Genomic DNA, 251,134 nt, shown 5'->3' on the forward strand with positions numbered 1-251,134 from the left:
AGGAGGAGAAATTCCATTCCACAATATCCTAGATGGATCTGATTTCAAGGATTGTAGTTTTCCCTCCCATGTGATCAACAATGCTGTCCAGCCCATCTCCACTTCCAACAGCTCTGGCCTTGAACCCCACCCCTCCAACTGCAACAAGGATAGAACTCCCCAGTCTTCACCTTCCACCACACCAACCTCCGGATGCAGCACATTATCCGCCGCCATTTTTGCCACCTACAATCAGACCCCGCACCAGGGGTATATTTCTCTCCTCACTCCATTAGTTTTCCAAACAGACCATTTTATCCACGACTCCCTTGTTAGGTTGATGCCCTTCAAACCATCCTCTCCTCCTGGCACCTTGCCCTGCCACAGCAAGGGGTGTAAAACCTGTGCCTACTCCTGCCTCCACCCAACTTACCTCCATCCAAGAATCCTTTCACAGAACATAGAACATTACAGTGCTGAACAGGTTCTTCGGCCCTTGATGTTGCGCCAACCTGTCATACCAATCTGAAGCCCATCTAACCTACACTATTCCATGTACATCCATATGCCTGTCCAATGATGACTTAAATGTACTTAAAGTTGGCAAATCTACTACAGTTCGCAGGAAAAGCATTCCATACCCTTACTACTGACATCTGTCCTATATCTATCACCCCTCAATTTAAAGCAATACCCCCTTGTGCTCACTGTCACCATTCTTGGAAAAAGGCTTTCCCTGTCCACCCTATCTAACCCTCTGATTATCTTATATGTCTCTATTAAATCACCTCTCAACCTTCTTCTCTCTAACGAAAACAGCCTCAAGTCCCTCAGCCTTTCCTCGTAAGGCCTTCCCTCCATACCAGGCAACATTCCAGTAAACCTCCTCTGCACCCTTTCCAAAGCTTCCACATCCTTCTTATAATGCGGTGACCAGAACTGTACACAATACTCCAAGTGCGGCTGCATCCAGCAGAGATTTTCCTGCACATCCAAATCCCTCATCTACTGCGTCCATTGCTCTTGATGTGGTCTCCTCTACACTGGAGAGGCAGGATGGCAACTCACGCAACATTTCAGGGAGCATCTCTGGGACACGCACCAAACAACCCCAACCCCACTGCCCTGTGGCCAACCATTTCAACCACCCCCCCCCCCCCCCCCCCGACTCCATCAAGAGCATACAAGTCCTCGGCTGCCTCCACCGCCAAATCCAAGCCAACTGATGCCTGGGGGAAGAATGCCCCTTCCAACCCCATGGCATCAACATCGACTTTACTAGTTTCCTTCACTCCCTCCCCCATCCTAGATCCAACTCTGGAACTCCGCACCAGCCTCAACCTGTCCATTTTCCATCCCATTTATTTGCTCCACGCTCCCCTATCACCATCTCCTTACACCTCTATCTATCTAATTGGCTTCCCAGCTACCTCACCCCCACTCTCCTATATATTTCTCATCCCCCTTTTCCCACGTCCCTGATGAAGGGCTTATGCCTGAAAAGTTGATTCTCCTGCTCCTCGGATGATGCCTGTTGTGCTTGTGCGCCAGACTTTTGGATTCTGATCTCCAGCATCTGCCGTCCTCACTTTCTCCTAATACCCACAAAGTGCTGACTTAGAGGCATGCACTTTTAGATCAGACATGTCATGACAATCTATTGATCTATTTAAAAAAACTAAATAAATATTGAATATGGAATCATACCAAAATTAAACAAAATGCAGTCAAATGTAATAGTTTATTTTTGTCTGTACATAAATGGTTGTTATTTTACAGTAAGTGAAACACGTATTAAACAAGAGCATGTTATGTATATCCATCACTTTGAATTTACCAGCACAGATACTGAGAACTGCAGACAAGACACTATTTTAGTTTGTTTTAAATCCATTTAAAAATAAATTATAGTGAGTATAAGGCATCATCCTTAGTTTACGATTTAATTTCAAAGCAATTATGTTTTAGAAAATATGTTGTAATTGCTCCATGAAAGGGAGTTAAATATTTTCCAAAAAGTGCCATTTACCAGACACGTTCCAAACAAGAAATATGAAAACTATTTCAAGTTTATGCACAAATGTCGTGTCCCCTAATTGACAGGGGGAAGGAAATACTCCTTTCCCAGTTTTAGTGAAATTGTAAGCCTGTGTGTTAAATAAATTTTCAAAAGAAAATCTTTCCCCAGAATACCTTAACTGAAAAAATACCTAAAGAATAAGGATAATCTGCAAACTTTAGTTACACCTTTTTGGAATGCCCATGCAGAAGTACATAAACTGAGTAATTTCATGAACGTTGAACAATTCTCAGCTGAGACAGGACAACAAAGGCCAAATAAACCAGTGTTTCGCAATTTGCAGTTGATCAATTGTTCAAAATTTATGCTGATCTTTTATATTCACAGCTTTTTGAAAGACTAGAAAAAATAAATGAAGACGAACTTACAGAAAACTTAAAATCTACTTCTACTTATCTGAATTAATGCAACAAATCTTCACTGTCAAATTACAAGCTTGAAATTTCAGCTGGAGGACCAAAATAAAATCACCCATGTATTGAGTGGGGAAAATATTCGAATGTATTCTACAGATATTGGATACAATTACTGCACATAATGTAATGAACTGAATAATGATACATTTCAGAGAACTGATTTACTGTTTCCACGGTCAATATTCTGCTTAATAAATATACCTTGGTTTAGATGATCAATATTAATTTCAAGACGTTACAAGTGCTAACTAATTATGGACTGTGCATAACTCCAAATTTTAGATGTCAATATTAATTCAATACTTAATTTCTCTCCAAACTTCTTGGATCTCATTGTCCCCATTTTTTCTCCTGCACCTGGTACAGTACAAATTTGCTCGGATTTTGATCAAGTATACAGCAATCACCAAAACTAGCGATCGTTTTCTCCTGCACTGAACATTCACCTAGTCTCCCAAAATAGATTCTCCATCTGTTTTCATGTGGAAAGAGGACGGTGCTCCTCGAGTTAATATCTAACACTTGTCATTCTGAACTTAGGTGCATTTTTGTTTTTAAGTTGGCCACTTGCAGTAAAGTATCGCTTAATAAAGCACGATCTTGGTATATTTTAGTGATTTTCCGTATCAAGAGACAGACATCATCTCAATGGCAGCTGTGCTTTTGTGGAGCACAAACAAGTGATAGTATTTAGGTCCGGGACTGGAGTGGAAGCCTCAACATTAAATCTGCAAAATGACTCATGCTTGGTTGTTTACTTTGACGTTTGATGTGTTCTAATGTTCTCACCTTCAAAACAATAAAACGTGGATCAGAAATGTAGACAATTCATAATAAAAAGTGGCAGATGTTAGAAAATGCTCTACAATTATCCACAAACATATTGTAAAGATCACATTGCAATATTTTTAAGAATAATTAAAAATTCAGGAATTTTCAGCCAGGAGATCAATCTCTGAAGCATCTGAAATTGCCAAGTGAGTCACTCAGTTCATAGACAATTAAGGCTGGGCAAGAAATGATAACTTTGCTAGCGACACACACAGTGTTTAAAAAAAAAGTCACTTTTAAAAGTGACTTACGATTCAAATACTTAAGCACAATGCTGCTACAACTTTTTTCCAAATGGATAAAATTCTTTAAAACTGGATCACCTTTGACTCTGATCGCTCAGACACTATACTTTAGACCTGAAAATATTCAATGACCCTCCCTCCAATGCCCTTTGGGGCTGAAAACTCCAGACACAACCCTCAAATAAAAAAAACTTCCATCTTAAATGATAGAAAAGACCACATATCCTTCCTTTTTGGATAATAAACTGGACTGGAAGTCAGACATAATTATACAACTGAGATATCAGGAGAGTTCTGCAACTTGAAAAATCAAGTGTCTCAAGCGAAAGTGTTATACAACTGCGTCTCTGTAAGACGGTGTCTCTGTAAGACGGTGTCTCTGTAAGACGGTGTCTCTGTAAGACGGTGTCTCTGTAAGACGGTGTCTCTGTAAGACGATGTTTCTTTTGATGCAGTGAGGTCACTGCATTATTGAGATAAAAGCAATAGATGCTTTTGAGTTAAGGAAACTGCCCAATGACATCCTTCAGATTGATCAAGGTGTAAGTTGCGACAGATACATGAAAAATAGAGCCAGAAATATTGAAAGCAAGAGAAAAGATTTTACAGGGAGGGGGAGAGAGAGAGAAGATTTGAATAAACACAATCTCAAGGAAAGAATTCCAACACATGAAAAGACCTAGGTCCATCTGATCAGCTACTGAATCAAAGAACAGTCATCATTCTACAGACAAGACCTTGTCACCATTGCTAAAATTAAAAGAACTGTAAGACAGCTTAACCTGTCCTTGTGGGCTGGACTTGAGCTTCAAAATTTTATTTCTCGTTTTTATTTTTCTACTCAATGTATATCAAACCATCCTTCTTTTAACCCATCTTATTTGTGAATGAGTGTGCACATTTGGGTATCTAACAGTTTAAGTCACATTGTACTAGATTAATGATTTCTCCTTTTCTCTGCCTTTTATTGAAGAATATGTTTGTTGGACAATAGACAATTATTTTCCTGTCAACAATGAAACCTGTTGTGATTTGCTTTTGTCCCAAATAGCAGCTTATCATGAAAAATGATCATCCTGTAATTTAAACAGGGTGGCTCAGTGATGAGCACTGCTGCCTTACAGTGCCAGGGACCTGGGTTCAATTTCTACCTTTGGACGATTGTCTGTGTGGAGTTTGCACATTCTGCCCGTGTGTGCATAGGGTTTCCTCTGGTTTCCATGCAGGTTAGGTAGATTAGCTCTGGGAATTATAGGGTTACAAGGGTAGGATAGGTCTGGGTGGAATGTTTTTTCAGAGAGTAAGTGTGGACTTGATGGGCTGCTCCACACCTGTAGGGATTCTATGATTTTATGGCATATTTTGTAAGAGCATGTGGAAAACTGGGGCACAATCATCAACACACACTTCCAGTTTTGTTGGAACAATGAAAGAACCTTTATCTTCAAACTGTGTCCCACTTCCAAAAGGGATTAAACTGGCAGCTTATTGCTCCAGGATTTAGATGTTTCAGATGAGGTAGAAAGAGATGTAAAAGAGGTGGGAAATTGTATTGTTACTGATAAGGGAGAATATTACAGCTGTATGAAGGGAGGGCGCCTTGGAGGGCTCATCCAGTGAGGCATTATGGATAAAACACAGGAATAGCAACACTTTGATGGGACTGTACTACAGGCCACACAACATCCAGCAGGAGACAGAACACTAGATATATGGACAGAATGGAGAAGTGTGAAAAAAAACAAGAGGGTTGCCACAGTTGGTGATCAACTCCACAAGGCGACCTGATAAAAGTTAATAAAATTAAGATAGGCATAGATAGAATGGATAGTCAGGGTCTTTTTTCACCCAGGGTAGAAATGTCAATGGCAAGGTGATAGGTTTAAGGTAAAAAGGGGGTAAGTTTAAAAGCTGCGTGAGAGGCAAGTATTTTACACAGAGGGTGGTAAGTGCTTGGAATGTGCTGCCAGGTGAGTGGGACAATAGCATCATTTAAGAGCCAACTTGACAGATATACGAGTAGGCAGGGTATACCCAGGAATATGGACAGTGTAGAAGCCAAAGGTTTTTGTTCAGAAAGGCAGCATGTGTTGGTACAGGCTTGATGTGCCAAAGGGCCTGTCCCAATGTTCTTTAGTGTCATAAGGTTCTCTGTTCCTGGCCCCTCCAATAACAGAAATCATCCTTTCAGTATCTTACGTGGGAGGCCTTTCCAGGATCTTGGATGTTTTAATAACATTACCCTTCATTCTTCTAAACTCTAATGGTTACAGTCCCAACCTATCCAACCTTTCATTGTAGGGATCAGTCAAGCAAATCTGAGTCCAATGCAATTATGCCCTTTCTTAAGTAAGGTGATCAACACAGCACCTCAAATATTGTTATCCCAACACAACTCTGTAGAAGCGCAGCAGGTCAGACAGCGTCCAAGGAACAGAAGAATCATTCCTGAAGAAGGGCTCATGCCCGAAACGTCGATTTTCCTGCTCCTTGGATGCTGCCTGACCTGCTGCGCTTTTCCAGCAACACATTTTCAGCTCTGATCTCCAGCATCTGCAGTCCTCACTTTCTCTTACAACTCTGTAGAACTACAGCAAAACATTCCAGGTGTTATAATCCATACTTCTTGCAATAAATGACATTCCATTGGTCATAAGTTACTGATGACAAAGTTAGCTGTCATATAGACAGTGGAGATCTCAGCATATACATATCATTCTGCTATAAAGCATGTTTCATTACAGTGCATTCGCTGCAGCACTGGAGACGCTGTTTCTGAAGTGCAAACCGCAAAAGTGTGTATTGGTTATAACATGATTCCGGCCCCATTTGTTTAAATGGCACACTATTCACAATGTTCTTAGAACACGAGATCATGTGAGAATGGAACAATCACGTTATGGCAGAGCAGACTGTAATTACAAATGGATAGTGACAGACTAAGTGAATGACCAATATCGTGGTACATGGAGTTCAAATATAATGCAAGTGTGAAGTTATCCATGTTGGACTGAAAAACAATGGATCAGGGTACTTTCTGGATAGTTTGATATTACATTCAGTGGATGCCCAGAGAGACTGGGGAGTTCAGGTGCGCTGATCTTTAAAGTGACAAAACCAGATGCAGAAAATAATCAAGATAACTAATGGAATTCTGACCCCTATATCTTGAGGACTGAAGTATAGAGACTTAAAGTTCGACAAAACCCTGCGGTTCCTACAAATCCCTGGTTAGATCAGACTTGGAGACAGCGAGCAGATCTGTACATCACACCTTAGCAAGGATAAACTGATCTTGGAATGCAACATGGGCTTACAAGAATGAAAGGGCAGCAAGGTGGCTCAGTGGTTAGTACTGCTGCCTCTCCGCACCAGGGGCACAGGTTCAATTCCCGCCTTGGACAACTGTGTCTGCATGGGTTTCCTCCAGATGCTCCTGTTTCCTCCCACAGTCTAAAGATGTGCAGATTAGTTGAATTGGTCATTCTAACCATAGTGTTAGGTTTAGGGGAATGGGTCTGGGTGGGTTGCTCTTTGGATGGTTGGTGTGGACTTGTTGGGCTGAAGGGCCTGTTTCCACATTGTAGGGAATCTAATCAACATCTGGACTTCAGGAAATTACGGCATAGTGGCTCAGTAGTTAACACTGCTGCCTCATAGCGCCAGGGACCGGGGTTCGATTCCAGCCTGTGTGTGGAGTCTGCACAAATGGAAGATACAGACTGTAGGGAAATAGATGGTGACATCTTGAAAACATCCATGTTACAGAGGAGGAAATGCTGGATGTCTTGAAATGCACAAAAGTGTATAAATCCCCAGGACCTGATCAGGTATACCCAAGAACACTGTGGGAAGCTAGGGAAGTGATTGCTGGGCCTCTTACTGAGATATTTGTACCATCAATAGTCACAGATGAGGTGCTGGAAGACTGGAGGTTAGCTAACGTGGTGCCACTATTTAAGAAAGGTGGTAAGGACAAGCCAGGGAACTACAGACCAATGAGCCTGACATTGGTGGTGGGCAAGTTGTTGGAGGGAATCCTGAGGGACAGGATGTACATGTATTTGGAAAGGCAAGGACTGATTCAGGATTGTCAACATGGCTTTGTACATGGGAAATCATGTCTCACAAACTTGACTGAGCATTTTGAAGAAGTAACAAAAAGGATCGATGAGGGCAGAGCAGTAGATATGATCTATTATAGACAATAGATGCAGGAGTAGGCCATTCTGCCCTTCGAGCCTGCACCACCATTCATTATGATCATGGCTGATCATCCTCAATCAGTATCCTGTTCCTGCCTTATCTCCATAACCCTTGATTCCATTATCCTTGAGAGCTCTATCCAACTCTTTCTTAAACAAATCCAGAGACTGGGCCTCCACTGCCTTCTGGGGCAGATCATTCCACACACCCGCCATTCTCTGGGTGAAGAAGTTTCTCCTCATCTCTGTTCAAAATGGCCTATCCCTTATTTTGAAGCTGTGTCCTCTGGTTCGGGACTCACCCATCAGCGGAAACATGTTTCCTGCCTCCAGAGTGTCCAATTCTTTAATAATCTTATATGTCTCAATCAGATCCCCTCACAGTCTTCTAAACTCAAGGATATACAAGCCCAGTCGCTCCAGTCTTAACACAAGATAGTCCCACCATTCCAGGAATTGACCTCGTGAACCTACGCTGCACTCCCTCAATAGCCAGAATTTCTTTCCTCAAATTTGGAGACCAGAACTACACACAATATTCCAGGTGTGGTCTCACCAGGGCCCTGTACAGCTGCAGAAGAACCTCTTTGCTTCTACACTCAATCCCTCTTGTTATGAAGGCCAGCATGCTATTAGCTTTCTTCACTACCTGCTGTACCTGCATGCTTGCCTTCATTGACTGGTGTACAAGAACACCCAGATCTCTTTATACTGCCCCTTTACCTAAATTGACTCCATTGAGGTAGTAATCTGCCTTCCTGTTCTTGCCACCAAAGCGGATAACCATACATTTATCCACATTAAACTGCATCTGCCATGCATCTGACCACTCACCTAACCTGTCCAGGTCACCCTGTAATCTAACATCCTCCTCACATTTCACCCTGCCACCCAACTTTGTATCATCAGCAAATTTGCTAATGTTACTATTAATACTATCTTCTATATCATTAATATATATTGTAAAAAGCTGTGGTCCCAACACTGATCCCTGCGGTACCCCACTGGTCACTGCCTGCCATTCTGAAAGGGAGCCGTTTATGAACTTCAGTAAGGCATTCAACAAGGTTCCCCAAGGGAGACTGGTTTGCAAGGTTAGGTCTCACGGAATACAGGAAAAAATAGCCATTTGGATACAGAACTAGCTCAAAGCAGACCAAGGGTGGTGGTGGAGGGTTGTTTTTCAGACTGGAGGCTTGTGACCAGTGGAGTGGCTGAAGGATCAGTGCTGCGTCCACTACTTTTTGTCATTTATATAAATGATTTGGATGCAAGAATGCATTTGACGCAGTCTAAATGGATTTCATCAGGTTAAATTGATAAGGACCCTCATGGCAGACTAGTCAAGAAACTGAGAACCTATGGAATCCAAGGCAAAGTGACGTGTCAGATCCAAAACTGGCTCAGGCACAGGAAGGTGTTGGTCGAAGGATGCTTCGGTGACTTGAAAACTGTTTCCCCAAGGGGTTTCACGTGGCTCAGTGCTGGGACTTTTGCTATTTGTGGTAAATGTTGATGATTTGGGCTTAAATGATGTTGGGGAATGATCAAGAGGCTTGTGACTGACATAGAAAATGATAGCTATAAGCTGCATGAAGATATCAAAAGATTGGTCAGATATACACAGCAGTGACAAATAAAATTTAACCTAGAAAAACAAAACAGCCATAATGCACTTTCAGAGAACCTGAAAGGCAAGAGCTACACTATGAATGGTGGCACCTTGGAAAGTACTGGAATCAGAGGGATTAATTATGCATATCAAGTTAACATTAGAACCAATGAGTCATTCCTAACAATCTAAAACATTCCATTAACAGGATGGCTACAGCACTGGAGGTCATTCAGCCAGTCGGATTTCAGCTGGCCTTTTAAAGCACAGGTAAAAAATCTCTCCCCCACTGCCCTTTTGTCCCGACAGATGCCATTTGCTGCCACAACTACCCCTCAATAGGAATTTTCTGATCATTCAGTGGCAAAAGGCATTTGGAAGAAAGCAATGACTAATAAACTAATAGAAGATGAATCATGTAGGTTATTAAATTATAACACTGATGCATTGTTACTCTGTCCTTACCATGATCTTGGTGTCAGCAAACCCATGTTTTTGAGCAAGATTCCACAAATTTATTGTCAGCTGATTAAGTTTATGGTTTTGCAGATCTCCATGGGCGAGTATGCTGTTAAACAAGGATAACGCCAAAGCACTTTGTCGCTTCAAAGTCTGTAAAATGGAAGAGGTATAATGAGGATTCCGTGCTGCAGTAACATTTATTCCAGACACACAGAGGGGTCCTCAGCATTGTCTGAGCTTAGGTGTCAAATCAAAAGCATTGTAAGACATTTCTTTTTTTTAAACAAACATACTGTTGAAAAATGATTGTGCAAGACCAATGTCTTGCTTGGTTGCAAGTGGACTCTGATTTGTGGGGACATTACCATTGAGAATGTGCTGTGAAAGAACTGTCAGAACAAATGGGCAGCTTTGCATTTCTGAGGGAGACCAGAGCAAAATCTCCTCTCAGAAATACAGAGCTCCCACCCTTCATAAAAAGGAGGGCAGAGTGACAACCTGCTTGGAAAAACAATTGAAGTATTGAAAGAATATAAATGAACGCTGTAACCAATGCACTATCTCATTTTGTTGAAGCTGGAAATAAACCATCCTTGTACATTTGTGTTAACTACTGGAGTTGACTGGAGATAGTAATCCTACTGAGATTTATATAGAATCTTTTACAAAGACTCCAAATCATATCATAGCAGTGATACAAAAAATAAACGGATGCAAAAACAAAGGGAGTTGTTCAGCAAAGTGACCAGAAGCTAAGTCAGGGGGTGAACTCCAAGGAGGGAGTTACAGTGCATGCAACCCAACATACCTCCATTTTACATCCATTTTACACCTCTGATTGATAGAAACAATCAGCTTGGTCTTTTGCTCTAGGCTTCCACATCATCTATTTCCCTTCCCCTTCCTCAGCCTGAGTCAAAAATAATAAATCACCATTTTCCAGCCCCTGTCAATTCTGGTGAGGAGCCGTAGCAAACTTAAAATGCAAATGTTTTCTCTTTGCAGCTTCTGCCACACCCGAGTTTCTCCAACATTGTCTGTTTGTTTCAGATTACCAGTATCTACAGTAGTTTGCCATTTTTTGGTGGACAGAAAGAGGGGCAATCTGATGGCATAGGGTAGTTAAAATGAATTGTCAGATAAAGCCCAGGCTGCATTCCGGAAGTAGAGGAGCAGCACTCCAGGAGAGTTTTACTGCCAGATACAGAGAAGACAAATCAGAAGTACAATGGCTAATACAGTGAGAAACAAAATAGATTTTGCCTTTATTTCAGAGACATCATTCAAACTTATTAACACTAATGTTTTGAGAGAATATCATTCAATTTTAAACCACAGCTGTCTCTCTGGTTTCCACATTATTCCATTAACAATTGTAATATCGATCTCCACAGCTATGATAAAGCATGATCATAACAGGAACATGAAGGTCTATTATTTACAGCCCAGTGGAAACAGAATGGTATTTCTAAGGAGTTCTGTGTTGCTGACACATACTGACACTTAAGGATGCGCATGGAACACTTGTCTCATTTACAGAATTCAATGAGAGTATTGCAGACCGTTCTGAAAATAGGCAAGGTTTGGTGAGTGGCTTTTCCCACAAAACTGAGAGATCAAGTTCAATATTCTAATTAGTTGCCCACTTATCAGAAACTTGACTAGCTTTTTTTATAAAGGAGAAAGTGAGGACTGCAGATGCTGGAGATCAGAGCTGAAAATGTGTTGCTGAAAAAGTGCAGCAGGTCAGGCAGCATCCAAGGAGCAGGAAAATCAACGTTTCAGGAATGATTCCTGAAGAAGGGCTCATGCCCGAAACATCGATTCTCCTGCTCCTTGGATGCTACATGACCTGCTGCGCTTTTCCAGCAATACATTTTCAGCTCTAGCTTTTTTATAACCACATTTAGCCATTATTGACGAGACATATTCTTGGTTCTCCTCCCATGGCAGATATTAGAAATCAACTTTGATGAATGGCCTAATTTTAGGCACCTGCCAATATAGAATAGCAACCATTAGCTCCTGTTCCCACTTAGTATTCATTCAAACCTCAAACAAAATCCCAAAGTAGGTGACCGGCACTGGTGGGTTGGTGTGAGCAAAGTGCTTTACTCATTAGTTCCATGATGTTTAATTGAATTATTTATACAGGTCTCAAGAAAACACATGGAAAGAAAATCAATTTAAATAACGAGGCCAGCTGTCACCAAAAAGGACACAGTAATCAGTACCCTTCAAATTAACATAAATAATATTAATCAACAAACTGGGAAAGAGGCATACTGAGCAAGCTGGAGGAACAGAAAACAAGAAACACTTCCATAAAATGAGCCCTGAGAGTGGCTCCAAGCTTTCAAATTCATGAAACAATCTGTAGAAGGGGCTCCCTGCAGACTGTGACGTGTAGCAGCATTTATTCTGCTTCACTAAATGAGAGATTCTAGTATTTTCTCTTGCTACGTAAAACATTAGCTCAGATAAAAATGTTACGTTTGAATCAGTAAGCCGAATGGTTTAAAAGCCGAACTGAGTACAAGAACAGCATCTTGTTACTATCTGAAGCCCTCGACATCAAACTACATCAAGTATTCACCCCCTGCTGTGAAAATGGTAAACTTTCACAAGAGATCCTTGCCCCGACATTTGTCTTTTTGCTTCAGAAATTGTTTGGTTCCAGTTGGTAGAACGTATTTTGTTACCAGGGCTGTATGGTACCTAGTACCCAAACATCTACAACAGTTTCCAGCATTTGGTTTCCAGCCTTGAAGAATGAAGCATGCTGTAGGTGATACAACACTAGGGAGGGCATCCTTTTCCCCACACCCCCACAAGCATATGGTGCCCAAGGCAACAGCTCAAAGAGAATGGCAGGTGGCATTACTAACAGCAGTGCATTCTGAAGTGGTTAAATAGATGGTGTGACAGGAAGTTTAATGATTTAACCAAAAGGGAGAAGTCTGTAGGTACTTCAACAACTCATGATACAAATTAAGCAGCTGTAACTTTTCCCTATTCAATTGTTGCGAGATTTTCCACGTCATCATAAATATCACCTCCCTGATTTTTAAGCTATAGCCCTTTCCCTCAACTCATGTTACCCTGCCACGGTTCCCATTCCTTCTGGAGCATGCTCCATGGGTCTGAATTCATGCGGGTGCCAGCGTTCACCTTAGCTTACTAGTGCCACTTGTTTCAAGTCTCTCGCGCAAGAGGACACATCCTCCCCACATCCACCTTGTCAAGACCCTGCAGGTTCTTGTATGTTTTAATCAAGCCACCTCTTCCTTTTCTAGATTCCAGCAAATACACGTGTAGCCTGTACAACCGTTCCTCATTAGGCGATACACCCAATCCAAACACTGGTCGAGTAAGCCTTCTCTGAACAGCTTCTCTCCTTAAACAACGCACACAGTACTCTGGATGTGGGTTCACCGTGTATAACTGAAGTATGACATGCCCATTTTTGTATTCAATACACCTTGCAACAAACAAGTAAGCAAGCAATCACATTTTATTAGCTTTCCTGTAACCAACTGCTGTACCTGTCTATCAGCCTATTGGGATTCATGCACTAGGAGAACCCAATTACCATTTAGATAATATGCTTATCTGTTTTTCCTGATAAAATGCCCACCATTTTCATACATTTCATACAGAGAGGGTCATAGATCAGAGCTTTAGGGAAGTAGTTACTCCGAAAGTTCAAGATAGATGGGTGACAGTGAGGGGGAGTGGGAGGAGGAAGCCAGTGCAGGGACCCCCTGCGGTCATTCCCCTCAAGAACAAGTATACCGTTTTGGATACTTGTGGGGGGGATGACTTACCAGGGGCAAGCAACGAGGTTCAGGCCTCTGGCACGGAGCCTGGCCCCGTTGCTCAGAAGGGAAGGGTGGAGAAAGGCAGAGCGATAGTTCTTGGGGACTCGATAGTGAGGGGTACAGACAGACGGTTTTGTGGGGGCGACAGTGACTCACGTTTGGTATGTTGCCTCCCAGGTGCAAGGGTACGTGATGTCGCTGATCGTGTTTTCCGGGTCCTTAAGGGGGAGGGGGAGCAGCCCCAGATCGTGGTCCACGTTGGCACCAACGATATAGGTAGGAAGAAGGGTGAGGATGTCAGACAGGCTTTCAGGGAGCTAGGTTGGAAGCTCAGAGTTAGGACAAACAGAGTTGTAGTCTCTGGTTTGTTACCCGTGCCACGTGATAGAGAGTCGAGGAATAGGGAGAGAGAGCAGTTGAATGCGTGGCTACAGGGATGGTGCAGGAGGGAGGGATTCCGGTTTCTGGACAACTGGGGTTCTTTCTGGGGAAGGTGGGACCTCTATAAAAAGGATGGTCTACACCTGAACCTGAGGGGCACCAGTATCCTTGGGGGGAGGTTTGCTAGTGCTCTTTGGGAGGGTTTAAACTAACTCCGCCGGGGCATGGGAACCTGGACTGTAGCTTTAGGGTACAGGACCTTGAGTGTAGGGAGGTTATGAACAAGGCAGCAATCTCGAAGGAAGGTGCCTGTAAACAGAAGGATGGATTGAAGTGTGTATAATTCAATGCCAGAAGTATAAGAAATAAGGTAGGTGAACTTGCAGCGTGGGTTGGTACCTGGGACTTCGATGTTGTGGCCATTACAGAGACGTGGGTAGAACAGGGGCAAGAATGGCTGTTGCCGGTTCCAGGGTTTAAATGTTTTAGTAGGATCAGACATGGGGGTAAAAAAGGGGGAGGTGTGGCATTACTTGTCAAAGATAGTATTACAGCAGTGGAATGGACGATGGAAGAGGACTTGCCATCTGAGGTAGTTTGGGCTGAGGTTAGAAATAGGAAAGGTGAGGTCACCCTGTTAGGTGTTTTCTACAGGCCTCCTAATAGTCCTAGAGAAGTAGAGGATAATATTGCGAGGATGATTCAGGAAAAGAGTGAAGGTAGCAGGGTGGTTGTTATGGGGGACTTTAACTTCCCAGATATTGACTGGCAGAGCTATAGCTCGAGTTCATTAGATGGGTCGGTGTTTGTCCAATGTGTGCAGGAGGGTTTCCTGACACAATATGTAGACAGGCCAACAAGAGGTGAGGCTATACTGGATTTGGTTCTAGGTAATGAACCAGGCCAGGTGTTAGACTTGGAGGTAGGTGAGCACTTCGGGGACAGTGACCACAACTCGGTGACTTTTACTTTAGTAATGGAGAGGGATAAGTGTGCGCCGCAGGGCAAGAGTTATAGCTGGGGGCAGGGAAATTATGATGCAGTGAGGCATGACTTAGGATGTGTGGATTGGAAAAACAGGCTTCAAGAGAAGAACACTAATGAGATGTGGGGATTGTTCAAGGAGCAGCTACTACGTGTCCTCGATAAGTATGTACCAGTCAGGCATGGTGTAAAGGGCCTTGTGAGGCAGCCGTGGTTTAGTAAGGAATTGGAATCCCTTGTGAAAGGGAAGAAGGCGGCATATGTAAAGATGAGGCGTGAAGGTTCAGTTGGGGCGATAGAGAGTTATAAGGTAGCCAGGAAGGATCTAAAGAGAGAGCTAAGAGAAGCGAGAAGGGGACATGAAAAGTCTTTAGCTGGTAGGATTAGGGAAAACCCAAAGGCTTTCTATAGGTATGTCAGGAATAAAAGGATGACTAGGGTAGGTATCGGTCCAGTCAAGGATAGTAGTGGGAAGTTGTGTGTGGAGGCGGAGGAGATTGGAGAGACACTAAATCAATACTTTTCATCAGTATTCACTCAGGAACAGGACACTGTTGCTGATGTGAATATGGAGTCACAAATGATTAGAATGGATGGCCTGGAAATATGCAGGGAAGAGGTTCTGGGAATATTGGAGAGGATGAAAATAGATAAGTCTCCTGGGCCTGATGGCATTTACCCTAGGATCCTATGGGAAGCTAGGGAGGAGATAGCAGAGCCATTGGCCTGGATTTTTATGTCGTCATTGTCAACGGGAATAGTACCAGAGGACTGGAGGATAGCGAATGTGGTCCCCTTGTTCAAGAAAGGGAGTAGGGATAGCCCTAGTAACTATAGGCCAGTGAGTCTGACTTCAGTGGTGGGCAAAGTCTTAGAGAGAATGGTAAGGGATAAGATTTATGAACATCTGGATAGGAATAACGTGATCAAGGATAGCCAGCATGGTTTTGTGAAGGGCAGGTCGTGCCTCACAAACCTTATTGAGTTCTTTGAGAAGGTGACTAAGGAAGTGGATGAGGGTAAAGCAGTAGATGTTGTGTATATGGATTTTAGTAAGGCGTTCGATAAGGTTCCCCATGGTAGGCTAATGCTAAAACCACGGAGGTATGGCATTGAGGATACATTAGAGGTTTGGATTAGGAATTGGCTGGCTGGAAGGAGACAGAGGGTAGTAGTTGATGGACTATGTTCATCTTGGAGTGCAGTTACTAGCGGTGTACCACAAGGATCTGTTTTGGGACCATTTCTTTTTGTTATCTTTATAAATGATCTAGAGGAAGGGCTTGAAAGCTGGGTAAGCAAGTTTGCGGATGACACAAAAGTCGGTGGAGTTGTGGATAGTGAGGAAGGAAGTGGTAGGTTACAGCGGGATATAGATAAGTTGCAGAGCTGGGCAGAAATGTGGCAAATGGAATTCAATGTAGCTAAGTGTGAAGTCATTCACTTTGGTAGGAGTAACAAGAAGATGGATTACTGGGCTAATGGTAGGCTACTTGGTAGTGTGGATGAGCAGAGGGATCTTGGTGTCCACGTACACAGATCTCTGAAAGTTGCCACCCAGGTAAATAGTGCTGTGAGGAAAGCATATGGTGTACTGGGCTTTATTGGTAGAGGAATTGAGTTCCGGAGTCCTGAGGTCATGTTGCAACTGTATAAGACTCTGGTGCGGCCTCATCTGGAGTATTGTGTGCAGTTTTGGTCGCCATACTATAGGAAGGATGTGGAGGCATTGGAACGAGTGCAGAGGAGGTTTACCAGGATGTTGCCTGGAATGGTAGGAAAATCTTATGAGGAAAGGCTGAGGCACTTGGGGCTGTTCTCATTGGAGAAGAGAAGGTTTAGGGGAGATTTGATAGAGGTGTATAAGATGATTAGGGGTTTAGATAGGGTCGACACTGAGAACCTTTTACCGCTAATGGAGTCAGGTATTACTAGGGGACACAGCTTTAAATTAAAGGGTGGTAGGTATAGGACAGATGTTAGGGGTAGATTCTTTACACAGCGGGTTGAGAGTTCATGGAATGCCCTGCCAGTAGCAGTGGTGAACTCTCCTTCTTTATGGTCATTTAAGCGGGCATTGGATAGGCATTTGGAAGTTATTGGGCTAGTGTAGGTTAGGTAGGATTCGGTCGGCGCAACATCGAGGGCCGAAGGGCCTGTACTGCGCTGTATCTTTCTATGTTCTATTATATTCCATTTGCCAGATCTCTATCCACTCACTTAACCTGTCTGCATCCTTATGCCTTTTTACTGTCATTAGCAAAAATAACAACCGTGTGTCAGGTCCCTTCATCCAAGTCAACTGACATAAATTATAAAATGTTGAGGTTCTAGCATTGAAACCCGTGGCACACCACTCATTACATCCTGCCAACCAGAAAAGGTCCATTTATACCTTCACTGCTTCCTGTTAGCCAACCAATTTTCACTCCTTCACAATATGTTACTCCTTACACCATTATCTTCCACAGTGTCCTTTGGAATTGCACTTTATCATTGGCTTCTGGAACTCCAAGGACAGAAGATCCACCAATTGCCTTTTATTACTTTAAAAAAACCTCCAATAAATAGGTTAAACAGGACTTCCCTTTATCTGAAAGGTGTTGATTCTACCAGATATCCTCGAGCTTTTATGTGCCCGACTGTAATATCTTTAATAACAGTCCCTAAGATGTTCCCTTTGTCAGATGTGATGCTAACTAATCTGTGAGCTATCATCCAATCTAGTAGAATGTTCCAAAAATACTGGCAATTCTGTAAGATTATAACAAATGCATTAACAGCTCAGTTGCCATTCTCTGAACTTGCAAGAGCCGTTAAGGGAGGTTAGGTGGGGAACTTTCAAATCATCACGCTGCTGCATCAACAGCCAGAATCCTTCTCACAGAAAACACTAAAACCCAATTCAAACTCTGACCATTCACTGATAAACTGACGGTCTCTTTCACGAGGTGCCAAGTCAGCATTCAATACCTGTCATCTGCTCCAGTGTAAGCTCAAGCTGGGCTGTGATGGATTTAAAATGAAGGGCTTTTGCCCAAAACGTTGATATTCCTGCTCCTCAGATGCTGCCTGACCTGCGGTGCTTTTCCAGGACCACTCTAATCTAGACTGGGAGAGATTTCATCCTAATCACTTGTCACTCCATGGCTGCAACAATTTACTCAGTATCACTTCCCTGAATAATTGCAATTTTCCTTGAATCTCCCCCTTTCTTCTATTCTTGACTTTAAGCTATATCTGGGATGTTATTTGCCCCCACTATAGATGAAGTGTGAAGAACAGGTGGTTCCTGCCTAAACAACTCTTCATTCAACTACTGCAATTCCCATCTCCCCTCAGCCTCACAAACACTCAGAGTCATAGAGATCTATAGCATGGAAACAGATCCTTCGGTCCAACCCGTCCATGCCAACTAAATATCCCAGCCCAATCTAATCCCACCTACCAGCACCCGGCCTATATCCCTCCAAACCCTTCCTATTCATATACCCATCCAAATGCCTCTTAAATGTTGCAATTGTACCAGCCCCCACCATTTCCTCTGGCAGCTCATTCCATACACGTACTTCCCTTATGTCTCTCATAATTTTATAAACCTCTATAAGGTCACCCCTCAGCCTCCGACGCTCCAGGGAAAACAGCCCCAGCCTGTTCAGCCTCTCCCTATAGCTCAAATCCTTCAACCCTGGCAACATCCTTGTAAATCTTTTCTGAACCCTTTCAAGTTTCACAACATCTTTCCGATAAGGAGGAGACCAGAATTGCACGCAATATTCCAACAGTGGCCTAACCAATGTCCTGTACAGCCGCAACATGACCTCCCAACTCCTGTACTCAATACTCTGACCAATAAAGGAAAGCATACCAAACACCTTCTTCACTATCCTATTTACCGGTGACTCCACTTTCAAGGAGCAATGAACCTGGACTCCAAGGTCTCTTTGTTCAGCAACACTCCCTAGGACCTTACCATTAAGTGTATAACTCCTGCTGAGATTTGCTTTCCCAAAATGTAGCACCTCGCATTTATCTAAATTAAACTACATCTGCCATTTCTCAGCATATTGGTCCATCTGATCAAGATCCTGTTGTAATCAGAGGTAACCTTCTTTGCTGTCCACTACACCTCCAATTTTGGTGTCATCTACAAACTTACTAACTATACTTCTAATGCTCACATCCAAATTATTTATGTAAATGACAAAAAGTAGAGGACCCAGCACCGATCCTCGTGGCACTCCACTGGTCACAGGCCTCCAGTCTGAAAAACAACCCTCCACCACCACCCTCTGCCTTCTACCTTTGAGCGAGTTCTGTATTCAAATGGCTAGTTCTCCCTGTATTCCATGAGATCTAACCTTGCTAACCAGTCTCCCATGGGGAACCTTGTCGAACGCCTTACTAAGGTCTATATAGATCACATCTACAGCTCTGCCCTCATCAATCCTCGTTGTTACTTCTTCAAAAACCTCAATGAAGTTTGTGAGACATGATTTCCCACGCACAAGACCATGTTGACTATCTCATGTTGACTATCTAGCTTCCCACAAAGTTCTGGGGTACACCTGATCAGATCCTGGGGATTTATCCACCTTTATGCGTTTCAAGACATCCAGTACTTCTCCTCTGTAATATGGATATTTTGCAAGGTGTCACCATCTATTTTGATACTTTCTACATCTTCCATGTCCTTTTCCACAGTAAGTACTGATGCAAAGTACTCGTTTTGTATCTCTCCCATTTTCTGTGGCTCCACACAAAGGCCACCTTGCTGATCTTGGAGAGGCCCTATTCTCTCCGTAGTAATGGGATAATGACCAGATAGTCTTGTTTTAATATTGATTAGGGATAAATATTGCATGCAACATATCTCTTTAAACTTCTCTTTGGTCTATATAATAATAATTAGAATTTTCAAATGAATGGAATGCACCAAGATTTGTGCAAACTTTATTAACAATTGAGGAGTCTGCAACCAGAATGGGACAACAGACTGCATAAAGGAATCTGTTCCCATACTACAGAAATCAGGCAACTCAAAAAAAAACCTGAAAGGTAGCAACAAAACATTCTTGATCCAGCAGCTAGTGCAGAATCTGACTTGAAAACATCCGCCCCGGGGGAGTGGAGGTCGGCACGGACGACGAGTGACAAAGTTTGGGGTCACTCCTTGGGAATATAGTAAATTTATGTATTTTGGTTCCTTAAATTTGGTCATTACACACCCTCTGCACTCAGTTTGGCTATTTTTCCTTTTATTTAAACATGACCCATTTTTAACAGTGTATCTTTAAAATTGAGTCAGCCAAGTCCAGGCATGCTAGGCCGTGCCATTTGCCTGAGCCGGAGTCTCTGGAGAAGGTGGATACTAATGAAGCCATGCTACAGTGCATGAAAGACATAATGGATGATATGCAGGCAGAAATCATTACCAAGTTTGAATTTGTAATTTCAGAGATGGTTACAAAGGAGGTAACAACTGCTCTGAAGCCATTGGAAGAAAAAGCTTCTTCCCAATGCAGGACAAAGTTTAACGAGTTTTGAGAAGATTTGTAGCTCATGTTGAGGTTCCGGATGTAGGTTTGCTCGCTGAGCTAGAAGGTTTGTTTTCAGACGTTTCATCACCATACTAGGTAACATCTTCAGGTGAGCAATGGTGGCATGGCCGGCTTTCTATTTATGGGTTTAGGTTTCTTTGGGTTGGTGATGCGATTTCCTGTGGTGACATCATTTCCTGTTCTTTTTCTAAAGTCTGGTAAATGGAATCCAAGTCAATGTGTTTGTTGATTGGGATTGTGGATCCCATTTACCACCCCCATTAGAAAATGAACAGGAAATACATCGCCATATGAAATGACGTCACTACAGGAAATAACATCACCAACCCAAGGAAACCTAAACACGTAAATAGAAAGTGAGCCATGCCACCACTGCTTCATCCAGTTGCTCACTGATGTGACCTCGTAGGGTGACGAAACATCTAAAAACGAACCTTCCAGCTCAGCGAGCAAACCTCCATCCACACAGTTTAATGCTTCTCCACCTTTGGTAGGTGGGGACATTGCAATTCAGACTGGCAAATTTAAAAGCCTGAACAGCCTAATTTAACGCAGTAAGGCTTTACATTATTTGCGCCATATTAATGTCCATACAATTTATTTACAAGAAACCCACTTGAAAAATATAGACAGACAGTCTTAAGGTGAAACGCGGTTGGATTGGACAACTGTATTTTTCCTCCTCTTCTTGAAGATCTAGAGGAGTTAGAGTCATAGCGTCATGGAGATATACAGCACAGAAACAAACCCGTCGGTCCAACCTGTCCATGCCGACCAGCTATCCCAACCCAATCTCATCCCACCTGCCAGCACCTGGCCCATATCCCTCCACACCCTTCCTATTCATGTACCCATCCAGATGCCTTTTAAATGTTGCAATGGTACCAGTCACCACACTTTCTCTGGCAGCTCCTTCCATACACGTACCACCCTCTGAGTGGAAAACGTTCCCCCTTGGGTCTCTTTTATATCTTTCCCCTCTCACCCTAAACCTATGCCTTTTAGTTCTGGACTTCCCCCACACCAGGGAAAAGACTTTGTCTATTTATCCTATCTATGCCCCTCATAATTCTATAAACCTCTACAAGGTCACCCCTCAGCCTCCAACGCTCCAGGGAAAACAGCCACAGCCTATTCAACCTCTCCCTGTAGCTCAAATCCTCCAACCTGGCAACATCCTTGTAAATCTTTTCTGAAATCCTTTCAGTTTCACAACATCTTTCCGATAGGAAGGAGACCAGAATTGCAAGCAATATTCCAACAGTGGCTTAACCGATGTCCTGTACAGACACAACCTGACCTCCCAACTCCTGTACTCAATACTCTGACCAATAAAGGAAAGCATACCAAATGTCACCTTCACTATCCTATCTACCTGCGACTCTACTTTCAAGTAACTGCACTCCAAGGTCCCTTTGTTCAGCAACACTCCCTAGGACCTTACCATTAAGTGTATAAGTCCTGCTAAGATTTGCTTTCCCAAAATGCAGCACCTCGCATTTATCTGAATTAAACACCATCTGCCACTTCTCAGCCCATTGGCCCATCTGGTCCAGAGCCTGTTGTAATCTGCGGTAACCACCTTTGCTGTCCACTACACCTCCAATTTTGGTGTCATCAGCAAACTGGCTAACTGTACCTCTTATGCTCACATCCAAATTATTTGTATAAATAATGAAAAGTAGTGGACCCAACACTGAACCCTGTGGGACACCACTTGTCACCGGCTGCCATTCCGAAAAAGAACCTTTTATCTCAACTCTCTGCCTTCTGTCAGACAGCCAATCCTCAATCCATACCAGTAGCTCACCTCGAACACCATGGGCCCTCACCTTGCTCAGCAGCCTCCCATGTGGCACCTTATCAAAGGCCTTTTGGAAGCTTAAAGGTTATTGATGCCTAACAGTTCTTTAATCCCTCCATAAAGGAATATGCTTTTTTTTTCCCTGCACGTCCGTCACACGCAGTGATGTTTTTTTGGTGGATAACAGACTGCTCACATCCATTTCTGGCTGGAAATATGATTCAATTGTTTTATCAGACCATGCAACTGTCTCGATGAATGTTTGCTTTTAGAAGTTTCTTAATACACAACCACATCAACATCTCAATGCATGCTTACTTTGCCTGCTTAATTTTGTCTCTCAGTGGATAGATTTTTGTTGTGGTTCTGTTCGCCGAGCTGGGAATTTGTGTTGCAACACAAACTCCCAGCTCGGCGAACAGAACCACAACAACGAGCACCCGAGCTACAAATCTTCTCCCAAACTTTGGATAGATTTTTAAAAAAAAATTTAACAAAACCCCAGACATTACAGCTTCCTTGCTGTGTGAAACCCTGAAGGCATTCATCGGGGTGAAATAATTTCTTATGCAGCACATGAGAATAGGTTTAGGAAAGAGAAATTTGCACGGTTAGCACAACATCTATCTCAATTAGACTCTCTTTATGCAATCTCGAAGTCTACAGAAGTATATAAAGAATGCAATTCCCTGCAGGCAGAGTATGATGTCATAACGTCACAATACTCCACCAAGCTTTTACTTCACTCTAGGTCTATATTTTATGAACAAGGAGATGGAACTAATAAATTGTTGGCACGTTGGTTACGCCAAATGTCCTCATCTCAATTAATCCCACAAATTAAGGCTAATTCAGGTTTCACGTCATATTAGAAATCAACAAGACTTAAGAAATTTTACGTTTCACTTTCTTCATTTAGAATGTTCTTCTGCTACACCAGACTTAAATACCTTTTTTGATAAGATTAACATTTCCTGCTATTGACCAAAATGTGGCAAGGAATTGGAACAGCCAGTCACAGCAATGGAACTTGAGGCTACAGTGAGACCACTACAAAGCGGCTTCTCCATAAAACCATCTGGACCCAATCATTTTCTGAACAAGTTTTATAAAATGTTTTGCAGAAAGCTGGCTCTGCTTTTTTGTAAATACTTGTTGAAATGTTTAATTCTGATTCTTCCTCAAACTTTAACTCAGACATTAATTTCTTTTAAAAGAAGGCAAGGATCCCTGACTAGGAGAAAGTGCAAACTGCAGATGCCTCCCTGTGTGGTTCATGACATCCTAGAAGTGTGCTAAATGTTGACTTTGCATTATTGTCAAAGCTATTGGCCCGGCGTTTGGAAACCATCCTTCCATCGATCATATCCTTGGATCAAACTGGATTTATTTGTAAAGCCGCACTTTTTTTTAATCTTAGGCAGGGTACTCAACATTGTTTACAATTCTTCCCCATCCATCTCCCGGAGGCGTTAATACCTTTAGATGCTTAAAAAAAAAGACTTTGATGGAGTGGAATGGAATTATCTTCTTTACTTTGGAGAAATTTGGTTTTGGGGTAAATTTATTTCTTGGATCAAACTCCTCTATGCATCACCGCAGGCTAATTTAGGACCAATAATATGAATTCTGATTATTTCTACCTTTTATTGTTCAAAGAGACAAGGGTGTCCTTCGAGTCCACTGCTGTTTGCCATTGTAATTGAGCCTCTGCCTATTGTCCTGCAGACTCATCCGGATTTTTCTGGCATTATTAGAAATGGTGTGGAGTTGAAGGTTGCCTTCTATGCAGATTTTTGCTGTTGTCTTGACTTTATCTCTCTCCATTCCCACCACACTTAGTTGTAGAGTCTCTCGGTAAGATTTCCGGGTATAAATTGATTTTTAGCAAAAGTGAGATTTTTGCTATCAATAAGCCTGCCAGGGAATACCCACTGAATAATTTACCATTTTAAAATTGCCAACTCTGGTTGGTGTATATGTGGCAGATACATGAGGTAATTGGTACAGGAAAACATTTGAACCATTCTTGTTTAATTTGTACAAGTACTTTGAACCATGGTCTCTCCTTAATTTGTCTGTTGCTGCTAGAATTAATTCCATTAAAATGAATATTTTTCCACTTTTCTTAATTTATTTCAATGTATACCAATTTTTCTCCCTCTTTCTTTTTCCCATAAAGTAGGTAGTCTCATTCTTGAATTTATTTGGAATAAAAAACACTCATAAGTTATGAAAACAGGCCTAAGATACTAGGTGGAATGGTGCTGCCAAATATTGTTTTATTATTGGGCAGCAAATATGAGAAATTTGAATTAGTGACTCCAAATTGATACTCTCCCACTTTGGTTGACTTGATGTTATCAATCTGGAATTCAAGGAGGTTTTTGGTAAGGTGCTGCTCAAGAGATGACTGAGTCAGAGAAGGGCCCATGGTGTTAGAGGCAAGGCGTTAGCATGGATAGAAGCTTGCTTTCTGCCAGGCAGCCAGAGTGTGGGGATAAAAAGTCATCCTTAGAATAGCAGCTGGTGACAAATAGTGTTCCACTAGGCTGTTGGCATTTACATAAATGATTTGGATGTGAGCATAAGAGGTACAGTTAGTAAGTTTGCAGATGACACCAAAATTAAAGGTGCAGCGGGCAGCAAAGAACGTTACCTTGGATTACAATGGGATCTTGATCAGATGGGTCAATGGGCCGAGAAGTGACAGATGGAGTTTAATTCAGATAAATGTGAAGTGCTGCATTTTGGGAAAGCAAATCTAAGCAGGACGTATACACTTAATGGTAAGGCTGTAGAGAGTGTTGCTGGACAAAGAGACCTTGGAGTGCAGGTTCACAGCTCCTTGGAAGTGGAGTCGCAGGTCAATAGGATAGTGAAGGCGGCGTTTGGTATGCTTTCTTTCATTGGTCAGAGTATTGAGTACAGGAGTTGGGAGGTCATGTTATGGCTGTACAGAACATTGGTTAGGCCACTGTTGGAATATTGCGTGCAATTCTGGTGTCCTTCCTATCAGAAAGATGTTGTGAAACTTGAAAGGGTTCAGAAAAGATTTACAAGGATGTTGCCAGGATTGGACAATTTGTGCTATGGGGAAAGGCTGAACAGGCTGGGGCTGGTTTTCCTGGAGTGTCGGAGGCTGAGGGGTGACTTTATAGAGGTTTATAAAATCATGAGGGGCATGGATAGGATAAACAGACAAATTCGGGGAGTCCAGAATAGGTTAAAGGTGAGAGTGGAAAGATATAAAAGGGACCCAAGGAGCAACTTTTTCACGTAGAGGGTGGTACGTGAATGAAATGAGCTGCCAGAGGATGTGGTGGAGGCTGGTACAATTGCAACATTTAAGAGGCATTTGGATGGGTATATGAATAGGAAGGGTTGGAATGAAATGGGCCGGGTGCTGGCAGGTGGGCCAAGATTGGGTTGGGATATCTTGTCAGCATGGACGGGTTGGACCAAAGGGTCTGTTTCCATGCTGTACATCTCTTTCACTCTGTGACTCTACTTTCTGGGAGAGCTTGATGTGTGCATATTGGTTGCTGTGCTTCTAACAAGTGACTCCAATTTTAGCAGTAACGTTTTGGTTGCCAAGTGTTTTGACGAAATTCGGAAGAATACAAGTTTCTCTTTTGATGGTGAGCATAAATTCTAAGAAAATAGTTCATAGGCGGGATTTCCACAGAGTCAGGAAGACTCCACAAATATTAAGACAAGGGCCAGTGGGACCCAGCGTGGCAAAGGTCATCCTCATTACAAACAGCTCCAATTTTTTTTTAAATACAGGCAAGGTATGATTCAGAAAGGTAGGTGGCCTGAACTCAGCAAGATTATTTAATCCTAGAACTAAAGTCGGGAGATGATTGCCTCGTGGTATTATCGCTGGACTGTCAATTCAGAAATCCGGATAACGCTCTGGGAACCCAGGTTCGAATCCATCACAGAATATGGCGGAATTTGAATTCAATAAAAATCTGGAATTAAGAATCTGATGATGACCATGAAGCCATTGTCAATTGAGAGAAAAACCCATCTGGTTCATCAATGTCCTTTAGGGAAGCAAGCTGCCATCCAAACCTGGTCTGGCCCACTTGATTCCCAACCCACAGCAAGGTGGTTGACTCTTAGGAATGAATAAAGAAAGAATAAAAATAAATTTCAAACAGATCCCAGTTTAGTTATTCGAAGCACATTGATATGCAGTGTGGCAATCATAAATTAATGGAGTGAATCAGGGTGCTCTCAAAGAGTAAATAAGGTCTGCAAGTGCCACAATTTGAGGTGTTTGAAATCTCCCATTCTACTTTTGGGGGGAAAAATGCTTACGCTGTTTAGGAGAGTTAAACGCTGTCTGCTGAATTGCTTTGATTGGCAGGCAGGTCATCAGATGTAACTTCAAAGATGGCCACCTCTTCCATAATTTTAACAAAGTCATTTGTTGATATTCTCATCATGAGCTCAAGGCCGAGATACAAATGCCACAAAAGTATTACACAAATATTGAGCTTTAAGTTCAATGTGATTTAAGTTTAAAAGAAAATATTGAAGGATTGACTAGCTTAGATGTGGCTTCCTTTCATGGAGTCCACCGACACCTCCCACTGACTTGGGAAAGCTGCCAGCACAATCAAAGCCCCTTTCCCACCCTGGTTATACTTTCTGCCGTCAGGTAGAAGATACAAAAGTTTGAAAACACACACCAGATTTAAGAACAGCTTCTTTCGCACTGCTATCAGACTTATGAACAGTCCTTTCATATCAGAGTTGATCTTTCTCTGCATCTTCTCTGTAACTGTAACATTACATTCTACACTCTGTTCTATTACCCTGATGTTCTTATGTAAGGTAGGATTTTTCTGGTTAGCCTGCAAAACAATACTTTTCACTGCAATATCAGGACGTGACAATAATAAATCAAATCAGATGATACAAAGCTAAGCAGGAGTATGCTTTGTGAGGAAGATGTAAAATGTTTTCAGGAAGATTTGACAGATTTAGTCATTAAATTCCACCAGCTATGTTCTTGTCTAATAAGGAAAAAATTAAGAGATTATCCAGGAGCAAATGACTGCAGATGCTGGAATCTACACTCAAACAAAATGCTGGAAATCATCGTGGGTCAGGCAGCATCTATGAAGAGACAGCAAACTAAAGTTAAGCAGAAGTGACTCTTTATTTTTGGTTAGAAGAATAGAAGAACAAAGCATTTCCTAAATAGTGAGAGATTGAAAATATAAATGTGGAAAGAGTTGTAGGTGACTTTGACAATATGTCACTGAATATTAACATGCATTAAGTGCATGTTTCCCTTGTGCATTCCCTTGTTGGGGAGTCTAGGGGGACATTATCTAGGGGGAAAACAAGATAAGGTGATGCCACTTAGGACCAAGATAAGTTTTTTTTTAATAGTCAGAGGGTTGTGAATGTCTGGGATTCTCTGCCAAGGTCAGTTTTGGATGCTCAGTCTGTTTAACGTAGAAGTATAAAAGCTTCTGGTTTACTAAGGGTGCAAAGGGTTATGTGGATAATATGGGTAAAAGGCACTGAAGTATTTTATCAGATGTGATTGTATTGAATAGCTAGGCAAGTTCAAGGGGCTGAATGACCTTCTCATGTTGTTGTATACTTCTGCTCCTAATACTAAATATTCTAAACAACTTTTTAAAAAGTCAGAGAACTGATATTGGCAGAAATGCTAGCTATTACACGATACTCTTGCAGGCAGGTCTAACTGGCTCACACTAACCGTTAATTTCACTTGTCAACTATTATAAATGAGGAAAGTGCTGGGTCAGTAACTTAAAAATAAAGATTCACTGCATGCTGTCCAACATGTTATACATTTTGTATAAAATGCCTGTTCGATACAATGACGCATGACCAATACTATCCTTCATGATGTGCTTTAAATAAATTGTATTGAAGCTGTACTATTAACCAAAGGATTAATTTAATACCTCATCTTTTCCAAGAGTCTTGAGATGGTCTAAGATTTGTCCAATCAGAGTTTCAGCAAGTTTATTAATTTCAGCCAAGAATTTGGGGTCACTGCCGTAGAGATTATCATTGGAATCCACTGCAAGACAAGAGAATTTCCTGATAAGCTTTACAATATGATCCAAATTAAATTTTGACAGCAATATTTAATTCTTGTGCTGAACTGTGAAAAGGAATTATTTTTATTGACAAAGCGTTACTTTCAGAGAGCTACCAGAGATCATGCTTAAGCTCTCAGTTTTACTGGTTTTAATTGCTTCATTAAATTGCTGTGACATCTTTTTCACAACTGCATAATGTTCTCTGATCTCAGACAGCAAGTAGAAATGCATTAAAAAAAAGAGACACTCTAATTGCACGGTCTTCACTTTTAAAATAAAAATCCATTTTCCATGGGTCCTTTACAGCCATCAAGCCTGGCTTGCCTTTAGGAACATACAGGGTAGGGGCAGAAGGAGAACATTCAATCCCTTCAACCTACTTCATCATTCACTATGATCATGACTTAACACCAAGCTCAAGCTCAAGACCTAAACCTGTCCTCCCTTCACATCTCTGAACTCCTTTAGCCATGAGAGCTATAACCACTAGTTTCATGAAAACACATTGGTTGAAACCAAAAGACACTTTGTGGTAGTTAATTGTACAGGCTCACCACTCTCTGGATGAAGAAAATTCTCCTCTTCTCAGCACTGGAAGTTTAAGGATACAGGTCAACCTATGTCCCCTGGTTCTGGATTCACCCACCTTTCTGCACCTAACCTGTCCAGTCCTGTTAGAATTTTAAAAGATGTCTATGAGGTATACCCCTCATTCTTCCAAAGTCTAGTAAATACAAACCTAACGGACTTAATCTCTCCTCATATGTTAGCCCTGCCTTCCCAGGAATTAACTTGGTAAACTTTTGCTGCACTCTTTCCTTCACCAAAATATCCCTCTTCAGATAAGGACACCAAAACTGCACACAATATCCAAGATGTGGTGCCACAAATGCCCTCTGTACGTGCAGCAAGACACCCTTCTTCTTGTACTCTAATCCTCTCACTATGAAGGCCACCATATTGTTTACTTCTTTACTGCCTACTGCACCTGTGCATTTACTTTCAGTGCCTGGTGCATGAGGACACACACATCTCATTAAACATTATCCTCTCTTAATTTATAGCCAAATAATAAACTGCTTTCCAACTTTTATCACTAAATGGATAACCCTCACATCAGCCAGTCCAAATCTCACTGCTACATCTCTGCATCCTCCCTACAGCTCACCCTTCTGCCCAGCTTTGTCTCACTCATAAATCTTAAGAATACATCACTGTGATCTTGTATGATTCCTTGCAATACCTCACTAGTAATTTTCAAAAAGAGACCCGTTTATTCTTACTTTTGGTCCTGGTCTGCTAACCAATTTTCTATCCATCTCTATACACTACAATCACATGTGCTTTAATTTTACAAATTAATCTCTTATTTGGGACTTTGCTGAAAGCTTTCTGAAATTCCAGCGGCTCCCCTGATCAATCTACTGGTCACATCCTACACTGGAGATTGCACAATGATGAATATGTATTTTTGTGCAAATTAACTAGTGTCAAAATATATTCCAAAAGGTATATACTGTACCTTTTCCCACATGATAAAGATAAGTTTCTTGACTTGCTGCAGCCAACAAATGCAAAACATTTATATAGATTCGTACTTTTGAATCAGAATGATCTTCCCAAATGTAGTCCTGGATCACATTCAAAAGGCCTCTCACCAAATACAAGACACCTTGCTCTGGGTGATCCTGTCCAAAAATATGTACAAGAGGTTAACATGCAATTGATTTACTGTAAACTGGAACACAGCAACAAATCAGTTTTTTCCCTAGTTGCTCCTCTCCAAGTGCTAACATAGGCATGTTCCTGCCACTTCTCAGCACAGGACAAGAGCAATGAAGCTGTTCAAAACAAACTTGTAACCACGAATTTTTACCATTTTTTTTAAAAATCGAAAATATTCAAACAGTCGGTTCTGCTGTAACACGTGTTTCTTCAAATTGGTTTCAACACGATTGAAGAACTTAGATCATTATTTGTAGAATGCAAACTTTCATTACCTATATTGGCTATGATGTGGCTCCAGCCCCATTAGTTTAAATGGCTTGGCTATTGCACAATTTTATAATGCAAGATTGTAGGAGAATGGAACCAACATGATATATCAGAACTGATTGTATCTTTCTTTGTTCAAATCTGAAAATTCAGGATGTTCCTCCAAAACAATTAGTTGCAATTTTGGAAAACATATTGACTCACGGGCATGGAATTAGTGATGTATGATGTCTGAAATAACAAAACTGATCGTTCCCTTTTGAAGTTTATCTGCAAAAATAACACTTGCTTCTCCACATCAGAAAGTCCCGCTAGCTTTTCAGTTTCCATATCTACAGTTCCATTCTCTTCTTTTGGTGCATCATTCAAAGGAGTCTCCCCTCATCATGCTGCTCAAATCCCTCACAGGAGGGGAGGCTGTCTAATTCCTTTTCTCTCTCCCAAAGTTTGATTTAGTTATACATCCTTAGACAGAGCAATTAGAGAGAAGGCAACAATGTACAGATGTTGAGACCTTCTGTAAACATATTTTGTTGTATAATTAAATATAACCTAAATAAGTTTGAATCATTTGTCGAAGAGAACAAAAGATCAGACAAACACAGAGGTCACATTGTAAAATTTCAAAACAATTAGTCAGGCTTGCTGTATGATATAGTCCCCATATATAAGTAGTTACATATGAATACGCAGAACCCAACTCCATGTCGACACTGCATCTTTTTCATTGAAAGAAAGGTCACAGAGAATGAAAATTCTTGCTGCATTCCCCATAGTAACTCCCTGACCAATCACTAAGAGTTTATCTGCGTGGTGTGACATTTTTCAGCTAAGATTGACAGCTAACAGTCCCTGTTGCATCTCCATGCCACAATGGTACAACTAATCAGCATTCTCTTCTCATATTGCTGCCCCCTTTCTAAATTTGGTTTCTTGCATGTCAGTCCTGAAGAGTCCTGAACTCTCCTCTGCTATTGACAATCAATGTAGTCTGAAACAAAAAGGTGAAATTGCTTGAGAAACTCAGCAGGGCTGTCAGCATCGGTGAACAAAAACAGTTAATGTTTCAAGTCCACCTGACCCTACTTCAGAACCAAAATGTTGTCTGTCCAGTTTTCCAGCTCTCCCATTCTCACTTGCTGTTGTTGCAAAATAACGCATTTAAATACAGGACAATAAGATGACAACCTAATACTTCAACTTACAGCAGTGAAAAAAAACAATGTAAATTAACAGCTAAGTGTGTGCATTGCAATTTTGCATTGTTATGGAACATAGAAAAATACAGCGCAGTACAGGCCCTTTGGCCCTCGATGATGCACCGATCCAAGCCCACCTAACCTACACTAGCCCACTATCCTCCATATGCCTATCCAATGCCCGTTTAAATGCCCATAAAGAGGGAGAGTCCACCACTGTTACTGGCAGGGCATTCCATGAACTCACGACTCGCTGAGTAAAGAATCTACCCCTAACATCTATCCTATACCTACCACGCCTTAATTTAAAGCTATCCCCCTCGTAATAGCTGACTCCATACGTGGAGAAAGGTTCTCATGGTCAACCCTATCTAAACCCCTAATCATCTTGTACACCTCTATCAAGTTACCCCTAAACCTTTTCTCCAATGAAAACAGCCCCAAGTGCCTCAGCCTTTCCTCATACGATCTTCCCACCATACCAGGCAACATCCTGGTAAACCTCCTCTGCACCCGTTCCAGTGCCTCCACATCCTTCCTATAGTATGGCGACCAACTCAGCACCGCCCTCCTAACCTGCAATCCTCTTCCTGACCTCTCCGCCCCCACCCCACTCCGGCCTATCACCCTCACCTTGACCTCCTTCCACCTATCCCACCTCCATCGCCCCTCCCCCTAGTCCCTCCTCCCTACCTTTTATCTCAGCCTGCTTGGCTCTCTCTCTTATTCCTGATGAAGGGCTTATGCTCGAAACGTCGAATTCTCTATTCCTGAGATGCTGCCTAACCTGCTGTGCTTTGACCAGCAACACATTTGCAGCTGTGATCTCCAGCATCTGCAGACCTCATTTTTTACTTTTAGACCAAAACTGCACACAATACTCCGGATGCGGCCGCACCAGAGTCTTATACAACTGCAACATGACCTCAGGACTCCGGAACTCAATTCCTCCACCAATAAAAGCCAGTACGCCATATGCCTTCTTCACAGCACTATTTACCTGGGTGGCAACTTTCAGAGATCTGTGTACATGGACACCAAGATCCCTCTGCTCATCCACACTACCAAGTATCCGACCATTAGCCCAGTACTCCATCTTCTTGTTACTCTTACCAAAGTGAATCACTTCACACTTACCTACATTGAACTCCATTTGCCACCTTTCTGCCCAGCTAGCTTATCTATATCCCGCTGTAACCTGCCACATCCTTCCTCACTGTCCACCACTCCACCGACTTTCGTATCATCCGCAATCTTGTTCACTCAACCTTCTAGCCCCTCGTCCAGGTAATTTATAAAAATGACAAACAGCAACGGTCCCAAAACAGATCCTTGCGGAACACCGCGAGTAACTGCACTCCAAAATGAACCTTTACCATCAACTACTACCCTCTGTCTTCTTCCAGCCAGCCAATTCCTAATCCAAACCTCTAACGCACCCTCAATGCCATATCTCCGTATTTTTTGCAGTAGCCTACTATGGTGAAACTTATCAAATGCCTTACTAAAATCTATATACACCACATCTACCGCTTTCCCCTCATCCACCTCCTTAGTCACCTTCTCAAAGAATTCAATAAGGTTTGTGAGGCACGACCTGCCCTTCACAAAACCATGCTGACTATCCTTGATCACATTATTCCTATCCAGATGTTCATAAACATCTGTATAGGAATATGTTAAAACTGCCTATTAAATGAAACAAAATGCTACCACTGTGTTTAAAATTAATCCATCCCACAGTTAATAGAAGCTGGGATTATCCATCAAATGGCATTTAACAAACGTAAAGTTTAATTGTATAAATACCAAAATATTGAATTTGTAAAACAAGCAATACTTCACATAGAAAATCCTAATGTACACTTAAATTCCTTTCTTAAACCCCTCTCTCCTCTTTCAAATCCATCCTTTGACCAAATTTTCAGGTACTCCTACAGTTTCATGCCACTTGGTGTCAAACTTTGTCAATAACATTCTTGTTTTGTGAAGAGTTTTGGGACTTTTTAAGCTATATTCTTATTGTATTAGACTTATAAACATGCAGGATCAAATTCTATTTTTAATAATAATAGAGACAGGATCTTAAAACGACAATGGAATTAATTTACCTCTCTTGATCCAATTATCCCCAGGTCTCTCATGCTTTTCCATCGTACATGCAAGCAGGTGACCACCCCAGGCGTTTTTAAGTATGGATCAAATCAGTTTCATTCTCTTTCAACCTGGAGGCTTTTACAATTGTGGTGCAATTTCAGCCAGGAACTCTGACAAACTAAGGACAAAACTGGTACCCTGTTTCACGGCAGCTGTATGTTCCCCAACACTGCCCTGCCCAGAAATACTGTTAAATGATTAAGATTACTTACAGGTACAATCAATAACGTGGAAAAGAAGTTATTCAGGAATTCCAGAAGAAACCCTTCAGACGTTCTCATTTTTCCATCTATGTTTATCATTTTTGGTACTTCCACAACAAGGCTGATAGCTGCTTTAAAAAAAGCATCAGCTAATAAAAGAAAACAAGGTGTAATTAGGATAATGAATACTTCACCTCTTTCATATCATGAAACTGACTTTCTCCACCATATATATAGTTCTTTGCACCTTTCTTTAATACATCTTGATCAAGCTGATAATTGTAGACTTCAACGAGCTTATCTTTCAGTTATATCATTACCGATTCAGAGAACACTTGTTCATAATAACATCTATAATCCCACAATATAAAAGAGTTACAGGACTTCTGATCTTTATTACAGAATACCTACAGGGTAATTTTTCCCTCTGGTCCCTTTAACAAGAGGGGTGTGTGGTAGAACACTCCCTACTTGTCTTGAGTGCAGCTCCAACAACACTCAAAAAGCTTAACATTCAGAACCAGTCTACTTGATTGGCACCTCATTAACATTTATTCTCTTCCTCACTGATGCGTAGTGACAGCAGCGTATATCATCTACAAGATACATAGCCGCAACTCAACAAGGTTCCTTCGGTATTAACTGGAAAGAGGCTGAAAAGCATGTAATCTTTGGGTTATTACCAATGTCATGTGCTTTGGAGGCAAGGAATAGAATAGGAGAGATTAATATGTTGCTAAGAAGCTGGTGCAGGGGACAGGGATTCAGGTTCTTGGATCATTGGGACCTCTTCTGGGGCAGTGGTAACCTGTGCAAGAGGGACAAGTTGAACTGTAACTGAAAGAGAACCAAATATCTTCACAGGTAGGTTCGCTAGTGCTACTCAGGAGGGTTTAAACTTGAGGGGCAAAGGGCTGGGAACTACAGCAACAGGTCAGCAAGTAGAGAGATTGAGGGGAAGGTACATATTAAGACCAATAAATCAGAAAAGACAGACAGAGATAGGTAAATGAATACAATGGTACTAATGGGCTAAAGTGTGTTTATTTCAATGCAAGGAGTATTACAGTAAGGCAGATGAGCTTAGAGTCTGGATCAGTACATGGGTCTATGATGTTGGCAGCATTACAGAGACTTGGTTGAGAAAGGGACAGGTGTAGCTGTTCAATGCTCCAAGGTTTCATTATGTTGGAGGAGATATAGAGGAAGGTAAAGGAAGTAGAGGAGTTATATTACTAATTGGGGAGAATGTTACATCTGCACTGAGAGGACATGCTGGAGGACTCATCCACTGAGGCAAGATGGGTACAGCTCAAAGATGGGTGCAGTCACTCTGATAGGATTATAGTATAACCACCCCCCCCCCCCAAAAAAAACCCAACAGCCACCAAGACATTGAGGAACAAATATGTTGGGAGATTATGGAAAGGTGCAATTAAAAAAAAGTTGTCATAGTGGGTGACTTTAACTTCCCTAATATTGACTGAGACTCCCTCAGAGCGAGAGGCTTAGACAGGACAGAATTTGTTAAGGGCACCCAAGAGGGTTTCTTGAAACAATATTTGGATAGTCCAACTAGAGGAGGGGCCAAACTAGACCTTGTATTGGCTAATTGGCCAGGTGACTGACCTTCCAGTGGGAGTGCATTTTGGAAACAGTGATCACAACTCCTTAAATTTTAAGATAGCTAGAGATTATTAATTGGGAGGAACTGTCATCAAGCAAGTTTGTATTTGACATCTGGGAAGAGTTCAAGACCAGCATGTTCCAGTAAGGAGGAAGGACAAGGTTGGCAAGATAAGGGACCCTTGGATAATGAGGGAGATTGTGAATTTCATCAAAAGGTAAAAAGCAGATGTAAAATTTAGAAAGCTAAAATCAGAAAGGGGCCCTGTGAGGAATATAAAGAATGCAGCAAGGTACTCAAGCAGGGAATTAGGAGCACAGGAAGGGCATAAAATGACTTTGGAAAGTCGGGTTAAAGAGAACCTCAAGGCATCTTATAGATATTCGGACAACTATGGAGAGTGTAGGACCACTCAAGGATAAAGGAGGGAACTTGAGCTTGAAGGCAGAGATGGGCAAGATCCTAAATGAGTACTTTGTCAGCATTCACCCAGGAGGAGGAGATGGAAATTAATGTGGAGCATGCTAATCTGCCAGGACATTTTGCAATCAAAAAAGAAGTGGTGTTGGATCTCCTGCAGAGCATGAAGAAGGCTCAGTCCCCAGGGCCCAATGGTTTCTACTCCAGGTTGAGACACGCAAGAGAGGAGATTGCTGGAGCCTTGACCAAGATTTTTGTATCCTCGTTAGCCAATGGGGCGTCCTAATGGGCTGGCGGTTAGCTAATATTGTCCCTCTGTTCAAGAAGGGAAAGAGGGAGAATCCAGGAAACTATAAACGGGTGAGAATCACTTTGGTGGTTAGGAAGCTATTGGAGAGGATCCTTAGGGATAGGACTTACTCATGTTTGGAAAACCAAGGCCTAATTAGCAACAGTCAGCATGGTATTGTGCGGGGCAGGTCATACCTTACTAACTTAATGAATTTTGAGGTGGTGACGAAGGTGATCGATAAAGGTAGAACAGTGCATGCTGTTTACAAGAGTCTTAGCAAGGCTTTCAACAAGGTTCCTCATGGTAGGCTCATCCAGAAGATTAAGATGCATGGAATCCAGTGACATGGCCACATGGTTTCAGAACTGGCTTGTCCATAGAAGACAGAGGATACTGGAGGAAGGGTGTTTTTAAGGCTGGAGATAAGTGACTAGTGGTGTTCCACAGGGATCTGCACTGGGACTTCCGCTGTTGTGATATATATCAATGACCTACATGAAAATATAGATAGGTGGGTTAGTAAGTTTGCAGGCAATACAAAGATCAATAGAGTTATGGATAATGTAGAAGGTTATCAAAGGATATAGATCAGTTCCAGATATGGGCAGAGAAATGGCAGATGAAGTTTAATCCAGGCAAGTGTGAGATGCTGTACTTTGGGAGATCAAACGTTAAGGAAAAGTATAAAGTTAATGGCAGGACCCTGTACAGCATTTATTTACAGAGGGATTTTGGGGTTCAAGTCCATAGCTCTCTGAAAGTAGCCACGCAAGTAGACAGGTTGGTAAAGAAGGCACGCTTGCCTTTATTAGTCAGGGAATTGAGTGCAAGAGTCAGGACGTCATGTTACAGCTTTATAAGACTTTGGTTAGCCCACACAGAATTGTATTACATTCAATTCCAGTCATCACATTATAGGATGTAGAGGCAATGGAGAGGGTGCAGAAGAGGTTTACCAGGATGCTGCCTGGATTAGAGGGAATGAGCTATAAAAAGGAGAGGCTAGAAAAACTCAGGTTATTTTCTCTGGACTGGTGAAGGCCAAAGGGAAACTTGATTGAAGTTATAGGGTAGAGTCAGAGTTTTACAGCATGGAAATAGCTAATATAAACTGCGCAATTTTAAGTAATTCAACTTGGTTTATCTAAACAAATATTATGCCAACAAAAATACCCCACCATGTTAAACAGATGTTAGGCATTACAAAAACAATTAAAACAATATCAAATTTAGTTCCATTCTGCAAAGATAAACTGGTCCAAAGTATCAAACAAAATAGGATGCATCATACACCCAATTCTGTTGGTGGATCAAAAGCGTGTATGGACATAAATACTTTCAATGAATAACATACAAAATATTATTTAGTTAGAGAGACAAAACACATGGATCAATGTTTAATGTTTCAAACATTGACATTTTTCCCAGAGTAATTTTCTAGGTCATGTCTGCATGACAAACAGAGCCGGTTTCATCTCTGCAACTGTCCATCTTTTCACACATTGACCATGAGTGTAACATCACCATGGTAACACTACACATAAAAGGATCTCAAGAATCAACTGTTTGCTAATTTTAGTGACGAACGACAGCAAAAAAAAATCAGTTTGAAATAATTCATCTCCAGGAGTACATAACACTTGTATAACTTACAGCTTCTCTTTGTCTCTAATGGTTAATTAAGTGAACTATTTAACAAACTGTTATAATTCTGAACACTGAAATGCCTACAATTTCTTTAAATTTACTTTACTGACAGAAACAGTTTTCAAAGATAATCATCATCCTTTTTCAATGTAATTAACAAAAGCAAATAGAGCAAACGCAGAAAATTATCTGCTTGCTTAAACTGAAAGAACAAAATCATACAAGAACAAGCCCCACGGCCCACTAAGACTACACCGACACCACACCTTTCCAAACAAGAAAACTTTCGCCTCTATAAGGTCAGCATCCTGGCCTTCCCTGCTTATTCCTGTATCTAACAAGTAAGGAGCATCCTGTCAGTGCCAGGTCAGGATACACAGAAATAAAAACTGAAAATACTTCAGTCAGGCAGCATCTGTGTTTAGAGAAAGAATGAATGTTTCTAGCCTGATGAAAAGCCAATAATCTGAAAAGGTTAGAAATGGAACACAATTTAAAGAATTACTGAGACAGGAAAAAGGGAATGGGAGGAAAGGATAAAAACCCAGTCTGTATAAAGATGGAAGGCACAGTCATTACATAGGACTTAGGATGGCAGGGCAATGCAAGTGGGAGTGGTGAGGGTCAAATTTTTAAAAAATGTCAGGCCGAGAGAACCTGAAAGTGACAAACATAGAACCATAAGCAACACCTGCCATCTAATAAAATGAAAGCACTGGGTATGATCTAAAATCGGTAAACTTAATGTCACGTCTAATTTACTGCCATAAGCACATTACATGCTTTAAAAGGCAAAAAACTGCTTCTTAACTCAGCAGTAGGAAACTAGAAAAGTAGTAGTGACCAGGTGTAGTTAGGTCTAACGATCCACTGAAAGGATAAAGCAGACTGGGAGGTGGACACTATGGGAGAAGGCTGCAAATGTGTTGCTGGTCAAAGCACAGCAGGCCAGGCAGCATCTCAGGAATAGAGAATTCGACGTTTCGAGCATAAGCCCTTCATCAGGAATAAGAGAGAGAGAGCCAAGCAGGCTAAGATAAAAGGTAGGGAGGAGGGACTAGGGGGAGGGGTGATGGAGGTGGGATAGGTGGAAGGAGGTCAAGGTGAGGGTGATAGGCCGGAGTGGGGTGGGGGGCGGGTTCCTGACCTCTCCGCCCCCACCCCACTCCGGCCTATCACCCTCACCTTGACCTCCTTCCACCTATCCCACCTCCATCGCCCCTCCCCCTAGTCCCTCCTCCCTACCTTTTATCTTAGCCTGCTTGGCTCTCTCTCTCTTATTCCTGATGAAGGGCTTATGCTCGAAACGTCGAATTCTCTATTCCTGAGATGCTGCCTGGCCTGCTGTGCTTTGACCAGCAACACATTTGCAGCTGTGATCTCCAGCATCTGCAGACCTCATTTTTTACTATGGGAGAAGGGACAAGAAAAGGCAGTGCATTAATATAGTCAAAGCCTGACTGCACTGAAAGGAGGTCAAAGAATGGGTTGTCCAGAGGGGTGGGGTAGAGGGAGTTTTCCATTCATCGTTTAAAAAACTTCCATTGCACAAATAAAAGGCTATAGAGAGATGAGTAAAAGCAGCTCACTTGCATCGCACATTAGTTTAAGTTGTGTATGTCAGTCTCCCATTTGTCTTGTTCTGAATCTCAGCCATACACAGAAAGGAAAGAAAAATCATTCAAGCAAATGGTCAATCTTGGCTACTTTCCAGCATCTCTAACAAAGGCTCATTTCAGTTGCAAATCACACGAGAGCAATAAGTAAATGATTGGAATTAGTTTCCACGACATAAAAAGCAGCGATTCTATTCTGATAATTCCAATGCAAAGTTCTCTACAGATGCTCCTGCTCCTCCTGGTAAAGCTGAGAATGTGTTGCTGGTCAAAGCACAGCAGGCCAGGCAGCATCTCAGGAATAGAGAATTCGACGTTTCAAGCATAAGCCCTTCATCAGGAATTTTACTCCTCCTGGTAAAATCAATTCTGTTTTAATCTGCATTCAATCAAAAATGTCTTCTGTTTGATTTTTCAGGGACAACGATACTAAGATGGTGACAGCAGAGTAGGCTCGTCTGCTTCATCCACTTTTCTCTCCTATTTTTCTTTTTTTAAGTTTTCTTTATTTTAATCCTATTTATCTTCTGGAGAGAGCTCTGTCCTGGAGGCGGTGGTGGCCACGGCATCATGTATCATTGCACTATGCAGCATGGCAGCAGCTGAGGGCCTGGATCAGCCCACTGAAGGTTCGGAATCAAACTCAACCAATGCAGCAGCGATGGTCTACTGGCATCTGCAGTAACAAGAGCAGACAGCCCAAGGTCTCCCAGAGAGCGGCCAAAGCAGAGGAGATTGAACCCTTATAGGGAGTGCAAGTCCAGCAGGGCTCAGCACTTAAAACTGTGAAACTTCTAAAAAAAAAACCAAAAGATCTGCGGATGCTGTAAATCAAAGATAAAAATAGAAATTGCTGGAAAAGCTCAGCAGGTCCAGCAACATATGTGGACAGAGTTAGAGCTAAACATTTCAGGTCAAATGAAGAGAGAGACACCCTTCTGAGGGTCACTCAATGTGGAACATTAACTCTGCTATGTGATTATTAGTTTGGAACTTCTCACAGCAATAAAACTTAGAACATTTTAAAGACTGGCTGAAATATTGTTATCTCTTGCCCTTCCATGTTCATCTAATTCAGGAGGTCCACCTCCAAATTTCTTGGTGCATTTCCAAGTAAACCAGGCCAAGTACAGGAGACAGTGGGCAAATGAAAGAAGCAATGAGAACCAAAGGATGAATCAGAAGAGATTTGTAACCAACATCAGAAAATTCAGACAAGTCATCCATATGTTTAGAGTGGGACCAATGCGTTACAGCACAGCAAAGACACAAGGTAGGAGTAAGGCACTAGACAAGTAGGATCACTGGATTTAGGAAGAGTAGGAGGACATTGGGTCTTTGAGGTTTGTTATGCAATTCAACAATCATAGCTAATCTAGTGTGGTCTCAGCTCCACATCCCTGTCTGTAAACTCTTGACTCACTTGCTGAGCAAAGATTTGTCTAACCCAGTTTTGAATAAACTTAAACACCAGCCTCCATGACCACCTTTGCACACCTAGGACGATTGTGAGGAACAAACAATTCGTCTCAAAAATGAAAATTTCTTTAAAATTGGAGAATATGGTTATACACTCCACAAAAAAGTCGGCTGGCCAGCCATCCTATCCGGTCCTCTCAAGATCTCAAATATTTCAGTAAGATCACCTCTCATTCTTGTCAATGGAAAAAAACTGTAGCGAGTAGAGTGGCACAATCAGAGCTGGGTCCTTGACTATTTGCAATCTGTATCAACAGATATGACAGTGGGGACTGAATGGGATGTGGCTCAGTGGTTAGCACTGCTGCTAACAGCATCAGGAATCCAGATTAGATTCCAGCCTTAGGTAACTGTGGGTGGAGTTTACACATTCCCCCCGCTGTCCGTGTGGATTTCCATCAAGTGCTCTGGTTTCCTCCCACAGTCCAAAGATGTGCATGTTAGGTGGAGGCCATGCTAAATTGCCCACATTGTTGAGAGATGTGTAGGTTAGGTGCATTAGCCATGGGAAAAGGGTAGGGTAATAGGGTTAGGGTCTGAATGGGATTCTCTTCGGAGGGCAACAACATACTGCTTTTCTAATCTTTCTGCCCAAGTACACATTTAGTACATTATAAGGCATCTGTGAATTTATTGCCCACTCATTTAACTGCCGATAATCCATTGGCCTTTCTAGACACTCTAGCTCCTGTCGGCAACTTACCGAGATAGGTAGGAAAAAGTGTTATCAAGAAATTCAGCTGCAACACATTCAGTCACTACAGTCAAATCTATTAATATAGATTGCCAATAGTCAAGGATCAGTTCTGATCACTGCGCCACTCTACCCGCGATAATTATTTTCCCCATTCATCGAAAACATAGAACATAGAAAAATACAGCGCAGTACAGGCCCTTCGGCCCTCGATGTTACGCCGACCCAAGCCCACCTAACCTACACTAGCCCACTATCCTCCATATGCCTATCCAATGCCCATTTAAATGCCCATAAAGAGGGAGAGTCCACCACTGCTACTGGCAGGGCATTCCATGAACTTACGACTCGCTGAGTAAAGAATCTACCCCTAACATCTGTCCTATACCTACCACCCCTTAATTTAAAGCTATGCCCCCTCGTAATAGCTGACTCCATACGTGGAAAAAGGTTCTCATGGTCAACACTATCTAAACCCCTAATCATCTTGTACACCTCTATCAAGTCACCCTTAAACCTTCTTTTCTCCAATAAAAACAGCCCCAAGTGCCTCAACCTTTCCTCATACCATCTTCCTACCATACCAGGCATCATCCGGGTAAACCTCCTCTGCACCCGTTCCACTGCCTCCACATCCTTCCTATAGTATGGTGACCAGAATTGCACAATACTCCAGATGCGGCTGCACCAGAGTCTTATACAACTGCAACATGACCTCAGGACTCCGGAACTCAATTCCTCTACCAATAAAAGCCAGTACACCATATGCCTTCTTCACAGCACTATTTACCTGGGTGGCATCTTTCAGAGATCTGTGTACATGGACACCAAGATCCCTCTGCTCATCCACACCACCAAGTATCCGACCATTAGCCCAGTACTCCATCTTCTTGTTACTCTTACCAAAGTGAATCACTTCACACTTACCTACATTGAACTCCATTTGCCACCTTTCTGCCCAGCTCTGCAGCTCATCTATATCCCGCTGTAACCTGCCACTGTCAACAACTCCACCGACTTTCGTATCATCCGCAAACTTGCTCACCCAACCTTCTAGCCCCTCCTCCAGGTCATTTATAAAAATGACAAACAGCAATGGTCCCAAAACAGATCCTTACGGAACACCGCTGGTAACTACACTCCAAGATGAACCTTTACCATCAACTACTACCCTCTGTCTTCTGCCAGCCAGCCAATTCCTAATCCAAACCTCCAACGCACCCTCAATGCCATACCTCCGTATTTCTTGCAGTAGCCTACCATGGGGAACCTTATCAAACGCCTGGTACATTGAGGCCTGAGGCATGGTACATTGCTGAGACCAAGCAGAGGCTATAGCAACGGATGAATGGACACCACACAACAAATAGAAAGGAATGCTCCCCCCCCCCAGTCGGAGAACAATTCTGCGGTTTGGGATATTCAACCTCGGACCTTTTTGGTGATCATCCTCCAGAGCAGACTTTGGGACAGGCAACAATGCAAACTGGCTGAGCAGAGGCTAATAGCCATAAGGACGACCTCAACTGGGACCTTGGGTTCATGTCACACTACAGATGACCACACTGCACTACACATAGATGCAGACACACGCACTCCTACAGACCCATCTCATACACAAGCTCACTCTCATATGCTCACACACACATTCCTACACTCACCCAAGCATGCTCTCAGACTTGCACCTCTTTACACTCTCTCTCATTCTTAGACTCTCATACCTTCTCCGCACGTGCGCGCACACAAGTTTATGGGGGGAATTTGTACTTACAGAATTACATTTTCTTTTGTTCACAAACTGCACGAATCCATGTAAGATTCTGTGAATCTCTTTAGATTAGAACCAGTCTGAACATTGTGGCACAGACAGCCTCACACAGGGCACCTCACACCTTCAATGCATTATCTGGGCCAACATGGCACCTATGGTTAAAGTTCACTTGAGAATGCAACTTCAAGAAAGTTCTGGAATTTACATATTAAAGAACTGAAACCAACATGCCCACTCTAAAAGATGAAAGACTTAACAAACAATCCAGGTCTTTTTCAACATATAATTTCAGTTACAGCACATCGTAAACTTTTGCTATAAATTCTGTGTCTTACAATCTTATTCTCCACAGGCACCTGATGAAAAAGCAGCGTTCCGAAAGCTAATGCTTCCAAATACACTTGTTGGACTATTAACTTGGTGTTGTGAGATTTTTAAACTTTGCACACCCCAGTCCAACACCAGCACCTCCAAATCTTGTCTATTTATATGGTCCTTTTCATTTTAGGATGTTTCAAAGCAATGTACACAGTCTGAAGTGCAACAGCTGTTGCGGTGTCAGAAACTGTCAGTTGCCAACAAATTTGCACTCAAAATTCTCACAAAAGCAATATGGCACAACCAGATGTTCTCGTTGATGGTGAGTGGATCACAGTCCGGGGCGGGGGGGGGGGGGCTATGCTGAAGCTTTTGCAACAATTTTTAGTCAGATGAGCCATGTGTGAGATTTATCTTAGCCTCATCTGGAGGATCTCTGCTTCACAAATGCCAGTCCTCCACCAATTCAGCTCACGCCACATGATATCAATAATTAGTGGGAAACGCTGGATATCAAAAAATACAATAGACCCTGACAAAATTTCAGCAAGAGTACTGAAGGGCGAGCTTGCCAATTGGATACAAAATTGGTTTTACAGTAGGAGACAGAGTGGTGGTGGAGGGTTATTTTCCAGATGGGAGGCCTGTGACCAGCGGTTCACAGCAAGTGGTATTGGGTCCACTTTTGTTTGTCATTTATATGAACAATTTGGATGGGAAATACAGAAGGCATTATTAGCACGTTTGCAGATGACACCATAAATTGTGGTATAATGGACAGTGAAGAACATTATTTAAGATTACAAAGAAATCTTGGTCAATTGAGCCAATGGACTGAGGAACTGAAGATGGAATTTAATTGGATAAATACAAGGCATTGTTGTACCAAAATGAAAACAAGGGAAGGACCTACACAATTAATAGTAGGGTCCTGGGTAAAGTTGCAGAACATAGAAACTTAGTTCAGATAATGCTTTGAAATTTGCATCACAGGTAGACAGAGTGGTTAATGCGGTGTTTAGCATGCTTGCCTTTATTGCTCAGACCATTGAATACAAGTTCTGAGGAAGGGTCACTGAAACGTTAACTGATTTCCCTTCACAGATGCTGCCCGACCTTTTCCAGCACTTTCTGTTTTTGTTACCGATTTACAGCATCCACAGTTCCTTCAGTTTTTGAGTATAAGAGTTGGGACATCATGTTGAGGTTGTGCAGGACAATGGTGAGGCCTATTCTGGAGTACCGTGTGCAATTCTGGTGACCCTGTCATAAGGAAGATGTTATTAAACTGGAGGGGGTTCAGAAAATATTTACCAGGATGTTGCCAGGAATGAAAAAACACAGGCTGCATAGCCGGGACTCTTTACACTGGAGCACAGGAGGTGACTGTTTTGGAGTTTTATAAAATCATGAGCGGTGTAGATAAAAAGTGAATAACAGGGGTCTTTTCCCGAGGGTTGGGGGGATTCAAAACTAGGAGACATATTTCTAAGGTGAGAGGAAAAAGATTTAAACAAAGACATGAGGGGCAACTTTTAAAAAAAAAAGTGGCTTATATGTGGAATGAACTGCCAGAGAAAGTGGGGGATATTAGTAGAGTTATAACAATTAAAAGACATTTCAATAAGTTCATGATGAGAAAGGTTTGCAGGGATATGGTCTGAGATTTGAATGCAGATGTCCCAGTTAAGAGAAGGGACACTACCACTGCACTGCAAGAGACGCCTTACAGCAGAGTACTATGCTGACAGTTGACAGTGTTTATCTGTGTTCAACAATCCATTTCTTTGTAATGAATACTAGCTCTTGCTCAGCAGAGAAATCTGGTCCTCATTTGGTCAGTTTGTGTCTATCCGACAAGTAAATTGGAGCTTTATATACATTGACAAAATCTTTAATTTCTGTAATGACTCCAACAATACCAGGGCTTGCTTTGCAGTGTACTACTGTACAGCATAGCTTCAAATAAAGCTTTGATAATTATTTTCTATTCAAGGGCTGATATCAAGTATATTCTATCATATAATTTCCACTGCTGATTTTCCTAGATTTCTATTATGATAAATTCTGAGATGTGAAAACCCAAAACAGAATCCGAAAATTTAATTTGAATACTGTGGAGCAGCACAAACACCTTTAAATTGACACTTCGGAGTCTCTATATTTGTAGATTATTACAGCAATTCAGTCCATCACGTTTATAAGGGAAACACAGAAAAAGGTCTAGTATAACATCACAAAGAAAGTCTGTGGAACAGTTCTAATCCGTACTCTTATGGCATGTCACACGGCAGCATAGACAACAAAAGAATCAAGCAATGAGAGCAGACTAACTTCCTGCATCAGCTTTTTCCACAAGCTGTGAAGTAGCTGACATTTACATTATATACTGCATGCTGGACAGAAAATAAAGTTTAACCTATTGTTCTTAAACCAGTTTTAAGACAGTGAACTTTGACAAACACTAAACATCCAAGAAACTAAAAGAAGAAAACTACAAGTACCTAAAATCATAAGTCCATAAAAACAGACGCAGAAATAGGCCTTTCAGCCACTTGAGCCTTCTCCATTCAATAGGATCATGATTGATCTGACATTCTTTATTCACAAAGGGACCAAAGGGGTGACTTTTTAAGCAGAGGGTGGTGCATGTATGGCATGAAGCTGCCAGGCAAAGTGTGGAGGCTGGCACAGTTTCGGCATTTAAAAGTTGTCTGGATGGGTAAATGAATAGGAAGGGTTTACAAGAGGGATATAGCCTAAATGCTGGCAAATGGGATTAGACTAATTTAAGATATTTGGTCAGCATGGAAGAGTTGCACCGAACAGTCTGTTTCCATCTATGACTCTGACTTGCCCTGTATTCCTTAATTCCCCTACTGATCCAGAATCTATCTAGGCCAGCCTTAAATACACACAAGGATTCTACCCCCATAGCTCTGTAGCACGGTGACCCAAAAACTCTCAAATCTCAAGAAATTTTTCCTCATCTCAGTCTTCAATTCTGAGATTATTGTCCCTTTACTCTGAGACTATGCCCTCTGGTCCCAGATGTCTCCCATGAGGGAAAAATTCTCCCAGTATATACCACGGTAAGCCCATAATCTTATCCTTTTCCGTGAAATCAACCCTCATTTTCCTAAACTCCAGTGAGTACATTTCCAACCTGTTCAGTCTTTGCTCATAAGGCTATACCTCCATACCAGATATCATCCTTATATGAATTGCCAATGAAATTATATTTTTCCTTAAATAAGGGACCAAAATGGGGATTGAGCTGCCAGGGGAAGTGGTGGAGGCTGGTACAATTACAGCCTTTAAAAGGAATCTGGATGGGTACATGAATAGGAAGGGTTTAAGAGGGATATGAGCTACACACTGGCAAATGGGACTAGATTAGGTTAGGATATCTGATTGGCATGAACAAGTTGGACCAAAAGGAATGGTTCCGTGCTGTACATCTGTATGACTATGACTAAAACTGCTCACATTACTCTAGATGTGGTCTCTCAGCACCTGGTTCAGTTGCAGTATACTCCAACACCAATAATAAGGACCAACACTCTATTAGTCTTCTACATCTGTGCGCCAGTATTGTGTGTTTCATGCACAAGTGCATGGCCAAGTAGGGCTGAGTCAGCATGGTTTCATCAGGGAAGATCATGCCTGATAAATCTGTTAGAATTCTGAGTGGGTAATGAACAAGTTAGACAAAGGAGAACCAATGGATGTGATTGATTTGGATTTCCAGAAAGCTTCTGACAAGCAGCTAAATAGGAAGCTGCTAAAGATAGAGACTAAGATAAATAAGTCTCCAGGGCTGGACCAGATATATCCAAGCTTACTACGAGAACAAGAATTGAGATTGCTGCATTCTGGCGATGATCTTTCCATCCTCACTCTCCATGGGAGTAGTATCAGATGATTAGAGGGAAGCGAATGTTGTTCCTCTGTTTAAGAAAGGGAATAGGGAATTCCCTAGGACTTACAGACCAGTCAGTCAGTCTTATATCTGTGGTAAGCAAGATACTGGAAAGGATTCTGAGAGATAGGATTTATGACTATTTGGAAAAACAGTTTGATTAAAGGTCATCAGCATGGCTTTGAGAAGGGCAAGTCAGCCTCATAAGCCTTGTTTAGTTCTTTGAGAAAGCGATGAGACAAGTTGACGAAGGTCAAGCAGTGAATGTGGCGTATGTGGATTTCAGTAAGGCATTTGATATGGTTCCACCTGGTAGACTCATTCAGAGAGTTAGGAGGAATGGAATACAGGGAAATTAGGCTGTTTGGATACAAAATTGGCTGGCCGAGTGATGACAGTGAGTGGTAGTGGATGGAAAGTGTACCGCCTGGAGGTTGATGATCAGTGGTATCCTGCAGGGATCTGTTCTCGGACCTCTACTCTTTGCAGTTTATAAAAATAACTTGGATGAAGAAGGAGGATAGGTTAGTAAGTTTGCCGATAATACTATCCACAGTGCTCCAACCTTAGTGTCAAGGGTTGTTGCAGGCTACAAGACATGGACAAGATGCAAAGCTGGGCTGGGAAGTGGCAGATGGAGTTCAACCTGAATAAATGAGAAGAAGTGATTCATTTTGGAAGGTCTAATTTGAATGCTGAATACAGGGTTAAAGACAGGATTCTTGGCAGTGTGGAGGAACAGTGGGATCTTGGGGACCATGTATGTAGATCCCTCAAGGTTGCCACCCAAGCTGCTAGGGTTGTTAAGACAGCATATAGTGTTTTGGCTTTCATTAAAGGGGGGAATTGAATTAAAGAACTGTATGTTGCAGCTCTATAAACCCATGGTTCGACCACACTTGGAATATTGTGTCCAGTCTGGTCAGTTCTTTATAGGAAGGGTGTAGATGCTTTAGAGAGGGTGCAGAGGAGATTTACTAGAGTGCTGCCTGGAGATAAGAAGAAAGAGAGGCGACTTGGTAGATGTATACAAGGCACTGATAGAGTAGATAACCTGAGACTTTTCATCAGGACAGAAATGGCTGACACAAGGGGTCATAATTTAAGGTGATTGCAGAAAGGTATCGAGATGTCAGATGTAGGTTCTTTATGCAGACAGTGGTGGGTGTGTGGAATGCTCTGCCAGCTAAGGTAGTCCAGTCAGAGACATTAGGGACATTTAAGCAACTGCTTGACAAGCACATGGACGGCAGCAAATTGATGGGCTGTAGGTTAGGTTGATCTTGGATTAAAATAAATGCTCGGCACAATATTGTGGGCCAAAGGGCCTGTACTGTTCTATGTTCTAGAGCCCATGGTGTTCTGGGCAAGGTACTGGCATGGATAGAGGATTGGTGGAAGGGGCAGAGAATAGGGATAAAGGGAACTATTTTTCAAGATGGCAGTCTTTGACTAGTGGAGTTTCGCTCAGGTCAGTGTTGGGAGCATAATTATTCACATTGTGCATTAACGATCTGGATGAAGGAACTGAGGGCACTGTTGCTAAATTTGTAGATGACAAAGAAAGTGGGAGAGAAGGTAATGTTGAGGAGGTGAGGAAACTGCAGAAGGACTTGGACAGGCAAGGAGAGTGGGCAAAGAAGTGAAGGATGGAATACACTGTGAGAAAGTGGGAGGTTACACACTTTGGTGGGAAAAATGGAAACATGAACTATTTTCTAAATGGGGAAAGGCTTTAGAAATCCAAAGCACAAAAGGGACTTTGACATTCTAGCTCAGGATTCTCTTAAATTTGCAGGTTTAGAGGCAGTAAGGAAAGCAAACGCAATATTAGCATTCATTTCAAGAGGTCTAGAATATAAGAGCAGAAATGTTCTGCTGAAGCTACGTAAGGCTCTGGTCAGACCACACCACATTTGGAAAACTGTGAGCAGGTTGGGCCACGTATCTAAGAAAGGATGCTGGTGAAGGGGATCCAGAGGAGGTTTACAAGAATGATCCTAGGGTTGAAGAGCTTGTCATGTGAGGAACGGTTCAGGACTCTGGGTCTGCACTTGATGGAATTTAGAACAATAAGGGTGGATCTGATTAAAACTTACAGAATACCAAGGGGCCTGCAGACAGGATGTGAAGATATTTTCATTAGAAGTGATTAAGACTTGGGGGACACAGCCTCAGTGAAGGATAACACTTTAGAATTGAGATGAAAAGAAATTTTTCCAGAAAGAGGGTGTTGAAGCTGAGGAAGCCAAGTTACTGAGTGTTTTTAAGACAGAGATAGATAGGTTCCTTGAACTGTAAGCAAATCAAGAGTTATGGAGACAAGGCAGGAGAATGAGTTGAGAAGCACATCAGCCGTGAATGAATAGCAGAGCTGATTCAATGGGCCAAACGGTCTGATTCTGTTCCCATACCTTACGGTTGTATCTTCCTGTAGTTTTCTCCACTTAAGTAATACTGTTCTTTTTGCTCTCCCTTCCAAAAAGAAATTTACATTTTCCCATATTGTACTCCATTTGCCAACTTTTTGCCAACTTACTTAACCTAATTATCTCTGAACTGTTTGCAACCTTCTCACAACTTGCTTTTCCACATATTTTTACGTAGTCTGCAATTCTGGCTACAATGCATTCACTTCCTTTCTGCAAAGCAATACATATTGTCAACAGATGCAATCTCAGCACTGATCCCTGTGGAATCCCACTGGTAGTCTAAATACAACACATCTACTGCAAACAACAAATACTGGAGATCACAGTGGGTCAGACAGCATCCAGAGACAGAGACCAAGCTAATATTGTGAGTCTAGATAACTCTTCATCAAAGCTGAAGAGAAGTGTGGAGGGAATAGTATTTATGCTATAGTTTTGGGGGCTGGGGAGTGCGCTAGGGGTAAGAGGTATAGGGTGCCAGTGAAGAAAAGATGTTGATACTTCAGTTTTAATCATCAGAATGTGACAATGGCAGAACAATGGGGTGTGTCCTGCCAGACTTGAAAAGGATAGTAAGTGGGATGGGGGAGGGGAGGACCTAATAACAATCCAGAAGAAAGGGAAGAAATTATTCATAAGTTAAAAGGTGTTTAACTCAATATTAAGTCCAGAAGGCTGTGAAGTGCTCAGTCTGAAGATGAAGTGCTATTCCTCCAGTTTGTGCTGTGATTCACTGGAACACTGCAGCGTGGGGAGGACTGACAATTGGATGAGTGAGCAGGATGCTTTGTTAAAATGACCAGCTACGTGAAGGTCAGGGTCCTGCTCATGCACAGACCAGAGGTGTTCTGCAAAGCAGTCACCCAGTCTGTATTTGGTTTCTCCAATATAGAGTAGGCCACATAGAGTGGGTGCAGCGAACACAATACACATGATTGGAGAAGGTACAGGCGAAGTGTTGGTCCACCTGGAAAGACTATTTAGGTCCTTGGATGGTGAGCAGGGAGGTGGTGAAGGGGCAGGTGTTGCACCTTCTGTGGTTATATGGGAAGGTGCAGAGGAGAGACAGGGGATGGTGTTGGTAGTTGTGGAATGGACTAGGGTGTCCCAGAGGGAACGATCACTACAAAATGCAGACAGGCAGAGTGAGGGGAATATGTGTTTGGTGATGGAGTTCTGTGGAGTTGTCTGAAATGGCAAAGAATGATCCTTTAAATGCGGAGGCTGACTGGATGAAAAGTGAGGAGAAGGGGAACCCAATCACACTGTGGCAAGCGATGGGAAGGGGAAAGAGCAGAAGCATGGATGACAGGGTCCCTCAACTGTATCCAACTTGTCAACCACAGTGGGTGGAAAACCAGAGTCATGGAAGTAAGCAAGCCATGTCAGCAGTGCTGTTTTGGAAGTTGGCATCATCTGAACAGATACAACATAGGCAAAAGAGAATGGGATGGAGTCTTTGCAGGACGTGAGGAGTGATGAGCTGTAGTGAAGGTAGCTATGGGAGTCAGTGGCTTTGTACTGGATGGCATTGGACAGTTTATTCCTGAAAATGGAGAGAGCTGCCAAGGAAAGGAAGGGAGGTGTCAGAAATGGATGAAGTGAAAGCTAGAAGCAAAATTAAGGAAATATTCAAGATCCTGGCAGGAGCACAAGTGGCACCAAAACAGTCGATGTACCAAGTGTGTGTGTCGTGGAAGGGGGCTAGTGTAAAACTGGAACAAGGATTATTCCACATACCCCATAGAGAGGCAAGTATAATTGGGACATATTTGTGTAATGATGAATTGAAGGAGAAACTGGTTAGTGAGAGAACAAGTTCAGTTAAGCGGAGGAGTGTGGTGACGTGTGGGGATTGTTTAGTTTCTGGTCGTGGAATAAGCCGTGCACGCTCAGACCATTCTGGTGGGAATGGTGGCATAGAGGGATTGGACATCCATGGTGGACAGGAGGTAGTTAGGGATTGGGAACTGAAAATTGTCGATATGAGGGAGAGCATTAGAGGCGTCATGGATGTAGGTGGGCAGGGTCTAGACAAGTGGAGAGAGGATGGAGTTAAGGTAGGAGGAAATGAACTCAGTGGGGCAGGAACAGGCTGCCAGGGCAGTCTGGTTTGTGGATTTTGGGAATGAGAGAGAAGTAGGCAGTCTGGAGTTGGGAGACTATAAGATTAGAGGCAGTTGGGGGAAGTTGGAGGTAATGAGATCGGTGACAGTCCTGGCAGCAATGGCTTGATGTTTGGATGATGGGTCATGGTCCAGGGCAGCAAGAAGAAGTGCCTGAGAGCAAGCACTAAGTCTCTGCAAGGTAAAGATCTGTGCGCCAGACTATGACAGCACCACCTTTGATGGCCAGTTTGATAACAAAGCTAAGGTTGGACACAAGGAAGTAAAGTGCAGCAATTTCAGAACTGCTCTGGCATTCTTACATTTCGATCACCTAAACTGAAGGATCATCATCTTTTCTTCACTAGCACCCTACACCCATTAACCCTCATGCACCCCCCAAAACTAATGCATAAATGCTGCCCCCTCCACATTTCAAGTCTAATGGAAGACTTACTTACTAGAGGTCATGAGTTCAAGGTGAGAGGGGAAAAGTTTAGGGGAGATATATGTGGGTGGTGGGTGCCTGGATTACGTTGCCAGCGGAGATGGTTGGGTGGGAACAATAGCATCATTTAATATGTATCTTGACAGGTACATGAATGGGCAGGAAGCAATGGGATACAGATCCTTCGAAAATAGGTTGCAGGTTTGGATAGAGGCTTGGAGGGCTGAAGGGTCTGTTCCTGTGCTGTAATAATATTCTTTGTTCTTTGACTCTTCGTCAGAGCTAAAGTGAAACGTTAACTTGCTGTCTCTCCATGGATGCTGTTGGACTCATTGTGATCTCCAGCATTTGTTGTTTTCAACACAGATTCCGTATCTGCAGTAATTTGTTTCTATGATGCATCGACTGATTCCGGTCTATCCACTCTGGATGAAACTTCCTTGAAAAACCATAATAAATTACAAAAACAATTTCCCTTTCAAAAAGCTTCAATGACTCTGCTTGATTAGATTAGAATTTCCCAAATGTTGTGCTATTACTTTCTTAATAATTGATTCCAACGCTTTTCCATCAATAGATGTTAGGCTAATTGACTTTATCTAGTTACCCATTTTTTGCCTCCCTCTCTTTGAATAGGGATATCACATTGGCTGTTTTCTAACCCACTGGTAGTTCTCTAGAATTTGGACAAATTCAACCCATGCACCCACCATCACTGAAGGCAATACCTCTTTTAAGATCCTAAGGCCATCAAGGCTAGGGGCTTTATCTATCTTTAACCCCATTAGTTTGTCTAATACGGTTATTTTAGTGATGGTGATGGTACTTCATTCTTCCCTCTTATTCTTTAGTATTAATGGGATCTTCAACGTTTCTTCCACCAGCTTTACACCACACTAAAAGACAACAAGCTTTAATAAGTTTGCCTTTCAACCACTGTTTTACTCCAAGTTAATTACAAGATCCAGAATTAAATGCATAATTAAGAAACTGCACTGTACTGAAGTTCAGAAACACTTACATGAATTCAAGTTCGGGAATTTTCTCTTTTTTGTGGTGAGTTCTACAACAACATTAATGTTTAAGCAATTTGTACCATTTTTACACCACAAAATCCAGTGTTATAGTTATTTTACAACTATGATAAGACTTGCATTATCTGGCACCTCAAAATTGATTCTCGTTGGTGGAGCACTCTAAGAATCATAGAACCCCTGCAGTGCAGAAAGCGGCCATTCGGATTACTGATTCAGCACTGATCCTCTGAAAAGCATCCCACCCAGACTCCACCCTGTTGCCAAGATGCCACATTTACCAAAGCTAATCTACCTAGTCTGTACAACGGGACAACTTCACATGGCCAATTCACCTAACCTGCACATCATTGGGCTTTGGGAGTAAATTGGACCACCAGGAGGAAATCTATGCAGACACTGGGAGAACATCTGCACGGAGTTTGCACAGTCACTCAAGACTGGAATTGAACCTGGGTCCCTGGTGCTGAGAGGCAGCAGTACTAACCACAGAGCCACCGTGCCACCTTGACATCTGCAATATCCTCTCCTATAAACAACTGTGCACTTCAGTAATCAGAAGGCTTTTTGATGCAGATTTCCACCCACACACTGTTGGGAGGTGAGGGAAAAAGCACTATCTGAAGTGTTCTCTGATCACTTGCTGACACTGACAGCCAGTATTGAACAACAGAAAGCCACCAAACCTGCAAGCATGCTATCTCCCAACACAACTATTCCAATGCCTCCCAGACAGATGTTACTGTAAATGGAAACTATGCACACCATGATTTCACAGATTACAACTAATTATGAAATGGTAATAGTCTGCAAATTACTTTCTAACACTGAACTTGAAAAGATTGGAATATATAAAAGTCTAAGCCACTCAGCTTTTTCTGCTCCAACAATTACAAAAATAAACTGCATTTTTGAAATATGGCTTGAAATCATAACCAAAAATTAACTTTAAACAACCAGCAAACTGATCGGTTCCAAAATAAATACAAAAAACCCACAAGAACAGTGCAGTTAAAAAAAGGGTGCTGGAAGGAGGCCGTCTTGTCCAATAAGTTCCCGTTAGTAGACTGCCCAAGGCTCATGGATACATCAGAGACAAAGCCCAAGATTACAGTAGCAGGTGCTATTCCCTCATAAATTATGCCACTCTTATTTCCGAGTCCATCAGATGTTACTGGTTCAAGGTTGAAAAACAAACTTGAATTTTTAGAAATGCGATAATATGAAATTGGAAATTGGATTAACAAGAGACAAGAATGATATAGACTAACAAAGAGCAAAAGTTTACTTTAAGTAACATGTGGCCTGTGTGAATTTCAGAAAACACAAGTGCTTAAAACGCACCTGGAACTAAAAAGCCTCTTTTTATATTCTCCAAGACAACTGAAAAGAGTTCACAATGATACATGGCGAAGGCAATGATATAATAATATTGCGGTTGGATTCGTCATTGAGAACCACAAGAAATGTTGTATTGTGAAGTCTTGGATCCTTTGTCTATAAGATAGATAGACTGGTATTAGAAGCAGCCCAGAGAAGGCTCACTAGGTTGAGGCTGGGATTGGAGAAACTGTCATGATGACAGATTGAGTAGATTGGGCCTGTAATCATTGGAGTTTAGAAAAATGAGACACAAAAGAGCTGAGATTTTGAGAGGTTTTACAGATGGTAGAGGTTGTTTCCCCAAATTGGAGAGTCGAGGGAGTAGACAGCATGATCTCGGAATAAGGAGTCACCCAGTTAAGATAGAAACGAAGAAGAATTTTGCTCAGAAGGTAGTGACTCCATGGATTTTTTTAAATATAAACAACATAGAGGGCATTAAATATATCAAAGGCTAAGCTAGACAGATTTTTAAAAACAGTAAGGGAATCAAGGGTTACAGGAAAAAGGACAGAAAAGCAGATTTGAGGATTGTCAGATCAGCCATATGCCATTGATAGTCTCACTGGGCCAAATGGCCTACTTTTGTGTTCGCCACTCAAACAGCAACAGCACAGAATAAGGTCCATCAACTCATTAAGACTGCACCAGTGAAAAATAAGTTCCTAACTATTCTAATTCCATTTTCTAGCACTTGGTCCATAACCTTGTATGCCTTGGTATCACAAGTGCATATCTAAACAGTTAAATGGAACATGAGGGTTTCTGCCTCTAAAACCCTTACTGACAGAGTCCCAAATTCCCACCATCCTTTGGGCAAAAAAAAAATCCTTACATCCTGCTAAGTATCCTCTCTCTTACCATAATCCTATGCCTCCCTCATTTTTGATCCCACCACCAAAGGGATTCATTCCCATCGACTCTACCTATGCTCCTCATCATTGTAGTCAGTGGTTAGTACTGCTGCCTCACTGCCAGGAACCTGGGTTCAATTCCAGCCACAGACGACTGTGCAAACGCCACACACACATTCTCCCAGTGTCTGCGCGGGTTTCCTCCCGGTGCTCCAGTTCCCTCCCACAATCCAAAGATGTGCACGTTAGGTGAATTGGCAGTGCTAAATTGCCCAGTGTTCAGGGATGCATAGATTGGGTGTATTAGTCAGGGGTTAAAATGTAGGAGAATGGTTCTGGGTGCGTTATTCTTTGGAGGGTCAGTGTGGACTTGCTGGGCAGGGGGCCTGTTTCCAAACTGTAGGAAATCTACAAAAAAAACCTCCATCTTGTCCACTCCCCGCCAGTCTCCTCGATTCCAGTCTCTCTTCATAACAAAATCTCTGTATCACTCCTACAATGTGGATTCTAGAACTGCACATATTACTCTAACTGTGGCCTAATCAATGTTTTATACAGTTCAAGCATAACAACTCTGTTCTTAAATCTCTTGCCTTGGCTAAGAGAATATGTTTTATCACTTTATGCACCTGACCCAGTACCTAAAGAAACTGGTGGGCACACACACCATGGTTCTCAGATTCTCTAACTGGTGATTTCTAAGGCCCGACTGTGCATCATGTACTGTCTTGCCTTGTTTATCCTGCTCACGGACATCAGCTCAACTTACGCAGATTGAACTCCATTTCCAACTACTCAGGCCACCTGTCAAGCTCATCTGTATCATTTTGTAATTGGACGCTATGCTCCTCATTATTTATCATCCTACCAAATTTCATATCATCCATGAACTCACTGATTGACCCTCATGCACTTAAATTGTGCAAACACTAATATCAAGGGCTCCACTAGGTACAGGCGTCAAGTCAAAGAACCACCCATTAACCACCATCTGCTGCTTTCTGTCACTCAGCGAGCTCTGAATCAATAGCTGGATTTCTTTGGATTCCATGAGCTTTGAGCTTCACTATCAGTCTCTTGTGCAGGACCTTATCAAAAGCTTTGCTGAAGACCAAGTAGATCACTAAAACATTACCTTCATCTGCACACTAGGTCAACTCTGAAAAATTCAAGCAGGCTGGTCAGAAATGGCTTCCTCTTGACATAGATATGTTGACTGCTCTTGATTAACCCCCGACCCTCCCAATGCAGATTAATTCTGTCCATCATGATCTTATATCAGGAAGCAAAATGCATAATCCTAGTCCCTTACCAAACTAACACAACCTACATGCGGTAGAAAACTGCAGGAGGATGCATCATGAAGGGGTACTCGTGCAGGAAAACCTAAACGCAATCATATAATTCAAACATTGGTTTATCAGAAATCATACAGGGACAGATCTTCCCAGGCCTTTAGCAGTACAGGTAATGAGGAGATTGTTGGGGAAAAAAACACATCTCAAAATTGAAAAGATTTAAAGTATTCCCTTTGAAGTTTCAGCAGTGAGCCCTGTATTTGACTTCTGATTTTTATTCATCAATGGGATGTGAGATGTGGCTGGGCCAGCATTTTGTACCTGTCCCTAGTTGCCCTTGAGAAGGTGGTGGTGAGCTGCCTTCTTCAACTGCTGCAGTCCATATGCTGTGGGTAGACCCATGTGCTGTAGGTTTACTTATCAGGACCAATGTGATACAGTCTACATGATAATAACACCACAGCTATACTTTGCCATAAACCCGGACTTACTCTGCCTTCCTAAAAGCTCAACCGAGAGCCCAAACTGAACACCGACAGAAAGACAAAATCAGAGACCAAATAAGGAAACAGAATATTTTAAATTGTTTCAATGAACACGCTTCGGTAAACAATTCAATGTCTATTCACTGAAATGGTATTTAGGATGGAAATGAAGGCAAGAACAAGTTTATTTGGTTTATGTTAGTAGACGAGTTATGTAACTTTTTCTCATTCCTATTTAATTTGTACAATACTGGCGGGTCTCTATAACAGGCCACACATTGCGCAAGACCAACAAATTTCAAGATATATATTTGGGTCCCCACAAAAAAAAGGTTGACTACAATCCAATTGCTTAGAATCTTAAATTATAACTCTTTACCAATGCAATTTATAACAATTATAATGACAAATTTAAAACTATGTGAAAGGTATGGATTAATGTAACTACGTGTCAAGAATCTCACAGTATCAAAAACTTAAAACATTTCAAGGAGGATCATGACTATTTCTCTTGAAAATAGATATATTTTAAAAAATCTTAAAAGCTGGAATTAACATCCTTATCATGGCATTTTTCTGTTGTTTCCCCCAATTGATGGAATGAATTACATTCACAGCATGATAACTAGAAAAGTTTACACAGGAGTTGGCTTCTATTACATTTTATTTCTTAAAGCCACAAATGAATCTGGAATATATCTACTGTACCAAAACTCAGGGCTCTATCAGGAAAGCAGAACAATCTAACACGCTTGAAGTTTATCTTGAAATCACACAGTATTACTAGGGCTCACAACAATTCTAAGAACGTATTCCCTTGAAAGTGTGACTAGACCCCGGCACACAGTGAGTAAAATGTGCCAATAGGTACTTCCCAAAACAGGACACACATGAACTTACTCCCACAACTCTCAAATTTGTACTTTCCTGCAAATGTAAAGTCTGAATCTTGAACGAATTTACTTGGTGCACAATAATATGAATATTTTAATGCACATTCCAACCAAAATTAAACATGAGAAACTTATTACTACCCTGGACAAAGTAAAGAAAATAACAGAAATGAGCACAACAGGAAGTCGTACATCATTTCTTTAGAAACATTACATTTGCCCATAGCATGTGTTTTCAAGTTATTCAGTATTTACAAGTCTCCAAACAGCGCAGCAAATAAATTTCATTGGCTATTAATTGAAATGCATTCCATCTGATAGAGGCCTGTAATTCACTGAAACATGTGCCAACCGCCATCTCAGCTACAGAGGAAATCTAATAAACGGTTTGTCCATTGCAAATATTGATGCAGTGCTAAAATGAAGATTTGTCAGCTTCCTCAGTTCAAAAGTTTAAAAAGCCTTAGACATAGTTCAGTGTCTAATCCAAAAAGAGACTCAGAATTCGTATTCTTCTTGCTTACCAAAACGTGGTTTAAAAATAAGTCAAGGCACAGCAAATTGTGATGCTAATTCATTTTGCAATTCCCATGCTTGTACAGTTAACATAAACCAGATTACAATAAACAACCCAATTGAAGATCTGAAGATCCCCACGACTGCTGAATCCTTACTTTCCCATCATCAATCAACTTTTTTATTTGATAGGATCCCATTTAAACTGGTTTAAAACGTCAGCGATTAAAATCCATGATTGCACATAGTTTACACATCAGCTTCAGGCAAGAACCCATGGAACGTACTGAAGTAAAATTTAAAAAATTCCAAGCTATTGGTGTTTCTCCAAAAAGAGAGAACCAATCCCTGAGCACCTAAACTGAAGCCTAACCCACAACTATTTACTTTCTTTGCTCTTAAAATTCTCCCAATAGAAACAAAAAGCTCATTACTCTCCAGGACATCATTGCTTGCTCACATTGTTTTACAAAAGAAATCATTAAGGCGATAGACATGCTTACAAGTGACATGCAGACTTAAAAATAAATATATATAAAGAGGACACATATCTTACTGCCACTACTTCCTTCACAAATGAAGAAGTTTAGCATTTACCCAATGACAGATATTAGACCAATATAAATTTCCTACTTTATCGACCTTCTTCCTTGAAAAGAGGTGCTACATTTGCAGTTTCCAAACTGTTGGGATCCTTCCAGAACTCAGGGAATTTAGCAAGTTTACAACTAATGCATCCAATTCTTTCAAAATCCTAGGATGTAGACCATCAGGTCTATGAAACCTGTCAGTCTTCAGTTGTTTATTAATCGTTGTCTGTTATTTTAATCTTACCTTGCGAAAGGCACTGGTTTGCAAGAGCTGTTTGACCAGAGAGCAAGTAGAGATTAAGACGTGCAAAGATACTCGTCAGCGATGGAATTGTAATGAAACAATATGCAGCACAAGCCTGAGAGTTAGTGAAACAAAAATGATTAATCTTATGAGAAACGATGCATAACTTTGTCAGAACCAATTCTGTGTAACTGTAAATCATGACTAATACAGTGACTCTTCACAGTCCCTTCTCAGACATTTCAATATTCAAGCTGATCATTCATTTTTCGTTATTTCCAGTGCACAAATGCATAATAACCAATTAAATTTCCAATACATTTTTAATCAAATTAGTTACTGAACAAGCTGCATAATGAACACGTGTCCCAAAGCAGTTAAATTGTCAGCATTTTAGAACGCATCATGAAGTTTGAAACTAACCCGCACAAATGCTGCTGTCTTTCTGGAATGATTGCCTTTCATTACTTTCTTTGTTTCCATTGCAAGCTGATTCACACTCTTTAAAAAAAAAGGAGGAAACACAAACATTACATACTCACAACTGAATTTATATTTGCCAAAAGCGTACTACAATATTTCCCGTGATTTTGAATCTCAATCAAGTTTCACTAAATAGAATTTTATAATTCTATCAAGTTTGGGTACTGGGATTCTAATTCAACCTTGGCATTTTATCTAATTTGATCATAGTTTGGTTCAAATTCAAATAGTTTGTAATCTGAAAATTGTGAAGCAGCAAATTACTGTTGACTTGGAGAGGCCTGGATTAGTCAGGGATAGTCAGCATGGATTAGTCAGGGATAGTCAGCATGGATTAGTCAGGGATAGTCAGCATGGATTAGTCAGGGATAGTCAGCATGGATTAGTCAGGGATAGTCAGCATGGATTAGTTAGGAGGAGGTCATGCCTAATGAATTTGTTAGAATTTTTTGAAAACATGATCAAGCAGATGAGGAAATTTCAGTTGATGTAGTTTATATGGATTTTAGCAAAGCTTTTGACAATGTTCCACATGGGAGACTGATTGAAAATGTTAAAGCACATGGAGTTGAGGGAAACTTGGTGAGATGGATCAGAAATAATAAGAAGACACAAAGAATAGTGGTAGAAAGCTGTTCCAGTGACTGGAGGCCAGTATCCTGCAGTGTACCACAAGAGCTTTTGCCTGAAACATCGATTTTCCTGCACCTCGGATGCTGCCTGACCTGCTGTGCTTTTCCAGCACCACTGATCTAAACAAGGATCAATACTTTGTTGTTTGTTATATACATAAGTGATACAAATGAAAATGTAAGGGAAATGTTAAGCACATTTGCAGACGATTCCATGCTTGGTAGGGTAGTTAATAGCAAAGATGGTTGTAGGTTACAGGAAGATATAAATGGGTTAGTCAGATGGACAGACCAATGACAGATGGTATTTAACCCTGATAAGTACAGGAGGATGTACTTTAAAAGAGAAAAAAAACAAGATGGGGGGAGTATTTATTGAATGACAGGGCACTGGGTAGCTTACAGAAACAGATGGATTTTGGGGTAATTATTCACAGCTCCCTGAAGTTGGCAAAGCACACGAATAGGCAGCATATGGGACATTTGCAAAGAACGCACAAGGAGATAATGCTGGAGTTGTCCAGTATTTGTTTGGCACAGCACCTCACTGCAGGAAGGATGTGATTGCACTGGAGGGGGTACAAAAGGGAGGTTCACGAGGATGCTGCCTGGGATGGAGAAAATGAGCTGGAAGAGGAGACCAGATAGGCTGGGATTGTTTTCTTCACAGCAGAGAAGACTGAGTGGGGGGGAGGGGGGGGTGGGGGGGAGGGGGGGGGAGAAGGGGACACGATGAGGTGTGTAAGATTATGAGGGGTATGGACAGCGTGAATAGAGAGCAGCTGTTCCCTGTGGTTGAGGGGTCAATCATGAGGGAGCACAGTTTTAGGGCAAGGAGCAAGAGATTCAGAGGGGATTTGGGGAAAAGAAAATCTTTTCACTCAATGGGCAGTGGGAATCTGGACTGCACTACCTAGGAAAGTTGTGGAGGCTGGAAACCTTAAAAACTTCAAAACATATTTTGCCAAGGATCTGAGATATCATAACATTCTAGGATATGGGACAAGTGCAGGAAATTGGGACTAGCATGCTTTTAGTGGTATTTAAGTGGGTGCAGACTTGGTGGGCCGAAGGGATATTTCAGCATTTTAGGATTCCATGAACCAAGGAAGTGAGAAAGTTTAAATCATACTGCAATTATTAAAAAACATGTGAAGAGCCCTGACAGACATTAATTTTACAGATTGTAAATAACCAACGCACTTAAAGAACGCATTGGCAAACAGCGCCCCCTCCTGAAATATGCAAGTACAGCACACCAACTCAAAATTAAAACAATAAATATCATGGTATAGATCGCACAACACCAGATTATAGTCCAACAGGTTTAATTGGAAGCACTAGCTTTCGGAGCTCCTGATGAAGGAGCGTCACTCCAAAAGCTAGTGCTTCCAATTAAACCTGTTGGACAATAAACTGGTGTTGTGTGATTTTTTAAAAAACTTTGTACACCCCAGTCCAACACCGGCATCTCCAAATCATGATATCGAACTATACTGATATAGATAAATCCACTTCCGAGCACAATTCGAGAATTTAAAGGAAAATATATAGGTTTAGCTTGAACATAATTTCTACTCACATGGATCAATTGGATAAGGACAGGTTCCAAGTTGCAGAAGGTGGATCGGGCTTCCACATACAAGCTTAGCTGCTGCTCAAAGTCACGACCAAATGAAACCTCACCACCAAATACAAGACAGAAATATAAGGAAAGTATGTGTTGGGAGTCAAAATTACCGTGCTTAAGAAACAAAATGAGCATAAAACACAGCGTAGAACAAATTACACAACAGGAGTAAGCAGAATTATATAATGTACTATCATTCAGCAAAGAGTAAAATATTCCACATATGAATGATCAGAGATCATAATCTAGTTGCTTTTGCAAAAATGCATGCTTTAACTCACATTAATAGTAATAAATTCACAGGATGGATTACATTACCTACAGTTAAATTGTACGAATTTCAATCATACGAAGATTCAAACAATTTCCATTCTGCCGTAATATAAAATTAGGTTACTAAACTGTAATAATTCAGGAAACCCGACTGGGAATGAACATCATTTATGGTTGAACAACAAAATAGAGCCACTACTCACTCTGTACCTAGGTTATTCCCAGCCCAAGACAGACAGTTATGTGCCTGCTCTAGTTAATCTTTCCATTTTGTTATTACACATCTCTGGAGCAGGTGAGGCTTGAACACATGCCTCCTGGCTCAGAGGTAGGGACACAACTCAAGCACCACAAGAGTCCATTTGCGTCTGCTCTATAGATATTTTTAATCAACCTGTCAATGTACATTATGACATACCTAGGACAGATGGGACATGAACCCAGGCCTTCTAGGGCAGAGGTAGGGAATTATCACTGCACCACAAGGGCCTCTTGTATGCTATTATTTTCTAATTAATCTCTTCAGAGATGTTATGACACACCTCACCTGATCTGACCTGAATCCAGGGCTCTCAGTCATTGAAACACAAGAGGGCCATACTTCTGTAGTAGTTTATTTATTTAACTAATTTTTTCTAATCAACCAGGACTCAGAGGACAAGTTCCAGCTGGGCAGGCCATTGCCTTTACCAAGGGAACTCACTCATTAGGCTCCACAGGGAGATTAACTCGCGATTCCCCATGAGCATTGTAGGAGTTATCGCATCAGACTATTTTTTTCTACAATAAAAAAGGGCTCTGAATTATAAGGAATATAGTGCACTGCATTTGAAAAACGTGATCATAAATATTAATAGTAGACAAACAGCACTTCAAACCTACTCTGCAATCCAATAAGATTATAGCTTATCCTTTACCTCAGCTCAGCTTTTCCCGTTCAATGCTTGTATCCCTCAATTTCCTGGAAGACCAAAAATCTAACAATCTCAGACACAAACACACACCCTGACGACAAAATAGGACGACTTGCATGAGAAACAGCAGAAACAACAAGTGACAGACAGGGCTAAGCAATCCCTTAACCAATGTAACAGATGTAAGCACTGCCAGAACTGGTCATAAGTGATGGCAGACAATTAAACAACTCACTGGAGGAGGGAGTTCCACAAATATTCTCTTCCTCAATGATGGGAGAACCCAGCCTATCAGTGCAAAACAATAAGGCTGAAAGATATGCAACAATCTTCAGGCAAAAAGTGTCGACTGGGTGATTCATGTTGGTCTCCCCCAGAGGTCCCCAGTATCACAGACGGCAGTCTTTGGACAAGTTGAAACACTCCAGGTGATCACAAAAAAAAAAGGTTGGAAACACTGAACACTGCAAAGGCTATGGGCCCTTAAACATTCTAGCAACTGTACTGAAAAGTTGTGCTGCAGAACTTCCCCGAACCCAACTCAGCACCAATTAAAAAAGATTGCCTATTCTTGTACATGCAGTTTTACAGCAAAGTAAGGCACTCACCATTCTGATAAATCCACTGATTAAAATGGCCAAACTCCGTTTTTCATCTTCCAATGTTAAAGCACTTCAATAAGGTGTGTAGATAAACAGGCATAATATTAAAGACTAATTTATTAAAAAGGGCAAACCAAGCAAAAACAGGATTAAAAAGTAGTGTACACTAATTCTCTAACGAAAATTAGAAGAAAATGAATAATTCACAGGAACAAGTGGTTATATTATTTGGAGAAAACGCAATTACAAATAACTTGGAATATAAACATTTGCAATATTTTACTTCAAACATTAAAAACAATTGCTGTGGAATCTGCATAGAAAACCATGACAATTATTTCCATCACATAAAATAGCCTGAGTAACTAATGTTAATAACCTTAGTTTGGTTTTCTGTTGCAACTCTCTACTGTTTTATAGTCGATACATTTATTAAACACTACTGGGGAGGACAAGCTAACAAGCAGCTCTACTGACAACAGTGCAGAATTGCACCTTCCAACCCAACTCGATGATGATTCGGATGTTATGGACAAATGTGATTGAATTTTATCTGTCATAAAAGCAAAGAGGTTTCACCTGCCATTTAAAATAATACATCCGTAAATAAAAAATCCCACCATCCCATAGGCTTCTACCACAGTAGCAATGTAGGATGCCAAACCGCTTAGCTTACCAAAACGTTAGTATAGACTGATTAGGGATAGAGGACAGCACGGTGGCACAGTGGTTAGCACTGCTGCCTCACAGCGCCAGTGACCCGGGTTCAATTCCCGCCTCAGGTGACTCTCTGTGTGGAGTTTGCACATTCTCTCTGTGTCTCGTGGGTTTCCTCTGGGTGCACTGGTTTCCTCCCACAATCTAAAAATGTGCAGGTTAGGTGAATTGGCCATGCTAAATTGCCTGTAGTGTTAGGGTAAATGTAGGGGAATGGGTGGGTTGCACTTTGGCGGATCGGTATGGACTTGTTGGGCCGAAGGGCCTGTTTCCACACTAAGTAATCTAATCCAATCAACAAGGCTTTGCGTGTGAGAAATCATGTCTCACAAACTTGATTGAGTTTTTTGAAGAAGTAACAAAGAGGATTGATGAGGACAGAGTAGTAGATATGATCTGTATGGACTTCAGTAGGGCGTTCGACATGGTTCCCCATGGGAGACTGGTTAACAAGGTTAGATCTCACGGAATACAGGGAGAACGAGACATTTGGATACAGAACTGGCTCAAAGGTAGAAGACAGACGGTGGTAGTGGAGGGTTGTTTTTCAGACTGGAGGCCTGTGACCAGTGGAGTGCCACAAGGATCGGTGCTGGGCCCTCTACTTTTTGTCATTTACATAAATAATTTCGATGTGAGCATACGAGGTACAGTAAGTAAGATGGGTCAATGGGCTGAGAAGTGGCAGATGGAGTTTAATTCAGATAAATGCGAGATGCTGCATTTTGGGTAAGCAAATCTTAGCAGGACTTATACACTTAATGGTAAGGTCCTAGGGAGTGTTGCTGAACAAAGAGACCTTGGAGTGCAGGTTCATAACTCCTTGAAAGTGGAGTTGCAGGTAGATAGGATAGTGAAGGCAGCGTTTGGTATGCTTTCTTTTATTGGTCAGAGTATTGAGTACAGGAGTTGGGAGGTCATCTTGTGGCTGTACAGGACATTGGTTAGGCCACTGTTGGAATAGTGCGTGCAATTCTGGTCTCCTTCCTATCGGAAAGATGTTGTGAAACTTGAAAGGGTTCAGAAAAGATTTACAAGGATGTTGCCAGGGTTGGAGGATTTGAGCTACAGGGAGAGGCTGAACAGGCTGGGGCTGTTTTCCCTGGAGCGTCTGAGGCTGAGGGGTGACCTTATAGAGGTTTATAAAATTATGAGGGGCATGGATAGAATAAATAAACAAAGTCTTTTCCCTAGGGTGGGGGAGTCCAGAACTAGAGGGCATAGGTTTAGGGTGAGAGGGGAAAGATATAAGAGAGACACTTAAGGGGCAACTTGTTCACACAGAGGGTGGTACATGTATGGAAAGTGCTGCCAGAGGAAGTGGTGGAGGCTGGTATAATTGCAACATTTAAGAGGCATTTGGATGGGTATATGAATAGGAAGGGTTTGGAGGGATATGGGCTGGGTGCTGGTAGGTGGGACTAGATTGGGTTGGGATATCTGATCAGCATGGACAGGTTGGACATGCGGTACATCTCTATAACGCTCTCTCTAATTGACGGCAGCAAATCCAGTTAGAAACAGGTGATCATATGATTCATAAATAAATTAATTTGCAAAAGCATTACAATTTGATTTGAAGACACGCTATATCATTATAAACAACTTACCAAAATGTTTTCATTAGCATTTCCCAAATCTACAAACTCGACCGTGTAGAAGGACAAGGTAGCAGGTCTAGTGGAACACTGCGCCTTTGGAATTTCCCTCCAAGTCATAAACATCAGCCCCTCACTGTTCCTGGCTCAAAGTCCTGGAATTTCCTATCTAATCTTAGCCCATAAATGCACTGGTTCAAGACTACAGCTCACCATTAACTTCTCAAGCAGGGGCTGACAATAAAGGCTGAGTTTACTCCATGACAAGTGATACTCTCCCATCAGTGGAGAAACACACAACAAAACAGAAAAAATAAAAAAAATTATAAAACTGAACCAAAGGATTGTGGATGCTGGAAATCTAAAATAAAAACAAACTGCTGGAGAAACACAGCAAGTCTAGAGGAGACCATTTTTCAGAACATTCCCAAGGCTTCAAGTCCCAAAACATTGCTTTCTCTCCACAGATGCTGCCAGAGCTGCTGAGTTTCTCCAGCACTTTGTTTAAAACATCAAAAAAAAGTGTTGGAAAAGGCAAAACAGGCTCGTCAACATCTGTAAACAGAAAACCGGTTGCTCTTTACTGATACCTATTTATAAAAGTGCTGGAAACTTAAAATTATTTGCAATATTTTAAGAAAACATGCTAGTGTATATAGTCAGTTAGTTTGAAGGATCCAACAAACAGTAATAAGCAATCTATTAGCCACATATTTTAGGGGATGAGGAAAGAGTCAAGGAAGAGAATAACAAAATCATTCCAAAGTCAGGAAACAAATTTCTAGGGAAGGTCAATTCTGAGTTCTCACCTTTGTTCCAGAAGTCATTTTTAAATTACTGTTTGAAAGGAATTGTAACTTACTTGACAGAGTCGTGCATTGTCTTGCAAATATGCATCAGAGCATTAAGAATGACAGGGTCACGGGTCAATTCTTGCTGTTGCCTAGAATATAAAAGAAAAAAAAAATGTCATCTGATGTACAGAACGGTAATTAATTGAAACATAAATAGAAATCTCTGAAATTCTCAGGTCAGGCAGCAGCCATGGATAGATAAAAGAGATCAGACTAGTGACCTTCGGTCAGAACAGGAATGGATTACAGATGAGGCAGGTTCTCAACAAGTAGAAGATAATGAAGAAAAAAGCCACAAAGGGAAATTTTGTAACATCATGGGTGAACCTACAGGTGAAACCAAGGACTGGAAAGCTTGGCATGCTGAATGCACTCCAGTCCATGCATGGAGCAGATAGGCCAGGTATACTCAGTTCTCATTTATTTAAGTACTGCACACACGAATATGCCTGCGCTATGTTGGCAGTTGAATGAAAACGTGACCACAGGAGCCAAGATAGCCAGAAATGGGGAGTCCTGTGATAGGTTAATCAATCAATCAATCAATCAATTAGTCTGTTGAGAGACATTGCTGCTTTTAGCTGTGCTGTTAAGGCGGCAGCTGAAGGTCACTGACTGCACGTAATTGAGGCTCAGGAAGAACATCCAAGAACCAGGGCTTAGGAGCAGTACAAGACCTAAAATGCAATCGATGGTTTTTGACTTGGCTTCTGAGACCATCAAGGCATTCATGAAGGGTCTAGGAGCCATTGATAGTTCAGTGCAGCAGAGGGAGTTGGATGAAGTGTGAAGGAAGCACAAACTGTAATTGCTTGGAGCAGCAGAGATGTACTGGATCTAGGAGACATCCAGTGGCAATGCCAGCTTAGCTAGTGATCGACAAAATAGCTGGAATTGTTTCTGTGAGTGACTACCAGAGACAGCTTAGGGACTCCAGTTGAACACAGTCTCAGCAGCTAGTAGCTTGAGATGCGATTGGAAGGGTCTCAAGATTAGATCTTTGAAAGTGAAGAACTAGAATTCTCTGTAAAGGAACCATAACCTAATGCAGTAGTAAAATCAGCCCGAGTGTTTTTTTAAGCCCTCTTTCTTAATGTTTCTTGTTATGTGAGCACCACTGGCTAGGCCAGTATTTATTTCCCAGCACCAATCTCCGGTGAACTCAGTTACTTGTACAAGTAACTATATTGCTGAAGGTCTGAAGTCATAAGCAAGATGAGGCAAGGATGGCAGGTTCCACAAGAGAATCACAAGCTTTTAAAACAGTCAATGATGGGTTCAGAATAGTTAAGTCACTGAGTCTACGCATGCCAAGAACAATGAGTTGAATATCTTTTTCTGCGCAGTAGATCTCTGACTCGCTGACTCTATGACAGTTTCTTAATCACCACAGATTAACTTTATATTCTAGATTTATTGATTTCAGTTCAATTCCACTAGCTGCCTTGGTAGGATTGAACCAGTGTCTAGAGAGCATTTGCATGGGAGTCTGGTCACTTCACTGGTCACCGCATTAGCACTACACTTCCATCTTTTTAATGGGCTACTCCAGTTTCTGCACACTTCCATTCTCAGGGAAGGAATGAAAAACTAGGCAAGATCTTAAAGGATATTACAACCTTGCACGAAATGATGTGAAATGTAAAACAGGACAGTTGGTACAATGAGAAATGATTTTCTAAAGCTGCACTGCCTAGGAGTTCCACTCTATGTCTTGATCAAACAATAGCAAGTTTATAACAGATTTTGTGCCAAAAGAGCTAAAAGTGTCTTATACTTCAGTATTCATGTTGCTCACTGCAAACTTCACACATATATAGACTGCTTATGGTCTAAAAGTGGAGCACAGTTTATTTTTGTCAGACATCTATTAATATTCAAGGTCCTAAACGAATAGTTAAAATCCAGGGCATGTGTTTGAAGAGGAATTCAAATGCCAACTTGTTTTTGTAAGTACATCAAACTATTACTACATGAACATTTCAAGCAGGGGTGAAATAACAAATGGACTTGATTCAGAATTTATAGAAGGTCCAAGATAGTAGTCTTTTAGGTTTAATGCTGGAGAAGGTTATAATAAACATTCACATGGCAGATTTTAATACTTAGAGTCATACAGTCACGCACAGTAAAGGATACTTCTCATGAGCTTGGGCTTACCTAATAAAAACATTCATAATTGATTTGCAGACCTCCACTTTGACACTCTCTTTTTGGAACATATCAAGGAAAGGGAGGAACTTCTCCTGAGAATGGAATACATTAGAAATCAAGTATCTTATCCAGTTATTAGTGTCTCACTAATATCATACAGGATTTAAAGTGCCTTCTTAGGTCGCCATTGTGGATGACAAACATTTATGGCACCTTTTCATTATATCTCGGAGTACATAGATGGCACAATGGCTGCTGCCTCTCAGCACCACAGACCAGGGATTGACTCCACACTCGGGCAACTGTCTGCATGGAGTTTGCACATTCTCCCCATGTCTGCATGGGTTCCCTCCCACAGTGCAAAGATGTGCAGGTTAGATAGATTGGCCGTGCTAAATTGCCCTGTAGTGTCCAGGAATGTGTAAACTAAGTGGATTAGCCATGGAAAATGCGAGCTTACAGGGACAGGATTCGGAAGTGGACCTGGGTGAGATACTCTTTGGAGAGTCAGTGCAGACTTGGTAGGCCAAATGGCTTCTCGCACTGGAGGGATTCCATTGTAATAACTTAGATGGGATGATGTGCGAATTAAAAATAGATATGCTGGAGAAACTCAGCAGATCTCTAGCATCTATAGGAGAGAAACAGTTCATATTTTAAGTTCTTTGGAACAATGAAGTTCATATTGGACTCAAAATCTTGACTGTTTCTCTCAGATGCTACAAGATTCTATTAAGTTTCTTCATCACTGATTTTATTTCTTATTTCCAATATCCACAGTATTTGCTTTAATCTATTCGGGCATTTATTCATTTTTACTGGGGTTTTTAACTGCAACAGTTAACACACACCTTTGGCCTCAGGCACAAAACTATTTATTAACAGTCAAGGTTTTGTTGATGAAAGGGCTGGTTACCATAACATACAGTAAAGCATGATATACTTTCATTATAGTATCCATCCATGAACAACTCTGTGATTTATAATAAAATGAATACATCAGGGATCCTGTAGTGCAATGGTAGTGCTCCTACCTCTGAGCCTGAAGGGCAAGGCTTAAAGCTGCCGTGCTCCGAGATTTGTATTAACTCCTCTGAACAGGCTGATGAGAAAATATCTAAAATTCACACTTTGTTTCTGTCTAATTTCAGACAAATTTGGCAAACAATTCAATGGAACACAAGTTTTAAAAAAAACATGGAAATTAGACAAGAAGTTTCAATTGTCCTTCAAAACTCTTGGAACTTGACCAAATCATTTGAACAAAAGAGACTTTAAGTTTGATAATCTTCACATTAAAATTAGTTGCTTATCTTATTAATCTCAGTTTTATTCATCCATAGGATATGGGTGGGGCCAGCTGGGTCCACGTGCATTACCCATCCCGAGCTACCCTTTGGAAGGTCATGGTGATCAGCATTTCTGAACTATTGCAGTCTATTTGGCATAAAACAACCCATCGTGAAATTTTTTTAAAAAGATAAGGATGGGGAAAAAAAGAATAACATTATGTTTTTAACTCAATGTGGTTAGAGAAAGAATTGCTGCAATTCGTAACACAGGATGCAATATTTCCAATAACAATTAAGAACTAACAACTTACCATTGAAAATAGAACCGCAAAGTCATGAAACTGATCTAGTACTTTTGCTATAATTGATTGAAGCTGAAAAGAAACATCAATAAAATGAGTGAAGGGATGCACGTAAATCAGAACCATTCAACTCTAATGGCAAACAATATTTTAAGTCTAATGCTTATTCATTATATATCCAATACACATTTGGATGAATTTTAAGACAAAAATGTAATATTAATTTGAAAACATACAGGCAAAGTGAGTGCATGTGAAGTGAAACATTAGGGCAGAAGAATGGGGAGAGGCATTGTAACAAACCACAAAATTTTCATAAGAATGCAGAAAGGGAGAGGATCTGGAGTTCACAGGTTCAAATCATTGAAAGTGACAGGTCAAGTTAAAGGTATTAAAGTACAGAAGTAAGGATGTCGCAAATAGCATTGAAAGAATACTGGTTAGATTCGAAGGGGTTTAGCAAGGATAGATGCTGAGAGGATGCTGCTGTTCTCGGACAGATTGAGAATTCAAAATGCCCTGCAGTCAGCATCAGGGTGAAACCGTCTGGCAAGAGAGTGTGCGCCCTGCAGTCAGCATTGCAAATTGATTGTCTGGAAAGAACACCCTGCAATGAGTTAGTCCAGGAAGAGAGTGAGAGGCGGTCATTTCTTGTTGAAGAAACAAGAATGATGTTACAAAGTGTACAAGTTCATTGGCTGGTTAGAAAATGTTGTTAGGGACTTAGTAAACAGCAAGGATTTAGAAAGTGCATAAAGCAGCAACAGAAACAAAGTGAAAATCAGCAGCAACACAGTAACATTTAAATAATGTAAGTAAGCTGAAGTAGGAAAAGGGAGAGTAAAGTTAACATAATGGAAGTAGGTTCAAAGACTAATTCAAGGTATGGCAGGGGATCAAACTCCGGTGTGTACCTGACCTGTACTTTGAAGGAAATCTTAAGATACCCCTGGTGGTCTGGGTGACCACATATATAGGAAGTGCCACTGTAATCCTGCATTTTCAATGGCCAACCCATCTAGCCTCGTATCCCTGGATATGACAGGCATTTTGGCATGGTCAATCCACCTAATCTAAACACCTTTCAACTGGGGGAGGAACCAGAGCACCACAAAGACACAGGGAGAACGTCTGTGTGGAGTTTGCACAGTTGCCCAAGGCTGAAATCGAACCTGGGACCCTAGTGCTGTGAGGCAGCAGTGCTAGCCACTGAGCCACCAGTGCCACCCTAAATTCTAGCTATTCTAACAATTTCAGCTGTTTTTCTTTCAACCATGTTTTCCTTACATGTGTAGAATAAAATGGGTATTGTGGAAATAGCAAGACTTAAGCACATCAATTATGAGAAAATAAGACAATCCAAATCATGGGGAAGGAGGAGAAAGAGGACAGGGTTACACCCTACTTTATTTCCCAAAACTGTGGCACATTACCTGTGGGTAAGCATCTTCAAAAGCTCGATCTGGAGTTAAATGCTTAATGACATCTGATAGCACAGTATTAACTTCTCGTTTCTGTCAAATTAAATGATACACTATTAGTATTTTTTTTTAAAAAAAGTAGTTTCATGTTTTTGAATTTGAAAGGTAAGAAATTCTACTTACTGAGAAATGCTTGCATGTATATTCTATCCAAACCTCAGCACAGTTAACATAATCCTAAAAACAACAGAATATTAAATTCAAAAGCTAAAAAGAGAATACACTGACAAAATGTTCAAGTATTGGAAAGTTTATCTAAGTTTACAAGAGGTTGCTTACATTCTTAAAAAAATTCTCATAACAGTAACACTAAAATCAGCTTTAGTAACTTCAACAAACATCAGAGAACTGATTTTTATTTTGGTTTGTGTATGGCTACATACTCGCTGGGTAAAAAATGTTTCTTTTGATTTTCCAATTAGATTTATTAGTGAGTCCCATATTTATGGCCCTTAGTCATCACCATCTTTTCTCCTCCCTATGTTTAGCCAATCAATCCACTTCAATCTTGAAAACCGACAGTAAGCCACCCATTAAGTCACTGTTTGTTGAAAACCCCGAAACAGTTACCTATTTCATAAATGAGTGTAAAATTGCTACTATATCAATATTATTTCTCACTTTTATTTAATGTTATGGAGATCAGAACTGTTCACATTCTGTAGATTAAGTAATACTCCATACAAGATTAACATTCATTTGTCTGCTTTCCAGTTCTGTTCTTCCAGAAATGAATTTCATTGCTTTTTTGTTTTCTTATGGCCTGACATCATCTAAATCTTCCAAAATCAAATACTTGACAGATTTACCACAATGACACACCACTGTGAAAATGATTAGATCAATAGTCTTGCTGTATCTTAAAACAGAACGTAGCAATGGATTTGTACCATAAAGCCCTAGAAGACGTATGCATGGATTGCTCATTTTTTGCGAGGGGTGGTGCTTGGTAAGCCTTGGACAAAACAGTTATTACCAACCATAACCCTGTCACAAGATGGCTTATTGAAATTGGAAGCAACATTCCTAATTACAGAGCAGAGATGTTTCACAAAACACAGTCACCTAGTCTGCATTTGGTCTCACCCATGTAAAGGAGACCAAATTGAGAGTATTAAATGCAGTAGATAAGATTGACAGAGGTAGAAGTGAAACACCTTCACCTACAAACTGTGTATGGGTCTTTAGACTCAGAGTACAGAACAGCTGAATGGCAACTATGACCCTTTTTCAGATTGCACAGGAAGATGCCAGTGGGGAAGCAAGACGATGGACAGAGGAATGAACCAGGATGTAATGGAAGGTCCCTGTGGTGAGATCTCTCTCTCTCTCTCTCTCGAACAAAAATAAAGGTCATTAGGATGACTTAGAGGATAAAGGATTTTGTTAACATCGCTCCATGAAACCAACTTTCAGACACAGCCAAAGTGTTTAAAGAGAAATCCAAAAAGCAACAACGCTCAAAACTAAGTAAATGTGGTCCTATTTATTTGTACATGTAAATTTTCAGACACATGGGCATTGTTTTATATGTTGTGAAGATTTCCCTTTTTCTTTCTTTGCAATACTGGCATCCTCCAAACGTCTGCAATTGCAGTGAAGCAGCAGCACCAGAAACCAGCAGCCAAGTAATACCAATCATGGGGAGACGGGCCGCCTACTTGCGGAACGCTTCAGGGAACACCTCTGGGACTTACGGACCAACCAACCCAACCACCCCGTGGCTCAACACTTTAACTCCCCCTCCCACTCCACCGAGGACATGCAGGTCCTTGAACTCCTCCATCGCCAGAACATAACAACACGACGGTTGGAGGAAGAGCGCCTCATCTTCCGCCTGAGGACCCTCCAACCACAAGGGATGAACTCAGATTTCTCCAGTTTCCTCATTTCCCCTCCCCCCACCTTGTCTCAGTCGATTCCCTCGAACTCAGCACCGCCCTCCTAACCTGCAATCTTCTTCCTGACCTCTCCGCCCCCACCCCACCCCGGCCTATCACCCTCACCTTGACCTCCTTCCACCTATCACATCTCCATCGCCCCTCCCCTCTACCTTTTATCTTAGCCTGCCTGGCACACTCTCCTCATTCCTGATGAAGAGCTCTGGCCCAAAACATCGAATTTCCTGTTCCTTGGATGCTGCCTGACCTGCTGCACTTTAACCAGCAACACATTTTCAGCTCTGATCTCCAGCATCTGCAGACCTCACTTTTTACTCTAATACCAATAATGGGCAGGGCAAAGTCTCCACATCATTTCAAGATAATTCAGGGTCAGGAATGGACATTGCAGGCTCCAGAGTTTAGATCTTTCATTAAGAACAGGGAAGGCGGTAAAAGAGGGAGGTGTGGCCTTGTTAGTCAAGGACAGCATAGCGGTGGCTGAAAGATCTTTTGACAAGGACTAGTCTACTGAGGTAGTATGGACTGAGGTTAGAAACAGGAGAGCAGAGGATTGGCAAAACAATTCTGGGTAGGAGTGAAAGGAACATGGTGGTCATTATGGGGCACTTTAACACCCCCAACATTGACTGGAAATGCTATAACTCTAGTATGTCTGATGGATGAGTTTTTGTCCAATGTGTGGAGGGTTTCCTGACACAGTATATCGAAGGGCCGACTAGAGGGGAGGCCACACTGGATCTGATGCTTGGTAATGAACCAGGCAAGATGTTTGATTTAGTGGGAGGTGAGCACCTTGGAGAGAGTGACCATAATTCAGTTACGTTTAGTTTAGCGATGGAAAGGGATAGGTACATTGCCACGGGACAAGGGCAATTATCGTGTGATTAGGCAAAACTTGAGAAGCATAGAATGGGATAGCAAAATGCAGAGGATGGGGATAATTGAAATGTGGAGCTAGTTTGAGGAACAGATATTACATGTCTTTGATAGGTATGTCCCTGTCAGGCAGGGAGGAAGTGAGAAGGTAAGGGAACCATGGTTTATTACAGAGATCGTATCTCCTGTTAAGCGGTAGGAGGAGGCTTATGTGACAATGAGATGAGATGATTCAGATGAGGAGATGGAGAGCTACAGATTAGCTAGGAATTATTTAAAGAGACAGTTAAGAAGAGCAAAGAGAGGACATGAGGAGTCTTTAGCAGGTAGAATAAAGGAGAACCCTAAAACTTTCTGTAGGCATGTGAGGAATAAAGGATGACCAGGGTAGGAATATGCCCAGTCAAAGACAGAAGTGCGAAGTTGTGTGTGGACCTTGTGGAGATCAGAGAGGTGCAAAATGAATATTTCTCATCAGTTTTCACTCAGGAAAAGGAGAATATTGTAGAGGAGAAACAACACATTAGACTAGAAAGGATCGAAGTTAGTAAGGAAGGATTATCAATTCTAGAAGGAGTGAAAGTAGACAAGTCCCCTGGGCAGGAGGGATTGATCCAAGGATTCTCTGGGAAGCAAGGCAGGAGGAATTGAAGCCTTTGGCTTTGATCTTTGAATCGTCATTGTCTACAGGATTACAAATGATGTGCTCTTTTCACGAAGGGCAGTAGAGATGACCCAGGTAATTATAGACCAGGGAGCCTTACGTCTATTGTAGGATAAGTTTTGGAAAGGATTAGAAGAAATAGGATTTATAATCATTTAGCAAGCAACAATTTTATTGGAGATAGTCAACATGGTTTCATCAAGGGCAGGTCGTGTCTCACAAACCTCACTGAGTTTTTTGAGAAGGTGACCAAGCGTGTGGATGAGGGTAGGGCAGTTGATGTGGTATACATGGACTTCAGTAAGGCATTTACAAGGTTCCACATGGTGGGCTGTTGGAAAAAAATGCAGAGACATGGGATTGAGTGATTTAGCAGTTTGGATTAGAAACTGGCTTTCTGTAAGGCGGCAGTGAGTGACGGCTGATGGAAAATATTCAGCCTGGAGTCCGGGTATGGATGATGTGCCACAAGGATCTGTTTTGGGACCACTGCTGTTTATCATTTTTATAAATGACTTGGATGCAGGCATAGGTGGATGGGTTAGTAAGTTTGCAGAGGACACTAAAGTCAGTGGAGTGGTGGACAGTGTGGAAGAATGTTACAGGGGGACTTGGATAAACTGCAGAATTGGGCTGAGAGATGGCAAATGGTGGTCAATGCAGATAAATAAGAGGAGGTGATTCACTTCGGGAAGAATAACAGGAAGGCAGAATACTGGGTCAGTGACAAGATTCTTGATAGTGTGGATGTGCAGACAGATCTTGGAGTCCATGTACATAGATCTGTAGGAGTACTATATGAAAATGTTAGCGAGGAAGATACGGAGATACTTGCATCTAGACTAGAAGAGATGGGAGGTTCACAAGGAAGAGGTATTAGAAATACTGCAGAGTGTGAAAATAGACAATCCCCTGGGCCGGATGGTATCTATCCAAGGATCCTCTGGGAAGCAAGGGAAGAAATTGCCAAGCCTTTGGCATTGGTCTTCAAATCATCATTCTCTACAGGAATAGTGCCTGAGGACTGGAGGATAGCAAATGTGGTTCCTTAGTTCAAAAAGGGTAGTAGAGACAGCCCTGGTAATTACAGACCAGTGAGTCTCACTTCAGTTGTTGGTAATGTGTTGGAAAAGGTTATAAGAGATTGGATTTATAACCAACTAGAAAAGAATAATCTGATCAGGGACAGTCAGCACGTTTTTGTGAAGGGTAGGTCGTACCTAATGAATCTTATTGAGTTTTTTGACAAAGTGACCAAATAGGTGGATGAGAGTAAACTGGTTGACGTGGTGTATATGGATTTCAGCAAGGCGTTCGATAAGGTTCCCCACAGTAGGCTATTATACAAAATGTGGGGGAATGGGATTGTGGGAGACATAGCAGTTTGGATCAGGAATTAGCTTGCTGAAAGAAAACAGAGGGTTGTTGTTGACGGAACATGTTCATCTTGGTGTCCAGTTGCGAGTGATGTACCGCAAGGGTCGGTATTGGGTCCACTGTTGTTAGTCATTTTTATAAATTACCTGGATGAGGGCTTAGAAGGGTGGGTTAGTAAATTTGCGGACGACACGAAGGTCGGTGGAGTTGTGGATAGTGACAAAGTATGTAGTAGGTTGCAGAGAGACATCGATAGGATGCAGAGCTGGGCTGAGAGGTGGCAAATGGAGTTTAATGTGGACAAACATGAGGTGATTCGCTTTGGACGAGTAGTTGGAATGCAAAGTACTGGGCTAATGGTAAGATTCTTGGTACTGCAGATGAGCAGAGAGATCTCAGTGTCCAGGTACACAGATCCCTGAAAGTTAACAACCCTGTCAATCTGGGTGGCAAGAAGGCATACAGTGTTTTGGCCTTTATTAATAGAGGGATCGAGTTCCGGAGCCAGGAGGTTATGCTGCAGCTGTACAAAGCTCAGGTATGGCCACACTTGGAATATTGTGTACAGTTCTGGTCACTGCATCATAAGGAGGATGTGGAAGCTTTGGAAAGGGTGCAGAGGAGATTTACTAAGATGCTGCCTGGTATGGAGGGAAGGTCTTACGAGGAAAGGCTGAGGGACCTGAGGCTGTTTTCTTCAGAGAGAAGAAGGTTGAGAGGTGACTTAATAGAGACATACAAGATAATCAGAGGCTTAGATAGGGTGGACAGGGAGAGCCTTTTTCAAAGTATGGTGACAGTGAGCACGAGGGGACACAACTTTAAAGTGAGGGGGGGGATAGGTATAAGACAGATGTCAGAGGTAGTTTCTTTACTCAGAGTAGTAAAGGTATAGAATGCTTTGCCTGCATCAGTAGTAGATTCGCCAACTTTAAGTGCATTTAAGTCGTCATTGGACAGGCAAACGGACGTACATAGAATAATGTAGGTGGGATGGGCTTCAGATTAGTATGACAAGGCGGCGCAACATCGTGGGCCAAAGGACCTGTACTGCGCTGTAATGTTCTATGTTCTATCCCTGAAAGTTGCCACCCAGGCTGATAGTGCTGTTAAGACTGCATACAGTGTATTAGGTTTCATTGGTAGAGGGATTGAGTTCTAGAGCTGAAATGTCATGCTGTACAAAACGCATGAATATTGTGTACAGTTCTGGTTGCCCCATTACAGGAAGGATGTGGATGCTTTGGAAAAAGGTGCAGAGGAGATTTACCAGGATGTTGTCTGGTCTGGAGGGAAGGTCTTATAAGGAAAAGCTGAGAGACTTGCGTCTGTTCTCATTGGAAAGGAAGCGGCTCAGAGGGGATTTGATAAAGACAAAGACATACAAGAGGATTAGATAGGGTAGACAGTGAAAGTCTTTTTCCTAGGATGATGACGTCAGCCCGTACAAGAGGGCATAGCCACATATTGAGGGGTGATAGATTTAAGACAGAAATCAGAGGCAGTTTCTGCTAAGAGAGTGGAACGTCCTGCCTGCCAATGTCGTTAACTCAGCCACATTAGGAAACCGTACAGACAGATGTCACTGCCAGTCCGAGGCGCGGTCAGGTCTGCCAATCAGAAATTGGCGTGGAGGCAGAGTCGAGCAGTCAGACATCGCACAGAGCCGTGGTAATAGGGCACTCCATAGTGAGAGGAACTGAAAGGGGTTTCTGCAGCAACAGGCTGGATTTGAGGATGGTGCGTTGTCTTCCTGGTGCCAGGATTAAGGACATCGCAGAGCGCAGGAAATCCTCAAGGCTGAAGGTGAAGAGCCAGACATAATAGTGCTTGTCGGCACAAAAGACATCAGGAAGAGGAGGAGGGACATTCTACAGCAGGACTTCAGAGAACTCGGAAGGAGGCTGAAAAGCAGGACATCCAGGGTGGTTATCTCTGGTTTGCTTCCAGTTCCTCGGGCTGGAGAGGACAGGAACAGGGAGATAATGGACTTGAACGTGTGGCTGGGGGAATGGTGCAGGAAGCAAGGATTTAAATTCTTGGATCACTGGGGTATGTTTAGCGGTAAGGATAAATTATACAAGAGGGATGGGTTGCACCTTAATAGGTGGTGGACCAGCATTCTGGCAGGTAGGTTTGCCACTGCAACACAGCTGCGTTTAAACTAAATAGCGGGGGCAGAGGGGACAAACTGGAAGTTTCAGAAGGAAGTTCAAGGGAAAGTTGGAACAAGAGAAGTCAAGAAAGACAACGGAATCAATGGAACAGAAAACTCAAAAAAGGATCATGCCGTAAGGTCAAGTGAACTCGGGATTGATAGGTAGGGTGAGGGGAGTAACAAATTAAAACTATTATGTATGAATGCACGAAGCATTAGAAATAAGGTGGATGAGCTTGAGGCTCTTTTGGAAATTGGCTGTTACGGTCTTGTGGGGATCACTGAGACGTGGCTTCAAGTGCTATCGTAAGGACAGACTGACTGGCAAAAAGGGTGGGGTGGCCTTGTTGGTAAGGAATGATATTCAGTCCCTTGCGCGGGGGGACCTAGAATCAGGGAATGAAGAGTCAGTGTGGGTAGAGCTGAGAAATTCTAAGAGTAGAAAGACCCTCTTGGGAGTTATCTACAGGCCCCCAAACAGTAGCCTGGATGTAGTGTGAGAGTTGAATTAGGTGCTGAAATTGGCCTGTTACAAAGATATTACTACAGTTGTTTTGCATTTGACTGGGAGAATCAGGATGGTACTGGACCCCAAGAAAGGGAGTTTGTGGAGTGCTTCAGAGATGGATTATTAGAGCAGCTGGTGCTGGAGCCGACCAGGGAGAAAGCAATTCTGGATCTGGTGTTGTGTAAGGAACCAGATTTGATCAGGGACCTCGAAGTAAAGGAGCTATTAGGAGGTAGTTACCACAATACAATAAGCTTTCATCTGCAGTTTGAAAGGGAGAGGGTAGAATCGGAAGTGACAACATTTCAGTTGAATAAGGGGAACTGCAGCTATGAGGGTGGAGCTGGCCAAAGTTCAACGGTGTAACACCCTAGCAGGGATGGCAGTGGAACAACAATGGCAGGTATTTCTGGGTATAATGCAGAAGATGCAGGATCAGTTCATTCCATAAAGGAAGAAAGATCCTAAGGGGAGGCAGGGGTGACCGTGGCTGATGAGGGAAGTTAAGGACCATATAAACACAAAAGGGAAAAAATATAACATAACAAAGATGAGTGGGAAATCGGAGGACTGGGAAGCTTTTAACGAACAACAAGAGGATAACTAAAAAGGGAATATGCAAAGAAAAATAAAGGTCCGAAGGTAAACCGGCCAAAAATATAAAGGATAGTAACAGCTTTTTTTAGGAATGTGAAAAGAAAAAAAAAGGTTAAGACTAAAATTGGGCCCTTGAAGTCAGAAACGGGTGAATTTATTACAGGGAATAAGGAAATGGCAGTCGAGTTGAATTGGTACTTTCGATCTGTCTTCGCTGGGAAAGACACGAGCAATCTCCCAGATGTAATAGTGGCTGAAGGACCTAAACTGAAGGGAATTTATATTAGGCAGGAAATGGTGTTGAAGAGACTGTTAGGTCTGAAGGCTGGTAAGTTCCCAGGACCTGATGGCCTGCATCCCAGGGTGCTGAAGGAGGTGGCTGTAGACAATCGGGACAGGAGTAGGCCATTCTGCCCTTCGAGCCTGCACCACCATTCAATATAATCATGGTTGATCATCCTTAATCAGTATCCTGTTCCTGCCTTATCTTCATAACCCTTGATTTCACACTCCTTGAGAGCTCTATCCAACTCTTTCTTAAATGAATCCAGAGACTGGGCCGCCACTGCCCTCTGGGGCAGAGCATTCCACACAGCCACCACTCTCTGGGTGAAGAAGTTTCTCCTCATCTCTGTCCTAAATGGTCTACCCCGTATTTTGAAGCTGTGTCCTCTGGTTCAGCACTCATCCATCAGTAGAAACATGTTTCCTGCTGCCAGAGTGTCCAATCCTTTCATAATCTTATATGTCTCAATCAGATCCCCTCTCTGTCTTCTAAACTCAAGGGTATACAAGCCCAGTTGCTCCAGTCTTTCAGTGTAAGGTAATCCCGCCATTCCAGGAATTGACCTCGTGAACCTACGCTGCACTTCCTCAGTAGTCAGAATGTCTTTCCTCAAATTTGGGAGACCAGAACTGCACACACTACTCCAGGTGCGGTCTCACCAGGGCCCTGTATAGCTGCAGAAGAACCTCTTTGCTTCTATACTCAATCCCTCTTGTTATGAAGGCCAGCATGCTATTAGCCTTCTTCACTACCTGCTGTACCTGCATGCTTACCTTCATTGACTGGTGTACAAGAACACCCAGATCTCTCTGTACTGCCCCTTTACCTAAATTGATTTCATTTCAGTGGTAATCTGCCTTCCTGTTCTTGCCACCAAAAGTGGATAACCATACATTTATCCACATTAAACTACATCTGCCATGCATCTGACCACTCTAACTTGTCCAGGTCACCCTGTAATCTCCTAACATCCTCCTCACATTTCACCCTGCCACCTAGCTTAGTATCATCAGCAAATTTGCTAATGTTAATGCTGATACCATCTTCTATATCATTAACTTATATTGTAAAAAGCTGCGGTCCCAGCACTGATCCCTGCAGTACCCTACTGGTCACTGCCTGCCATTCCGAAATGGAGCTGTTTATCACTACTCTTGGTTTCCTATCAGCCAACCAACTTTCAGTCCAAGTTAGTACTTTGCCCCCAATACCATGTGCCCTAATTTTGCTCACTAACCTCCTATGTGGGACTTTATCAAAAGCTTCCTGAAAGTCCAGGTACATTACATCTACTGTATCTCCCTCGTCCATCTTCAGAGTTACATCCTCAAAGAATTCCCGAAGACTAGTCGAACATGGTTTCCTCTTCATAAATCCATGCTGACTCTGTCCTATCCTGTTACTACTATCCAGATGAGTCGTAATTTCATCCTTTATAATAGACTCCAGCATCTTTCTCAGCACTGAGGTCAGACTAACTGGTCTATAATTTCCTGCTTTCTCTCTCCCACCTTTCTTAAAAAGTGGTACAACATTAGCCACCCTCCAATCCACAGGAACTGATCCTGAAGAAATCATGGATGCATTGGTGATCAATCTCCAATGTTCTATAGATTCAGAATCAGTTCCTGTAGGTTAAAGGTGGGTAATATTGTCCCACTTTTTAAGAAAACAGAATTATAGACCAGTTAGTCTGACCTCAGTGGTGGGAAAAATGCTGGAGTCAATTATAAAAGATGAAATTACGAGACATCTGGATAGCAGTAACAGGATAGGTCAGAGTCAGCATGGATTTATGAAGAGGAAGTCATGCTTGACTAATCTTCTGGGATTATTTGAGGATGTAATTCTGAAGATGGACAAGGGAGATCCAGTGGGTGTAGTGTACCTGGACTTGCAGAAAGCCTTTGAGAAAGTCCCACATAGGAGGCTCGTGAGCAGAATTAGGGCACATGATATTAAGGGTAAAATACTGACATGAAAATTGGTTGGCTGACAGGAACCAAAGAGTAGTGATAAACAGCTCCCTTTCGGAATGGCAGGCGGTGACCGGTGGTGTGCTGCAGGAATCAGTACCGGGACCGCAGCTTTTTACAATATACATTAATGATATAGATAAAGGTATTAAAAGTAATATTGGCAAATTTGCTGATGATACAAAGTTGGGTGGCAGGGTGAAATGTGAGGAGGATGTTAGGAGAATACAGGGTGACCTGGACAGGTTAGGTGAGTGGTCAGATGTATGGCAGATGCAATTTAATGTGGATAAATGTATGGTTATCCACTTTGGTGGCAAGAACAGGAAGGCAGATTACTACTTAAATGGAGTCAAGTTAGTTAAAGGGGCAGTACAAAGAGATCTGGGTGTTCTTGTACATCAGTTAATGAAAGCAAGCATGCAGGTACAGCAGGCAGTGAAGAAAGCTAATAGCATGCTGGCCTTCATAACAAGAGGAATTGAGTATAGAAGCAAAGAGGTTCTTCTGCAGCTGTACAGGGCCCTAGTGAGAACTCACCTGGAATATTGTGCACAGTTTTGGTCTCCAAATGTGAAGACAGACATTCTGGCTATTGAGGGAGTGCAGCGTAGGTTCACGAGGTCAATTCCCGGAATGGCGAGACTATCTTACGTTGAAAGATTGGAGCGACTGGGCTTGTATACATTTGCGTTTAGAAAGCTGAGAGGGGATCTGACTGAGACGTATAAGATTATTAAAGGATTGGACACTCTGGAGGCAGGAAGCATGTTTCTGCTGATGGGCATGTCCCAAACCAGAGGACACAGTTTAGAAATAAGAGGTAGGCCACTTAGAACAGAGTTGAGGAGAAACGTCTTCACCCAGAGAGTGGTGGGTGTGTGGAATGCTCTGCCCTGGAAGGCTGTGGAGGCCAAGTCTCTGGATACTTTGAAGAAAGAGTTGGATAGAGCTCTGAAGGATAGTGGAATCAAGGGTTATGGGGATGAGGCAGGAACAGGATACTGATTGAGGATGATCAGCCATGATCATAATGAATGGTGGTGCTCGCTCGAAGGGCAGAATGGCCTACTCCTGCACCTATTGTCTATTCGGGAGATTTAAACAATCCTTGGATAAGCATGTGTATGATGATGGGACAGTGTGGGGGATGGGCTTAGATTAGTTCACAGGTCGGTGCAACAGAGGGCAAAAGGGCCTGTTCTGCGCTGTACTGTTCTATGTTCTATAACTATAGAATTGCAAGTTTTTTTGATTTAAGCTGCAGAATGAATAAAAGCAATTCTTAAAAGCATTACACTTCACCTACCACATCCTACAAGAAGAAATGCATGCCACCTATATACATGCCACCTATATACATGCCACCTATATACATGCCACCTATATACATGCCACCTATATACATGCCACCTATATACATGCCACCTATATACATGCCACCTATATACATGCCACCTATATACAAACATATTGTATATGGACACCAATTCAAATTAATTCTGATAAACTCTCTCGACAAGTATTTCCAAAGAACTTATGTATCATTAATGCTCACAAGATTCAGTTAAGACTTCAGTCAGATATGGGCTTTCTTACCTAAAAAAATAAATATAATGATCTACTGACCTGTGGATTCTTAAGTTTGGTAATAACCTTCCAAGCTTCATTAAGAATTTGCAGTCTGTCATTCTCAGGTGGATCAGCCAAAGCCAAGTTCAACCCCAAGGATTGGAAAAGAAGATGCTGCAGTGTAAATAGATCAGAATGCACTAATTTCACAGAAAACTGCATTAAAGCACAATGATGTTCAAGCACAACACAAAACTACAAGACCATAAAAGTGCATGAAAGATAGATGCAATTATACAATGCTTCTCAAAATCTCAAGTTCTAAAGCACTTCACAACTGATGAAATCCTTCTGAAGAGTGATCACTAATGTAGGAGGAAAGATTTAGCAAGACATAGCAAGATTCCACTAATGATAATGTGTTCAGTGGTGTTTTAGTGAGGCAACCATTTAGGATTAACTATCTGTCCAAAATGGGATCATGGTTCTCTTAAATTGAGATTAATGTCCCAAGCCCAGCATGGATTATTATTACATATAAACAAGTAAAGTTGCAGTTAGGCATCATCACATCACACGTCTGAGAAACATTTCAAGCTGCTGCACACAAAAAATTTTCAAAGTGATTAACTGGTAGAGACAGCTTGACAATCAATGAAATTACTAACAATTTAATCTGCTTTCATGATATTGCTCAAGGAATGTAAAAATAATTGGAGAAACCTTGTTGCCACAGCTCCCCTGGTGCCATGGAACAGATAGACAGGCCAATGTTTAATGGCTGCAATGTGGGATCTGGAATACAGACATAGATCACAAAGTAAATCACCACTTTTTGATGTTGCACATTGGCCTACCTTGGGAAAGCCAGACTCCTCACAGTCCTTTATCATTCCAATGAAATCCATAGATCTTGCCGCAATGAATTCCGGTTTAAATGCTGACATTACAGAGTTCAACAGCAAAGCACTATTAGAAATTGTAGGACAGAAGACCAAATCACATATCAGGAGGCATACATACAAGTGTATAGGAGTATTTCACACATTTTCATGATGTGGCGATGTAAATACTTTTATATCACTTACTTGTTTCCAAGTTTCTTGCATCTGTCCATCATTTCTGTCAGTAAAGTCTGTAAATAGTCATAACAAATGCAGTTTGAAAGCAGCCCATCTGCGCACAAGGTAAGGCATGTGACTAATTCATCTAGTTCCTTTCTTTTAATGTTTCTATTTCAGTAATACATTGAATCATCTAAACTATATGGATTTCAGTCAGGCATTCAACAGGGTTCCCCATCGGAGACTGTTTAGGAAGGTTAAATCTCACGGAATACAGGGTGAACTAGCCATTTGGCTTCTGAACTGGCTCAAAGGTGCAAGGCAAAGGGTAGTAGTGGAGGGTTGTTTTTCAGACTGGAGGCCTGTGACCAGTGGATTGCCACAAGGATCGGTGCTGGGTCCTCTACTTTTTGTCATTTACATAAATTATTTGGATGTGAGCATAAGAGGTACAGTTAGGAAGTTTGCAAATGACACCAAAATTGGAGGTGTAGTGGACAGCAAAGAGGGTTACTTCAGATTACAACAGGATCTTGATCAGATGGGCCAATGGGGTGAGAAGTGGCAGATGGAGTTTAATTCAGATAAATGCGAGGGGCTGCATTTTGAGAAAGCAAATCTTAGCAGGATGTATACACATAATGGTAAAATCCTAGGGAGTGTTGCTGAACAAAGAGACCTTGGAGTGCAAGTTCATAGCTCCTTGAAAGTGGAGTCGCAAGTAGATAGGATAGTGAAGGCGGCGTTTAGAATGCTTTCCTTTAATTGATCAGAGTATTGAGTACAGGAGTTCGGAAGTCATGTTTCGGCTGTACAGGACATTGGTTAGGCCACTGTTGGAATACTGATTGCAATTTTGGTATTCCTCCTACATAAACAATGTTGTGAAACTTGAAAGGGTTCAGAAAAGATTTACAAGGATGTTGCCAGGGTTGGCAGATTTGAGCTACAGGGAGAGGCTGAACAGGCTGGGGCTGTTTTCCCTGGAGCGTTGGAGGCTGAGGGGTGATTTTGTAAATCACTATAATGGTCATGGGGGGGGGGGGGGGGGGGTGGAAGAGGAGGTATAGGTTTATGGTGAGAGGGGAAAGATATAAAAGAGACCCAGGGGGAAACTTTTTCACGCAGAGGGTGGTACGTGTATGGAAAGAGCTGCCAGAGGAAATGGTGAAGGCTCGTACATTGCAACATTTAAAAGGCATCTGGGTGGGTATCTGAATAGGAAGGGTGTGGAAGGATATGGGCCGGGTGCTGGGCAGGTGGGACTAGATGGGGTTGGGATACTTGGTCGGCATGGACAAGTTGGACCAAGGGGTCTGATTCCGTGCTGTACATTTCTATGACTCTAGTCGATTATATATTTTAAAATATTTACGGCACACAATCTATCTTAAAACAGCTTTTTACATTTTGGATTTCAACACCACAAAACACTGAAAACTCCCATAAAGCATAATCTGTGCACACCATACACCCTTTTGAAATATATAATTAAGACATCAGAACATGTCCAGGTTGGCACTGGCATCAAGGAAAATCCAAAGACATTTTAGAAGTATATTCAGAGCAAGGAGGAAAGGATGGGCTATGTCAGAGACCAAAAGGACAATCTGTGTGTGGGGCCAGTGGATATGGGGGAGGGCTTAATTGAATATTTCTCAACTGTATTCACAAGAGAAAGACATTGTAGGTTGGGATTTCAGTTGAGAAGGGGAGGTTCTACAACATGTTAAGATTACTAAGGAAGAAATGTTACATGGTTTAGCAGACATAAAAGGTGCTTGACTCTCCAGGGCCTGATGAGACATATCCCAGATTGCAATGGCAGGAGAATGGCAGGAGATTGCGGAGGCCCTGGCAGAGATATTTAATAAGTAGCTAGCCACAGGTTAAGTGCCAGATGATTGAAGGATAGCTAACTTGGTTCTTTTGTTCGAGAAAGACAGCAGGGATAGGCTAGGTAATTATAGACTGATGTCAGTGAAAAGGAAATTACTGCAAAAAAAGTCTGAAGGACAGGATTAATCAACATTCGGAAAGACAGGGATTGATTATGGATAGTCAGCATGGATGTGATACAGGGATATCCTGTCAGGCAAATTCAATTCAGTTTTTGAAAATCTGGCAAAATAGATTGATGAGGGTAGTACACTTCATCTGGTTTACATGGATTTCATTAAAGATTTTGACAAGGTCTGTCATGGAAGGCTGGGCCAAAAGGTAAGAGCCACAGGGTCCAAGGCAAATTGGCAAACTGGATCCAACCCTGGCTTATTTATAAAGAACAAAGAACAGTACAGCACAGGAACAGACTCTTCTACCCTCCAAGTCTGCACTGACACATTTTGCCCTTCCATACTAAAATGATCCTCATTTGCAGGATCCTTATCCTGTTCGTGTCTTCGTCCACATGGTTCTTGATTGCTGCTATTGTGTCTGCGTCCACCACCTCCTTTGGCGGTGTGTTCACCATCCTTGGTATGAAAATCTTGCCTCACACATCTCTCAAACTTTCCACACCTTGAACCTGTGTCCCCTAGTAACTGACCCCTCCACACTGTGAATGGCATGGATAGGGTGGGTGGAAAGTATGAGGCTTTCTCTCAATCTTATAAACTTCTAACAGGTTGTCCCTCAACCTCCTGTGTTCCAGTGAAAACAAGCCCAATTTAACACCTTCATCTGAGGACAGCTGTTATCCCTATCCATGAGTATCTAAAAACTCACCGTATTATGGTCACTACTCCCAAAATGTTCCCCCACTAAAACTTCCCTCACCTGGTCGGGTTCATTTCCCAAAACCAGATCCAGATTAATCCCTGCCCTGGTTAGACTGATTACATACAGTGTCAAGAAACCCTCTTGAATGGCCCTTACAAATTCTGCCCCATCCAAGCCCCTGGCGCAAAGTGAGTTCCCACCAAAATAGGGGAAATTAAAATCACCCACCAAAACAACACTGCTATTATTACATCTTCCCAAAATCAGTCTGCATATCCTCACTTCTATCTCCCTGTGGTAGTTGGGAGGCCTGTAGTATACCCCAGCATTGTGATTTCACCCTTCCCATTCCTGAGTTCTACCCATACTGCCTCGCTGCACGAGTCCTCTGATACACCCTCCCTCAGTACAGCTGACAGATACTCCTTTACCAATGATACTCCTTTACCCTTTTACACCTTCTATCACACCTAAACCATCTAAATTCCAACACATTCAGCTGCCAATCCTGTCTCCATAATCACAATAATGGCATAGTTCCAAGTACTAACCAAAGCTCTAAGTTCATCTCCCTTGCCTATTGTACTTTGCTCATTGAAACACGTGTATTTCAGAGGGCACCTCCCCTGCTCTGAGTTTCCCTGCCTGTCCTTGTTGTTAGACATGTTTGCCTTGGTTTCTACCTCTCCCTCAATTTCTCCATTGACTGTCCTACTTCCCTGGCTCTCATTCCCCTGCACAGTAGTTTAAACCCTCTCCAAACAGGAGGCAAAGAGTGAGCATGAAGTGTTGCAGTTGCAGTTGGAAATCTGTGACCAGCAGTATACCACAGGGATTAGCGCAAGGACCCTGTTGTACATTAACAACCTGAATGTGAATGTGGAAGGTATAATTGTTAAGTTTGCAGATTATACAAAATTGGTGGTGCTGTTGATAGTGAGGGGGATGGTCTCAGGCTGCAGTCTGATATTCATCAGCTGGTAAACTGTGCAGAGCAATAGCACATGGAATTTAATTCTAAAAACAGCATTTGGGGATAAATCATATTTGGGGAGACAATGGCCTAGTGGTATTATCACGAGACTATTAATCCAGAAACCCTGGTAATGTGTCAGGGACCTGGATTTGAATCTTGCCATGGCAGCAGGTGGAATTTAAATGAAATATCTGGAATTAGGAGTCTAAAGATGACTATAAAATCATTGTCAAATCTCAGAAAAATATTAAATCCGATTCACTAATCTAAGATATGGAAGGAAACGGTCATCTTTACTCCATCTGACCTATACATGACTCCTGAGAGAGAGCAATGGACTTGATGTGACTTCAGTCTACATGTAATCAAGGATAGGTAATAAATACTAACCTGGCCAGTGACACCCACAACAAGAGTGATACAATTTGAAAGGTCTAATAAGGAAAGATTATACACAATGAGTGGTAGGTCTTCAGGGTGTACTTTATCAAGGGTGTGGTGCTGGGAAAGCACAGCAGGTCCAAGGAACGGGAGGGGGAGAATCGATGTTGTAGTTGCAATTGGAAATCTGTGACCAGCAGTATACCACAGGGATTAGTGCTAGGACCCTGTTGCACATCAGGAATTCCAGAAGGCCTTGTGCCCGAAACATCGATTCTCCCGGTCCTTGGATGCTGCCTGACCTTCTGTGCTTTTCCAGCACCTGTTGTCTACTTTCTCCTGTCGGGACCTCAGTATACAAATCCACAAATCCTTGAAGCTGTCAGCACATGCAAACAGTGATGAAGGTGGCAAACAGTATGTTGCCTTCATTAGCCAGGCCATAGACTATAGCAGCAAAGTAGTCTTGTTTGTTTTAGAAAGTTGTAACAATTGTCAGGCCACAGATGGAATATTGTGTGCAGTCCTAGTCACCACACTATTGGAAGGACATGATTGTACTGAAGAGGCTGCAGAGGAGATTCGCCAGGATGTTGCCTGGGATGGAAAGTCACAGTTATGAGGACTAAATGGATAGGCGAGGTTTGTTTTCCTTGAGCAGAGGAGAAATCTCATTGAGATATACACAATTATGAGAGATAACAACAGTGTAGATCATGAGAACAAAGAACAAACAAAATTTACAGCCCAGGAACAGGCCCTTCGGCCCACCAAGCCTGAGCCGACCCAAATCCACTCCCTAAACCTATCGCCCAATTCCTAAGCATCTGTATCCCTCTCTGCTCCCCACTCGTGCATCTGTCCAGATACACCTGAAATGAATCTACTGTGCCTGCCTCTCTTACCTCTGCTGGCAACACGTTCCAGGAACCTACCAAAAAATACTTGCCGCATGCATCCCCCTTAGACTTTTCACCTCTCACCTTGAACGTTTGACCTCTCATTATTGAATCCTTCACCCTGGGAAAAAGCTTATCTCTATCTCCCCCATCCATATCCTTCATGATTTTGTAAACCTCAATCAGGTCCCCCTTCAATCTCCTATTTTCTAATGAAAACAATCCTAATCTACTCAACCTCTCCTCATAGCTAGCACCTTCCATACCAGGCAACATCCTCTTAACCTTCTCTGCACCCTCTCCAAAGCGTCCACATCCTATTGGTAATGTGGTGACCAGAACTGTACACCGTATTCTAAATGTGGCTGAACCAAAGTCTTGTACAATTTTAACATGACTTGTCAGCGTTGTACTCAATACCCTGGCCGATGAAGGCAAGCATACCACGTGCCTTCTTGACTACTCTATCCACCTGCGCAGCCACTTTCAGGGTATAATGGGCCTGAACTCCCAGATCTCTCTACTCATCAACTTTCCCAAGGTTCTTCCATTTACTGTATAGTTCGCTCCTGAATTAGACTTCCAAAATGCATCACCTCACATTTGCCTGGATTGAACTCCATCTGCCACTTTTCCATCCAACTCTCCAGTCTATCTATATTCTCCTGTAGTCTTTGACAGTCTCCTTTGCTTTCTGTTACTCCACCAACCTTTGTGTCATCTGCAAACCTACTGATCAGACTAACAGTGCCCTCCTTCCAGATCATTTATCTATATTTTCCAGAATCTTTTCCACAGACAAACCAAAGACTAGAGGGCAGAAGTTTAAGGTGAGGAGCAAATGAGTTTCAGGCACTTTGTGGAAACTTTTTTCATCCAGATGGCAGAAATATGGAATATGCTGCCTGAGAGGATGGTGGAGTCAGTTAACTCTCAGCAGTTAAACAGCATCTGGACAAGCACTTAAAATGCCACAGTATAGTAGGTCATGGACCAAGTGCATGTACTGTATATGGGATTAGTATAGTTTGGTGTTTGTTGGGGGCGTGGACATGTTGGGCAGAAGCACCTGCTTCTATCTTTCATTACTCAACTTAACAGTATAAGTAAATATGATAAAGTCTTCACATAAAATAGAAAAGCATGTCAAAACTTAAAATACATTAAAAAGGATTGGTCAGCACAGAGTTCAAAAGGGAAAGACATGCTCAAATTACCCCAAGTCTTTTAACAAAAAGGGTGGACAAAGGATTAATAGATTCGGATTTTCAAAAGTCTTTGATCAGGGACCACAGTGAAGTTGTACTGAGGTCAGCAATATATATAGCAAGCTAGGTACAGAAGAGAATCAAGGTTGAAAAGGTATTTACTCTGACAGCTCGAAGGTTGTGATGCCATAAGAATCAAAACTGCGACCACAGCCATTTCACATTTTACATCAATAATTTGGGCTCAGGAATCCGAATTACAATTTCAAAATGTATAGACCAAATTGGGAAATGTAGGTACTGAAGAAAATTTGAATATATAAAATGAAACAAAAGCAGAAATTAAAACGAGAAACTCTTGAACAGAACCCTCAAGCACAGTCGTTCAACTTTAGACGGACAGCTTGAAAAACAGGACCTGAAGCATCACTGGATTTCAAACGTGAACTCTGCTCTTTCTACAAATGCTGCCAGTCATGCCGAGTTTCTCCAGCAATTTGTTTTTGTCTCAGATCTCCAGCATTATCGCAGTTCTTTAGTTAAGTAATATTAGAATGAGCACATAATTGAAAGATGAATTTCAATATGTTCAAGTGTGCATTCTGGTACAACAGGGCACGGTCACATATTGCTTAGTTACTAAGAGTTTGATTGGGTTACAGTAGCATACAAATTAGTAAAACTAGTAATAGGTTATAAATAAAGCTACTCAAGTAGAGTAGTTATTTATAGAGGGCTGGCTTGAAAAAAAACCAAGAAATTTGTGAATCCTGTATAGAACCAAGAAGGAGAAAGTGAGGACTGCAGATGTTGGAGTTCAGAGCTGAAAAATGTGTTGCTGGAAAAGTGCAGCAGGTCAGGCAGCATCGACGTTTCAGGCATAAGCCCTTCTTCAGGAATGAGGAAGGTGTGCCAAACAGGCTAAGATAAAAGGTAGGGAGGAGGGACTTGGGGGAGGTGTGTTGGGAATGCGATAGGCGGAAGGAGGTTAAGGTGAGGGTGATAGGCTGGAGAGGGGGTGGGGGCGGAGAGGTCGGGAAGAAGATTGCAGGTCGAGAAGGCGGTTCAGAGTCTGAGGGTTGGGACTGAGATAAGGTGGCGGGAGGGGAAATGAGGAAGCTGGAGAAATCTGAGTTCATCCCTTGTGGTTGGAGGGTTCCTAGGCGGAAGATGAGGTGCTCTTCCTTCAGGTGTCGTGTTGCCATGGTCTGGCAATGGAGGCGGCCAAGGACCTGCATGTTCTTGGCGGAGTGGGAGGGGGAGTTAAAGTGTTCAGCCACCCGATGTGGCCTCCTCTACACTGGAGAGACAGGCCGCCTACTTGTGGAATGTTTCAGAGAACACCAACCAACCCAACTGCCCTGTGGCTGAACACTTGAAATCCCCCTCCCACTCCACCAAGGACATGCAGGTCCTTGGCCTCCCCCATTGCCAGACCATGGCAATACGACGGCTGGAGGAAGAGCACCTCAACTTCCACCTAGGAACCCTCCAACCACAAGGGATGAATGCAGATTTCTCCAGCTTCCTCATTTCCCCTCCCCCCCGCCCCACCTTATCTCAGTCCCAACCCTCGGACTCAGCACCACCTTCTTGACCTGCAATCTTCTTCCCGATCTCTCCGCCCCCACCCCCTCTCTGGTCTATCACTCTCGCCTGAACCTCCTTCCACTTATGGCATTCCCAACACCCCTCCCCCAAGTCCCTCCTCCCTCCCTTTTATCTTAGCCTGCTTGGCACACCCTCCTCATTCCTGAAGAAGGGCTTATGCCCGAAATGTCGATTCTCCTGCTCCTTGGATGCTGCCTGACCTGCTGCGCTTTTCCAGCAACACATTTTTCAGCTAGAACCAAGAAGGAGAATCCAGGAAACTATGGACTGGTAAGTCTTAGATCAGCAATTGGAAAATTACTAGACAGAATTCGCAGGGACAGAGTTTAAGTACATCTGGAAAAGCATGGCCTAAGTAGGGACAGATCTGCATGGCTCTGTGCAGGTCAGGTCACGTCTTATTAACTAGATTGAACTTTGAAGTGGTGATAAATGTGGCCGATGAGGGTAGAGCAGTAGATATTGTCCATATGGATTTTATTAAGGCTTTTGATAAGGTCCCTCATCGTAGTCTCATCCAGAAGATTAAGGTGTATGAGATCCATGGTGACTTGACTGCAGTTATTCAGAATTGGCTTGCCCAGAGAAGACAGAGAGCAGTGGTGGAAGGATGTTTCTCAGGCTGGAGGTCCGTGACTAGCAGTGTTCCACAGGGATCCGTACTGGGACCTCTGCTGTTTGTTGATATATATTATACATTTATCTACATATAAATGACTTGGATGAAAATGTAGCTGGGTGGGTTAGTAAGTTTGCAGATGATACAAAGATTGGTGGAGCTGTGGATAATGTAGAAGGCAGTCAAAGGATACAGCAGGATATAGATCAGTTAGATATGGGGAGAGAAATGGCAGATGGAGTTTAGTCTGGGTATATGTCAGGTGCTGTACGTTGGGAGATCAAATGTTAAGGGAAATATACAGTTAATGCAGGACCCTGAACAGCATTGGTGGACAGAGGGATCTTGGGATTTAAGTCCATAGCTCCCCGAAAGTGGCCATATAAGCTGATTGGGTGGTGGAGGCGGCATGTGGCATGCTTGCCTTTATTGGTCAGGGCACTGAGTACAAGAATCAGGATGGCATTTTGCAGCTTTATAAGACTTTGGTTAGGGCACACTTCTGATTGCATATTTCCTGTAATGTGGCAGAGGTTTTGGAGAATATGCATAAGAGATTTACCAGGCCGCTGCCTAGACTAGAGGGCGAGAGTTATAAGGAGAAGCTAGAAGAAATCAGGTTGTTTTCTCTAGAGTGGAGGAGGCTGAGAGGAGACTTGATCAAAGTCTATAAAATTATGAGAGGCATAGATAGGGTTGATGGTTAGAATCTTTTTCCCCAGGGTTGAAATGTCGAAAACAAGGTGGCATGCACTTAAGGTGAGAGGGAGAAGTTCAAAGGAGATGTGAGGGCAGGTTTCTTTTCCACAGAGTGGGAGAAATGTGGAATGTGCTGCCAGGAGGAGTGTTGGTGCAGGCAGTTGCGATAGAGACGTAAAGAGACTTTTAGATAAGTACATGAATATGCAGGAAATGGGAGGGATATGGACAAAGGACAAGCAGAAGGGATTAGTTTAATTAACTTTAATTTGGCACAACATCAGGGGCCGAAGGGCTGGATCCCGTGCTATACAGTTTTATGTTGTATATTCTAATCTAGTTAGACAACACTTCTCGGCTGATCAGAAAAAGTTTCCACATTTGGGGGGAGTCCATGGACTGCAGATCATAAAGAAGGAAATTGCTAACTAAGATAATCAGGAGAAACTTATTTTTAAAAAAGTGGCAAAAACCTGAAACAGTTAATTACAGCAAAGTAGTTTTTAGGGGATGCAAGTGAGAGTAGGAATGAAATGGATATGCCAGCAGAAGAGGAGTGGAGGACAGCTTGTGCAGAGTGAAAACAGGCTATTTCTGAGCTACAAACTCCACGTAATAAGCAACATTTTTTTTAAACCAATAAGAAAATGCCAAAAGTGTACTCTGACAATGAACTACGATACATAGCAATAGTTTTAGTGGGTTTGCACTTTTGTCCAACGTCTCCTATTTCATTCAATATGATACTATAGGCACCAACATGAGAACTATCCAAGCATTGAAAACTGTCAAAACAATAAATTGAATGGAACATAATCCTGCATTTCTATAAAAAGCGGAGGCAAAATAATAAAAAAGGTACTGACTCTGGGCTGATGTTGCACATTTGCTAGCAATTGGCTTTGCGTTAGCCATGGAACTATGAATGACACAGTTACCTTTTCAATCAAGGAAACGTATGCAAGAGGGGAACAGATTGCAAAGGGAGTAGAAAATAACTGGAAGCCAATGTTTTTTGGGATGGGGAGAGGCAAAAAAAAGAAAGAAAATGCATTACAAACATAAATTTAAGGGACTCAAAATCATTAAAACTGAATACTACAACACTGACCCACCAGAAACGTCAGAACGATGTGAACCTATTGATCAAGATTTGGAGAATGAGGAAAAGGTGAAGTCCTGTTACTGATTTCCAGAAATTTTCTAATAGAAAATTAGAAAATGCATTTAAGCCCTTATAAATATCATTCGAAGCTGCTAAATGGACTTTCTATTTACTTACAAGTTAACAGTAGAGCTAAACATTGACTATGCCTACTCTAAGTTTTAAATAGAATGCTGTTGCTAAAATAATTAATGCAATAATTTTAGAAAATTGGCTTGTTTTAATATATAATTAGTCAATGCACCTACAAAATGGATATATTTTGGACTGTTTGGCAGGTTTTAGAGCATATTTCTGACCAGGTTATAAACGAGCTCATCACTCCCGGGTCACATACTATAAGAACCTGTGTAGAAGCTGTTTGCACAGCAAGGATGAAAGATGCCTCCCAGTGCAGCATACAATGGATTCCAGGTTTGCAGAGTGAAGCACAACTTTGTTCACAGCATAACAATAAAACACTTCATATACTCAAATTTCAAGAAAATTAAAATGAACCTCTGGTGCTCTGTATGCAATACATTGAAGAATCCAGTCTATAGCAGGAGAATATAGTGTAAGGTAGACTGGGATTTCCACCCGCTGCACAGCGAGCTGGTTTTGAACGGTTTCGCCATGAATCTGTATTGAATAAAATAATAGTTATCAATGAATTATAATAGTCAACATCATTAATTAACAAAATTATGCGATTTTGGAAAAGATTTGTAGCTCAGGCTGTAAGTTTGCTCTCTGACCGATAGACTTTTTAGATTACTTACAGTGTGGAAACAGGCCCTTCGGCCCAACAAGTCCACACCGACCCGCCGAAGCGAAACCCACCCATACCCCTATATTTGCCCCTTACCTAACACTACGGGCAATTTAGCATGGCCAATTCACCTGACCCGCACATTTTTGGACTGTGGGAGGAAACCGGAGCACCCGGAGGAAACCCATGCAGACACGGGGAGAACATGCAAACTCCACACAGTCAGTCGCCTGAGTCAGGAACTGAACCTGGGTCTCAGGCGCTGTGAGGCAGCAGTGCTAACCACTGTGCCACCGTGCTGCCCACTTGTTCTCAAACGTTTCATCACCATGCCAGGGAACATGATCAGTGAGACTCCGATGAAGCGCTGGTGCTTTCTCCCACTTGCTATTTATTGGTCTTGGTCTGAAAAAGCAGACACATTATTCGCAGATACTGATACCCACCAAGAGATGGCGATGGACTCAATTCCACAGCTAGAAAACCATATTACACCTAGCCCTGAGAAGACTTCGCAACACGAGCGAAATTAACAAGACAGATCTCCAAAGAATGAAGCCTGAAGAATCCAACACACCTAGTTGCTACTGATGACCAAAAAGATAGATAAACAAGGGGCCTCCCTCAGATCCATAGTCTCACTTTCTGGTACACTGACATACAAATTAGCAAAGGAACTGCAATGCAACATGAAACACCTAAAAGGCCCTAGCCACTCAATCCAGGAATTCTTTTAACATCAAAGACACCAAGGTAGAGAACGACGAGGTCATGGTTTCCTTCGACGCGGTATCCCTACTCACATCAATAAACATCACCCTCCCCAAAGAAACACTGACCTCATACGAGACAAACCAAGGACATAAACACCAGACAGCACCAACTCCATCAGCAAGGACAGCATCCTCAAACTAGGAGACCTGTGCCTCACAACGTATTTTAACTTCAATGACAAGACCTACAAACAAATCAATGGGATGCCTATGCAATCACCAATATCACGACTCTTTGCAGAAGCAGTTATGCAGAGGTTAGAATGAACAGTCCTTTCCACGATTCAGCCCAAGCTTTGGGTCTGCTATATGGATGACACCTTTGGCATCATGAAAATTAGAAAAAACACACAACAACTTTGCTGGTACAGAGTTCACCAATGAGGAAGAGAACAACAACAGACTCCTCTTCCTTGACGTCATGGTAGGATGCAAAGCCAATTGAAAGCCACACACTCTGACCAGATACTCAACTACAGGAGCAATGATCCCAATGTGCACAAACAGAGCTGCATTAGGACATTATTTAAACGTGCCACAACACACTACAGCACCCAGGAACTACAAGAAGCTGAGGAAAAATACCTGTACAACATATTCAGGAACAATGGTTACCCAATAAGCGGAGTCCACGAATTCCTACATTACAGACCTACACAAGATGATGCAACACATCCAGAGACTCTAGCCTCGACACCATTCATTAAAGGCACCTCGGAGATGACGACCAGACTACTATGCCCCGAGGCACCATGGTAGCCCACAAACCCACCGAAACAGCTCCTGATGAATTTAAAGGACTGTGTACCAATAACCAGCTGAACTAATGTCATATACAAAATACCCTGCAACAAATAATACATTGAATAGATGGGCAGGAAAGAAGGCGGCTAAGAGGGGATTTGATAGAGACATACAACATGATCAGAGGATTAGATAGGGTAGACAGTGAAAGTCTTTTTCCTAGGGTGATGATGTCAGCCTGTACGAGGGGGCATAACTACAAATTGAGGGGTGAGAGATTTAAGACAGATGTCAGAGGCAGGTTCTTTACTCAGAGTGGTAAGGGCGTAGAATGCCCTACCTGCTAATGTAGTTAACTCAGCCACAATCCTTGGATAAGCACATGGATGATGGGATAGTATAGGGGGATGAGCTGGGAATAGTTCACAGATCAGCGCAACATTGAGGGCCAAAGGGCCTGTTCTGCACTGTATTGTTCTATGTTCAATGAAACTAGGCACCAGGAAACATGAGCACCAACTAGCCACCAACAGGCATGACTAACAATCACTCGTATCCATACTCACAGATGAAGAGGGACACCAGTTCAACTGGGACAATACATCCACCATCCTGGGGCAGGGTAAACAAAAGACCCACACGGGAATTCACAGAGGCCTGGCATTCAAACGGAAACTCCATCAACAAACTCATCAATTTGGATCGCATTTGCCAACCTCTCGGACCAAGAATCAGAAGTGTTATCACCCACCTCAACACACCAAGACACATAAATAGCTAGCAGGACAGAACACGAGCACTTCACCGGAGTCTCACTGATGCTGTTACCAAGCATGGTGATGAAACATCTGATAACAAATGTACCAGCTCAGCGAGCAAACTTACAACCTAACAAAACTATCAAGGACATTTGAACTATGTACGAAGACACCCAGATTTTTGTAACACACAGATGTATGCTGAGAACTTCAAGCATTATAATAGTAATAATACCTTTAAAGTATCCATATTAGTGAGATTGCAATAAGCAACAATTCTTAAACAAAAATGGCCCCTTACAAAGAGAATAGAAGTAAACAACCCGCATTAACTGCTTCACCTCACAGATAAAAGACAGGTATAGGTACTACAGCCCCACAAATCTATGATGCCAGTAACAGCAATCTGTTCAACAATGAACTCTACTACCACCCACAGAGGACCAGATTTTATAAACCCCATTGATATTGCCAGCCTTACCACTGATAAGATTACAGAACTTTACAGTACTGTTGAGTGTAATTGTAGGCGATAAATGATAAAATAAAATTTTCTCAGATGGGTTTGGAGAGATCACCAGTGATTGGATCTTGAAGAGTTCAGCTGAGCATTGGTTCTGGTACATTACATATTCTTGGAACAATGTATTGAGTTTTTAGACAATTGTAAAAAGGACAAATGAATCAAGCACAGAAGCAGATCGATAGTAACCCGTATAATGCAAACGCCTGATAAATCTGCTGAAACTCTTAGGAGGTAACAAGGATGTTCTACTTAGAATTCCAGAAGGCCTTTCACAGGTGCCACACAGGAGGCTGCCAAGAAAGATAAGAGCCCATGGTGTTATGGACAAGATACTGACATAGACAGAGGATCGGCCGACTGGCAGAAGGCTGAGAATGGGGATAAAGAAGTCTTACGCGGTGCCAGGACCACCATTACTCATGTGATATTTTCACAATCTGAAAAAAGAAAGTGACAGCATTGTTGTGAAGTTTGCAGATGACACAAAGATAAGTGGAGCGGCAAGGGTGTTGTGGAAGTTCTTTGGCTAAGATCTTTGCTTCCTCACTCTCCACGGGAGTTGTACCAGAGGATTGAAGGGAGGCGAATGTTGTTCCTCTTTTCAACAAGGGGAATAAGGAAATCCCTGGCAATTACAGACCGGTCAGTCTTAAGTCTGTGGTCAGGAAGGTTTTGGAAAAACTTCTGAGGAATAGGATTTATGACTACTTGGAAAAGCATAACGTGATTAAAGGCAGTGAGCATGGCTTTGAGAGGGGCAGGTCATGCCTCACAAATCTTATTGAGATCTTTCAGGAGGTGATGAGACATGTCGACAATGGTTGAGCAGTGGATGTGATGTATATGGACTTCAGCAAGGCATTTTGTAAGATTCCCCATGGTAGGCTCATTCATAAAGTCAGGAGGCATGGGATGCAGGGAGACCTGGCTATCTGCATTCAAACTTGGTAGGCTAACAGAAGGCAGAGTAGTTGTAGAGGGAAAGTATTCTGCCTGGAGGTCAATGATTAGTGATTTCCCATAGGGCTCTGTTCTTGGACCTCTGCTCTTTGTAGTTTTTATAAATAATTTGGATGAGGAGGTGGAGGGGCGGGTTAGTAAATTTGCAGATGACAGAAAGGTTGGAGGTGCCGTTGATAGTATAGAGGGCTACTGCAGGCTGCAGCGCGACACAGACAGGATGCAGAGCTGGGCTGAGAAATGGCAGATGGAGTTCAACCTGGATAAATGTGAAGTGATGCATTTTGGAAGGTCGAACTCGAATGCTGAATATAGGATTAAAGACAGGATGCTTGGCAGTGTGGAGGAACAGAGGGATCTGGGTGTGCAAGTACATGGATCCCTCAAAGTTGCCACCCAAGTGGATAAAGTTTTTAATGATAGCCAAAACACCATATGCTTTCTTAACAGGGGGATCAAGTTTAAGAGCTGCGAGGTTTTGCTACAGTTCTACAAGTCCCTGGTGAGACCACACTTGGAATATTGTGTCCAGTGCTGATTGCCCTACTATCGGAAAGATACAGAGGCTTTGGAGAGGGAACAAAGAAGGTTGACATGGATTAGAGGGCTTGCCTTATGAAGAGAGGATGACTAAGCTCAGACCTTCCTCTCTGGAGAGAAGGAGGAAGAGAGGTGACCTGATCGAGGTGTACAAGATAATGAGAGGAATGGATAGAGTCGATTGCCAGAGACTTTTCCCCAGGGCAGGATTGACTGGTACAAGGGGGATCATAGTCTTAAGATATTAGGAGAAAGGTATAGAGGGGATGTCAGAGGAAGGTTCTTGACACAGTTGTGAATGTATGGAATGCGGTGGCAGAGGTGGTGGTGGAAGCAGAGTCATTAGGGACATTTAAGCAACTGCTGGACATGCTCATGGATAGCAGTGAATGAGGGGTGCGTAGGTTATTTTATTTTACATTGGGATTAATGCTCAGCACAACATTGTGGGCCAAAGGACCGGTTATTTGCTGTACTTTTCTATGTAAAAGAATGCCAGAATAGGCTCAAGGGATTGAATGACCTAATCTGGTTTTAATGTATTGTTGCCTGTTCTGGAATCAGTACAAAAAAAATCTATCTCCTTAAACTTGTCTCTTTGGATTCTCAATCTTGGCAAGTTCCTACTGTGCTTTTGAACAAAAATAATATATAAAATTGTGTGCAAGCAGCACTATATTTTGCATCTCCACTCAAACTTCAAAAGAAGAGTCTATATTGGACACTAAAATCAATCAGGAAGATTTGCTGCAGCCAAGTGATTAGTCCAGCTACATGCCAGAATGTTGCCACCAGGAAACCTGATCGCAGTCCTCAGCTAAGGTTGCTTCTGATGTGCTACCTGCACTATAGTTGCAGTGAAAAGAGTTTAAGAAAGCTGAAGTATATTATGTTTAAACAGTCAAAAATAACTAGCAAATTTACTTCTATTCAAAATCAGGTCAAAATCTATATATAAAGGAACAAGCATGATCAGATTACAAAACTAGCACATTGGAAATGATATTAAGGTTAGCAGGTCTCTTTGGGTTTTAAACTATGCTCAACATCCCATAGCAATACGGTGTCATTTCTTTTAAGGCACTTTCAAACCAATTTTTAGTCAGAAAATACATACACATCTCCTGTGACTTGGCACAGAGAATATCAAAACCTCAGGGAAGTGGGGCTGAAGTATAATTGGACCAGTCTGCACAAAATGTAAGGTATATATTCTTACTTGATATTACAACTTCCTGTGCTCAAATATATAACAAAAACGGCATTAATTTATTTTATCCTAATTTTGCAGTGGCCTGCAAAAAAAAAATGTAATGCTGCATCTCCACTGGGAGAATTCAGAGGAGAACATAGTTACACAGAGACATAGGGAGACACAGTTGGGTTTCATTCTAATCGTAGACATGGAAAAAAAATTAACAGATTCAGGCAGACACAAAGGCTTTAATACACTACTAAAGTTACTGATCCCAAGGTGTACACTTCATTTGAGTGGCTGCAATGAGAAATGGTTAATTTCAGAATTTGACGATCAGAGTCACCAGGAGTGTAAATAAACTAGGTTATTCTGTGAAATGATTCATTCTGACTGAAAGATCCATGATTGATGCTGGCGAGAATTTTCAATTTGTGGCTGTAATTCATTTTGTACAGAGCTCAGGGGAAGTGCAAAAACAGAATAATTTCCTAAAATAAATTTCATACTTGTTTAAATGTGGAGAGGAAATCAAAAAAGTTCTTATTCAAGTTGTCTTTCAAATGTGGTGCCACTTCCATTCCAACCTGTTGGAGAAAAGAAAAAAAATGATAACATGGACCTTGTGAAAAAGATGAAGCATGTCTCAATTAACAAGAAAATGCCAGTTTGACAAAATAAGAAGTTGAAAAGAATATTGTAACCTACCCTGCAAAGATATGCTCTCGCATAGATAGCAACCAATGGATCACCAATGCCTCTTATCATAGAGGTCAACCGAGGGAGAGTCTCAGAGATCCCACTTTTGAGAAAAAAAATTAAAAAGCATATCACGTTACTTTATAAAGGATGTATTTACCCTCACCTCAGACCTTCAAACCAAATTAATTGAAAAACCTCAGCATCTTTCCATCAAACTAGTTTGACAACTTTAATTAGTCTTTCACAAGATTGTGACTTGGAAATATTAAAAATATATTAAAGTTAGAATAGAAATTCCATCAGACTTACGTTTTAGAAAGGAATGTATTACATTTTAATATGGCCACCTCCACATAACTGAACTAACTTAAGGCAAATACATTTTCACTTTGTGTAAAAGCATAAAACTACGAGCTTGAAAAACAGCATCAAAGACCAGCAATATTTGGACATAATTCAAACAGTAAATCATACAAGATGTTAGTGAGATTTAGAAGAATATAAAGTTATAGCAACACACGAATATTGCCATATTCACAACTACAGAGACACTGACAAAACATTGTTATATTTAGGGCTGTCTAACCTTGTTAGTAGATATAATGCAGGTTTGATCGCCTCTTTCTTCAGTCTTCCTCTCTCCCTGTCGACATTACATTCTTCTAATCCCTGTCCCCCAGTCTCTCTTACCTGCAGGTCCACGTTTTCCCCACATAAATCCCAACACCTGACCCCATTATAGAGTACCAAGAGGCATGCCCTGATCAGTCTTCTTTTCGCCGGCCCAACGTAGCACATCTCAGTCGTCTGCGACTTCACCCCGAGCTCCAACTTTTCAGTGCCTCTCCCCCAAACCCATCCTGAGCTAGAGTGTCTGCTCACTGCTCTGAAGAGTCAGCCGACTGAAAATAAAAGTCTAACTGACAAATGAGGCATTAGCCCAACTGGTCCTGCATACTTCAAAATGGAGATGATCAGAACATTCATTTTCAAGTGTAACTTGCTCATTATTGATTTTCTCTCACTAAGCCACAGCCTTATCTGAATTACTGGCTGATCAAGGACAATTAGAAAGTTTCATTGGTATCGTTTTCTCAATAATAAAAATAAAATAAAAACCCCTTGAAAGCTTGAATCATTAATACTCTCTTCATTCCCATTAAAAGTTAAAGAGAAAGCTCAACCAGTAAGTAAGTTTAATTTTAACACAACTCAAAGTGGACACAAATTACATGTTTGTAAGGATACAATCTGGAAATGAGCTCCCTGATGGAGGCAATCTTGAAGAACCAGTTCAAACAAGTTTCTTTTGCAGTCTCATTCACTTCATCTGGACCAAAGGTATCTGTATTGAAAGTATACAATGTACAATGCTTAAAAAACTTATAACATCTTTGTGAAGTGAAAAAAGAGCTCATAAATTGGATGTATAAAACTTATGCTTCCAACAATTAATTGAGGTTACACAATCTCCCTTAGGAAATCACTTCTGCAGGTATAATTACCCACACTAAACTCAAAACTAAAATATCTGTTTCCTATAACATTGATAAAATTTTAAAATCCTGCGATGTCCACTTCCAAACACCTAATACTGTTTACTGATTTTAAAATTCCTTGAAGGTTAAATTCGATTATTAAAGTCACCTGACACAGGGATTCCAGGAAGGGAAACACGACTACTTCCACACATGGATAAAATCCTTTCGTACACTAGTTTACCTGTAATCAAAAATGGATCAATTATATTTTTGACATGAATTCTTGACAGATCATTGTTGAAATTACAGGTGGGAATGCCAAATGTCTGAAGGTCATAGATTCAGATTCAATAGAACTAAATATATACCTGGAAAAGCACAGAGCAATACATACAGTTTGTAAAGGCTTCCAGTTGGTCTCGACACAGGAGGTCAGAGAATAGGGACAAAAAAAAAGCACACACTCATTTTTGAGGATGTGGAACATGTCCAGTGATGTTCCTCAGAGATCTGTTTTGGGGCTTTGCCTTTTCTTCATGTACAGAAACTTGAATGTAAGAATAGGGCTGTACACTCAGGTGCACAAGTTACACAAACTTAGGAAGCAATACAGACTACAGAGCGGAACCAGGAAGTTACATAGGGACACAAAGCTATGGAAAATTGACTTGAAGATACACAGTGCAAATCCAAAGTAATTAAAGTTACGAAATGTTGGCTTTAATTTCAAAGTAATTTGAACACAATCTGATACTTCAGTTGTACAGGCATGTTGAGATCCATATCTAGAACGTTGTGCCCATTTTGGTACACAAAACACAGCTTGAATCCATACTCAAAACCCAACTTGATATCAGAATGAAAAACAGAATTCCTGGAGCAGGCATAGAGGTCTCATTCAAGCCCATCCTTGATACTTGTTTTGGAATCCATAAATTTATCATTTAAAATTACCACATTTATTATGTGAACAAGAATCACTTGGCACTAAATGGGAAGGTTGCACTGCAAAGGCATGATGTGGCTATCAGTATTTTGTTATTTTTACTAAAACCTAACTAGCACATGAACACTGACCAGATATATATAAAGTTTCAAAATCAGTAGATCAAGTATTGATAACTTTCGCATTACTATTCTGCTTGTTAAAATTTCCCAGATAGAATGAAGATAGGGAGATAAGTTATTGATGTCCAAACGATTTCTCTGATTCTGTAGCAGTCAAATAGCTTGATTCAAATAAATTACTGGAATAGATAACCATGTACATTGAGATTTTATTCTTCAATAAATTTACTGAAGGGATCAATAATACTGAAATACTATCAGTATTCACCATCTTCCAAAGTAAATAAAACCTATTGTAATCAAATTACTAACACCTCATTAAAGAAATTGCACTTTTAAGTGAAGACACAAAAGGTTAATTCATCCAAAACAAATAATTTGTTGAGAATGAATCAAATAAACTGTTCACAATTCGAGAATTCAAATAGAACTTTTCTCCTTACTTCTTGCTCCCCTTTGAGTAGATTGTGAACAAACAGAAGAAAGTGGTGAGAACTTTCAAGAAGCACATGCTCCGACAGCCAAAACAAATGCTGCACGAAACAAAAAGTTGTTTTCCACTTCTTTTTAAGTTTAAAAATAGCTTGGCAATAGTAGAAGGAATACAAAGGCATTTCTTACCAAAGGTATCCAAAATATCAGTAATCAAAACAAATTTGCTTGGGTAAAACTGGATCACGGTAGTATCGGACAGCAGCTTTGAGCACTATATAAAAATAGTTCAAAATGTTAATAAAGTACAGTACTAGATAAAAATTCTATACATTCTACCAACAGTGCAAAAATTCAAAAGTCTGAACAGATTCATTTGCTATGACATTTCAAAATGTAATGCACTGTTGCTGAAAATACATTATACACAGTTCAACCTGCAGAAACGATCGAGTGGTTATATAAAACTCTAGCAGGGAAAAGAAACAAATCACAAGTTGTGGTTCATTGGGACTGAACAAAGGAAGGCAGTCTTGTCACACTTCTGAAAACGTTGCTACTGTTGCAATGTAGGAAATGAGGGAGCCACATTGTGCATGACAAGCTTCCGAAAACAATAACACCCAGGTAATGTTTTTATGTTGTTGTTGGGGGATAATTACCGTATATACTCATTTACATGTCAACATTTTTATACTTTTTTAAAGGTTCAATTTATAGGGTCAACTATTACATGGGGACTATTTTTGAGAGGCTGAAATTCATGCTGCAGTTCGAAATATTGTATTAGCTGAGGTCGATTTGGACAAAAAAAAACCCCAATGAATTATGGTAAAGGTAATTACCAGACAAAAGCAAGAGAAACAAGGATGAATTAGTAAATTTTTTATACATACCAGTATAAAAACTTGACATGTCAAAGATTCACTGAAATCATGCAAAATCACACTGTTATTGCCCAAATGCAACATTTATTAAATTCTGAATGTATAAGTTCTTGAACTTTCCAGCCAAATTCATTTGTTTCCATCCCACTTACTCCCACAGCAACCTTGACAAATTTGTCAAAGAATTAAAGATATATGTAGCTAATATATCTCCTTTTTATTCAGATATAAAAGCACAATTAAAATGATTAACTTTTTAATGACTTTAACTTTTGGATGAATAAAGTGAGACAAGTACTGATAGACTTAGTACCGGTCAGAATGAATTAATGAATCAAAAAGTGCTGTAGTAAACCAATTGCGCTAAATCCAGGGATGAATGAATGAATAGAGATGCAATATATAAACAAAGAGCAATGAGTAGAGTGATTTTGTTTAATTGGATTAATGCAAACATGCATAGAACATAGAATGCTTCAGGCCCTTCAACCCTTGATGTTGCGCCAACCTGAGAAAATAACCTGATGGCCACCTAACCTACACCATTCGATTATTATCCATATGCGCGTCCAATGCCCATTTAAATGCCCTTAACGTCAGTGAGGCTTCTACTGTTGCAGGCAGGTAATTCCACGCCCCTACTATTCTGAGTGAAGAAGCTACCCTTAATATCTGTCCTAAATCTCTATCCCTCGTGTTAACCTTCACCATTTGAGGAAAAAAGCTCTCACTGTCCACTCCATCTAATTCTTCAATTATCTTATACGTCTCGATATAGCCACCTATCAACCTTCTTGCTCCAACGAAAACAGCCTCAGTTTCCTCAGCTTTTTCTCCTAAGACCTTATTTCCATACTTGGCAACATCCTAATAAATGTCTTCTGAACCCTTTCCAAAGCTTCCACATCCTTCCTATAATGCTGTGACCAGAATTGTACGCAATACTTCAGGTGCGCCCTTACCAGTGTTTTGTACAGCTGAAGCATGATCTCATGGTTCCCAAACTCAATCCCCCTAACAATAAACGCTAAAACACCATAGATGTCTTCTTAACCACCCGATCCACCTGGGTGGCAACTTTCAGAGATTTCTACACCAGGACACAGATCTCTCTGTTCATCTACACTGCCAAGAATTTTACCATTACCCCATTGCTTCTTCCGAAATGAACTACCTCACACTTATCTGCATTCAACTCCATTTGCTAGTTCTCAGCCCAGCTCTGCATCTTAAGTCCCTCTGTAACCCACAACATCCTTCTGCATTATCCACAACTCTGCCTACGTTAGTGTCATCCGCAAATTCATTAACCCCTCCTTCAATGTCCATATCATTTATAAAAAATGACAAACAGCAGTGGTCCCAAAACAGATCCGTCCTGCACACCACTGCTAACTGAGCTCCAGGATGAACATTTCCCATCAACCACCACCCTCTGTCTTCTTTCAGCTCGCCAATTTCTGATCCAAACCACTAAATCACCTTCAATCCAGAAACTCCGTTATTTGTGCAATAGCCAACTGTGTGTAACCTTATCAAATGCCTTACTGAAGTCCATGTACACCACATCAACCACTTTACCTTCATCCACCTGTTTTGTCACCTTCTCGACAAACTCAATAAAGTTAGTGAGACATGACCTTCCGTGTTGACAATCCCTAATCAACTTAGTTATTTCCAGATGTTGATAAATCCTCTCTCTTATAACCCTTTCCAACACCTTACCCACAACTGAAGGAAGGCTCACCTGGCCTATAATTACCAGAGTTGTCTGGACTCCCTTCTTAAACAAGGGAACAACATTTGCTGAGTGTGGCGTTGATGATCCGGTGTGTGTTCTCTATTTCTGTGTTTTTAATGTTCACCTCTATCGATAAAACCCTAGCCAGAGAAACAGCCAACCTGTTGGACATACAGAACAGCCAACAGGACATTGAACCTATCAACAAAGATGGCATACTCAAACTACTGGACCTGTGCCTCTCAACACACTTCACATTCAATAACCAAATATATGAACAAATCAACGTAACACCCATGGGCTCACCCATCTCTGGACTCATAGCAAAAGCTGTAATGCAAAGATTAGAACAAACAGTGTTACCGCAAATTCAATCCAAACTCTGGGTCAGATATGTGGATGACATCTTTGTAATCATTAAAAACACAAATAGAGAACACACACCGGATCATCAACACCACACTCACAGGAATCCGATTCACGAGAGGGGAAGAAAAGGACAACCAACTCCCATTCCTGTGACGGTACAGAGTACACCGAACGGAGAATTCACCACAAAGGTATACAGGAAAGCCACACACACACACAGACGAAGTCCTGAACTACGAAAGCAACCACCCCAACACACACAAAAGAAGTTGCATCAAGACACTATTCAAAAGGGCCACAACACACTGCAGTACACCAGAACTGCAAAAAGAGGAAGAAGAACACCTATACAAGGTATTCGCCAAAAACATATACCCACGCAATTTCATCAGCATATGCCCAAGGGAAAGACAACGGAACGAGGACATGCCACAACCCAAAGGACTAGCCACACTACCATACATCAGGAGCATTTCCGAACTGACAGCCAGACTACTGCGACCACTAGGACTCATAACAGCACATAAACCAACAGCCACTCTCAGACAACAACTCACCAGAACGAAGGACCCGATACCCAGCATGAGCAAAACCAATGTAGTGTACAAAATCCCATGCAAGGACTGCACAAAACACTACATAGGACAAACAGGAAGACAGCTAACAACCCGCATCCATGAACACCAACTAGCCACGAAACGACACGACCAGCTATCCCTAGTAGCCACACACGCAGATGACAAGCAGGAGTTCGACTGGGACGACACTACTATTATAGGGCAGGCCAAACAGAGAACAGCCAGGGAATTCCTAGAGGCATGGCACTCATCCACAGATTCAGATTCAAATCAATAAGCAGATTGACCTGGACCCAATATACCGACCACTGCAGTGGACAGCAACTGACAATCAGAAGCGGCAGATACAAATCACTATAAATGCCGGAGGAAACATCACAGAAGTGCTTCACAGGAGGCTCCCAAGCACTGAGGATGTCACCTAGACAGGGGACGAAATGTCTGCAACACAAATTCCCAGCTCGGCGAACAGAACCACAACTTGTAAATCTACCCCTGACCTCACTACCCTCACCCTCCTGTACACTGGAACTACAATTCAGATTCCCATCCCTGTTATATTAGTTTAACCCCCACCACCTCCCCCTCCCCTGAAGAGTATTAAGAAATTCCAGCCCCCACCACCCACCCAAGGTATTGGTACCCCTCTGGTTCAGGTGAAGCCCTTCCTGCTTGCAGAGGTCCCATCTTCCCCAGAAAGAACCCCAATTATCCAAGATCTAAAATCTGCACCATTCCTGCAGTCATGTGTTCCTTTCTAAGAGCTTTATAATGCAATATCGCAGGGTCGACTTTTACACAAGATGTATGGAAAATAAGATTTTCTAGCCAAAAATAAGGGGTCAGCTTTTGCATAACATCTACTCTGACACGAGTATATACAGTATTGGCCAGGGCAGCAAGTTAATTCTACGCTTTGCACCAAAACAATGTCCTGGAGATCATTTACATCCCAAGAGGATAGACAGAACCTCTACTTAATCTCTCATCCAAAACAACGTAGGAGAGAGGCGCCATTATATTTGCAAGATATTGGAGCACATCCTGGGGCACAGGCGAGCTTTTCAAGATGAAAATGCTGCACTTCAACCACACTGGGAATAACATTCCTGGAACAATCAGCATTTGACATGGAGAAAATTATTATTACAGATTTGGTGATGTATAACGAGGCAGACTTGATTAGGGAGCTTATGGTGAAGGAATATTAGGGGGCAGTGACCTTAATATGAAATAATTTACCCTGCAGTTTGAGGGAAAGAAGCTGGAATCAGATGTTACAGTATTACAATTGAGTCAAGTTAACGACAAAAGGTGAGTGAGGACCTGGCCTGAGTTGATTGACAGGGAAGACAGTGGAGCAGCAATGTAAGAATTTCTAGGGCTAACTTAGGATGAATTCTTGTTATACCTCTCAGAAAGAACAGACTGAGGGGAGAATGAAGCTATCACGCCGACAAGACAAGTCAGGTACAGCATAAAAGCAAAAGGATACAGTATGAAGGTGGTTATTGGGAAGTCTTTACAAACCAGTGAAGAACAACTAAAAAGAACAATAAATGGAGAGATGAAATGTGAGGGTAAGCTAGCTAGTTACATAAAAAGATTGCAAGAGCTTTTTCAGACATGGATGTCAGACTGCTGAAAATGAAGCTGGGCAAGAATGAATAGGGAACAAAGAAATGGTGAAGGAACTGAATACTTTGCATCGATCTTCACGATTGAAGACACTAGTATAACAAAACTTCAAGGGAGTTGGGGGCAGAGGTGAATTTAGTGGCCATTATGAAGGAAAAAGTGCTGGGGAAGCTGAAAGATCTGAAGTGTATCAATCACCTGGACGATACCAGAGTTATGAAGGAGACAGCTGAGCAGATTGTGCAGGCATTGGTGGTGATCTTTTAGGAATCGCTAAAGGGAAAAGGAGTGGGAAGAATCCTGAAGTGATATATATAAAAATTATCGTTCCACACAATTTGAATGTAGACCAACAAGGAAGCAAGTCCTGCCAGATAAAGTTCAGTGAGGTTGGGTAAGTGGAGCAGAGCATTTGGAGAAGTGACCTTAATATCATTAAGTTTAAAGGTACTAAGAATTGCTAGAATGCTACCAAAAAGTGACATTTTTTCTTCAAAAGTACAGAAGATCAAGAGGAGAAAATGAGGACTGCAGATGTTAGAGATCAGAATCGAGAGTGTGGCGCTGGAAAAGCACAAAAATCAGGCAGGATGCAACGAGCACCTGCATCTTGGATCCTGCCTGATCCGCTGTTCTTCTTAGCACCACACACAACTAGAGAAGACAGGAGGAGATTTGATAAAAGTGCTGAAAAGATATTGTTTTTTTTCCCTGTCTCCACTAACGGAAGAACCGGAAATTAGATGACTTGGATTTAAGTGACTGCAAAAAAAATTAACATTTTGTTTTTAGACAATGAGATATTTTGAGCAGGAATGCACAAAAAGGGGATGGTGGAAGTGGATTCAACAGTAATGTTTAAAAAAAAAAGCAGAAGCAAACCCGCCTCAGGCGACTGACTGTGCGGAGTTTGCACATTCTCCCCGTGTCTGCGTGGGTTTCTTCCAGATGCTCCAGTTTCCTCCCACAGTCCAAAAATGTGCAGGTTAGGTGAATTGGCCGTGATAAATTGCCCGTCGTGTTAGGTGAAAGGGTAAATGTAGGGGAATGGGTCTGAGTGGGTTGCACTTCGGCGGGTCGGTGTGGACTTGTTGGGCTGAAGGGCCTGTTTCCACACTAAGTAATCTAATCTAAGTAATCTAATCTAATCTAATCAAGCCAAAAGAAGAAAAGTTAGGAATGTAGGAAGAGAGCAGGGGACTGGGATTAATTATAAATCTCTCCACAGACAGAATGGGCCAAAAGGCCATGCTTTCTGTGGTACATTTTTAGAGACCAAAAGCATTCAGTTCAATTGTATGTTGGGTTGGAATTATGCTATTTAGAAAAAAGAATTGCTATGGGAGATTCTGATCTGTTCCTTAAATTTATGCTGTTTGCATCTTATGTCTTTTTGCATGTGATGAACAAACAATAGGAATGCTTTTGAATATTCATATAATTTGCTTTACTGTATTACAGACAAGAAAAGCAGATATGATCATTCTAATCTTAGTTTCTATCATTAGTCCTAAGAGATAGAGCAGAATTAGTACATTCAATCCATCATATCCGCTATTGCATTTGATCATGGCTGATATTTTTCTCAACTATATTCTCCTGTCTTCTCCACATAACTCTTGATCCCCATTCTAATCAAGGACTTATGCAGGTCTTAAGTACATTCAACAATTTTGCCACAGAAGGCTGTGGAGGCCATGATTTCCATGGATGCACATCCTTCGAACTGAAGAATGTTGTCAACCCTAATGGTATTCTCTTCATCCTGAGATTGTGCTCTCTCATTCTAGTTTCTCCTACTAGTGGAAACATCATCTCCACATCCACGCTAACCAGGCATCTCAGCCATCTGTAATTTTGAATGAGATCCCCATATCCTCCTAACTCCATGAAGTAGGACCAAGAGTCCTCAAATGACAAGCCCCTCACTCCACAGTATCATTCTTGAAAATATCCTCAGGACTCTCCCCAAAACTAGCACATCCATCCCACAATATGGGACCCAAAAATCTGAACATTCACATTATAAACATGGTCTGGCCACAGCCTTATACAGCCTCAGCAATACATGATGCAAAAACAAAGTAGTCAAGAACTGAATGGACTTTGCCACTTCAAGAGTCACACTCTTGGCAATAGCTCCCAATAACTAACTAGAGGAACATATTAAGAAATATTTGATAAATGCCCATTTTCATGTTGTTTAAAGCTGACCTGTATAACTATTTTCAGTGCTTTCACTTTTTGATCTGTAGCCCATGCGTCTTTTAGTGACTGATTTAATTCTTCAATCCTGTTGATGTAATCCTGCTGTGTCAAGTTTAACAGCTCTTTCTGAGACCCCTGGTGGAAGAAAGAATAGTAATTAAGAATAAAATCTAGTTAGTTCAAAAAACCTGCAAAAAAGATGTTGAAAGCATTAGTAACAAACTTGGGCCAAATTTATACCAGTGCAGTTAATTTCAAATTCATGCTGTTTCTATCCAAAGTAAGAAAATGTAAACCTATTTACATGGTGCGTTTGCAAACTAAAAAAAAGGGAGTGCCAAATTATCAGAGTAGACAAAAACTAAACCAAATATACAAAGAGTTACATTTGTACATTCAAGATATCCTAACAAGAATTGCACTTTTTCTGATTACTTATAATAATCAGAATGGTGTCTCCATTCTTAAAAACTGATTTTCACGTGAAATCCACACAGCCAAGCAAGTGCCAGTAACCTGCTTTATACACAAACAGACATTCAGTATTTTGTTATTACTCAAAGGCCTTCCCCATTTTGAGAAACTGTATTTATTCAGTATAAAATTTATGTAGATTTTAAACTTAAACTGTTGAGTAAACATAGCATATCATGCTAACATCAGTCAGATGTTGCTATGTAATTAGACATAGGGATATCCCACAAGAGATCAATAAACATCTGTTAGACAGGGATGAGGGCAGAGCAGTAGATGTGATCTTTATAGACTTCAGTAAGGTGTTCGACAAGGTTCCCCATGGGAGATTGGTAAGCAAGGTTAGATCTCACAGAATATAGAGAGAACTAGCCACTTGGATACAGAACTGGCTCAAAGGTAGAAGACAGAGGGTGGTGGTGGAGGGTTGTTTTTCAGACTGGAGGCCTATGACTTGTGGAGTGCCACAAGGATTGGTGTTGGGTCTACTTCGTTTCGTCATTTATGCTCACATCCAAATAATTTACATAAATATAGTTAGTAAGTTTGCACATGACATCAAAATTGGAGGTGTAGTGGACAGCAAAGGAGGTTACCTCAGATTGCAACAGGATCTTGACCAGATGGGCCATAGCCTGAGGAGTGACAGATAGAGTATAATTCAGATGAATGCGAGGTGCTGCATTTTGAGAAAGCACATCTTAGCAGGACTTATACACTTAATGGTTAGGTCCTAGGGAGTGTTGCTGAACAAAGAGACCTTGGAGTGCAGGTAGATAGGATAGTGAAAAAGGTGCTTGATATTCTTTCCTTTATTGGTCAGAGTATGGAGAACAGGAGTTGGAAGGTCATCTTGCGGCTGGACAGGACATTAGTTCAGCTACTTTTGGAATACTGCATGTAATTTTGGTCTCCTGCCTATAGGAAGAATGTTGTGAAACTTGAAAGGGCTCAGAAAAAATTTACAACGGTGTTGCCAGGGTTGGCAGATTTGAGCTATAGGAAGAGGTTGAATAGATTGGGGCTGTTTTCCTTGGAGTGTCGGAGGCTGAAGGGTGACCTTATAGAGGTTTACAAAATGAGGGATATGGATAGAATAAATTGACAAAGTCTTATCCCAGGACTAGAGGGCGTAGGTTTAGGGTGAGAGGGATAAGATATAAAAGAGACCTAAGGGGCAACTTGTTCACACAGAGGGTGGTACGTGTATGGAATGAGCTGCCAGAGGTAGTGGTGGAGGCTGGTACAATTGCAACATTTAAGAAGCATTTGGATGGATATATGAATAGGAAGGGTTTGGAGGGATATGGGCCGGGTGCTGGTAGGTGGGACTAGATTGGGCTGAGATATCTGTTTGGGTTGGACTGGACTGAAGGGTGTGTTTCCATGCAGTACATCTCTATGACTGTACAAGTAGTTGTGTAGATTGAATGGCTCACCCTTCAACAAACATGGGGCAATGCTAGGAGATGACAACTGCAATGGGGATTGAACCCAAGTTATTGGTGTTATTCTGTACCACATTCTAACCAACGAAGCTAAACCAACTCAATCATCAATTGAGCTGGTCAAACCCAAGAGAAACAACTGGATCAAGATTTTATTTACAATTTGTAGTTGGTTTGAATTTATTCAAGTTGTTCAGCCAGTCTACTTTCAGACAATAACAAACTGCTGTCGAAAACACATTGAACATCACATTTTCTGATATATAACAGAAACTAGGACAATACACATTGACTCCATGGTGAAAGAGGCAGAAACTTGCAAACATTTAAGATATATTCAGATACACACTTATTCTGCCGAGGCATACAAAGTCATAGGCCAAGTGCGAGTAAATGAGATTAGAGTAGTTAGGTGATTGAGTTGACGCTAGTCAGAAGCAAAGAACGAAGAACAGTACAGCACAGAACCAGGGCCTTGGGCCTACAAAGACTGCACCAACACATCATGACTTTCTCAACGAAAAAGCTTTTGCCTCTACACATGCCACGCCCCTCTATTCCCTGCCAAGCTTTTCTTCAACATTACTATTGTATCTGCTTGTACCAACTTCTCTAGCAGTACATTCCAGGCATTGAACACCATGTAAAAAACTTGGCTCTCATCCTTAAATCTCATCCCCTTTTACCTTAAACCTATGTCCCAGGTCAGTGATATTGCTTTGGACCAAAGGGCCTTTTGTCTGTGCTATGAACTATGACTCAATTACATTCGCACAGTTAGTGCAGCACCAATGTGCTCTGTCAGAATGGCACCAACAATTCCTCACATATGTCATCAAGAGAATGCCAAGGAAATGTGAAGTACAGTCAATATAAAACTTTAAAAAAAAAGAGTCAGGCCAAACTACTCCATTCCTGGTAAAGAGCTTATGCTTGAAGTGCCGATTCTCCTGCTCCTCAGATGCTGCTTGACCAGCTGTGCTTTTCCAGCACCGCACTCTGACCCCAAAGTACTGATTGCTCAATTTGATTACGGAATCCTATGATGACAATGATTCAATAAAAACTACTGGCTTTTTATCAAATGTTCAGTTGGGAGACTGCTCAAGTTCTTTTCATGGAAAGCTAAATAATCTTACCCGAAACAATTAAGAACTGGCTTACAAAATAATAACTCAATTTCAGGATCATGTATCCCATGGTTACATAAGGAGGTCTGGTTACACTAGGTGGTCATTAATTACAAAGACAATTATCTTATTTTGTGTTGAGGAATTAAAAGTACATTAACAAACAAATAATCACAGACCATTCAGTAATTCACAACGACATTGCTCAGTGACTCAGAACTACATAAGCACCAGAGCCAGTTAATGCTTTCCTCTTGCATTTCATTTCCCTTTCCTTGACCACTAAGGGTTCATCCCCTTTTAGGAGGACTCTTTTCAGTAACCTACTTGCATGTCTCACTCTCTTGCCCACTTTTTATGCTGTTCCCTTTAAATCTTGAAGGTGGCAAATTACCCCAGATTTTGACATCTAATAGGGTGCCACAGATTTTGTAAATAATTGGACGTGAGGATCAAACTACATTAAGGGACTAGGATGTGGGAATAGAAACGACTGCAGCCAATTTTGCAGATTATGCTAAAATAGGTGGGAAAGTAAGTATGAAGTAAAGAAGAAACAAGAAATATACGAATGAATATCAATAGGTTAGGTTAACAGGCCAGTATTTTGGCAGACCAAGTAATTCCAAATTGCATAAGATAAATATGACATTATCCATTTTAACTGGAACTAAAAGCAAATTATCGAAATGGAGGGAAGCTTCAGTGCAGAGGGATCTGGGTGTCCTCGTGTATGAGTCACAAAACTAGATGCAGGTAATCATAGAATCAGAGAAGCAGGACATTCGGCTCATCAAGGAGAATGTGAGGACCGCAGATGCTGGAGATCAGCTGGTCAGGCAGCATTCTGAAGAAGGGCTTACGCCCGAAACATCAATTCTCTTGCTCCTCGGATGCTGCCTGGCATTTTTCAACTCTGGTCTCTAGCATCTGCAGTCCTCACTTTCTCCTAGGCTGTGTCAAGGGGCCAAGCATGCTTTACACATGCACCATCTTCAGCTTTCATTTAGTCCACATTCAGGACTGGCACACCTACCCAAACTTTATATGTCACTGGACCTGATCATGCCTCTTACCCATGCAGGGCCATTATCGTGGTTCCTATACCAAACTTCATCTCCTGAAGTAAACTCTCTCTCTCTCCCGCTTGCCTGTCTTCAAGTGTTTAGCTAGTGCTTTTTGCCAGACTATTGGACAATGGATGATAAGGCGCTGTCCTTATATGTCAAACACCATTCAACTTCAGGAATTACTCAAAATCTCTGATGGTAAATGATGGCCTATTATCTGACCAATACTAGATGAGTGGTGCTGGAAAAAAGCCCTTCATCAGGAATAGAGGCAGAGAGCATGAAGGGTGGAGAGATAAATGAGAGGAGGGTGGGGGTGGGGAGAAAGTAGCATAGAGTACAATAGGTGAATGGGGGTGGGGATGAAGGGGAGAGATCAGAGAGTAGGGTAGAGTGGAAAGGAAGATAGGCAGGTAGGATAAGTCATGGGGACAGTGCCGAGCCGGAATTTTGGAACAGGGGTTGGGGGGGGGGGGGGGGGGGGGGGGGTGGTGAAGGGGGAAAATGAGGAAACTGGTCAAGTCCACATTGATGCCCTGAGGTTGAAGTCTTCCGAGGCGGAAGTGAAGGCGTTCTTCCTGGTGGTGAGGGAGCGGCAGTGGAGGCAGCCCAGGACCTCCATGTCCTCAGCAGAGTGGCAGGGGAGTTGAAATGTTGGTCCACGGGGCGGTGTGGTTGATTGATGCGGGTGTCTCGGAGATGTTCCCTAAAACGCTCTGCTAGGAGGCATCCAGTCTCCCCAATGTAGAGGAGACCGCATCGGGAGCAACGGATACAATAAATGATATTAGTGGATGTTCAGGTAAAACTTTGATGGATGTGGAAGGCTCCTTTGGGACCTTGGATGGTGGTGAGGGAGGTGGTGTGGCCGCAGGTTTTGCGATTCCTGCGGTGGCAGGGGAAGGTGCCAGGATGGGAGGGTGGGTTGTTGGGGGGGGCGTGGACCTAATCAGGTAGTCACAGAGGGAATGGTCTTTGCGGAAGGTGGAGAGGGAAATATATCCCTGATGGTGGGGTCCGTTTGGAGGTGGCAGAAGGACAGAACCGCTCCTCCCCCATGCTCACCTTCCACCCTACCAACCTTCGCATAAAGACATCCCATTCTGACCAATACGATCAGAAGTCTGTATATTGCAAAAGATGAGAGTTACCTTTCTATCTTCCTCACCCTTGTTTGACAAAAGAACTCTCCTGCATGTCCAGCCACTTGTGGATACTGACAATGACTAAGATCATTAAGCCCACAAAAGGACAAGCATAACTGAGTCCAGGATTTATCCAGTTATTCGCACAGAAGTGGGGGAGCTGCTGACAGTAATTTTTGGCCTTGTTGGCACTCTGGTACTGCAGCTATGTCAGCATCCAATCCTGGCCACAAGGCTTAACCTCTTGCCAATGTCTTCATTTTAGAAACTCCTGGACAACTATGGTAGAGGTCAGCTCGGAACAACATTGTGGGGGGAAGCAAGTCCCAGAGCAGCACAACTTACCTTGGCGCAGCTGAGTGTCAGTGCAGACTAGAGGCTTGGGGTGCAGCGGGACAATGCTGGACTGACACAGGCAGTCAGGCCATGTGCTCAACTGCTGCTAATTGAAATTCTTTACCAGACTGTAATGTCAATCTTCTAACTATGTTATAACTACATAATTTCTAACTTTTTATTAAAAGACACTGAGTAGTGCTATTACATTTCCTTTTATCCCTCTTTTGTATTAAAGATTTGTACCTAGGTACTTGTACTTAAGATGTCACCATTAAAGGCAGCCATTGTAAAAACTTTTCACTCTACCCCTGTACTGGAATACATGTGACAATAAAAGATATTCTATATTCATGCTTGCTCCCCATAACATACCATCCTCTACTGTGATCTGGTCTAAGTCCAAAAAGGTTTCAATAGCCCTTTGAGATCCCTCATCACCACTAGCTGTTTCAGTTTTGCCAGGACAGGATCTTTCTGCATCCAAAGTCTGATATTGTCAGCTGTGACTGAAACTGTGTCCAGAAAATTCAAAACCATTACAGATTCTTCCAGTGGCACTACCACTGGTACCAGCAGGAGGTGGTTCAATTCTGGACTCAGTTCCCAATCAACTGTGCAGGTCCTTTCGTGGGCTTAATGATCTTAGTCATTGTGGATGTCTACAAATGGCTGGACATGCAGTAGAATTCTGTATCTGTATTTGTGACTTGGCCTCCAGGATAGCATTCCAACTTAGATACACACTTAGTATTAGAACTCTGTCTGAGCTGAGGGCGGCAATGCACGGTCCACTAATTATAACTTGCAGAGGTTAAGAACTAACATCCATAAAAGATATTCCAGAATCCAAATAGGACTGCCAAACCTTCTGTACCTGGGTGTATTTTCACTCTGCATTAGCCAAAGTCCGGCATACATATGCTCTTGGGTGTTCCACTTCATTGGGCCAGCTATGAGTTAACATTAACCTGATGCTGTAGGGGGAGGCATCGTATGTCAATACCAGACCTCACATAGGCTCATAATGTATGAACAGCTTCGAGGATGGTAGCTGTTTCTTCATTTCCTTGAAGCTATCACTTGGCTACGTGACCATTTCCAACTCTGACCCTTAAGAGTTGATGCAAAGGTGCCAGAAAGGGGGCCAGGTTACGTATGAACTTTCCATAATAGTTCATCAGCTCAAGGAAAGATCAAAGCTCTGGAACTTGTGACCCAGGGCACCTTTGATCACTCTCACTATCTTCCAATGGGTGTAAACTGATCTCCACTATTCTGTAGCCCAAGTAAATCACTTGGGTGCCTGGATTACATTTTCCCTTTTGAGGAGAAATTGAGGGAAATGTCTAAGGTCTATATCCAAGTTCGTTAAGTGCTCTTTATTGGTCTTATCTGTTATTAGCATGTCATCCAGATAAATGTCGACCCGGGGTAGATCTTGTAAAATGTTCTCCATCATCTGTTGAAAAATTGCACAGGCTTGCAATACCCCAAAGGCACCCTCATATTGGCACAAATCCTGATGGGTATTTATTGTAGAATACTTCTGGGGATCTTCATCCAACTGCAAGTATGTATGTCCAGCTTCTGAATGACAGCCTGCCCACCCCCTGACAGCTTTGAGTGAAAATCCTCTATGCGAGGCATTGGGTTTTTATCCAGCTGCAAAACACACTTCACAATTTGTTTACATCACTGTGAAGGCGAACCGACCCACTGAGCTTCACAATCCACATGACCAGCACTGCCTCGTCTACAAACTGGACCGGGGGGGGGGGGGGGGGGTTGATGATTCCTCGCTCTGCAACCTTCAGATTTCTGCCATTACCTTTACCTTTAAAGCAAATGGCTCTGGGCAGGCCTTGCAGAACCGTGCAATTGCTGCCTGGTCAACATACAAGGAGACCTTGGCTTGTTTGATAGTGTCTAGGCCATTCTGAAAAACATCTATGTATTTAATTAGGACTTCACTCAGGCAGCCATTTTCTAATACAAAAATGTTGAGCCAATCAAGGTGAATCTTTCCCAACCAATTTCACCCTACCAAGTTTGGGCCCGAGCTTTTTACAGCCAACAGTAACTGAACCAGCTGCTTCTCATAAGAGACTGGAACCAAAGTGATACCCTTAATCTGCAAATGCTCTCCAGTATAGGTTCTTAGTCCAGCTGAGATCTTGCGCAAAATTAATGGTCGAGTCCAGAGTGAATTTTGATAAAGCCCTTTTCTGCAAATTACTGAAATGACTGTGCTGGTATCGACCTCCACTAGAACCTGTTGACTATTTAACCCAACGTTTGTTTTGATTGGCTCCAATTTGAATGTTGCTAAGCAATTTAACTGTTCCAAACCACATGTAGATGGACTTGCCAGGGTTTGCGCTATTCTGGATACTGGTCTGAGTTATCTTATTCAATTTAGGCCTCGTAGGACTCTTTCTATTCAAGTCTGCATACCAGCGACTACAATGGATAGCTGGCCCAGGTCCTGAGGGAAATTTCAACCCTTTGACCAAGGCTTGGCTTTGTCTTGGGATTTTATTATGGGTTGACCTAGAGTCCCTTTGTTCAGGATAGGTCCTAAGTGATGCTGTACAATTGCCTTCACTCAAGTGGCATTTCCCCTGCTCAGTTGGACTGACAAGGATATCCTGGAACTCATCTGCTCCACTTGTCGCATTTCCCAACAACAATGCCAGCTGTACTGCCTGCTGGAAGTCCAACTGGGCTACAGCTAGGAGATGGTTACTTCATCAATCCCTTGGTTCTCAGATTGCTCAGTAAAACCATTAGTGTCAGAATTAGAGGCAGTTTGGGGTTGCAATATTCTTTAGCAAAATTCCTTCAGGTTTTACCATCTAGTGCCTCAGCAAAAGTTAAGCTCCTAATAGCTGAAAAAGTTGCAGGTCCGTAAGCTGTCAAGAGAATTACCTGTTGCTTTGTATTTGCTTGTAAATAAAAACACATACTTTCCACATACAGGGCCCAATCTTTCATGGCAGCATTGAAGGAGTCAAACTTCCCAAGTAATGGCATACTACTAGACATGCTTAAACCCATTCAAAGAAATTCACATGCAGCAAATATCCTTGGGAGCATGCTTTTCTCTGATTGCCACTGAAATAAACTCCACAGAGACCGGTATCCTGTCACCAAGTCACCCTTTATTTACACATGGAGAACCAGCTCTCAAGAGTGAACAGGATATCTGACACTCTGCTCGCACCCGTTAGCCAGGACTCACTGACTGGACTGGGTTAGCAGCCCCAAACAGCAAACTTGTTCCATGAGGTCTACCTCGCTGACCTTGTTACAATCACTTCACTTTCTAAAGGCTTTGGTGCTGGAGATTGCAGTGAATACAATTTGACAGTTCTCTCCATAGGAGAATTCAGACTTGTGTGAACAGGAAGTAACCTTTCATCCCCTTCAACAATCAATCAATTTCAATTTCAAACATTGAGTTTGAACATCAGTCAGTTAGAACTGCTAGTTTAGTGTCAAACCATGTACAGAAATCAAAAATGAGAGAGATAAAATAATTTGTTTTTGTTTCACATTTCCAGCATCCCATGGTTTCATTTTTATAGCCTGTCTTGACCCATTAGTACTTTCATATCACAGAACTTCAATAACCCGAGAAAACCTTCAGTGATCCAGAAAATCCAAGAAAAAGAAAGTCAAATGAATGAAAGGTTCTTCAGAAGAAAAGGTCAGGCATAGACAGAAATACAAAAAAAACAAGTTAACAAAAAGGCATTTGCTTTTTAAAAAGGCGAACAAAAATTAACACCTGCAAGAGACAAATGCTTCTATGAGTTAATTTTAAATGCCAGAGAGATTCTTTCAGTGATTAAAGTAATATTACTAGTACAAATTTGCTTCCACAGCAATGGTCAACGATTTACTTTCTCTGGTGGTCTATTTGGCCAATACCGTACTGTCACTTCATGCCCTTCCAGGTGTTTGAATAACAAAGTTTCTTGGCAGTATATTGGAGAGCTTCCAGAGGAGTGAGCACCTTAACCAGTAACTTCCTGATTTCTGTCTTTAACTACGTAACTCCAGTCACGGAAAGTGCCAGAATTCATATTTAGCAAGGGCAAACTGCCTCACCATTTTTATAAACTGCAAAACTCAAAATAACTTTTAATTTGAAAAGTGGGATTGCAACTAAAACGTTTTTAACAGTTGATGTTCTCAAAAATAAATAAACGAGTGAGTAATGTCGCAAAAATTCTAATACTCAAAATGTAAATCATATACTTTGGGGCAAACATTAAAAGCAGCTACTTAATTTTGTGTTGTTATTTTACTATCATATCAGTGCTGCCCCCTACTGAAATGCAAGAGAATAGCACGCATCAGGACAATGAAGAATCCTTTCAGGCAAATTGTAGTCTACAATTCCGAACTGCAGGTAAATCAAGAGAATTACAATCGTATCAAAAATGTCATGAACAAACTTAAATCCTCAATGTTACAAGTCAGGCTGTTTCCTAGCAAACTAACCTTTACAACTCATTTGATTGCAAACATTGCCAAATAGGTGAGATATCAAGTTTGGTGCTGTTTATATTTCTTAATGTCCCATAGTTCCTGCAGAAACTACATTATACAGGAAAAGGTAAACTGCAACTCTTCAAATATGTAAATCATACATGCATAAAACATTTACTGCGAGAAATTCAAGAGAGCTGTGCAGGCAAAGTAAATCCTACAGCAGTTCACCTTAATGAAAATACTTCAATGCTTATGGTGACAAACATGAAAAAGCAGCACTGAATTAAATAAAATATTAACAAATGAGGCCTGTGATCTGTGCATCTAAAACACTACAGTGATATGGAGTCATAGAGATGTACAGCATGGAAACAGACTCTTCGTACCAACCCGTCCATGCTGACCCAGGTATCCCAACCCAATCTAGTCCCACCTGCCAGCACCCAGTCCATATCCCTCCAAACCCTTCCTATTCATATATCCATCCAAATGCTTCTTAAATGTTGCAATTGTACCAGCCTCCACCACATCCTTTGGCAGCTCATTCCATACACGTACCACCCTCTGCGTGAAAAAGTTGCCCCTTAAGTCCCTTTTATATCTTTCCCCTCTCACCCTAAACCTACGCCCTCTAGTTCTGGACTTCCCAACTCCAGGGAAAAGACTTTGTCTATTTATCCTATCCATGCCCCTCAATTTTATAAATCTCTATAAGGTCACCCCTCAGCCTCTGACGCTCCAAGGAAAATAACTCCAGCCTGTTCAGCCTCTCCCCATAGCACAAATTGTCTAATCCTGGCAACATCCTTGTAAATCCTTTTTGAACCCTTTCAAGTTTCACAACATCCTTCTGATAGGAAGGAGACCAGAACTGCACACAATATTCCAACAGTGGCCCTAACCAATGTCCTGTACAGCCGCAACATGACCTCCCAACTCCTGTACTCAGTAATCTGACCAATAAAGGAAAGCATACCAAACGCCTTCTTCACTATCCTATCTACCTGCGACTCCACTTTCGAGGAGCTCTGAACCTGCACTCCAAGGTCTCTTTGTTCAGCAACACTCCCTAGGACCTTACCATTAAATGTACAAGTCCCGCTAAGATTTGCTTTCTGAAAACGCAGCACCTTGCATTTATCTAAATTAAACTCCATCTGCCACCTCTCAGCCCATTGGCCCATCTGGTCCAGATCCTGTTGTAATTGGAGGTAACCCTCTTCGCTGTCCACTACACCTCCAATTTTGATGTTATCTGCAAACTTACTAACTGTACCTCTTATGCTGGCATCCAAATCATTTATGTAAATGACAAAAAGTAGAGGGCCCAGCACCGATCCTTATGGCACTCCACTGGTCACAGGCCTCCAGTCTGAAAAACAATCCTCCATCACCACCCTCTGTCTTCTACCTTTGAGCCAGTTCTGTATCCAAATGGCTAGTTCTCCCTGTATTCCATGAGATCTAACCTTGCTAATCAGTCTCCCATGGGGGCACTCATTTCTCATAAACAAATAATAAAAAGAATGAAGCAGCAGCAACTGGACAAGTGTATCTTAGGGAGAAACAACTAGCGATAGACATTATGAAGGGAAGGCTGCAAGGAAAGAAAACATAAGGAAGAAAAAGATCAATGCTGGACAACTCAAAATTTTCCTGTGTCTTCCTTCAATTTAAGAGACTGGCAGAGCATAAAGTGGCATAGAGACTAGTAAATATTTTTCATTCCTAAAACATAGTTGGGTTCCTTTCCTGATGTTAAATAGATTATATAAATATTTAAAGGAACACAGGAATAGGAGTAGGCCATTCAGCCCCCTCAAGCCTGTTGCACCATTGAGAGATGGCTGATATTGTCTGAAATCTATATTCCTGCCTTTGACCCATATCCCTTAATACCTTTAATTAATTTTTGTTCATCAATCTCAGATTTAAAATGAACTGATCCAGTATCCGCTGCCGTTTGCCTAAGAGAGTTCCAAACCCCTACCGCTCAGTGGAGGGATGTTTCTAACATCTTTCCTGAACGGATGCCCAATTTATGACCCTTTTAATGACACGAGATGGCAAATTCCTCAATGTTGAGAGTTGTATTAGTTTACTTGCACAATGTTTTTTATGAAAATACAGTAGGACAACCACAACTGCTCTCTTCAACAGAAGAAATCAATGGAGAAACTCAGCAGGTCAGCCAGCATCTGGAAAGGAAGTAGAGTCAGAATCAACGTTTCAGGTTTGTCAGACTTCAGATCCGAAACATTTCTTTCTCTACAACCTGCTGAATTTTTCCAGTAATTTCTGTTCTCGTTTTACATTTCCAGCACCCCACAGCTTTATTGTGTGTTTCTGGCCCATCTTGTGCTCCATTCGTAGTCTCATATTCCAGAACTTCAGCAATCCAAGAAAAATGGTAAAATAAAATGTTCTTCAGAAAAAAAACAGCAATTAATTTCAAAAGTGGAATTATGCAACCTCCAGCCAGATTATTCGAGTCAACTTCTATTCTTCACACTACTTATATCCAAGTAATCAAATTACACTAGTTACCAGTCTTTATCTCCCCCACCCCCCCCCCACCTCCGACAGGCAAATTCTTTGAAAAAAATCTGCATTTACCTCCTCCAGGTCATCCAACTCTTCTAAACGAGTCCTCACTTTTTCTGAAACGGCAGATCCAGGACTTGTGGCTTTACCTATGATCAAACATAGCCAAGAATCAAATTTATACGAGACTATAGAATCAGTGATTTGTCACAGTACAGAAGGCGGCCAATGTATCTGCACTGGCTCTTTAACTGAACAAAGCACCCACTGCCATTCTTCTCTTCTCCATGTAGGTTTGCACATTCGCATTTTTCAGAAAGTGCCTCCATTCTAACTTGAATACACAATTGAATCTGGTGCTACCACATTCTCAGACAGGATATTCCAACTAAAAGTTTTCCCAAAAAAAAACCATGCTCCCTTTGCCAATTATCTTTTAACTATGCCCTTCTGATCTCAATCCTTCCCATCATAGTTCTCCCTATTTACTGTCTAGACTCATGGTTTGAACACCTCTATCATATCAAAACTCATCTCAATCATCTCTTTTCTTTTAAGGAAAGCAACCTTAATTTCTGTATTCTCACATGACTGGAACCAATGCTTTCTTTAAATTCCTTCACATCTTCCTAACATAATGCACTCAGAACTGAAAACAACACTCCAGTTGAAGCTGAACCAGCTTTTTTTTAAAATAACTGTTTTGTTGTCTAGATCTATTGATAAAGCCCAAGATTGTGCACATTTTATTCAATATTCCCTCAACTTGCATATTTTTTGCATGTATACTTCCACGTCCTGCAATACCTGCCTGAGAGAAACAGAGTTAATAATTCAGGTAGATCAATAATATTTCAAATAGAATTCTAATTCAGGGACCTGAAAAGGTCATTGATCTGAAAAGTCAATGATTTCAATTCACAGACACTACCTGAACAGTGCCATTTTTAAGTTGTCAAATTTGCAGAATCTAAACACCAGGTCCTTCTACTCCTACACCCTTTGTGAATTGTGCCCAGAATGGTAGAACTGCTATGGTGCAGAAAGAGGCCATTCAGCCCATCCTCATCATATGGACTTGGTGCTATTTTCCTGCTTTCTCTATAAAGCTGCACATTGAAAGATTACTCAAGTACAGATAAACAATGCTCTCAAATGCCTTAATTAAAGTGTGCTTCCACCAACCTTTCAGGTGGTACATTCCAAACACGGACCATTGTGTGAAGAGCTTTTGTCCCCCTTCAGCTGATACACTTCTTTTGCAAATTAAACAGTTAACTCATCTCAATCTTCCTGCAGCTATAAATCAATTCACAGTTCTTTGCATCAAAATTCCTCTGATTCTTGTCTGTATATTCTATGAATGAATGTCTTTTATTTTGAAGTTTTACTGTACTTGCCTCGAAAGTACATAAATACTCTATGTGTTCTACTGTTCATAAGCTTTGAAATGGCACCCTGTACACCAAGGTCTAGCTCATTAATATAAAAATGAATCAGGAAATACAAGTGCCCCAAACCTATGGTGCAGAAAAAGGCAGTTGAAGAACATTAACGAACTATGACTTCACAGCTGGTCAGTCAACCTTGTATCGATGTTGCTAATGCCCTTTTACACCAGGAGTTCGAATTTTGTTCTGCCTCAGTTGTGCTATATCAAGTGTCTTTTGGAATTCATGTACACCATACCAGCAGCATAACCCTCAGACGAGTTCTGAAATCTGTAGTCATCTGATGTATTTAAATAAATAATGGTCACTTGATCTTGTTATGAAGCCAAATGGCTGGTTTATATCTTACCTACACTATCATACATTTGGCACGGGCAGCCTGTTTTGTTTTAAAGCTTCACAGGAGTGGGCAAGAGGCTTACTCTCAAGGGTGTCACGTCAGTATAATAGGATCACACACCCTTCAGTGATAATACCACCATTTCCTTCCTACCTGCCGACTGTAACAAAACCTAACCATATCACCCTCCACCCTCATCTGGCCAATCCTTCCCAAACAATACCATGGACCCATCTCACTCATCCGCTGTCCTACCTCAAAGTCGCGTGCCCATTCAAGCTCTTGCCACTGCCAGACAGAATACCCGGCAGTTCCAGAGGATGGGGCTTCTTCTATTGAAGGGCAGAGGTCTCACATTCCAACCAGCAGTGCTTGTTTCTTAAACTTTTTTTGAAACAAGCATGCTGTTTACAAACCCCCATTGTTCTGGCACCAATCCTGAATCTACTAATAAAACTAAAAGCAGAAGTAGTTTATTCAGCCAATCAAGCTTGTTCTGCCAATGAAATCATGGCTGATCTGTGTGTTCTGATTTCAACATTCCTATCTAATCCTGATAAGCCTAGATTCTTGTTGGACAAAGGAATCAACAGATATACAATACTGGAGAACTTCAATAGGTCTAGCAGCATTTGTGCAGAGAGGAAAAGAATGAACAGTTGGAGTCCAGAGACCCTTCTTTACAGTTTTGGACTATTCTGACAGGTCAATGGACTCAATGTTCCATTTCTCTCTCTACAAATGCTGCCAGACCTGCAAAGCTTCTCCAGCACTCATTGTTTCAACTACCTAGCATCCATAATTCTTTAAAGAATCAATCCACTTCAACATTAAAAATTCTCAATATGCCCACTCTCAAACATCTAAGACAGAGGTTCAAAGTCAGACGAGAGAAAAAGATTCCTCCTCCACTCTGCCTAAAATGACGACTTCCGATTTTAAAAACTGTGCACTTTAGTTCTGGTCTGACCCAGAAGAAAACATTCTTAACAGTTCCACCTTGTCAACATCATTCAGAATCTTATACACTCCAAATCAAGATACTCCTTGCTCTTTTTATACGATTGTTTACAAGCTCTGTCTATCCAACCTTCTTTTGCAAGACAAGGCACTAATTCCAGGTAATAAAGGCAATTTCTTCTGAACTGTCAACACTGAACATCTTCCCTCAATTAAGGATTCCAAAACAGTCAACAATATTCAGCATTAGTGAGACCTATCTCAATGTGTAACAGCCTTGCTTTCACGTTCCTCTCCTAACAAAGGCTAGCATTACATGAGCCTTTTTACTTGCTGTACCTCTGTACTAACTGGACGACTTGAACGAAACATCTTGATCTGAAAGCACCTGGGAATTCTGCAGTTATTCTCTCCTTAAGTGAAGTTGGGGGAAAAAAAAATACCAAACTTGATGAAAATTAAGAAACTGGCGTATGAAAATCATGATAATTAGAAATGTGAAAACAGCAAGAGCTTCTACACATAGTTAAAAAGGAAAAGACTTCACAAAAGAGAGTGGTAGGGAGAGATTATTATTATTAGATAACAAGACTGAAAGATTACAGCCATTGCCTTGGCACTTTCCACTTCATTCACGTTAAGAACAGAAAGCATATCCAATACCACCTCCTCACTATCCATCCCATCTCATCCTCTGAGCCATCTCTTAACGTTCTTCACTCATGAAAACAGCCTCAAGTCCCTCAGTCTTTGCTTGTAAGACCTTCCCTCCATACCAGACAACATCTATCCAAAGCTTTCACATCCTTCCTATAATGCGGCGACCAGAACTGTATGCAATATTCCAAGTGCGGTTCCCCCAGAGTTTTGTACAGCTGCAACATTACCTCATGGCTCCGAAACCCAGTCCCTCTCCCATTAAAAGCTAACACATCGTTGACCTTCTTAACAACCCTATCAACTTGGGTGACAACTTTCAGAGACCTATGCACATGGACACCGAGATCTCTGTGCTCATCCACACCACCGAGAATCTTACTGTTAGCCCAGTACTCTGCACTCCTGTTGCTCCTTCCAAAGTGAATCACCTCACACATTTCCACATTAAACTTCATTTGCCACCTCTCAGCCCAGCTCTGCAGCTTGTTTATGTCCTCTGTAACCAGAGACATCCTTCTGCACTGTCCAGAACTCCACCGACCTTAGCGTGATCCACAAATTTACTAACCCATCCATCTATGCCGTCATCCAGGTCATTTATGAAAATGCCAAAGAGCAGTGGCTCCAAAACAGATCCTTGTGGTACACACTAGTTCATCCTAGAGTTCAGTTACATTTCCCATCAACCATAACCCCGTCTTCTTACAGCTGGCCCCAGGACATCTCTGTAGGAGTTCCACAGGGTAGGGTCCTCAACCCAACCATCTTCAGCTGCTACATTAACGACCGTTCCTCGGTCGTAAGTTCTGAAGTGGGGAGGTTTGCCGATGATAGCACAGTGTTCAGCACCATTCGTGACCCCTTAGCTACTGAAACAGACAGTGGTCAAATGCAACAAGATCAGGGCAATATCCAGGCTTGGGCTGACAAATGTCAAGTAACATTCATGCCACAAATGCCAGACAATGACCATCAACAATGAGACACTAACCACCACCCCATGACATTCTAACGGTATTACCATCAATGAATCCCCCACTGTCAACATCCTTAGGGTTACCAGTAACCAGAAACTCCACTGGACTCACGACACAAACACAGTGGCTACAAGAGCAGGTCAGAGACTAGGGATACTGTGGCGAGTAATTCACCGTCTGACACTCCAAAGTCTATCCACCATCTACAAGGTACAAGTCAGGAGTGTGATGGAATTCTCCCCACTTGCCTGGATGAGTGCAGCTCCAACAACACTCAGGAAGCTGGACACCATCCAGGACAATGCAACCCAGTTGATTGGCACCATACCCACAAGCATCCACTCCCTCCACCACCAACACTCAGTAGCAGCAGCATCTATAAGATGCAGAAATTCACCAAAGATCCTTAGACAGCACCTTCCAAACCCACGACCACTTCCATCTAGAAGGAAGAAGGTCAGCAGATACATGGGAATACCACCACCTCCAATTTCCCCTCCAAGCCATTCACCACCCTGACTTGAAAATATACCACCGTTCCTTCAATGTCGCTGGTCAAAATCCTGGAATTCCCTCCCTAAGGGCATTGTGGGTCAACCACAGCAGGTGGACTGCAGCAATTCAAGAAGGCAGCTCATTACCACCTTCTCAAGGGCAAATAGGGATGGGCTATCAATGCTGGCCAGCCAGTGACACGATAGTCCCACAAGTGAATAAAAAACAAATTGATCCAAACTGCTAAATCACCCTCAATCCCATGCCTCCGTCTTTGCTGGAATAGCCTATTGTGGGGAACATTTGAAACACCTTACGGAAAACCACGTACACTAAATCAACTGATTTACCCTCACCCACCTGTTTGGTCACCATCTCAAAGAACTCTAAGGTTTGTGAGACAAGTGTGCATTCAGCAGTGTCAGTGAAGTGGGCCCAGCAGTCAAGAGTTGGCACCGAAAAAATGTGACAAACCCTACTTTGGCGAGTCTGGCACAGGCAGCAGCCCAGGTGGAGATCACCCCAGAGGCCGGGTGTGGCATGGACTGGATCGGAAAGACCAATATTCTGAACTTTTCACTTCATTTTTCTAATGTATTGCTATGACCTACTATGCTGGACTATTTATTTCTTTACTTTTCTAACTGTTGTTTCCTAAAAATGTGATCTCTCATATCCATAAGCGAGGTACCTTTGTACGCACGATGGCACTATAATGTAATAACTGTAAACTTTTCACTGTACAATTGAGTACATGTGACGATAAAAGCTAATTCAATTCAATTCCTTTCTTGAGAGATTATGGAAGATCCTGTCAAAGGATGACGTTAACAAAATGTTGCCAACAGTCTTCAATGATAACATGACAGAATCCTTGGAGGTCAAATCGGGAGTGAAGCTGGGATGTGTCATCACCCTCAGCTCTTTTGCTCTCTTTATCATCACCATTCTTTATCTCGTCAAGAAGAAGCTTCTCAGCGATGCAGACATTGTCTACGGGACGGACAGAAAACTTTTCAAGTAGTAAACACCAACAACCGCAACAGAAACTTCTTCATACAAATGACGATGTTTCTGAGAAAGCGGCGACGACAATCTTCAAGCCTCATGAATGCCTTCTCAGAAGCATTTTGAGAATTAGTCTCAAACTCAACTAGACTCAAATCCTGAAGTGAGTGTGGGGTGGGGGGTGGGGGGGGGGGTGTTAGTGGGGGAGAGAGAGCTCTTACCTGACAAACCTGTTAGACTTATTTGAGGTGGTAATGAGCAAGTTAGACAAAGGAGAGCCTGTAGAGCTAATCTGTTTGGATTTCAAGGCGGCTTCAGACAAGGTGTCGTGCACTAGGCTGCCTACTAACATATAGCCCATAGTGTGAGAGGAAAGGTACTGGCAATGGATAGAGGACTGGCTGACTGGCAGAAAGTGGGGATAAAAGGGTCTTTTTCAGGATGTCAGCCAGAGACTGGTGCAGTTTCTCAGGAATCATTGCTGGGACCACAATTATTTGCATTATACATTAATGAAAAGGACAAAAGAACGGAGGACATTGCTGTTAAGATTGCAAATGATAAAGATTGGTGGAGGAACAGGTAATGTTGAGGAAACAGGGAGGCTGCAGGAGGACTTAGACAAATAAGAAGAGTGGGCTAAGAAATGGCAAGTGGGTTACAAGGTGGGAAAGCGTGAAATTGCGTGTTTTAGGAGGAAGAAGAGAGGCACAGACTATTTTCTAAATGGGGAAAGGCTTCAGAATCTAAAACACAAAGGGACTTGGGAATCCTAGTTCAGGACTCTCCCAAGGTTAACATGCAGGTTCGAGGAAAATCATTACAGACCACTGTAAAAATCCCATAATATTAAACACAATTAAGGCCTGGAATATAATGCGGCAAAATGAGGGTAACTCACATAAAACATCCCCCCATGCACCAATAGTAGGCGCATGGGGATTCCAACCGGGGATTACAGATGCCACCTTTAAACTCTGGAGATCCAGGGGCATCTCATGCTTAGGGGACCTATTTAAAGATGGGATCCTGATGTCCTTTGAGCAGCTGCGTCTGAAATTCGGAATACCTAATGGGGATCTCTTTCGATGCTTCCAAGTTCGAGAGTATATACAGAGGAAGACTACATTAATAGATAGTCTTTATAAATCAGACAAAGAACGTAATGTCTTACGACCAGCGGGGGCATCCTCCGTTAGTACTATATACCATTTGCTACATGGAGTCTCAGGAGACATGGATGACCTGCTTAAAAAATGGGAGCAGGACTTGGGGCTAGAAATCTCTGAGGATATGTGGAATGACATTTGGGAAAATGCTAGAAGAATTGCTATCTGTAACAGAACTCAGGCTATCCAACTAAAGATACTTCATAGGGCCCATATAGCTCCGGCTCGACCCTGTATCTCTCCTTTTGGGCTTTTCGAACCTCTCATCTCTGAAAATGCATGGGAATAGACTATTTTCTATTCTCTCTTTCTGTGCAAGGAAAAATATTTTGGTGAACTGGGTGGCTGAGGGCCCCCCTGGACTTTCAAATTGGCACAGATTAATTATGGAATATATCCCCCTTGACTTCCTCACAAATATGGTGCACCGAAAGACTGAATTATTTTATAAAATATGGCAGCCCTTTTTGAATTATATAAATGCAGATATTTCGGCTATCCTAACAAGGGCTTTTATTTAGTGAAGATTTCAGACCGGGCTGCTCCGGGGCCCCTTGGGAGAGGAATCCTGTGCGAATACGGGTTTTATTATATTTGATGTTTATACATTCCGAGCATGTAAGAGACTTAGGTATACACTCTGGTTAGTTATAGGTTAGATTAGTAGAAAGTTGAGTTTTTTTTCCTTTCTTTTTTCGTTTCTTTTTTTTCTCTTTTTGTTTTCTTTCTTTCTTTCTCTTTTCTTTGTTAAATTATGACTATTGTATATATGATTTAATTGTACATCAATGTTTGTATTTGAGAGTTTTGTTTATTTTTGTAAATTTGCAAAAATGTTAAATTTCAATAAAAATATCTACAAAAAAAAACATGCAGGTTCGGTTGGCAGTTAGGAAGGCAAATGCAATGTTAGTATTGGTTTCAACAGGGCTCGAGGACAAGTAGAATGGTGGACAGTATCCTCCTTGTATTCACCTTCCACCCACCAATCTCCACAGACATTGCATCATCCTCTGCCACCTACAGATCCCACCACCAGAGATATATTCCCTCCCCACCCCCACCCTCTTTCTGTAGAGACTGTGCCCTCCACGACAACCTCGTCAGGTCAACGGCCCCCCACCAACCCACCCAGACCTCCCAGCACCTTCCCCTTCCACAGCAGGAATGCAAAACCCTCACCACCAGACACCTGGAGGAAGAACACATCTTCCACCTCAGGACCCTTCAACTTCAGGGCATCAATGTGGATTTCAGCAGTTTCCTCATTTCCCCTCCACCCCCCCTCACCCCCACCTTATCCCAGTTCCAACCTTCCAGCTTAGCACCACCCTCATGACCTGTCCATCTTCCTTCCCACCTACCCACTCCACCCTCCTCTCTAACCTATCACTTTACACCCGTCTCCATCCACCTATTGCACATCAGCTACCTTTCCCCCCAGCCCCACTCCCCTGTCATTTACCTCTCCACCCCTCAGGCTCCCAACCTCATTCCTGATTAAGGGCTTTTGCTTGAAATGTCCATCCTGCTGATCCTCTAATGTTGCCTGACCTGCTGTGCTTTTCCAGCACTACACTCTTGACTCTGATCTCCAGCATCTGCAGTCCTCACTTTATCCTACAAGTATAATGATATACAGCTGAGCCTGTATAAGGTTCTTGTCAGACCACATTTGGAATATTGTGAGCAATTTCAGGCCCCTTACCTAGGAAGGATGTATTAGTCTCAGAGGACATTTATAAGAATGATCCGGAGGATATAAGGCTTGTTATTTGAGGAGCGGTTGAGGACTTTGGGTCTGTACTATGGCGTTTTAGAGGGTCGATGGGGGGATCTGATTGAAATTTACAGAATGCTGAGAGAAAGTGAAGACTGCAGATGGAGATCAGAGTCAAAAGGTATGGTGCTGGAAAAGCACAACCGATCAGGCAACACCCGAGGAGCAGGACAGTTGACATTTCAAGCATAAGTTCATCAGGAATGAGGGGGAGGGCTGAGAGATAAATGGGAAGAGGCGTGGTGGGAGAGGGGAGGTAGCTGGAAATGCAATAGGTAGATAGAGGTTGGCGGGGGGGGGGGGGGGGTGATGGTAATCAGTCAGAGAGGACGATGGAACGGATAGGTGGGAAAGATGATGGACAGGTAGGACAGTTCAAGAGGGCGGTGCTGAGTTGGAGGGTTGGATCTGGGATAAGATTGGGGAGGAGGGGAGATGAGGAATCTGGTGAAATCCACACTGATCCGGTGTGGTTGGAGGGCCCCAAGGTGGAAAACGAGGTGTTATTCCTCCAGTGGTCGGTTGGCTGGAATCTGGCAGAGGAGTGGGAAGGGCAGTTGAAGTGAAGTGGTCGGCCACAGGACAGCGGGGTTGTTTAGTGCACGTGTCTCAGATGTTCTCCGAAATGTTCCACAAGTCACAAGTTCCCAATGTAGAGGAGACCACTTTGGGAGCAATGGACAGTAGATGACCTATGTAGAGGTGCAAGTAAATCTCTGTCAGATGTGGAAGGACCCTTTGGGGCCTTGGATGGAGTTTTGATTGGGGGGGGGGGGGGGGGGGGGGGGGGGGGGGGTCGGTCAGCGCAGGTTTTACACTTCACTTCCTGCAGTGGCAGGGGAAGGTGTCAAGAATGGGGTTTGAGCTGTTGGGGGGGCATGGACCTCACGAGGAGTCACAGAGAGATTAATCTCTGTTGAACACAGATAGGGGTGGGAGGGAAATATATCCCTGTTTGTAGGTGGCAGAAATGGCAAATGATGATGCGCTGTATCCAGAGGATGATTAGTTGGAAGGTGTTGATCCGGGGGGTTTTGTCCTTGTTGTGATTGGAGGGGTGGGGTTCAAGGGCAGAGAAGTGGGAAGTGGAGATGTGCTGGGAGGCAACATTGTCCACATGGGAGGAGAAATTGCAGTCCTTTGAGGAGGAGGCCATCTGGGATTTGCTATGGTGGAGCTGGTCCTCCTGGGAGCACATGTGATGGAAGTGGAGGAATTGGAGTAAGGAATGGCATTTTCACAGGAGAGGGTGTGGGAGGCAGTGTAGTCCAGGTAGCTGTGGGAGTCAATGGGTTTGAAGTAGGATGTCAGTGTTGAGTCGGTCACTGGAAATGGAGATGGAGAGGTCCAGAAAGGGAAGGGAGGTGTCCGAGATGGTCCAGGTGAACTCGAGGTCAGGGTGGTAGATGTTCGGGAAGTTGATGAACTGTTCAACCTCTTTGTTGGAGCACAAGGTGGCACCGATACATAGATCGATGTAGCGGAGGAAAGGGTATAGAATGGTGCAGGTGTAGCTGCAGAAGATGGACTGTTCCATATACCCGAACAGGCTGGCATAACTGAAACCCATGGCTACCCCTTTGCCATGTACCCAACAAAGAATACTGGGAGGCCTGGATAGAGTGGATATGGAGAAGGTGTTTCCAAAAGTGGGACAGACTGGAATCCAAAGACACAGCCTTAGAGTTTAAGGGATAATCTTCCAGAACTGAGCTATAGATGAATTTCTTCAGCCAGAGGATGGTTAATCCATGGAACTCATTGTTGCACAGGGCTATGGAGGTCAAATCATTGGTGGTATTAAAGACAGTCATAAATGGGTTCTTGATTGGTTAGGGGGTTAAGTGTTAAAGGAAGAAAGCAGGAGAATGAAGTTGAGAAACATATCAGCCACAACTGCTTGATTTATTTCTACTCCAACCCTTCTGATCAGAGTGTATCGCCTCCAGATTTCCACAACCCTGCCAAATTGTGAAACTTTTGACTGATGGTGAAAGTCATACATTTCACTGAAGCAAGTGTATTCCTTACCTTTCTCAGATCCCATAAATAAATTCTGTAAAAGAAAGGCATTAAAAAGTCAGAATTATTTCTAAAATATGCAAGAATCCTACCCTACAGTAGAAAACAAAACATGCATTATTCAGTTCATAAGTTGATAATATTTGAATGAGGACAGTCAAAACATAACAGTCTTTGTAAAAACACTGAATATTTGTGATTACTGCACAACTGACACCTTTTATCCTCAAATGTTACTTCCTAATTTCACTAGAAAAAGCTATAAACTCTCAAACAGACTATGACATGGTACAAGTACCATAACAGCAACGTTGAGACACAATGGCAAGTAATTTCAACATGCAATTTACAAAGCTGTATGCAAATAAACCACAAACCATCCTCAACATTCACACTTTTCACAGTCACTCTGGTTACTTGTGATTCATTCGTATCTCTTCGACATTTGGATTGCATACTAGAAACTGTTGGATCATAAATTCTGAATTACAATTACTCCATTTAGTTATACATGTCAGAACACAAAAACATTTGGACATTCTGACAGTATACTCTTACAATTAAATCTTGGAAATATTATAAAAGAACAAAGTACAAGTGTAGCCAGTCATTTGAGCCTGCACCACCACTCAATATGATCACAGTTGATCTGATCTTAACCTCAACTCCGCATTCCTGTATTTGTCTGATAACCTTTCATTCCTTGATAATCATAGGATCGTAGAAACCCTATAGAAGCAGACCATTAGGCCCATCGACTCCATATCCACCCTATCCCTGTAACCCTGGATGTTCCATGGCTAATCCACCAACCCTACACATCTTTGGACTGTGGGAGAAACCAGAGTACCTGGAGGAAAGAGCTGAAAATGTGTTGCTGGAAAAGTGCAGCAGGTCAGGCAGCATCCAAGGAACAGGAAATGCGACGTTTCGGGCATAAGCCCTTCCTATGCCCGAAACGTCGAATCTCCTGTTCCTTGGATGCTGCCTGACCTGCTGCACTTTTCCAGCAACACATTTTCAGCTCTGATCTCCAGCATCTGCAGACCTCACTTTCTCCTACCTGGAGGAAACCCACGTTGACACACTAAGAACATGCAAACTCCACATAGACAGAATCACCCGAAGGCAGAATCAAACCCAATTCCCTGGCACTATGAGGAAGCAGTGCTAACCACTGAGCCACCATGTCCCCTGGATCAAGAATCTACCTCTGCCCTAAGAATATTTAAAAATTCTGCACCAATATATTTTCAGCAATGCAATTTCAGAGACACTCAACTGTCTGACAGGAACCAAAAACTGTTTTAAATGGGCATGGTCTTCTTTATTAAATTGTGACCTCTAGGTCCACATCCTCCCACAAGGGGAAAACAGCTGTTCAACATCGACCTGATCAAGTCCCCTCAAGGTCTTAGAGGCTTCAATTAAGTCACCTCTGACTTTTCTGACAAGTCTAGAGGACACAACTTAAGGAGTCAACCTAAGACAATCTGCTCTTCAAAGTGTTATTCAAGGAAACCTTCTCTGAACTGCTTCCAACACATTAACATCCTTCTCAAAGTACAGTGACCAGTACAGTACACTGTACTCCAAATGCAGTCTCACTAAAGCCCTTTTTAAGTGAAGCATAATTTCACTAATCCTGCATTCAATTCTCCTCTCAATCATCACAACATTCTATGAAGCTTTCCTGATGAGTTGCATACCTGCATTCTGTCCTTCTGTGATTCGTCTACGACGATATCCAGATGTCTCTATATCTCACAGCTCTGCAACCTTACACCATTTGGGTAACATTTCTTTTTATTCTTTCAGCCAAAATGAAAAGTTTCATACTTGCCTGCATTGTATTCTATTTGCCAGGTCTTATCCCACTTACTTAGCCTGCCTATGTCCCTTTGTAGGCTCATGTCCTCCTCACAACTCACTTTCCTACCTGTCTTTGTGTCATTAAACAATAGAAGAGTTAGGGCCTGAGTGTCGGGTCCTGTGGCACACCACTCATGACATCCTGCATCACACACATTATCAAGTTTGTTTAAACACTGTCAAGCTAAAGGCAATTGCCCAAATCGTTTCCTTAGAATTAGATTTTGAGGTAGAAGAATAAAACAATGCAATACCTTTGAATGCTGTTACATAATATTAAACATTTGAAGAACATGTAAAAATTTCTTACAATGGAAAGTTTTTCTGTAGTCGTGTACCGTGTAAGTATATAGGTGCGTTTTCCAGACCATGGCTCAAAGTCACTCCCAACTGCTGTGTCCTCTGCTTTGTCACGTTGTTTCTTACCAGGATCCTGGGTAATAACACAGAAATAAATCTGTCAATGCAAGTTAACAACCTTCGCCTTTTACAATGTCTGTATATTATAATCCAATCCTTATCAAGGTTGAGTCTTAACAAGGAAAGCAGGTCAAATGAAAATGCTGTAGAGACTAAAGGGGACAGTTAGACCAGTTGATTAGATGCTGAAAAATGTGTTGCTGGAAAAGCGCACCAGGTCAGGCAGCATCCAAGGAGCAGGAGAATCGACGTTTTGGGCATAAGCCCTTCTTCAGGTCAGCTCTGATCTCCAGCATCTGCAGTCCTCACTTTCTCCCAGTTGATTAGATAGTTAGCTTGTGGCTACGATCAGCATTTACAGCACAGGTTCAGTCCTTTTTTGGCTGTGGTAGACTTAGGACCTGCCTCACCTACTTCAAAGTGAACGACTTTTTGAAAACAGTAAAAGGTAGACAAACCTATATCTGAAATCCCAAAATCCAAAAACCTCCAAAGTCCAAATGGTTTCTGTGTGACATTTTTTATCTCATTAAGCACAAGGGACTGTGAGAGAATACAGGAGGATATAGATAGACTGGAGAGTTGGGCAGAAAAGTGGCAGATGGTTTTCAATCCAGACAAACGTGAGGTGATGCATTTAGGCAAGTCTAATTCTAGAGCAAATTACACAATGAACGGAAGAGCCTTGGGAAAAGTTGATGGGCAGAGAGATCTGGGAGTGCAGGTCTATTGTACCCTGAAGGTTGCTGCACAGGTGGATAGAGTGGACAAGAAGGCATACAGTTTGCTTGCCTTCATTGGATGGGGTATTGAGTATAAGAGCTGGCAAGTCATGTTAAAATTGTACAAGACATTGGTTCGGCCACATTTAGAATACTGTGTACAGTTCTGGTCGCCACATTACCAGAAGGAGGTTGATGCTTTGGAGAGGGTGCAGAGAAGGTTTATGAGGATGTTGCCTGGTATGGAAGGTGCTAGCTATGAAGAGAGGTTGAGTAGGTTAGGTTTATTTTCACTAGAAAAAACGAGATTATGGGGGGACCTGATTGAGGTTTACAAAATCATTAAGGGTATAGAAAGGGTGGACAGAGATAAGCTTTTTCCCAGGGTGAAGGATTTAATAATGAGAGTTCACAGTTCCAAGGTGAGAGGTGGAAAGTTTAAGCGGGATATGTGTGGCAAGTACTTCCCACAGAGGGTGGTGGGTATTTGGAATGCGGTGCCAGCAGAGGTGGTAGAGCCAGGCATGGTAGATTCATTTAAGATGTGTCTGGATAAGTGCAAGAGTAGGTGGGGAGCAGAGGGATACAGATGCTTAAGAATTGACCGACAGGTTTAGACAGTATATTTGGATCGACTCAGGCTTGGAGGGCCGAAGAGCCTGTTCCTGGGCTGTAAATTTTCTTTGCTCTTTGGTGTGCAGTTAACTCAACTCCACACCCATTCGATGCAGGTCACTCAGATGCGACATGGTGGGGGGGTGGCCCAGCTCTGACAGGCCTGAATTCTGTCTCAGAGACCATACGACTCACTGTGAATCTGCTGCTCAGTAAGATTTTTTAAAATTTCACTGTTGAACTGGCACTTAATCTGAAAATTTGAAAAGTTCCAAATTCCCAAAACCAGTTGGTCCCAAGCATCTCCGATAAAGGATTGTGTACCTGTACAAGTATAATTCCAGTAATCCCAAAACCACTTTATAAATTGCATTGAAAAGAAAACAGCTTTTGTCTGGCATCCAAAATAAACTCTATTAGCGCAACTAAAACACCACACAAAATACACGCAGAATCTTTGAATCCAACACCTCAGTAGGATTAAGCCACTGAGACATCAACTGTTCGACTGCTACTTTGTGCGGCCATTACATACTTGAGCTGAGATGTACTCAGCCTCTTCAGGGTTTCTCCCAACATTTCTGGTATGGGAGAAACACCGACTCTTCACTCTAAGTGAAGCTAAATCATCCTACATCCATCCCTTTTCAGCTGCACTGATCTACCAACCTTATTCCAAGAACGGCTCAAAATGCCAAGAAAATAGAAACTCAATCTTCATCTTTAAGCTACTGATTCTCCTTCAAGATTAAATAAACTCCAGAAGTCATAAAATAATCTAAGATAAACAAAAAAACCTATTAATGGTGCACTAAAACAATTAAAGTTAGGCCTCCAAACAATTTTGAAACAAAATCACTACAGCTACAGAAATATTTACAATTATTAACTGTAGACACTAAACTGACAGGGAACCGATGGTGCAGCACGGTGGCTCAATGATTAGCATTGTCAATTCACAGCCGTCAGAAACCCAGGTTTGATTCCAGCCTTGGGTGACTGCCTACGTTGAATTTGCACATTTTCCCCACGTCAGCATGGGTTTCCTCTGGGTACTCTGGCTTTCTCCACAGTCCAGGGATGTGCAGGCTAGATGATTAGCTATAGGAAATGCAGGGTTACAGGGATTAGGTAGAGGGGCGAGTTGGCCTCACCAACTTTATTATTTAGTAGTTTGAACTCAAAATTTCAAATAGAAGTATTCAAAGGAGAAAATGAGTACTCCCGATTTACTTTGAAAATGATTCATCACAAAAATGAACAGTAAGATTAAAAATTCATTAAGTACACAAATCAAATATCTGTAATTTGGGGGATCAGAATGCTGAGCTTATTTAAAAATCAAAAATGGAACAGCACAGTCAAGAAAGTTTTAAAATACCATGTTGGCATTGTTTTTTCCTGCTCCCATGACTGCAGACGTCAGAGGATCTGCTGTTGCAACGAACTGTGACAGAGGATCACTCCCATCCAGCATGCTGCTCAGAGGGTCCATCATCGAACTGGAGGATGAAGATGATGTCGAAGAAGTACTTCCTTTACGCACTATTTTCTTAGTCTTTGACTCAGTGACCTACAAGAAATGGTCAAATAAATGCATTATCTTTCTGTATTAACTCTCCTTGATACATCTTTGCAAGCTGTTGTGCCACTGTAAGATTCAGAGTTAGACAGCATGGAAACTGACCCTTTGGTCCAATTCGGCCTGTTGACCAGATATCCTAAATTAATCTAGTCCCACTTGCCCGCACTTGGCCCAAATTCTCTAAACCCTTCCTTGTCATGTATCCATCCAGATGCCTCTTAAATGTTGTAATTGTACCAGCCTCCAACACTTCCTCTGGAAGCTCATTCCATACCCGCACTCCCTTTGCATGAAAAAGTTGCCCATTTTCCCCTCTCACAACAAACCTATGCCCTCTAGTTCTGGACTCCTGCATCCCAGGGAAAAGACCTTTCTATTTACCATACCCATTCCCTCTTGATTTTATCAATCTCTACAAAAACGTCATCCTTCAGCCTCTGACACTCCAAGGAAAAATAGCCCCAGCCTATTCAGCCTCTCCCTATAGCTCAAACCTTCCAACCCTGCCAACATCCTTGTAAGCTGAAAATGTGTTGCTGGAAAAGCGCAGCAAGTCAGGCAGCATCCAAGGAGCAGGATAATCGATGTTTAGGCATGAGCCCTTCTTCAGGGATCGACGTTTCCCGAAGAAGGGCTCGTGCCCGAAACGTCGATTCTCCTGCTCCTTTGTAAGGGTTCATAAAAAAATTTCAAGTTTCACAACATCTTTTCTTTAGGAGAGACACCAGAATATTCCAGAAGTGGCCTAACCAATGTCCTGGACAGCTGCAAAATGACCCCTCAACTTAGACCAATATAGGAAAGCAGACTAAATACCTTCTTCACTATATTATTTATCGGAGACTCCATTTTCAAGAAACGATGAAGCTGCACTCCAACACTCCCTAGGACTTTACCATTAAAGTGTATAAGTCCTGCCTGAGTTATCTTTCCAAAATGCAGTACCTCACATTTATCTAAATTCCTCAGCCCATCTGATCAAGATTCCTTATACTCCGAGGGAACCTTCTTCACTATCCACCACACCTCCAATTTTGGTGTCATCTGCAAACTTACGAACTATACCTCCTATGTTCACATCCAAATCATTTGTATAAGTGACAAAAGGCAGTGGACACAACACCGATCCTTGTAGTAGACCACTAGTCACAGGCCTTCAATCTGAAGAGCAACCCTCCACCACCAACACCCTCTTTCTTCTATCTTTGAGCCAGTTCTGTATCCAAATGACTATTCTCCCTTCAATTGGCATTTTCATCAAATACAAAAAAAATTGTATTTCACCTGCATTTGAAATCTTAACCAAAATGTTTTCAAAGTATCTTCTTGTCCACCCTCAGCTCACTGAAAGTTTATCTTTCTTGATTCCATCCGAACCCTTCTTGGCTTTACATCATGTCCGCCAAAATCTTGCCTCATCACAACAATCCCAGCTTCTCCAGCCAACTCATGGAACAACACTCCCTCATCTCTTCAACCCCCTCTCCTTTGCGACTTATTCACCACGCCACCCACGGTGAAAGTCTATATGCACATCAAGTACACTGCTATCAGCCATCCTCCCTCTCACATCAAAATACAAAATCAGAAACACAATTTACCTACAACAAAATCAGCACCACCCCAAGTGGCTGTTAATGCTTTCAGATTGTTTCAAATAGTTTCCCAACCAGCAGGATTAAAATGACTGGCCTGCAGTTGCCAGGACTTATATTTCTCCACTTCAATGAACAAAATGGCAACATTTACAATCATTCAGGCCTCTGACACCACATCAAAACCTAAAAACTTGTAAGATTGTTGCCAGCAACGCCATAATTTATACCCTTCCTTCCTTCAGCAATCTAGAAATTATTTCCTCCAGATGAATTTTCACTTTCACTATTGTCAGCTTTTCTAACATGTCCTCTATCTTATTCAGTATTCCAAAACTGCCTCATGTAATCTTAGAATTGGCAAAGTCCTCTTTCTTGGTAAACAAGGCAATGCATTCAGCAGCACTCAGTCAGCAGTCCTCTGTCTCTCCCAATCAATCTTCATTTCGATCCCCAACTGACCCTTACTGCTCTTCTACTAACCCGATTACTGTCGATATATTGAACTTCCCTTTGCTGTTAGTACAGGTATAGAATGATGACTGTTCCTTGAATGCTCTTACTGCACTTTGCACTTCATTATATAATTTATTATTCATCTGCCATCAGTCATACACTGCCTTTTTCAGCTTCATCCAACTCAAATGCCTTTAAACCTTTGTGGAAATATACTTGGACTACAGGATCACAAACACAACACAGAAATGGTTCAATGTGACAATGCCATCTTGTCTTTTCAGCCTAATAGTCAACAAACTGACTTGACTATCAATGATGTTTTCTTTTAAAAAAAAAGGAGACAGAGCAATGTTACTGAGAAACGCACTGTAATAAGTTTCAGAGGATGGAAGTCACCAAATTCAAGAGGTACAGCCTCGAAGCAGCATGACTTGAACTCTGCTTTGTAATTCCTGTCTCTGGAGTGCCTTCAAGTAAAAAACAAACAGAAAATGAAATCACATTTACAGTTTTCAGCAGATGCCATCTTTAGCACATGTTCTTTTTTGTCACATCTCACCACCATATCCTCGAGGCCAAGCTAATCCAAATCAAAGAGACAAGATCTGTCAGGGTACTGGGGGTCTGCAGGGTCAATGGAATAAAATTAAATTCAACAGTAACTTTCAAACATAAAACCATTCAGAACACCACATTCCCAGCAGAGGCTCCTGAGCACGCCCATGACAACTACTGGATGAACTATGAGGGAGTGACATGATGAAGTAGTTGCCCAGGTAGCTTACGTACAGAATGCAGCTCTTCGATAATATTTTTAAATTCCATACAATCAGTAATCAAGAAGCATCACTACAAATAAATTAAACCACTTGAACTCATGAGTTTCAAGAACACACCTCAACCTTTCAGTGAGGATTCACGATGTAGATCAGACAAATAAAATTGGCAAAGACTGCCTGGAATATGATTTTTTTTCAACAGTTTGCAACAGCTTCCTAGAATAATATGTTGGAAAACCAACTAAGGACAAAGTTAGTCTCAATCTAGTAAGGAGGCAGAATGAGTTAGTACTCTAACTGTAAAGGATTTGCTGAGAAAGTGCTCACAACATATGGAATTTCATATTACATTGAACTCCAAAACATCTCGTTCAAAAAGAATTTTCAACAAACCATTCACATTGGTATGAGGAGACATCTGGCAGAGTAATTAAACTAAAAAATGTATGCTACCAAATAACCAGTCAAAAAATGTTTAAAACATTCAACCAAACAACAAACTTTCAGTTGGAAACGTCCACTTGACTCGGGCTGTTTAAGACAGTGTTGGTGTAGAAAAGCAAGGCAGGTCTGCTTTTACTGTTTTAGCTTTAAGATACACTGACTGAGAAATACTAAACTCTACATTTCAGCCATATACACAATTATTTCATTTCCCAAGGTGCGTCCACTGTATTTGGTGCCTCTTTTGGAGGACCAGAAAATATTTCCATCCTGAGCTGATCCCCCCCGCAGAAATGCAACTTTAATAGCAATTGATCTGTGCTCCGAAGCGTTAGTTGTTAATCAAGCGAAAGGAAATTCAAGATTGTTTATCCGTACAAGCATTCAGTGAATCCCATATCCTGATCCCCCAGTGTTTCATTAAAAACTTGCTTCACTAGCTTGGTTTTGGCTTTATAAGTTCCATCAGGGATCATCTTTGTGGGTGCACACCATTACTATAAAAAGGGGCTGTTGGCGCACTATCTGGTACCTCTGTATACCTCAAATTTTCTCTAAATGTGTAATTCTTGTGAAACATTACTGAAAGAAATGACAATGGATGGGCAATGGCAAATATTCAAAGAGCGAATGGGCGGAAAGAGAATAATGCCTAAATACAAAAAAGGCATACAAAATGATGAGAAAACAATACGCTGGAGAACTGAGAACAGTTTGAAAGCAAGTAAAGGAGGACCGTGGGTTTGATTCAGAAGTGGAAAGTTGAGTATGAGTGTAAGCTTGCAAGGAACATAAGAACTCACTGTAAAGCTCCTATTATTACATAAACAGAAAAAGATTAGTTTTCACTAATGTAGGCATTTACATTCCAACAGGAGAATTAGTAAAAGACTGATAACTATATTCATAGTTGTGTTCACACAAAGAGGTGGCAGGTGGGACTAGATTGGGTTGGGATATCTGGTCTGCATGGACAGCTTGGACCGAAGGATCTGTTTCCATGCTGTACATCTCTATGACTATGACTAAATGATAGGGTACACTGGATTTAATGGGAGGACAGAACTGAAGCCAATCTTTATTAGTAGAGAAATGGTGTTGGAGAAATTAATGGGTTGAAAGGCAAATAAATCCCCAGGTTTTGAATCTACATCCCAGAGTACACAGAGAAATGGCCCTAGAACCAGTGGATGCTTTGATGGTCATCTTCAATATTTCTTATAAACTGTACAGTTGCTACAAATTGAAGGGTAGATAATGCAAACTGACTTTTTTTTTTAAAAAGAGGTAGAGAGCAAAGAAGGAATTATAGACCAGGGAGTCTTAGGTCAGTAGTGGGGAACAGGCTAGAGTCCGTTATCAAGGATTTTATATCAGAACACTTAGTGGTAGAATCAGACAATCAGCGTGAATTTAAAAATAAAAAAAATCACATTTGACAAATCTATTGGAATTCTTGAGGATTAGCTGGTAGTGTTAGTCAGAGGAGTCAATAGATGTGGTTCATTTGGACTTTTAGGAAGCTTCCGACACAATCCCATTTAGAGATTAATGTGTAAAATTAACACCCTACTCACAAGTGCACGTACTTTAAGAGGTATACAAATTTGGTTAGGAGACAGGAAATAAATGGGTCTTTTTCTGAATGGCAGGCAGTGACCATTGGACCCCAGCTATTTATGATACCTGTAAATGATTTAGATGAGAGAACTAAATGTAATTGCAAAATTTGCAGAGGACATAAAACTGGAGTAAGGGTGAGCTTTAAGGATGCAGGGGAGATTTTACAGTGTGATTTGGACAGGCTGAGTAAGTTGGCCAACGCATTGCAGGTGCATACTGTGGATAAATGGCAGGTTATTCATTTTGTTCACAAAACCAGAAAGGCAGATTATTATTTGGCCGTAAATGGAGAGGGGAGAAAATGGTCAATGAGACCTGGATGCACCAGTCACTGAGTTCAAGTGCACCAGTTGCAACAGGCAATACAGAAGGTAAACAGTACATTGGCCTGCATAGTGAGAGGATTAGTATACAAGGACAAGGATGTCTCACTGCAATTACATTGGGCAATGCGGAGGTCACACCTGGAATATTGTGTGAAATTTCAGTCTCCTCATGGAATTTTTCTAAGTTCCTAAACAGGATTAGACACGTTAGATGAAGGATGAATATTCCTAACTGCACGAGGATACAGAACCAGTGGCTACAGTTTAAGGATAAAGAGCAAACCATATAGGACTGAAAACAGTGGAAATTTCTTCACCCAGAGAGTGACAAATCTGTGCAATTTATTACCACAGAAAGGGGTTGAAGTATGGTTTAAAGGATGAGGTACATATAGCTCAAGGCCAAAGGAATGAAGGAACAAGCTGGGGATTGGGGAGTGGGGGGGGTGAAAATTAGGGAATTGTGTGTGTATTAACTGAATGGTGGGGCAGGTTCAGGGGGTCGAATGGCCTCCTCCTATTTTCTACATTTCTATGCTATAACAAAATAAAGAACAACCGACGCTGGAAATCTAAAACAAAACTAGAAATTGCCAGAGAAACTCAGCAGGTCTGGCAGTATCTGTGGAGAGAGAAACAGAGTTCATGTTTCAAGTCCAGCAACGCTTTTTCAGTTCTGAATTTTTTTTGTTTTATTTTGTTTGACATATTTTATTAACTTGCCTTCTAGTTTGCTCATGGTCACTAAAATGTCCTTGTCACATTGGCTCGTATTCCTGGGTTGTCCTTATTAAACAATGCCCTGTCTTGCCTTCTGTCCTAACTCAGGAACCCTGACAGGGAAGGAACATTGTTCATTGTTGAACACTGAAATAGAATCACTACCCATGGTATACATAAACTAGGCCCAGGCCAGGACAGACCCATCACAGAGGCTTTTTAAAAAAATATCGAGAGACTCTCTTTAACCTCGGTCCACTTCCTTGCATTTCCTAATTAACCTGTTCAAAGATGTCATCTCACACCTCTGCTGCAGGTGGTACGTAATCCAGTCCTCCTGGTTCAGGGGCAGGAACATTACCATTGGACTAAATGAGCCTGTAGGTCCATTTTTTTTAATATCACCCTCAAGCAAATCACTGCTGATGTTTTTGTTGTTTTTAATCTATTAACCACCACACGTAAATCGTATTGCCAACTAGAAATTTACATGCACAGCCTATTAGAAGCAAATCAAATTGTTCAGAGATGTTAATACATATCTCTGAACTAGGCGTGACTTGAACTAGGCCTCTTGGCTCAGAGGTAGGAACAACAGCAATGCTCACAAAAGTCATTTGTGTTGGTTTTATAGTTAGTTTAGTCCACTTGTTCAACACACTGTGACACAACCTATACAGCAGGTGGGACATGAACCTCGCTCTAACTCAAAGATAGGGTTACTAACACCGCACCACAAGAGTCTGCATTGGAGCAGGCAGGACTTGAATCCAGGCCTCCTAGCTCAGAAGTAGGGACACATGAACTGCATCACAACAGTCCATTGGTATCTGTTTTGTTTGCTCCCATATCATGAAAAGAATTATTTCAACCAGTTTTTGAACTTTCTCCAGGGGCACATTTACTCCAAAGCTCACTGTTTGTGTTCAGTGTATTTTCTTGGCTTCCAACTTTATGCTTCATGGACTCAACATTCTGCCCCTCATCTTCTGCACTCATTCAGCTTTTATATTTTCCAGTGGCCTTACCATACTCAAATTCTAATAGTCCAAAAACTTATCCATTCACTCCCCCCCCACACACCCCCAATAACAACATTAGCTTAAAACGTAAACAAAAAATGTTGCAGTCAACATTTAAAATTAACCATGAACTTCAATGAATGACAATAAACTTCTTTCATGTCACGAGTTTTAATGGCTTTTATTAACGCACCCATTGTTATGTCATCACTTTAACACGAGTGAAATTAATCCAGTTCAAGATCAACTTGGTAATTTTGGGAAAATTCAATGCCAACATAACAACACTGAGTTCTTGCTGTACCACCATGAATATCTAACAACAAAATATGGCAAAGGTGGCAACGACAGGGTTATTTTGCCATTTTCCTTACTCAGATAGAGGTTTTAGAAAGGCACTGTCTGCTTTATTATATGATAGCTAAGTTTGGTACCCATAGGAAGGGCCTCAACCGGGACCTCAGGTTCATGTCACATTACAGGTGACCACCATTGCAATATATACATACACACACATGCACCCCCTCACAGACTTACGACACTCTGCACTCACTATACACACGCACACACACTTTCTCACACTCTCAACCCCCAACCCAGACAGACAAAGACTCACCCACACACACACACACACATATATTTTGTGGGGTGAATTTGTACTTGCAGGGTTACATTGTAATTTGCTCAAAAACTGCATGAATTTATGTAAAACTCTTTATCTCACTTTTTAGATTAGAATCTATCTAAACATCAGGTCATAGACAGAGAACACAGGGGGCTAACACCTTCAACATATTGTCTAGCTATCACTATTGTTAACAGCTAACCCGAGAAGGTTTTGTGATTTACACGTGAAAGAAGTGAAACTATCACTGTATTCTAACAGATGAAAGGCTTAACAGACAATCAATTTTTCAATGTATAATTTTAGTTACATCACACTGCAAATTTTTGCTATAAATTGTGTTATGATCGAGCCCTCCACAATCACCTGATGAAGGAGCGATGCTCTGAAAGCTGGTGTGCTTCCAGTTAACCGTGTTGGACTCTAACCTGGTGTTGTGTGATTGTTAACTTTGCTTCATTATAATGTGGTCCAGCTCAGTGGGACCAGAGGACACTGCCCTCAGAATAGCGCGGACAGCTTTTGCAGTAATTTTATCTCTAACCAAAACTTGCGCAGGGCAAGTAGATACGAATTGATGATAAGCTGTTCACAGAAAGGCCCAGGCCCAGGCCCAGGCCCACTCTGGGAATGGCGACAGCGGCCAATCTTTCAAAAACAAACCCCAGCAGCCACCTCTTACCACAACACAGCAGCCATCTTGCCAGTCACGTGCCACTACTCACACACTCTGACCTTTGAACACATTGGGTCAGGCGGGGCGCGCCATCTTTTAGGGCATTGAAGCTCCGCCCTATTACGTCACCGTGTGCGTGCAATGACGTAACGCGCCAGGTGTCAGCAGCACGTACTGAGCAAGCGCAGTCTGAGTGGAAGGCGGAAGAGACAAGGTGTCTGTCTGTGAGACTGTTATAACTGTATCTCACACATGGAGCTCCAGGGGGCGGGTGTGTAGGCCGGGGTCTGGTAAAGGAGGCCTGCCATTTATGTGGTATAAATATTACTTGCTACTTGTCAACCTGCATTTAATCCAGACATTTGTATTTGAACATTGTTTCAGTATCTGAAGAGTCACAAATGACCCTGAACATTGTGTAATTGTTAGTGAACTCCCCACTTCTGACCTTATCATGGAGGGAATGTCATTGACGAGGCAGCTAACAGTCCTGACGAAAGGCTGATGCATGAACCGTCAACGCTCCTGCTCCTTGGATGCTGCCTGACCTGCTGTATTTTTTTTCCTGCCCCAGACTTTTCGACTCTGACTCTCCAGTATCTGTAATCCTCCCGCACACACCCTCTCACAGACTTAAACCCCTTTACACTCACAAAGACACTCTTAACTCCCCCAAAACTCTCCCCCACATATTTACATAACTTTGTGGGATGAATTTGTACTTGCAGAATTACATTTTACTTTGCTCAAAAACTGCATGAATCCATGTAAGATTCTGTAAATCTTTTTTAGATTAGAATCAGTCTGACCATTGTGGCACAGGGAACTAACACCTTAAATACATTATTTGGGCTGACATGATACCAATTGTTAAAGTTCACTTGAGAATGTATCTTTTTCATAATGTAAATTGCAAAATGTAAGAACTGAAACCAATGTGGTCATTCTAAAAGAAGAGAGACTTAAACAACCCAGGTCTTTTTCAATATATAGTTCCAGTTACATCACACTGTAAACATTTGCTACAATCTTATTCTCCACAACCACCTGAAGAAGGAGCAGCACTCCAAAAGCTAGTGCTTCCAAGTAAACCTGTTGGACTATAACCCGGTGTTATGTGATTTTTAACTTTGTACACCCCAGTCCAACACCAGCATCTCCAAATCATGACATTTACTCAAAATTTTAACAGTATCTAACATAAGGCAATGGGAATGTGAAATTCAGAATACAAATACATCAGCATGAACTTATTGAATGGGAGAGCAGGTTCAAGGGGCCAATAGACTACTTTTGCTTTTAAATATGTATGTATGTGTGCATCAACAACATAACAATAAATCCTGACATTTGTTACAGGGAACAGCTGATATCAGATGCCAAACTGCAGATCATTTGGCTATAACGTGCATTTTGTCAATGCAAATTTGCTGTGGAGCACGAACCTTTAAAACATGTGTTGGTTATAGCACAACTGCATTGCCAACACTAAGTGTTATTTGTATTGCGCAATTCTTCTATAGCGTAGGGACACACAGAAATGCAACTATTACGCTATAGAAGAAATGACTGTGTTACGTCAATAACCAAATGGAATTGATTGGATCAAATTAGTTGAGAGAGACATTATTGAATATTTATCAAAAATATTTACAGTTACCATTTGAATACAGACAATCAGACATTTTCAAAAATACAAATAATGTTTGAATGGTTTATTTTGCAAAATGTACAACATAAATACATAACTGGAACATTATAAAAATAAATATTGGCACAAAATGTAACAAATGCAAAATGATTTACATACCAAGAAGTTAGCATTTGCACTGTAAAAAGGGTTGAACTGAAGGCCTTTTTTAATGGTTAAGGCAGAAAAGTATAATGTTTAAGAAACTAAAATATCAAAAAAACTGAAAAGATGCAGCATGCTTTGACAATTTAAGATGTAGTCAGTACAAGCATTTTATTTGCACATATTACTAGTAAGATTTAAATATACTAATATGTTCCATGAGGGAAAACATACATAGTGCCTCTGTAAAAGCAGAGTTTTACACACTTGAGTCGAGAATTGAGAATCATTTTGCAAGACAGTCAACAGTACAGAATGTGAAATATATGTCAGATATGAACTGTTACTTGAGTTTTTTTTAAATAACAGTGCCTTCTCAAGTACATAAAGACTTTATAAATCAGTGCAAGAAGAAAATAAAACTAGATTACTCAGCTTTTAGCAATCTTACTTTGATAAGTTTCTCAATATATTTTTCCACTTTGTAAGTTTTAGAGTTGTTAATCATAATTGAACAAGACATAAGCAATTTTAACACTTAAAATTTCTTCCATTAAATTAAATGGCTGATAACAATTGAAAAGGCTGTTCAATTCATAAAGGTGAAGCAGCTGTGTAGCATTGTTCATCCTATTGAATGCTGCTTCCTCAGAGTGTCGTAATGCTTGATTTTGTTTTCAGCACTCTTCCTGGGCATGCTCCTTTTAAAAATTACAAAAATGTTAAAAAATTAATTTAACAAGTGTACTTCTGAAATTCTTGATCAAATTGAGAGAAAGGAAAAATATTCAGTAGAAGCTAGAGATAACGAGGGTAGGTCCGATCAAGGACAGTAGTGGGAGACTGTGTATTGAGTTGGAATAGATAGGAAAGGTCTTGAATGAGTATTTTTCTTCAGTATTTACAAATGAGAGGGACCGTATTGTTGAAGAGGAGAGCATGAAACGGACTGGTAAGCTAGAAGAGATACTTGTTAGGAAGGAAGATGTGTTGGCATTTTGAAAAACTTGAGGATAACAAGTCCCCCGGGCCTGACGGGATATATCCTAGGATTATGTGGGAAGCAAGAGAGGAAATTGCAGAGCTGTTGGCAATGATCTTTTCGTCTTTACTGTCAACGGGGGTGGTACCAGCGGACTGGAGAGTGGCGAATGTTGTGCCCCTGTTCAAAAAAGGGAATAGGGATAACCCCGGGAATTACAGGCCAGTTAGTCTTACTTCGGTGGTAGGCAAAGTAATGGAAAGGGTACTGAGGGATAGGATTTATGAATATCTGGATAGACACTGCTTGATTAGGGACAGCCAACACAGATTTGTGAGGGGTAGGTCTTGCCTTACAAGTCTTACTGAATTCTTTGAGGAGCTGACCAAGCATGTGGATGAGGGCAGAGCACTGGATGTAGTGTACAAGGATTTTAGTAAGGCATTTGATAAGGTTCCCCATGGTAGGCTTATGCGGAAAGTCAGGAGGCATGGGATAGTGGGAAATCTGGCCAGTTGGATAGAGAACTTGCTAATCGGTCGAAGTCAGAGAGTGGTAGTAGATGGTAAATATTCAGCCTGGAGCCCAGTTACAAGTGGAGTTCCGCAGGGATCAGTTCTGGGTCCTCTGCTGTTTGTAATTTTTATTAATGACGTGGAAGAGGGAGTCAAGGGAAGAAGAGATGGGTCAGTAAATTTGCAGACGATACAAGATTAGTGGAGTTGTGGATAGTGAAGAGGGCTGTCGTCGGCTGCAAAGGGACTTAGATATGATGCAGAGCTGGGCTGAGGAGTGGCAGATGGAATTCAACCCTGTCAAGTGTGAGGTTGTCCATTTTGGAAGGACAAATAAGAATACAGAATACAGGGTTAACAGAAGGTTTCTTAGTCAGGTGGAGGAGCAGAGGGATCTTGGGGTCTATGTTCATAGCTCTTTGAAAGTTGCCACTCAGGTGGATAGAGCTTGTAAGAAGGCCTATGGTGTATTAGCGTTCATTAGCAGAGGGATTGATTCAAGAGTCGTGAGGTGATGTTGCAGCTGTACAGGACCTTGGCAAGGCCACATTTGGAGTAGTGTGCGCAGTTCTGGTCACCTCACTTTAGGAGAGATGTGGAAGCTTTGGAGAGGGTGCAGAGGAGATTTACCAGGATGTTGTCTGGAATGCAGAATAGGTCGTACGAGGATAGGTTGAGAGTGCTAGGCCTTTTCTCATTGGAACGGCGAAGGATGTGGGGTGACTTGATAGAGGTTTATAAGATGATCAGGGGAATAGATAGAGTAGACAGTCAGAGACTTTTTCCCCGGGTACAACAGAGTATTACAAGGGGACATAAATTTAAGGTGAAGGGTGGAAGGTATAGGGGAGATGTCGGGGTGGGTTCTTTACCTAGAGAGTGGTGGGGGCATGGAATGCGCTGCCTGTGGGAGTGGCAGAGTCAGAATCATTGGTGATCTTTAAGCGGCAGTTGGATAGGTACATGGATAGGTGCTTAAGCTAGGACAAATGTTCGGCACAATATCGTGGGCCGAAGGGCCTGTTCTGTGCTGTATTGTTCTATGTTCTATCTATAAGCAAACCAACTATTTTCACAATACTTTTAAGGGACAGGACTCAAAGTGTTAATTACATTCTGTACTATGTTCAACAAAGCTATCATACATTTAAAAAAACAAAACAAAGGAAAGCTCCAGGGGCTAGAATAATTTGCATACTTTTTCTATATTAATGATTTTTTAAAAAAAATTATAAACATTTAGTGAAAACTAAACTGATTCCCCAACTTTCACACATTTTGCAATTTTTTTAGAAAAAAATGTTGATTATCAGTCCACGACAGAAAACTGTTGTAAGTTTGATCTTGCAAAATACTATTTGTATTCTTTAATTTCACAGCAAGGATAGATCATCACTCTAATCGGCACATGATTCCTTAATTTTGGCCTGCATATGAAATTCACAGGCATTTTAGCCAGTGAACGGTGTACTCCCATTGTGATTTTACAATGTCATGACCACAGAACACAACCCTGAAGTTCTATGGACATTTTTAGCCCTTAATTCAAATTCCTTTTTAAAAAAGGAATGACTACAAAAACAAAAATGACTGAGGTATAAATTCAGAGTATGTCCAGCAAACATTCTGTGTGAGGCCAATGAGAATTAACACCTCAAAAGTGTCAAAGGGAGAGACAATAGTCTCAGGGTCTTATCACTGTACTATTTATTCCGAGAACTCGTGTAATGTTCTGGGGAGTGTAGTATGGTGCCAGAAAAGCACAGCACAGCAGGCAGTACCCAAGGAACAGGAGAATCGACATTTCGGGCAAAAGCCCTTCATCAGGAATTCTGACCTGCTGTGTTTTTCCAGCACCACACTCCTGACTCTGATCTCCAGCATCTGCAGTCCTCACTTTCGCCCAATGTTCTGGGGACCCAGGTTTGAATCCCATGGTGGCAGATGGTGGAATTTGAATTCAATGAGAATCTGGAATAAAGAATCTAATAATGATGATTATGAAACTATTACTGATTGTCTTAAAAATGCAAAGGTTCACTCAATGTTTAGGTAAGGAAACTGCTTTCCTTACCAAGCCTACATCTAAATCCAGACTCACAGCAATGATGAATGACTCTTAACCACCCTCTGAGGAGTTAGGGATGGGAAATAAATGCTAAGCTAGCAAGCAATGCCCATGTCCTGAGAATAAATAAAACAAAAAACAGACCGGACTGTGATCTCTTGTGACAACAAAATCAAAGAGGGGCGGACAAGCTCCTACGCAGTAGAAAAACAAATTTTGCAGATTACATCCCAAACTGCAAACACATCATTTTTTTCCCTTTGAAAAATATACAAGGATAGGCAAAAAGCCAGTTTCAACTCTACTGAAATGGACTTGAGGGACAAAGTGACTGAACATAGGTGTGCCAACCTATGTTCAGTCATCAGTGTCCTGTGAAGGTTGAAGAACTATCCCCTAGTTACCCCTATAATGCAGGTGATGATGGTCTCTCATTCAGTATTGCAAACCAATTTTTAAGAAAAGGAATCAGGACAAATAAAACTCACTTGGCCAACAAAACCACAAGACAAATATTGTTCAACTACTAATATTGTAGTTATTGGTAATTTCAATTGCAACAATCATTATGTTCAACTGTCTGCTTTTCAAGAATAGTCCAAAGACTGATCCATTTCTCCGTTTTATTACTTATTTTATTAGACTCAAATCTTATTTCTGATCTCTGTGCTTTCTAGTATTTCTTCTCACTTATAGTAATTAATAAACACATTTTGTTAATTCAAGAAATCCTGAATAAATTAGCTTTTATTATTTGGGTCGAGGAGATGGATATCTACAAGGAGAGAGGTCCTTTCTAAATTAATTTTGCTGCAACCAACTGAGGGGATGGGTGAATGAAGAAGGAGAGCTGTTCATCCCTCCTCACCTGGGAGCTTAACAATTTACAATATCCTGTCTGGAACTGGAACTAATTGTAGACCCTCACCTATGGCCAGATTGGACCAGCTTGACTAATTTTCCATATTAAAAATAAGACTAACCCTTTATCCACAATAAGGTGATAGTGAAAAAAACAAATTCATGTTGCAAGCATTATATACTCAAATATGTGCACAGCAGCTAAATAACAATAATATGCAGGCCTGCAGCACTCCACTGGCTGAGATGTTCTGACTTTCTTTTTTGTGCAGTTCACTTCAAGATCACTACGTGATTATAATATATTCACTGTGTGCCAACTGTGAGATTGAAAAACACTGAGTGGTCAAAGCTGACGTAGGATGACTTAAGCCAGTATTCAAATGAAAGCTATATTATATTTGGCAAGATAGCACAGAAGTTAACAATTTATTGAGAGTTAGAGATGTACAGCACAGAAACGGATCTTTCAGTCCAATTCATCCATGCCAACCAGATATCCTAACCAAATCTAAGTTCCATTTGCCAGCATTTGACCTATATCCCCCAAAGCCTTTCTATTCACGTACTCATCCAGATGCCTTTTAAATGTTGTAATTGTACCAGCCTCCACCACTTCCTCTGGCAGCTCAATCCATACACGCGCCACCCTCTGTGTGGAAAAAGTTGCTCCTTAGGTCCCTTTCAAATTTTTCCCCTCTCACCCTATGCCCTCTAGTTCCAGACTGCCCCACCACAGGGAGAAGACATTGTCTATTTGCCCTACCAATACCCCTCATGATTTTATAGACCAGTATAAGGTCACCCCTCAGCCTCTGAAGCTCCAGGGAAAACAGCTCAATGCTATCCAACCTCTCCCTATAGCTTAAACCCTCCAACCCTGGCATCATCCTTGTAAATCTTTTCTGAACCCTTTCAAATTTCACAATATCCTTCCAACAGGAGGGAGACCAGAAGGGTTTTTTTGACTAGTTTGATTACATGTACAATTGAATAGACCATACCCTTTCCTTCAAAATGGTAGTATAGTTGTAATAGTTCAGAGGCAAGTGATCTCAAAACCAAAAGTGGCTGAGTGGCCCACCACAGGTATTTATATAATACTAATAGAAAACGATATATTTTGTCTCACTTCTCCATTGTCAAAATGGATAACTCTATTGTTTCATAACAGTTGAAACAAAATGCCAGAAAATAAATAAAACCAATATTTTTATTTAGAATCAGAGATGTACAGCACAGAAACAGGCCTTTCGGTCCAACTTGTCCATGCCAACCAGATATCCCAACCCAATCTAGTCCCACCTGCCAATACCCGGCCCCATATCCCTCCAAATCCTTCCTATTTATATACCTATCCAGATGTTTTTTAGATGTTGCAATTGTACTAGCCTGCTCCAATTCCCATGACAGCTCATTCCATACATGCACTACCCTTTGCATAAAAATGTTGCCCCTTAGATTCCTTTTATATCTTTCCCCTCTCACCCCTAAACCTATGTCCTCTAGTTCTGGACTCCCCCCACCCCAGGGAAAAGACTTTGTCTACTTATCCAAGCCATGCCTCGCATGATTTTGTAAACCTTATAAGTTCACCCCTCAGACTCCATTCTCCAGGGAAAACAGCCCCAGCCTATTTAACCTCTCCCCATAGCTCAAATCCTCCACCCCTGGCAACATCCTCCTAAATCTTTTCTGAACCCTTTTTAAAAAGTTATTAGCATGGAGTTATATATTTCAATGAAATCCAAGGAAACTCTTACCCGTTTTGTCAAATTGGGGTCCATAGGTTTATAATTGTTAAATGTTTACAATTTGAATAGCTTGTTTATCTCTCGTAATCATGAACTGCACTATACATAGAGCACCTTAGAATTAAAGTAGCTCCTACTGGGATTTTGAAAATACTGGAATTCTAGGTGGTGTTGATGCACAACAGCGTATTTTTAAAAGGCAAAGGGAACACTCAGCTAATCAACAGATCCTGTTTAACAAAATTAATCAAATTAACACAAAATCCTGAGGTGGAGTAATAACGGAATATGTTTGATCAGTCAGATGCCTCCATGAGTATTTTCATTTTCTTATAATCTATGCTAACTAACCGAAATAAAATAAAAAATAAGGTAATTCACTGGCCTTGAAAAGAGTATGCTGAGCAGTGAGATTGAAAGAAATAGGAAAAGAAAACAAAAAGATGCAAGGAAGTACAAAGGCAACGAGAAAGAGTGAGGAAAAAAATTGGTAATGATTACACAGATCCGATATGATAGAAACCAGGTATATCCTCCAGTTTCAATAATTCTCAGGCTACTCATGTTAACAGAATTTGGATGGGTATATGAATAGGAAGGGTGTGGAGGGATATGGGCTGGGTGTTGGCAGGAGGGATTAGATTGGGTTGAGATAACTGGTGGGCATGGACAGATTGGACCGAAGGGTCTGTTTGCGTGCTGTACATCTCTATGACTCTAATTAACGGCATTCCATCATTCAGCTGAGGCTGTTGTATATCACAACAACTTACATTTATACAGTGTCTTTAATGTAACCAAATGTGGGCGGCACGGTGGCACAATGGTTAGCACTGCTGCTTCACAGCGCCTGCAGACCCGGGTTCAATTCCTGACTTAGGCGACTGACTGTGTGGAGTTTGCACGTTCTCCCAGTGTCTGCGTGGGTTTCCTCCGGGTGCTCCGGTTTCCTCCCACAGTCCAAAGATGTGCGGGTCAGGTGAATTGGCCATGTTAGGTAAGGGGTAAATGTAGGGGTATGGGTGGGTTGCGCTTCGGCGGGTCGGTGTGGACCCCTTGGGCCGAAGGGCCTGTTTCCACACTGTAAGTAATCTAATCTAAGTCAAACATCCCAAGGCACTTTTAGAGTTCTGTTATAAAGCAGAATTTGATATCAATCTACATAAAGGTGTTATTAGGGCTCAAAGAGATAGATTTTTGGGGGAATCTGAAATGATGAAAGATAGTCAGAGGCTGAGGATGGAATTCCAAGATAGGACCAAACATGAAGGCAAAGCCACCATTGGTACAGGAACGAACATCAGGGATACTCAAGGGTCCAGAATTAGACAAGAATATCTTGGAGGATTTTGGGGCTAGACAAGGTTCTAAGCAGAGAGTGGACGGATTTGCAAACATAGAACTAGAGAAAAAAAAGGCATTAAAATTCCAAACAAGTAGCAAGGAAGACAAATTATGTAAACATTGCAGAAAGATGTAAGAAAACAAGACACAAAATAACTAACTCAACCTGAATAGAACAAATAAAAAATATACAAGAAATAGAAAACAGATGATGGATGTGAACAAACTCAGCAACACACCTGGAACAGCTTTGTTACGAAATCTGCTTTCTGGGTACCTTTGTCTACTCTGTTCAACATCCTTCCTGGAAGTCTGGATTCTGATCAATTAAAAAAATATGAGTGGACACTACAAATGCATTTTAATTTCTCAACCAAAATACCAGATATTTAATGGATTTTAAATTAACTGAAATGATTGTTCTCTTATCATTATGCAAAATTCTTTGGGATTAAAAACAGGTAAAGAGCAATAGGAAAACAATTGTGCTGAGAAAATTGTGACAAACACAAAATAGTGCCAGTTCCAAGTAATGCTTTAATATGCAGTTGTAGTTTTCAAAACGTAATGACCATGCAACAACTGTGTTAAAGGAGCCAGAGTCAGGGCATAAATACTGTGAAATATATACAGTGAATACTCCTATATACTGTGAAAGCCCAAGTAACAAGACTGTTTTTGAGATACATCAGGCTGTCTTTGCGGAGGAGCCAGAGTAATTAGAACATGATAGTTTCATAACTTATCCCATAATGTTTGGTAGAACTTGAACAGTAAGTTCAAAAGAATAATTAGAAGTGACACAAAGGTCAAATGTTTCAAGTTCTGAACTGCAACTCATTTTGCGACAACAAAACAGCTGTATCACCTTCAAAGAAAATGCAAAGAATCTGCAAGTCAAACTGGCCTACTATGGCAAGGCTTCCTCAGATACAAAAGTGGCAAAGCAAACATTACCGAGGAAGAATTTTACCAGTCAAGAACATTGGAGGAAAATATCTGCAACCACATAAAAATGGTAAAAAAAAAATCAGTGGCATTTAGTTAAAGAATTTTTTAAAAATTCACTCGTAGGATGAGGGTGTCACTGGGTAGGCCAGCATTTATTGCCCATCCCAGAGGGCACTTAAAAGTTAAGAGAGGATGCTTCAAACCTTGGGGCTTCAATTACAAACCTTTAGTTACCAATGGGAAAAGGAGAAAGTGATGGAAATAGACACAGTTGAAGGATCAGTGTATTTTTGGACTGTGTTTTAGGATTAGACATATCAAGGAAAAAATTTGATTCCTTACAGGTGGTGATAGCCTAGTGGTATTTTTACTAGACTACTAATTCTGAAACTCAGCTGATGTTCTGGGGATCCAGCTTCAAATCCTGCCACAGCAGATGGTGGAGCTTGGATTCAATTTTAAAAATTCTGGAATTAGGAATCTACTAATGTCCACGAAACCATTGCCAATTGTTGGAAAAACTCTTCTGGATCATTAATCTCCTTCAGGGAAGGAGGTCCAAACCTGGAATTATCTTGCCATCACCTCTTCACCTGTACATTCTGTACTTCTGTACTTCCCACCATTTTACCTGACAAAGGGACAGTACTCTGAAAACTTATGATTTTAAATAAATCCTACTGGACTATAACCTTGTGTCATGTGACTTATGATGTGGTTCAAAGTGACACTTTCAATTTCTACACTTGAACAGCTATCAAATTCTTTTCAAACAAAAGAAAACTTGGAGATAAAAGATAAATGCTTGTAGGGTTTAAAAGAGAACCAAACACAAGAACATCTAGTACATAAATTTTGAAAATAAACTATAATTCAAGTTTCTGCAAGAACTACCTCAATATCTTAAGAGGCAATTTTGCAAACACTCCCTATACAAATAAAACTTGTTTCTTTGTTTAATATGTAATTTTTTGATTTAAACTTCAAGGTTAATCAAAGAAAATGACTGGAGCCAAGTTGCTTTAAGGAGTTACCCATGTTTGTTTAATATATCTGTTGCTGTGTTGGACATCTCTATGACTCTATAACATCAGAACTGAGGAAAAAAAACATTTGTTTTGCGATTTAGCAAAGTTAGATGAAAAATGGTGAACTTTGAAAGGTTAGAAAACACTACCTCAGAGCAAGCTACATTATTATAAAGATTCACAATTCTGAAATGGCTCTCTGGTGACAGTCTCTAGAAATTTTCTTGGAGAATCTTATCATGGTGAGCTGGTAAAATGGCCTGGTCACAGAAGACACAGAGCAGCGGTGAAAGGGAGTTTTTCAGATTGGCGATCTATGACCGGTGGTCTGCAGGAATCAGTGTTGGGACGCCTGTTGTTTGTAATGTATACAAATGATTTGGAGAATGTAGGTGGTCTGATTAGAAAGTTTGCAGACAACAAAAAGACTAAGGAAGCTGCAGATAGTGAGGAGGATTGTCAGAGGATACTGCAGAATTATGGATCGGCTGGTGACTTGGGTAGAGAAATGGCAGATTGAGTTTAATTCAGACAAATTTGAGGTGATGCAATTAGCGAGATCTAATGCAGGAGGAAAGTACACAATACATGGCAGAAGCCTCAGTAGCATGCAGAGGGATCTAGGCATACAGGCCCACAGTTCTCTCAAAGTGGGTGAGGTGAAAAAGGTGGCAAGATATTATGCTTAAGTCGGGACATAGAGTACAAAAATTGGCAAGTCATTTTGCTGTTACATAGAACTTCAGTGAGGTCATATTTGGACATTTTGTACAGTTCTAGTCGCCACATGACAGGATGATGTGGAGACTTTGGAGAGAGTACAGAAACAGTTTATCAGGATGACATCTGGTTGACAGGGTATTAGCTATGAAGACAGCTTGGACAAACTTGGTGTGTTTTCACTTGAATGTTGAAGGATGAATGGTGACTTGATAGAAATTTACAAAATTATGAGAGGGAAGGGTAGAATGTATAATTGGGGTATTTTTCCCCCAGGAGAGAAATATCATTTACTAGGCGGGGAACATAGACTTAAGATAAGGGGGTGGGTAGGGGGTGAGTTGAAAAGGAGATGATAGGGGCATTTTTTTTTAAATACAGAAGGTAGTAAGTGCCTGGAATGTGCTGCCAGAGGCAGTGGTGGAGACAGATGCAATAGCATCATTTAAGAGGGATCTTCACAGATGTATGAATAGGCAGAGAATAGAGGGATATGAACTGTGTAGAGGCAAAGAGTTTTTAGTTTAGAAAAACATCACTGTTGGCACAGTCTTGTGGGCTGCAGGGTCTGTTCCTGCACTGTACTGTTTTTGTTTAAGTCATTTGCAGTTTTTAGTTTGGAGAACACTAAAGCAGAAATTTTGTCATTAGCAGACTCCAGGCAGTTAGGGCAAATTCTCTGGAAGACACTGCTAGTTCTGTGCAGCTGAGAGAGTGCAGATAAGCCAAGTCCACATGTTGCACTTGCCTCACAGCGGGAGAAATATTCAAAGTTCTGACACACCCAGGATACTATAATGAAGCTGGCTATCTGCTGAAGAGCTGGGATTAATTCCGTGCTGGGGAATCCAGTTGGATACAGTCTCAGAAGAACAGACTGCAGTGCCTGAACATGAGAAGTCATTGACAGAGTTTGAGAGGAAGTTCTAAAGCTAGAAAGTGAAGAACTGAGACACCTTGCAAAGTAGAGAAAGTTATTTGGGATCTTGTTACCCATAGTGTCATTAACATCGGGAGGTTGCTGAGAAATCTGTGGGATCTGCCTGAGCTGCATTTGCTAACGACTGTGTTGTCCAGGATGTTACCCATATTTACCTTGTGTCATTACTGAATGTAAGGATAAAAGTTATGAACATATAATAGATTGAATTATTTTTCTAACTTGGTTATAGTAATTTATTTTGTTTGTTCAGAACACTGGAATCCTTGGCTTTATCTATAGCTTCATACAGCACAGAAAAGACCCTTTGGCCCATTGAGCCTGCACCAACATAGCTACCACTACTTGGCTTGTAACTAGGATTACAAACTGTGTCTACATTAAACAAAAAGTTATGGTTGCTAGCCAGATAACAGATTTGAGGGTCTTATGAAGAATTATAAACTTAGAATGAAATAGTTAACTGAACATAGAACATAACAGCGCAGAAGAGGCCCTTTGGTCCTCGATGTTGCACCGACCTGTGGAACCAATCTGAAGCCCATCTATTCTACATTATTCCAATCTCGTCCATATGTCTATCCAATGACCATTTAAATTCTCTTAAAGTTGGTAAGTCTACTACTGTTGCAGGCAGTGCATTCCATGTCCCTACTGCTCTGAGTAAAGAAAGTACCAATGACATCTATCCTATATCTATCACCCCTCAATTTAAAACTATGTCCCTTCATGCTAGCCATCACCATCTGAGCAAAAAGGCTCTTACTGTCCACCCTATCTAACCCCCTGATTATCTGATATGTCTCAATTAAAACACCTCTCAACATTCTCTTTAACGAAAACAGCCTCACGTAGCTCAGTCTTTCCTCATAAGATCTTCCCTTCAGACCAGGCAAGCACCTAGTAAATCTCCTCTGAACCCTTTCCAAAGCTTCCACATCCTTCCTATAATGCGGTGACCAGAACTGTGTGAAATACTTCAAACGAGGCCGCACCAGAGTTTGGTACAGCTGCAGCATGACCTCATGGTTCCAAAACTCATTCCCTCCACCAATAAAAGCGAACACACCGAATGCATTCTTAACAACCCTATCAACCTGGGTGGCAACTTTCAAGGATCTGTGTACCTGGACACTGAGATCTCCCTGTTCATCTGCACTACCAAGAATCTTACCATTCGTCCAGTACTCTGCATTTCTGTCACTCCTTCCAAAGTGGATCACCTCATACTTTTAATAGACAATAGGTGCAGGAATAGGCCATTCTGGCCTTTGAGCCAGCACCACCATTCAATACGATCATGGCTGATCATCTTCAATCAGTATCCTGTTCCTGCCTCATCCCCATAACCCTTGATTCCACTATCCTTAAGAGCTCTATCCAACTCTTTCTTCAAAGTATCCAGAGACTTGGCCTCCACAGCCTTCTGGGGCAGAGCATTCCACACACCCACCACTCTTTGGGTGAATAAGTTTCTCCTTAACTCTGTTCTAAATGGCCTACACCTTATTCTTAAACTGTGTCCTCTGGTTCGGGACTCACCCATTAGTGGAAACATGCTTCCTGCCTCCAGAGTGTCCAATCCTTTAATAATCTTAGATGTCTCAATCAGATCCCCTCTCAGCTTTCTAAACTCAAGGGTATACAAGTCCAGATGCTCTAATCTTTCAACCTAAGATGGTCCGGCCATTCCGGGAATTGACCTCGTGAACCTACGCTGCACTCCCTCAATAGCCAGAATGTCTTTCCTCAAATTTGGAGACTAAAACTGCACACAATATTCCAGGTGCGGTCTCACCAGGGCCCTGTACAGCTGCAGAAGAACCTCTTTGCTTCTATACGCAATTTTCCACATTAAACTCCATTTGCTACTTCTCAGCCCAGCTCTGCAGCTTAGCTATGTCTCTCTGTAACTTACAATATCCATCGTCACTATCCACAACTCCACTGACCTTAGTGCCATCTACAAATTTACTAATCCATTCTTCTATGCCCTCATCCAGGTCATTTATATAAATGACAAGCAACAGTGGACCCAAAACAGATCCTTGCAGTATCCCACTAGTAACTGAACTCCAGGATAAATATTTCCCATGAACCATCAGCCTCTGTCTTTTTTCAGCTCGCCAATTTCTGATCCAAACCGCTAAATCACCTTCAAGCCCGTATCTCTGTATTTTGTGCAATAGCCTACCATGGGAAGCCTTAACAAATGCCTTACTGAAATCCATGTACACCAAATCAACTGCTTTTCCCTCATCCACCTGTTTGGTCAACTTCTCTAAAAACGCAATACGGTTAGTGAGGCACGACCTACCCTTGATAAAACTGTGTTGGCTATCCCTAATCAACTTACTCATCTCTGGATGATTATAAATCCTCTCTCTCATAACTCTTTCCGACACTTTACCCACAACTGAAGTAAGGCTCTGTGGTCTATAATTTCCAGGGTTGTCTCTACTCTTCTTCTTGAACAAGGGAACAACATTTGCTAACCTCCAGTCTTCAGGCACTATTCCTGAAGACAATGACGACATAAAGATCAAAGCCAAAGGCTCAGCAATTTCCTCCTTGGTTTCCCAGAGAATCCTCGGATAAATCCCATCTGTTCCAGGGGACTTATTTATTTTTACATTTTCCAGAATTGCTAACACCTCCTCCTTGTGCACCTCAATCCCATCTAGTTAAGTAGCCCATATCTCAATATTCCCCTCAACCACAATGTCTTTTTCTCATGTGAATACAGACGAAAAGTATTCATTTAGCACTTCCCCTATCTCCTCTGACTCTATTCACAACTTCCCACTATTATGCTTGATCGGCCCTAATCTTACTCTAGTCATTCTTTTATTCCTGATAAAGCTATAGAAAACCTTAGGGTTTTCCGTGATCCATGGCTCCCGCACCTGTCAGCATCTTCTCTGCCTGACTGATACATGCTTATCAAGGACCCACAGTGGATGGTCTTTGAATAAGCTCCACATTTCTATTGTGCCCATCCCCTGCAGCTTCCTTCCCCATCCTATGTATCCAAAATCTTGCTTAATTGCATCGTAATTGCCTTTCCCCCAGCTATAACTCTTGCCCTGTGGTATATACTTATCTCTTTCCATCACTAAAGTAAACATAACCGAATTGTGGTCATGACCACCAAAGTGCTCACCTATTTCCAAATCTAACATCTGGCCGGGTTCATTACCCAGTACCAAGTCCCCTTATTGGCTTGTCTACATTCTGGATCAGTGGTGCTGGAAGAGCACAGCAGTTCAGGCAGCATCCAACGGGCAGCGAAATTGACGTTTCTGGCAAAAGCCCTTCATCAGAAATAAAAGCAGTGAGCTGGAAGCATGGAGAGATAAGCTAGAGGAGGGTGGGGTGGGGAGAGAGTAGCATAGAGTACAATGGGTGAGTGGGGGAGGAGATGAAGGTGATAGGTCAGGGAGGAGAGGGTGGAGTGGATAGGTGGAAAAGAAGATAAGCCGGTTGGACAAGTCCGGACAAGTCATGGGGACAGTGCTGAGCTGGAAGTTTGAAACTAGGATGAGGTGGGGGAAGGGGAAATGAGGAAGCTGTTGAAGTCCACATTGATGCCCTGGGGTTGAAGTGTTCCGAGGCGGAAGATGAGGTGTTCTTCCTCCAGGTGTCTGGTGGTGAGGGGCGGCGGTGAAGGAGGCCCAGGACCTCCATGTCCTCGGCAGAGTGGGAGGGGGAGTTGGAATGTTGGGCCACGGGGCGGTGTGGTTGATTGGTGCGGGTCCGCCGCTCCCTCACCACCAGACGCCTGGAGGAAGAACGCCTCATCTTCCACCTCGGAACACTTCAACCCCAGGGCATCAACGTGGACTTCAACAGCTTCCTCATTTCCCCTTCCCCCACCTCATCCTAGTTTCAAACTTCCAGCTCAGCACTGTCCCCATGACTTGTCCGATCTGCCTATTTTCTTTTCCACCTATCCACTCCACCCTCTCCTCCCTGACCTATCACCTTCATCTCCTCCCCCACTCACCCACTGTACTCTATGCTACTCTCTCCCCACCCCACCCTCCTCTAGCTTATCTCTCCATGCTTCCAGCTCACTGCTTTTATTCCTGATGAAGGGCTTTTGCCCGAAACGTCGATTTCGCTGCTCGTTGGATGCTGCCTGAACTGCTGTGCTCTTCCAGCACCACTGATCCAGCATCTGGTTTCCAGCATCTGCAGTCATTGTTTTTACCTGGCCTGTCTATATACTGTGTCAGGAAACCCTCCTACACACATTGGATAAAAACTGACCCATCTAAAGTACTGAACTACAGTATTCCCAGTCAATATCTGGAAAGTTAAAGTCCCCGATAACCCTGTCACTCTCGCTCCTATTGAGGATTATCTTTGCTATCCTATCCTCTACATCTCTGAAAATATTTGGACGCCTATAGACAACTCCGAAGAGGGTAACCTCTCCTTTCCTGTTTCTAATCTCAGCCCATTGTACCTCAGTAGATTAGTCCTCAAATGTCCTTTTTGCAACTAATGCTGTCCTTGACTAACAGTGCCCCACCACCTCCTCGTTTACCATTTTCTCTGTTCTTACTGAAACCTACAATAACCATTCCTGTCCCTGCTCTACCCATGTCTCTGAAATGGCCATAACATCCAATCCCAGGTACCAATCCATGATGCAGGTTCACCCACCTTATTCCGGATGTTCCTGAAGTAGACACACTTCAAACCAACTCTTTGCCTGTTGGTACCTTCTTGCGATCTTGAAATCTTTGTCCAGACTTCACTACTCTCAACCTCCATGTACTTGGACTACAATTTCAGTTCCCATCCCCTGCTGAATTAGTTTAAACCTACCTGAACATTAGCAAATTTCCCTCCCAGTATATTGGTACACCTCTGGTTCAAGTGAAGACATCCTGTTTGTAGAAGTCCCACCTACCCTAGATAGAGCCCCAATTATCCAGGAATCCAACACCCTCCCTCCCACATCATTCTTGTAGCCACACGTTCAACTCCTCTCTCTCTCTCTATTTCTCGCTTCGCTAGCACGTGGCATGGGCAACAAACCAGAGATAACTATTTGTTCTAGCTCTAAACTTCCATCCTAGCTCTCTGAATTTCTGCATTAAATTCCCATCTCTCTTCCTACCTATGTCGTTGGTGCCTATGTGGACCATGATTTGGGGCTGCTCCCCCTCCCCCGCAAGGATCCTGAAAACACAATCAGAGGCATCACGAACCTGTCACCTGGGAGGTAACACACCAAACATGAGTCTCCCTCATTCCCACAGAACCTCTTATCTGTCCCCTAACTATGGAGTCCACAATGACTAAGGCTCTGCTCCTCTTCTCCCTTCCCTCCTAAGCAGCAGACAGACTCTGTGCCACAAACCTGCGTCCCATTGCTTACCCCTAGTAAGTCTTCCTCCCAATAGTATCCAAGACAGTATACTTATTGTTGAGGGGAACAGCCACTGCTTACCGGTTCCCTTTCCATCCCCTGACGGTAACCCATATCCCTTCTTCTTTTATGAAGTGTGACTACCTCTCTGTAACTCCTCTCAATAACACCCTCTGCCTCCGGAATGATCCGAAGTTCATCCAGTTCCCTGACGTGGTTCTCCAGGAGCTGGAGTTGGGTGCACTTAGAACATAGAACATAGAACAATACAGCATAGAACAGGCCCTTCAGCCCACGATGTTGTGCCGAACATCTATCCTAGATTAAGCACCCATCCATGTACCTATCCAATTGCCGCTTAAAGGTCACCAATGATTCTAACTCTACCACTGCCACGGGCAGCGCATTCCATGCCCCCACCACTCTCTGGGTAAAGAACCCACCCCTGACATCTCCCCTATACCTTCCACCCTTCACCTTAAATTTATGTCCCCTTGTAACACTCTGTTGTACCCAGGGAAAAAGTTTCTGACTGTCTACTCTATCTATTCCTCTGATCATCTTATAAACCTCTATCAAGTCACCCCTCATCCTTCGCCGTTCCAACAAGAAAAGGCCGAGAACTCTCAACCTGTCCTCGTATGACCTATTCTCCATTCCAGGCAACATCCTGGTAAATCTTCTCTGCACCCTCTCCAAAGCTTCCACATCTTTCCTAAAGTGAGGCGACCAGAATTGCACACAGTACTACAAATGTGGCCTAACCAAAGTCCTGTACAGCTGCAACATCACTTCACAACTCTTGAATTCAATCCCTCTGCTAATGAACGCTAATATACCATAGGCCTTCTTACAAGCTCTATCCACCTGAGTGGCAACTTTCAAAGATCTATGTACATAGACCCCAAGATCCCTCTGTTCCTCCACCTGACTAAGAACCCTACCGTTAACCCTGTATTCCGCATTCTTATTTGTTCTTCCAAAATGGACAACCTCACACTTGGCAGGGTTGAACTCCATCTGCCACTCCTCAGCCCAGCTCTGCATTATATCTAAGTCCCTTTGCAGCCGACAACAGCCCTCCTCCACCAATCTTCGTATCATCTGCAAAGATTCCCACGGATGCAGTCAGCAGGGACACTACCGGTGACTCTTACCGCCCACATTCTGCAGGAGGAACATTCAACTGCCCTAACCTCCATTCCCACTATTCTAAATTCCCAACGAGATTACTAAAATACTAAACAAAAAATAAAGAAACCAGTTACTGGTTTCCAGTCAATTTAAATACAACTATTCTGGCACTTACCCTTGTCTGTGAAGTAGTCTTTGGGCTGGAGCATTCTGCCCCTGGCTTGGTTGAAGAATTCTAGAAATAAGCAGTGAGATATTTAATTTTGTACAGTATTGCAAAGAGCCTTACATTGTTGATCTTTATCTGGACTTACCTGGTTGCAGAGGAAGCCTTTTGTTTCACATGGGACTTCTGTTTACTGGTTATTCCTATTTCAGCAGCCCTTGAAAATAAAAGTGAATACTAATCAAATTCCAGGAAGGTGGCAATAATTTCCCCAATCTAGCTGTGTTCATCTCCCAACCTTGATCTTGCAAGTAAACAGGAGCAAGTGAATTTTCACCATCTCTTCATAAACCTATCACAGGGTCTTTTTCTATGAAAATAAAAACAACTGATGTTCAGCTTTTGAATACTAAATACTTATTTCTTTTATAACTATAATGACAAACAGTACTGTTACAGTAATTGTGGAACTTACTTAATCTGCCTTTTTCTGTCTAAAGATTTCTGTGTCGCAATCGAAAGAGCTCCTCTTTCTTTAGGGCTCTTCCATTTTTCCTGCAGTAACGGTGAAAAAGCCCATTTAAGATCAAGAAAGACAAAGTGCAACAGATTATACAAATAAAGCAACATTCTTGTATCTTTGCATTATTTTTGTGGATACAGGCACCGATGAAAGCCTACTGTCTTTTATCACTTATTTATTTGGAAATTATGTAACATGACAATCTAGAAGCTATGCAGCAATGTTTTCGAGGAATAATTATATCGCCTTAATATGTTCCTAAATGACTGAAATTTTCTTAACTTAAAAAGAATTTCTTGTTTCATGTATAACCAAGTTAACAGTACGTATTAACTGACTCATCTGAATTACATTCATTTTTAACTTTTTTGTTCACTGATGTGACCATTGCCCTTGAGAAGGTGGTGGTGAGCTTCCTTCTTGAATCGTTGCAATCGATGTGCTATAGCCAAACCCACAATGCCATAAGGGAAGGAGGTCCAACATTCTGACCAGTTTCACTGAAGGACCAGTGATATATTTCAAAGTCAGGATGATGAGTGGCTTGGAGGGGAACTTGAAGGTAGTGGTGATCCCCATGTATTTGCTGCTATTGTCTTTCTGGTCAGTAGAAGTTATGGGGTTTGAAACGTGTTCATGAAGAATCCTTTAAAGCCGATGCAGGGTATCTGTGGATAATATACACTGCTGGCAATTGATAATAGAGGAAATGAATGTTTTAATGATGGATGGAGTGCCAATAAAGTGGGCTGCTTTGACCTCAATGGTGTCTCGTGTTCTTGGAGATGCACACATCCAGGAGAAAATGAGGACTGCAGATGCTGGAGATCAGATGCACACATGCAGGAAAGTGAGGAGTATTCCACTGCATTCCTGACTTGTGTCTTGTAGTTACTAGACAAGAAGAAAGTGAGGTTTGCAGACGCTGGAGATCAGAGTCGAGAGCGTGGTGCTGGAAAAGCACAGCAGGTCAGGCAGCATTCGAGGAGCAGGAGAATTGACGTTTCAGACATAAGCCCTTCATCAGGAAGGAGGTTTGTAGTCTTGGGGGCTGAGAGATAAATGGGAGGGGGTGAGGCTGGGGCGGAAGATAGCTGGGAATGTGATCGGTAAATGAAGCTGTGGGTGGAAGTGATAGATTGGAGAGGAGGGTGCAGCAGATGGGTGGGAAGGAAGGAAGATGGACAGGTAGGACGGTCAAGGGGGCAATGCCGAGTTGGAGACTTGGGACTGGGGTAAGGTTGGAGGAGGAGAAATGAGGAAACTGGGAGATAGTGAGGAAAGAGATCAATCGGAGACGGGTACAGTTGAGAACAGAAGTGAGTCAAACAGTCAAGGTAGGCAGGGACAAGGTAGGACTAGATTAGATTAGACTTACAGTGTGGAAACAGGCCCTTCGGCCCAACAAGTCCACACCGACCCGCCGAAGCGTAACCCACCCATACCCCTACCTTTACCCCTTACCTAACACTACGGGCAATTTAGCATGGCCAATTCACCTGACCTGCACATCTTTGGACTGTGGGAGGAAACCGGAGCACCCGGAGGAAACCCACGCAGACACGGGGAGAACGTGCAAACTCCACACAGTCTGTCGCCTGAGTCGGGATATGAACCCGGGTCTCAGGCGCTGTGAGGCAGCAGTGCTAACCACTGTGCCACCGTGCCGCCCACAAAGTGCTGCGTAAGGCGACAGGGAACACCCCACCCCATCAACTGAATGCAGATAAGCGGTTGTTGGCAAAGCAGATTAAGGACACACAAGGAAGAGTCAGACACCCGAGATGGGACTTGAACCCACAACCCCTGGCTTAGAAGGCCACTGCCTTATCCATTAGGCCACTGGAGCTGCACAATAATACTAATAAAATAAACTGCATTTACTTCAATGCAAGGGGCCTAACAGAGAAGGCAGATGAACTCAGGGCATGGTTAGGAACATGGGACTGGAATATCATAGCAATGACAGAAACATGGCTCAAAGACTGGCAGCTTAATGTTCCAGGATACAAATGCTACAGAAAGGATAGAAAAGGAGGCAAGAGAGGAGGCAGAGTGGCATTTTTGATAAGGGAGAGCATTACAGCTGTGCTGAGGGAGGATATTCCTGGAAATACATCCAGGGAAGTTGTTTGGGTGGAACTGAGAAATAAGAAAAGGGATGATCACCTGATTGGGATTGTATTATAGACTTAGAGTAAAAAGTGAGGTCTGCAGATACTGGAGATCAGAGCTGAAAATGTGTTGCTGGTTAAAGCACAGCAGGTTAGGCAGCATCCAAGGAACAGGAAATTTGACGTTTTGGGCCAGAGCCCTTCATCAGGAATTTTTCTGATGAAGGGCTCTGGCCCGAAACGTCGAATTTCCTGTTCCATGGATGCTGCCTAACCTGCTGTGCTTTAACCAGCAACACATTTTCAGCATGATATTATAGACCCCCCCAATAGACAGAGGGAAATTGAGAAACAAACTTGCAAGGAGATCACAGCTATCTGTAAGAATTACAGGGTAGTTATGATAGGGGATTTTAACTTTCCAAACATCGACTGGGACTGCCATAGTGTTAAAGGTTTAGATGGAGACGAATTTCTTGTGTGTACAGGACAAGTTTCTGATTCAGTATGTGGATGTACCTACTAGAGAAGGTGCAAAACTAGACCTACTCTTGGGAAATAAGGCAGGGCAGGTGACTGAGGTGTCAGTGGGGAGAGCTTTGGGGCCAGCGACCATAATTCTATTCGTTTTAAAATAGTGATGGAAAAGGATAGATCACATTTAAAAGTTGAAGTTCTAAATTGGAGAAAGGCCAATTTTGATGGTATTTGGAAAGAACTTTCGAAAGCTGATTAGGGGCAAATGTTCGCAGGTAAAGGGATGGCTGGAAACTGGGAAGCCTTCAGAAATGAGGTAACAAGAATCCAGAGAAAGTATATTCCTGTCAGGGTGAAAAGGAAGGCTGGTAGGTATATGGAATGCTGGATGACTAAAGAAATTGAGGGTTTGGTTAAGAAAAATAAGGAAGCATATGTCAGGTATAGACAGGATAGATTGAGTGAATCCTTAGAAGAGTATAAAGGAAGTAGGAGTATACTGGAGGGAAATCAGGAGGGCAAAAAGGGGACATGAGATAGCATTGGCAAACAGAATTAAGGAGAATCCAAAGGGTTTTTACAAATATATTAAGGACAAAAGGGTAACTGGGGAGAGAAAAGAGGCCCCTCAAAGATCAGCAAGGCAGCCTTTGTGTGGAGTCACAGAAAATGGGGGAGATACTGAATGCATATTTTGCATCGGTATTTCCTATGGAAAAGGATATGGAAGATATAGACTATAGGGAAATAAATGGTGACATCTTACAAAATGTCCAGATTACAGAGGAGGAACTGCTGGATGTCTTGAAACGGTTAAAGGTGGATAAATCCCCAGGACCTGATCAGGTGTACCTGAGAACTCTGTGGGAGGCTAGAGAAGTGATTGCTGGGGTTCTTGCTGAGATATTTGTCTCATCGATAGTCACAGGTGAGGTGCCAGAAGACTGGAGGTTGGCAAACGTGGTGCCACTGATTAAGAAATGCGGTGAAGACAAGCCAAGGGAACTACAGACCGGTGAGCCTGACCTCAGTGGTGGGCAAGTTGTTGGAGGGAGTCCTGAGGGACAGCGTGTACATGTATTTGGAAAGGCAAGGACTGATTAGGGACAGTCAACATAGCTTTGTGCATGGGAACTCGTGTCTCACAAACTTGATTGAGTTTTTTGAAGAAGTAACAAAGAAGACTGATGAGGACCGAGCAGAAGATGTGATCGATATAGACTTCAGTAAGGCGTTCGACAGGGTTCCCCATGGTAGACTGATTAACAAGCTTAGATCTCATGGAATACAGGGAGAACCAGCCATTTGGATACAAAACTGGCTCAAAGGTAGAAGACAGAGGGTGGTGGTGGAGGGTTGTTTCTCAGACTGGAGGCCTGTGACCAGTGGAGTGCCACAAGGATTGGTGCTGGGTCCTCTACTTTTTGTCATTTACATAAATGATTTGGATGTGAGCATAAGAGGTACAGTTAGTAAGTTTGCAGATGACACCAAAATTGGAGATGTAGTGGACAGAGAAGAGGGTTACCTCAGATTACAACAGGATCTGGACCAGATGGGCCAATGGGCTGAGAAGTGGCAGATGGAGTTTAATTCAGATAAATCCGAGGTGCTGCATTTTGGGAAAGTAAATCTTAGCAGGACTTATACACTTAATGGTAAGGTCCTAGGGAGTGTTGCTGAACAAAGAGACCTTGGAGTGCAGGTTCAAAGCTCCTTGAAAGTGGAGTTGGAGGTAGATAGGATAGTGAATAAAGCATTTGGTATGCTTTCCTTTATTGGTCAGAGTATTGAGTACAGGAGTTGGGAGGTCATGTTGCGGCCGTACAGGACATTGATTAGGCCAGTGTTGGAATACTGCAAGCAATTCTGGTCTCCTTCCTATCGGAAAGATGTTGTGAAACTTGAAAAGGTTCAGAAAAGATTTACAAGGGTGTTGCCAGAGTGGTAGGATCTCAGCTACCAGGAGAGGCTGAACAGGCCAGGGCTGTTTTCCCTGGAGAGTCGGAGGCTGAGGGGTGACCTTATAGAGGTTTACAAAATTATGAGGGGCATGGATAGGATAAATAGACAAAGTCTTTTCCCTGGGGTCGGGGGGTCCAGAAGAAGAGGGCATAGGTTTAGGGTGAGAAGGGAAACATATAAAAGAGACCTAAAGGGCAACTTTTTCACGCAGAGGGTGGTACGTGTATGGAATGAGCTGCCAAAGGATGTGGTGGAGTCTGGTACAATTGCAACATTTAAGAGGCGTTTGGATGGGTAAATGGGCCGGGTGCTGGCAGGTGGGACTAGATTGGGTTGGGATACCTGGTCGGCATAGACAGGTTGGACCGAAAGGACTGTTTCCATGCTGTACATCTCTATGACTCTTCGACTCAATTACTGGACAAGCATCAGGTGTCAGGCGGCATGTTATTCACTGCAGAGTGCTGAGCCTCTGACCTGCTCTTGCAGACACTGTATTTACATACCTAGTCCAGAACAGTTTATGGTCAGAATATGTTTCGTACTACTGTTTAAGTCAAAAAGTATCCTTAATGTTTTCTTTTAGAAATCGGGTGTCATGTTACAAAAATGATTTTTCTTGTGACACATTCCCCGAACATTTTATCTGCATTAACAATTCAATAAGGACTTGTTACATTAATTAAACTCTTACAGAAAATATTCCCATGCTTCTCTGAGTACAATTTGCCTTGGAAATAGTGAGGACTGCAGATGCTGGAAAGTCAGAGTCGATAAAGTGTGGAGCAAGAAAAAGCACAGCAGATCCATCAGCATCAGAGGAGCCGGGGAGTCGATGTTTTCGATCAGAATCTTTCATCTTTCAGGTTCCTACCTGAAACGTCGACTCCCCTGCTCCTGATGCTGCTTGACCTGCTGTGCTTTTTCCAGCTCCACACTCTATTGACTATAATTTTCATGTCCTACCTTGTACTTGTCTCTATTAGCTTCCCTAAATAAATTAGATGTCATAAAGTAATGTTCCAACACAAAAATAATATTCAGGTACAGAAATACTTCGTTCACTGACCCCTAGTTAGTATAAGTTACCATTTGTCTCAGCTGTTTTTCTTTGCGAATTTCCCGATCATGGCTCAGAATTTGCATTCTATCTTCAGGATTAAATACAAAGAAGATGTCGTGAATCTCATAAAGGGCAGCTCGTAACTAGAAAAAGGAAACCAACACTTACAGATATGGAATTTTGCAGTCTAAAGTTCAACGGACTGAATTTGTGCAGTTTGACTTAATACCTGTGTAACAACTCTTTCGTGCAATGAAAGATCTTGCGATGACACAGCACCTCTTTTGAGAGGGGTTTCTATCTGAAAATTATTGATAAATTCCAAGGTATCCTTCAACAAAAACATACAAGTGATTACATACAAATCCAAATGATTGCTACTGCTAGAAATTCAAAATAAATTGAAAAGCTGATTTCTACCTCAGTTTATTTCAAAATCTATTAAAATATAAATTGTTCTAAGCATAATATTTTTTATCGCAACAATATCTGTTTCCAACTTTCACTGAAGAATTGAGAATATATCAAAAAAGGAGAATTTGAACAGCTATCTTTGAAACAAAGGAATAGGACTAACTGAACAGCTCTTCCAGAGGCAACAATATCACAATGGGCTGAAAGATTCCATGAGTGATTTTTATCCACAAGCATACAGTGTCAGATTTTAAAGTTCTTACTTTTACAGTTTGTTGAAGTTGTTTCAATTTCTCTGTTTTCATCAGTCTACGAGTAAGGAATCCTTTTGCCACAGCTGTAACTTTATTAAATTTCTTCTGGATGTCTGATGTATTCACCTTAAATACAGAGATTTCGTCACAATGACATCAAAGTGAAAGCTTGACAAGTTTCTCGAGTTAACTCGATTCGCTCCAAAGTATTACAGATAAAAAACAACAAACAAATAGATAAATTCCTTAAACAAATAAAAAAGAACTGCAGATGCTGGAAATTAGAAATTGCTGGGAAAACTCAGCAGTCTGGCAGCATTTGTGGAGACAAACAGAGTTAACGTTTTGAGTCCAGTGACCTTTCTTCTGAAGAAAATATAGCCGGGAAAAGACAGGGTTTAGGGAGTGGAAAAGAGTAATGGGTTGGAGCATCCGCTTAGCATTCGCTCCATCCCCCCATCCCATCTTAAGCATATACTCTAGCATTTTCCAAGCTACAATCAGATAAATCCCTTCACAAAGCAAAGTAACGAGCTGAGGACTGCTATTCACATGAGATATTGACCAATACTGTATTGGGAAATAAATCTTTTGTTCAGAATCTATCAGGTAGCAAATGGTCAAATGCAGTCCATCCAGTTTGTTTATGATAGAAAGGTTTTCATCATAATTTGCCGACATAAGAGATTCATTGTATTCTTAGCTGGTGTGTACTCACGAATCATTTACACAGCCGTGTTACACCCAAAAAAAGGCACCACAATATCTCTAAATAAGAAGGGACAATCCATTCTCCAAAATGTGGAAGTACTTGGAATTTAATATGCATGGACTGGGTTTGCTAGGGCTCAGGAAACTTGACAGTTAAATGCAGGAAGGAGCTGCCAGGTGAAAATCAATGACAGCACTATGTTAGCATTTTAACTCCATTAAACTTAAAAAGAGAATTGTATACTAATATGATGCATTGGTACTTCCATTTTTTAAAAAAATGTTCCCAGCTAGTTATCTGCTTCTAAATTCTATTTTTGCACTCCTGGAGATAAAAGGTATAACTCATTTGTCTTCTTTCATTTGTATCAGCCTCTTCGCTGAAAATTTCAGTCGATTCTCATCACAAGATTACTCTTCAAAGAAAGCAATGCAGCATTAGTGTGAGGTGACAATTTTCCTGGGATATACAAGCAGGAACTCTAGTTTAGTCCACATTTGGTGCAAGAGTTCATTCCATTGAAGGAACTAAAGTGCATCGTGGAAAGAGCTGCACAAAGGGTCATGAACAATTGGCTGGAGGCAGTCAACCTTGTCAAGAGGCTACATAGCACAATACTCTAATTGTAAAGCCTTTAATTTAAAAGATTACAATAAGAAGGACAATAGAATATTATATGGCCGTCTAGGAGGAGGAAGTGAGGACTGCAGATGCTGGAGATCAGAGTCAAAAACTGTGGCGCTGGAAAAACACAGCAGGTCAGGCAGCATCTGAGAAGCAGGAGAGTCGATGTTTTGGGCATAAGCCTGTTCTGATGAAATGCTCATGTTCAAAAACATTGACTGTCCTACTTCTCGGATGCTGCCTAACCTACTGAGCTTTTCCAGCATCATATTTTTTGACACAATCTAGAAGCTTGATGTTCTATTTAAGAGAGGAGAGAGGTCAGATTTATTGGCAGTGATTCTATCACATTTTAATAAAATTACCTCCCCCTCTTGCAGATGCTAGAACTGTGTTAATGAACAGAGTACATAATTCATATATTTTAAAAATATTATTTGCATCATTGGCTTTTTCACTCCAAGAAAAAAAATTAGTTTTGATTTTAAAGGTGAATAAAATAGTTACTAGTTATTGCCTATGCACACACTTCAGTCTCAGTGAAACCTCTTGAAACCTGACAGAGCAAATTCATTCTCAATATAAAATACAGATAGACATGATAATCTGGAGAACTCCAGTTCTGGTAGACCTCCTGGCTTCTATCCCACGTGGAAAACGAGTCAAAAAAAATTACAGAAGAGCTCTAACAATAGTGAAATGCTGGTCTGAGTCCCATCCCATGTAGAACTGAGCTGACATGAAAGCCAGCATCTGCACTTAATTCCATGTAAATCTTAAAATTTACATGGAATTGGCGTGTTTAGACATTTTTTTGGGATTAGTGGTGCTGGAAGAACACAGCAGGTCAGGCAGCATCCGAGGAGCAGTAAAATCGACGTTTGGGGCAAAAGCCCTACATCAGGAATAAAGGCAGAGAGCCTGAAGCATGGAGAGATAAGCTAGAGGAGGGTGGGGTGGGGAGAAAGTAGCATGGAGTACAATAGGTGAGTGGGGGAGACAATGAAGGTGATAGGTCAGGGAGGAGAGGGTGGAGTGGATAGGTGGAAAAGGAGCTAGGCAGGTAGGACAGGTCATGGGGACAGTGCTGAGCTGGAAGTTTGGAACTAGGGTGAGATGGGGGAAGGGGAAATGAGGAAACTGTTGAAGTCCACATTGATGCCCTGGGGTTGAAGTGTTCCGAAGCGGAAGATGAGGCGTTCTTCCTCCAGGCGTCTGGTGGTGAGGGAGTGGCGGTGAAGGATACCCAGGATCTCCATGTCCTCGGCAGAGTGGGAGGGGGAGTTGAAATGTTGGGCCACAGGGCGGTGTAGTTGATTGGTGCGGGTGTCCTGGAGATGTTCCATAAAGCGCTCTGCTAGGAGGCGTCCAGTCTCCCCAATGTAGAGGAGACCGCATCGGGAGCAACGGATACAATAAATGATATTGGTGGATGTGCAGGTAAAACTTTGATGGATGTTGAAAGCTCCTTTAGGGCCTTGGATGGAGGTGAGGGAGGAGGTGTGGGCACAGGTTTTACAGTTCCTGCGGTGGCAGGGGAAGGTGCCACGATGGGAGGGTGGGTAGTAGTGGGGCGTGAACCTGACCACGTAGCTACAGGGGAACGGTCTTTGCGGAAGGCGGAAAAGGGGTGGGGAGGGAAATATATCCTTGGTGGTGGGGTCTTGTTGGAGGTGGCAGAAATGTCAGCGGATGATTTGGTTTATGCGAAGGTTGGTAGGGTGGAAGGTGAGCACCAGGGGCGTTCTGTCCTTGTTACGGTTGGAGGGGTGGGGTCTGAGGGCGCAGGTGTGGGATATGGACGAGATGCATTGGAGGGCATCTTTAACCACATGGGAAGGGAAATTGCGGTCTCGAAAGAAGGAGGCCATCTGGTGTGCTCTGTGGTGGAACTGGTCCTCCTGGGAGCAGATACGGCGGAGGCGGAGGAATTGGGAATACGGGATGGCATTTTTGCAAGAGATAAGTTGGGAAGAGGTGTAATCCAGGTAGCTGTGCGAGTCGGTGAGTTTGTAAAAAATGTCAGTGTCAAGTCAGTCGTCATTAATGGAGATGGAGAGGTCCAGGAAGGGGAGGGAGGTGTCAGAGATGGTCCAGGTAAATTTAAGGTCAGGGTGGAATGTGTTGGTGAAGTTGATGAATTGCTCAACGTCCTCACGGGAGCACGAGGTGGTGCCAATGCAGTCATCAATATAGCGGAGGAAGAGGTGCCGGTGTAATTACGGAAGATCAACTGTTCTATGTAGCCAATAAAGAGATAGGCATAGCTGGGGCCCTTACGTGTGCCCATGGCTACTCCTTTGGTCTGGAGGAAGTGGGAGGATTCGAAGGACAAATTGTTAAGGGTGAGGACCAGTTTGGTGAAACAAATGAGAGTGTCGGTGTAAGGGTACTGTTGGGGATGTCTAGAGAGGAAAAAATGGAGGGCTTGGAGGCCCTGGTGGATGGAGGTGTAGATGGATTGGATGAGGTGCTGGGGGCCGGGGAAACGGAAGTCTTGGAGGAGGTGGAGGGCGTGGGTGGTGTTTAGACATCCAAATACATGCAAGAGGAATGACAATAAATTACTGGTAAAAAACTAACTCTATATTCTAAGAAAAACAAAGATTTAATAAGCATATTGATCATTCCACACATTACTTCTGCCATTTAGGAATCCAAGTAGATTTTACAGAACTATCTTGTTCCATCTCACCTGGGACCGTCTATTCCGTTGTTTAAGGAAACATGAAATCTGCATCTCATGCATTTCATCATTCCCAGTTCCCCATTGACTCAAAGAGGATTCAGCATTTGTTGAATTACTGGTAAAGGCTGGAAAAATAAATTGACAAACAATGCAACTTCAAAACATTGAGGAAAGATTTTAAAAATGCTCTATCACTGAATACCCACCTTCTGAATTATACATTCTTTAACTCATTTACAGGTAATCTCCCCAAGATTAGGTTACAAATCATTCAAACCAGCTATCACGAACATTACAGCTTGGAGTAATTCTCATTTACACCAAAGTTCAATGTCATTAGGGTGGATAACAAATACTAGTCTTGTCAGCACACTCTATCCCACAAAAGAAAGTTAAAATAATTGAAATCATCCAAACTTCAGCACAAAATCAGATGAATGCATTGTGATTGATAGGAAGTGAAGAAATAAACAACAAGGTGACAGGCTGGAATCTATTATTAAACAGGTTATAGCAGGCTATCTGAGAAATCTCAATGCAATCAGCCACAGCATGATGGTTTTGGAAAGAAATGGCACTTAATGAATTTATTTGAATTTTTTTTATTGAGGTAACTAACAGCACTGATGTGGTGTACTTCGATTTCTAGAAAGCATTTGATATGGTGCCACATCAAACACTACCATAAGACCAGAAACAAAGGAGCAGCAATAGACAATAGACAATAGGTGCAGGAGTAGGCTATTCAGCCCTTCGAGCCTGCACCGCCATTCAATATGATCATGGTTGATCATTCCTAATCAGTATCCTGTTCCTACCTTATCTCCATAACCCTTGATTCCACCATCTTTGAGAGCTCTATCCAACTCTTTCTTAAATGAATCCAGAGACTGGGCCTCCACTGCCCTCTGGGGGAGAGCATTCCACACAGCCACCACTCTCTGGGTGAAGAAGTTTCTCCTCATCTCTGTCCTAAATGGTCTACCCCGTATTTTTAGGCTGAGTCCTCTGGTTCGGCACTCACCCATCAGCGGAAACATGTTTCCTGCTGCCAGAGTGTCCAATCCTTTCATAATCTTATATGTCTCAATCAGATCCCCTCTCAGTCTTCTAAACTCAAGGATATACAAGCCCAGTTGGTTCAGTCTTTCAGTGTAAGGTAATCCCTCCATTCCAGGAATTGACCTTGTGAATCTACGCTGTACTCCCTCAATAGCCAGAATGTCTTCCCTCAAATTTGGAGACCAGAACTGCACACAGTAATAGGCAATTTGGCCCATTCAGTCTCCTTCGCCTTTCGATCATGATTGACAGGTTTCTCAACCCCATTCTCTTGCCTTTTACCCATAAACCTTCATTCTCTGATGAATCAAGAACCTAACTGTCTGAAAAAAATCAAGCCTTCCTCAGCCTTCTGCAGCAATGAGTTCTCCACATTAACCAGCCCCTGGCTGATGATATTTTTCCTCATCTCAGTTCCAAAGGGTCATCCTTTCACTCCCCTCAGGTCTTGGTCTCCCCTACCAGTGGAAGCATCTTCTCCATGTTCACCCTATCCAGACCTCTCAATATTCTCAAGTTTCAATAAGATTCCCCTCTCACCTTTGTAAATGCCATTGAGTATAGAACCAAAGACCTCAACTGCTCCTCATATGACAAGCCCTTCACTCCCAGGATCATTCTTCAGAACTCCTCTGGGATTCCTTAAAGATCAACACGCCCTTTCCAGAGATATAGGGTGCAAAACCCCTCACAATATTCAAAATTCAGTCTGATGAGAATCTTATACAGCCTTAGCAGCACATCCCAGTTCATCTTCTTGCCCTCTCATTTGTTAACAATGCATTTGCCTTTTTTAATTGCTCACTGAACCTGCATGCTCATCTTAAGAGCACACAAAATAGAAGTTGTGGTGTAGGAGACAACATAACAAGCAGGACAGCAGTTTGGTTAGCTAACCGGAAGCAGAGTAGGGATAAACGGGTCACTTTCAGATTGAAAAGATTGAGTGAGTGGAATGCCATAGAGGTCAATAGTGGGATCTTCAGCTATTTGCAATTTATATAAATATCATGGATGAAGGGACCAAATGCAGAATTTTTAAATTAGCTGATGACACAAAGACAGATGGGAAAATAAGTTATGAAAAAGATATGAATCTGCAAAGGGATCTAGACTGGTTAAGTGAGTGGGCAAAAATTTAGCTGGTGGAATATCAAATTGGGCATACATAAACCTGATCACTTTGGCAGGAAGAACCAAAGTATTTAAATACGAAAGAATTGTATACTGAAGTACAGGTAGATTTCAGTGTTCTGTACATTATTCACAAAAGGTGATTAGAAAGACAAATGAAACTAAACAAACCGAAGAATTCGAAGTCATCTGGCCCTTTGAGCCTGCTCCAACATTTAACAGGATCATGGTTGATCAGGCAACCAACTATCCTGTTCCAGCCTTTTCCCCGTTATCATTTGACCCCTTCAGCTCTAAGAACTATACCTAACTCACTCTTGAAAACATTCGATATTTTGGCCTCCACCATTTTCTGTCAGAGAATTCAAAAGACTCACGACTCTTTGGGTGAAGGAGTTTCTCCTTGTCTCAGCCCTGAAAGGCCGAACACAAAACATAGAAAATAGAACAATAGACTGCAGAACAGGCCCTTCGGCGCCGACCTGTGAAATATTCTTAGCTCATCCTCATACACTATCCCATTATTATCCATCTGCTTATCTAAGGATTGTTTAAATCTCGCTAATGTGGCTGAGTTAACTACACTGGCAGGTAGGGCATTCCACTGCCCTGGCCATTCTGAGTAAAGAACCTGCCTCTGACATGTCTTAAATCCATCACCCCTCAATTTGTAGTTATGCCCCATTGTACAGGCTGACGTCATCATCCTAGGAAAAAGACTTTCACTGTCTACCCTATCTAATCCTCTGATCATCTTGTATGCCTCTATCTTAGCCGCCTTCTTTCCAATAAGAACAGACCCAAGTCTCTTAGCCTTTCCTCATAAGACCTTCCCTCCAGACCAGGCAACATCCTGGTAAATCTCCTCTGCACCGTTTCCAATACTTCCACATCCTTCCCGAAATATGGCGACCAGAACTGTAGACAATATTCCAAGTGTGGCTGCACTAGCGTTTCGTAGTTGTGGTTCCGGAACTCAATCCCTCCACCAATGAAATCTAACATACCGTATGCCTTCTTAACAGCACTGAAAATGTGTTGCTGGAAAAGCACAGCAGGTCAGGCAGCATCCAAGGAGCAGGAGAATCAACGTTTCAAGCATGAGCCCTTCTTCAGGAAGAAGGGCTCATGCTCGAAATGTTGATTCTCCTGCTCCTTGGATGCTGCCTGACCTGCTGCGCTTTTCCAGCAACACATTTTCAGCTCTGATCTCTAGCCCTCACTTTTTTCTTAACAGCACTATCAACATGGGTGGCAACTTTCAGGGATCTCTGTCAATGGCCTCCAAGATCCCACTGCACATCCACATTACCAAGAATCTGCCTTCCTGTTATTCTTCCCAAAGTGAATCACCTCACATTTAGCTGCATTGAACTTAATTTGCCAACCCTCAGCCCAATTCTGCAATTTGTCCAAGTCCCCCTTCAACATTCTTCTACACTGTCCACTACTCCTGTCATCTCCTAATCCATCCACCTATGCCTGCGTCGAAGTAGTTTGTAAATATGACAAACATCAGTGGTCCCAAAACAGATCCTTGTGGCACACCACTAGTAACTGGACTCCAGGCTGAATATTTTCCATCAACCACCACTCGCTGCCTTCTTTTGGATAGCCAGTTTCTAATCCAAACTGCTAAATCACCCTCAATTCCATGCCTCTGCATTTTCTCCAACAGCCTACCATGTGGAACCTTATCAAAGGCTTTATTGAAGTCCATGTACACCACATCAACTGCCCTACCCTCATCTACATGCTTGGTCACCTTCTCAAAAAACTCAATGAGGTATCGTATCCTGCAATTGTGGCCTCTAGTTCTGGACTGCCCAGTCATCAGGAACATCATTCTTACATTTATCCTGTCAAGTCCTACTAGAATTTCAGAGGTTTCCATGAGGTTTCCCCTTATTTTTCTAAGTTCCTGTGAATTTCATCCTAACTAATCTAGTCTCTCTTTATGTTATTATTTAAAGTAAACAGTATGCAGTACAACAACAGAAATGTTTTGTTGCAGTTGAAAAGGGTATTGGGGAGATCACGCCTAGGGTACTGTGAAAAGTTTTGGTTTTCTTATTTAATAACGAACGTAACTACATTCAAAATAGTTCTAATGGAACTGGGTGGGTTTATCACACAAGAAAGGTTTGAACAGTTTAGGCCTGTATCAATTGGAATTTAGAAGGATATGAAGTGCCCTTAAGAAAACATGAGATCCTGAGGCTATTGGACAGATAGATTCCAAAAAGAATATTTCTCCTTATGGAAGTAGTTAACACTCAAGGACACAGTTTAAAAATAAGATAGAGAATGTGAGACTAATTAGCAAGGTTAGATCTCATGGAATACAAGGTGAACTCGCCATTTGGATACAGAACTGGCTCAAAGGTAGAAGACAGAGGATAGTGGTTGAAGGTTGTTTTTCAAACTGGAGGCCTGTGACCAGTAAGTGCCACAAGGATTGGTGCTGGGTCCTCTACTTTTTATCATTTACATAAATGATTTGGATGCGATCATATGAGGTACAGTTAGTAAGTTTGCAAATGACACCGAAATTGGAGATGTAGTGGACAGAGAAGAGGGTTACCTCAGATTACAACAGAATGTGGACCAGATGGGCCAATGGGCTGAGAAGTGGCAGATGGAGTATAATTCAGATAAATGCGAGGTGCTGCATTTTGGGAAAGCAGATCTTAGCAGAACTTATACACTTAATGGTAAGGTCCTAGGAAATGTTGCTGAACAAAGAGACCTTGGCATGCAGGTTCATAGCTCCATGAAAGTGGAGTCGCAGGTAGATAGGATAGTGAAGAAGGCGTTTGGTATGCTTTCCTTTATTGGTCAGAGTATTGAGTACAGGGGTTGGGAGGTCATGTTGCGGCTGTACAGGACATTGGTTAGGCCACTGTTGGAATATTGTGTGCAATTCTTGTCTCCTTCCTATCGGAAAGATGTTGTGAAACTTGAAAGGATTCAGAAAAGATTTACAAGGATGTTGCCAGGGTTGGAGGATTTAAGCTATTGGAAGAGGCTGAACAGGCCAGGGCTGTTTTCTCTGGAGTGTCAGAGGCTGAGGGGTGACCTTATAGACGTTTATAAAATCATGAGGGGCATGAATAGGATAAATAGACAGAGTCTTTTCCCTGGGGTGGGGGGAGTCCAGAACTAGAGGGCATAGGTTTAGTGTGAGAGGGAAAAGATATAAAAGGGACTTAAGGAGCAACTTTTTCACACAGAGGGTTGTACGTGTATGGAATGAGCTGCCAGAGGATGTGATGGAGGCTGTTACAATTGCAATATTTAAGAGGCGTTTGGATGGGTATATGAATAGGAAGGGTCTGGAGGGATATGGGCCGGGTACTGGCAGGTGGGACTAGATTGGGTTGGGATAACTGATCAGCATGGACGGGGTGGACCAAAGAGTCTGTTTCAGTGCTGTACATCTCAATGACTCTATGGAGAATATTCTTTTTTCTCAGAAGGTCATGAGTCTGTGGAATTTTCTTCCCCTCAGTACAGTGGAGGCAGAAAGTTTGGATATTTTTAACACAGAGGCAACAAGATTCTTAACTAACAAGGAGTCAAAGGTGATCAGTATAGGCAAGATACTTGGGGATTGAAAATATCTAATTTTGGAAATTCCATCATATTTATTTTCACATAGTTGAATGTAATTTTAAAGGAACAACAGCAACTTAAAATTAAACATAGATAACACTGCAGAGAGATAATTTTGTACTTTAAAATCAGAATCAGGTCCAGTGTTGATAAGGGTATTTTAAGTACTAAATATTATACAATTATTAGTGAAGATTCAAGCAACTGTAAAACAAAATGCTTTGTTTTCATAGCCTTTAGAAATTCTAATTACCAATGTTAGAAGAATTACTGAGTTGATGACCATCCACTTGAGTGATTAGAGATGAAATCGAGTAGTTTTCATTTAATCTCCTCCAATCTAATGACATTTCTTTACTGATGCGATTTTCTGTTGATTCCAACACAAAATTCATTTGCTCTCTAAATCGTCTTTCCTGTTCCTCTATTTCCTGAAACCCAAGAAGAAAATCAGATTGTAAAGACCACACCTTCCTATTTTTCTCCAGTTCTGGATTGCACATCCAAAAAGGAAAACTTGAATACTTCTTTTAGCAAAGAAAACCATAGAAGGAGACAGTGCAGTTTTAGAAACAAGTTCTGGAACTATTGCGAGTTGTATTTTCAATTTGTTCAAACGATGGGAGATTGATGCTGGACTTATTGACACCATGGGTGGATGCATATTCAGGGCAATTTTGCCCAGAAACAGAATGTTTTTTACAATCAATCCCGTAATCAGGATAGTTGTGTAGCTCAGTCTGACAAGACTAATTGTCCCAATCTGATTGGACAGGTTGCCAGCCTGGCTCTCTTAGCAAGATGACAGCAGAGTAAGACGCTCCAGCCCTAGTTCCTCTACTTGCCAGTCCCTGTTACTTTTTCTTCCTTTTTCCCTCTTTGTTGCAGTGCCCCCCACCTCACTGCCACCCCCCCCTCCAACACCACCCTGCCCACCACCACCCTTTTAACTTCTTAAACTACCTAGTTGGAGGGAATGAGGAATGGAGGCTGAGACCAGTCCAGCGCAAGAGACGAGTTGGAGACCGTGCCAGCGTGGGAAGCAGGTCGTGGCCTGAGCCCAAAGCAGAGTGAGTCCAGTCCCAGGCGTAAGTCTCGGTCAGAGCCCAAAGCAGGGAGCAGAGCAAGGCATGGACCGAGCTGAAAGGCGAGTCACGGTTTGCAGCAGAACAAGCTCAGGTCAGCAGGAGAGAGGAGTCCTGGAGGCGAGTCCAGGACAGAGGCAAGTGCGTGGAAGCAGTGAGGCCTTGTGTTCTGAAAAAGGACTTTAACTTGAGTACTTTAAAGATACTTTTCATTATCATTCTGGACTTTTTAAACTCTGCATTCCCACACGAGTCTTTTTTTTACTATTTCACTTCACAGATACATTTAAAGTATTGTACTTAGGTACTCTGTACTTAAGATGGTGCTGGCAGACCCATCATAAACTTTTCACTGCACTCCTTCGAGTGCATGTGACAATAAAGGCTATTCTATTCTATGAACACACAGCTGCAGAAATCCTTCAGACTTGAAAAATGACAACACGCTCTTTCTCCTTGCAGGGAAATAATAAAACGTTGTAAGACAGCGAGCTATTCTCACCATTTGCTTATATGCTATTGCCTCTACCTAGTGCCAGAAAGGCTAACCAGTTAATCGATCTGAGTCTGCAGCAAGAAATTGAAAGGACTGAGAGAGAAGATTATTAGAGATTGGAAGGGCTCACAAGAAGCTTAAGGACAACTCACTAAATCTTGGGATTAGAGCTATCAAACTGTGTTCCCTAATTTATTTTTCTCCACCCCCAACACCTGTGTCTTTGAGCTCTATCTCTACCTATCAAAGAAGGTATTTGGTATGCTTTCCTTTATAGGTCAGAGCATTGAATATGTGAATTTGGAGGTCATATTGTGGCTGAACAGAACATTGGTTCGGCCAATTTTGGAATATTGCGTGCAATTCTGGTTTCCTTCCTATCGGAAGGATGTTGTAAAACTTGAAAGGGCTCAGAAAAGATTGACAAGGGTGTTGCCAGGTTTGGAGGATTTGAGATATTTGGAGAGAGTGAACAGGCTGGGGTTGTTTTCCCTGGAGTGTCGGAGGCTGAGGGGTGACCTTATAGAGGTTTATAAAATCATGAGGGGGATGGAAAGGATAAATACACAAGGTATTTTCCCTGGGGTGAAGGAGTCCAGTACGAGAGGGCATAGGTGAGAGGGGAAAAATTTAAAAGGGACCAAAGGGGCAACATTTTCATGCAAAGGGTGGTGCACGTATGGAATGAGCTGCCAAAGGAAGTGGTGGAGGCTGGTACAATTACAACATTTAAAAAGGCATCTGGATGGGTATATGAATAGGAAGGGTTTAGACAGAAATGGGTCAACTGCTGGCAAATGGGACTAGATTAGGTTTGAATATCTGGTCAGCATGGACAAGTTGGATTGAAGGGTCTGTGACTCTATTTACTCCTTACTCCCTCCCCACCCTATCATCTGCATATAAACCAACAATTTCCTTGCTACCATAATTTCTGAGGAAGGGTCACCAGACCCATAACCTTTACTCTGATTTCTCTTCACAGGTACTTGCCACACCTGCTGAGCTTTTCGAGCAACTTCTGCTTTTACATCTATGTTCTTTGGTTTGTCTATGTCTGGCAGGGTTTAAGAAAGGGTAGAGTTTAGGTTGATAGTTCATATTTTGTTTGCCTGCAATATTATGGACCAGACAGATCCTCAAAATATATTATGGAGACAGCCTAGATACTAACTTTTATATTTTAAAAATGCGTGTAAGGCGGTGTGATCCATATATGATTCTATTGGTCCACCACTAAGCTTTCATGAAAATATAATTAATTCTGACAATACAGTTAAAATACAAAAAGAAAAATTGGTATAAATTTACTCTATTGAAACACTGAACAAGTTAATGTATTATTTAACCCCAATCATCAACTGTTCCAAAAATAAGCAACATCCCTACACAAACACAATTTACCACCTGATGAAGGGCTTATGCCCGAAACGTCGAATTTCCTGTTCCTTGGATGCTGCCTGACCTGCTGCGCTTTTCCAGCAACACATTTTCAGCTATGAGCTGTTTTCCCCTATCTTCACCTGACTCCTGATGTCTGTCTATAGTGAATAGCAGGTGAGTGGCCATGGAGCTGGCATGGACAGTATGATGGGCCATTGTGACAGGGAATGAGAAGATGCAAGGGCTAGACAGCCTAACAATTTCAGAAATATCAGAGATAAGGTCCTAGGGAACTGTGGCTGGCCAGCCTGCTTCAGCATTCAGCCATCCCCACTGCTGCAAAATTTGGAGTTTTCCCTGGTTGAGACACACACTCAAGATGAAAGAATTCTTACAAAGAGTAAAACTGAGAGAATTTCAAGTATTGCAAAAGAAACATACACATAATGCAGGAGGAACAGTAAAGGGTTAAAAATGGGATATTAACAAGTTATATGCCAAACATAATACTGCAAAATAACATCTTTTAACTCTTCTCCAATGACATTATATTCCTGTAACAGAAGAACATTATGGCATTAGAAAAGGCATTGGCTATCCATCAGTTATGCAGCATTTAACAAAGAAAATACTTCAGCAACCTTCCCCCAGTAAGGAGCATTTTACCTGTTTATTATGCTTTTTTGATGGTAAAATTTGATGGCAAAATCTAAAATGTCATAAACACTCTTCCTACCCTTCGCAGTTTCTGTTGCTCCTTTTCCTGTTCAGCAATCAGCATAGACAATTGTAAGGTGTGTTGTTCCTCCAATTGCTTCCGCATTTCTACAAATGTCATCATCTGTTTTGCTATAAGCTCTCCATCTGAATAATGGAAAAGGACAAAAATAATTTAACTCTCCAGAAATACAAATATGCCTGGATTTCCAGACAAACTAGGAGCAGAGTAGCCCATTCGGTCTTTGATCCTGTTCAGACATTCAATAAGCTCATGATTGATCTGCTTGTGTTTCAAATACCATGTTTCCATCTATCCTCAAAAACCTTTAATGTTCTTGCCTCATGTGACACCTCATAGGGGTGGCACACTAGAAATCACTATTCCTGGAGGCACCACAAAAGATTTTGAAAAGTACAGAATTCCCCAATAATCTGGCTTTCAACCCAGACTGAGAAAACATGGACGAAACTTCTGTCCTTTAAACAAAATACTAATTATTGCCAGTCAATAGACTCGACTGAGAAAGTGAAGTCTGCATATGCTGGAGACCAGAGCTGAAAATGTGTTGCTGGAAAAGCGCAGGAGGTCAGGCAGCATCCAAGCAGGAGATTCGACATTTCGGACATAAGCCCTTTGGGCATAAGAAGGGCTTATGCCCGAAACGTCGAATCTCCTGCTCCTTGGATGCTGCCTGACCTGCTGCGCTTTTCCAGCAACACATTTTCAGCAATAGACTCGACCTTCAAGTAAACATATGAATCGTCAACATGTAACTCTACTAGTTAAAACTCTAACTCACTTATAAGACTTCCACTTTACGTACTGACAGACAAAAACAAAATGGGTGTTATACTTAGAGGGAAGGGCAGGCAGTGAACACTACCTCTAGGTTTTGGTGAGATAATCCTCTGGCTCATTAAATCACTGTTTCTCGATTTTCTTTTTCCAGCTTCTTTCACCTGTTTGCAGGAGGCACAGAGTGACTGGCTCACATTTATCAAAAGGTCGCTGACACTAATTAAAAGTCACAACTGACAGAAACCTTTGAGGGGAAACAAATGACTATCTTCAGGTCTGAGATGCTTTTTACCGCAGAGCAGAAAAGGATCATACCTGTCAGGAGATCCAATGGCTTTTACCCTGAACATTCACATCCTCAAGCAGTTCAATGAGCTGGAAGTCAATCATGTATTTGTTGTAGAACACCTTTATCATCTGTTAATTCTTTCACACACCAGCTATTTGTCCTGATGAAGGAGCGGGGCTTCGAAAGCTAGTGCTTCCAATTAAACCTGTTGGACTATAACCTGGTGTTGCATGATTTTTAACTTTGTACACCCCAGTCCAACACCAGCATCTCCAAATCATGACAGCTAATTGTTGCCAGCCAAATCTTCATTTGCACACAGCCCCGGCTCCATCATGCATGTAACTACACTCTCCCTACAGCTTAAACTAACAGCTATGTAAACAGAACTTGCAAGTGAAGGAACTTGTTTCAAATGGATTTTGTTTAACTCACTCGTGGGAACTGCTAGCTGGCCAGCATTTATTACCTGTCCCTAGAAGGTGGTAGTGAGTTGCAATGTCCATGTTTTTGTAGCATGACCCACAGGGAGAGTAGTTCCCCTGAGGGACAGAATTCCAGGATTCTGACCCAGTAACAAGGAAGGAACGGTGATATACTTTCAAGTCAGAATGGTAAGTAGTTGAAGGAAAGCTTGCAGATGGTGGTGTTCCCACAGAACAGCTTCCTTTGTCCTTCCAAATGGAAGTGTTTGTGGGTTTGGAAGGTGCTGTGGAAGGATTTTTTTGTGAATTTCTACTATGCATCTTGTACATGGCACACTACTGCTGTTGAGTGTCAGTGGTGGAGGGAGTGAATGGTTGTCAATGTGGTGTCAATTGAGTGGGCTGCTTTATCCTGGATAGGGTCATCATCTTGAGTGTTGTTGGAGCTGTGCTCATCCATCTAAGTGTGGAGCATTCCATCACACTCCCGACTTGTGCATTGTCGACTGTAGACAGGCCTTGGCGAGTTACTCGCCACAGTCTTCCTACCTCTTGACCTGTTCTTATCAACACTGTGTTTATGTAGTGAATCCAGTTGAATTTCTGATCAATGATAACCCCTAGGATATTGACACTGGGGGGACTCAGTCATAGGAACATCATTCAATATCAAAGAGCAGTGGTCAGATTGTCTCTTATTGGAGATGGTCGTTGCCTCACATTTATGTGGCACGAATGTTACTTGCCACTTGTCAGAGTGGAAACTGTTCAGATCTTGTTGCATTTGAACATCGGCTGCTTCAGTATGACAAGTTACGAATGGTGCTGAACATTGTGCAATCATTGGTGACCATCCTCACTTCTGACCTTATGATGGAGGTCAGGTCATTGATAAAGCAGCTGAAGATGGTTGGGCCGAGGACACTACCCTGCAGTGCTGGAGCTGAGACAACTAACCAACTACCACAACCAGCTTCCTATATACCAGGTATGACTCCAACCAGCGATGGGTTTGCTCCCCACCCCAATATCCATTGATTCTAGTTTTGCTAGGCTTCCTTGATGTCATATTCTGTCCTATATTGCCTTGATATCAAGGGCTGTCAGCTCTTTTGCCCATGTTTGAACCAAGGCTGTAATGAGGCTGACTGGTCTTTGCAGAACCCAAATTGAGCATCATTGAGCAGGTTCTTGCTTGATAGCACTGTTAATGACATCTTCTATCACTTCACTGATGATAAAGGTTGGAATGATGGGTTGGACTTGTCTTGCTTTAAGTAGACAGGACGTACCTGGGCAACTTTCCACATTCTCAGGTAGATGCCAGCATTGTTACCCTACTGGAAAAGCTTGGCTAGGGAAGCACAAGTTCTGGAGTACAATTACCAGAATGTAGACTTTGCAGTATCCAGTACCTCCAACCATTTCTTGATAGCATTTGCAATTAATCAAATTAGCTGAAGCCTAGCACTTGTGATGCTGGAAACCACTGGAGGAGATCGAGATAGAAAATTTGCTTGGCCCTTCTGGCTAAAGACTGGTGCGAATGCTTCACCTTTATCTTTTGCGCTGATGTGTTGGTTTTTCCAACACTCAGAATAGGGATATCGATGGAGTGTCCTCTTCCAGTGAGTCATTTCATTGTCCGTGACTGGACGTGGTTACAATCTTTCAAACATCCTTGGCTTTTCAAACCAAGTTTAGGCCACAATCAAAAATACAAAAAATTAAACAGATATGGTCTTTGGACTGACAAGAATCCACTTCCACTGCCTTACGAATATTAAATTGTCTCATTTAACTGCTGTCTGAGTGTTCCAAAGGGAATACAAGATTAGCATGGAGCTGGAAAAGCACAGCATGTCAGGCAGCATCCAAGGAGCAGGAAAATCGACGTTTCGGGCAAAAGCCTTGCATCAGTAATGAGCCTGGGTGCCTCAGCAGTGGAGAGATAAATGGGAGGGGGTGGGGCTGGGAAGAAGATAGCGGAGTGCAATAGGGGGATAGAGGTGGGGGTGAAGGTGATAGGTCAGAAAGGAGGGTGGGGCTGATAGGTGGGCAAGAAGCTTGACAGGTGGGTCAGGTCAGGAGGACGGTGCTGAGCTGGAAGGTTAGAAGTGGGGTAAAGTGGGTGGAGGGGAAAATGAGGAAACTGTCGAAGTCCACATTGATGGCATGGAATTGAAGGATCGCAAGGCAGAAGATGAGGTGTTCTTCCTCCAGCTGTTGGATGGTGAAGAAGTGGGGATGGAGGAGGCCCAGGACCTGTGTGTCCCCAGCAGAGTGGGAGGGGGAGTTGAAATGTTTGGCCATGGGGCGGTGGGGTTGATTGGTGCGAGTGTCCCGGAGATGTTCTCTGAAGCGCTCTGTGAAGAAGCGTCTGGTTTCCCCAATGTAGAGGAGACCCCATCGGAAGCAAAGGATACAATAAGTGACATGTGTGGAAGTGCAAGTGAAACTGTGCGAGATGAGAAAGGCTCCTTTGGGGCCTTGGACAGAGGTGAGGGGGGAGGTGTGGATGCAGGTTTTGCAATTTCTGCGGTAGCAGGGGAAGGTGCCGGGAGGGGAGGGTGGGTTGTTAGAATGCATGGGCATGACCAGGTCATCACGGAGGAACAGTCTTTGCGGAAAGTGGATAGGGGTGGGGAGGGAAATATCTCCCTAGTGGTGGGGTCCGTTCGTAGGCAGCAGAAATGTTGGCGGATGATGCAAGTTTTGCAGACGTTGGTGGGATAGAAGGTTGAGGACCGGGAGGGGGCTCTGTCCTTGTTGTGGTTGGAGGGTGGGGTTCGAGGGCAGAGGTGTGGGATGTGGATGAGATGCATAGGAGGGAAAATTGCAGTCTTTAAAGAAGGAGGCCATCTGGTGTGTTCTGTGGTGGAACTGTTCCTCCCGGGAGCAAATGCAGGGAAGGCAGAGGAATTGGGAATACACGATAGCATTTTCACAGGAGGTAGGGTGGGAGCAGGTGTAATCCAAGCAGCTGTAGGAGTCAGTGGGTTTGTAGAAAATGTCAGTGCTGATTCAGTTATTGTTGGTGGAGATGGAGAGGTCCAGGAAGGGGTGGGAGGTGTCAGAGATGGTCCAGTTGAATTTAAGGTCGGGGTATGTGTTGGTGAAGTTGATGAACTGTTCAACCTCCTAGTGAGAGCACAAGGTGGCGGCAGTGCTATCATCAACGTAGCAGAGGAAAAGGTGGGGAATGGTACCAGCATAACTCCGAAAGACGGACTGTTCTATGTAACTGACAAAGACATAAGCATAGCTGGGGCCCATGTGGGTGCCCATGGCTACCTCTTTCGTTTCGAGGAAGTGGGAGTATTCAAAGGAGAAATTATTAAAAGGTGAGGACCAGTTCAGCCAAATGAATGAGTGTGTCAGTGGAAGGGTACTGGTGGGGATGTCGGGAGAGGAGGAAATGGGGGGCTTGGAGGCTCTGGTCATGGTGGATGGAGGTGTCGAGAGACTGGATGTCCATGGTGAAGATGAGACGTTGGGGGCCAGGGAAACGGAAGTCTTGGAGGAAGTGGAGGGCATGGGTGGTGTCCCAAACATACATGGGGAGTTCCTGGACCAGTGGAGGGAAAAAAAATCAGACAGTATCGAGGTAGGGGAAAAAAAGGCAAGTTATTAACTAAATGCAGAGAAACTTCAAATTGGAGGTGCAGAGGGATCCTCGTTTAAACATGGAATGGCAAAACGTGGCAGCGCAGGCTTAGAGTCATAGAGGTGTACAGCATGGAAACAGACCCTTCGGTCCAACCCGTCCATGCCGACCAGATATCCCAACCCAATCTAGTCCCAGCTGCCAGCACCCGGCCCATATCCCTCCAAACCCTTCCTATTCATATACTCATCCAAATGCCTCTTAAATGTTGCAATTGTACCAGCCTCCACCACTTCCTCTGGCAGCTCAGTTCATACACATACTACCCTCTGCATGAAAAAGTTGCCCCTTAGGTCTCTTTTATATCTTTCCCCTCTCACCCTTAACCTATGCCCTCTAGTTCTGGACTCCCTGACCCCAGGGAAAAGATTTTGTCTATTTACCCTATCCATGATCCTCATAATTTTGTAAACCTCTATAAGGTCACCCGTCAGCCTCCGATGCTCCAGGGAAAACAGCCCCAGCCTGTTCAGCCTCTCCCTATAGCTCAAATCCTCCAACCCTGGCAACATCCTTGTAAATCTTCTTTTGAACCCTTTCAAGTTTCACAACATCTTTCCAATCGGAAGGAGATCAGAATTGCACGCAATATTCCAACAATGGCCTAACCAATGTCCTGTCCAACACAACATGACCTCCCAACCCCTGTATTCAATACTCTGACCAATAAAAGAAAGCATACCAAATGCTGCCTTCACTATTCTCTCTACCTGAGACTCCACTTTCAAGGAGCTATGAACCTGCACTCCAAGGTGTCTTTGTTTAGCAACACTTCCTAGGACCCTACCATTAAGTGCATAAGTCCTGCTAAGATTTGCTTTCCCAAAATGCAGTACATCACATTTATCTGAATTAAACTCCATCTGCCACTTCTCAGCCCATTGGCCCATCTGATCCAGATTCTGTTGTAATCTGAGATAACCTCCAATTTTGGTGACATCTGCAAACTTACTAACTGTACCTCTTATGCTCGCATCCAAATCATTTATGTAAATGACAAAAATGTAGAGGACCCAGCACCGATCCTTGTGGCACTCCACTGGTCGCAGGCCTCCAGTCTGAAAAACAACCCTCCACCACCACCCTCTGTCTACTACCTTTGAGCCAGTTCTGTATCCAAATGGCTAGTTCTCCTTGTATTCCAAGGGCCTATTCCCGTGTTTTTGCTCTTTGTTCTTTGAATGACCTTGTACACAAATTTGCAGGAATCCGGTATGTAGGTAGCAGGCAATAAGGAGGGCAAATGAAATTTTGGCATCTGCTAATGGAATGGTGTATAAAGTGAGAAAGAATTGGTGAAACTGTGCATGGCATCAATGAGACTACACTTGGAGTACTAGATTAATTCCAAAGATGAAAGGCTTGTCTTATGAGGATAAAGAGCTGCATACAAACTTAAACAGTCCCTGCGTTGCCACGTTTTGCCCTTCCATCTTAAAACTAGGATCCCTCTACACCTGCAATTTGAAGTTTCTCTTCATTTGGTTGAAAACTTGCCTTTTTTGTCCCCCAGCTCGATACTGCCCCATCCCCCCAGTCCAGGAACTCCCCACATATGTTTGGGCCACCACCCACACCCTCCACCTCCTCCAAGACTTGCGTTTCCCAGCCCCTAAAGCCTCTTCCTCACCCAGCTGCTCCTGACTTTCACCCCATCACAGACCTTCTTGTTATCTTTATTCCACACACTGTCTCAAAATCTATGACTTAGCTAACTGTCTCCAGTTCTGCTTCTTTATACCCTTTCTGAACATTACACATTACTGATAATGTCACTGGACTGTTAACCTAGATGTCTGGGTCAGGACAGATTCAAATTCCACCATAGCAGTCGATGGAATTTAAATTCAATTAATAAATATGGAACATGAAGCTAGTCTCAGAAACAGTGATTATAACATTGATTATCTACTGCAAAAGCCTGTCTGGCTAACACATATCATTTAAGAAACAAAATCTGCCATCCTTATCCAGCCTGAGATGATTTTTGACATACAACTGTAGCTGACTCAAATCTGGATAATCCAAGATAGAGGATGGGAAAAATTTCCGGCTGTAACAGCTGCTCCTGTTTTGAAATATTTTAGGTATTGGAGATAACTTCCTCAAATTACAGGAGCAGCAATTACGGTTTTATATGTTGTTGCATTGTTTTGGAATGTCTAAGAGAAAACGAAAGTCAAAACAACAGCACCTTTAAAAGGGAGGGGAACAGACAAAGGAAGCACATGGTGGGATCAGTGCAGGGGAGAGAGAGAAAGAAACCCACACTGCTAGCTGACAGAGCAGTGAGCCTGTTACTGCCTTTGCTGTTTGAATTCATGTATTGCTGGACATCGGAGTGCATCTGGGAAAATTAACAAACAGTAAAATTCACAACTGATCTTGGAGGAACCTGTTTGGGAGAGGTCACAGCACAGAAACAGATAAGTGGATATTTTAAGCGTGGCCTTACAGTAAATCTGCAGTAGTGAAAAGAATTGGGTTCTTTCTTGATTATATGTTTTATGAGGTACCTAAGGGGCAACCAGAGGATGTGGTGGAGGCTGGTACAATTGCAACATTTAAAAGGCATCTGGATAGGTATTTGAATAGGAAGGGTTTGGAGGGATAGGGGCCGAGTGCTGGCAGGTGGGACTAGATTGGGTTGGGATATCTGGTCGGCATGGATGAGTTGGACCGAAGGGTCTGCTTCCGTGCTACAAATCTCTATGACTCTAAACTGCACTCTTAATTTGCTGAGCAAGCAATTTAGTTTCAAGGCAATTAGACAAATTCTATCAATTACTGCTGGCCTAAAGTCAAATAATTAATACATACAGTGAGTGATGAAACGAAGTCTGAGACTTTGGTTGCAACAGTTTCAGAATTACAAAAACAGAAAATGGCATGAATAAACTTGCAGGATGTAATCAGAAAATAGATTTCACTTGTAGAAGAGTGAGAATATATGCACTTTGTGGGCAGAAATCACAAATGGATTCATGTTTCAGGAAAGCATTTAGGAATTGAGGGGCAAGGGCAATGTGAAATACATTGTCAAGTCAGATGCAACAATATTTGTAATTGGACGGTGGAGTAAAGGAAATAATTATCTAATTTTCATTGCTGAGCTTGGGAATTGACACCCAATGTGCAGGAAAGAATTTCGAGTAAACACACCATGAGTTGGTCTCACAGGATTTCCAACAAGAAAGCTAATGAACTGGCAGATCCGCAAAACACCCAAACAAGAAACAGGTTGGAGCAAGGTGCTTCAGCTTGTTAGGGTCAAAAGTCAAAATTGACCAAACCTTCTGTTTTATTCTGGAGAAGAATCACTGGATGTTAATTGCTTTTTTCTCCACAGATGCTGCCAGACTTCCCTGCAGAATTTTTCCATCATTTGGAGGTGCCAGTGTTGGACTGGGGGTGTATAACGTTAAAAATCACTGAACACCAGGTTATAGTCCAACAGGTTCATTTGGAAGCATTAACTTTCGGAGTGCTGCTCCTTCATCAAGTGGTTGTTCCAGCAATTTGTTTTTGTTTCTGATTTCTAGCACCCACAGTTCTTAGTGTTTTATAAGATTTCAGTGTCATTAGTAAGGTGAGCATTGACTACATGAATTGACTGCACAATGGCTGGTATCCTGTCACCTTTTATTTACTTGTGCACAGTACACTGTCTGTGGCTAGCCAGCTCAGAGTCAGTCCCCTGAACGGAGGAGATTCTAAATCCCCTACTTGGGGTCGTTGACCCAAGCCAATCAAGGACCTCTGTCAACAAGGTCCACCTGTTTCCAATCACTACATAACCCATCCCCCATTGTGCTTAAACTGAGTGCTTTACTAGCCGTTTCAGAGGGCAATTAAGAGTCAAGCACACGGTTATGGGTGCAAAGTCACATTACTGAAATTGAGCACAGAGGTTCTTGGACCTAGTCTCAGTTCAGGCACATTCCTTTCAGAAGCATTCTACTAATGTTAGAGGGAGAGAGATAAAAGAGTATGGTTTCTGATTGGCCCGTGCTGGTCGGGTGCTAGTTGACGTTATTCCGTTCATTACTTTGGTGCTGCAGGTAAAAGACTCCCACTGCATTACAGGCAGTGTGGGTCTCAGTCTTTCAAAAGGTTAGTGCAGTTAGTTCATCTTCTGCTTAGTACAGGGAGCTTAGATAGAGTAAGTTTGGGATGCTATTTGTTAGAAAGTAATAACTAGGTTTGAGGCAGCTGTTTAATAGGAAGGATGTGGAAGCTTTGCAAAGGGTTCAGAGGAGACTTACAAGGATGTTGCCTGGTACGGAAGGAAGAGTAAAAAATGAGGTCTGCAGATGCTGGAGATCACAGCTGCAAATGTGTTGCTGGTCAAAGCACAGCAGGCCAGGCAGCATCTCAGGAATAGAGAATTCGACGTTTCGAGCATAAGCCCTTCATCAGGGCTTATGCTCGAAACGTCGAATTCTCTATTCCTGAGATGCTGCCTGGCCTGCTGTGCTTTGACCAGCAACACATTTGCAGGTATGGAAGGAAGGTATTACAAGAAAAGGCTGAGGGAACTGTGGCTGTTTTCAATGGAGACAAGAAGGTTGAGAGGTGATTTAAATAATCAGAGGGTTAGATAGGGTAGACAGTGAGAGCCTTTTTCCTTGGATGATGAAGGATAACACGAGAGGACATGGCCTTAAATTGAGGGGTGGTAGATACAGGACAGATATCAGGGGTAGTTTCTTTATTCAGAGAGTAGGAGAGTCGTGGAAGAGCCTGTCTGCAACATTATTAGACTCGCCAAAGTTAAGTCCATTTAAATGGGCATTGGACATATATACGGATAATAATGGAGAAATGTAGGTTTGATGGGTATCAGATTACTTTCACAGGTCGGCGGAACATAGAGGGCCAAAGGGCCTGTGCTGTGCTGTAAAGTTCTATGTAATTAAAATTAACTTGGAAACTAACAGCTAATAGAGGGTTAATCAAGTCAGTTGGTGGGGTTTTGTGTTCCATCTGGGAGATGTAGTCAATCATGGATACAGAGATGTGGAGGAGCCGGTGATGGACTGGGTGGACAAAGTTAAAAATCACAACACCAGTTTATAGTGTAACAAGTTTATGTGGAAGCACTAGCTGTCACAGCATTGCTACTTCATCAGGTCGTTGTGGAGTATAAGATCATAAGACAATTTATCGCAAAAGATTACAGTGTCACAGAGTGATATATTGAACAAACCCGATTGTTAAGTCTTTCATCTTCTAGAATGCAAGCTTTGGTTCATTAATGTGAATCCCAGAGCTACTTTTAAGTCACCACCTTGAAATAACTTAAGGCCTTTTGTTATAAGGGGACATCTCAGCTCAGACAATGCATTAAAGGTGTGAGGTCAGAGTCTGTCTGTATCCCAATCTTGAGTCAGACTGGTTCTATTTCCAAAGTGGAATTTACAAAATATTATAGGTATTGAGCAAAATAGAATGATTCTGCAAATATATCTGGACCCCATAGATGTGTGTGTGCGTGTGAGAGAGAGAGAGAAAGCGAGCACATGAATGTACGACACTGTGTCTGCCTGTGTGCAAGCTTGGTAAAGTGTGTATGAGAGCGAGAGAGCGCAAGCGAGAGAGTGCGAATCCCAGTTGAGGCTATCTTCATGGGCACCAAAACTGGGCTATTAGCCTCTGCTCAGCCACTTTGCTTTGTTGCCTATTCCGAAGTCTGCCTTGGAGGGTGGTCACCTGAAGATCAGAGGCCAAACATTCCTGACTGCTGAAGTGCTCCCTCACTGGGAGGGAACACCCTTGCCTGTTGATTGTTGTGTGGTATTCATTCATCTGCTTTTATCGTGTCTACTTGGTCTCGCCAATGTACCATTCCTCAGGGCATCCTTGCCTGCAGTGTAAGAGACGGACAACGTTGGCTGAGTATGTGGCAGAGCTGAAAATGTGTTGCTGGAACAGCGCAGCAGGTCAGGCAGCATCCAAGGAGCAGGAGAATCGACGTTTCGGGCATAAGCCCTTCTTCAGGAATGAGGAGAGGGTGGCAGGCAGGCTAAGATAAAAGGTAGGGAGGAGGGACTTGGGGGAGGGGCAATGGAGATGTGATAGGTGGAAGGAGGTCAAGGTGAGGGTGATAGGCCGGAGTGGGGTGTGGGCGGAGAGGTCAGAAAGAAGATTGCAGGTTAGGAAGGTGGTGCTGAGTTCGAGGAAGGCGGTGCTGATCTCCAGCATCTGCAGACCTCACTTTCTCCTGAGTACGTGGCAGGTACACTTGTGACTCAGTCAACGTTGTCCATCTCTTACATTGCAGGCAAGGATGCCCTGAGGCATGGTACATTGGTGAGACCAAGCAAACACTACAACAACGGATGAATGAACACCAACAAACAACAGACAAGGGTACTCCCTCCCAGTCAGAGACATTTGGCTTCTGATCATCAGGTGACCACCCTCCAAGGTGGACTCTAAGATAGGCAACAATGCAGAGTGGCCAAGCAAAGGCTGATAGTCAAATTCAGTACCCATGGGGACGGCCTCAACTGGGATCTTGGGTTCATGTCACAGGACAGGTGACCACACTGACACGCACGCACACATACAAGTCCAGGGGGTGAATTTGTTTTTGCAGATACATTCTATTTTGCTCAAAAAACGCATAATCAGCAGATAGTCAAGACCTATAATGTTTTGTAAATTCCACTTTGAAATAGAACCCATCTGACTCAGAATTGGAATACAGACAGACTCTGACCTCGCACCTTTAATGCATTGTCTGAGCTGAGATGTTCCCTTTTGTTATGAAACCTTAAGTTATCTCGAGAAGGTGACTTAAAAGTAGTTCTGGGTTTCACATTAACGAAACAAAACCTGCATTCTGAAAGGTGAAAGACTTAACAATCCAGGTTTGCTCAATATATTATTGTATGACACAGTAATCTTATGCTATATGTTCTGTGTCTCTGACCTTATACTCCACAACCATCTGATGAAGGAATAGCGCTTCCAAAGCTAGTACTTCCCAATAAATCTGTTGGACTATGACCTGATATTCTGTGATTTCTAATTGTGGATACAGAAAGCATTCTTGATAATGACATCTGCAGGAAGTGTACCCAGCTTCAACTGCTCACAGAACGAATGGATTGGCTTGAGTAGCATTTGGAAACACGAAGGAACACACAAACGTTGGAAAGCATCATAAACTGAAGTTATAGAAATGTGGTCACACCCAAGGTACAGGTAGATAGATAGGTGACTGCTAGGTGGGGCAGGCAGTTAGTGCAGAAGTCTCCTGCATCAAGTGTGCAGTGCTGGAAAAGCACAGCTGGTCAGGCAGTATCGGAGGAGCAGGAGAATTGTTTTTTGAGCATAAGCTCTTCAGGGAACTGATGCTCATAACATCAATTCTCCTGCTCCTCAGATGCTGCCTGACCAGCTGTGCTCTTCCAGCACTGCACTCTTGACTCTGATCTCCAGCATTTGCAGTCCTCACTTTCTGCCAGGAGTCTGCTGTAGCTATCCTCTGTCAAACAACTGTTTCATTCTGGATACTATTGAGGGGGATAACCCATCAGGTAGCAGCAGCCAGCACAGTGGCATCAAGGCTGTCTCTGCTATCCACAGGGAAAGGACAAGGCAAAGCAGATCAATAGAAAATAGAGATTAGATAGTCAGGGGCAGAGATAGGTGCTTCTTTGGACGCAAGACAGACTCCATGGGTAGAAAGAGTGACAAGGTCCTGTATTGACAATTCAAGGAGTTAGATAGTGAACTAAAAAGCAGGACTCTAGTAATTTCAGGATTACTCTACATGCCACATCTTGATGCTGGGAACAGAGAGTATAATTGAACACATGGCAAAAGACCTGGTGTAGGGGAGAGGGCTTCAGGTGTGTGGATCATTGGGATGTTTTCCAGGGAATGTGGGACCTGTACAAAAAGGATGGGTTGCACCTAAACTGGAGGGGCGCCAAGATCCTGGCAGAGGGGTTTGACAGTGCCACTCAGGTGAGTTTAAAGTAGTGTGGCAGTGGGGGTGGGAACCAGAACAGCAGGTCAGTAAGTATAGAGACTGGGGAAGAGCTTGAGACTGAGGCAAATATAGCTAAGAGGAATAGCAGTCAGGGAGAGATTGCTCAGCCGAGCAAAACTGGAGACTTGGACCGTATTTGCTTCAATGCAAGAAGTATAACAGGCAAGACAAATTAAATTAGAGCCTGTAATAATACCTGCAATTAGGATAACTCTGATAGTGACATGACTGAAAGAGTGACAGTATTGGCAACTTGACATTCTGCAATATTGATGTTTTAGACAAGACAGTGGAAGAAGCAAAATAGGTGGGGGAGTTGCATTACTGCTTAGGGAGCATAGCATAGCTACGTTTAGGAAGGACACTTTAGAGGGATTTTGCAGCGAGTCATTATGGATAGAGTTCCAGAATAGGAAGGACGCAATGACAATGCTGGGATTATAATATAGACCTCCCAGCTGCCAGCAAGAGACAGAGGAAGAGATATGCAGTTGGATTCAAGTTGATTGAGTTTTCTGAGGAGGTAACAAGAATGATTAATGAGGGAAGGGCAACGGATGTTGTCCATATGGACATTAAGGCTTATGAAAAGGTAGCTCATACATAAGGAAGAATCTCATGGGATCCTCGGTGAGCTGGCTAGATGGATACAAAATTGGCTTGGTCATAGAAGACGGACAGTATGGTTAGAAGAATGCTTTTCACAATGGAGATTAGTAACTAGTGGCGTTCTGCAGGGATCAGTGCTGGGACCTTGGTTCGTGATATATAAACTATCTGGACAAAAATATAGATAGTCTGATTAGTAAGTTTGCAGATGACACTAAAACTGGCGGAGTGAAGATTGTCAAAGGATACAACTAGATACAGATAGATTACAGTTTTGGGCAGAGAAGTGGCAGGTGGCATTTAATCCAGACAAATGTGAGATGATGCATTTAGAAGATCAAATTCAGGTGCAAATTATACAATAAATGGAAAAACCCTGAGGAGCACTGACATACTGGGATCTGGACATATATGTCCACAGATCCCTGAAAACGGCAATGCAGGTGAATAACGTGGCCACAGCAGTATACTTGTCTTCATCAGCCAGGGCACAGAATACAAAAAGTTGGCAAGTTATAGCTGTATAAAGCTTCAGTTTGGCCACATTTTGAAATATTTCAGGCAATTCTGGTCAGCACACCACCAGAATGACATGGTTGTTTTGGAGAGACTGCAAGGTTTACCAGAATGTGGCCTGGTCTGGAGTGTTTTTGTTAGGACAGCCTGGATAAACTCATTGTTTTCACTGGAAAGATATTGGCTGAGGAATGACCTGACAGATCTACAAAATTATAAGATGCATAGACACAGTGGATAGTCAGTGGAAAGGTCAACAACAAAAGGGCACAGGTTGAAGGCAAGAGGGAGAAGGTATAATGGGGTAACGCAAGGAAATTTTTCAGAGGATAATGGATGCCTGGAACACACGAAGCAGGCACATTAGCAATGTTTAAGGCATATCTTGATAGACATGAATGAGAGGCAAACAGGGAACAGTAACCACGTATAGGCAAGAAGTTCCAGTCGAGAGAAGGATTAGGAATCAGTGGAGGCTTATGGATCTGGAGGGCCTGTTCCTGAGCTCTATTGTATTATTGTGTCAGGCAGAACAGCAGTCATCTTTCACTAAAGGACATGAATAACCCGGGTGAATTTTTTACCATGTCTGATAATTTCACATTCATCACAGAGATTAGCTTTGAAGTCTAGTGATTTTTTTCATGATTACCCTATCATACAATCCAAATATCAACTCAAGCTTGATTCTCAGAAGTAGGAATGGCTTTTGCCATTCACATTGCTCATTGTGGGCTCTCAGGGAGAAATTTGATAAATCAGGTTTTTAATCCAGAGTGGAGTTCACTGCATGAAATCTACAGTGTCTGAGTAGGTCAAGCAACAGGGAGATTTTTCAACTAATGCAACTGAAGTATCCTCATTGAGGCATGTAAACTACAAAACTGGAAGTAAAACCAAACAGGGAAGAAAAATCACATTCAAATCATTGCACAGTAAGCTGAATAATTATTGGGACGTGCAGATGGAATTAAGTGAAAAATAGAAAATTGTACAATTATTGTAAATGTCAAAAAGTGTGGTGCTGCAAATGCACAGCAGGTAGCATCTGAGGAGCAGGAGAATCAACATTCCTGATGAAGGGCTTATGCCTGAAATATCGACTCCTGCTCCTCGGACGCTGCCTGCTGTGCTGTTCCAGTGCCACACATTTTGACTTTGATCTCCAGCATCTGCAGCCCTCACTTTCTCCCAATAATTGTACAATGTTGGGAGAAAGTGAGGAAATGAGACTCCACACTTGAGAGATAACTTTAAGATGACAGAAGTTGTTTGACCATAAACAATAGTTTTGCAGTGTAGAGCTCGCAACGCTAAGTGCACGGACCTCACATCTTTTCTATCCACCTTTAATGCGTAACGAGTGTTAACTATCACAAGATGGAAATACAATCACCTGCAGATTGCCCTCCAAGCTGTTCACCATTCTGTCTTGGAAGTTTTATCACTACTCCTTCAGTGTTGCTTGATCAAACTCCTGGAAACTGCTCCCTAATCATATATGGGTGCACCTACACCAAATGGACTGTAGCAGTTTAATAAACCAGCTCACCACTACCACCTAACAGCGAATATGGAATAAGCAATTATAGCTGGCCCAATCAACAAAGTTCCATCCTCTGAATGACGAAAGCTCACATCAATGCAGTGGTTTCAACAGTGTGTGTCTCATGACAAGACTGTAACAGGGCAACCACTCAAGAAGTTTTGTCTCTATCAAAATTTTTTTCATTTTGAATCAGTGGTCTTGCACAGAATCTGATCATCAGATGTACCTTTCATAACTGTGAACCTTCATTGCCTGGTTCTTATTAAATTCCTGACCACTGAATGGCAAAGACTTCCATACGTAAAGGACACAAGCCTGCTTAAAGAAACTGTCATATTAACACAGTGCAACTTACAACTATTTTAAGTTTACATTCTTTCTTGATATTTAAATATCAAAGTTATCGAAGATCAAGTGCAAAAATCTGAATAAACGTTTAAATCTTCAAAATTCTGCAGAGTTTAACAAATTCTGATAAGCTTCTAGGAGATTAACATATATTAACTGGATGTCATCCTAACTACATAACAGTAACCATTTCCCTAAATGAGTTTTTTGTTTCATTTTTCACTAAGGAAAGGGACCTTGTTGTGAATGTAAACTTACAGGAGCTGGGATACAGTCTTGAACAGATCAAGATTGATGAAAGGTGATGTGCTGGAAATTTTAGCAAATATTAAGATTGATAAGTCCCCAGGGCCAGACCAAATTTATCCTAGGCTGCTCCGGGAAACAAGAAAGGAGGTTGCTAAGTCGCTGGTGAGGATCTTTGCCTCCTCACTCTCCAAGAGAGTCGTACCAGAGGATTGGAAGGAGGCAAATGTTGTTCCTCTTTTCAAGAGAGGCAATAGGGAAATCCCTGGCAATTACAGATGAGTCAGTCTTGCATCTGTGGGCAGCAAAGTTTTGGAAAGAATTCTGAGGGATAGGATTTATGACTATTTGGCAAAGCATAGTGTGATTAAAGGCAGTCAGCATGGCTTTGTGAGGGGCAGGTCATGCCTCACAAACTTTATTGAGTTCTTTGAGGAAGTGACAAGACAGGTCGACGACGGTCGAGCAGTGGATGTAGTGCATATGGACTTCAGCAAGGCATTTGATAAGATTCCCCATGGTAGGCTCATTCATAAAGTCAGGAGGTATGGGATACAGGGAGATTTGGCTATCTGGACTCAGAATTGGTTGGCTGACAGAAGGCAGAGAGTGGGTGTTGATGAAAATATTCTGCCTGGAGGTCAGTGTTGAATGGTGTCCCGCAGGGCTCTGTTCTTGGGCCTCTGCTGTTTGTAGTTTTTATAAATGACTTGGATGAGGAGGTTGAGAGGTGGGTTAGTAAATTTGCAGATGGCACAAAGGTTGGAGGTGTCATTGATAGTGTAGAGGGCTATTGCAGGCTGCAACACAACAGACAGAATGCAGAGCTGGGCTGAGAAATGGCAGATGGAGTACAACCTGGATAAATGCAAAGTGATGCATTTTGGAAGGTTGAACTCGAATGCTGAATATAGGATTAAAGACAGGATTATTGACAGTGTGGAGGAACAGAGAGATCTGGGTGTGCAAGTACATGGATCCCTCAAAGTTGCCACCCAATTGGATAGGGTTGTTCAGAAAGCATATGGTGTTTTGGCTTTCATTAACAGGGGGATTGAGTTTAAGAGCTACAAGGTTTTGCTGCAGCTCCACAAGTCCCTGGTGAGATCACACTTGGAATATTGTGTCCAGTTCTAGTCATCCTACTATAGGAAAGATACAGAGGCTTTGGAGAGGGTGCAAAGGAGGTTTACCAGGATGCTGCCTGGACTGGAGAGCTTGCCTTATGAAGAAAGGTTGACTAAGCTCGGACTTTTCTCTCTGGAGAGAAGGGGGAAGAGAGGAGACCTGATCGAAGTATACAAGATAATGAGAGGCATGGATAGAGCCAACAGCCAGAGACTTTTCCCTAGGGCAGGATTGATTGGTACGAGGGGTCATAGAAGATTTTAGGAGAAGGGTATAGAGGAGATATCAGAGGTAGGTTCTTTACACAGACTGTTGTGAACGCATGGAGGTGGTGGAAGCAGAGTCTTTGGGGACATTTAAGCGACTGCTGGATATGCACATGGATAGGAGTGAGTTGAGGAGTGCATAGATTAAGTTCTGATAATTTACATTAGGATTAAACCTCGGCACAACATAGTGGGCCTAAGGGCCTGGTCTGTACTGTACTTTTCTATGTTCTATGAGATTGCATTGCCACCTTTGCAAGACAAAACACAGGTTCAGCACTGGAAAACCATCACTGTAGCAGTGTCACATAGTCAGTACTCCCTTACAATGGAAGTTGTCAAGAAGGAAAATTTAATCCTCTCTATACCTCAAGATAAAGCCATCCTTACCTAAAGCATTACTCTGGTTATTTGGAGGCACTTCAGTTTCACTCCTGCTAATAGAAACTCTCTGATGTCTCTCCTCTCGAATCCACCTGGACATCTCCTGAACTGTTTCTTTGACACTTGAAGTACCCATCACTAATTTACGTTTGGCTTTAGCTTCTATGCTACTTTGTAGACTCTTTTCATTGCCTGAAGACATAGCTGAGAGGTCCATTTGTTGTTTTGTCACTTGGTTTTGCAACAGCACTGGAGATGGATGCTTGACATCATAGGATTTGTTAAGTTCAATGGGTGAACCTTGTTTAGCTTTTTCCATCAAGCTGGTATTCTTTTGGCCACTGAGATTCAGTTCAATCTGGGGTTCTGAGGACTCAATAATTTCCTGTTTATTCACAAGTAATGGAGATGTCCTTTCCAAATCATGATCTTTCTGAATTAAGCTGCTCAATGGTGCCTGAACAGCATTATCATCTACACCTTCAATCATTTTTGTTTCTGATACTCCAGAAGGTTTAGCACATAAGGGTAAGCATCCTTTTCTCAGCATCTCATCAACACTTCCCAAGCATGTTGGAAAATCCTGTCGTTTCCCAGCATTTTGTTCTGTTTCTTCTTGATTGACAGCTAGTAAAGCTTCATTCACAACTGCTCTCTTTGCATCAAGATTAATATTTATTTTACCTAGAGGTATCCCAGATAATCCTTTAAATTTTTCTTTCGGACTTAGCTCATAAGCATTTACTGGATTATTAATAACAATATTGGTTGATGTCCTGGGACGTCTTTGGTGCATTTTCGGACTGCGACTTGGTTCGGGGTTGGGCAGTTTCGCATAAGACCCCATTAAGCTTTTAAGCAAGCTCCTGTCACGTTCACTTGTTGAGCAGTTTATCCAATCCTCATCTGAATCAGATTCTCTCGATAAGCCTTTTGTTGACTTTTCTGCAAAATCTACTTTTGATGAATTACTTAAAACTGAAACTGATGTACTAACTGCTGTTTTATCATATAATTCACAGCTTTCATTTGTTGCAGAGGCAGAGGCATTCTGTGACTGTGAACATGACCTTGCACTGCTTGTCACAAGACTGGGACTCAAAGTTTTGGTAGACACTTTGTTTCTTTCTTTTTCCCAGTCACTGATTTTAACACCTTCATTTTCTTTATCGGAATGACTTTCATTTGTACTTTCCTTGGAAATATTTTTCCCACTTCGTCGATTTTGTTCTCTCTCTACATATTCTCTTGACTTTTTTAACAGGTTCTGAAGACTCATTGCATAATGATCAGGAGATTCCTTTGTAGATAACATGACATCAGTTTTTGATTCCTCTTTCTTAGGACTTGTGCATACTGAGAATGTGTTATTGGATTGGTTATTAAACGTCAATTTAGGAAGGTCACTCAGCTGGGAATAATAAGTGCACTTCTCAGAATTTCTGGCGGTGTTTTCTTCCATTAATTTCAATGATGCTGCTGTTGACACAGTGGTATCTGCACATTTGTCAGAATAGCTTGAAGACCGGTCAGTATGCTGAATTGTGCTGAAGCCATTTGTTGGATCAATTTTTGTTGGCGATTGACTTCCAGGATCTGTGATGCATTCAGTGGTACTTGGCATGTGACACACCTTCAGGAAAAACAGTTCAAAATCAGGATCAAAAATACAAAATGTAATAATTCTACGTAACTTGTTTTACCTACTTATAAACCATGTCAAAGATACCCGTACTTGGACCAAATTTTATAAAGCCACTTCCCAGCACATTATAGACCAGTTAACAACAGACTTGTTTTGAAAAAATGTAATGCATTTTAAACTTCAGAGAAAATTAACATCTTAGTCTTTTAAAAATGTGGTGGGCATTTATAATAATCATATGCAATCTAAAGTATCATCTTCAGTAAAACAGGCTGCAGGAGGTCCATTGGAAATGAAGCAGAAAGCTTAATGTTTTGTTGGTAACCATTGGTGGCATAATCACATAAAATCTCATCTGATGATGTTTTGTTTTTGGTAACTAAGTACACAATTGTAAACAAGACAAGCCTTCTAAATTAGTTCCAATACAGGTGTTTACTCTCTGCACTCATTACACTTCATGAATTACCAACTAACCATAGATGTAAAATTGGACGAAAGGAAAGAAAATCATTTACCCAAAATAATTGTTACTGTAAAACAGCCAAGTACTCTGAATGGAAAAGTGAATTTAATTATTACTTGATGCGTTAAATCATTTCTTAAAAAGACTTATTCATAACTTTCATAACTTTTAAAAATGGAATTATGTTTTAACTGAGTAAAAAGTGAGGTCTGTAGATGCTGGAGATCAGAGCTGAAAATGTGTTGCTGGTTAAAGCACAGCAGGTCAGGCAGCATCCAAGGAACAGGAAATTCGACGTTTCGGGCCAGATTCCTGATGAAGGGCTCTGGCCCGAAACGTCGAATTTCCTGTTCCTTGGATGCTGCCTGACCTGCTGTGCTTTAACCAGCAACATGTTTTCAGCTATGTTTTAACTGAGACATGTTTGCCCTGAAATTTATCTATTTTGAACATGCAAAGTATCATTTAACTGGACAGGTAAGGATGAAATTTGGGACATGGATTGTTTGTGTTTGTACACTTATTTTAGAATCACAGAAATATCAACAGAACGGAGGGTGTGCACTTGCATTCATGATCTTTCATTTACACATTGCACAATGACAATTGGCAGAATGACACTATCCATTGGAGATGGGATACAATTGTGTTTAGATATTAATTCAGAAATCAAAACAAGTAATCCAGAGAATGCAACTTCAATCCTATTATAGCAGTTTAAAATTTGAAAATAATCTGAAATATAAATTCAGTAAAAGTGAAGCAGTAACTGTTAGGTTTTTTGCAAAAACCAAGGTGGCTCATGGTGTTGTTTGGGGAAGAGAATGTGCCATCACGACTGAATCTTGACTTTAATCAAAGTCCCAAACCAAATTCTTAACACGCGTCTAAAGTGCCCTAACTATACACTCAGCTGATGGAAGAGCCCAGCACAACAGTGCAAAAGATAAAGCTGAAGATTCCCCGAGCAACCTTCAGCCAGAAGTACCGAGTGAACAATCCATCTCAGCCCATCTCCAGTGCTCCCCAGCATTACATATACCAGTCCTCAGCCAATTCAATTCACTCCATGTGATATCAAGAAACAGTTGAAAACCCCAGATCCTGAAAAGGCTAAAGGTTCTGACAACATTCCAGCAATAGGACTGAAGACTGCTCCAGAACTTGTCATTCCCCTCGCCAAACTGTTCCAGTACAGTTACAACACTGGTATCTATCCAACAAAATGGAAAATTACCCAAGTATGTACTGTACATAAAAAGCAGGACAATTCCAACCCAGCCATTTACTGCTCCATCTGTCTACCCTCTACCATCTACAAGATGCACTACAGAAATTCACGAAAGATCCTCAGACAGCACCCTCCAAACCCAAGGACCAATTCCATCTAGAAGGACAGGAGCAGCAGATTCATGGCAACATCACAACCTGCAAGTTCCCCTTCAAGTCACTCACTATCTTGATTTTAAAATATATCACCATTCTTTCACTGGACGCTGGGTTGGAATTCTGGAATTGTCTCCCAATGGGCAGTAAGGATCTACCTACAATACCTCACTGCGGCAGTTCGAGAAGGCAGCTCACTGTCACCACCTTCTCGAGGACATCTAGCTACCGTAATGAAAATAATCCCTTCCCTAGCAGTGATACCACTCATCTGCATTCACTGCAGTAAAAAGTGAGGTCTGCAGATGCTGGAGATCAGAGCTGAAAATGTGTTGCTGGTTAAAGCACAGCAGGTTAGGCAGCATCCAAGGAACAGGAAATTCGATGTTTCGGGCCAGAGCCCTTCATCACCCAGTATAACCGACTCCACATTGGAGAAACCAAATGCAGACTGGGTAGCCACTTTGCACTTGTGAGGTATCCAGGTAATGAGAGGCATAGATAAAATAGATAACCAGAGACTTTTCCCTAGGCAGAAATGGCTGTCACAAGGATAATAATTTTAAGGTGTTTAGAGGAAGCTACAGGGGGGGATGTCAGAGATAGGTTTTTTACGCAGAGAGCGTTGGGTGTGTGGAATGCACTGCCAGCGGTGGCAGTAGAGTCAGAGACATTAAGGACGTTTAAGCAACTCCAGTCCGTGCACAAGCATGACCCTGACCTTCCCATAACTGGTCATTTTAACACAGCATCCTGCTTGTATGCTTGTGTGCCTGTCCTCATCATGCTACAATGCTCCAGCAAATCACAGCGCAAACTGGAGGAACATGATCCCATCTTCAGACTAGGCACTTTACAATCATCTGGACTTAATACTGAGTTCAACACCTTCACATTGTGAATTCATCCCCATTTCTTCCCTTTCTTTTAGCTTTGATGGTTACGTTCTCTGTCACCATGCCCGCCCCCAGAAATCTGAAATAAAAAGTTTTAGGGAAATACACTGAGTCTAACAAAGGAGCACTGGACTTGAAATGTTAACTTTGTTTTTCTCTCAACAGACACTGCCAGGCCTACCATGTTTCTCCAGCTCTGCACTTTGATTTCTGCTTTTCTTTGGTTTGGAAATAATCTGAATAGGATTCTGAAATTGGTTGAAAAACACTGTTCAAATGCTAATTGCTTAACACCACCAGCTAATCAGGGTCTCTAGGTATTATGCCTCTGCCTTTTCTGTATTGGTGGCTCATCAACTACTATGTTAATGTGTGGCGCTGGAAAACCACAGCAGGTCAGATAGCATCCAAAGACCTGGAGAGTTTACGTTTCGATCATAAGCTCTTCCTCATTTCTGATGAAGGGCTTATGCTCAAAATGTCAACACTCCTGCTCCTCAGATGCTGCTTGACCTGCTGCGCTTTTTCAGTGCCACACTTTTGACTCTGATCACCATCTACAGTCCTCACTTTCTTACAGTAGTTGACGTATTACCTATTTACAAAGGCAATAGAAATCAATCAATAAACTTTTGAGCATGGATCTTGGTGGGTGAAACTTTGAGCAGGCTCATAAAGGCCAACAATCTTTTCTGCCTCAAAACGGACTTAGGGCCTGGAAAATATTTGAGCAGGCATCTGATGTCAGAATCGTGCATTTGTTGGGTACTCAATAATCAAAATGGTGGAGCGGGGCACACGGTGGTGCTGTGGTGACAGGTACATGAAAAATGCCATTGTACCACCATGTGAGTAAGTGAATCAACTATGTCAGTGAAAATGGGAAATTCTAATTTTGGTAATTAGTTAGTAACAGTTTTATTCTACATGCTCTTGAGTGATTGTAGTTTAACCCATCCAGCAACAAGAATAGTGCAAGTGTGCAATTTAGAACAAAGAAGAGTATAGCACAGCGCAGGCCCTCGAAGATCAACCTAACCTACACACCCCTCAATTTACAATTGTCCATGTGCTAGTCCAGCAGTCGCTTAAATGTCCCTAATGTCTCTGACTCTACACAAAGAGTGGTGGGTGTGTGGAATGCACTGCCAGTGGTGGTAATAAAGAACCCACTTCTGACATCTCCCGTATACCTTCCTCCAAATCACCTTAGAATTATGACACTCGTGATAGCCATTTCTGCCTGGGGAAAAGTCTCTGGTTATCTACTCTATTTTTGCCTCTCATCACCTGCATATCTCTATCAAGTCACCTCTCTTCCTTCTTCCCTCCCATGTGAAAAGCCCGAGCTCAGTCAACCTCTCTGCATAAGACAAGCCCTCCAATTCAGGCAGCATCCTGGTAAATCTTCTCTGCACCCTCTCTAACGCATCTACGTCCTCCATATAATGAGGCAACCAGAAATGGACACAAGTGTGGCCGAACTCGGGTTTTATAGAGCTGCAGCACACAGCTCTTAAACTCAATTCCCCCTGTTAAAGAAAGCCAAAATGTCACGTCTTCTTAACAACCCTATCAATTTGAGTCGGGGAAAGTGAGGACTGCAGATGCTGGAGATCAGAGTCGAAGAGTGTGGCGCTGGAAAAGCACAGCCGATCAGGCAGCATCCAAGAAGCAGGAGAATCAACGTTTCAAGCATAAGCCCTTCATTCCACTTGAGTGGCAACTTTGAGGGATCTATATATTTGGACCAAGATCCCACTGTTCCTCCACACTGTCAAGAATCCTGTCTTTAACCCTGTATTCAGCATTTGAATTCGACCTTCCAAAATGAATCACTTCTCATTTATCCAGGTTGAACTACATCTGCCACTTCTCAGCCCAGCTCTGCAGCCCATCAATGTCGTGTTGCAGCCTGCAACAACCCTTGATATTATCTACAACAGCACCAACCTTAGTGTCATCGGCAAACTTACTAACCCATCCTTTCATTTCCTCATTTAAGTCATTTATAAAAATTACAAAGAGCTGAGGCCTGAGAACAGATCCCTACGGGACACCACTGGTCACCGACCTCCAGGCAAGAACACTTTCCATCCAGTATCACTCACTGTCTTCTTTCTGCCAGCCAATTCTGTATTTAGGCAGTCAGATTTCCCTGTATCCCATACCTCCTAACTTTCTGAATGAAGAGCCTTATCAAATGCCTTACCGAAGTCCATATAAACCACTTCCACTGCTCAACCTGTCTCGTCACATCCTCAAATAACTCAATAAGGCTTGTGAGGCATGACCTGCCCCTCATGCTGACTACATTTAATAAAACTATTCTTTTCCAAATAGTAATAAATCTTCTCTCTCAATCCTTTCCAGTACCTTGTTTACCACAGATGCAAGACTAACTGGTTGTAATTCCCAAGGATTTCCCCATTTCTTGAATAGAGGAACAATAGTCACCTCCCTCCAATCATCTGGTACTACTCCCATGGACAGCGAGGATGCAAAGATCATCGCCAGAGGTACAGCAATCTCATTCCTCGTTTCCCATAATAACATTGGATATATCGAATCCATCTCTGGGGACTTATCTATCTTAATGCATCCCAGAGTTTCCAGCACATCCACTTTCTTAATATCAATCTGTTCAAGCCGATTAACATGGTCCACAGTGTTCTCACTATTAACAAGGTCTCCCCTCTCTCTAGTGAATACTTAAGCAAAAAACTCATTTAGGGCCTTCCCTACCACTTCAGACTCCAGGACAAGCTCCTTCCACTATCCCTGAACGGCTCTACCCTCTCTCTGATCATTCTCTTATTCCTTACCTTCGTGTAGAACACCTTTGGGTTTTTCCTGATCCTTCCCATCAAGGCTTTTTTGTGCCCCCTCCTAGCTCTCTTCAGTCCATTTTTGAGTTATTTCGTAGCTACCCTGTAATCTTCTGAAGCTGTGCCACATCCTTGTTTACTCAAGCTTAAGCTTCCTTCATCCCCTTGACAAGAAGCATCTCTTCTCTTGTCGTCCAAGACTCCTTCATCTTACCATTCCTTGCCTCAGTGGGACTTTCTTGGAAAAAAGTGGAAGGAAAACTCAAATTGGCATGTTTTAAATATGGTGAAAACTTAGAAATGTTGGTATTCTGAGGGTCCTGGGAATTTGTACACGTATGACAGAAATTTAACATTCCATGTACAGCAAACGATTAGGAAGGCTAGTAGAATGCTCATTTTTAACACTCTTACAATCTAATCCCTTTGTAATAATGTCTTGCTGCAATTGTATAAGACCTTGATGAGACTACACCAGGAGTACATTATTGAATGGAGTTGACATTTTTTAAAATTCATTCGTTTATGGGTTGTGGGTGTCGCTGGTTTGCCAGCAATTATTGCCAGTCCCTAGTTGCCCTGGAGGTGGTGGTGCTGAGCCGCCTTCTTGAACCGCTGCAATTCACCTGCCGTGGGTTGACCCACAAAGCCATTATGGGGAGGGGGTATTCTAGGATTTTGACCCAGCAGTGATATATTTCCAAGTCAGGGTGGTGAATGGCTTGGACAGTGGTGTTCCCATGTATCTGCTGCCCTTCTTCTCCTAGATCAAAGTGGTCACGGGTTTAGAAGGTGCTGTCAAAGGATCTTTGGTGAATTTCTACAGTGCACCTTGTAGATAGTATGCACTGCAGCTACTGAGTGTCAGTAGTAGAAGAAGTGGATGCTTGTGGAAGTGGTGCCAATCAAGCGGGCTACTTTGTCTTGAATGGTGTCAAGCTTCTTGAGTGTTGTTATGGCTGCACCCATTCAACCAAGTGGAAAGTATACATCACACCCCTGAGTTGTGCCTTGTTGGACAGGCTTTGGGAAGTCAGGTGATATGTTACTTGCTGCAGTATTCCTAGCCCCCCCACCTGCTCTTGTAGCCACTGTGTTTAAATGGTGAGTCCAGTTACTTTTCTGATCAACGATCACCCCGCAAGAGGTTGACAGTGGGAAATTCAATGATAGTAATATCTTTGAATGTCAAGGGATGGTGGTTATATTGTCTCTTATTGGTGATAGTCATAGCCTGGCATTTGTGTGGCATGAATGTTGCTTGCCGCTTGCCAGCCCAAGCCTGGATTTGTCCAGATCTTGTTGCAATTGGACACAGGCTGCTTCGTTATCTGAGGAATCACGAATGATGCTGAACATTGTGCAATCATCAGTAAACATTCTCATTTCTAACCTCACACAATACCCTGAGGAACTCCTGCAGAAACGTCCAGGAGCTGAGATGACTGACTTCCAACAAGAGGCATTTGGATGGGTATATGAATAAAGAAGGGTTTGGAGGGATATGGGCCGGGTGCTGGCAGGTGGGACTAGATTGGTTCTATGCTGTACATCTCTATGACTGTACGAATAAGCACGATGTGAAGGTGCCGGTGTTGGACTGGTGTGGACAAAGTCAGAAGTCACATGACACCACGTTATGATCCAACAAGTTTATTTGAAATCACAAGCTTTCATAGCGCTGCACCTTTGTCAGGTGGAGGGAAGCACACAGGCACAGCATTTATATGCAGACAGATAATGGTAAAATAATTCCAAGTAATTAAGAGAATATGAAAACAAATACAAATAGTGAGTGGAGTAATGACAGGCTGAATAACAAGTCTTTGAAGATAATCAAAAGTGTCAAACAGTCTACGTCAAGTATCAACAGCTGATCAGCAAGTGAAGGGATGACCTATGATTTAATTATTAAATACTAAAAAAAGTCAAAATAGGATGGTGCAAGAGTTAAATGGCTAGAATAACATGATAGGTATGAGGCGCACGATGAGGGTCTAACCAAAGTAACAAATAATCCGAAACTATACAAAATAAGTCAAGTACAGAGAGAATGAGTTATCAAGGTGAAGGCATCAAAACAGCACAGTAAGGAAGATTTTACACAGAACAATATGATAGGGTTACATGGAGCGCAACCTGAACCCAAGATCACAATTGAGGTCGCCCTCATGGGTATTGTTGTGTCTTCTGATTTTGTCCACCAACCACCTTCCAGAAAGTTTGTCCCCAGTTTCCCATCAATTCCAGTTTTGCCAAGGCTCCTTAACGCCACATCCCATCAAATGCAGTTTTGATGCCAAGGACTGTCACACTTAGCTCACCTCTGGAATTCAGTCCTATTGTCCATTCTCAAAGCAAGGTTGTAATGAGGTCAGGAGCGGAATAGTCCTGGCGGAACCCAAACTGGATGCTGCTAAGCAGCTTACTCCTGAGGAGGTGCTGCTTGATAGCACTAATGATGATACCTTCCACCATATCCAAACTCAGGTGACGATAAGAAAAAGTAGTCGGCCATTTGGCCCTCGGCCTGCTTCATAATTCAATATCATTGCTGATCTGATTATGGCCTTCCATCCACTTTCCTGTACCCCAACCTCTGATATTAACTGAATTTCAACAGCGAACAACCCTCAAAAGAGGAAATTCCTCCATGCATCTTCAATGAGAAACCTCTTATTCACAAATTGAGTCCCATTTCTAGACTCCCCCATGAGGGGGAAATATCCTGTCATCAATCTTGCCAAGTCTCCTCAGAATTTTAAATGTTTTATTAAAATCATCAGTTTTTTCAAGTTCTAAAATGAACTAATTCAAAACTTCCATCAAGAGATGAACCTCTCAATGTGATATGAATTCAGTGGGCTAACAGGCTTCCTTTTGCATTATAACAACTGATGTGGGTCCTTATTGCCTACAGATAGTGACGATACACCATTATTACAGGCTGCATATTAACCCTGGTCTCAGGATTTTCTATTGTTTCCATATAATCCAGAAACTGCTGGGGTCATAAAGTGCACATTTTAAACTTGTGTGAATCAAATGTCTTCTTCCCAGAAGAATGAAAGTAAATCATTCCCCCAACACACAGCCCAAATATATACTCCACAAACAGCAATGCGATAAATTCCTAGACAGTCTGTATTATTGAGGCACTGTTGAGTTCCTTTTTTTTGGTGAAAAATGCTAGACAATCCATTCTAATCATTGTTGAACATCTTATCCAAAAGACAACCATCCCAAAATAACAGCACCGCATAGTACTACATTAAGCTAATGGTACAGATTACAGGCAATTCTTCCAGAATGCAATTGTTGCACACCTGTGCAATCTTGAGCTAGCCAAAAATAGCACAATACAAACAACACTTACAAGTGTTGGTGATCTCTTCGCATTATAGCCAACACACACTTTAAAAGCTTGTGCTTTAGAATTAGCATTCCCTATTTACCCAATCACGTTACAGCCAATCAAAGAAAGAAATGTCATAACAGAACTGCCTGTATATATTTAAATCCAGAGTAGGGCTTGAACTAAGATTTCATAGAACACAGAACATTACAGCATAGTACAGGCCCTATGGTACTGCGTCGACCTGTGAACCAATCTGAAGCCCATCTATCCTGCACTATTCCATTTTCATCCATATGTTTATCCAATGACCATTTAAATGCCTTAAAGTTGGCGAGTCTACTACTGTTGCAGACTACTTCTGGTACCTGTCTTATATCTATCATCTCTCAATTTAAAGCTGTGGCCCTTCTTTTTCCAGTGTGAATACTGACGAAAATTATTCATTTCGTGCTTCCCCGATCTCCTTGGACTCCACACATAACTTCCCACTACTATCCTCGATTGGCCCTAATCATTCTCATCATTTTTTTTATTCCTGACATACAATAGAAAGCTATCTGCCAAAGACATCTCATGTCCCCTCCTGACTCTTCTTAGCTCTCTCTTTAGGTCTTTCCTTGCTAACCTGTAACTCTCAAGTGCCATTAATGAGCCTTCACATTTCATCCTAACACAAGCCTTCTTCTTCCTCAACAAGAGATTCAACTTCCTTAGTAAACCATGGCTCCCTCACTCAACCACTTCCGTCCTGCCTGATAGGTACATACTCATCAAGGAACGCCGTAGTTATTCCTTGAATAGGCTCCATATTTCAATTGTGCCCATTCCCTGCAGTTTCCTTCCCATAATCTGCATCCTAAATTTTGCCTAATCACATCATAATTGCCCTTCCCCTAGCTATAACTCTTGCCCTGTGTTACTTACCTATCTCTTTCCGTTAATAAAGTAAACGTAATGAATTGTGCTCACCTACCTCCAAATCTAACACCTGGCCAGGTTCATTACCCAGTACCAAACCCAATGTGGCCTCGACCCTTGTTGGCCCGACTACATACTGCGTCAGGAAACCCTCCTGCACACATTGGACAAAAATTGATCCATCTAAAGTACTTGAACTATTCCAGTCAATATTTGGAAAGTTCAAGTCCCCCATAACAACTTCCCTGTTACTCCTGCTTCTATTTAGAATCGTCTTTGCAATCTTTTCTTTATATCTTTGGAACTATTTTGAGGTCGTTAGAAAATCCCCAACAGGGTGACCTCTCCTTTCCTGTTTCTAACTTCAGCTCATACTTCCTCAGTAGAAGAGTCCTTTCTGCCACCACAATCCTGTTCTTGACTAAAAATGCCACACCTCCCCCTCTTTTACCATGTTCTCTAATCTTACTGAAACATCTAAACCCCAGAACCTGCAACAACCATTCCTGTCTCTGCTCTATCCATGTCTCCGAAATGGCCACACCAAATTCCCATGCTGCAGGTTCACCCACCTTTTTCAATTGCTACCACTCAGCTAAACGGGACACTAAAACAATCTGTATTTTCCTGTATTATAGTATGGTAAATATCATAAGCATCTAGAAGTAACAAGCCATTTACTAATACAGAGCAAAATAGAAGCACTAACCATTCAGAATTGCAACAGTCAAGTTGTTTAAAACATTACAATGTCAATGAAGGTAGAATAATTATGTAATCTGTATTGCAATTTCAAATTTTTGCCTGGTATTTTAAAATTCTAGGTTTTAAAACTCATTAATTTACACAAAGACAACAAAATAGCTAACCTGTACATTTTCTATAATTTCTTGTACACGAGTTAGTAAGGCACTTTTTCTCGCTTTCTGCCGCTTGAGCTCCAATTCCACAGCTTTTTGTCTGTACTGCTGCATCTCCAGCTTCCTTTCACTATTCATCTGTAATAGGAAAAGTTACCTTGCTTCAGTATGATGGTAAGAAAGCTTTCAGCAAATCTGAAGCTCATTGTGATGATCCAATTTCAACCTTCAAAAACCAAGCTTATTCAGAAGTACCTGCACTGTGTATTGTAAATACTACTTATTCGCTCCATTAGTTAGAGGATGAATAACTCAATGCTGAAATAAAAGTTATCAAATAACCAGCTAAAGCTTGGTTGTTGACTCAGCTCATGAAAGCTCATAACTACTGTTTAAAGTATTTTCCTATTTCAAAGACGCTGTGCTTATGAAGCTTTCATTGAGTAAGTAACCCAAGTCAACACATTATCTTTGTTTAAACATAGTTGACGACAATAATGCCAACTATCGTTTTACAAGACAGAAGGCTGTCACTAAGATCTTTTGCTTTAAAAAGGTATTCTAGTCAAACAAGACAAACAAACCAAAATACCTGAGCAAACATATTTAATTAAAATATTGGCTTTCATAAATCTGTTTCACAAATCATCCACTTCTTTCCTATTGCCTCTAAGTATCTTTAGACAAAACTGAGTAGGGATAACCAAGATGGCTGTAAAAACCAAAACAACTTGCTATTATGTACCTACCTTTGTGAACTTATGCAACAGTCTGCTCCTAGTTCATAAGTTGAGGAATAGGAGGTCGTTCAGCCCCTTTAGCCTGCTCAGCCATTTAATAGCATCATATTGACTTTCTTGCATTTTCCCATCATGCTTGGTTCTCCTAATCAAGAATCTCACAATTAAATATACAGAAGGATTCTGCCCCCACAGCTCCATGTGGCAAGGAGTTCCAGAGACACTCAACCCGGAGAAGAAATTCTTCATAACAATCTTAGATTGGTATCCCCTTATTCTAAGACTAAGGCCTCTGGTCCTAGACTCTCCCGTGAGGGGGAACATCCTTTCAGCACTTACCCTGTCAAGCTCCTTAAGAATCCAATATGCTTTAGTGAGATTACCTCTCATTCTTCCAAAGTCCAGCGAGGAGAGTCCCAAACTATTTCACCATTGTTCATTAGACAATCCCTCCATACCAGGAATTATCCTAGTGAATCTTCTCAGAACTGCCTCCAAATTAAGTGACCTCTTTCTTGAAATAAGGGGAGCAAAACTGCTCTCAGTACTCCAGTTGCTGTGTCTCTTCCCTACTCTTTTAGTCCAAACTCCTTGAAATATGGGCCAACATTCCAAAAGCTTTCCTGATTATCTCATGCACGTGTCCTAGCTTTCTGCGTTTCATTCACAAAGTATACCCAAGTCCCCTTACGTTGCAGCTTTCTGCACTTTTTCTCCATTTAAATAATATTCTGTTCTTTTGTTCGCCTTTCCAAAATAAACAAGGTGATTTGTCAAACACTTTTTGAAAGACCAAATACAATGTATCGACTGGCTCCACTCTATTCACTCTTGTCTAGACTGCCTCAAAAAACACTATTTCCCTTTCATGAAGTCTTGCTGATTCTGCTTTATTAGATTAAGATTATCCATATGTACTACTGCTTCTTTAATAATTGATTAAAACAAATTTTAACAAATGTTAGTCTCATCAGCGCATAGATAAGCACTTCTTTCCCTTCCTTTCCTCTTGAAGAAGTTGGTAGTTTTCCAATCCTCCAGTACTTCTCCAGAATCAAAAGGATTCTTGGAAAATCACATCCAATCTCTCTGTAGCTACTCCTTTTGGGATGCCAGCTTGCAAGCCACCAGGCCCAGGGAGCTTACCTGCCTTTCGTCCCATTTCCTTCTTTAATACTGCTTCTCTGGTGACTGTATTTCATTTCCACGAGTCACATACCCCAGCTCCACATTCTTTAGTATTAATGATTTTGAGTTAGCCAATGTACAATACAGAACCCAGTTTGAGTTAATTCGCCAACCTAAGATACTTTTCAATGAAGAGCTGGTAAATATCAGGTGCCTAAACTCCAATGAAATTTAGAACCTGAACAACGTGTGTTCATAATAAAACATCAACAAAAATTAGATTTTTTAGGAAGGGGATAAAATTCCCCTTACTGAAACAGTATCAAACATAAGGACCAGGCAGTTTTTTTTTCCCTGACTTGCTTTTGAAATACAGAAATGATTGCATTCCAAAGTAGGCTAAACCAATTATGAAATCCACGCTTCAAGCAACAAAAGGGAAGAGATGTCAAAGAAAATCCCACAATTGCTTAACCACCTACACTTTATTCAAGCAAAACAAATCAGGAAAAGACAAGACGTACTGAAATGGAAAGCAAGTCCTTCACTGATAGAATCAAAACAAGAGAAGCAACACAAACATGGAGACCATAAAGGTAAGACTTCGACTATATCCTTTGAAAATGCAATGTTTTATGAGATCTATTATGTTATATAGAATGTATCTGTGGCTTATTATCCCTCACCTTGTAGATATAGTTTAAAAACAAATTGTATAATTGAAATGTAGTCATGTGAATCTTCTAATGGAAGCAAGAAGCCAAGGACATGAAAGATTTGAGGCAAACTGCCAAACACCAATAGAGTTTGCATCAATTACAAGGTCAAGATTAGAGTGGTGCTGGAAAAGCACAGCAGGTCAGGCTGGAGCAGGAAAATCAACGTTTTGGGCAAAGGCACTTCATCAGCAATGAGGCTGGGAGCCTCGGGGGGTGGAGAGGCAAATACGAAGAGGCTGGGGCTGGAGGGTAGGTAGCTGAGAGTGCAATAGTGGATGACAGTGGGGATGAAGGTGATCGGTCAGAGAGGAGGGTGGAACGGACAGGTGGGAAAGAAGATTGACAGGTGGGACAGGTCAGGAGGACAGTGCTGAGTTGGAAGGTTGGAATGGGGTAAGGTGGGAGGAGAGGAAATGAGGAAAGTCCACATTAACGCCATAGGGTTGAAGGGTCCCGAGGCAAAAGATGACGCGTTCTTCTTCCAGGCGCCGGGTGATGAGGGAATGGCAGTGGACATGGCCCAGGAACTGCATGTCCTTGGGAGAGTGGGAGAGGAGTTGAAATGTTTGGCCACAGGGCAGTGGGGTTTATTGGTGCGGGTGTCCCAGAGATGTTCTCTGAAGTGCTCCCTAAGAAGGCATCTGGTCTGCCCAACGTAGAGGAGACCGCAGTGGGAGCAGCAGACATAATAAATGACGTGTGGAAGTGCAAGTGAAATTTTGATGGATGTGGAAGGCTCCTTTGAGGCCTTTGATGAAGGTGGGAGGGGGGCGGGGTAGGTGTGGGCGCGTGTTTGCAATTCCTGCAGTGGCAGGGGGAGGTGCCAGAAGGGGAAGGATGATTGTTGGGAGCATGGGCATGACCAGGTAGTCGCAGAGGAAATGGTCTTTGCGGGAAATGGATAGGGGAGGTAAATATATCCCTAGTGGTGGGGTCCATTTGTAGGTGGCGGAAATGTCGTATGATGCGATTTATGTGGAGGGGTTGGTCGGGTGGAAGGTGAGGACCAGGATGGGGGTTCTGTCCTTGTTGTGTGGTTGGAGGGATGGGGTTCGAGGACAGGGGTTCGAGGGTAGAGGTGCAGGATGTTGATGAGATGCTTTGGAGGGCATCTTCAACCACATGGGAGGGCAAGTTGCGGTCTTTAAAGAAGGCGGCCATTTGGTGTGTCCTGTGGTGGAACTGGTCCTCCTGGGAGCAGATGCGGTGGAGGTGGTGGAATTGGGAATACTTTTGCAGGAGGTAGGTGAGAATCGGTGGGCAACAAGGACAGAATCCCCACCCCCCCAGTCCTCACCTTCCACCCCATCAACCTCTTCACAAATCGCATCATCCACCCACATTTCCACCACCTCCAAACAGACCCCACCACAAGGGATATATTTCCCTTCCCACCCCTATCCGCTTTCTCTCCGCGACTACCTGATCAAGTCCACACACCATAACAACCCACCATCCCCTCCCGGCACCTTCCGTTGCCATCGCAGAAATTGCAAAACATGCATCCACACCTCCTACCTCACCTCCATCCAAGGCCCCAAAGGAGCCTTCCACATCCATCAGAGTTTTACCTACACTTCCACACCTGTCATTGTATCCGTTGCTCCCAATGCGGTCTCCTCTACATTGGGGAGACTGGATGCCTTCTCACAGACTGCTTCAGAGAACATCTCCGGGATACCAACACCAATCAACCCCACCACCCCGTGGCCGAACCTTTCAACTCCCCCTCCCACTCTGCCGAGAACATGCAGTTCCTGGGCCTCCTCCACCGCTGCTCCCTCACCACCCGACGCCTCATGTTCCGCCTCGGAACCCTTCAAATCCATGGCATTAACGTGGATTTCACCAGTTTCCTCATTTCCCCTTCCCCACCTTAACCCAGTACCAACCTTCCAGCTCAGCACCATCCTCATGACCTGTCCCACCTGTCAATCTTCTTTCCCACCAATCTGCACCATTCTCCTTTCCGACCTATCACCTTCACCCCCACCTCCATCCACCTATTGCACACTCAGCTTCCTTCTCTCCAGCCCCACTCACCCCCCCCATCCCATTTATCTCTCCACCCCTGAGGTTCCCAGCCTCATTCCTGATGAAGAGCTTTTGCCCAAAAGGTTGATTTTCCTGCTCCCTCGGATGCTGCCTGACTTGCTGTGCTTTATCAGCACCACTCTAATCTTGATTCTGATCTCCAGCATCTGCAGTTCCCAATTCTGTCTAATCAATTACAAAGTTATAATCATTCATATCCGTTCGAACTAGCTGTCTTTTTTTATTAAGGGAGAAAGTGAAGACTGCAGATGCTGGAGATCAGAGCTGAAAATGTGTTGCTGGAAAAGCGCAGCAGGTCAGGCAGCATCCAAGGAGCAGGAGAATCGACATTTCAGGCATAAGCCCTTCAACATAGGACAGGAAATGCAGTTGTGTTAGCAGTTAGATGTGTATGGAATAACATTCCAAGGTGTTTACTTTCAACCTTCGGTCTTTAATAGTGTATGTATGTACGTATGCGTGGAAAATAATAATTTGTATTAAGAACTATCAACATCATGTCCTGAACAAGTGTATTTCAGATTTCAGAAAGAAAAGCAATAAGTAAATCATATATTGGTCCTAATTTCCATTAATATAAGAATGACATTTAATTTTTTTTTCATTAAATCAAGAGCCATACCAGAGGACAGAGTGCAGCAATCCCATGGAAGTGGATAACAGAATTGTTCTTTGGCCACACTGACTCAAACGATTTATTTTCCACCATCTCAGTCTGAATCCTGGCTAAATGTCTATTGCAAAACTCCTCATAATCCTCCATTCTCATCTGCTAAACATTTCTTCTATAGCTGTAAAACAAAGTGAATTATAGGTTAATGGGATCACAACTGCCATTCCAAATAAACTAGTTGTACAACTCCAAATATATTTCAGACAGCTATTTTTCTCACCAATATAAAACTAATTTATATTGCTAATGTTGGAAACAATGTAGGGTGCTGTGCTACTCTGACTTTTGCAAAAGATTATGTGAATAGTCTTTTACCTTACAAGTGCAACCAATCCACATTACCCAAAACTGCATGTTCGTTATTTGGATTTCAAAATTTCCTTAAACTTCGGTTTCAACCATTTTTCGGTCATTAGGGTATCATAGATATGAAAGCAAGCCGTGGTTTAATCAATGTATCATTTTTAAAATCATCAGCTCATTTCATTTAACAAAGCCATGAGGTTCTTCTGTATTTTCACCAAAAGAAATATCTCCCTAAAATTACCCAATAGTGACAAAACCTGTAGTAATACAATTTAAGAAAAATTTTTGTGCAGATCACACTTATTTCATGACATTTTTCAGAAGTGTTTTATGTTTTTCCAGCTAATGTAAATATTGCAAATGCAAGTCTCTAATTTATCTGGTTCGAACAGAAAACACTGACGAGGTTCCTGTACTTAACTACAGTTTATCACAAAAAGTACATTCTAATCAGTTATGAACAATCAACATATGGCTCTATAAGTGAAAATACGAACTCATCTCTTAAAATGCCTGGACATACACAAAAGATATGGTTTGATAGGTGGAAGGAAGAAAGAAACGGTTAAACAGTATTGACAGGGTTCATTGAGATGTTGCTTCACACTTGCCAATACTATGTTGCTCATTCTCTTCTTTGCAGAAGACACACATCAATTGGTATATTGTCTACAAAGCCTCTTTGTTATTGATTAAAGAAAAAACAGCTGCAACTTTCTTCCAGTTTCAGGTATTTTTAATGCCAATTAAAGAAAAACAAACCACTCTTAGAGCATTACCATTCACACCCACAAGGGGTTCAGCTCATCAGAAATAAAATCAGGAGTGTTGGCAGGTGAAAGACCTTTCTATCCAAGACTAGTCACAATGTAACAAACTAATCAGCAACTTGTTACTGGCAAAACTGCAGCCTGCACACATTCCAGTGCTGTACTGTACCATCTACAAACAGCCATCACCCACTGCTGCTTGAACAAAGTTGCAGTGTAATTGCCACATGCTGAGCTTCAGCAACACTTTTAAAATCTGCAGTCATTATTTCCTCAACGTTTGGTTTCAAAAGTCCTTTTCAGGTTTTAGTCCATAGTCAAAAATATATAAAATGAAATTGTGGTCTTCACAGAAGTTATTAACACATACATAATGAATTATTTGTCACGTATGTTACAGTGAATAATAATTCATAGATAAACCACATTTAAAACTAATTCTCTATGTAAATAATTTATTTTCCTTTCTCCCAATGCAATATGACAAATATGTGACATTGCAAAACAAATTCACATGCAACATAAATAATGGTTTGTTTCTAACAATTCTCAGTAATTCTGTTGAAAATAGACTTGAACATCCCTCTCAATCCTATCTTAGTTAGATATAGTTTGGTTTGACTTGACTATAATATTCTGAAGCAATTAAAACAAACTATCAAGGCTCTACTTAACCCAAAATTACCTCAAGTGATCTTCCAGGGCCGAACAAAAAAAATTGTCCAGACCCGTGAAGCATATCTTGTTATTTTGCTTCCCAATTTTCACTCTTAGGATTGAATTCAAAGTAACATTTAATCTTCAAGTAAACAGTTAATTAGGGCTGAGACCACTCAGTGCTCTTTCTGAGGCAGAGGGAGTGATCATTCTTGGCTGTTCAGACACTAAAGAGGTGTCAACAGGGGAGCCTTGAATTGAAATGCTTGTTTTACTTTGATCTCGCACAAGGAATCACTTTGGCAAAAGGAGCTGAAGCACACATCAGAAACGGTCGGCTCGAGGACAATAAGACCAGGAGAAGAATTAGGCCATTTGGCCCATTGAATGGTGGTGCAGACTCAATCAAGATTGATCTACTTTGCAACCCCATTCTCCAGCCTTCTCCCTGTAACCCTTGGTCTGTTTACCAAGCATGAACCTAGCTATCTTTGTCCTAAATACACTCAAATACTTGGCCTCACAGACATCAGTGCCAATGAGTTCCCCAGATTAAATACTCTAATGCTGAAGAAATTCTTCCTCATCTTAGTTCTCAACAGTCATCCTTTCACTCTGTTCTTTCGAATCCTAGTCTCTCCTAATAAGGGAAACAACTTCTCCACGTCCACTCTATTCAGGCCTCTAAGTATACTGTAAGTTTCAATCAGATCCCCCCCTCATCTTTCTAACCTCCATCGAGTGAAACCCAAGAGTCCTCAACCATTCATCATCTGAGATCATTCTTATAAACCTCCACACCTCCTCCAAGGCCAGAGCATCTTCCTTTATATACAGAGCCCAAAACTGTTCACAATATTCCAAATGCAGTCTGACCAACGACTTTTACTGCTGAAGTGTATATCACTATGCTTATATTCTAGCCTTCTCAAAATGAGTGCTTATTTAATTTCCTCCACTTAACTTTGTGTCCATTGAACAGCTCTTTGTCTTTCAAACTACTAGTTGGTCTCAAAGTAGCTGTACAATACTTTGAGAGAAAGCATTTGATTCAACTTCTCTCTAGCAGCTTCCAGCTGTTTGGGAGAAAAACAAATATGAAAATGTTAAAAGTGGAGAAGAAATAAGACAAGTTGGTAATTAAGCCCATCATTCAATAAGATCCTGGCTGACTGAATCCAATTCACGACTCACCTTCCTGCCTGTCCTTTCTAACCACTGACTTCCCTCAGTCCACTGCGGTTCACCCTGCCAACACACAATGTGCAGCAATGCACAGGTCAAATCACATCATCAAGTTCGCTGAAGTAGGTCTCTTCAGCACGAACAATGAGTCAACATACAGAGAGGAGGTGCAGCAGCTAACGGACTGGTGCAGAGCCAACAATCTGTCACCGAATGTGGACATGATGATAGAGATGGTTGTTCACTTCACACCGCTGGACATCGACAGCTCCCCCGTGGCGAACGTGAAGAGCACCAAATTTCTTGGTGTACACCTAGCGGAGAATCTCATCTGAACCCTCAACACCAGCTCCATAGCCAAGAAAGCCGAGCAGAGTCGATACTTTCTGCGCAGGCTGACAAAAGCGCACCTCCCAGCCCCTACTCTTACCACATTCTATAGAGGGTTCATTGAGAGTAGCCTGAGCTGCTACATCACTGCCTAGTTCAGGAATTGCAACATGTCGGATCATAAGAACCTTCAACAGAAAGTGAGGACAGCTGAGAAGGTCTCAGAATATAAAACACAGAACATTACAGGGCAGAACAGCCCTTTAAACCTCGATGTTGCGCCGTCCTGTGGAACTAATCTGAAACCCAACTATCCTACACTGTTCCATTATCATCCCTATGTTTATCCAATGACCTTTTTTAAATGCCCTTAAACTTGGCAAGTCTACTGCTGTTGCAGGCAGTGCGTTCCATGTCAATACTGCACTTATTAAAGAAAGTACCTCCGACATCTGTCCTACATCTATCATCCTTCAATTTAAGACTATGTCCCCTCATGTGAGCCATCCTTATCAGAGGAAAAAGGCTCTCATTGTGCACCATATCTAACCCTCTGATTGTCTCAATTAAGTCACCTCTCAACCTTCTTCTCTCCAACGAAAACAACCTCAAGTCACTCAGCCTTTCCTAATAAGACCATCCCTCCATACCAGGCAACATTCTTGTAAATCTCCTCTGAACCCTTTCCAAAGCTTCCACATTGTTTCCATACTACAGGGACCAAAACTGTATGCAATACTCCAAGTGCAGCCGCACTACAGTTTTGTACAGCTGCACCATGACTTTGTGACTCCAAAACTCAATCCCTCTACCATTAATAGCCAACACACCGTCGGCCTTCTTAACAATTCTATCAAACTGGGTGGCAGCTTTCAGGGATCGATGTACATGGACACAGATCTCTCTGCTCATCTACACTACCAATAATGTTACCATTACCCCAATACTCTTTCTTCTTGTTGCTCCTTCCAAAGTGAATCACTCACACTTTTCTGCATTAAATTCCATTTGCCACCTCTCAGCCCAGTTCTGCAGCTTCTCTATGTCCCTCTGTAACAACTCTCCACAACTCCACCGACCTTAATGTCATCCACAAACTTACTAAACCATCCTTCTATGCCCTCTTCCAGTCATTTATAACCTACCGTGGGGAACCTTATCAAACACCTTACTGAAATCCATATACACCACATCAAGTGCTTTACCCTCATCCACCTTTATGATCACCTTCTCAAAGAATTCAATAAGGTTTGTGTGGCACGACCTACCTTCACAAAACTGTGTTGACTATCCCTAATCAACTTATTCCTCACGAGATGATTATAAATCCTCTCTCTTATAATCCTTTCCAACACTTTACCCACAAACGAAATAAGGCGCACTGGTCTATAGTTACCAGAGCTGTCTCTACTCCCCTCTTGAACAAGGGGATAACATTTGCTATCCTCTAGTCTTCTTGTACTATGCCTGTCGACAATAACAATATAAGGTGAAAGCCAAAGGCTCTGAATCTCCTCCCTGGCTTCCCTGAGAGTCCTAAGATTACTCCCATCTGGCCCAGAGACTCACCTATTTTCACACTTTCCAGAATTGCTAACATCTCCTTCCTGCAAACGTCAATCGTGTCTAGTCTAGTAGCCTGTATCTCAGTATACTCCTTAATAACATTGTCTTTTTTCAGCGTGAATATTTAGTGCTTCCCCTATCTCTTCTGACTCCACGCACAGCTTCCCACTACTATCCTTAATTGGTTTTAATCTTCTCTTGTCATTCTTTTATTCCTGATATACCTAGAGAAAGCTTTAGGGTTTTCCTTTATCCTATCTGGCAACAACATCTCATGTCCCCTCCTGGCTCCTCTTAGCTTTCTCTTTAGGTCTTTCCTGACTGACTTGTAACTCTCATATGCCCTGAGTCTTCATGTCTCATCCTAACATAAGCCTTCTTCTTACTCTTGACAAGAGATTCAACTTCCTTAGAAAGCCACGGCTCCCTTGCTCAACCACTTCGTCCCTGCCTGACAGGGACATACTTATCAAGGACACGCAGTAGCTGTTCCTTGAATAAGTTTCAAATTTCAATTGTGCCCATCCCCTGCAGTTTCCTTCCCCATTCTATACATCCTAAACCTTACCTAATTGCATCATAATTTTTGCCTTTCCCCCAGCAATAATTCTTTCTCTGCGGTATATACCTACCCCTTTCCATTGCTAACATAAACATAACTGAATTGTGGTCACTAACACCAATGTGCTCCCCCATCTCCAAATCTAACACTTGGCCAGGTTCAATATCCAGTACCTAAATCCAATGTGACCTGGCCCTTGTTGGCCTGTCTACATACAGTGTCAGGAAACCCTCCTGCACACATTGGACAAAAAGAGACCAATCTAAAGTAATCAAACTATAGGATTTCCACTCAATATTTGGAAAGTTGAAGTCCCCCATAACAACCACCTTGTTACTCTCCCTCCTATCCAGAATTATCTCGAACTATTCAGAGGCCTACAGAAAACTCCCAACAGGGTGACCTCTCCTTTGCTGCTTCTAACCTCAGCCCATACTACCTCGGCAGACAAGTCCTCATAAGTCCTTTCTGCCACTATAATGACTTAACTAAAAAATGTCACACCTCCCCCTCTTTTTATCATCTTCTCTGCTCTTAATGAAACATGGTCAAGAATGTAGTGCTGGAATAGCACAGCAGGTCAGGCAGCATCCGAGGAGCAGGAGAATCGATGTTTCAGGCAAAAGCCTGATTTCTGTTGAAGGGCTTTTGCCCGAAACGTTGATTTGTCTGCTCCTCAGATCCTGCCTGACCTGCTGCACTTTTCCAGCACAACACTCTTAATTCTGATCTTCAGCATCTGCGGTCCTCACTTTCTCTGACTGAAACATCTAAATCCCGGAACGTGCAACAACCATTCCTGTCCCTGCTCTACCTATGTCTCCGAAATGGCCACAACATCAAAGTCCCAGGTGCCAACCCATGCTGCAAGTTCACCAAGTTATTCCGGATGTTCCTGGCATTGAAGCAGACACACTTCAAACCACTTTCCTGCTTGCCAGTAAACTCTTGCCACCTTTAAACCATATTTCTGAACTCACGACTCTCAACCTCATGGACACCCGAACTACAATTTTGGTTCCCATTCCCCTACTGGCTCATCATTGGGGTCTCTTTTCCCTCTATTACAGAAGTTTACACCACACGCTGTATCCAAAAGGTTAGTGGAATTGTGGAAGACCCCACACACCCCTCACTCAAATTCTTCTCCCTCCTGCTATCTGGCAGAAGATACCAGAGCATTTGGTCGCTCACAGCCAGACTGCGCAACAGTTTCTTGCCCCATGCCATTAGGCTCCTTAACACAGTATGATTGGATTAGAAGATATAGATAGAGAATCCCTACTTTGTGCGAACAGCTCTTCAGCCCAACAAGTCCACACCAACCCTCTGAACCCACTCAGACCCATTCCCCTACACCCACCCCAGATTAATACACCTATCCTACACACCATGGGCAATTTAGCATGGCCAATTTAATCTGCACGTCTGGATTTTAGGAGATAACCGGAATACCCAGAGGAAACCCAAGCAGACACTAAAAGAACGTACGAACTCCACGCAGACAGTTGCCAGAGGCAGGAATCGAACACAGGTCCCTGGCACTGAGGCAACAGTGCTAACCACAGAGCCACCGCACTACCCCTATCTGAAATTCTTTGCACAACTTTGAATTGCTGCTCGAAAAATGTCTCTTATTTATCATCTTTCTATTACACTTTAACTTGCCTGTTTTGCACTTCTTATGCACTTCATGCCATGTACAACTGTGCTGTCCATGTCGCACCCTCGGTCCTGGAGGGATACTGCATTTTAACTGTGTCAGTTGTTTATAGTAGAAATGACAAATAAAAAACTACTCTAATTGCTACGCGACTCATATAGTTCAAAGATCTGACCATTTCAGGGCCAAATATACACAATGACTCAGCTTCTATTATTGTCTGTGGTAGAGAATCGCAATTTCCAAAAGATTCAGTGTCTTTAAGAAAGCAATTCCCTTCTATCTCAAAAAAGCAAAAGAACTGTGGATGGTGTCAATGAGAAACAGGAACTGCTGGAAAAGCTCAGGTCTGGTAGCACCCATGTAGAGAAATCAAAGTTAACACTTTGGGTGAAGTGTGTTGAGGATGGGTCATTCAACCCGAAACATTAACTCTGATTTCTTTCCAGAGATGCTGCCAGACCTGCTCAGCTTTTCCAACAATTACTGTTGTTGTTCACCTTTATTTTCATTGTAGAAATCCCTTATTTAGTTTCCACTTGCCCCAGATCAAGATTTCCTTCCTAAGGGAAACATTCTTTCATTATGTTCCTTGTGAAGTTTATTCATGTTTCATTAAGATCACCACTCATTCTTCTAAACTTTGAATACAGACCCAATCTTCTCAGTTTTATCACAAGATTATGATTTCACTTAGGAATTAACAAGGCATCTCTGAACTGCCTCCAATGTGGGTTTACGCCTGTTTAAACAAAACGACTAAAACTTTTATGTAGCACTCCAATTGTGATCTTCCTAATGCCCTGTACAATTTTAACAAGACTTCCCTTATGCTATTTTCCATTCCCCTGCAATCAAGGCCAATATTCTACTCATTGTCCTAATTACTTGCTGAACATGCTAACTTCATGTTTCAACCACAAAGAAACCGAAATTTATTTTGCTACTCACTTGTTGCATGAAATTTGAAACAAAAAAACTCTGATCCTGAGGTTACTCTAACTTAAAGTAGTCAGCTGGAAAGAGGAGTATTTGGCCATTCATATTTTATTCGAAACTCTTCTTGATCTGTGGAAGCAATAAGTTGCGTTGGCAAAATGCTAATCCAGCAGCGCCAACCACTGCAGATGAGAGGGGTAGGATAGTGAGGTGAGAGTAAAGAACACTCCTCTAGACTGCAGAAGTTGTGCAGCCTCTAACTCTCCTTAAATCATCCTGAAATGTGCTACTTGTCAACAAGCGCACATTCTTTCATTTCTTTTGACTAAATTTCAGTGTGTTGCTAGAAGTACTGAACAAAGAACTTGAGTACCTCTCAAACACTTGGTGAAAAGAAAAACTTGGTCGATCCAGTTCAAAATTTTATAGTTCTCCATATAATTCAGATAGGTTTTCTCAATCCTATAATTTGAATATCCTCATTTTTATCATCTTTCAGTAGCAATCTTTTGACCATTTTTATAAATCACATTCTCAGAATCCTGCTCTTTATTTTGCTTCTTTTCGTGCATTGACATATGCATTAAAATGATTAAACAGGTGAAAAGCTTTTCAATTGTAATTTGTTAAACAAGCTGACCTTGATATACACGAATGACATCATTGTGGGCATCTTCTAGACGTCACTTTTTAAAAATATGGACTGCCCATTTAAAGCTGAGATGAGTAGACAACTGAAGGTTTTTACAACTCTCTTCCTCGAAAGGCAGTAGAAGTAAAGTCTTAACATTTTTAAAATCAAGGGCGATATATTCTTTATATAAACAAGGGAGTGAAACCTTCATGTGTTGGTGGGAATGTAGAATAATCAGATCAGCTCAGATTGCATTGAATGACAAGTCAGGCTCAAGAGCTGGCTCCAAATTCAAATGTTTGTGTGGTTAAATTAATATAAGTGTTAAATCTCAAAGTAAAAACATTCAATTGCTTGCTTTAGCTTTTCTTGAACTCCAGATTATTTATACTGATTTACGCTAATCAAATTCAAGGTGCTCTAACAAATTTGACAAACATTTGGGCAACCCAGAACAGTAAGTAAATACTGTATATGCCTCAACATGAAATAAAAACAGTACAGTAGGAAATTTCAAGCACATGTGTCAAGAAATTAGGCTGTAATGTTAAAACCTTGAACAACTTACCACGACACACGATAAAACTCTACGTGATAATCAAACAAGCCTGCACCTTCAAGGAAGAAGAAAACAGGAGTGAAAGAAATACTGCCAAATATTTGCTACTCTTCAAATGGTATTGTTTGTTGTGTTCCAAAACGTATTTGGTTACCAACCAAAAAAACACTGTGAGAGGTTAAAACTCAATATTACGTAGATGATGCAGAATCCAAATGAAATTTAAAAAACTCTTTCCAGCAGGAAATTTGGAGGAAAGACAAAGACTGCAGCACACAAGGGTTTATAGTAGATGGTTGTGTGTGTCGGGTCCTAACGAAAGCCCCACACAATGAGAAAGCAACAACAGCCACTGTTTAAACCATGGGTTTTACAGATGACAAAGCAGCTGCAGGCAGAAACCCCGGGGGTGGGTGCTGCAGCCATCACAGGAGCAGCGGGAGTTTCAGTGCGGCTCTCAGGCAGCACAGAGCCATGCCATCAGGGACCAGAGCCATGCCATCAGGGACCCAGGCCTGAGGGGGGGGGGGGGGGAGGGGGGACAAGCCGAGCCTCAGGCTGTGGAAGGCTCAGGGCGGCAAGTCGATGGGGGAGGCCACCGCTGTTTGAGGGAGGCGGCGGGAGCAGCTCGGGGAGGGAGGGGGTGAGGGAGATCCCGAGGGGGTGACGGCGCTGGGGCTGGGGCTGTCCCGCTGCCGGACACTGACCTGTCACTAACCCCGCTCCGCTCCCGCCATCCAAACCGCCCCGTCACCTGGCAACAGGAGAGCGCGCTCATTGGCTCGCGCCGCCCATAAACGTCACGTCCGGTTCTGCTGCAGCAAAGGGCGGGTAAAGGAGGAGCAACAGGGAGTGAGTATCTGACAGTAATAATTACTCAGGGTCACCAATACTGCCTGTAATAAACACTCAGGGTCACTAATACTGCCTTTAATAATCACTGAGGATCATTAATACTGCCTGTAATAATTACTCAGGGTCACTCATACTGTCTGTAATAGACACTGAGGGTCACTAATACTGCCTGTAATAATTACTCTGGGTCACTAATACTGCCTGTAATAATGACTCAGGGTCAATAATACTGCCTGTAATAAACACTCAGGGACACTAATACTGCCTGTAATAATTACTCAGGGTCACTAATACTCTCTGTAATAAACACTGAGGGTCACTAATACTGCCTGTAATAATTACTCTGGGTCACTAATACTGCCTGTAATAATGACTCAGGGTCACTAATATTGCCTGTAATAATCACTCCGGGTCACTAATATTGCCTGTAATAATCACTCCGGGTCACTAATACTGTCTGTAATAATCACTCAGGGTCACTAATACTGCCTTGTAGTAATCACTGTGTGTCACTCATACTGCCTTATAATAATCACTCTGGGTCACTCGTACTGCCTTGTAATAATGACTCAGGGTCACTAATACTACCTTGTAATAATCACTCTGGGTCACTAATACTGCCTTGTAATAATCACTCAGGGTCACTAATACTGCTTTGTAATAATCACTCAGGGTCACTAATACTGCCTTGTAATAATCACTCAGGGTGACTAATACTGCCTGTAATAATCACTCAGCGTCACTAATACTGCCTGTAATAAACACTGAGGGTCACTAATACTGCCTGTAATAATTACTCAGGGTCACTAATACTGCTTGTAATAATGACTCAGGGTCACTAATACTGCCTGTAATAAACACTCAGGGACACTAATACTGCCTTGTAATAATCACTCAGGGTCACTAATACTGTCTGTAATAATCACTCAGGGTCACTAATACTGCCTTGTAATAATCGCTGTGGGTCACTCATACTGCCTTATAATAGTCACTCTGCGTCACTCGTACTGCCTTGTAATAATGACTCGGGGTCACTAATACTACCTTGTAATAATCACTCTGGGTCACTAATACTGCCTGTGATAATCACTCAGGGTCACTAATACTGCCTTAATAAACACTCAGGGACACTAAAACTGCCTTGTAATAATTACTCAGGGTCACTAATACTGTCTGTAATAATCACTCAGGGTCACTAATACTGCCTTGTAATAATCACTCAGGGTGACTAATACTGCCTGTAATAATCACTGAGGGTCACTAATACTGCCTGTAATAATTACTCAGGGTCACTAATACTGCTTGTAATAATGACTCAGGGTCACTAATACTGCCTGTAATAATCACTCCGGGTCACTAATATTGCCTGTAATAATCACTCCGGGTCACTAATACTGCCTTGTAGTAATCACTGTGTGTCACTCATACTGCCTTATAATAATCACTCTGGGTCACTAATACTGCCTTGTAATAATGACTCAGGGTCACTAATACTGCTTTGTAATAATCACTCAGGGTCACTAATACTGCCTTGTAATAATCACTCAGGGTGACTAATACTGCCTGTAATAATCACTCAGCGTCACTAATACTGCCTGTAATAAACACTGAGGGTCACTAATACTGCCTGTAATAATTACTCAGGGTCACTAATACTGCTTGTAATAATGACTCAGGGTCACTAATACTGCTTTGTAATAATCACTCAGGGTCACTAATACTGCCTTGTAATAATCACTCAGGGTGACTAATACTGCCTGTAATAATCACTCAGCGTCACTAATACTGCCTGTAATAAACACTGAGGGTCACTAATACTGCCTGTAATAATTACTCAGGGTCACTAATACTGCTTGTAATAATGACTCAGGGTCACTAATACTGCCTGTAATAAACACTCAGGGACACTAATACTGCCTTGTAATAATCACTCAGGGTCACTAATACTGCCTTGTAATAATCGCTGTGGGTCACTCATACTGCCTTATAATAGTCACTCTGCGTCACTCGTACTGCCTTGTAATAATGACTCGGGGTCACTAATACTACCTTGTAATAATCACTCTGGGTCACTAATACTGCCTGTGATAATCACTCAGGGTCACTAATACTGCCTTAATAAACACTCAGGGACACTAAAACTGCCTTGTAATAATTACTCAGGGTCACTAATACTGTCTGTAATAATCACTCAGGGTCACTAATACTGCCTTGTAATAATCACTCAGGGTGACTAATACTGCCTGTAATAATCACTGAGGGTCACTAATACTGCCTGTAATAATTACTCAGGGTCACTAATACTGCCTGTAATAATCACTCTGGGTCACTCGTACTGCCTTATAATAATCACTCAGGGTCACTAATACTGCCTGATAGTAATCACTCAGGGTCACTAATACTGCCTTATAATAATCACTCAGGGTCACTCATACTGTCTGTAATAATCACTCAGGGTCACTAATACTGCCTTTAATAATCACTGAGGATCATTAATACTGCCTGTAATAATTACTCAGGGTCACTCATACTGTCTGTAATAATCACTCAGGGTCACTAATACTGCATTTAATAATCACTGAGGATCATTAATACTGCCTGTAATAATCACACAGGGTCACTAATACTGCCTGTAATAAACACTGAGGGTCACTAATACTGCTTGTAATAATTACTCTGGGTCACTCGTACTGCCTGTAATAATGACTCAGGGTCACTAATATTGCCTGTAATAATCACTCAGGGTCACTAATACTGCCTGTAATAAACACTCAGGGACACTAAAACTGCCTTTAATAATCACTGAGGATCATTAATACTGCCTGTAATAATTACTCAGGGTCACTCATACTGTCTGTAATAATCACTCAGGGTCACTAATACTGCCTTTAATAATCACTGAGGATCATTAATACTGCCTGTAATAATCACTCAGGGTCACTAATACTGCCTGTAATAAACACTGAGGGTCACTAATACTGCCTGTAATAATTACTCAGGGTCACTAATACTGCCTGTAATAATGACTCAGGGTCACTAATATTGCCTGTAATAATCACTCCGGGTCACTAATATTGCCTGTAATAATCACTCCGGGTCACTAATACTGCCTGTAATAAACACTCAGGGACACTAAAACTGCCGTGTAATAATCACTCAGGGTCACTAATACTGCCTGTAATAATCACTCAGCGTCACTCTTACTGCCTTATAATAATCACTCAGGGTCACTAATGCTGCCTGATAGTAATCACTCAGGGTCACTAATGCTGCCTGATAGTAATCACTCAGGGTCACTAATACTGCCGTATAATAATCACTCAGGGTCACTCATACTGCCTTGTAATAATCACTCAGGGTCACTCATACTGCCTTGTTATAATCACTCAGCGTCACTAATACTGCCTTATAATAATCACTCAGGATCACTAATACTGCCTTGTAATAATCACTCAGGGGCCATAATACTGCCTTGTAATAATCACTCAGGGTCACTCATACAGCCTTGTAATAATTACTCAGGGTCACTAATACTGCATGATAGTAATCACTCAGGGTCACTAATACTGCCTTATAATAATCACTCAGGGTCACTGATACTGATTTGTAATAATCACTCAGGGTCACTAATACTGCCTTGTTATAATCACTCAGCGTCACTCATACTGCCTTGTAATAATCACTCAGGGGCAATAATACTACCTTGTAATAATCACTCAGGGTCACTCATACTGCCTTGTAATAATCACTCAGGGTCGCTCATACTGCCTTGTAATAATCACTCAGGGTCACTCATACTGCCTTGTAATAGTCATTCGGGGTCACTCATACTGTCCTGTAATAATCACTCAGGGTCAGTAATACTGCCTGAAATAATCATTCAGGGTGTCTCATACTGCCTTGTAATAATCACTCAGGGTCACTAATACTGCCTTATAATAATTACTCCGGGACACTCATACTGCCTTATAATAATCATTCAGGGTCGCTCATACTGCCTTGTAATAATCAATCCGGTTCACTAATACTGCCTGTAATAATCACTCAGGGTCACTAATACTCCTTGTAATAATCACTCAGGGTCACTGCCTGTAATAATTACTCAGCGTCACTAATACTGCCTGTAATAATCATTCAGGGTCACTAATACTGCCTGTAATAATTACTCAGGGTCACTAATACTGCCTGTAATAATTATTCAGTCACTAATACATTTTTATTGTTCTATGGGATGTGAGCATCCCTGGCAGAACCAGCATTTATTGCCCATCCATAATTACCTAGAGAGCAGTTAAGAGTCTGAGGAGCAGTAAAATCGACGTTTTGGGCTAAAGCCCTTCATCAGGAATACCGAAACGTTGATTTCATTGCTCCTCAGATGCTGCCTGAACTGCTGTGCTTTTCCAGCACCACTCTAATCTAGACTCTGGTTTCCAGCATCTGCAGTCATTGTTTTTATCTATCAGTTAAGAGCCGTCTATATTGCTGTAGGTCTGGAGTCATGTGTAGGTCAGACAGGTAAGGGTGATTGATTTCCTTCCCTCAAGGGCATTAGTGAATCAGATGGGTTTTTCCTGATGATTGGCAATTGGCGTTATGGTCATCGTTAGATTCTTATTTCCAGATTATAATTGAATTCAAATTCCACCATCTGCCATGGTAAGATTTGAACTCAGGCCCCAAGAACACTAACTGGATTTCTAGATTACTAATGTAGTGCTAATACCACCAAGTCATTGCCTAAACCAAGAAATCACTCAGTCACTCTATCATACAGTCAGTGTAATTTTAGTACAATCACAATCATCATAAAATGTCATTATCCTTTACAGAAATTTAAACAATTTTTACATTGAATGGTTGAATCAATAAGGTCCATTGTAAAATCTTGCATTTGGAGTCTTAAATGTCTCTAAGCACCAGATTATGGTTAGGATATTTTCATTTTCATTCTTCTTTGCAACTGGAACACAGTCTTCAATCGCTAAAAATAATCCCAAAGTCTCCTTTTCCACCATGAAGGTCTTTTCCCGTTATGAGTTTAATTACTTAGAAAAATCCCACACTGGCTTCTCTAATTCTGATTCATCATTTTGCAATAAGACTGTTCTTACCCCTAATTGAGAAGCATCAATTGCCATTTTTAAAGGTTTTAAAAGGTCATGGACAGCCAACAGATTCATTTACTGTGTTATGATATCCTTCATCATCTCATAGGCTATTTAACATTTTGCTTAGCATACCACCTTTGCCTGTTTTCTTAATAGATCAAGTTACTGTCCTGAGGTTAGGCATAAATTTCAAATAAAACCCGTAGAGTTCCAATAAACCTGCACCATCCTAGAAATCTTATGATTTCCCAATTAGTTTTAGGATTGAGAAATTTGATCAGAGTTTTTACTTTAACAGTTCTTAGTGACACTCTCTCTTGCCATATGATATATCCGGGGTGAGTCTTGCAATTTAACTTTTGTGGAGATTTATTATTAAACCAGCTAACTGTAGTTGCTAAACAAGTTGCTTAGTTGCATTACACGGTAAAATACAGTTTGGTACTTTAGCTGCAACTTTATTAACAGATCTTTGGAATGTCACTGGGCATGTGAAAATCCAAATGGCATCACTCGACATTGGTATAACCCATTTGGTGTAACAAAAGCCGATATCTCTTTAGTTTTGATGTTAATGTTACTTGTCAGTATCTGTGGAATAGATATGCGTACCTTACAAGTACTGTCTTCCAAGTGAGAAATTCGGTATAAACATCTTTTTATTATTGCATATACTTTTTATTGAGAAGAAAGTGATGACTGCAGATGCTGGAGATCAGAGTCGAGAGTGTGGTGTTGGAAAAGCACAGCAGTCAGGCAGCATTTGAGGAGCAGGAGAATCGACATTTCGGGCAAGAGCTCTTCATCAGGAATCTTTTCTGTAATCTATGCAGAATTGAGTTGTCCCATCTGGTTTACTTGTCCCATCTGGATTCAATCAGGTGATTTTCCAACTTGTAGTGAATCTCTATTTTCATCTGAGCTTATTTTTCTGTACTTAACTGAAAAGGATGTTGTTTTACTGATATTCCTATTCCCCTACAGCCAAATCATATTTGGCTAGCATAGTTTTTCAAGTTATATTTCTGTAGATTTCCTTTAATTTCTTAAGTAACCTTCCTAGATCTTCCCCTTGTCTTTCCTCTGAGTATGGAATTATGTTATATAGCTGTACCAGTATTTTGGTATTGGCTAGTCAATTTGTAAAAGGTTCACTTTGTGAACTGTCTACCCCTCTTTCTTACTGTCCCTGTCAACCTCCACATCCTTTCACCATCTGACATACTTACTCTTTCTTCCTCCTTACAGTGACATCACTCTCATGTGACATAACTGATTCTACTTCTCGTGGTCAGGATTCTCCACCAGTTAAGTCACTGTATTAACAGTTCTTATAGAGTCATAGAGATGTACAGCATGGAAACAGACCCTTCAGTCCAATGGGACAGTTTCAGAAGTTCACCTTGCGAAGTGTGATGTAAAGAATTGTGTAGAATGTCTCCCTTTTTTTTCTGTAGTTTTGATTGAGGATTGAAATGGGAAAATAACTGAAAAACCAAGGCTTATTGAGGATTGGTTCACTTGATAAAGCAAGTAACTTGACACTCATTGTAAGTCCTGTTTAGACAGCTGCTTGTTCAACCAGTAAAGGAATCCTAGTTTGAATGAGTATGCATGAATGGAACTTTGGCTGGCAACAAATACATGATTGGTCTATGGAGTAGCAACCAGTTATCAATGGAAAGGATTTTCTGCCAACTAACAACTATGTGTTTGGCTCCCAGGTATCGGAACTGCTTATGGGTGTGAATATTCTGGCAGCAACCAACAGACTAGTGAAGGAAAAAGATCTATTGTTCTCAAGTTCAAAAGCACCTCAAGTCTAAGATAGCCAATTTATTTCCCTTTTCCAGTTGCTGTAAACTGTGACTTTAATGAGTAAGTCAAAGGCATTTATAAGTGAGAATCGGTCACCCTATAAGTATCTGGAGAAGAAATACAAAAAAGTAGCATTCTGATCAGCACAAGAATCATCTCACCAACCCTGTGGACAAAAACCAGTGAACTGACTTCCCATGCTTTCCCTCTGCCCATAGCACCATGTTTTATTTCTTGTCTGTATCTATTTGTGTATGTATGAGGAAGTTAGAGTTTAACTAGTGGAGTTACATGTCAGTGATGAATAATTGTTTAATTGGAACTGGAATCCTATTTGTTTGTAATAAAAAGCCATTCTTGTTAAGTATAGAAACCAGGCTTTCTGTCAATCCGGGTCTGAAAATCTTTAACTTTTGTGATGATCCCTGGAACAGTAGGGCTCAGTTCAAGTGTATTACTGCAGTGAGGCATAACTGAGTGATTTATGTATATTTTAGTGCTATTAATTTTGAAGGTTGGTTGTTGAAACAGTAGTTTGTGTGTTTTGGTCCATGTATATGAAGGCATTGAATAATTAACTTGTCGATATTTCAAGAACTGAGCTATTTTTAAAAAACTTGTATGACAAAAAGATTTCCCAGAGTGCTAATGGGAACTTGTTTGTATTGGGAGAGTTTTGCAGATAGATAAAGAACCATTGAAGAGCATTAGTTTACAGTTAGAAGAATCCAGAATTTTGTGTTTTACTTAGAGGGAGCACCCATAGCTTGGAAAGCCTTTTGGGTTGAGTTCGCAGTTGTTATAATGGAAATGAGATGTATAAACAGTTTCTCTGCAGAAAGGAGACAGTTTAGATCTGTTAGGAAATAGGTTACTTCAGTGTAAAAAGTTAGAATGAAGGTTTCAGAAGTGGTTGGTTCGAACCTTGAATGAGATATTCAAAGCCGATAGGTCTATGCTCAGTTGTGTGAATACTCAAGTAAGAGGCTATCAAATTCTCAAGACTGGGAATTGAATTAAAATTAGTGGTAGAGGACCAGTGAAGAAGGTTATCTCACAGTACTGATCTAGATCAGATGGGCCTATGGCAAAGGAGTGGTAGATGAAGTTCTTAATTTAGATAAATATGTGGTGTTGCATTTTGGAAAGGCAAATCAGGGCAGGACTGATTCCCTTAATGGTGCAGTCCTGGGGAGTGTTGCTGAACAAAGAGACTTTGGGTTCGGGTTCATAATTCCTTGAAAGTGGAGTTACAGGGAGAGGATCAAAGAATGTGTTTAGTATTTGCCTATTTAAGTGTAGGAGTTGGGATGTCAGATTGCGGCTGTACAGGACAATGGTTAGGCCACTTTTGGAATACTGTGTTTAATTCTGGTTTCTCTGCAATAAGAAAAAGTCAGCAATCATATGACATCAGGTTCCAATCCACTTGAAATCACAAACATTTGGAATGTAGCCGCTTCATCAGGTGAAGTGAGAGAGAAGCACACAGACACAGAATTTAAAAGCAGAGAGATCAACGGCAGAAAGATCAAAAGATCATACAAATGGTGTGAGTGGTGTGTCAAATAATAAGTCTCAGTAGGTAAATGTCAATAGCTGAATAACAAGTGAAGAAATTACCTATAATGATTAAATGAGGCAGACAGATAATTACAAAAAAATTAAAAGTAAGGTGGTGCTGGAGACAAATTAAATGGCTGGAATAATGTGATAGGTAAAAGAGTCACAAGCCGCGGGTCTAACCAAATGAATAATTAATCCAAAACCATGCCAACTAATTAAGGTAGAGAGATCATAACAATTTATCAAGATTTTACAGAAATAGAACAGTGTGATAGGGTCACATATAGCATAACATGAAACCAAGATCACAGCTGAGGCCTTCTTCATGGGTATGGAACTTGGCTATCACTTTCTGATCAATGATTCTGCGTTGTTATGTATCTTGAAGGCTGCCTTGGAGGACGCATACTCAAAGATTGGAGGCTGAATGTCCTTGACATTTCTGTGTCTGTAAAATCTTCATTACAGTCCTATTTTGACATCATCACCTTGATAAATTGTTATGATCTCTCTATTTTAATTAGTTTGGATTTCTTAATACTTTGGTTAGACCCTCAACATGCAACTCATACCAGTCATGTTATTCCAGTAATTTGGTTTGTCTCCTGCACCACCTTATTTTTGATTCTTTGTAATTATCACTCTGCCTCATTTAATCAGATTATAGGCCATCCCTTCACTTTTTATTTCAGCTGTTGACACTTTACTCACACCGTCTGACCCTCTTGATGACTGACAGAAACATATCATTTGACACTCCACTCGCACCATTTGTATGATCTTATTATCTCCCCAGCCTTAAAACTCTCTGCCTATAAATTCTGTGTCTGTGTGCTTTTCTCTCACTTCACCTGATGAAGGGGCTACTCTCCAAAAGCTTCTGATTTCTAATAAACCTGTTGGACTCTAACTTGATGTCTTTTCACTTCTGTCTTTGTCTACCTCAGTCCAACACCTCCACATCATGCTATAGGAACAATGTAATTAAACTTGAAAGGGTTCTGTCAGAGAATCATTCAATTACAAAAAGAGGTCACACACAGAAATTCACAAATACTGGTTTATTTCCCATGATATTCTTCGGGAAGAGAAATTGACAGGACTGGTACAGAACAGACACTCTGCACAGTTAAGTCAAGGATTTTGTTCCCTGAGCTGCAGATACAGACAGACTGTATCATGTTACAGTAGTATTACAGTAATGTTGTGTTAATTACAAGACAACATGAATTAAATTACATTCAATGCAAAACAATCAGTTGTCCAGTAGTAGCAATCAGATAATCATTGTAACTGAAGGTTCTGTTCCTCTGCCAGAGCAAGTGTGAATGTCCAGTATCCTGGTTTAATAAGTCTGCAGGGTGGTGTGAATTCTTGTCATGTATCTGGGTGCCACTCTGTCTAGGTGGGCTTTGGGCTACCTAGGGGCATCAGTACCTGAGGAAACTGGGATTGCCCATGGGGCTGCAGGAGCGGTGATGCTATTGTGAGATAGAAAGTCTGTTATCAGATCATCTAAGGAGTGTATTCCTTCAATCTGGAAGCTGTTTAAGTAATGTCTTCTTTTGCTGTTTAATTCCCGAGCTGGTTGTGGTCAAGTTAAGGTATTATGGGTATGCTCTGTTTCACTAAGAACAGACGTGGTTTATGTGAACAAGTAGTGGACATGCAGAGTAGTTTATTTCCTTTCTCCCACAGGTTCAGATAAGATTTACAAGAATGTTGCTAGGGTTGGAAGGTTTGAGCTATACGGAGAGGCTGAATAGGCTGGGGCTAATTTTCCAGGAGTGTCAGAGGCTGTGGGGTGACCGTATAGAGGTTTATAAAATCATAAGGGGCATAGGTATGGTAAATAGACAAGGTCATTTTCCCAGGGTAGGGTGTCCAAAACTGGAGCATATATGTTTAAGGTGAGAGGGAAACATTTAAAAGGGCCCTAAGAGGCAACTTTTTCATGCAGAGGGTAGTGTGTGTATGGAATGAGCTGCCAGAGGAAGTGGTGAAGGCTGGTACAATTACAGCATTTAAAAGGCATCTGGATGGGTACATGAATAGGACGGGTTTGGAGGGATATGGGCCAAATGCTGGCAAATGGGACTAGATAGTTTGGGATATCTGGTTGGTGTGGACAAGTTGGAGCAAAGCGTCTGTTTCTGTGCTGTACAACTGTATGACTCTACTGGACAATCAGTAAAGATCTATGGAAGTGACGAGAAATCTTTGGAATGGCGATGCCAAAACTTATGTGAAAAAATTCCATAAATGTACCACAAGACAAATGAAGAGGTTGCTTGAAATTGTGAGAGCAAGAAGAACTCTGAAATGTGAGATCTAGGAAAGAAACTGTCAGGCTTTCGACTTGATCCAAGCTGAACATTAACAGGGCAAAGTGCAGGGCAGCAGAAAGAGGGGTTGACCTGGTTGTGGTTGGATGATGGATGCCACCGAGCAGCTGCAGAGGAACGATTGTGGGTGTATGAGGATGGTGTGAGACAGACGTGTGTCACCATGACAGCAGATCTCCCAGCAGGAGATCTCACAAGCTGCAGCAGTAACATACAACAAAAATGGTGATTGTTTGTGGAGAATCTCTTTATTACTGTCTGCATTCTATTCCAGCCAGCTACATGGTGTTCAAAAAGTATACAGAAATCTCAGTTTTATAAATAAGAGCATAAAGTACAAAAATGAGTGAGTTATCCTAAAGCAATATAGGTCATAGGTTAATACAAAGCTCTGCTGAATTGCTGTGTGTTCAGATTTTCCCGTCCCATTTACAGGGGGGTTAATTGTTTGCAGAGTTACGATTTCCCAGGATGGCACAGTGGTGATATAATCTACTTAATGTGAAGAATGGAGAGTTGTCTCCTCGAGTCATGGTTGTTAATAAAATGGTCATTAAGTCAATTTTAGCTGCAGCACTTCACATTCTCACAGCACAGCACTGTAGTGAGGAAATTCTTGAAGAAGGTGGTCCTTTCCTTTGCTCTCAGGAAAAGATGACAACTTAATTGCAACCTCAGGCCAAAGAATCACATTTGTATTTTCCCCTTCCTCCAGTTTTACTAAGTGGCAAATCTGGAACATCTGGAACAACTCTTGCATAGCAGCATGACTGCTCACTGGGTACTACTGTATACCTGGTGTTATAAACAAACCAAGAACCAGTCCAGCCCAAGGAGCAGTTCCATTGAACCATGATTCAGTACACCATCAAGAGGTGAAAGTGATGATTGCCAGTGTTGGAGATCAGAGTCGAGAGTGTGGTGCTGGAAAAGCACACCCGGTCAGGCAGTATCTGAGGAGCAGGAGAATCAACGTTTCGCGCATAAGCCCTTCATCAGGAATCCTGCTCCTCGGATGCTGCTTGACTGGCTGTGCATTTCCAGCATCAACTCTTGACCACCATCAAGAAGTCCCAGGCAAGTCTGTTGTATCTTCACATTGTTTCTAAAATGACTTTACCTTGTTTCTCTTTTGTTAGTGGAGTGGCTGCTCACTGGATAATATTGTCGGCGACACAGTTCCTGAACCAAAACATTTCTGCAGATACATATAGGGTTTAAAGGATAAAGACTGGTACTTGTTAAGGATGAATTTTCTCAGACAGATTTCAGATTATGTGTACATAAAGGAGACGAGACAAGGATGCTTCTCCCCACTGAAGCAGTATTTTTGAAACTGCAAGGCAGATTTTGGCAGCAGTGAATGTTGTTCTAGCGATCAGATTATTCAATAAAGTGATTAATTCCTGGACATCATAATATTTCTGACTGATGAGAAATTTCTTTTCACAATAACTTAGGAGATTGAAGGATGGGTTAGCAAGTTTGCAGATGATACAAAGGTTGGAGGTGTCGTTGACGATATAGAGGACTGTTGTAAGCTGCAGCGTGACAGGATGCAGAAATGGGCTGAGAGGTGGCAGATGGAGTTCAACCTGGATAAATGCTTGGTGATGCATTTTGGAAGGTCGAACTTGAAAGTTGAGTACAGGATTAAAGACAGGATTCTTGGCAGTGTGGAGGAACAGCGGGATCTTGGTGTGCAGGTACATAGATCCCTTAAAATTGCACACCATGTGGACAGGATTGTTAAGAAAGCATATAGTGTTTTGACTTTCATTAACAGGGGGATTGAGTTTAAGACCAGTGAGATCTTGTTGCAGCTCTATAAAACTTTGGTTAGACCGCACTTGGAATACTGTGTCCAGTTCTCATCGCCCTATTATAGGAAAGATGTGGATGCTTTGGAGAGGGTTCAGTGGAGGTTTACCAGGATGCTGCCTGGAATGGAGGGCTTACCTTACGAAGAGAGGTTGACTGAGCTCAGATTCTTTTCTTTGGAAAAAAGAAGGAAGAGAGGGGACCTAACTGAGGTGTACAAGATAATGAGAGGCATAGATAGAGTTGATAGCCAGAGACTTTTTCCCAGGGCAGAAATTGTTAACACGAGGGGTCATAGTTTTAAGCCGTTTTGCAGAAAGTATAGAGGGGATGTCAGAGGCGGATTCTTTACGCAGAGAGTTGTGGGAGCATGTAATGAGTTGCCAGCAGCAGTTGTAGAAGCGAGGTCATTGGGGATATTTGAGAGACTGCTGGACATGCATATGGTCACAGAAATTTGAGGGTTCGGTACATTAGATTTACCTTACATGAGGATCAATGGTCGGCACAACATCATGGGCTGAAGGGTCTGTTCTGTGCTGAACTGTTCCATGTTCTATGTTCTAACCCCACATGCCCAATGTATGTTGCCTTTGCATTTTCCAACACATTTAGGGCCTAATGCTTCATAAGTGATTTGCCAGTTGGCCAAAGGATCTCTGCCTTTTAATAGAATTGACAATGTCAGGAATATTGATTTTGTGAGGACATCGCAATTCATTCTCTTCTTGGAGCTATAAGTGCTATAAAAATAGATTCCATCTGAAAGTATGTTATCACATTTCTTCACATAATGAATGCCCAGTTAAGTATGTGACAAGATGAAACAAACTATATTTTTCTGCAAAAAGCCACAAATGTCTCTTTGAATAATCTATCCAAACGCTTGCATCATCTCAGTTAATTACAGAGTCACACAGTACAGATTACTGGATCATTGGGACCTCTTCTGTAGCAGAGGCGACCTGTACAAGAGGGACGAGTTGCACCTAAACTGCAGAGGAACCAATATACTCACAGGGAGGTTTGCTACTCGGGAGGGTTTGACCTAGAGGGGCAAAGGGCTGGGAACCAGAGCAGCAGGTCAGCAAATAGCTTGAGGGGAAGCACATGTTAAGACCAGTAAATCAGAAAAAAAGGACAAGCAAAGGTAAATGAATGCAATGGTAACTAATGGGCTGAAGTGTGATTATTTCAATGCAAGAAGTATTATAGGTAAGGCAGATGAGCATAGAGCTGAAAATGTGTTGCTGGAAAAGCGCAGCAGGTCAGGCAGCATCCAAGGAACAGGAGATTCGACGTTTCGGGCATAAGCCCTTTCCTGAAGAAGGGCTTATGCCCGAAACATCGAATCTCCTGTTCCTTGGATGCTGCCTGACCTGCTGCGCTTTTCCAGCAATACATTTTCAGCTCTGATCTCCAGCATCTGCAGACCTCGCTTTCTCCCAGATGAGCTTAGAGCCTGGATCTATGATGTTGTGGCCATTATAGAGTCTTGGTTGAGAGAAGGAGACAGGTTTGGCTGTACAACATCCAGGGTTTCGTTGTTTTAGATGAGATAGAGAGGAAGGTAAAGCAAGTGGAGGAGTTGCATTACTAAGTAGGGAGAATGTTACATCTGCATGCAGAGAGGACATGCTGAAGGGCTCATCCACTGAGGCCATATGGGTACAGCTCAAAACTAAGAGGATTATACTATAGGCCCCCAAACAGCCACCGAGACATTGTGGAAAAGATGTGTAGGGAGATTATGGAAAGATGCAATAACAATAAAGTCATAATGGGTGACTTTAACTTCCCTAATATTGACTGGAACTCCCTCAGTTAAGTGTATTAAGTGCATCCAAGAAGGTTTTTTGAAATGGTATGTGGATTGCCCAACTAGAGGACGGCTATACTAGGTCTTATATTGGCTAATGAGCCTGGCCAG

The 251,134-nt window shown here is 41.9% G+C and overlaps 2 protein-coding genes across 11 annotated transcripts; both read right to left on the reverse strand.

Moving 5' to 3' along the window:
- Positions 1-1,716: 1,716 nt before the first annotated feature.
- Positions 1,717-150,736, reverse strand: vps35l (VPS35 endosomal protein sorting factor like). Its single transcript, XM_060840406.1, has 31 exons — positions 150,650-150,736; positions 144,796-144,895; positions 142,171-142,362; positions 139,343-139,465; positions 137,170-137,194; positions 126,371-126,447; positions 113,655-113,783; positions 106,417-106,501; positions 104,894-104,968; positions 104,495-104,591; positions 103,556-103,603; positions 103,253-103,346; positions 103,054-103,131; positions 96,796-96,918; positions 86,043-86,089; positions 85,812-85,923; positions 85,012-85,128; positions 73,160-73,213; positions 72,989-73,069; positions 71,565-71,627; positions 69,968-70,053; positions 67,816-67,896; positions 64,645-64,708; positions 62,802-62,900; positions 60,528-60,605; positions 60,105-60,219; positions 34,046-34,185; positions 30,005-30,170; positions 28,342-28,460; positions 9,834-9,980; positions 1,717-3,264 (listed from the first exon to the last, which is right to left on the reverse strand). Exons 1-31 carry the CDS (start codon positions 150,664-150,666, stop codon positions 3,166-3,168), a joined length of 2,931 nt encoding a protein of 976 aa, XP_060696389.1. The 5' UTR covers positions 150,667-150,736; the 3' UTR covers positions 1,717-3,165.
- A 1,881-nt stretch (positions 150,737-152,617) lies between these two features.
- LOC132825308 (centriolar coiled-coil protein of 110 kDa-like) lies at positions 152,618-236,444 on the reverse strand. Of its 10 annotated transcripts, XR_009645773.1 has the most exons (17): positions 236,396-236,444; positions 235,698-235,743; positions 226,467-226,635; positions 221,212-221,340; positions 208,852-210,478; positions 190,631-190,758; positions 187,184-187,361; positions 181,126-181,244; positions 177,104-177,220; positions 176,656-176,757; positions 176,453-176,569; positions 170,760-170,839; positions 170,433-170,501; positions 170,294-170,353; positions 160,202-160,281; positions 155,773-155,920; positions 153,067-153,139 (listed from the first exon to the last, which is right to left on the reverse strand). XR_009645773.1 is itself a non-coding variant. In XM_060840408.1 (16 exons), the coding sequence occupies exons 3-16, from the start codon at positions 226,611-226,613 to the stop codon at positions 153,087-153,089; spliced, it is 3,060 nt and encodes a 1,019-aa protein (XP_060696391.1). In that variant the 5' UTR covers positions 226,614-226,635; positions 235,698-235,743; positions 236,396-236,444; the 3' UTR covers positions 152,618-153,086. The 10 variants fall into 10 exon arrangements, 9 of the variants coding, with proteins under 9 accessions (XP_060696391.1, XP_060696394.1, XP_060696392.1 ...); XM_060840408.1 differs by lacking the exon at positions 160,202-160,281 and having other exon boundaries at positions 152,618-153,139; positions 155,773-155,906; XM_060840411.1 differs by lacking the exon at positions 155,773-155,920 and having other exon boundaries at positions 152,618-153,139.
- Positions 236,445-251,134: the final 14,690 nt, after the last annotated feature.

This window comes from Hemiscyllium ocellatum, chromosome 20 (assembly GCF_020745735.1).
Source record: "Hemiscyllium ocellatum isolate sHemOce1 chromosome 20, sHemOce1.pat.X.cur, whole genome shotgun sequence".
Lineage (NCBI taxonomy): Eukaryota > Metazoa > Chordata > Chondrichthyes > Orectolobiformes > Hemiscylliidae > Hemiscyllium > Hemiscyllium ocellatum.

What these genes read in the sequence shown, in the direction of transcription:
- LOC132825308 (XM_060840408.1), bottom strand. Translation starts at nt 226,613, where the DNA reads ATGAGAATGGAGGATTATGAGGAGTTTTGCAATAGACATTTAGCCAGG. An exon ending in AGACTACTTCACAGACAAGG is followed by an intron (nt 155,907 to 170,293) that starts GTAAGTGCCAGA and finishes TCTTTATTCCAG; the next exon opens with ATTCTCATTGAATTCAAATT. An exon ending in GTGCTGGAAAAACACAGCAG is followed by an intron (nt 153,140 to 155,772) that starts GTCAGAATTCCT and finishes AATTTTTAAAAG; the next exon opens with GAGCATGCCCAGGAAGAGTG.
- vps35l (XM_060840406.1), bottom strand. An exon ending in ATTTATGGGATCTGAGAAAG is followed by an intron (nt 126,448 to 137,169) that starts GTAAGGAATACA and finishes GTTTGATCATAG; the next exon opens with GTAAAGCCACAAGTCCTGGA. An exon ending in AGGAGTCTGGCTTTCCCAAG is followed by an intron (nt 85,129 to 85,811) that starts GTAGGCCAATGT and finishes TTTACACTGCAG; the next exon opens with CATCTTCTTTTCCAATCCTT.